The following is a 258,183-nucleotide window of genomic DNA, read 5'->3' as shown; positions in this document are numbered from 1 at the left end:
CCTGACCATCACCAACTCCTGGAGTTTACTCAAATTCATGTCCATTGAGTCGGTGATGCCATCCAACCATCTCATCCTCTGTCATCCCCTTCTCCTCCCGCCTTCAGTCTTTCCCAGCATCAGGGTCTTTTCCAATGAGTCAGTTGTTGGCATAAGGTAGCCAAGCTTCAGCATCAGTCCTTCCAATGACTATTCAGGACTGATTTCCTTTAGGATGGACTGGTTGGATCTCCTTGCAGTCCAAGGAACTCTCAAGAGTCTTCTCCAACACCACAGTTCAAAAGCATCAATTCTTTGGCGCTCAGCTTTCTTTATAGTCCAGCTCTCACATCCATACGTGACTACTGGAAAAACCATAGCTTTGACTAGATGAACCTTTGTTGGCAAAGTAATGTCTCTGCTTTTTAATATGCTGTCTAGGTTGGTCATAGCATTTCTTCCAAGGAGCAAGTGTCTTAATTTCATGGCTGCAGTCACCATCTGCAGTGATTCTAGATCCCCCAAAAATAAAGTCAGCCACTGTTTCCATTGTTTCCCCATCTATTTGCCATGAAGTGATGGGACCAGATGCCATGATCTTAGTTTTCTGAATGTTAAGTTTTAAGCCAACTTTTTCACTATCTTCCACTTTCATCAACAGGCTCTTTAGTTCTTCTTCACTTTCTGCCTTAAGGGTGGTATCATCTGCATATCTGAGGTTATTGATATTTCTCCCAGCAATCTTGTTTCCAGCTTGTGCTTCATCCAGCCTGGCATTTCACATGATGTACTCTGCATAGAAGTTAAATAAACAGGGTGACAATATACAGCCTTGACATACTCTTTTCCCGATTTGGAACCAGTCTGTTGTTGCATGTCCAATTCTAACTGTTGCTTCTTGACCCGCATACAGATTTCTCAGGAGGCAGGTCAGGTGGTCTGGTATTCCCATCTCTTGAAGAATTTTCCACAGTTTTATGTTTTTAAAGAGTATTAACTATGTGTTCATTGATTTATTCTACAGTTTTTTGTTGTTCAGTCCCTAAATCCCCTCCAACTCTGTGACGCCATGGACTGAAGCATGCCTGTCCTTTGCTATCTCTGGCAGTTTGCTCCAACTCATGTCCATTGGGTCCATGATGCCATCCTACCATCTCCTCCTGCCCTCAGTCTTTCCCAGCATCAGGGTCTTTACCAGTGAGTCCACTGTTCACATCAGGTAGCCAAAGTATTGGAGCTTAAGCTTCATCATCAGTCCTTCCATAAATATTCAGGGTTGATTTCCTTTAGGATGAACAAGTTTGATCTCCTTGCAGTCCAAGGGACTCTCAAGAGTCTTCTCCAGCACCAGAGTTCGAAGGCATTAATTCTTCAGTACTCAACCTTTTTTATTGTCCAGATCTCTCATCCCTACATGACTACTGGAAAAACCATAGCTTTGACTATACAAACCTTAGATGTCAAAGTGAAGTCTCTGCTTTTTAATACACTATCTAAGTTTGTCATAGCTTTTCTTTCAAGGAGCAAGCGTCTTTTAATTTGATGGCTGTATTCACCATTCGCAGTCATTTTGGAGCCCACGAAAACAAAATCTATTGTTATTTCCCTTTTTCCCACATCTATTTGCCATGAAGTGATGGGTCCAGATGCCATGATCTTAGTTTTCTGAATGCTGAATTTAAGCCAGCTTTTTCATTCTTTTCTTTTGCCTGCATCAGGAGGCTCTTTAGTTCTTCTTCACTTTCTGCCATTAGAGTAGTGTCATTCTGTGTACCTGAGGTTGTTGATATCTCTCCCAGCAGTTTTGATTCCAGCTTGTGATTCATCCAGCTCAGCATTTCATATGATGTATTGTGCATATAAGTTAGAGAAGCAGGGTAGCGATATACAGCCTTGACATATTGCTTTCTCAATTTTGAACCAGTCTGTTGTTCCATGTCCAGTTTTGATTGTTCCTTCTTTACCTGCATACAGGTTTATCAGGAGACAAGTAAGGTGACCTGGTATTCCCATTCCTTTAAGAATTTTCCACGTGCGTGCTAATTCGCTTCAGTCATATCCGACTTCTCGCAGACATGTCCATTGGACATATGGACTGTCCATTCTCCAGTGGACATATGGACTGTCCATTCTCCAGGCAGGAATATTGCCAGAATTCTCCAGGCAGGAATACTAGAGTGGATTGCCATTTTCTCCTCCAGGGGATCTTCCCAACCCAAGGATAGAACCCAGATCTGTTATGTCCCCTGCATTGGCAGGTAGTTTTTTACCACTAATACCACCTGGGAAGCTTGTAATCCACAGTCAAAGGCTTTGTCTTTTCTAAATCCACCTTGTACATCTGAAGTATTTTGATCACTACCTTGCTAGTACATGAAATGACCATGATTATATGATAATTTGAACGGGCTTTGGCATTGCCTTTCTTTGGGATTGGAATGAAAACACTTTTTTCCAGTCCTGTGGCCACTGCTGAGTTTTCCAAATTTGCTGAAATATAGAGTGCAGCACTTTAACAGCATCATCCTTTAGGATTTTTAAATAGCTTAGTTATATGACCCATCAATTCAACCCCTAGCTGTATGTCCAATAGAAATGAAACGTATGTCCACAAAGAAACTTGTGAACAAATGTTCATAGTTTATTCATAGCTATTACATATAATAGCCCAAAAGTGGAAACAACTGAATTATCAACCCTGAATATTTTGTTTTCCCATGAATAGAAAAACAAGATGTGCTATATCTATACAATGGACTATAATTGAGCAAATAATAATAATGAAGTACTGATACATGCTACAATATGAATGAAACTTAAAAACATTATGCTAGGGATTTCCCTGGTGGTCCAGTGGCTAAGACTTCATGCTTCCAAAGCAGGGGACCCGGTCAGGGAACTAGAACTGACAAGCTGAAACTAAAGATCCCCCATGCTGCAATGAACCTGAGTGCCCCAACTTAGTGCAGCCAAATACATAAACTAATATAAAAACAAGCCAGCCAAGTTCCTCTGTCCAAGGGATTTTCCAGGCGAGAATACTGGAGTAGGTTGCCATTCCCTTCTCCAGGGGATCTTCCTGACTCAGGGATCAAATTTTTGTCTCCTGCTTGGCAGGTAGATTCTTTTTTCCACCAAGCCACTTGGTATTTAAACAAATACATATACACACACATACAGTACAGTTCCTGTAATTTCCCAATCACCACATGTGGATGAGGAAACTAAGACAAAAAGAGATTTAGTAGTTTGTTTGGGGTCACACAGCTAATAAGTGGCAGAACCTTGATTCAGATGTTGTGGTTAAGCTGCTATGCCTGTGAAAATGAGAGGAATTTGGGTTGAATTAGGTTGGGTCGTATTGTTGCTGTAGATGAGAAGGAAGGGTAGAGAATTGAAAGGAGTGAAATAATAAAGGAACAAACAAGGTGATTTCTTTCCTGAGATCCTAGATGATGTGTGGGTTGCCTAGAGAAGAAGGAACTGAGGCTCTGAGACATCAGCCTTAAGCCGTATACCTAGGTAGCTTTTTCTTTAGCACTTATTAAATACTCACCATTGCCAGATCCTGCACTAGGGTATGGAATTACAACCTATCAGGTCCATATATTTTTGCGACAAGTTGACTCACGGGAAAAGACTCTGATGCTGGGAGGGATTGGGGGCGGGAGGAGACGGGGACGACAGAGAATGAGATGGCTGGATGGCATCACCGACTCGATGGACATGAGTTTGAGTGAACTCCGGGAGTTGGTGATGGACAGGGAGGCCTGGCGTGCTGTGATTCATGGGGTCGCGAAGATTCGGACACGACTGAACTGAACTGAACTGAATAGCAAACTGACTCTGGCCATCTTTAACCTAAAGGAAATTAACTAGGAGGCTGTGAGAGAGCTCAACAGAATCAAAGAGAAGCCCAGGGAACCAAACTTGGAATAAATATCAGGACTCAAGTAAGCAGCAACACAGAGCCTGGGTAGCTGTCAAGACTACCAGGTACCACCACTGAAATGAGTGAACTTCAACCAGTTTTTAATGACCTTGCATTGTGCCATTCAAGAGTCACAATTCTGGGACCTCCCCAGTAAGAATCTGCCTTGTAATGCAGGAGACTCAGGTTCGATCCCTGTCTCGGGAACTAAGATCCCATATGCCACAGCTACTGAGCCTGAGAGCCTCAATGAAGAGCCAATGCAACAAAGACCCAGCTCAGCCAAAAAAAAAAAAGAAGAAGAAGAAGGCCAAAGTTCTTGGACAGAGCATGGGATTAACTGAGATTAGGTCCGGGAGTTGGTGATGGACAGGGAGGCCTGGCATGCTGTATGGGGTCGCAAAGAGTCGGACATGACTGAGCGACTGAACTGAACTGAACTGAGGGCAGCAAGAGAAAAGAATCTGTGAGAATACAGATCATGAATTGATTGTATTTGCCTTAGGACAGTGTATCCTGAAGGCAATTCAGTGAAATCTTTTGGGTGAAGGCAAAAGGTGATTGCTGACAAAGGTACGTATAGTCAAAGCTATGGTTTTTCCTGTAGTCATGTGCAGATGTGAGAGTTGGACCACAAAGAAGGCTAAGCACTGAAGAATTGATGCTTTTGAACTGTGGTGCTGGAGAAGGCTCTTGAGAGTCCCTTGGACAGCAAGGAGATCAAACCAGTCTATCCCAATGGAAAACAACCCTGAATATTCATTGGAAGGACTGATGCTGAAACTAAAGCTCCAATACTTTGGCCACCTAATACAAAGAGCTGAAAAAGACCCTGACGCTGGGAAAGATTGAGGGCAGGAGGAGAAGGGGGCAACAGAGCATGAGATAGTTGGATGGCATCACTGACTCAATGGACATGAGTTTGAGCAAACTGTGGGAAATAGTGAAGGACAGGACATGCTGCAGTCCATGGGGTTGCAAAGAGTCGGACACAACTCCTCCCTGTCCACTGCCACCTCCCAGAGTTTACTCAAACTCATGTCCATTGAGTCGGTGATGTCATCCAACCATCTCATCCTCTGTCGTCCCCTTCTCCTCCTGCCTTCAGGCTTTCCCAGCATCAGGGTTTTTTCCAATGAGTCAGTTCTTCGAATCAGGTGGCCTAAATATTGGAGTTTCATCTTCAGCATCAATCCTTCCAGTGACTATTCAGGACTAATTTCCTTTAGGATGGACTGGTTGGATCTCCTTGCTGTCCAAGGGACTCTCAAGAGTCTTCTCCAACCCCACAGTTCAAAAGCATCAATTCATTGGCACTCAACTTTCTTTATAGTCCAGCTCTCACATCCATATGTGATTACTGGATAAACCATATCTTTGACTAGATGGGCCCTTGTTGGCAAAATAATGTCTCTGCTTTTAAATATGCTGTCCAGGTTGATCACAACTTTTCTTCAACAGCAACACAAAAGGTGATTGGATGCTGGATAGGGGAAAAGGAGCAAATATCCACCTATAAGGGTTTCCCCCGTGGCTCAGTAGTAAAGAATCCGCCTGCAATGCAGGAGACTTACAGGAGATTTCATTTGATCCCTGGGTCAGGAAGATCCCCTGGAGCAAGAAATGGCAACCCACTCCAGTATCCTTGCCTGGGAAGTCCCATGGGACAGAGAAGCCTGGCAGGCTTCAGTCCATGGGGTCACAAAGAGTCAGACATGACTGAATGATTAAACAACAACAACAAATCCACTAATAATGCTGCTGAGAAACACAGTCACTGTCCCTCCCATGCTGGAGTTTTTAGTCTAGCAGGAAGTTATACAGAATAAGAGCATTAAGACAAATAAAATAATTAGAGGTTATGATTAGACTTATGAGGGCAACTGATCTGGATCAATGATGATGAATAGCAGAGGACATACTATAGACTGAACTGGATCATTAAGGAAAGCCTGTCTGAGGAGGTGATACTTAAGCTGAGACCTAAAGGATGAGAAGGAGACCTTGCTGTTGAGAACTGGCAAAGGTGAGTTTTGTGTATGGAGAAGAGGGGACCAAGGTTGCAATGAGGGAGGCCAGTGTAGGAGTAAAGTGACTGGAGGAATAGGTAAGAGTTAAATGACCTTTGTAGGGACTTCCCTCATGGTCCAGTGGTTAAGACTCCGAGCCCCCAATGCAGGGGGCCCAGGTTTGATCCCTGATCAGGGAACTACTTCCCATATACCACTAGATCATATGCTGCTACTAAAAATCCTTCGTGCTGCAACTAAAAGATTCTGTCCCTCATGCACAGTGAAGATCCAAGGTCCTGCATGCCTCAACTAAGACCAGGCACAGCCAAATTTAAATATAAATAAAGATAAATATTTTTTAAGTGACCTTTGTAGAGCATAATGCTGAATTGGACTTTTTGCCCAAGAGCAATGGGAAGTCCACTAAAGAGTTTCAAGGAAAGTTGGAACATTATCACTGTTTAGATTTTAAAAATAATAGCCATCTGGCTACTGAGTAAAGAATGAATGGAGGGAGTGAGGAGTGGCAGCAGGGAGACCAGTGAGGAGGCTGCCACAGTTAACCAGGTGAATGCAGACAGTAGCTTGGCTCAGGATGGTAGAGAGAGGTGGGTGGATTCAAGAGGTACTTTGGAGGTAGCATTGATCAATTGTTTCCCAGATTCCCCTATTTCTTATGCCTGGCACTCAGACCCTGGCTCTTATAAAAGTCTGAGACTTTCATTAATAAAAAATTGAGACAGAAACTGAGAGCAAAAAAATCTCAGACTGAGGAGTAGATAAAATCTAAATCTTTAAGCACACCGGAAGCTGAAGGAGGACTTCCCTAATGGTCCAGTGGTTAAGAATCCACCTTCCAATTCTGGGGATGTGGGTTTGATCCCTGGTCAGGGAACTAAGATCCCACATGCCAAGGGGCAGCTACGCCTGTATGAGGCAACGACTGAGCCCTCTAGCTCTAGAGCATGTGAACTGCAACAGAGAAGTCCACAAACCACAACAAATAGCCCCTATATATATATATATATATATATAGGCAAACAAACACAACTGAAAGCTTTTCCCCTCCCTGGCTGCCTGATGAGTAGCTGCCATTATGTGACATGGTAACCAGCCAGGCAAGGAAATTCATGATTCACCAAACTGTTGAACACTGAGTCAGTGGTGATACTGGGCCCAGAAATCAGGGTTCTCAACATCTGTTTCCTATACTAGCTGCCTCTTGTTCCTGGGCTGGGTCTCTGGTGAAGCCCCTTGGGAAATCCATACCTGTTCCCTCCTCAACCCTTGGACCTAAGTATTATAAAGCCCAAAAGGAACCAGAGATCTGGTCTTACATGGTGCCCTAAGGACAAATTTCTGGTACCTGCTACCTCAAGACTTCTCAATTTCCTTCCTGTCCCCTACCACAAATGCCTACCATTGCAAAAGTCATCCTGTTAGGAAGACCAAGTTGTAAACTAGGCCTCCAAAGGCTAAAAGAGGCTGCTTCCCCCAGCCTCTTCTCTCTGAACCTTTCTCCCTCCTTAAAGAAGCCATCCCTCCCCCAATTATGCATCCAGATCCTTCATGCCCTTCCCCCAAGTACACACTGCTGCTCTGGGAAAGAAGATGGGTATAGTGGGCTTTGTTTACTGCTTCCTAGAATCCATTCTTTCTTTTCCTTTTCCAAACAGGAAAATTGCTGCAGACAAGGCTTGAACAACATGAAAATGAACAACATGAATTTTCAGCCATGTGATCTGAATAAGATTGACCTCACCCCCATTTTCAGGAATGGGCCCTAAATGGCTTTAACTAACCAATACATCCCACATTCCCCAGCCACACTAATTGGTGCAGGCATGAGTACATGACCCAAGTCAGGTCAATCAGAGTCAACAAGACTCAGTTCTGGAATCCTGCATTAAGTCATTTAGGCAATGGCCTTTTCTTTTCTGCTAAGTTTGAACTTGGAAGCACCCAGACCCAGGAGCAGCTGGTAGCTTAAGATAAAATAAGGTAAGGCCACGACTAAGACCTGACTGATTCTACTAGTCAAGATACAACGAACCAGTTTTCAGTTCAATCAGTTTATTACTTACATAGTCAACAAGAAGAATAAGCCAGGTTTCCACGACCCTTGCTCTACACACCAAAAAGGATGTCACTGAAACAAAAGAGGCTGAACAATTGGAACACAGTGTAGGGTACCCTATTGCTGAGGAGCCAATTCTGGAGCACAGTTAGCACTCCATTCTGAGCAGAGAAGGGAAGAACGTCCCACAGCTCATCAGAACCTGGGAAGCAATAAGAAAACTCTCTCAGGGCAGCCTCCCATGGGAGATAGGGAGGCAAGTGGAAGATGGTCTCATTACCTTACAAGCCTTCCACTCTCTCATGTTCTGGAAGGATCACTAGGCATTCTGCCAAGACTTAGATAAGCTGTTCAAACTTTTACCAGTGTGCCCTATATGAATGAATGTGCGCAAGGTAACCATGGTGTCCTGGCAAAGATCTTCCCCAATAGTATCACATGGGGAAGGAGAGGGCCTGTCAAGAATTAAGCTAATTACTAGGAAGTGCTTTGGAAAAATTAGAAAAGACTGGATCTCAGTTCCATTATTTGAGCCACTGAATCAAGCCTTGTCTGCAGCAATTTTTTTTTAAAATATGTATTTACTTTTGGCTTCTCTGGGTCTTCATTACTGAGTGGGCTTTCTCTAAGTACAGCAAACAAGGGCTACTCTTCCTTGTGGCCTGTGGGTTTCTCATTGTGGTGGCTTCTCTTGTTGGGGAGCACAGGCTCTAGGCACATGAGCTTTAGTAGTTGGAGCTCGAAGGCTCAGAACAGGCAGGCTCAGTAGTTGTGGTTCACAGACTTAGTAGCCCCATGGTATGTAGGATCATCCTGGATCAGGGATCAAACCCGTGTTGCCTGCACTGGCAGACAGATTTTAACCACTGAGCCACGAGGGAAGTGCCTGCAGCAATTATTGATGGACATTTCACCAATTTCCTTTTCTAATTTAATCTAGCTTGAGTTCAGTCGTTAGTCACTTGCAATCAAAACAACAGATAAGTTCTAGATTGGTTCTAGATTTAAGTGTTGCTGTTAAGTCACTTCAGTCGTGTCCGACTCTGTGCGACCCCATAGACGGCAGCCCTCCAGGCTCTGCCGTCCCTGGGATTCTCCAAGCAAGAACACTGGAGTGGGTTGCCATTTCCTTCTCCAATGCATGAAAGTGAAAAGTGAAAGTGAAGTCGCTCAGTCGTGTCCGACTTCTCGACCCCATGGATTGCAGCCTACCAGGCTCCTCTGCCCATGGGATTTTCCAGGCAAGAGTACTAGAGTGGGGTGCCATTGCCTTCTCCGAGATTTAAGTGTAGCATAGATTATTGGTATCTTATCTTATTGGTTCTAGATTTAAGTGTAGAATAGATTTAAGTGTAAAATAGATATAGGTAGGTTTAGATATAGATAGGTATCAACCAAATAAGATACACCAATTGTATCTTAACCAATACAACAGAAGATGGAACTCAGCCTCCCAAAGAACTCTCCTATACTTCCCTGACTTCAATTACCAATTGCATGTTAATCACTCTCAGATCTTTATTTACAGCCCAGATTTCTCTTGTTGACATTCAGACATTCTGTATCAAACTACCTCCCAGACATTGCCACCTGGATATCCCAAAGTCACTTTAAACTCCAAGTATCTAAAACTGAGCTCATGGTCTTCTTTCCAACAACTCACTCTTCTCCTTAATTCCTTATCTCTGTGAATGGCAGCATTAATCTTTCAGTATCTCAGCCAGAAACCTAGGAACAAGCCTTGATACCTCGCACTTTCCAACCCCTTGTATATTTTCAAGTTTTGACCTAAATACCAGTCAAAGCTACCTACTCCTCTCTATCTTCACTGCTGCTGCTGCTGCTAAGTTGCTTCAGTCGTGTCCGACTCTGTGCGACCCCAGAGACGGCAGCCCACCAGGCTCCCCATCCTTGGGATTCTCCAGGCAACTCTAATCTAAGCCACCAGCATTTCTCATCTACACATGTAGCTGCTGTTCTCTCTCTTGTCACCTGCTGCCACCCTCCATCCTCCAGCCATTCTTCATGCCTGACACTTATTAACTGAATGAATGAAGGGACAAGTGAATGTCACTAACCCCTCACTTAAAATACTTCACTGGTTTTCTTTTACATTTAAATCTATTCTACACTTAAATCAAGAACCAAAGCCATGCGACTTCCCTAATGGTCTAGTGGCTGAGACTCTGTTCTCCCAGTTCAGGGGGCACAGGTTTGATCCCTGGTCAAGGAACTAGGGTTTCCCTGGTGACTTGAACGGTAAAGAATCTGCCTGCAACTCAGGAGAACTGGATTCAGTCTCTGGGTCAGGAAGATCCCTGGAGAAGGAAATGGCAACCCACTCCAGTATTCTTGCCTGGAAAATTCCATGCACAGAGGAGCCTGGTGGGTTATAGTCCATGGGGTCGCAAAGAGTCAGACATGACTGAGTGACTAACTTTCTTTCAAGGAACTAGATCCCACATGTCACAACTAAGACCCAGCACAGACAAATAAAAATAAATAAATATTAAAAAGAAACCAAAGTCCCCTGGTAAGACTGCTTACAAGGGCCAACATGATCTAGCCCCCTAACTACCTCCCTTGCCTCATCCCTCACTTTTCTGCCCTATTTGCATCAGAAAAAAGAAACTATCAGTGATCATGCCCTTGGTACACTATACTTTGTACATCCCAACAGCATCTGTCCTCATTTGGCAAAGTCCCATTTATCCTTCAAGGCTTATTCTTAGTCTCCTTGTCTGTGAAGACTGATTTTATCAAGGAATCTGTTCTTTCAATATGGTTCCAAAGCACTTAGCAGCTGCCTCTAACCTGTACTCAATTATCACTATCCGATAATTCTGTTATCTGAAGTATGTAGGAGTCTTATTCTTCTGTGCATTTTGTCTACTGAATCTTTTTTTTCCTCAGTGACAAGCTGTTTATTGAATTTTGCAGCGGTATGGGGTATCTCCTATTGTATATTAGAAACCCAGGATTCAGAGAGGTGATAAAGTGGCAATGGTGAATTGGACAATCTCGTCTCCCAAAAGAACCTGCCATTCTACCCCTGATTCTGCAACAGCTGCCAGGCGGATCACGCTGCTGCTGGAACCGTCCTGTTTCATGGCCAAAGATAGAGTATTGGCAATGGATTGCAGACATTCTTCCTTGGTCATGCCTTCCTGGTAGGTAGCCTCAACATAGCCATAGATATAAGAGCTCCCAGAGTCCCTGATGGTGAAGGCTTACCTTACCATCATACCCTCCATGGGTACCGAGGACACCTGTCCCCCTTCTTGGGAGTCCCAGCCCTCAGTGATGATTCCTGCCATCAGGTATTCTCAGTATCAGTGACATATCTCCTTAAGGAGGCTGGACGCCATGTCTACCAGTGGAGGCTCAGTCAGCTCAACTGTGCAAACCAAGCTGATAAGTGACTGCATCGGCTTCTGCCTGAGTATCAGCTGCTGAGGCTGAGTGGCAACAGAAAATACCACCGTGAATAGGGGTCAGCTTGTCAGTCACTCAATTGGTAGTATATGACTCCGTGGTTGTTCTGGAGTTGGCTTCTAGAATCGTGTCCCCGTCAAATTTCATGGCCATGATAGGGATCCCTGTGGAGATTTCCTGGTTTTCCCAGTCAGAGATAATGGCCTCGGGCCCCCAGACTGGTGCTGGCTCCTCTCCCCAAGCAGCTGCTAAGGTGGCCGCCATCTTCCTGCACCGATGTTGCTATGTCTACTGAACCTTACTCATGATGGATTGTTTCCTTGTATATTTTAGCAGTTGTTTCCTTGAGGATTATTAACTGTGTGGAAGGGCTCTATATATAGGAATTCTGTGTAACCTGCAATGGTTGGGGGAGGAAGGGGGTCCATGAAGGAGATCTGAAGAAGATTTGCATTAGTTTTTGCTAGGAATCTGAGAGGTACTTTTGGAGTAGATCTCCTTAAATGTTAATTTCTCAGCCTTGGAGTTTCCTAGATATGCAGGTAATGTAAATATGAACCCCACACTCATCACCTTATTTTCATCAAGGGCAAGCATGCAATTTCAAATTCTTAAAAAGTTAGTTTCTTTGCCCCATCCAAAGACCAGTTTGTTTGGACCTATATCCCTTTGTCTTCTTTGCTAAGGACATATATCCTTTTTGTCTTCTTTTGTCTTCTGTACTCAGACATTTGCTTGTTTTCCCCTAGTCTGCACTTTCACTGTTGGTACAGCCCTTTAAGTGTCCTAGGTTTATCAAGAATCTCAGTTACAACCCTTAACTTCATGTAAGTCAAAGCCTTCATCTCCCCCAAATGTCTGTTAAAACACAAATGGTTGCAGGTCCTTTTGTGAATTTAAAAGGATGTTTATTGTTTTTATCTCCAGCAGTTCCATGTGCTGTGTAGCAGGAAGTTCCAGATACTATCAGAAAAGGAAGTCCAACTCAATAGTTAATAGAATTGTCACTGTCTGTTTACTTGTCTATTTTCTCCATGAGTATCAAGCAAGCCCTGAGAGGGCAGAGACAGGGTCTGACTCATCTCCGGCTCAAGACACCCATCTAAGAGACTTCACACAGAGTAGAAGTTCAGGGCGTTCGTTGATACCAAACTTCCGTTCAAACACCCCTATTGATGGGGAGCTCAGTTTCTCCCACTCCCAAAGTAATCTTTCCTTTGGAGAGAGTTGTGTTACCTGGGTGACTATCTTGCTAGTGGGGGACAGCCCTGCCCCTTTTCTGTGTTTATTCTTCCCAGCACTTGGCTTACCCATTCAGATTCTGCAGAGTAGGGCCCAGGGTCTGGATGATCCCAGTGATAACCCGTACTTTGAGCTTTGTTCCAGGAGAAAGCACATGGGCAGGTTCAGGAGTAGGTGGCGTAGTGGTAAAGAATCTGCCTACCACTTCAGGAGACGCCAGAGAAGTAGGTTCGATCCCTGGGTCAGGAAGATCCCCTGGAGTCGGAAATTGGCAACCCACTCCAGTATTTTTGCTTGGAAAATTCCAGGGTCAGAGGCGCCTGGTGGGCTACAGTATATGGGGTCACAAAGAGTTGGACACAACTGAGTGAGCACACACAAAGTTCTCATGCACTGTTAGTGGAAGTCTAAACTGCCACAACATTTTGGAAGAGCAACTCGACAGCATCTATTGAAATTGTAAGTATGTATAACTATCAATCTTTCAATTTACTTCTCTGAATCTATTCTATTCATATTAATACAAGAAGAATTACTGCAGCATTGTTCGTGGAAGCAAAAAATTAAACCCAACCAAATGTCCATCAGTATGTGTTCAACTAAATAAACTTTCCACAGCCATAGCAGTGGGAAATTGTAAGATGGTCTTTGTTTTTAAAGAGGAAGATCTACGCATATTGACATAAGTAGAACTCCAGTGTCATATTACTGAGTGAAAAATGTGAGTCTGCAGGACGGTGTATATCATATGACATACTAACAAAGAAACAAACAAACTCATAAGCAGTATAAACTGGTACATCCTGGAGGCTATTTGGCAGTTTCTATCAACTTTTAAAATCTATTTAAACTTTTAAAATAACCTCAGCTGACCAATCCCCACTAATAGGTATTCATCTTACAAATAAATATGCAACATAATGGATAAAATATTTAATTACAGCACTGTTTGTAATAAAATATTAGAAACAACTTTTCTTTCCATAGGGGACTGGATAAATATTGTGCATAAATATAATAGGATACCATGTATGTGTGAAAAAGAAGGAGGCTATTTTCCATACTGATAAAAAAAAGTCTGAAAAATATACTATAAAATGAAGAAAAACAAGGTGCAGAAGAGTCTTTGTTTGGAAAATACATATACGTATATACACATTGAGTTTTAAATGCTAGACTATCTCTGGAAGGAATTACAAGAAGCTAGAATTGGTGGTTGCCTTTAGAGGGGGGTAAAGAGACAATTGGGAACAGAGAAGAGAGGGACACCCACTTTTCACCTTATTGAACCTTTGGAATTTTGATCTCTGTCCCTGTAATTGTTAGTTCATAAAAATTTTTAAAGCATAGTTCTTCTAAAACTAGAAGCAAAACAAGCCCTTTGAAACAATATACTTCCTGTGTATACATACATGTTTTGTGTAGAAACAAGGAAAACTCCAAATCAGGAGCAGTAGTGGAAGGTCTCTGGGATGGGACAAGGGGCGGTCAAGGGTGTCCCTGAATTTATTTTGTTTTTTATAATTTTTTTAAAATGACAAAGTCTGCTTGGATTTTATATAATAATTCATATAAATTGTTACATCATTTAAGATACATTTTAATTAAAAAACTTTTATTTTCTGACTTCACCATGTGGCATGTGGGACCCTAGTTTCCTGACTAGGGACAGAACCTGCACCTTCTGCAGTGGAAACATGGAGTCTTAACCACTGGATTACCAGGGAAGTCCTTAAATATATTTTAATTTTTAAAAATAGACTTCAGGAGATTTTCCTGGTGTCTATTGGCTCGGGGACAATGCAGGGGACACAGGTTTGAGCCCTGATAGGGAAACTAAGATCCCACATGCCGTGGGGCAACTAAGCCCACGTACTGGAATGAAGAGCCAAATAAATAAATATTTTTTTAAAATAGACTTCAGGTGGATAGAATGCAACTATCCCCACCCCCAGGCAAAGGAGTGAGGCTGACCCTCTCCTTTCCAAGAGAAGGATTCACCTCATGCCATTTGTCCTACCTGCCTTCCCCAAGGACACCCTGGCTCAGATTGGGGCACCCAGGTTACACCCAGCATCATTCTAGAGTTTCTCCTGTCACCTCTTATCTACATGGCTCCGTCTCCAGTGTCTGGGAGTCTCTGGTTTTCAGAGCTGACTGACTGTAGGGTCATATTTTCACAGGGTCTCATTGATGTGAGGTTGAGCAGGGTCAGCCCAGGAAACTTGGGATACCTGGCTCTAGCATCTTACCTCTCTGGTGTCCCCTTCAATGCCCCATCACCCTTCTCCCCACCTCCCAATCTGTTTTTCTCAGAACACTCAGTGGATAGAAGGTGTCTGAAAAACCCATTTGACTAAATGGGTAGGGATTGAGTGCTGCCTTTCTCTTGACAAGTTGCATTTTAGGAGGCATCGAGAGAGGGCAAGGCTTGGGAACTTCCCTGGTGGTCCAGTGGTTAAGACTCCAGGCTGCCAATGCAGGGAGCACAAGTTCAATCCCTGGTCAGGGGACTAAGATCCCACATGCCACAAGGCATGGCCAAAAGATTAAAAAAAAAAAAATGGCAATGTTTAACTGTGAGGGAGGACCCAGTCAATGGTGGAATTTCTGGCAATAGTGAGGAAGGGATCCTGAGGGAAAAGGATTTTGCTGTCACTCTTTGGTCATTTTATAGGTAATGCTGTATAGCATTACCATATAGCACTTCAGAGCTATATGGACTCTGGAGTCAGGCCGATAGGGTTCATATCCATCTGTCATTTGTGCATGCGTGCCAAGTTGCTTCAGTCATGTCTGACTCCGTGTGACCCTGTGGACTGCAGCCTACCAGGCTCCACAGTAGGGGGGAATTTTCTGTCAAACCTTGGGCAGGTAACTCAAAGTTTCCATGCCTGAGTTCCCAAACCTGCAAGATGGGGACCACAAAAGGAGCTTCTTCAAAGGACAGTAGTGAGGCTATATTGAGATGTTACATGCAAAACCTTTAGAACATCTCCTGGAACAGAGAAAGTGAGCAAGCAATGTTAGCCATGGTTATTATTACTTGTACAAATGCTTCTTCTTCTTTTTTTTTTTTTCACTTTTTTAAAGGGCACAGATTAAAAAGCTTTGATAGTCCCTGCAAGAAAAATCCAATCTAGCAAGTCAACACAGCACCTGGATAGACAGCAAAGAGGTATTAGCTACCAGCTTTGTAATCCCACCCAAGTCAAGACCCGTGATCATGATACAGTGAACAGAAGTCTAGAGGAAGTGATGTTCTGACCAAAATCTGTGACGACTTCATCTCAGAGATGCAAACATCTGACCTGGGAGTTATGAATGGCTAAACTCAGAGGAGCTGGTGCAAGTTGACTGTGCCTGTAGGTCAGTGGTCACACTGTATTTTCTTAACTAAATTGAGTAAATATATTTCAATGTTGCCTTTTTTTCCTTTTAAATCACTTTTTTGAGGTATAATCAATTTTGACAAATATATATACCCTACCATCCCACAATCAAAAGAGAACACTTCTACCACTCTAGAAAGTTCCCTCACTCCCCTTCGTAGTCAGTCTTTCCACCCATCCCCAGGAAGCTATGGATCTGCTTCCTGTCAATATGTATTACTTTTGCCTGTTCTAGATACTCTTATAATGGAATCCTATGGCATGTACTCTTTTGCTTCTGGTTTCTTCTGCATGATATATTTTTGTAACATTTATTTTTATTTATTTTTGGCTGGGCTGGATCTTTGTTGCTGTGCACAGGCTTTCTCTGGTTGCAGTGAGCAGGGGGATTATCTAGTTGCATTGTGTGGGCTTCTCACTGCGGTAGCTTCTCTTGTTGCAGAGCACAGGCTTTAGGGTACGCAGGTTTCAATAGTGTGGCCCACAGGCTTAGCTGCCTTGTGGCTTGTGGAATCTTCCTGGACCAGGGATCGAACCCATGTCCCCTGCATTGGCAGGCGGATTCCCATCCACTGGACCCCCAGGGAAGTCCTACATTTTGAGAGAATAAAGATGAACTGAGGCTGAACTCTAGGAGGAGAGGGTGAAGAGGTTAGACCTGGAGGTAGAAGCCTCAAGTTCCTGTTCTGTCCCTCTTGCTCACATATTCTGTTCCCTGGAGTATTCCTACCCTCTCGTCCAGACTTCAGTTCCCATATTTGTAAATTTGTGGCATTAGATGATCTCTAAATAACCATTCCATGTAATTCTATTACAGGTAGAAGGATTTCTTCTCCTTCAAGACGGTACTTTTTTTTTTTTTTTTTAAGGTTCATAGGTAAGGTCCTGCCCCAGGATCTTAGAGTAGACCCAGTGAATCCCTCCAGCAGAAAGGTAGGGCAAAGTCCTACCAACTAGCAATGAAGAATAAGCAGGGAGGCCCCAGGAAAGTCTAGAAATAGATCAATAAGTATTTACACTCTACTCAGAGCTTCTGGGCTTCCCAGGTGTTGGGCTCAGTGGTAAAGAACCCACCTGCCAATGCAGGAGACACAAGAGATGTAGGGTTCGATCCCTGAGCAGGAGGAAATGGCAACCCACTCCAGTATCCTTCCCTGGGAAATCCCATGGACAGAGAAGGCTGGTAGGCTACAGTTCAGAGCGTCGTAGAGAGTGTCAGTCACGACAGAGTGACTGAGCACATGCACAGAGCCTCTATCTCTGGCTTTTCTGCCCACAGCTCCTGTCAGGAGACTCTTGGCTGGAATCAAGAGTTGGTCTGGAGGATTTTTAAGACACAGGAAGAGTTCTGAGGACTTCAGAGAGCAGGCCATGGTGAAGGGCTGAAGCTACCACTCTGGGCCCCAACAACAGGGTGGGCAGAATTGAGGGAAAAGGCAGTAGGAAAAGCTTGATCCAGAGGATGGGTCAGAATCTATCAAAAACATCATTGAGTCCAAAAGCTCCCAGTATCCAAATAAATCCGAGGGTTCCAAGTGGCTCAGGCTTAGCACCTTTAACATCACGTTCAAGAACTGCAGTATGAAGGGCAAATTGTTGCAAACAAACTAAAGGTTTAAATATAGGGGACTATCTGAATAAACTTCAATCCATCCTTAATATGAAACAATGAAATACTATGTGGCTGTTAACAAAGAGTTAGGCAGCTCTGTATATACTGCTAGGGACTGTTCTCCAACTTGCATTGTTAAATTTTATAAAAAGCAAATTTCAGAAAATTGTGCATAGTACGCTATCATTTGTGTTCAAAACAGGGGGATCATACCTACATATGCATGCTTGTACATGTGGATATTATTTCTTACAGTTCACACAAGAAGCTGGTAACAGCAGTCCCCCCTAGGAACTGGAAGTTGACTGGAGGGCCCTAAAGGCAAAAATGGGAAGGAAACTTTTACCCTTTGTTCTCTGAGATTTCAAATCATGTCCATTTTAACCTATTCGAAAATGGATAAAAATGTAGTAAGTCCAAAAACAATAGTCCAGCTCCCAAGAGCAATTTTAAAATGACTCTGATATTTCTCTATAACTCTCGAAAGACATCAAAGGGTCGCCACCCCTTGTCAACACTCTAGAATCTTTGTTCTCACCAGTCCTCTCAAGCCCCGCTGCTGCCTCTCAGTGTTGCTCACTTACTGAATCTGTCATTTCCCATCAGAAACTGCCCCCCCAGGCCCTTTTTCACAAGTCTTGCTTTTTTCTTTCCTTCTTTCCTGTCACTTCCCTGCCCTGTTTCTGTCTCCCTGTTATCCCAGTTCTTTACCTAAAAAGCCTGGAAAGTGGTCAGACAAGACGAAAACTCTCCTTAGAAAACAACAGGCAGAAAAAAAATGAGCAGGCAAAGGAATTCCCCGTGTGTGTGTGCCAAGAGTCTTCAGTCATGTCCGACTCTCTGTGACCCTATGAACTGTAACCCTCCAGGCTCCTTTGTCCAAGGGATTCTTCAGGAAAGCATACTGGACTGTGTTGCCATGCCCTCCTCCAGAGGTATCTTTTCGACCCAGGGATCGAACCCGTGTCTCCTGCAGCTCCTGCATTACAGGCGGATTCTTTACCACTGAACCACTGGAGAAGCCCCAGAGGAATTCCCCGTAATGCCCCTATTGTGCAGACAGAGAAACAGAGGCCCACTGAAGAGAATCACCCAAAGCAAGTCAGAAGCAGAGCCAAGACAGGGGTGTAGGGCTCCTGATATATATATATTTTAATATTTATTTATTTGGCAGTGCTGTATCTTAAGTTGCAGCATGCAGGATCTTCTATCTTCCTTGAGGCATGCAGGATCTTTTGTTGCAGCATGTGGGATCTAGTTCCCTGATCAAGGATCAAACCTAAGCCCCCTGCATTTAGAGCGTAGAGTCTTAACCCCCTGCATTTAGAGCGTAGAGTCTTAACCACTGGACAACCAGGGAAGTCCTAGAGGGCTCCTGATTTGAATCATATTCCTGGCCATTCAACTCCAAGATCAACTTCTACTCATCCTTCAAAGTCCATCTCAGATGTCCTCTTTTCCAGGAAGGCTTACATGGATCTCTTTTTTTTCTCCCAGATTCCCTTAGTTCCTTGTTTTAATCACTATCCTAGCCTCTTGGGCTTCCCTTGTGGCTCAGCCAATAAAGAATCCCCCTGTAATATGGGAGACCTGTGTTCAATTCCTGGGCTGGGAAGATCCCCTGGAGAAGGGAAAGGCTACCCACTCCAGTATTCTGTCCTGGAGAATTCCATGGACTGTATAGTCCATGGGGTTGCAAAGGGTCGGGCACGACTGAGTGACTTTCATAGACCTTATCTCTCTCCATTTTAAAGTCTTTGATTATGTTTCTGTTTACACTGAGGGGGCTTCCCACGTGGGTAAAGGACCTGCCTATCAATGCAGGAGACATAAGAGACATGGATTTGATCTCTGGGTTGGGAAGATCCCCTGGAGAAGGGCATGGGAAGGGCATGGGTCTTCTCACAAGACTTTCAGGATCAAGTGATTCCAAGCCAAGAAACAAAAGCAAAATTGTCCCATTCCTCAATGGGTTCAAATGAAAACTGGTAATAAAATCAGGTACAACTCCAAGAGAAGACACTGGAGAAGAACCAAGTTGGGTCTATTAACAAGCCTCCTGTATAAAGTGGCACACATGCAGTGTGTTAAGATCACTTGTATATTAACCAACCAAGTCACAGTGACAACATCACTACTGTCTGAACAGCTTATGGGGGAGATGGAATGCTTGGCTCCTGATGTTTCCTGTTTCTTCACTAGCAGTCTATGAGGCTCAGTAATAAATATGTGAAACTTAAAAAAAAGGAAATGCAGACTTGTAAGGGACCTACGGGAACAGTTTCTTACAGTGAGTTACACGAATGTATGCATCTGTCAAAATTTATTGAACCCTACATTTATGACTTGTGCACTGCACTGTAATTTAACCTCCAAAACAAGGCAAAATGATCTTGTAAAACAAACAACAAATAAAAAGAGAATAAAATGTGGACAAATTAAGGGGGGGTAGGGGAAGAAGGGCATGGGAACCTGCTCCAGCATTCTTGCCTGGAAAATGCTATGGATAAAGGAGCCTGGTGGGCTTCAGCCCATAGGGTAGTCAAGAGTTGGACACGACAGATACAACTTAGCATGTTACACTGAAAGAGATTCTCCAGTATAGAAAAGGTTAGATATCTCCTGGAAAGAAACTAGGCATTCCTGAGTATGTGGTGAATTCAAAGTGTACAGTGCTCTAAGAGACAGGCAGACAACTTATTGGAGGAAGTGCCTTTTGGCTGAGATATATACCCTGGATTTGCATTCCACATATGCGAATTACTCGATTTCAACTATATGATTTCAGCAAAAGAAAATATTTGCAATAAGACAAAATGTAATAGAGTAAGAGGCTCTGAGGAATGAGAGGTTAATTCTTTTTTTTTTTCAGTTTCATTTTTTAAACTGTCACTTCTGATTTTTAGATACGGCATTTTTGTCTCTGTTTTCTTTTTAATTTATTTTAATTGGAGACTAATTACTTTACAATATTGTATTGGTTTTGCCATGTCAGTGTTGACCTGAATCTGCCCCAGGTGTACATGTGTTCCCCATCTCGAACCCCCTCCCACCGAGAGGTTAATTCTTTTCAAAGAGATCTTGAAGAACTTACTGGAGGAAGTGCCTTTTGGCTGAGATATATACCCTGGATTTGCATCCCACATATGCGAATTACTCGATTTCAACTATATGATTTCAGCAAAAGAAAATATTTGCAATAAGACAAAATGTACTAGAGTAAGATGAATAACTCAAGCTGCTTCTTAATTTTCATGCAAAAAACTTTTCAACACACGTGTAGTGTTGAAATAGTGTTCAACACACTATTACTGTCTAACAAACTTCCATAGATTAAGGGACTCAAGACAACACCCATTTGTCTTTTTCCCTCCTGGGTGAATATAATTTTTTTATTAAATTAAAAAAAATTTATTTTGTACTGGAGTATAGCTGATTAACAATGCTGCATTAGTTTCAGGTGTACAGCAGAGTGATTCAGAGCTATACATATACATGCATCTATTCTTCTTCAAATTAGTTTCCTATTTAGGTTGTTATGTAATACTGAAGAGAATTCCCTGTGCTATACAGTCAGTCGGTCCTTAAGACAACGCCCATTGTTAGCTCAGAGTTCTGCAAATCAGAAGACCGGGGATAGCTCACCTGGGTTCTCTGGTCAGGGACTCACAAGGCTGAAATCAAGCCATGTTTTCATCTGGAGACCCATATAGGGAAAGTTTGGCCATAGGCTCCCTCAGGTTATAGGCAGAATTCATTTTCTTGCTGCTGTACTAAGATTTCCGTTTTCTTAGTCTTTGGGGCAGGGACCACTCTCAGCTTCCGGTAGTCCCTCTTGGGTCATTGCCATGTGGCCATCTTCACAACACGGCAGTTTGCTCCTTCAAGGCCAACATAGGGTCTGCTGCTCAAGAAAATGATTTTTTTTTATTACTGTACATTTTTTCACACACAGCCTTTATAGCTGTATGCTATTTATTATCGAACATACAAGCACATAGAATATGGAGCCAGCCATTTTGCAGATGAGAAAACTGAGGCCCAGACAAAGAAAGTGACTTGGACAATGAACCTAGGATAGAACCAGGATTGAAATCTGGATTTACTGACAATCAGGCCAAGGTTTTATTCATGGTGTACACACACACACACCCACGCACCACAGTTACCCCCAATTCAAACATCTCTTGGTTGAACAACAAAGTTTTTTGAGTATAGGTTCTAGGGACATGCCCCTTGGTTAAGATATAGGTCAGTCTTTTGGGGGAATATGGGGATTATGTTTGCCTTAGCTGGCTTTACCAATTAATTTTCTTTCCCTGTCTGTGTCAGTTTTTTCACCAGTAAAATGAGAAGAATAATTTTATCTATGTTAGGGGGTTGTGGAGATTAAAGGAGTTGTCAACATAGGTAAGGATATAGAATGGGCTTCCCAGGTGGCGCTAGTACGAACCCGCTTACCAATGCAGGGGACATAAGAGACATGGGTTCCATTCCTGGGTCAGGCAGATACCCTGGAGGAGGGCATGGCAACCCACTCGAATATGCTTGCCTGGAGAATCCCATGGAAAGAGGAACCTGGAGGGTTACAGTCCATAGGGTCGCAAATAGTCAGACACGACTGAAGCAATTTAGCACACACATAAGCAAGGAGTTAGAATAATACCTGGCACATAGAGGTCCTAGGAGTGTTGTCATTAATATGGTTTGTTTAACTCTGTAAATCTAGGGCTAGTTCAGGGTAGGGGGTTGTATTTCTTGAGTGATCAGGACCTGCTCGTTTCATCAGATTCTAAACTGCCCACCAGGCTTGTCTCAGCCTTGCCCTCTATCTCAGAGGGGAAGAGGAGAGAGGGCAGTGGTGTGTTAGTTCTACAGGGGGCTCATAACTTTGAGTTACATGCAAGATCCCATGAGAGATACACCCAGGCTGACACATCTCTACCCTTTGAAGTAGGGGAAGCCCAAGCCATTAGGGAGCCCCCAGAGTTCAGTAAAGGCAAGCCCAAGGCCCAGATAGAAGAGAGGCCTCTTGACCTCCAACCCTGGAACCTGTAAAACTGGGCTAGTTTTGGGACTTCCCTGGTGGTCCAGGGGTTAAGACTCTGTGCTTCCAATGCACGGGATACGAGTTTGATCTCTGGTTGGGAAACTAAGATCCCGTGTGCCCTGCAGCCAAAAAAGAAATATTCGGCAGGTGCTTACATCTGGGAAAGGATTAGAAGGGCATGAGCATCTGCTAACTCTGCAAATGTGAGCTCATGTGCACATGTATGTTTGTACATGGACGCTTTCATGTACACACATAGATGCCCGTGTGTATGTGTGTGTATAGGAGTGGCACCTTATGTCTGATTGGAAATGAGATTAAAGGATTACCTTCAGCATGGTTCCCAGGCCAGGCCAGGGCCCCAGAATACTAAGTCCACTCCAGCACCAACCAAGGTCAGCAGATGACTCTGCTGCTTTATAACCTAAACAAGTAACTTAATCTCTGTGTCTCAGGGTGCCTTAGTTTCTCCACCTATAAAATGAAAATTTGGGGATGAGCTGAGCTCTGAGGTCTTCTCCAGCCCTAACAGTAAATCTCTGCAGTAGAGAGGGATGGGTCCCAGGGGTTTCAGGAAGGGATTCTGCTAGGCTCAACCACCTCACTTTCATGGTACCTTTGACTCATGAGAAATGTAAGGCTGAGATCTGGCCTATCTGCCTGTACATAGGGTTTATAAGATTGGGAACAGAATCCAGGTCATTTAGGGGACCAGAGTATATGACAAGAAACCCTTTCCCTGGGCTTGGGGGACCATAATCCTGTGCCCAATAGAATGCTTCCTGTACCAGGGTTAAGGGTCCAGGTATAGGAGTCTTCTCATACCAACCATTTCTCTTGAGCTGAGCTTTTAAATTTTTTAATTGAAATAGAGTTTGTTTACAATGTTGTGTTAGTTTTAGGTATACAGCAAAGTTATTCAGTTATACATACACATCTATATTCTTTTTTTGCATTCTCTCCTGTTATAAGTTTTTACAAGATGTTGAATATAGTTCCCTGTGCTATACAGTAGGTCCTTGTTGGTTGTCTTATATATAGTAGCATGTATATTTTAATCCCAAATTCCTAATCTATCCCCAGTTCTCCAGCCTTTAACTGTTGAACCTTTGGTTGCCTCTACTCTATGCCAGGTCCAGCACAGGCTGAGTAAAGTATACAAAGATCCTGCCCTTGGGAGGCCCACAGTCTACTTGGGAAAACACATATACACAATTAGTCATGATCACTTACTGTTTATTGAACGAATAAATGATTGTACCGTCCATCAAGGTAGTTCTGGACACCTGAGTGGGAACAGGAAAGGTGACCTAGAGGAAGAAGGAGTGAGTAGAATCTTGAAGACAGAAAAACTCTGAATTCAGTAAAGCCTGAACAGGGAATTCCAGGAGAAAGCTTTTGCGAGCAAAAGTATGGGTGTGAGAGAGTGAAAAGACAATAGGAGTCTGAGCATAACACAAGGTGGATGTAAGCGAGGAAGAGGAATAAAATGAGAGCACTGGGGCTGGATCACGGAAGGCACAAATGCCATATTAAGGGGCGTGGTACTGTGGGAGCCACAGGAGGTTTTAGCGCAGGCAAATGATGTGACAAGAGAGGCGTATTAGGGATTATCCAGTTTAAGTCAGCAAAAGGTGAAGAGAGGGTATGAGGTTAGCAGGAAGCAGATGTGATGGGAAGAGGCTCAGGATTGCAAAGAATGAGGATGGTTTGGGGATACCACTCCAAGGGTCAAAATGCTGCTCCCTCACTCCTACCCCTCTTTCCCAAGCTGCTGGGTATTGTTTCCCAGTTCCTTCTCCTAGTTGCTAGGATTGAGGAGTCCCTCTGAGGTTTCAGATTAGGCTGGGACAGGATTTTATCAGCAGAGCAGAAGCTCTGGCCTAGTTCCCTTAACCCCCAACCCCCCCTCCCAGTGAGACAGATGGGCAGTGCTCAGATTCATCCCCACCAGCCCTGCTCTACTGAGAGAGGACACACAACCTCTGGAGATGCTGAGGATGTGTACTTGCGGTCTTTCCAGCCACTTCTCAGGCCACTGGGAATACTGGGGGCCTAGAATATGGGACTGGAAGAATCCTGAGGGTCATGACTTTGAAAGAATCTCTAAAAGGTAACTTGGATGTTTCGACAGATATGAAAATCGAAGCCCAGAGAGATGATGTGACTTGCTTGAGGTCACACAGCAAGTTTGGGGAAAGGATGAAGCCCAGGTCTCCTGGGGGAGACTGAAGCACCCTCGGGCTTTGATTATCTGGTGCTTGTAGAGAGCAGAGAGTATTGGAGCCAGGAACTCTATGTTCAAATCCTGGTTTTGCCATTTACTATAACTGTGTGACCCTGATTCCTCAACTGGAAAATGGGGATGACACACACCTTTTTGGTTGTTGTGAAGAATAAAAACACATATACAGCAATATGGCACAATGCCTGGCACTCAGTAAGTGCTCAAAAATGTCAGCTAATAGTCTGGCAGCGGCAACAGTTGTTGTTGAATGCATCACTGAGTATGAATCTATATACTAACCATGAGATGTATCTGTTTCCCTGTGTGGTCGTGGTGGTGTTTAGTCACCCAGTTGGGTCCCACTCTCTGCAACCTCACAGAGCTTGCCAGGCTCCTCTGTCCATGGAATTCTCCAGGCAAGAAAACACTGAGTGGGTTGCCATGAGATGTGTCTCAGTTTCTCCGTGTGTACATCGGGGTTAATAATCAATCAATCCCTGTCTTTCACTTTTCTGTCCGGCCCCAGTAGCAATCTGGATTAAATAAGGTGTGTAAAGGCTTCCCAGGTAGCCAGGTGTAAAGAATCTGCCTGCCAATGCAGGAGAGGCAAGTTCCATCCAGAAGATTCCCTGGAGGAGGAAATGACAACCCACTCCAGTATTCTTGTCTGGGAAATCCCATGGACAGAGGAGCCTGGCGGGCCACAGCCCATGGGGTCACAAAGAGTCGGACACGATCGAGCACACACACGCACAAGATGTGTAAACGTTCCAGTGCAGAGTACTCTCTAGGTCAATGTTTATTTAGCCCAAAGCAATTCCTCTCCAAGTTCTACCATCAATATTTTTCTGTCAGCCTAACCAACTCTTCTATACTTCCTGCGATCCCCTAGAACTAGGGAAGAGGGTTGTCCCCAACCTGTTAAGCTTGCCCAGCCGAGGAAAAAAAGGAGTGGGAAAGCAGCGAGCACGTAAGGGTAAGAAAGGGAGACGGAAAAGGCAGAGCCGGGAGACGGGTGGTGAGGAGGCTGGAGTGCACGAGCGTGGTGTGGAGTTGGGAACAGTGTACCGACGAGGGACTTGAATGTAAGATGCAGGTGAAAGGACAAGAGAGGCGGCGGGGGAGGTGAGGGCGCTGACAGATGCGGAGGGTGTGCAGGAAGATGGGGGTCTCGTAGGAACGAGTGCGAACCTCTCTCTTAGAGAGGTCCGTGGGTCGCCCAGAGGCGGGGCGGTCCAAGCTTCCGGCAGTTGTTTCTCCAGGCCTCCTCTTCCCTAGCCTGGGAGTCTGGGATCCCCGCGAGGGAGCCACTCGCCGGCTAACCGCGGAGGAGGCGGGGAGGGGGGATCCGCAGCCTCGGATTGGCCGCCGCCTGGCCGGGCGGTGACGCGAGGCGGGCGGGCCCCTTTGTGACGTCACAATCAGCTGTTTGAACGTTCCAATTTGTGCCGTGAGTCCAGCAGCGGCGGCTGTAGAGTGAAAGCCCCGCGCGCGAGCGCACTCACTCTGAGCGTCCGACGCGCTCCCAACCCAGCCCCCGCGATGCTGCCGGGCCTGTGATCCGCCGTCGACCCCGGGACGCTCCGCCTCACAACTACCTCAGCGCCACCTGGGCCCGCCGCACCGCCCCGGGTCCCCAGGTGAGTTCCGACCGGCTTTGGCTTGGGGGGGCTCCTGGAGCCTCGGAACACGCCCCGCGCCCCTAGTTCCCGGGTCTTTGTCGGTCTCCGCCGGCGGCTGCCGGGGCTGCATTCTGGGCTCCCGATTGGCTGCCCCCGCCCGGTAGACCGTGACGTCTCTCTATTTGCATATGACTTTGAGACGTCACCAAGGCCGGCACCGCCCCCCCTACCCCCTCCCGACTCGGGTCGCTTGTCCTCCGGTGACCCGTTGGGCGCTGGGTCGGAACTGGGCCCAAGAGTGAGGGACGCAGAAGACAGCGGGACCAGAGGGCCCTCCTGTTTCCTGGGCTAACCCAGGAGCTGAGGTCAAACCTCTGATGATCTACTTTCTGCTTGAGACCTGTGAGAGGTTCGGAGAGACTTGAGAGAGGTTCCGAAGGCGCTACTGGGTCTAGGTAGGGGGAGGGGGTTGTCAGAAGTTCAGCAGCCCCTGAAGCTTGAACTCTAGATAGCTGGGGCAGCGCCAGGTGGTGGTGCAATCTCCTCCCTCTGGCTCCAGGCTCTGCGCCCCTGGGACTAACATAATAACATTCTCCTAATCTCTGACATGTGTGCGGCGCCTTAGCTGACGTCGTTCCCAGCCCCCGAACGAGGGGTCTTAGAGCCCATTTCATGGAAGGAGAAACCGAGGCCCTGAGAGGGGAAGTGGCTTATTCGAGGTCGTGCAGCTAGTTAGTCATGCCTCCCTAGTGAGTGGCGGATGCATTAGCCACTGGCACATACCTAGTAGAAGCTTATTATAAATAACAAGTTACACATCCTCCTTGCACCTAAGACTCTACTTGGGTTAGTTCAGTTCAGTCGCTCAGTCGTGTGGGACTCTTTGCAACCCCATGGATTGCAGCACGCCAGGCCTCCCTGTCCATCGCCAACTCAAACTCATGTCCATTGAGTCGGTGATGCCATCCAACGACTTGGGCTAAGCCCCATCCAAATTTGATAATGCTCCCAGGTTTCCTCACTCCTGGATCTTTTTCCAGGAGGTCTCTGGAGACTGGGTCCCCTTTTGAGGCCCCGATCCTCATTCTGTACCTCAGAGTTCTGGAGCCCAGTAAAATCACTGCCTCCCAGCTGTTTTGGTCACAGAAAGGTGAGTCAATGGCTGCATCAGGGTGTCTTCCGGGCCAGTGTTGGGATGGGGTGGAGATGAGAGTTCCCTCTGTTTGGCTGTCCTTCACCTCCCACCTTGGTGGCTCAGATGGTAAAGAATCTGTCTGCAATGAAGGAGACCAGAGTTTGATCTCTAGGGTCGGGAAGATGCCCTGGAGAAGGAAATGACAACCCACTCTAGTATTCTTGTCTGGAAAATTCCATGGACAGAGGAGCCTGGCAGGCTACAATCTATGAGGTCACAAAGAGTTGGACACAATTGAGCAACCATCACTTTCACCTTGCACCCCCAGAGCTGTCAGCTAGAAAGGATTGACCTGGACTAGTGCTGGTGATTACAAAGTGTGTGCTCCCCTCTCTCTGCTCGCAGAGAAGTACCAGAGACCAAGCAGGAGAAGGAGAGCCTCTGACTTTCCAAGTAGATGGGCCTATGGATTGAACCAAGAGTCCTATCTCAGCCTAGACTCTGCTCACAGATGGGCTGCGGTAGAGGTGGCATGGGGCTCAAGTGTTATTCCGGGCCCAGCTGTTGCAGTTATTAAAGGGAATGGTTCTCCCAGGAGCAGAACTGGGAATGTGAGAACCAGGAAGTTGGCAGGGCTGGGAAAGAAAAATTCTGGGAGCCTCCCTCTGTGGTCATGAGAGGGGGCGAGCACTGGCTGGTTGGTGAGGTTGTCACTTCTGGCTCTGTCACTGACTCGCTGTGTGACCTCGGGCAGGGAGCTTTCCCAGCCCTAAGCCCTCCTTACCTCAATCTGTTTGTAATTTGAAGAGGCCTGGAGCAGATTCTGGTTCACAGTGGATGCTCTGGTAAATGCAGGATGAATCTCGGTGCCAGGAACCTCAGACCCTTTTATAGCTGGACAGAGGGCCCCCTGAAAGGGACAGTGACTTGATCAAAATCTGACTCCTGTCTGACTTCCCCCATCTCCCCTGCATCATTATATTTTGGGGGATTGTTTGCTGAGGGGTTCCTGACTGTGTACACTTTGGACCGAAGGCTCAGTGACCTGGTGCTAGGCCTGTTTTGCCACCATCTAGCTGTGTGTCTGTGGACAGAGTTATGTCCTCTGATCCTCAGCTTATAAAATGGGCTGGGTGAATATCATGGTTTCTGAAACACCTGTTCACTTTCTTTTCATTTTCTCGATGAGGCAGTAGGTCCTTGGAAAGAGGGTGTGCCTCATCAAGGCCCCAGTCTTTCCCTTCCTTCAGGAGGGGTCAAATTCTCTGAAGTTTTGGTAACTGAGTCACTAACTCCCTGTGGCTACAAATGGTCTGGGATATGTGGCTTGTGCTGGGTGGGCACTGATTGAGGGTGACCCAACCTTTCATAATCCCTGAAAATCTACCACCAGTGAGGCCAACACCCAGGCACTACTTCCTTCTGGAGCCCACTCTGCAAATGTATACATACTCTCAGGGTGTAGAGCTTAGGTGATTCTGTGCAAGTGTGAAAAATATACCCAGGGATTGGAAGAAGTGCAACGACCATAGAAATACCCCAGGTGGGTTTGCAATAAGAGTAGAATGCCTCCAGGGAATGGAAGTGTGACTGTATCCCCAGGGAGTTTTATAGAAAGTGTGGAAACATCCTTAGAGGAAAGTGACAAGTGGCTGAGTAGCAAAACTGTTGGCTATCTTCAGGAGAGTCAAGCTTTAGGGACATCCAGAGGGCCTGGTCAGCAGCCCCTAACCCAGGTCTAGTCCTGAAGTAGGCTTGGTGCTTCCATTCCTGGAGCAGGGGGTCTCCTTTCTCATCTTCACTCAGGGAAGGACTGATTGAGGGCTTGAGTCCTGGTCCAACCCTCAGTCCTCATCCTTAAGGGCTCTTGGGGTCTGATAGCTCTCTCCCTCTATCATCACCTCCCACTGACTTGCTGTCTCCCTGGGACCGGGCAACCTGATCTTCCTCCCTAACCAGGGATGCTATCCTTGAGCAGGAGCTTGGGAATAGTGGGGATGAGGGTGGAGGGCCTGTGGGAATAGGACCTTCATCTGACAGACACAATTGAGGTTTATGTAATCACATGGTGAGATGGTAGCTGTTCTGTGGGATTTCTGCTAGTGAGCCCTTTTCAAGCCACACAGGCTCAAGTAGTGGTTCTTTTTTTTTTCTTTTTTAATTTTATTTGGCTGTACCGGGTCTTAGTTGCAGCACTGGGAATCTTCAATTTTCGTTGCAACATGTGGGATCTTTAGTTGCGGCATGCAAACTCTTACTTAGTTGCAGCATGTGAGATCTAGTTCCCTGACCAGGGATGGAACCTGGGCCCCTGAGTTGGAAGGGTGGAGTCTTAGCCACTGGACCACCAGAGAAGTCCCCTCAAGTAGTGATTCTTAATCTCTGGGGTCAAGGACTGCTGTTTAGGAAATCATGATGAAAACCAAGGTCCTTCTGTTCAGAAAAATACACATGGACCATGGTCCCAGGTCACTAAATTAAAAATGCCTAACCCAGACAGATACCCAGCAAAGGCAATGGAGTATAGTGATCTGAAATCTGCGTGGATTAGAATCCTTCCTCTGTTCTTACTAGCTGTGAGATTTTAGGCAAATCATCTTATGCCCCTGAGCCTCAATTTCTTCACCTGTAAAAGAGGGCTAATAATTATATCCATTTCCTAGAGTTATTGTGAAGGATACCTAAGGTAATATAGGTTAAAGGCTTAATACAGTAGTTGGCACATGAATATTAGCTATATTATGATGATGATGATGATAAATAATCACAGTATTGGGTGATTTCTTCCTTGCCTGGAAAAGTGTTTTTACCCTTCAAGGTCCTGATTGGATGTCTAGTCCTTTGAGGACCTTCCCTGATAGAGTCTTGTATATCAGTCCAAGAGCATGCAATAATATTAACAATTATTAATAACAAACTAGTTGATTAATTTATCGAATGCTTAGTCTGTATCCAGGTACTGTTCTGAGCACTTTGTGTTTAGCTCATTTAATTCTCATGAGAGCCCAAAAGAGGATACTATTATTAGCTCATTTAATTCCTTTAAGGTCAGAGAGGAGGACACTATTATTCTTGACATTTGACAGATGAGAAAACTAAAGCACAGATACATTAAATAACTTCTAAGGTCATACAAAAAACAGAAAAGCCTGAAGGCAGGCTGACTTAGCAGAAAGTGAACAAACAACACACACACACACAGGGCAGAGCTTTCCCACACATTTCCATTGAACTCTTATCAATGTTCTGGGTGCTGGGGAAGGTATCCCCAACCAGGAGTTGCGGGGAGAGCAGTCCCTGGTACCTCTGACTCCTCTCTACCTCACAGGTTTCTGCACTGCCATAGACCATCCCCCTCCCCCAGGCCTCTTTGCTCCCCCACCATGCTTCAGCGCCTCACCAGCCTCTTCTTCAGTTCCCCACCACCTGTTGCCGAGGACCCCGACTGCCCCCAAGCCTTTGTTTCCGAGGAGGATGAAGTGGATGGCTGGCTCATCATTGACCTGCCCGGTGAGTCTGGGGCCAGGACTGACTCCTGAGCCTGTGAAGTTTTCATTAGGGCACGTAGTCCAGCTGCTAGGGGACTGGGGAGTTCCCAAGGCAAACTGGGTCTGAGGCAGTAGCATTGGAGGTAGGGGTAACAGCGCCGTCCTATGCAAGCTCTCTCCTGGCAGAGGTGTTGCAGTCCACACCTCATGCGCCCTAGGGCAGCAGGTCAAGACTTATGGGTGCCCCGTGGGTGTGGCTGGTAGGGCTGCGGGTCTGACTAACGATGCCCTTTCTCTCCCTGTCCCATTGTGTCCGGGGTGTGTGTGTGTGTCTGTGTGTGTGTTTCCCCACTGCGCCCCCTCCTTCCGTAACCCATAGACAGCTTCCCAGCTCCACCCAGCCCCGGGTCCGCCGCTGCCCCTGCAGGCCGCCCTCCGCCTGCACCCTCCTTGATGGATGAAAGCTGGTTTGTTACCCCTCCGGCCTGTTTTACTGCAGAGGGGCCTGGACTCGGGCCTGCCCGCCTCCAGAGCAGCCCCCTGGAAGACCTCCTCATCGAGCACCCCAGCATGTCCGTTTACGTGACCGGCAGCACCATAGTGCTAGAGCCTGGCCTTCCCTCCCCGCATCCAGAGGACGACGAAGCTGCCCTGCCTGACGGAGACTCGAGCGACGGGTGAGCGGGCCGGGGGCGGAGCCTGGAGGCCTAGAGAGGAGTGTCTTGGAGCCCTGGAACCCCCTGGCACTGCCCGGGAGAACCCTTTAGAGGCGGGTGTTCGAGGCAAAGGGCGGGGCCGATGGGCCAGGATGTAGCTCGGCCTGAAGGCAAAGGAGCCTTTGAGATTGGGAGAGGCGTGGCTTCGTGGCTGGGGCGGGGCTTGAGAAAGACTGGAGCAGAGGCTTGGGGTCTGGAGAGGTTGGAAGGGCGAGGCCGCACCGCTAAGGAGGTGTGGGGGTAGGGGACAGAATGCCAAGGTCGAATTGGAAGTTGAAGCTGAGCCTTCACGGGGCCACATTTACCCGTTTTAGAGGCTAGGACCGAGGAGGCATCTCCGGGGTGGCTTGGAGGAAGGGCTGGTACCCACGAGACCGGCATTGGGCGCCCCCCTCTGAGTAGAGACCAAACCTTGCAGAGGGTGCGGAGACAAGTGGGAGGTGCCAGCACTGCCTTCGGTTTGTCCAGCCCTGACTGACTCGCTGTCTCTCCCCGCAGGGAGCTGGCGCCTGCTCGCCGCGAACCCAGGGCCCTGCACCACGCCGCCCCTCTGCCGGCGCGGGCTGCGCTGCTGGAGAAGGCGGGCCAGGCGCGGCGGCTGCAGCGGGCCCGGCAGCGGGCCGAGCGCCACGCGCTGAGCGCCAAGGTGGTGCAGCGGCAGAACCGCGCCCGCGAGAGTCGTCCGCGCCGGCCCAAGCACCAGGGCAGCTTTGTCTACCAGCCCTGCCAGCGCCAGTTCAACTACTGAGCTTCCACCCGCCGTGCCGCAAACCCCTCGCTGACTCCCGACCCCATCCAGCCCCTCCGACGCAGCCAGTGTGCTGATCGAGGGGACGCCTGCAGCCCACCTCGGGCTGGACACCACAGCCTCCCTTCTTAAGTGTGTGAGGTGGGCTAATCGCCCCTCTCTCCCACTCCTGCTTCCCTTTCTCTGATCCTCTAATCGGCCTCTGAACACACCCCTCACCCCGCTCCGCAAACCGCCCCCCGAGCCCCGCTCCATACACCCTCTCACCTTCTGGCCCCTTCTGGCATCTAATCCTCCATCTCCCCCACTGACAGTCGGTCTTTCCTTCTCTGGTTCCCCTTCTGGATCTTTGCTCTGACACTCTCCATCCCCATCTCTCCAGTCCTCTATTTCCGGCCCACTCCTGTTTCTGAGAGTGTCTTCTTCCAGTCTCATATCTGGCTCATTCCCTACCTTCAGCTCCCACTTTACAAGCCTCACTCTATCTAATGTTTGGACCTGCATTCACTCCTGCTCCCTTATTACTCAGTGAATCTCCCAGTGAGACTAGAGGGTTCTGCCTTTAGTCTCCCCCTTCCCTCTCCTCTGGAGGCTAGGCTCCCTGAAGTTGCTCAGGCATGGAAAGGTAAGGTATGTGGGAAAGGACTGTGAAATGTGAGTTAGTGGGAGAAAGTGGAGGGAATCGAGGAAAAGAGGAAACCTATTGGAAAGGCAGTCAGGTCAGACGGGTTGAGATGCTGTAGGGAGCAGGGCACGATAGGGGCTCACACTGTGCTTGCTCAGAGAGGCCAAGCCTTGCTCTCAAGCTGGAGCCTGGAGTCTACTCCCTCATCCCTTTTCTATAATTCACCTCCCAAATCTCTTCCTGAAATCAAACCTTCTGCAGATCCCTGTGTCTGAAGGGCTTAGTTAGTACCTTGCTGCCCTTACCTGCAACATGTCAACTTAGCAGTAAAGGCTGGGCAAAGCCCTGCCATGCTAGATATCTGTTCATATGCCCAAGGTGCTAGAACTAGCTTAGGAGAGATGCAGGCTGGAGGGATTCTAGGCAGGGGAAAGACACACCCCAGAATAAGAATGCAGAATGGTGATGGTGGGGAGGACAAGCTGTGGGGTGAAGCCATCCTAAGAATGGCAGTTCAGCCTTTATCTTGCCTCTGGCCTGGTATTTCACACTCTGCCAGGATGGCTAATAAACAGTCCTTGGTAGGAGGCCAGGAGCCCCACTGCCCCAATCCCCATAGTCCCCTACCCAGGTTCAGGGCCTTTAGGGAGGGCTCTCTCCCTTTCTAGGCTGCTGGGGAGAAATAGGTACCCTACAGTTTCCTCTTCCCTTCTCTTCCAGTTAAGTACCTGGGAGAGGGGACCTGGATACCTGGATGAGACACAGGGGACAGGGCCGTCAGCTTTCTCCTCCTCACAGCAGGATTGAATTTTGGGCTCAGACACCAGCAACAGCCTCTTGGGATGCCCCGAGTTGCTTCTCCTTTCCTGTTTCTAACTGTCCTTTTCTAGTGTGTGCTCTTTCTTCCTTGAAATTTTTAATATTTCCTGTTACATACTAACATAGGTCTTCCCCCTCATTCCAGTCCTAGGTTTCTAGGCCTCATGGCCAAGCTGAAGTTTAGAGAAAACTCTGCAGTTCCATGAGGGCAAAGGCAGCTGCCCTCCCTGACCTGCTAACCCTAGGCCTTATGGGGGGGTGTATGGATAAGGGAGGGGGTAGTCCTACAGATGTTGGGATGGGGACAGAGGAAGCCCTGTTGGGGTCTCCTACACAAGGGAATAAACCACATTTACAATATAAAGCAGTTCAAAGTCCCCATACTGGTCCACTAGGGCTCTAGTAGTTGACAGCCTTGCTCCTCTCCCCAAGGTTACCACCTAGTCTCTGACTCTTCCAGCTACTCCTTGGTTACATCACAGCCAGCTTAGGGTCTTCAGCACTTCTTGCCTACTCTTTTGCTGCCAGCTGGAGCCTAGGCTCAGTTCTGGGCAGGGCTTTTCCTTCTGTGGGGGAAAAGTGAGTTAGAGCATTTGGCTCCAGTTTTGGAAGGCCCCTACCTTACCCATAATACTGAAGGCTTCTGTAGTTCTAGAACCCTCCAATATCATCACCTAGCTGGTTGCAAGGCTCATATTTTTTTACTTTCCTATAGATTTCTGTAGCTTGAGTGTGGCAATATTTTAATTGTGTATAGATCTCTAAGAACCAGCACTAGTTGGTCTCCTGTTAGTCTGACTCCTGAAGCATCAGACCTCGTCATACTGTACTGACTGTGTATGTGCCTTTCACCTTGAGCATGCTTCAGGATTTTTTTTTAAACCACAGAACTTGAATACATGAGGGAACCAGAACTCACAAAGTCCTATGCAACCTCAGACAGGAGGAGGTTAGAGAGTCTGTCTTTATGGATGTTTTCAAAGACCCTGGAGAAGTCTGTTCCAGACTGTATTACTTAATGTCAGCACTACCAGCGCTTTGCCAAAACTCAGTAGGTGAGAGGGACCCATTTCTAGAGTGTGTCCCAGTTACGTGAAAGGACAACTTCCAGTAATTCCCCAATACATCTGAGTAATTTCCCAATACAGCTCTCTTCAAGCTGGGTGTCATTTCCAGCTCTTGCCAGTCTGGCCCCACCAGGGTACCACGTGTGTATGAATGCAGTGTGCTGCTGTTTTGGAGTATGCTTGCTCCCTGACCCGTCTGGAACCCTGGTAGTCTGCTCTGACACATGATGTCAGCTGCAATGAGGACCCCACCAGAGCTCCTGGATGACTCCTCAGATCCATGTGGCTTTCTGTGAGGGGACTGAAGGCAGACATAACATGGCCCCTTGTATCTTTCCTCTTGCCCTGCCCCCTGGTTCCAGGTGGAACCAGTAAGATGAGTGCATCCCTCTTGGGTGTTGTGTGTTGAGACCGGCTGAAAAGAGGAGACTCTGGGTGACCACGTTGTGACATGTTGACAGACTCGAGGACACAACCACCTCAGCCTGGTCATGTGGCATGCCTGTGGATGTGTGTAACAGGATTCTGATTGTTAGATTGTAATGTTATTCCTCTATGGGAGAAAAAAGTTAATATAAAGAAAAACAAATAAAAATCTATTTAAAGCACATTATGCTTTCTTCCTGAGTAGAGCTAAAGTTGGAGAAGCACTTTGCAATCTCAAACACAGTACTGACATAGTGTGTTACGATAAGGCTGGGTTTGGTTCTGATTGTGTGTGTGTCACACAGGGGAGGAAGAGGGTAGATGAGCTTGCTGGTGACAGAGCCAGACAATGTGGTGTGACTCAGAAATAACTACTTTCAGAGAATCCTTATAATGCAAGACACGTTTTAAAAAATGACAATAAGAACATGAGAATCACCAATTCATTCTTTGGGTCTCAGGCACTGGGTTATGGAGCCACTGCAGGGGAAGGGATGGAGTATATGTCTAGCTATAGGAGACATAGCAGAAGGCTGGGGCCCAGACCAAGATCAAGACAAGGCCTGAAGAATTGATGTCCCCTGAATGTTGGGGGTAGGAGAGGAGCAGAAGCAGCTGGTTTAGAGACCACAATTTTTAATGTAAGGACAGAGCCAGGAAAGGGAGAAACCTAGGCATGTTTGTAAGTCACCCCAAGCCATGGTGATGCAAATTAGAAACAGAGCAGCCAAAGAGTGGAACACAGTGGGTATCTCTGAACTACATAATGCAAAATGACAACTTTTATTTGGGAGCTGTTCCATCTAACCACAGATATGGATTGAAGTTAGAAATCTGACCTAAACTGGGCTAGATTCTTGATGCTGTTACAAAAAATCTTGCTGGTCTGTCTGGGCTTCTCTCTTGAATGGAGGAGGTATATACATGCTTGTTTTGGAGCAATCATGTACATGGAGAAGCAGATGAAAGAGGTAGAGAAAAGTGCCGTCTGATTTGCTGATTGCTTCCCGTTTCTAGATGATCCTGGGTGACTTTGATCCTAAGTTGATTCTGTTATTTTCAACCAAAAGAAATCTGACCAATATCAAAGTGCCTGGTACAGTGCTAAAAAGAGCTAATTTTCCAAAGCCAAGGAATGAGCTGAGTGCACAAGTATGTTCATTTTCCACAACTTCCCAGATGGGCATCTCAAGTGTAATGAGGACAAGATGGAATTCTAATTCACAAAGAAGGCTGTTCCTATTCACTTACGGTCCAAAGAAAGAGCCTGCTTACCCAATAATCCCTTACCAATAACATACGTTTATGTTCTAGGACAAAAGACATTTATTTAACACATTCAGTATTTCACATTGTACAAACCCTTAGATTCTCTTTATTCACTGGTCCATTTCTACAACAAATACATCCAAAACACTATATAATAAAATTATTTACAACATTTCCAAATGAGATTTCCTGTTGCCCTACTACTGCTATTCACACACAGTACTTCCACGGCACAATACATCATTAGAGATCTAAAAATGCTCACCCTGTACTCTAGGCTGCTTAGGAAATGTGAAAACTAATAACATAATCGCATTAGCTCCTCTCAATACATGGCAACATTTTAGAAACCTTGAACTTCATCTTGCAACACCAAAATGGTTCAACAACTCTGCTTTCCCCATTGCACTTTACGAAACAGGCTGCAGGGACTAGGAAAAGGACCACGTTATTAAAATAACTGTACAGAAATGGATTTTTAAAAAGTCACAGCTCAAAATTGCTTTTTGTAAAATTCACACACATTTACAAATATCAAGTCGTCGTCCAGCTTGTTTACTTGGATTTTCTTCGCTTGGATTGCACCGCACTGGTTACCTCTGTGGGGAGAAAGGAAAGGCATGTTCAGCTGAGACAACTTTTTACCGCAGTGCCTTTCAGGCAGTCCACAAGAACTAGGGCTGACCTGAGTGGAGGCTTACTGGACTCTGAGTCAGTCTAAGGGCCTCAAAAGGCCCACTTAGTGTGAAGAGGATCTCAGGTTTCTCGGCCTGATAAGACTAGGGCCTGGTTGGCAACTGGGGAAATGTTATACAGGTAGTAGGAGGTGAAGCAAACATACATGGAAAAGGTGCAAAGGTGGGGACAGCCTCTTTAGCGGGGCAATTAACCCCACCATCTCCATCACCTGTTTCCATCAATCAACAAAATGATGGACAGACTGACAATGCTTTTAGTCAGAAATCAATGAATGATGCTACAAGCAAGTGAATATACTGTGCCAGAGGGCAAAACAAAACAGCCTCTGGATCCCTTCTGGGGCTAAGCCATTTTTTTTGCACTGAAGAACTCTTAGCCATGCCATAGTCAAAGTCTCTAAATAACGTGACCATGACCTTGGTCAGGAAGTGTCCACTATGGCCTAATAGCATGCCACAGCCTGCTCTGAGCCTAGATGAGCCTGAAGGCTTCATGGAAGAGGTGGGAACTGAGAGGTTTATATCAGTGACAGGGTAACAGTGATATAAAAGGGGGAAGGAGTGTGTTTTAATTCCTTTAGTATTATGTCTTCAACCAACCAACTTAATCTTCTCCCATATTTAAACCATCTTTCTCAAAAACTTTTCAACATAAGTCTTCTACAGCAAAGTAACAGTGAATAGCCTAAACCTCTCTAACTGTAAACATTTCTTTAAAATCTCATATTAATATTAAAAATTCAACCTCATTCTTCGTGCTGCTCCATAATAGATATTTTTGATTTAAAATGAAAAAATATTTTTACTTCCCAATAAGGACAAAAAAAAGGTTTCTATTTAACATAAATGTGTCGGATGAATCCAACTTACCCCTTTCTAGAAACTAGGCTGAATTTTCTGATTCAGCTGCACATTATTAGGTTCAGTATTCTAAGCAATTTTTATTTTCTTTTTTGTATTATATCATATTTTGAGAACCCAGACTTAAAATGTAGATGCAGAAAGCAAAAATTTCACTAAGTAAAATTTTAGCTAAATAAGCTAAGAAGTGAAACCTAGATGATTTTCTAAAAGGTGGCCTGTGTGGTGATTTCAGGCTTCTGTTGGTAGAAGTTTTAATACATCTTGCTTCTTGCAGGGAGATCGTGATGCTCGTGCCCGGTGGTAGGATTAGTTTCTCTGATTCACTCGTTAGTCTTTTGCTAATCGGAGGACAGAAAATCTGATACGATGTTGATAATGGTGTTATTTTAATTCCATGTTAATTCCGAGTCCCACATAGCACACAACTCCCCATGATCAATCAACTCTTTACATCCACCTCTCCACCTTCACTTTCATTGTAGATTTGTCATTTGCAGTGAAAACATACAGGGTTTTGTGTTGACTAAGTGTTCAGCCGACTCTTTGCATAAGGTGGCCAAAGTATTGGAGTTTCAGCTTCAGCATCAGTCCTTCCAATGAACATTCAGGACTGATCTCCTTTAGAATGGACTGGTTGGATCTCCTTGCAGTCCAAGGGACTCTCAAGAGTCTTCTCCAACACCACAGTTCAAAAGCATCAATTTTTCGGCCATCAGCTTTCTTCACAGTCCAACTCTCACATCCATACATGACTGGAAAAACCATAGGCTTGACCAGATGGACCTTTGTTGGCAAAGTAATGTCTCTGCTTTTTAATATGCCATCCAGGTTGGTCGTAACTTTCCTTCCAAGGAGTAAGCGTCTTTTAATTTCATGGCTGTAATCAGCATCCGCAGTGATTTTGGAGCCAAAATAAAAAGGCTCCGATGCTGGGAGGGATTGGGGGCAGAAGGGGACGACAGAGAATGAGATGGCTGGATGGCATCACCGACTCGATGGACATGAGTTTGAGTGAACTCCGGGAGTTGGTGATGGACAGGGAGGCCTGGCGTGCTGTGATTCATGGGGTCGCAAAGAGTTGGACATGACTGAGCGACTGAACTGTTCATCCTTACAAAAATATCTGTTACTTAGGTCAACTTTGGGAGCTTCTCCTTTGTTATGATATGAATGATCAAGTGGTGTGTCTAAGCAACACATGTGGCTGGGAAGCATGATTAGCAGTGTGGGAATAAACAACCTTAGGCTCCCCCCTCCATTCCCTCCTTGCTTGTTCCCATCTGTCAGTGCTCCAAAGCACCCAGGGATCTGGCAGGCTGCCTCTGCTTCTGAGGATGAATCAATGAGTTGGGCCATGAGTAAACAAGTTATCTATGCTAGAAACTGCAAAAAAAAATAAAAATCTTTTAGATACTAGGGTGAGAGGTGGCAGTGGTGGTGTAGGGTGTATGTTTATACTTCCATGAAAAAGAAAACCTGATCTTGAAGTCTCTATTACCTTCTTTGGATAAATCCAGCCAATCTGGTCACAGAGCAAAGTTACGTTTGATGTTTCTATAAACCTGAAAAGTTATTTTTATGGTTCAATTTTATATTCCTTCTAAAATATTACCACCTTTACCATTCCATTGAACACAATAAGAAAATCTAGAAGTTTTTAAGGTAAGGAATTCTGGGGAAGTAATGTAGTAGGTGAAGGTATCTTCAGGATGTATTTACTATGTAAGGCCCGCTCCTTATGGCCACCTAGCTTATCTGATTATGCATAAAACCCGGGTCTCCCACATTGCAGGCAGACGCTTTACCATCTGAGCCACCAGGGAAGCTCAATGTAGTAGGTGAAGGTATATTCAGGATTTATTTAATATGTAAGGCCTGCTCCTTATGGCCACCTAGCTTATCTGATTATGCATAATCCTATCCCAAGCCCCTATTATAAACACTATATTGGAAAAAAATCACATACATTATTGAAAAACTCTCAGGTTTTGTTTTTTTTTAACCATCAAATATCTTTTTGTTTTTGGCTGCACTGCACTGCTTGTCAGGATCTTAGTTCCTCGACCAGGGACTGAACTCGGGCCACAGCAGTGAAAGCCCAGAATCCTAACCACCAAGCCACCAGGGAACTCCCAACCTTCAAGGATTTTATAAATTAATGTCTTCACCGATATACAAATAGTCCAAAGACTAATAGTATAATTACTTCACTGACGTTCATATTTTACAATCGACTATATGGTAAAAGTGAGGGTCAGTAACAGTCTTTCAAGAGGTATCTATATATGTCCTTGGGAAACATTTAAATTTGTAATTTGAAAGGGCATTTTTAAAGTAATTTTTAAATGACTGCCTCATTTTTTGACCTTAAGCAAATTTGGCCAAGTCTATATATATATAGTTCAAGGTTCTATTAAATCTTCTAGTATGTGAGCTTTACCTTCTATGGAGTTTATAAATTAACCTTGACCTTGCTCACTTCATTACACTTTTTACCATTCTTCTTCTAGCCAAGATTTCCACTTAATTGTAAAAAAATTCTGGAAATTTCCTTTCAAAATTTATATGGCTTGTTTCTAAATGACTACAAGAGTGCAGTTTCAGGCAGTTACTGTTCAGGGTTTTCCTTGGTCTTCCACATTGCAGGCGGATTCTTTACCAGCTAAGGCACCAGGGAAGCTCCTTCCATAAGATGTATCTAATTATGCTTATTCTGTAATAACACCTACATTTTAAGTGTATCTGTATCAGTTCACTCAGTCTTATCCAACTCTTCGTGACCACATGAGCCACTGATTCCAGTGTATCTGTATACTCTGTGCTTTTTAGATTGCTGCTTTTCAAGTCACTAGCTGTGGACAGGACAGAATTATCACCCCACTTTGCTGTCAGAGGCATCTAAGGGCACACCAGGGACATCTACAGCTACTGCTGATTACAGCTTGTTCTGAACTTCCCTCTTATTAGGATATTTCCCCTGGTTCTAAACTTGTACACCAAACTTCATCTTTTAAACTACTGATCCTTTTTCCCAGTTGAAAATGTAACACAAGCTACTATAGATGTAAGACTAAATATAGAATGACAAGGGAAACTAGAAAAATCATATCTGTGTGAATGGGGAATTCATCATGTCAGGAAGCAGAACTACTCATTTGCGTATCTGTAAACACATCTGATCAAGTGCAATTTAAAAAAGTTCACTGATAGGTGGGAGCCAATTTTCATTGTCTGTAATTAAAAGTGGCAGGACAGGGACTCCCCTGGAGGTCAGGTGGTTAACAATCTGCACTTCTGGCACAGGGTGTAGGGGTTCAATCCCTGGTCAGGTAACTAAGATTCCACATGGCATGAGGTGTGGCCAGACAAACAAAAGTGGCACGGTGCTGGGGGGGCGGTGGTGGTGGGGAGAATCCAACCAACCAAAAAACAACAGATTGGAGAGAGTGACCCATCGACCATGTGGGCCTCCTTGGACTTGCTCAGAAATCATTCATCCCACCGGCTCCAATCTGGTAGTCCGGTGGGCCTTGGTTAGCATGAGATAAGCAAACTCTGTTCTCAAAGCAGAAGCATGATGAAGGTTACTGGTTTTCCAATAATACAGAAAGTACCAATACTTCTCATTATAAACTGCTCATAATATTTCTCAGCTTTCAGGATTCTCATGAAAAAACACAGACTGTTTCTGATTTTGTTTGGGCATATATGACCAAAATCTTAATAGTACACAAAGGCAAAACCCTCTCTTCCTTTCAAAACATGCTACAGGAAGATGTTTAAGGTACCCAGCACTATATATGTCTACAAGTTTGGGACACATACAGCTTAGAAGCCAGCTTGATATTTTATGACACTGGTTCATTTTTGGATACATCATAGAAGGCCAAATAATATGCATATTAATTCTTTAATTTGGATCCAAGGGCTCTAACACTTAAACATCAAGAGCTATAGCATTCATTTCTGATTTAAAAAGTAACTTACCCTAGAAGAGTTAAGGATAGACAGCCTGAGGGCTTAAAGCTGATGTGGAGGTCTAGACATGACTGTGATTCTTGGGGTCTGGCCAGAACCCTGCCATCCTCTTGGGAGATACTTACGCAGCATCGCTCCATGTAATATCGCAAAGCCTGTGAGTCATTATGACCTCTTCTAAGCCAGTTGCTAAGCCTCAAAGCATGGATGGGACAGGCATTCCAACATGACTACCATCACCTTGGGACAATGTTCAGTTTAAGTGTACAGGCCTGTACACCCCAATCCACTTCTAAAACAGGCTCCAGCTTTCCATCTTTTCTTGGCTAGCAGTTATCTTCAGGGTGGCTCTAATTTGGGCATCTCTTAACTGTCCCAGATGCCAGATTAGTTCTTTCTGGTACACTGTAAATGACATCTTTAGTATCCTGAGGCTTTGGGCTCAGGACAGATTTCCAAAAATCTGGTTGTATGACATCTCTGAAGGTTAACACTTATTTTCCTGCTTTAAAGATAACTACATACCATATTCTACAGCCTGGAAGACCCTGATCCTTTGGGAAAATATACAGAATTGAGGGGAAGCAGATTTCCGCAGAGAACTCCAGCAATCTTCCATGTTATGCTTCCTTCCGAACAAGTTTTTGCCTAGGAGATGATTCCCAGGGAGGGAGAAGGAAGTTGTTGGTTCCACTTCTGCATCCAAAGTGGGGATACCCACAGGACCCTGCCTGTGGTATACATGGTATGTCTGGAGAGGAAAGAAGGCCCCTCCCAACCTCTCCCCTATCTGGCAGGCTGAGGTAAGGTGATGTCTACATCTCTGCTTTGCCTGTACTTGATCTGCAGATTTGTGGCCTCCTCTAGGAACTCTTGTGAGGCATTTGAATTCTGACCCAGAAACAGCTGAGCTCTTGGTCAGTGTCTGGTGTTGGGGCATTGCAACCTGCCCTGGTCTTCAGGCTGGTATCCTAATGGTGTGTGACTGTTTTGCAGCAACCCTGCTGATACCAGGCACTTGGCCAAGACCCTAGCTCTTGTCTAACTTGAGCTACTTAAGCTCAGTACACTTCCTGAGAAGATGATACCTTCCCTCAGCTCTGGGCATTTGCACATGCTTTACCTTTTACTGGGATGATGCTTCTTCGTTCTCAGTCTCAGCTTAAACATCATTTTCTCCAGAAAGCCTACACTGACTTGACAGAAGAACAAAGCATCCCAGGTATTGGGTCGACCAAAAAGTTGCTTTGGTTTTTAAGTAAAAATAAAAAACATATTTTTCATTTTCACCAACATATTCACTGTTTCGTTCCACTATCTTCCGCCTTTTTTCAGGCAGCTTCATAATCCCATCTTCCCAAAATTTTTTATTTTTTTGAGCAAAGAACTCTCCCAAGTACCTTACAGTCTTCTAGGGAAAGGAAATTTTTTCCATTAAGAGAATTTTGTAAAGACCAAAATATAGAAATCTGAAGGTGCAATGTCTGGTGATTACAGCAGATGAGTCATAATTTCCCAGCCAAGCTGTAACAGTTTTTGCCTGGTCATCAAAGAAACATGGGGTCTTGTGTTATCCTAATGGAAAATTATGTGCTTTTGTTGACTAATTCCAGAGACTTTTCGTCAAGTGCTGCTTTCAGTTGGTCTAACCAGGAGTAGTACTTGTTGGAATTAATTGGTTTTTTGAAAAGAGCTCCTAACAGAGGACTCTCCTCCAATCCCACCATATACAACATCACTTACTTTAGATGAAGACCTGCTTTTGATGTAGTTGGTGGTGGTTCACGTCACTTGCCCTATGATCTCTTCTGTTCCACATTATTGTACAGTTTCCACTTTTCATTGCCCATCACAATTTGTTTTAAAAATGGAACACATTCATTACATTTAAATAGAAAATCACATGCAGAAATATGGTCAAGAAGGTTTTTTTGCTTATGTGGGATCCAAACATCAAAGTGATTAACATAAACAAGGTGGTGCAAATGATTTTCAACGCTTGATCTGGATATTTTGAGTATGTCAGCTATCTCCTGCATGGTATAACATTGACTATTCTCAATTAATGTCTCAATTCGATTGCTATCAATTTCAACGGGTCTACCCAGCCATGGAGCATCGTCCAGTGAGAAATCACTAGCACAAAACTTTGCAAACCACTTTTAACATGTTTGATCAGTCATAGTAGCTTCTCTGTACAATGCACAAATCTTTTTTTTGCACTTCAGTTGTGCTTTTACCTCTCTTGAAATAATAAAGCATAGTTTGTAGGAAATGTTCCCTATTTTCTTCCATCTTCAATACTAAAATGGCTACACAAAAAAATCACCAATTTTGATAAGTTTTTTAAAAATGCACACTGATAATGATAGCTGTCACAATACAAGAAAATTGTTTCAAATGAAGTTAAAAACAACTAAGCACTACTAGGGGCTTCCCTGGTGGCTCAGAGGTTAATGCGTCTGCCTCCAATGCGGGAGACCCGGGTTCGATCCCTGGGTCGGGAAGATCCCCTGGAGAAGGAAATGGTAACCCACTCCAGTATTCTTGCCTGGAGAATCCCATGGATGGAGAAGCCTGGTAGGCTACAGTCCACGGGGTCGCAAAGAGTCGGACACGACTGAGCGACAGAACAGAACAGAACAGAAGCACTACTAGAGCTATCTTATGGGAAAAAAACAAACGTTTTGGCCAACCCAATAAATACCTCTACAGTACTACATAACATTGCTATCATAAAAGCATCATAGCAAAATCTTTCTTGACAGCTTATAATCGATGTGACAAAGACTCTGTTTTTTCACTGTTACATCCCCAGAGGCTGGCATGCAGTAAGTACTTAACGTATAGTTGATAGATGGTTATTGACATAATAATTACTGATTGGATACTTCTTGCATTTAGGCACCACAGTAGGCACCAGGCATACCATACATTTCCTGCCCTAATAGAATATGTATATTAATTACTTACCACATAAATTGACATAAGTTACAACTGTGGTGTTGCGGAGAAGAACATGGTGCTATGATTCCACATTAGCAAGGACAACAGAGTTAAGATAAGCAGAAAGAGTGAGAAGTTAATGAGGAAAAAAGAGGAAGAAAGAGAGACTACTCCCCACAATAGCCATCACATACACCCAGGCTGTGATGAGAGGATGGCATGTCCAAGTTGCTACGGGAAGTCAAATGAGCTGGGAGAGGTTGACAAGCACCAGACCAGACAGGACCTGTGGTTCATCCTGACGCTTTTAGACTTTAATCCCAATTATAATGGTAAACCATTAAAAGGTTTAAAGCTAGGGTAGCAGTGAAGATGTGGAAAAGTGGATGAACTGGAGTCATCTGAGAGAAAATCAGTAGCTTTCTGAGGATATGTGAGGGTGAAGAAAAGAGGTATCAAGCAGGACATGCCTAATGGACAGACAGATGGGAGCAGGGGACCAACAGCAAAGGAACTGGCATCAGGGGTGAAAGATCACATCTGTTTTCAGACATGTCGAGTTTGTGGTCTTGTTAAGAACATATGTGCAATTGTCTAAGATCTCTAGAGGTCAGTACTAGAAAACAAATGTATGAGTCATCCATGAAAGGTTGTAGCTAAAGAAGGGAGGCATGAATGAGATCACCTGGGGAGAAAATATAAGTTGAAGAGAAAAGGTGACTCAGGATTAAAGTTTGAGTAAGCGAACATCTAATGCATGGGTGCAGAATCTGAGAAGGAATAGTCAGAAGACTATTGAGAGCTCTGGGTCAGAGAAGCCAACAGCAGAGTTCATTTAAAGGAGAGACAGCAGTCAACGGAGAAAACTGTGTCAGGTTCTTGAGAAGCTCAGAGAAGATGGGATCAAAGGCACAAGTGAAGGCACTGGCCTTTGGACTGAAGGAGGGACAGTTACTCTATTATAGCACGAGCAAAGGAGGACACTGGTAGATTTATGTCCTGGTAGTGAGAGTTCTCTGTGAAGAGGTGAAAGTCTCTGCTGAAAGAGAGGACACAAAATAGGAGCCAGAGGTTTAAAAAGAGTAGAGAGAAGGAAAACAAGTTGACCACAGAAACATCAGAAAGACAAAGGAGCCATACTGAGGACCTGTCTGAAGTGATGATCATGAATCAATTTGCCCTGCTATGTGCTTGCTGCTCTGGTACATACACTGCAAACACAAAGTTAAATGAACTAACAAATAAAGGAAGGACCCACTAAGCAGCAGAAGTCAAAGCAATTTGAAAATGTAAGGAATACAAGCAAAGATGAAGGGCAAAGGCCACTGATACTGTGGTAAGAACCCCATTCTTCTATTTGACCCAGAAACAGCATCCATAGCCCACTGCTAACCTTTAGTAGAGCTGGAGGCTGAAGCAGGCCGAGAGGATCGCTTTCGATGTCCGTTTTCCACACTTTCAGAAGCCACAGCCGGCTCTTCAGTTCGCGAGTTTCTTCGGCTTGGAGTTTTGGACTTTTCAATGATCTCTTTGGGCTCACTGCTGACAGAGGGAAGCACAAAGTCCAAACAGGTGAGGGAATCAAGTCACACAAAAAATAAAGATTAACAGTTTCATTCACAAGGTGAGATTAAGAACTACATAATCATTCTGAGGAGACAATGTTCCAGTCTGGGAAAATAATCACAGTTACACTCTAATGTTACCAACAATTTAAAAGTGCGTCCAGCTTGTTATATTAGTAAGAATAAAATAAATTTAAGCGTAATACTGGTGAGACTGTGGAAAAACAGGTAAAAGACATTAAGAACTTGGAACAAACATCATCAAACTTCCTCACCCATTTTACTAAGATGAGGATACTCCCCTTCAAAAGTTAATAGCACCTAAAATCTAGGAAATGAATAACATACAGACAATTACTATGAGTTAGATAGATAATGGCATATTACAAGTCATATTGGAGAATTTATAGGAGAATATATTTACAAAAAATACACTGCTGGGTATATTGATTGCTCCAATCTCCCTTTCAGTACATGAAGACTAAAAAATAGTAATATCCACTATTACTGAGGGTATAGGGACAAAAACTCATGATGGAGTGTAAACTGAGCAACCCAATGACTCTCAACAGGGGGCAGTTTTGCCTCTTAGGGACAGTCGGCAATGTCTGGAGACATTTCTGATTGTTATGACTGGGGGATGCTACTAAACATCCTGTAATGCATAAAGCAGCACCCTCCCCCACACTCCACACAGAATTATCTGATCCAGTCAGTAACGCTAAGGCTGAGACACCCTGGTGTAATCCTCTGGTTCAGCAATTCTGTTTCTAGGTGTCTAAGGAAACAAATCTTTTTACAGAGCTCTGATTACACACAAGGATGCCAAAGCATTTTATTCATATTGATGAAGACAGAAGACCGAGATGCTTAACAATAGCAGATTAGTTAACTAAATCGTGGCACATCTAAATGGAGCTGTAAAAATCATGCTGTAGAAGGTTAATAATAAAAATTGTTCATAATACATTAAAATAGGGGAAAAAAAGCTATCACCATTATGAACAGTATAATCTCATTTTCATTATAACATACACTGAGTATATATGTAACACATATGAATGGGTGTGATATATTTATATGTGTGTATACAACATATAGGATTTATATATGGATATAATATTATATATTAGATGTATACAAATACTACAGTATATATTAATATATACCATCCTTGGAGAGTTTTAACTCTATCTGTACATACTCTGTGAAGAGGACTAGAAGAACTACAATATATACAATGAATACTGCTGAATTGTAGGAATACTGGCTAATGGATAACATTCTTCTTCGTAATTCTCTGATCTGAATTTCAAATTATCCTTAGTAAACTCTCACTACTTTCACAGTTCAAAAAAATTCCTGTCATTAGGGAAAAAAAGAAGTTGATTACATTTATTTATAAGACATGGAACTGAAACAACAGAAATGCAACAGAATTAAAACAAAAAACCAGTCAAAGGGATGCCTCTTCTGAGAAGTCTTCCATGACCTCACTCCCCAAGAGGAGTTGCCCCTTCTGTCTTTTGGGTTCAGAGTCTGTGTCTGGCATTCTAGAGCACTCATTGGGCTATACAGCATGTTTTTAGTGTCTTGTGTCTTCCACTACAACGTAAGCTTCTTAACCATGGCCTATCAACTATCCATACCCCTTCACTGCTTACTCCTGCCAGAGGACCCTTTGCCTGGCAATCTGGCCACAGAGTTCATTACCCTAGCTTTAACAACTGCCCGGCAAGCCAAGGCAAGTCAAACAGGCTGGGCTGGCACTGCAAGTCAAGGGGATTTACATATCCTTTTAGAAATGGTGTGTAAGGATGGTTTTCTGACTAGGAGTCCAGAAAAGGGTCAAAGCCTCTAAGGAAGAAGATTCCTAATGGAGGTGTCTCTTTCTCCTGGTAAAACAAAAGCCTCAGCAATACTGTCTGGGTGTTTATAGGGTCAATGGTCAGGTGACTCAGGGAACAAACACCTATACGGTATCTTTGGTCTGATTGTCTCTTCCCTAGCCATACAGTTGGTGTATACTTTGAAAAATGCAAATGAATCCAAACATAAGCCCAATCCAAATGAAACTAGACAGGCAGACTGGTGGTGTAGGAATAGCAATGTATCTGGAGTCAGAAGAACAGGGGTCGAGTTTTCCCTATGCATTTACTGGCCATGATATTTAGCTTTATGCTTCAGATTCTTGATCTATAAATTTCCATCTTGTCTGCTGCAATACATTAAGTGTGAGAGCTCTGGAGTCAGAAGACCTGAGTTTGAATTTCAGCTTCACCATTTACTAAACCTGTGGTTCTGGGTGATTTAGTTAACCTCTCTGAACTTTAGGTTCCTTATATGTAAGACAGAATTTCTTTTCCTAATAGATACTGTGAAAATTAAATGCGATAATACATCTAGGGAGCTTTTAGCCCAGCATATGACATGGTATAGCATTCAAATAAATGTTGGCTATTATTACCACCTCACAGGGTAGATATAATGATTAAATGAGAAAATGACTGTGAAGCTGTTTTACAATCTAGTTGATACAAAGCATGACAAATTCTTTAAAATGCTGTCTAGTACATTCCTACACTAAAAAAGGAATGACTTTTTAAAATACAATAATACTCCTCTCCATGGGGCTAGTGAGGTCGAAGCCACAGTTGTATTTCATCTTGTTAGGTTATGTGGGACAGCACAGTATAAAAGACAAAGCATGAGTTTTGTGGTGAGAGCCCATCTGCCTTTCTCTCACTTGAGGATCAAACAGCTACACTTAGAAGGTATTGCAAGGAATACTATTAATGACAATGATGGCAACAATTCCTATGTACTGAACACTTACTATTTACTCACTATGCTGAGTGCTGAAAAAGGTTCTGTGATTCCGTTTCAAAACAACCACAAAAGGCAGAAACCTGGCCACCAAGCTTTATTCAAAGAAATGTTACCTCAGAGAGGCTGGTACTCACGACAGCTCCCTACTTCAGCAGGAAAAAAACTGGTACAAAGAGTGAAGGAAAAGGCCAAGGTGAGAAGAGGTTTAAAGGCCGAGAAAGCTGATTCCTTTCAAAGAGGCTTATGCCATATTCATGCTAAGTCTGCGGAAATGATCATCTTACCTTTGTCCAGAGACTATGGCAGCATTTGCCTCGAGTTCTGTTAAAAATACAAAGGACAGAAATGAGATGTAGGAGCTTCTCGTGTATATGTCCACTGGGAGAGGCTAGGTATCTGTGAGAATTCTAAATGCCCTGTTTAGGCTGCTGTGTCTCCAAGTGTGGCAGGATCCTCACCCTAATGCGGTATAGAGACAGAGCTGGCATGGACACAACTCGACTGTCTGGGGCATAAGACGCTAACTCATTCTATTTTCACTTCTACTCCATACTGTGAAATAATCCTGTTTGGATCAACAGAACTAAGTTCACACTGACTGCTTCATATTTTCATCTAGCTAACTAGGTTAGTAAAATAATCCTCTTCCTCTCATGTAGAAAGAGACTGCTTTCATTCTTAGAATATCTCTTCCCTCCTGACATATTTTTTTAAACCGTAATCTTGAAATATGTCTTAAATATCCATTAAGGATGTATTCTTCTCCAAAGGATTCCCCACTGAATTTTAGAGGGCAGACCGTTTTACTCTAAGGTGTCACCTACAACCCCATGATGTCCCTCTCTTCCTCAACCTCTCAGCAATGCCCTCTAAAAACGGAAACCCTCAGTAATTTGTCTAGCTGGGTTTTGCTTAAATGAGCAACCTATGGATTTACCAGGCACTTCTTTCTTAGCACCAGCAGGAAAACATCCTCTTCCTCCATTATCCACCTTTAGGTAGACTCATCTTTTTCAAAAGACCATCCCTGATGCACCTGGTCTCCAACAGTCCTTTCCCCATCCCCTGCTTTCAGGGAATTCAGCACCTCAGACTCAGTGTACGTGTCTAACCTACCCTACTTATTACAGAATAAACTCCTTGAAAGCAATGAAGTCAGAGTGCCTGGGTTATTTTGATGTCACTGCCTGTTAGCCATGTGGGCAAACTTTTTGACCTCTCTGTCCTCAATGTCTCACCTGAAAAAGCGGGGATAACCACTTGACCCACTTCAAAGTTAAAAAGATCTATCTTTTGGAGAAAAAAGGTGGGTCAGGAGATGGAATTCTCTTCCCCTTTCCAGTTGCTCCTTTTCTCACCAAAAATGAGTTTAACTATTTATTTGTTCCATTCCTATCCTTCTCAGGTATCATGTGGTAGTTGGGAGCAAAAAAATCTGGGTGGTTAAAATGTTTTTTTCCTCAACCACTTTTCCCAGAGGTCTGGTTTTACCCAAAGAATGTACAATAGAAAGTCCTATCCATCATATAGGACACAGCACCCTGAGGCAGGTTTTAAAATAATCACAACTTTTACCTTACATTAAAAAAAAAAAACATTTTATTCATTTATTTATTTGACTGTTCTGCGTGGCTTGTAGCATTTTAGTTCCCTGAGCAGGGACTGAACTGGGCTCTCAGCAGTGAGAGTGTGGAGTCCTAACCACTGGACTACCAGGGAATTCCCAATTTTACCTTACTTTTACTAACTCAGACTCAAAATTAAACATTAAAAAAAAAAATTCTGTCAAGTGTATGAACTGTATTGTCAGTGAGATTCTAACCTCCTTGTGGAAAGCAGTCATACTTTTTTGGGGGCATACCTACAATAACCTACAATGCAAAGAGCCAGGCAGGACTAAACTGTATCAAATCTATGCTCTTTATCTGCTCTGGCACTCTAATCTATGAAGGCAGTGTGCTATTATTGCCATCAAGATCCTCATGCATTCAGAGCTGACCCAGCATCTCAAGTAGTTATGTCAGATTACCATGGACTCCACCTTCCAGAAACACCATCCGTAGTGCTATTTACAATATCTTGGTCATGGGAAGAAACTTAATGCCATCCAGAGATGACTGAAATGACTCTGACTCTCTGGAGGAGTGGCTACCTCACTGCAGCCTAGGTTTTCAGAACAAGCCTCCACTTCTGTTATGATAGTGCAATTACTATCTTAATGCAATAATGCCTGCCACCCTAGTGAGTTACCATGTGCCAGTCAGTCAGCTGCCAAGCACGGGGGCAGGGTCATGGAACAGGGCAAACTGTGCAATGGAAACCACCCACGGCTGGGTGGCAGACAATGGGCACTGAGATGCCCTTCTTGAGTTCCCTGGCTAACACCAGGAATGCGTCAGAGAGCAAGCTGCTCAAGGGAAAAATAACCTCAAATAGTACTGCATAAACTGCTACTCAACCAAAGTCTGTCCTAAAGCAAGTAAGATAGTTTCAGCATTTCCTGGCACATTAAGAACAGTAGTGGTTCCTTCCCACACGATTAATTCCACTTGAGAAATTTTTCCAAGATGGGCCTTACCTGGCCTGGGAACAGACCCCTGCAGTGCTGTGGCTGGAGTTTCCTTTGGGACTAAACTCTGTGAAGGAGCTAAGGCAAGAAGTAAAAAAAAAAAGAAAGAAACAGGTCTTTTAACTTTCTTTTCTAAACAAAGCAGAAAGCACTGAATCAACAGCTAAGTAACTGCTAAAATACATATACTCTTAGAAAGCAGTACTTGAAGTTAACTTTAAAAGTACAGTACATTTCAAAACTGACTTTAAAAAATTACTCTAACACTCAGTAACAAAGACTACCATGAGGATAGTCTGTTTTTCCTTTTTGGATGTACAAAGATCAAGGAAGGATATGGCCATAAGATAATAGCACCCATAATTTTTGCTTCTTGGGGTCAAGTTCTGTCCAGTATTCTAAAAAACCCCAAAGCATACTTTGGCAGGCAACCCAAACCTCTTTCAGAGGGACAATTATACCATCCAACCTTAGCAGTGAAAAAACTGCCTCAGTCCTCTAAAGACTATATTCCTAGAGAACTGAAATGAATCATATAATTTATCTTGTACCTTTCTACAGCACCTGGCAAGTGTGATGGGCATAAAGCAGTATTTAATTCATACTTAATGAAGCAAATCAATTTGATGTTATCTACTTATCTAACAAACAGTTACCAAGAACTTTCTAGGGGCAAGGCTCTGTGCTAGGCACCCTTAGAGACCAAATTACATTCTTCTTGCCCATCAGAAACTCAGTCTAATATTAAAGATATATATACAACTGGCACTCAGGAGTGAACTGTGGTGTTAAAATGAAGCAGATTCATAAAGTAAAAAGTGGTATGGGAGTCCAAATCAAGGGATATCAATTCTAAATTGAGAAATCTGAAGGTACCCTAGAGGCAGAAACATCAGAATTAGGCTGTGAAGGACAAAGAGAACTTGGGCCCCTGAAGAGGAATGGAACAGAATACACAGTGTACTCTAGAATAGAAACTTCCTGGATCATACAGTAAAGATTGAGGGCATAGACATGCCACAGTCACTCAAGGTTATGTCCTCCCACCTTGATACTCAAACATTATAGATAAACTCTACAACAGTAAGTTTTATCTTCTTGTACAAATGTGACTCTTGCAAATTTCTCTCTCTGCTTAGTCAATGATGCATTTGTGTTAAGAATTTATTTTGGATACTTATATAATACAGCTTAAAACTGTAACTTTTATTTTTTACTCCAGTATTGGTTTCTCACACTTTTAAGATAAAATCACAAAAGGCCTTTGAAAAAGAATGGAAATAATCTTATCTAAATTTGAGAGGTTTCTTTCCAACTACTGGTTCATCTCCCTAACACTCATGCATTTCTCTAGGATTATATAGGACCCTGATAAAATATTTTCTAAATCATTATCCTCTTGGTACCAGAGGGGAAACTTACCTGAAAGGAAGTAGAATGGAAACATTTAATAGTGGAAAACATGCTTATGTTACATTTTCTTTTTCTTTTAAAAAATTTTAGGTTTGAAAAATTCTTAGGGCTCACCTATACCAATGAACTAGAACCAGAAATCTATTAGTATAGTACCCAGCCCTATGAAGTCTTTCTCCGCCAAGGACAGAGAACTCTTTAAAGGCCTTTATCCCTCCCTGCATCTCTGGTATTGAAGTGAACAGGTAAAGAGAAGGAGAATTAGCCTTTCCTGGGCTCTGTGGGAGGCAGCATGCTGGCCTGTATGCTAATGAAGAGCAGACATTAATGAATCTTTGCATCAATTCTGGGAGGTAGGAATTATCGACACAATCTCAGTTTACAGGTGAAGTCCATAGCTTATAAGAGGTTAAGGGATTTATCCAACCATGACTGGTATCAGTGGGGCTAGAACTTGAACTATGATCCTGTCCTGAAGCTTGTGTTCTTTCTGCCCCTCCTCCAGCCCCCCAAGCATTTTAGCCGCATGAATAAGATAGGCGCTCTTGGCTGGCGTAGAATATACAGCTAAGGACCTTTGAGTTTTGGCAGTTTTTGACTTATTCTACTGTGGGGAAACAGAGCTTCTGTACCATTTAAACCTCACAGAAGGAGGAACATGTGTGTGTAGGGGTGGGGAGGTAGCGTGGGGTGGTGGTAAGGGGGATGCCAAGAGAAGGAAGGGAAATGTAAGGACACCTATGTTTCCTATGATGTAGCCCACCTTACCAGTACATAGGAAATAATCTGAACTAGAAATACATCAATGGGATGGTCTAATTTTCAAAGAGACTGCATCAAAAAGAAACTGGTAATAAAAATACTTATTGCTGAATGATTACTATATTCTAGCCCTGTGCTAAGCATGTTATATACAGTATCTCATTGAATTCTTGCAATTACTACTGTCCCTATATGACAAAGGAGGAAACTCAAGTTTGGAGCAACCTGCCTAAGACCAAACAGCTGGTAAATGTTGGCTGGCACTGTGATACCTTCTTCCATGTCTATTATCATGCAACTTGGTTTTCTGGAAAGCTCTCTCCCCTAGCCAGTCAGAAGAAAAGAATCCCTGGGAGAGAGTACAATGAGGAAGGAGCTATGAGAAACCTGCTCTGAACAGTTGAAAGCAAGTCTTTACCACAGTAAGAACCTACAGGAGCTGCTGTTCACCATTAAGAGACAAGGTTAAATTGGACGCTCACATATAGACTTTGAACAACTGAACTCTGAGCTTCCCACCTGTAGGATGAGATTAGGGTTACCTGACATGGTTGGTATGAAGATGAGGTAAGGGATGTAAAAATGCTTCTTCATAAAATGAAAAATTTTATTAAAATATAAGGTATATCATTATTCTAGGGGTTGAGAGAAAACCATATTAATAATGTAAACAACATGGGAATTTAAATAGGAAGTATATTTCCCAATGTACTTCAAATAAATGAAACTACCACTAGCCATTTAGCCCACTCTTCTTCCTCCAAGTAGAAAAGGAGCCATGCTTTCTCTGGTGGGCTAGGTCATCAAAAATTGACACGAGATGATGCCAGGTATCAAGTACATACCTATGCTGGGCAGAAGCTCTGGATGAGATCCCACCTTCTCCTCCACTAGGCCACCTGCACGTGGCTCAGATGCTATGCCAACATGATTGCTTTTTGTGGTCGGCGCCGCGGAGATGAGTTCAGAGGGTACCAGAGCGGTTACTATTGAGCGTACATTGGCAGGGAGGGTACTGCCAGGTAAGCTGGGTCCTGCTGAGGCAGAGCCCGGGCCCACAGGGCTAGAGGTCATTTTTAGCAGAGTGGGTGCTGGGGGAGTTGGGGTTTTACTGTCCAGCTCTGTGCATAACTGCTCTGTTCCCAAGAGCCCAGGAGCTGGGGTCTCTAGCCCTTGGCCTTCAGTCTCTCCATCGGCACCATACTGCTCTTCCCCTTTCTCGAGGGAGCCTGTAACTTTTTTACATGCCTTGGTCAGCAAAATCTGGCCGATTTTGTCCACTTTTCCTTTGCCCTTACTAGATGAGACTGGGCTTCGCCGATTGACAGAGGAGCCTGGACTATTGGTCAAAAGGGGAGAAACCACTGTGGTTGACTGTGAAGAGGGCAGAGTGCTTTGATCTGCTGAGGTGCTCACCTGAGGGCTAGTCTCATCTGGATTCAGTTCTTTTACTTGCTGGACAGTGGGGTGAGGAGGAACAACTGGAGAAGTGGTACAAGGCGGGGAAGGAAGCTGAACAGGGGTGGCTCGTGAGTTAAGAACCAAGGGTCGACCTGTCTGTATGTTTGGAGCAGGACTACTGGTGGGGGCATTAGGCAGCATAGGAGCAGAAGAAAATTTTATATTCTGAGGTATGTGTAAAGGGCCAACGACTGCAACGGAGGGAGGCATCAAGCCAGAGTTGGTTGTCAGCGGGGCTGCAGGAATTGTGCTTGGCTGTGATCCTTTCATAACCTGAATTATTGAGGATGAATTGATAAAGACGGGAGTAATGAACTGAGGCCGGGCATTTGACTGAGCAGCTGACTGTCCCTCAGAAACCATAACCTTGTTACCCACATTGGGCATTGTGACAACTGTCGACATTAACGCAGACTGCAGGTGAGTTGGCAGAGCTGCCGATGTGTTCGCTGAAGTTGTGATGGGATTGGAAGTCACGAAAACAGTTATCTGATTTGGGGGCAAAGGAGTGGAAATGGAGGAAGAGCTGACAGGTCTTGACATTACTTGAGGGATGCCTGGGGTGACATTAGAACTGACCTCACTCAATTCTGGATGCACAAGGGCTGAACACGGCTCGTTACTGTGAGGTAAATTTAGGGAACTGGAGGGTTCTTTAGAAGACGGATCCTGCAGGGAGGGAATGACAGATGCTTTTTTTGGGTCCTCTCCAGACACTCCTGGAGGTGTTACTTCCAGATCTGTAAGCCCGGGGGGTTTAATCGTCACGTTAGGAGCTCCAGAGTTGTCAAGAAGTTGACTTAGCGATGTTGGTGCTTCCCTCATAGCAGGAGACACCAAATTTTTGTTCTCTTCGACACTGGGAGGTTTGTTAGGATCCAAAGGCTGCCCATCCTTTTTGGATTGATCTTCAGGGACAACCATTTTTACTTCTTGGGGAGGGACTGCTTTTAGCTCAATGTTTACCTGCTCCTTCCTAACCTGGGAATTCTGGCAATCACTGTCCTGTGGCATATTCAAGCTCTCCTTGTTATCCTCCAGAACACCCCCTATCGTGGCCACAGACATGGTAGGATTCTGAGGATTCAGCCCACTGTTGTTAGGGAAGTTCCCAGGTACAGGCGGATTGGCCAAAGGAGTAGGACTGACCAATACATTTCTTGGCAACTCTACATTTTGCAACAAGGTTGCATTTGTTTGAGAGGCAAGTGTAAGTTTAGGGGCTTTTGAATTCTGTCTCCCAGGACTTGGGGTGGTTTTTCTACTTGACCCAGGACTAGACCTGCGGCTGTTGCTTGGACTCGCCCGTTTCGGTGCTCCAGAATTAGACTGCTTTCCAGAGTTCACCACCACAGAATCTAATTTGTGAGTCTGTGGGGCAGCAAAATTGGAAGGATTATTCATGGTAAGGTTTGAAGGTGCCTGCCCGATGGCCTTCAAAGTTGTCGGATTTAGGCCCTGTTGATCAAAGCCCCTGTTTAAATTTGGCCTGGGAGGTAAAGGAATATTAATCTGTGGGGGGAAGAGTCCTGCTATGGAAGCATTGAGTCTTTCTGGTGATAGACTGATTTCTGAAGGTTCCGTGCTAGGAGGGCGGTTGTTGGGTGTCTGAGGATAATAGGGTCTGGGGCTGGCTCTGTTGGGTGTTTTAGGCCTAGACGTTTGGGTGGGAGCAGCCACATTTGGAAAGTGGTGGCCATGAGAGCTGGGCAGGGAATTTACAGGAGGTTGCTGGGGAGTTGCACCTTGAGTTGCTGAAAGTGGTGATGGTCCAGGTTTTGGCCCTGTCATCATTAACTGATTCTGGGAGACCACTAAATGTGAAGGCATGTTATTTGGGCCTCCTGAGACAGATGGTCCATCACTGCCACTTGCTTCTGGGAGCGAAGACATCTCCCCCAGTGGTGAGCTGGCAGGGTTCTGGGGGTTCTCCTGGTACATCATTTTCCTTGAAGTGCTTCCCAGAGGAGTATTCACAGGCATTGGCATTCTTTGCTTGTCAGGTGACGGTGGCACCGAGGCAGGGCCTTGCAGACTGACCATGACAGGCATGCTGCCACTCGGCTGCATGGGCATTCTCTGGGAGTCTGGGTTCAGTGGGCCCCTGGGGGGGTGGACATTCTGGGAGACCGGAAGCCTAACGGATTTGGGGTCCTGCTGCATCATGAGCATCATCATCATTTGTTGCTGCTGCTGCTGTTGCTGCTGCTGCTGCTGAGACTGTAGCTGACTGGGAGGTGGCTGCGGCTGCTGCGGTGGCGGCTGTGCTGGGGGTGCCACATGCTGCACGAGCTGAGGAGGCAGCTGCTGAAGTGGCCTCTGTTCAACTGGTTGAGAAGGATAACCTAAAACGAGCCCCCAAAATCAGGGAAGTTAGATTTTCAGCAAGAAAAGCTTTGCGACCTTTAGGGTATGGCCAAGCAATACTCATCTAGGTGGCACAAATAGCTCAGGCATGCCCATCCCCAGGGGGGTAAGGGGCGGCCCCTCCTTCTCTGGCATAAGCAAAGAGGCACGCTGCTTCAGGAAGCAAAAAGCAAAGCATCGAGAACCTGGAGCTCCTCAGTCTTCAGGGTTTGCATGAGGCATCACTGTACTAAGACTCTAACAGGCACTGTGCTATGCACTGAAACTGGCCAAGTCTACGCCAGCCTCACATTCAGATGAAATGAGGACAACTCCATCAAAGCACACAGATGACCACCCAGTACTGGGCTCTCATGCAGGCTTAATAAACACTTCACTGGATTTGAGAATGAAGCATTTAAGATTCGCTTTTTTTCTTTTAGCACAGATTAATTTTTTTAAAGACTTGGTTTTGTTGAAAATATCAGCAACGAAGATAGCCTTTTTATTCTTTCAACAGAAGTAAAATATAAAGTTCTAGGGTTCAATTCCTTAAGAAAGAAGGATTTAAAATCACTCCAATCCATTGGCTTCACACACCACGCTGCACCTTCCAGGCTCGCTTCTTTGGGAAACCCAGTGAATTAAACTGTCTCTCCGACGTAAGTCAATTTAATAAACAGTAGGAACTAAATAGAAGCTGATACACATACTGAAAATAAAATGAGGGCACTGAAGTTCTTTTTATAAATGCTAATTTCCATTTACTTTTTTACATGTCAAACTGTATTTGGAGAAATATTGTCTTTGAATCCATAAGTGGAGAATAAGTGAGCAAGAAGCACAGCCCTCAGGAATAAAAAATAATTTTGGGAAAAGAACTCTGAGGACAATGCCTTATAGATGCCTTATAGATGCAACATCTCAAATGATTCTTTCTTTTGTGAAGATTTTATTTGGCATTTTAGAACCAAAACCTTACATAATCAGCAGAAAGGACCTAGAATAAAGGTGGTTCAGTGGGAAAAAGTGGACATATAGCTGGGATACAATTTCACAAACTAGATTTATTTCACTGTTACATGAAAAATATATTAGGAAGGTTTTACGAAGGCACAGGCATAAGGATAGCTGGCTCTAGTGGTCAGAAGTGCCGGCTCCAGATTTTCACAGAGCAGCTATCAAATGCTATTGATCCATAGGTTCACAACCTGTGTTTAATACCTAATCAATGTCTTCTGGCCAATGACAGACATGACACCAATGAGTACAATGCTTTCTTTTTAAATTATTTACTTATTTGGCTGTGCTGGGTCTTAGTTGTGGCATGTGAGATCTAGTTACCTGACCAGGGAAAAAACCTGGGCCCCCCGCACTGGGTCCAGTCTTAGCCACTGGACCACCAGGGAAGTCCCCAGAATCCACTTTTGAAGTTTTTTTTTTTTTAATCCTTTTTTGTTTTAGGCCCAACTGACTTCTTTACATTTATAACGCCAACAACATGAGGCATTTCTATAGGTTTAACTCGGGTTCCCAAGTGAAGAAAATTGTAATTTCTGTAGAAATTACATAGCCCCTTGATGTCAGGGCTATGACACAAATGCCTTTGTCTTTAAAATCAGGGCACCAAACAACATAAATACCAAAGAGAGCAGCATCGACAATACAGCAGCCTCTTGAAAGCAACAGCTAAGGGCATGGCTGCTATAAAGGTTCCAGAAGCAGAAGGCAGCAGCCCAAAGAACACTAACGGTAAGAAGACAGACTGGGGCTGTGGCGACAGAATGGTGGAGAGGCACAGCCAGGACACACACAGTGCATATAACATAATCAAAAGCCAAATTTACTTATTAAAAGATGAACATTCATATGCCTTTAGGGGCCAGACTGGTAGAGAAGAAAAGTGGGTTGCTGTAAGACAGTAGTAGTTCTGTGGACAGAGCCAAACTGCAGAGCTGATGCTTTACCTAAAGGCATCTAAAGTCAGGTTTCTGTTTGCTTTCAGATTCTGCATGACAATTCAAATATATTGGAGGCCAAATTCAGCCTATAGGTTCCCAGTTTGCAAACTGTAGAAAGGAAGCAATAACGTGTGTGAGAACCTCTGGGATTTATAAAATTCAGATGTGTCTGAGGGAAGAAGGTGCCTTCCTGTTCATAATGCCTCTGGACATACCCACCAAAGACTGGTGACCTCCCAGCCTCAGCTGCAATTCACTGATGGGAAGTGTGGTGTGCCCAAACAATTTGCAACCAATAACATATAGTATTGACATCATAATGAATTTACTTTTTTTTTTTATTCACTTTTAAAATACATAAATTAAGGATACTAAAGTTTATCCCGAAAATAACTTGCAAAATCACTTCCACTTGTATGCCAAAATGGAGGTGGAATAACTAGAAAGGAAGGAACAAAACATAATCCTTTGTATACACACTGAAGTGTGGCCTAAATGTGACAAGTGTGCCTTCCTCACAGGGAAATAAAGTTACAAATTACTGCTCAGGCTAATAGTAACCAGGTTTGGAGACATTGTGGCAGCTGGCCTTGGTTCTATAATAGCTAGGTTAGAATGAATTAATTTTAGGAGACTTTTTCCTTTTCAACATTTTAGAGGATGGTATTATTTTATAAACAGAGGGGGATACAACACAGAGGGTTCAACAATATTGGTCTTTTTATTATTAACCGGGGTAGGAAGTACATGAGTGTCTCTTTCATTACTCTTTACATATTTTTTTATGTTTAAAGATTCATAATAAAAGTTCTATTAAAAAATCTTATTTTAAACCCTGGTAGTTCTCTGCTTTCAGAAAGCCCCAGTAGAAAAGGCTGCAGGAAAGGCACGCAAGCAGGATTAGAGTGAAAGCATCATTTCATTTAATCTTATTCCATTTTGATGCCAACTAGAACCTTGCTATTGACAAGAATAAAGAGGCACTGACTAACTTTAGTTCGATTTTATGAGGACCTAAAATAACAAAGACTAATTTGAGCAAAACACACACACACACACACACACACACAAATACATATACATACACATGCACATACACACACTTTCAGAAGTTATATTTGCAACTTTTTACTAACAAGGCAAAGTTTCCAAATACTAGACACATTAAATCACTAAAGTAGTCTAGTTAGCAGACAAAATAAAACACAACTGTTTCTTTGAAAAAAAGCCTTATAATGCTGTAAATAAATGATGACAAGTATATAAACTTTAGCTAACATTTTATCACCTGGTGGTCGGTTTGAAAATTCTGGCAGTTTAGGGCCTGAGCTGTCCAAGTTAAGTCCTTGTTCTCCAGGCAATGGCTGTTGATCAGCCTCCTCCAGACCAGCTGGGCGAGTATCTGGGGTGCTAAAAAATAAATTATACGTTTGAGAGTAAGTTGTACAGTTTATACATGAAAATTGCTTAACACCTCCCCTTATGTCTGAATAAATCCATCTGTATTATCGTTCTTAGCATTATTTATATCACTCTAATCTGATAAAACATTCAATATTTGGCATAAAAAATCTGCCAATTTCATTAAATGTTAAAATCTACTTAATTTAATAAATGGCTATTTACTTGAGGTGCTTTCTACAAATTTCTGATGTAACGATTTTCATTTAATTATCCATCCATTCAATGTTTTAAGACCTGATTTTGGGTTATCAGTATTGTACTGTTCCTATGAAGCCACACTATCTTTGGGGTAGCTATCAAATTCAGCCAGGGAATCCAGACTTCATTTTTTGTGAATATTGCAATGGTGGCTCCAACAATCCATAACACCTTGTAAAAAATTGTAGACTGGCTAATGAAAATGGTATTCAGAGAACAAAGAAAGCTGGAGAATACCAGAACAAAGCTAATTAATTTTGTTGCAGAATGTCTATTTAACAGACGTCTCCATCAGCTTTGGGATGCTTTCATTTTCACCTAAGTGTACCTTACAATTTTATTAGAGAAGGAAAAAAATGAAGAAACTCCCACATTCCCAAAGACCCAGGGTTCAGAGCCCTCATTTTGCTTTTGCTCTGGTATTAGTCACCCACTTTTAGACAGTATTTTATCTCGTTGTACTCTGTAGTTTCATAAACCTTAAATCCATTTTAAAAGCTCCAGCACATGGAAATTTAGAACCTGAAGCAGGTCCTAAGCACATCTAGATTCCTGTATTGATTTGCTCCTTAAATGACTTCTCTCTCGCTTCAATTACAGGTAAGGATTCCTGTAGTATTCTTTATTTTCAAAGAATTATACTGCTAAAAAAATATCTCAGGCCCACCCACCTCATGTTACTGGATAACAAAACAAAGGTCCGCAGAGGTGTAAGAAAACAGGCTGAAGATTCCATGGTAAGCTAGTGGTAGAGCTGGGAGCATGCGCTCTTCCTTTTAACTTATTGTCTCCAGCCCTGACGTGGTATAAGGCCCTTTCCACAATCTGTAGCAACTCCCTAAGCAACTCAAGTAAGCAACTCCCTAAGTGCTGGTACAGATAGCAAAAATCCATACTAATGGCAACTGAAGAACCTTGCAGTGTTACTCCTAGATTACTAAGAGGAATAAATATTGCCAAAGAAAATGTTATTCCCATACAGATTGATAGTAGTAAAGAATTTAACTTAGAAAGAGCTATTGGAAAAATCAGATAACCAAAGAGTTTACTAATTTTGAATTCAGGAAAAATATAGGTTGCTAATATATGATTATTGAATTTTGATTTATAAGATTCAAGACGAAAGTAAATATGATATAGTTTTATAGTACAGCCAAAGGCATATTATAAGAAGACTGAGGGAAAGGTATTGGGTTGGCCAAAAAGTTCATCCAGTTTTTTCCCAGATGTTATGAACAAACTTTTTGGCCAATCCAGTAGATGGTTTTATTTTGAACATTTATGTTTGATTAACTAAAGCTCCCCTATTCTCTTCTATAATTCTAGTAATTTACTTGAATTAACCCATTTTTATACTCCTTAGTCAATTTTCTGGTAATAAATGTCTCTGGATTTCAGTTTTGTGATTAAAGGCAGAAAATCAGTTTAACCAATATTCCTTTGGGAATCATTTTATCAAAGCCAAAAGTATGACTTAACACTTAGCTTTAGGAAATGAAATATAAATTAATTGCCCTTCCCACTGTGATCTTGCAAAAAACTCACCTTTACCAAAAGGGTAACTGATTGAAAAGGTCTAATCATCTTAGCATGAGGTTTTAACGACTGAACTGAACTGAAGGATGATAAAGAGCCTTTAAAAGAAAGGCACTTGCACAAAAAACCATTTCTATTTGAGACAGAAGGGAGTCTCCATAAGTAGTTTTCATTCCTAAAACACATATAGCCTCTCTGGTTCACCAGCAGTCATTATAAGTCTGACATGCTTTGTAGAGTTGTAGTGTGATAGCACTGGCTACTTCTCAGGCTCTGAATGGCACAATCCTCTCTGAGACTACAGACGTAAGAGACATGTATCAATTGACTGCAATATATGAACCCTGTTTAGCTCCTTATTTGAACAAATTGTAAAAAAAAAAAAATTATTTTGAGATAATCAGGGGAATCTGTACACTGTCTGGATATGTGAGAATATGAAGGAAGCATATGAAAAACACCTGGAAGTTTTTTCCAAGTGTGCTAATCACATTGTGTGGTCATAAAAAACAGAAAACAAAAACCTGTCCTTATCTTTTAGAGGTACACACTGAAATATTTAAAGTGACCTTGCTTTAAAATAATCAAGTGGTAATGGGAAGAATATGAATGAATGCAAGACAGATTATGAGCTGAAAATCTGAAGCATGAGGAATTTCATTATACTGTTCTTATACATGCTCAAAAATTTCCATCAAAAAAAGTTGTCCACATAGAAATAAATGAGTAAGATTTCAGACAAGACTATCACAACCTACTTTAGATCCTGCTGACTATTTTTCTTCTTCCGAGGGGGCTTCTTCTTCTTCGGTTTATTTGCGTTGGTATTGTTTTGCTTATTGTTTACCCCGAAATGGCCTGCAGAGATATCACTCTGCAACAAGTTGACCAACAACGGGCTTGTCAGCGTGACATCCTTATTGACCGGGAAGCCTGGATTCTGACCACAGGACATCTGATTTCCACTGGGTGCTCCATTGAAAGGTGCATTGAAGGGCATCCCATGGCCTGAGAAGTGGTTTCCCGAGGCACTGTTCCCCTGCATGGCCTGCACGTGGGGGGGGACCATGTTGCTTTGCTGCATGCTAACATCTGGCATCATCTGAGACAAGCTGACATCATTATTTGCTGTCGTAGCAGGATCACCATGCTGCTGGGCCATGTGGGGGCTGGGCCCTGGTGGCCGCAAGGCCTGCCCCTGCATCCCCATAACCTGAGACGGGCTGTTGTTCACGGGCCCTTGCTGCGGCAGCATCTGTCCTGACATCGGTCCTGTAAACTGCACCATGTTTCCTTGCAAGTTTGGCGTTGGTCCCCTCATTATCTGTGCTGGTCCCGGCATGACATTAGATTGGTTCTGAGTGTTAAACTGTTGCTTATTCCCCTGCATCTGATTGGTCATGATCTGCTCTATCATTGGATTCTGCTGGAGCAAAACTTGCCCCTGAGGCCCCATCATCTGGTTATGTGGGGCCATCATTTGGGGGCCCTGCTGGGGAAGCATCTGCTTGGGTGGGGTCATCCTTTGGGGCGAGGGCCCAAGATTTTGGCTTTGAGGATTCACCATCATCTGACCCTGCGGCATAAGCTGGGCCCTTGAAAGGATCATGGGGTTCTGAGGGTTCAAGGTTCCTTGTTGCTGGACCATCTGGCCCTGGGAGGGCACAATCTGCTGGTGCATGCTCATCAGTTGGGATGGTGGGCCCTGTTGGGGCTGGCTTTGCATGTTGCCCAGGTTCACCTGAGGAACCCCAGAACTACCAGCCTGTTGGTTGTTCATGTTGCCATGAATTCCCATGAGGCTGGGCTGCATCATATTTGGTGGCCCGTGGGACACCTGCATCTGGTTTTGAGGAGGACCAGCTCCTTGACCACCTTGAAAAAAAAAAAAGGCACAGTTTTAGGAAGAAATACTATTATCTTGTTGGTATTAAGATTCTCAAATTACCTTAATTAGAAAAACACCCCTCACCCATATCCAGTGATCAACATAAACAGATGTGCCATACTTAACATATTTCTGTGAGTTTTCTATAGTATGAGGCTGTGACTATGGCATACATTCTCAGTGACCATACAATAGAGAAAGAGAAACCATTTCTTTATTCCTATTTGGTAACTTGATAACATTTTGAAGATAAATATAGTTTTCTTTCTCTTAGACTAAACAAAGAGAAAGGCAGCATCTCATTATTTAAAAAAAACTTGTAACTACCTTAAAATGAAGAAAATTAATGAAAAGTGCTATGGGGTAATGAGATAAGCTCTACTTTAGATGAATCAGGAAACAAAAAATGTGCTGCAGCCTCTTAGGAAAACCTCAGCAAAGTTGAGAAGACGTTTAACAATGCTCTTTGGGGAACTATAATAAAGACTCTCCAAGGTTATGGATGTGTTATCTGGATGCTGCACTTGAAAGAAAAGAACAGCAAATACTTCCTAAAGATAGGTTTCCTCCACCCCAATGTGGTAAAAATTATTTAACCTTAATCTGGAAGCTGAGCCTTTGGTGGAAGTCAACTGGCAGACAATTAAGAAGCTGCAGGCAGAGGACAGTCGACAAAGGATGATAAAACTGCAGGGACCCTCTCCTGTGGCAGTCCCTAGTAGACCACGTGGGACATGTTTTAGTCTTCTTAATTATTTCCAGTGCAGACAAAGAACACTTCCTGGCTTGCCACAGTGTATACTTACCGTTAGGTCTTTGGGATTTTTCTATAGCTGCTTATATTCTCTCTTCCTTTCTGCAGAATAACCTTCTAGTTTATTTTATCTCCTCCCCACCCTTTTCATTTTTAAATGAGGACTAAAAAGTGATAGCCACAATGAAGTTATCAAGCCAGTCCATGCTCCAGCCAGGAGGCAAGGGACAAACTGTCCTTTGTTCATATAATCTAGATTTTTACTGAATCCTAAGATCTTCCAGACCAGCCTTAAACTGAATTCTATGACCACTGTATATACTATATGCACTAAATATTCCAGTATATATTCATTCAATCGACAATCATCTATTGAGTACCTAATATGTGCAAGGCACTTCTGGTACTGAGGTAACATTAATAAACAAGACAGACCAAATCCCTTACCCCTTGGAGTCTAGTTGGCAAGAGTAAAATAACAAACAGACTAAGTATTTTCACAGGAAGAAGTAAAAGCTTAACAAGAGAAATAGAGTAAGAGAACAGGAAATGACAGACAAGAGTAGAGCTATCTTAGACGGGATAAACGGAGAAATCAGAACAGTAAGTGCATGTGGAAGGCACCATATAAAAATATAAAACAGCAGTGCTTATGTGAAGGAATTATCAATGATTTTATTACTGTCTTTTTTTTTTTTTTCTAAAAAAGAATTTTATTAAAAAAGCACAAATGCAAAGAAATGAACAGAGGAAAATGTATGCGTCGAACCTGGACTGGTCACTTATGATAATATACATGCTACAATTCCATTCTCCCCAATCATTCCACCTTCACCCTCTCCCACAGAGTCCCAGCTGTCTTAAACCTTCCTATAGAACGTGGATTTACATAGCTCAGGAATTACAGTTTTGCACTAGCAGATGGGGAAAATCATGGTTTGCCCTACATTTCTGTAGCCCTTCAAGAGGTAGTTTGAAACTGTTCTCCTTCCTTAGTGATTTACAATTAACAGTGGAACCACACAACTAAACTAACTCCAAATGGGCATGGGAGCTCAGAAAGTATTTGTGCTACCTCAATCCAAACTCCCTATGAGAAAGGGTAAGAGGATTAATCATGTGCTACCTAACAGCAACCAGATACAGGAAGTCTGGGCTAATACAATATTGCTTACAAATACTTTCTAGCCATTCTGCTGTATACAATATGCCCTCCTAAATGTCTTCTTATATACAATACACTATTGGCATTACACCTGTATTGATAAAACCTGGTCTTCAAACACCACCGTGTAAACCAGAATTCAGACACTCAACATATACAATGTTAACATGAATTATAGAGATTTTAAATGCTGCAGTTGTTCAAAATGTCATGTAACTCCATGCCTTTGTACCTACCATCTCCTTTGCCAGAAACACCTTTTGTCCTTTTACTAACTGAGAGGTCAGTGAAACTATGATCCATGGATCAAATGAGGCCCACTACCAGCTTGTAAATAGACACGAATTCACTCAGAGCTCAGGAATATAGTTTTGCATTAGCATACAGGCAGTGTGGAACATTGCACGCCCATTGTTTTATGTACTGTCTATGGCTACTTTGGTGCTACAACAGCAAAGTTAGGTAGCTGCAACAGAGAACATACAACCTGTGAAGCCTAAAATATTTACCACCTGGTTCTTTTCAGGAAAAAAAAAATGCTGACTCCAGCTCTGCCTCTAGGTTTATCTCCTTTCTTTAGGTGTTTCTAGATTTTTCAAGACATTTTACCTACTTTCAATATAACAGTTATTGCCCTGAAAGAATATTTATAGGTCTGAAACGAAGGGGAAGGATCAAGGCTTATATTTCTCTGTATATCTTTGTTGTCTACCTACCACACAACGTTCAATAAATGCTGGTTGAATAAGTCATAGAAAACAAACCTGCATGCTGGACATTTTGACTCGCTTGCAGCTGAGGGGCTCCTGAATTCCCAGGGGTAGTTGCTGTGGTCGAAGGCACCTGACCTTGCATAAAGTTCGGATTGGCCTGTCCTGCTGAGAAGCCAGGTGGGAGGCGTTTAGGCATTCCTTAATAGAAAACAACGAGTAAGGCAGTTACCTAGCAAATTTATACTCTTGCTTAGATGTGGAATGAATAAGGAAGGATGAGCTGCATGAAGTCTCCACTGGCTTAGCTCTCTCTGTCACACTGGTAGGATCTTTAACAAGGTTGGGAAAGATGGTTAAAAAAATCAACACAATCTCTTACATGAGCATTGTCAAAATGAAAAAGAAATACTAAAAAATTTACACTTTGAACATGCCAAGGAAAAGATGGCAATCTGCTCCCTAAATGTGATCTGAGGCCACGTCACAGCAAGGTTTAGGGCTCACTTTTCTGTAATACAACGGACCCCAAACCTTTACATACTTTAACATAGGTACCAAAGGAATATGCTAAATTCTCTCATATTCAAACAAACTGATCAGAAACACTAAACAAAGACCTGGGTCCTGATATTAAGCACAGATAGGTGATTTTTTTTTTTTTTGTCCATTGAGGGAATACATGACAATTTTCTTTGTGGAAAAATTTCTCCCCTGTATTGTGCTGGTCTCTTTGGAAGAGACAAGAGATCAGAAACAATTTATAGGAGCATCAAAGAGAGGTTATATTAAATTTATCATTACACCTTCCTCTCAAAAGGGTTTGCTGAAATTCTGACAGCTATGGTACCAAAAACTGTGCTCTAATGGAATCTTACCAAAGTAATACTTTCTTTTATAGGAAGGTTTAATTTCAGAAAACAAATCTGTAATAAGAAGAATCTCAGAACCCATTCACTGTTTATAACATAGGCCTGGATGTGGCCAGATCACCTAGGTGAGCACATCATTTGCTCTATGAAAGCATCAAGACCTAAGCTCACTTGAATTAGTTCATTTATTTAAGGGCCAAATTTTCAATGTCCTGAAAAACGCTCTGTAGACAAATATGCATTTGTCCTTTCTTTAGCAGTGACAAGTCCCCATTTGCATGCTTCCATTGTAATTATATCAGTAATCACATTTGCAGGAGGGACTACCCAGCCCCCACTGATCCAAGGCTAGATGCCCAGAACAGTGAAGTTTGGAGCCAAAACATTCTTGCATTTTTCTCAAAACATCTTAGGATTAGAATATTACAGCCTGCATGTCAGTAAAAGTAATTACAAGAGAGTGAAAAGACTGATGAGCGATTTAATTTTACCAGAAATCATGGGAACATGCCTTTGCTATGTTGCACTAAAGATGCAAGGGTTTTTTTTTTTCTGGATAGGCAATGGGTGTCTTTTGGTGGGGGGTATGTTTATCAGGTGACAGTATTACACTCTCTATACCTTACTGAAAAGCTCCAAGCACATTCATGTGCACTAGATCAATGATTAATAAGAATAAATAATAAATATGGAGATGGATAAGTTTTACTGTAATCGTTTTACCTCTCACACATTAAGTTCCATTGCTTTTTCTTCATACAAGAGGCACCTTACAAAATAAATAAATAAATCTCCTTTAGGTATAACTGGTGGAATTCCCTCTCTAAGGAGCAGGCATTGGCATTATAAAACTGTAAAAGTCAATGATTTCTGAACTTACTCCCCTTTAATACTTTAAGCAAATTTAACAAATACCATGCTAATAATATTTTTGCTAACTAGGATTATCAAAATTGAAAACCACAAGGGCCATTTCCCCAACAAAACCCTACACTCATCTTTTCATTTTTGCTCTACTGCACAACCTTAATTTTTTCAGCAGCAGAGCAGCTTAAGTTGTTAATAAAACCATGATTCTTCCGGACGCCTTAATTTACTAGTACAAGATCAGGCAAAAATATTTTGAAAAACAAAATGAACATATATCTACATTGAATTTTACCTGTGTTTTTATCCAGAGGACTAGCTTAAACATAACCAGTAAGATGCTGCATAATGTATCAAGTTAACTAAGTCATATCAAGTGTCATCACTATATTCACAAAACCAAATAGTTACATCCTCATTTCACTCCCTCCATTAACTCTAAAAATTGAAGTGCTACTAAGATCTAGCTCCAGTCAATTTACCAACACAAATAGCTTCAGTGTTCCTCACCTCCTAGGCCTGGATGTAAACTCTGTGGCCCCTGATTTGGTGGTTGCTGCTGCATCACCATGAAGTTAGGTGGCACGTTTCCCTGTTGAACCATAGGATTCCGACCCGGAGAGCTGACGGGCTGCTGAAATCCCTGGGGAAGTGGGTTATTTTGAGGTGGCCTTGGTCCCATCTGCTGCTGAGTTTGGTTAACCGTTGGGGAGGAAGCAGGGGATCCCTGCTGGAAGGAGGAGGGTGAGGAGGCAGGAGACTTGTTGGTGAGGTGGGGCTGCTGCAGGGGGGTCGGGACCCTAGAGGGCCCTCCCTGCAAACTCTTCATCTGAGGAGCTGTGAACTGGCCTGGGTTGCTCATCTGAGGAAAGTTTGTATGGGCTTGTGAAGCTTGCTGGCTGCCAAAGGGATATGGAGGGGGAGGGTGGGAAGGTGTCTGTACCGTGGCTAAGGATGGTCTTGCCTGGAGTTGCTGTTGCATTGGGCCAGGCAAGGGAGCCTTCTTCCACCCTTGATTTGCAGTCATTGTGCCCAGAGAACTCTGGGCTGGAGGAGGCTGAAGGGCTCCGGAAGGCAGCTGGTTCCAGCCTGGAGGAACAGGCACCTGAGTTGGGGCAGTAAACTGGGGTCGAATGCCCTGTGGCTGTTGCTGCTGATGTTGCTGTGGGGGTCTTGCCTGCAGCTGTTGCTGCTGCTGTTGCTGCTGCTGCTGCTGCAGCTGGGGAAAACTGGCTGGGTTTATTTGTCTGTTCACAGGGACGGGCTGCATTGGGTGGTGCGGGGGTGCTAAAGATCCTGAGGGATGACTTTGTTGCTGTATATGGAGCCCAGAGAGGAGTGGATCCATTGCATCTGTTTAAAGATAGTCAACAAAGCAATAATTAACTTACTGCAACCTAGATTCCAGAGCAATCCTAGAGTTTTGGCAATTCTGCAAAAACAGAGTAAAATCTTCTGGTATCATTTAATGTTTGTGAGCATTTACTATAATGCAAAACAACTACCGAGATGAGAGATAGACTGAATCTTGTCTATAAAGAGCGTATGATTCTAAAGTGGATATAAGAACCAGACAAACTATGCAGAGCAGTATTCTCCAATGCATATTCTGAGGAACTATGTTCATTAGTATTAGAAGAAAACAAAACAAAAAATAAAGTCAATCAGGTTTGGGAGACACTGGACCTGACAGCCTTAGACAAGTTTCTTCACTGTAGGACTTTCAGTGCTTCAAACATGTTACTTTTGGATCTCTGGGAGGGAGGATCTAGTAGGACACATTAACCAAATTTACTTCACTGCAGAATTCTCGGTTATGGAGGAGCAGGATTAAGTAGGCCACGGAATACATTTTTAGGAATGTTGGGGTATAACTGATAAGAATAGTGAGAAACTCTGAGAAGAAATTTTGAAAAGGAAATAATGACTTCCAGCTTGAAGAAACTAGGGCAGATTTTATATAGAAAACAGCATTTAAGCTGGGCAGTTAGAAATCTGGCACCAGAGAGAGAGCTGAATTCTATGATACTCTGTGCAGGGAGTGCAGCCTCTTCAGTTCTCAAAGGTTGGAGGTCAATACCTGACTGAGAAGCAGGGCGAGGAGTCCTGGGCTGCAGTTCTGAATTGGGGCCTGGTGCCATCATGGAAGATGACACGTTTCCACCCTGGGGTATCATAACAGTGGCAGGGCTGGTCATCCTTATTAATCCTAGAGAAAAAAAAAAAATCTCTAGAACAGAGTACTGGAATTGACACAATGCTTGTTTTTAATGAAATATTTCAAAGATGTAAAAAGGTATAGAAAATTTTTAAGCCACCATCTACCTTATTTAAATGTAAACATTCTACCCTGCCTGCTTCATATATATATGCAAATATATATAAGAAGCCTCCTACTCCTTCCCGAACTCATTCCATTTCCTCCTTCTTATCTTACATCTGGGGTTAACAGTTCCAAGTTTTTATCTTTTCTACATATATAAACTGCAATATACTTTTTGAATGCTTTTAATCTTTGAATAAGTGACACCATTTGATATGTATTGTTCAATTTCCCTTTTCACTTAATATAATTTTTTTGAGAGTCACCCATCCTGACTGTAACAGTGCCCCATTTTATGGAGTCAATACATCCATTCGCCTGCTGATGAACACTAACTTTTCATCCTTAGAATTTTGCAATGGCATGTATTTATCCTGTATTCCATAGACATATAAGAGTCTCTTTAGACTACATACTTAAAATCGCTAGGTTTTAAAGTATAAGCATCTTCAATTTTACTAGATATTGGTAAACTGCACTCAAAAGTGGTTATACCAATTTATACTTTCACTAGCAGTTTGAGAACTCACAGTTCTGAAGCAGTTGATTCACATCTTGCTAACTTCTGATACTATCAGATTTTCTAGGATTTATTAATAGCATCTACCTTTATAAGTGAAAACAACTTACAATTATCCTCTGCTCTCGTCCTAATTTTAGCATCATGATGAAAACAATTTCGAAGTGAGTTGGAAAGCATCTTTCCTCTTTTTCTATGCTCTGAAAGAATATGTGTATCTGTTCTTTAAATATTTAGTAAAATTCACCTGTAAAGTCATCTGAACCTGTGGTTATACTAGTTGATTCACAGGGAGACAGATTATTATTTCTTAAGTAGTTGTAGATTTTTCATTTGATATGTCTTACTAAGTCAGTTTAAGTTAAATTATACTTTCAAGAAACTTGTTAATTTGCCAATGCTTTCAAATTTATTAGCATAAAGTTATTCACGGAATATTGTTTTCCCATTCTTTCTAAAAACTGAGATATAATTCACATACCATAATAAAATACACCCTTTAAAGTGTACACTTTTTTTCATTCTTTACACTGCTCATGCCTCTCTCTCTTATTTGTCTTACTAGGATCAATAATTTTTGAGCCACCAGGGAGGCCAACAGGATCAATAATTTTAGTTGTCTTTTCAGAGAAACATCTTTTGGTTTTGCTGCTCTGTTCCATTAGGTTTTTTAATTCATACTTTACTTATTTCTTCTCTTACCTTTACTATTTCCTTCCTCCTAAATTATTACTTTGCTGTTATTTATCTCATTCTTATGTCAGACACTTAAGTCTTTTAATTTTCAGACTGCTCTAAGTATCTGAGGTCTGCTCTAAGTATCTGAGGAGTCAAATTTTCTAGTCTACATCTCACAAGTTTTGATATGTACTATTTTCATTGCCATGTTATGTGCTCAGTTGTATCTGACTCTTTGTGCCCCATGGACTGTAGCCTGCTGGGCTCCTCTGTCCATGAAATTTTCCAGGCAAGAATACTGGAGTGGGTTGCCATTTCTTCCTCCAGGGAATCTTCCTGACCCAGGGATCGAACCTGCCATCTCCTGCAATGCAGGCAGGTTCTAAACCTGCTGAGCCACTGGGGAACTATTCTCATTATTTCCTTCTAAATATTTTCTTATGTCCATCTTGAATGCTTTTTTTAAAAAAAATCACTGGGTATTTACAATACATTTTAAAACTTCTAAAAACATGGGGTATTTTAGTTTTTTCTTCTTTTTGGCCACTGACTTAACCGCACTATGGTCAGAGAAAATGACCTGTGTGATACCTGTATTTGGTATTTACTGAAACTTGCTTTTGGAATAAAATAATCAGTTTATACAAATGTCATTTGTGAGAAGATTAAGAATTCTTGAATTATTAGTACAGTTTCTAAATATGTCCATTATCTCAAACTATTTTAATTATGTTATTTGAGCTTTCTTTATCCTTACTAATTTGTGTTCGATCCATCAATTACTATAGAAGGTGTGAAAAATCTTCCTTAAGACTTGCTATCTACATGAATCCAGGCCATTTTTACTTCACGTATTTGAAGCTAGTTTATTAAAAACACAAAAGTTTAGTTATCTTCCTGGATTTTTCCTTTTATATTATACAGTCATCCTTTTTATTTCTAGTAATGCTTTTTATCTGATAAAAATATTGTCATACTTCTTTTTCTTGGTTAATATTCACCTGGATTCTCTATTTTCTTCTATCCTTTTAACTATGAACTGAGACCTTATGTTTTATATGATTCCTCTAAAAGTACATAGCTAAATCTGAATTACTCAATCTGATTAATCACTTTCTTTTTATCAGTGCTTATAATCCACTTGCATTTATTGTTAATTACTGGTATATTTTATCATTTTATGCTATCACTGTTTTTTACCCTTTTTTTCTGTGCTGTTTTCCTACTTCTCCTGAATTTTATTGGACTTTTTTTCATCGTGTACTTCCTTTCAATCCCTCCACTACTAGTTTAGAAATTATACCTTCTATTTCTATTATTTTAGTGATATTTTAAAAATGTCAACAGACATATCTAAAGGTCATGTATGATCATCATTATTACTAAGTAAGCTAATGTTTATTTACATTTACCCAATGTTTACCAATTATTTAGCTCACCATTCCTTCTTAGCTCTTATTTCTTCCATCTTAGGTTCAATTTTCTTCTTCCTGAAGTACATCCTTGAGCAGTTCAATTAGCAAGGGTCTGTTAATAGTAAATTCTCTTAGTCTCTTTAAAAAGGTCTTTAATTCATACTACTCTTGATACTATAGCTTTTGTTTAAAATTCTAGGCTGCTAATTTTCTCATTACTTTGAAAATATTATCCTCATGTTTCATGGCATCAATGTTGCCACTGAGAAATTAGCTGTGGGTCTGATAATCTTCCCTTTGTAAATCACTGGTGCCTTATTTTGAATTGCTTTTAACATTCTCTCTGTCTTTCTGCTCTGCAGTTTTACAATTTTGTGTCTAGATGTGCATTTATTTTTTGTAGGGCTCAGAATTATTGGACTTCTGAATCTGAGGACTCATGTCTTTCATCAATTCTGGAAAAATTTCAGCCATTCTCTTACTATCGTCACTCCTCAATTTATCTTCTTCTGGAACTGTTTTCAGGGATATATATTAAGCTTTTTCATTTTATCCTTCACTTCTCTTGACTTCTTTCATATTTCCATCTATTTATTTACTGTCTGTTGCATTCTGGGTAATTTTTTCAAATTCACCTTCCAATTCCGTTGTCTCTAATTGGCTGAATAAGTTATTCACTTCAATAATTTTAAAATTTCTGTAGATTCTATTTTTCCCCTAAATTCTCTTTGTGTTTTGATAGTGTCTTGTTCTCTTCTTAGAATTTTCATTAAACATGCTAATATTCCTATTACCTAGAATTCTGGAAAGACAGTATAATCTTAAATTTTACAAATTTGGAGAATAAGCTCGTTTATAACAGGCAGTAAGTATGAGAAATCTGCAATGGTTTGGGGTGAGAGCTTCAGTGGTTATTATCACTTTAGAACCACTTAATAACTTAGCTTTGCTGTTCCTGGGTCATTTCAAAGACACATGTCCAACATGTATGAGGATAGAGAAGACAATTCTATAGCCACTCTTTCCCCCACTCAACTAGAGCCCAGACCAAGAGAGACAGGTTTTGCCTTTGGCTTCCTGTGCCAGAGAGTGAAACTTTTCCTTATTTACCTTTTACTGAAAATACTGGCTTCATGAAGGATTCTGAATTCTAACTTCCTTCTTTATGTGGACCCAAGGCAAGGCTTCCTATTTTATCCTCTTGGCCATTAAAACTCAAATCCCTTGGCTCCTGCAGCATCTCTTCATGTGCTCTGCTGCTGCTGCTAAGTCGCATCAGTTGTGTCTGATTCTGTGTGACCCCATAGACGGCAGCCCATCAGGCTCCCTGGGATTCTCCAGGCAAGAATACTGGAGTGGGTTGCCATTTCCTTCTCCCCTCACATGTTCACTGTTATTTAAATGTTCTTCTTTGTTCTTGCCCTGAGGATTTTTCCTTATTGTCTTACAAGCACATCTGTGCATTAAATGTTCTATTTTATCCGACATTTTCAGATGTTCTACAGCTGAGACAGGGCGGTTAGGCAAATGTTTACCTGTTAAAAATGGACTTGTTTCTTTGGAACCCCACCCCACTTTCTAAAGATGGTAATTGTACAGTAAGAAAGTTCCTGGGAAATAAAAAGAAATAGGTTTTCTTAGTCTACAATCAGCTTCCTATCCCCAGAAACGTTTAAGCTGGCTAACATGTTCAGGAGTGATACTGTAGAATACATTCTAGCACGATGTGGGAATCTTGACTAGAGTCATGCTTCACAACTGGGGGCAATTTTGTCCCCTAAGGGATATCTGGAAAGGTCTGGATATAGTTTGTTGGAACAACTAGGAGGAAGGTGTGGTGGTGCTACTGGCACCTGATAGGCAGAGGCCAGGGGTGCTGCTGAACATCCTACAAGGCACAGGACAGCTCCCCATAGGAGAGAATTATCAGTTCAAAACATCAATAATGACATATGACTAAATGACTACTATGGTACCTCACTAATCTTGGGATTCCATGAAGCTATGAAAAAAAACTGGTTATGGATGTGGTTTTCATTTCAAAAGACTCCTGCTTATCAGTCAACTTTCTGTTGCCAATGCAAAGAGAATAAAGTAGTGTTGATAATAATTTAGTCTAAGACATTCTAGATACACAATTCTAAAATCATTTATTATAGTTTTAGAGGGTAGTTACAGTCTCTTTCCCTAGAAAAATTTGTTTAGTTTAACTAAATATTAAATTTTGTTTGCATCCACTGTCCCAATGGACAACAGAGAAAAAACATTCTGATTTTAAGTATGCTTGGCATTAAAAAAAGATACCTAGGTGTTAAAATGTTACTGTGACTACAGATCATTCCGTTCCGTTCGGTTCAGTCGCTCAGTCGTGTCCGACTCTTTGCGACCCCGTGGATTGTAGCCTACCAGGCTTCTCCGTCCACGGGATTCTCCAGGTAAGAATACTGGAGTGGGTTACCATTTCCTTCTCCAGGGGATCTTCCCGACCCAGGGATCGAACCCCCTAATTGATTATTCTTGAAACTTTATATTGTATATTTTATCACAGTGTCCTTCATTAAACACCAATCTAATTTTAACCTAAAGCTTTTAAGTTTCCTATATTGATAATGAACTACATACATCACTAAAATTTACACTCACTTTTCAGAGATACTTAGTAAATATGCCTGCTGTTTGCCAGATACTAGGAGAGCTTGCAATTAGTGTGCTGACATTGGCTTAATGGAGTCTTAACATTTTAAGGTTGGAAGGGATCTGTAATATTGTTTCTTGGACATAAATATGTTTACAGATAACTAAGGCCAGTAACTATTAAGACATCTGACCAGAAGTTGAGATTAGAACTCAGATTTCAAGAGTCTCATCCTAGGTCTGGTCTTTCTTGCACTAACTATATGCAACTTGGCTATACTCTGCCCACTCTTCTGGCTCTTCAATAGAGGCAACAGTGTCACCTATAATCTCTCATCAAGCTGCCTTAACACCAAATGCTCAGACTTCTGTGGAGAACTAAATTTATTTAACTCCCTAGGTTTCAGGTTGGGTATTTTCCATTTACTATACAGTACTCCAAAATAGCCCAACAACATAGGTCCTGACACACAACAGGAACTCAGTGAAAGTCTGCTACAGTGCTCAGGGCTCATCCATCTTCAAGCAAGATCTCAAAAGAGTATAGGGACTATTATCTCAGTGAAGTAGCTGTTGCATGGAGAGGTACAGCGACTCGCTTGGGGTAAACACCAAGCGGCAGTGCTGGGATAAACACCCAGTTCCAATTCTCCAAGGCCAAGTCTTCAGCTGCAGTTCAGAAAAAAAAGGCTTTATAAACTGAGCTTCTCTATCCTGCTGCACATCTTCAAGAGCTACTGTGGTAGGCTGGAAGTGAATGATCGGGTATAATTTCACGTACTTAAGACTCTCCTTCAATCACAGCAGCTGTGCTTTCCTGGCTTATTTGAATAAAAGTTTCTACAGCAGAAAAAGTCTGAAAGCTGCTAGTGAGGTGAAAATAGCACTGACCTGGGGAGTCAGATTTGCCCACTGCTACTTGACCAATGGGCAAACTGCTTTCTTTCTGTGAACTCTACAGTTTCCTCAGCTTAAAATGAGAGTACCAACTCAATTCTAACTTTCTGTGACAGAAAGTGGGTTCAATCTCTAAAGAAGAAATTTCAGGACTGCTACAAAGGTAGCAAATAACTTGTAACTCTCTCAAATTCTAAATACATAAAAACACATACTCTCCCACACACTTCCACAGATTCCACCTAATCATGCACAAACTCTTGGATTCTCAGTCACAGAGAAAGGTGACTCTTTTTCTTTCATAACATAGAAGGCTATATTACGCTATAAACACCCTGAGGACAGAAGATGTTTTATTCAGTTCTACTTGCAACACTTAGCATAGGTCCTGTCATACAATGAGAACTCAATAAATGTTTCCTGCATGGTTCAGGGTTCATCTACCTTTAAGTATGAGCCCCAAACATCGCAAAGACTATATATGCTCCATGCTCTGTGATTCTAGTTTCCTAAGAGTCTAGATTCATATCTTGTTTTCCTGAATGAATCAACAGAAATGTGTCAGGAACCTCCACCTATCTTGCAGGACTCAAATGATCATACATTAGCAAATAGAGCCAAAAAAAGGGAAACTAGTCAAATGTCATACAACTGAGTGGGAGATCTCACCTGGACCGCCTGCCATGGGAAATCCTGCTTCCATCCTAACTGAATTTCCAGCTCCCATGGGTCCATTCATTCTCACATCTTGGCTCCGGTTCTGAGCCAAAGCCAGGTTGATAGCACCTTCCCCTGAAAATGATAGGTTTAAAAGGAAATCATCAGAATAAGATGTAAATTTTGTTGAAAAACAGATATACAAGAGCTTTAGTTTTATGTGTTTTTGAAAAATTATGCTAAGCTTACCACCACAAAAAGGGTGAGTTCAATACTATACAGGCCTCTTTTCAACCTCACCTGAGCAGGTTCACTTACATGAAGCACAAGAAGAACATAACTAATTTTCACAATACAGTAGATGGACAATCATTAATGATGTATGGCATCAGCAGAGAGCTTGGAAGGCTGAATATTTATTTTCAAACAACTCATGTGTGTAGGAAGAAAAATTCTCAGAAAGTCTCAAATCCTGGATTACTTTCTGAGAATTTATGATCAGAAATTAGAAATATGAGTAGGTCTAATGCAGAAAGAACATACAATGGCATAGGGACACTGTGATATTTGAAAGTAAAATACCATTTTCCTTTCAACAACTGCAATATAAAAAGATATGCAGAGGAGAAACTCATGCAATGAAGAGGAGATACCCTGCTACTAATCTACCTCTGAGATATGATAAGAGCAACATTTGTATAGGGATTTTAATGCTTAAGAAACTATCTCGTTTGAACCTCATAAAAGCCTGGTAGGTAATGTCACTAGAAGTGTTCCAACTGAGCAGACTCTAAAATTAGAGGCAATTTATTTTATTTTTTTTTAATTAGAATGACATGATGAAATTTATTTTTTAGTAAATATCATATACCTAGAAGAATGCATGAAACAAATTCAGTTCAAAGAATAATTACAACGCAAACCTCACATAACCACCATTCATTTTAAGGAGAAGACTCCCTGTAAGCCCTTTGTGCTCCTTTAAGATCACATGCTTTTCCTTTCCCGCTGGAGTTAACTACTAAAGTTAGGGGCAATTTAAACCTCACTTAATGAAAAGATCTCTGAAATAAGTTTTGGGATGCTTCTTGAGCTTAATCCCAAATTTTGACTATTCTTACTCTGGTAGACAGCACCACCTTGGGGACAGAAGAAAGTATAGCTAGCCTGTGGTTGAGGATTTGAAAGGCTGAATTTACCATGCTCCTTACTGTTTTAGGGCAAGTTGACAAAGAATGAAGCCAGTGAAGGCACAGCAGTTTCCTGTCTTGTCACGATATAGGTCAGCTAGATAAATAGATAAAATATTAACTTGTAACCAGGCAGATAGCTTGGTAATACGGAAAAAATATCCTAACAGTAAGTGACCAATCATCAGCGGCTATACAATGTTCTAAATTGCCTATGGGAGTTAGGAATAAAAGAGAAAAAGAATACAGATCTTGAGGGTTTCCACCAAAGGGAAAGAACTATTAACATACTAAATTTGCAAAGACTTTCTAGGTGGAAGGACTTTTGTTTTTGAAATGAAAAGATCATAAAAGTGGCTGTGGCTGTTACTAACAGCTCAGATGTGGTCCTTACCAGCCTCCCTAATCTCAATTCGCACCACTTTCTCCTTCAATAACAAGGACTCAGGCTCAGAGGCATTTTTTACTTTCTTAGGGACACAAACCCACTTTTCACCTTAAGGCCTTTGTACATGTTGTTCTTTCTGCCTAGAACATTTCTCCTGCACTCCTCACATAAACCAACTTCTCAATTTTCAGTGTAATCTTAAGTGTCACAAGGCCCAAAAGTCTTCTCCAATCATTTTTTCCAAGGTCAGGTCACCCTTATCAAAACATCTTGTTACTTCTTCAGAGCACATCCCATGCAGTTATTCATTCACTTATTTTCTTGTCTGCCTCCCCTTTGTGGGCTTCTGAGGTAGCACTAGTGGTAAAGAATCTGGCTGCTGATGCAGGATTGCAAGAGACAGGGCTCGATCCCTCAGTTGGGAAGATCCTCTGGAGTAGGAAATGGCAACCGGCTCTAGTATTCTTGCCTGGAAAATCACATGGACAGAGGAGCCTACAGTCCGTGGGGTCGCAAAAAGTCAGACATAACTGAGCATGTACACACACTCCCCTTTATATCTGTTGTCCCAGAATAGTTATTAATAGTCATTCATAGTAACTCCATTTATTTTCATTTCCTAATTTAAACAATAAATTTTATGGCCACCTTAATTATATCCTTTAAATGCTGAACAGTGCCTGGTGTACATAACAGGCACTCATTAGCTATATACTGACTATATGATGAAAAGTCATCTTATCATAACCTTACAAAGAATCATAGGCATTTTTCCATATGATAATTGCATTCCAGGAAAACCTCATGATCCATAAAAATCTCACACTGAAAATAATAGGTTTCATGGGAGAAACACTGTTGAGGCAAACTCAAAAGTCATGCGGCTTTGTAACTAGAGCTCTAATGAAAACAAAAACTGGTGTAGGCAACACACCGGAACACTAAAGTGGAAATGCCTGGTTAAAGCTGGGAGAGAACGCAGATGCAGTGGAGCTTTCAGCTGGTGGGGCTGCCCTCCAGGTGGGCATGGGAGGAAGTAAAGTTCACAAGCTGAGAGCCATGCAATGCTGAGGGCATACTTCTGGGGAAGGTACCTGAGTGTAACTTCTCATTCTCAGTTTTCTGAAAAAAAGCTGAAAGAACTCCCAGCCACGTAGCAACAGATCAAAAGGTTTATGGACAATTAACCTTCTATTCCTACTATTCTAACTCCCTTTGCCCAGGAAAAAAAAATAATGTATGAAAAACACAATTTCCACACTATACTACTGTTATTTTCCTATTTGCAAGCTGCACATAAGTTAGTTGTTGTCAAGGAAACACACATAGAAGAGAACACTATTGGCTCTCCAACTTGCTGACTGGGGTTGGCAAACCATGACCCGTGGGCCAAATCAAGCCTGTTGCCTGTTTAGATAAATAAGTGTTATTGGAACACAGCCACATTCACTCATTTACATATTGCTTTGACTGTTTTTTTGTTATAGCAGCAGAGTTGAGTTGTCTTGACAGAGATCTTCTGGCCCACGGAGCCAAAAATTTTTACTCTTTGACCCTTTACAGACTCCTACTTTAAATCAGAATGAATTTACAGAGGAGTCACAAAATGTCCTCAAAAGAGATGTCTCAACTCCCTGGCCAAAACTCAAAAGAAGGGTACAGGGAGTGTTCTTCAATGGAGAAAAGACTGTGTGTCCTTGGGGGTACAACCTGTCCCTCCAGCCCTGCAGCAGATACCACGATAGTGGCAATACCGTCTCTTATAACCTAAAAGGCATCAGCCCATCATCATTTTCACAAAAGCAACAGCTGCTGCCACCACTTTCACTCCTGCCTGAATTCCCAGTGAATTTGGAAAGAGAAAAGGAGATCACCCTGGACATAGATGTACTCTAAAAGTTAAAAAAAAACAACTCTTTTCTGTAGTATGATAATCACTGCCACATGTGAATTTCATAATTTCTTATAACATATATTGTCTATTTTGCTTCCATGTTGGTATTTGTATTTTAATTTATGGCTACAGCAATAAACAGGAGTCTTACTCTTTTGAAGACTTATAGGAAGTAGGGATGATTAAGAGAAGAAACTTGGGGTCATACAGACAGTGCATTATGCCCTTTTGGCTTTTTGAACATCACCAAGATAATCAGCCAGAATGGCAGAAAGGGAGCCAAGAAGAAAGTGGTTGACCCATTTTCTAAGAAAGACTGGTATAATGTGAAAGCACCAGCTATGTTCAACACAAGGAATAGTAGGAAAGCTCTGACCACAATAACTCAAGGAAACAAAATCATATCTGATGGCCTCAAGGGCTGTGTTTTTGAAATGAATCTTGCTGATCTGCAATAACCTCAGATATGCAGTGACACCACCCTTATGGCAGAAAGTGAAGAGGAACTCAAAAGCCTCTTGATGAAAGTCAAAGAAGAGAGTGAAAAAGTTGGCTTAAAGCTCAACATTCAGAAAACTAAGATCATGGCATCTGGTCCCATCACTTCTTGGGAAATAGACGGGGAAACACTGTCAGACTTTATTTTTTTGGGCTCCAAAATCACTGCAGATGCTGATTGCAGCCAGGAAATTAAAAGACGTTTACTCCTTGGAAGGAAAGTTATGACCCACCTAGACAGCATATTAAAAAGCAGAGACATTACTTTGCCAACAAAGGTCTGTCTAGTCAAGGCTATGGTTTTTCCAGTGGTCATGTATGGATGTGAGAGTTGGACTGTGAAAAAAGCTGAGCGCCGAAGAATTGATGCTTTTGAACTGTGGTGTTGGAGAAGTCTCTTGAGAGCCCCTTGGACTGCAAGGAGATCCAACCAGTCCATCCTAAAGGAGACCAGTCCTGGGTGTTCATTGGAAGGACTGATGCTGAAGCTGAAACCCCGATACTTTGGCCACCTCATGCGAAGAGTTGACTCACTGGAAAAGACCCTGATGCTAGGAGGGACTGGGGGCAGGAGGAGAAGGGGACGACAGAGGATGAGATGCTGGATGACATCACCAACTCGATGCACATGAGTTTGGGTGAACTCTGGGAGCTGGTGATGGACAGGGAGGCCTGGCGTGCTGCGATTCATGGGGTCCCAAAGAGCTGGACATGACTGAGTGGCTGAACTGAACTGTACTGAACTGATCTGCAGAATGCTGAAGCTGCCTTTAGCTAATTCAAGCTAATTACGGAGGATGTTCAGGGCAAAACCTGCCTGAGATTTCCATGGTATGGATCTTACCTGTGACAGAATCTGCTCAATGGTCAAAAAATGGCAGACCATGATTGAAGTGCATGTTGATATCAATGTGCTTCATCTGTTCTCGTGTGTGTTTTACTAAAAAACGCAACAATCAGATTCGGAACACCTCTTATGCCCAGCACCAGCAGGTACGCCAGATTCACAAGATGATGGAAATCATGACCTGAGAGGTGCAGACAAATGACTTGAAAGAGGATGTCAATAAATTGATTCCAGACAGCACTGGAAAAGACAGAGAAAAAGCTTGCCAACCTATTTTTCTGCTCCATGATGTCTTGTTAGAAAAGTAAAAATGCTGAAGAAGCCCAAGTTTGAAGTGGGAAAACTCACGGAGCTACATGGTGAAGGTAGTAGTTCTGGAAAAGTTGCTGGGGATGAGACAGATGCTAAAGCTGAATAAGCTAATGGATACAGGCAACAATCCAAGATTTAAAATGCAGACTTTTAATGGTGACAAACAAAAGATCTTATTTGTGGTTTTTAAAAAAAAGAGAAGAAATTTGGTGTTTCCTTTCTCCACTGGAAAACACTACCACAAAGCCCTTTTAATTCAGGTAAACAGGTAACAGAGACTACAAAATGTTTAGGGTTTTTAAGAAACTGCTTATATGTTTCTTATAAAAAAATGTATGTTGATGTGCTTATAAAACATAAACAAACTATATGGTGTTATTAACAATAGCTGTTTGACTTCTACTCTTCCCAAAAGTTCATCCTATATTTCATAGGTGGCAGTGAATTAATTTTACTTTTCTGAATCCTTTTGGACAATCAAACTGGTTACTGTTTAAGCCACTATTCTCTTATTTATCAAATTATGGAATTCACCTCATTTCTCAATCTTTCTCTAAACAATCTGTTTGTTGCTATTGCTCCTTCTGGGGCACAACAACCTATAATCTTAACGGCACAAAATGTGTCTCACTCCTAAACATAAAATGTTGACCTCTCAGTTACTGAGGTTTTGTGGAACTTTTAGGTCCTATGCAAGCACAGGGTCAGAAGGGCTTGGCTGACAAGGACAAGAGAAGGCTGGAATCACTCACTGGTTGTGACCCTGTTTGCATCAACGCAGGAAGGGGAAAGAAGGTTTTAGTACATTGGGCACCAAAAGACAGAAGCTCCTCTGTGCTTCCTCATACTTGGTACTTACATCTCTCAGGTTTATCTCCCTCATCAAGGTCATGAGCTCCTTCTGAGTTCATAAAGGCAAAGCCCATATTTTGATTATCATGTATTCCAAGAGCTGAAGCAAACTAGTGCTATTATATATGTGCTTCCTTTACTTTCATTCAGCATATGTTTATTAAAGAACTTAACATGTACAGGTAAGTAAAGATACAACAGTGAGTAAAACAAGATATGGTTTCTGCCCCTACTGGAGCTTGGAGTCCATGGGGGAACAAAACAAACATCAAAATAACTGCTCCAGTCAAAGTGTAAGAAATGATCTGAGCAGGGGAAGACCAGACTTTTGCAAGAGCATGTGAAAAAAGACTCTGATTCAGTCAAGAAGTTCAGAAAACACATCCTTAAGATTTAAGCTGGTACTTGAAGGCTGGGTATATAACTAATGGAAAGGGGAATGGTAGGGAACAATATCCATACAGAGGAGACATCAATGCAAAGGACCTGTGGCAGGAAGAAGAAATGTATATTCAAGGAATCAAAAGAATGCTGAAGAGGCTAGAAGAGACAGCAAGGAGGAGGGAGGAAAGCTGGACAAGATAAGGCTAGATGAAAAATGTAAAGGTCAGACTATGCAAGGCCTGAGGTCACAATACAGAGTTTGAACATTATTCTGCAAATCATGGTCAGTCACAGCAGGGTTTTAAGGTGTGTGTGTACCGTATTTTCATTTGTAAAAGATCATGCTGACAAAAACATCTGCAAATGAATACTGCTACAAAACGACTGTTCAGGGCCTCTGTTAGATAAACAAAAAATAAATACTAAATCAGGCATATTGGGTGAAAGGAAGCAGATGAAATTAGGTATTTTTTTAAGGTTTTCTTTTTTTTTTTTTTTTATGTGGACCATTTTTAAAGTCTTTATCGAATTTGTTACAATATTGTTTCTACTTTAAGTTTTGGTTTTTGGCCTCCAGGTATACGCGGTCTTAGCTTCCTGACCACGGATCAAACCCACACCCTCTGCATTGGAGGCAAAATCTTTACCACTGGACTGCTAGGGAAGCCCTGAAATTAGATATTATTTAAAAGACAAATCAGTCCTTGGTTAGGGTGCCAGTAAAACCAAAGTTGGACAGACTGATAGCCAAAATCAGTCCAAGGGAATGAAGTCTGAGGCTATGGATGCTGAAGCATCAGGACCCAACCAGAGCCTCAACTCCTTTTTATACTAAAGTGCTACAATGTGAAGCACAGGTGATATGAGTAATTTGTTGTTCAGTCGTTGTCATATCTGACTCTTTGTGACCCCATGGACTGCAGCACACCAGGCTTTGCTGTCCTTCACTATCTGACTTTGCTCAAACTCATGTCCACTGAGTCATGATACCATCCAACCATCTTATCCTCTGCCTCAATCTTCTCCTTTTGCCTTGAAACTTTCCCAGCATCAGGATCTTTCCCAATGAGTTGGTTCTTCGCATCAGGTGGCCAGAGTATGAGAGCTTTAGCTTCAGCATCAGTCCTTCCAATGAATATTCAGGACTGATGTCCTTTAGGATTGACTGGTTTGATCTCCTTGCTATCCAAGGGACTCTCAAGAGTCTTCTCCAGCACCACAGTTTGAAAGCATCAATTCTTCAGCACACAGTCTTCTTTATGGTCCAACTCTCACATCTGCACATGACTACTGGAAAAACTATAGCTTTGACTAGACAGACCTTTGTTGGCAAAGTGATGTCTCTTTTAATACGCTGTCTAGGTCTGTCATAGCTTTCCTTCCAAGGAGCAAGTGTCTTAATTTTGTAGCTGCAGTCACCATCCATGGTGATTTTGGAGCCCAAGAAAATACAATCTGTCACTATTTCCACTTTTCCCCCATCTATTTGGCATGAAGTGATGGGACCGGATGCCATGATCTTAGTTTTCTGAGTGTTGAGTTTTAAGCCAGCTTTTTCACTCTTCTCTTTCACCTTCATCAAGAGGCTCTTTAGTTCCTCTTAGCTTTCTGGCATTAGAGTGGTATCATCTGCATATCTGAGGTTGTTGATATTTCTCCCGGCAATCTTGATTTCAGTTTGAGCTTCATTCAGCTTGGCATTTTGCATGATGTACTCTGTATATAAGTTAAAAAAGCAGGGTGACAATATATCGCCTTGACGAACTCCTTTTTCAGTTTTGAACCAGTTTGTTGTTCCATGTCCGGTTCTGACTGTTGCTTCTTGACCTGCATATAGGTTTCTCAGGAGGCAGGTAAGGTGGTCTGGTATACTCCCATCTTTTTAAGAATTTTCCACAGTTTGTTGTTATCCACACAGTCAAAGGCTTTAAAGTAGTCAATGAAGCAGAAGTAGATGTTCTTCTGGAATTCCCTTACTTTCTCTATGACCCAACACATGTTGGCAATTTGATCTCTAGTTGCCTTGCGTTTTCTAAGTCAAGCTTGTACATCTGGAAGTTCTCGGTTCATGTACTGCTGAAGCCTAGTTTGAAGGATTTTCAGCATTACCTTGCTATCATGAGCAATGAGTGCAATTGTATGGTAGTTTGAACATTCTGTGGGATTGCCCTTCTTTGAGACTGCAATGAAAACTGACCTTTTCCAGTCCTGTGGCCACTGCCGAGTTTTCCAAATTTGCTGACAAATTGAGTGCAGCACTTTAACAGCTTCATCTTTTAGGATTTGAAATAGCTCAGTTGGAATTCCATCACCTCCACTAGCTTTTGTTTGTAGCAATGCTTCCTAAGGCCCACTTGACTTCACACTCTGGGATGTCTAGTTCTAGGGAAGTGATCATACCATTGTGGTTATCTGGGACATTAAGACCTTTTTGTACAGGTCTTCTGTGTATACTTCCCACCTTTTCTTAATATCTTCTGCTTCTGTTGGGTCCTTATCATTTCAGTCCTTTATTGTGCCCATCTTTGCATGAAATGTTCCTTTGGTATCTCCAACTTTCTTGAAGGGATCTCTAGTCTTCCCCATTCTTTGTTTTCTTCTATTTCTGTACATTGTTCACATATGAAGGTCTTATCTCTCCTTCCTATTCTCTGGAACTCTGCATTCAGCTGGTTATACTTTTCCTTTCTTCTTTGCCTTTTGCTTCTCTTCTTTGCTCAGCTATCTGTAAGGCCTCCTCAGACAACTACTTCGCCTTCTTGCATTTCTTTTACTTCGGGATGGTTTTGGTTACCGCCTCCTGTATACAATGTTACGACCTCGGTCCATAGTTCTTCAGGCACTCTGTCTACCAGATCTAATCCCTTAGTCTATTTATCACCTCCACTGTTCATCGTAAGGGATTTGATTTAGGTCATAACTGAATGGCCCAGTGGTTTTCCCTACTTTCTTCAATTTAAGCCTGAATTTTGCAAAAAGGAGCTGATAATCTGAGCCACAGTCAGTTCCAGGTCTTGTTTTTGCTGATGATATAGAGCTACTCGATCTTTGGCTGTAAAGAACATAATCAGTCTGATACCTGGTGATGTCCATGTGTAGAGTCATCTCTTGTGTTGTTGGAAGAGGGTGTTTGCTGTGACCAGTGTGTTCTCCTGACAAAACTCTGTTAGCCTTTGCTGTGCTTCATTTTGTACTCCAAGGCCAAACTTGCCTGTTATCCTAGGTATCTCCTGACTTCCTACTTTTGCATTTCACTCTCCTAAGATGAAAAGGACATCTTTTTTTGGTGTTAGTTCTAGAAGGTCTTGTAGGTCTTTATAGAATCAGTCAACTTCAGCTTCTTCAGCATTAGTGGTTGGGGAACAGACTTGGATTACTGTGATGCCGAATGGTTTGCTTGGAAATGAACGGAGATCATTCTGTTGTTTTTGAGACTGCACCCAAGTACTGCATTTCAGACTCTTGTTGACTATGAGGGCTACTCCATTTCTTCTAAGGGATACTTGCCCACAGCAGTAGATATAATGGTCATGTGAATTAAATTTGCCCATTCCTGTCCATTTTACTTCACTGATTCCTAAAATGTTGACATTCACTCTTGCCATCTCCTGCTTGACCATATCCAATTTACCTTGATTCATGGACCTAACATTCCAGGTTCCTATGCAATATTGTTCTTTACAGCATCAGACTTTACTTTCACCACCAGACACATACACAACTGAGCAATGTTTCTGCTTTGGCACAGCTCTCCTTCTGGAACTATTTCTCTGCTTTTCCGCAGTAGCATATTGGACACCTACCGACCTGGGAAGCTCATCTTTCGGTGTCATATTTTTTGACTTTTCATATTGTTCATGGGGTTCTTAAGGCAAAAATACCGTAGTGGTTTGTCATTCCCTTCTCCAGTGGACCACATTTTGTCATAGCTTCATTGAGTTATGCAAGCCCCTTCACCACGACAAGGCTGTGATCCATGTGATCATTTTGGTTAGCTTTCTGTGAGTTACTTGACATTGTGAATTCAACTTAAGAAGAACAGACAAAGCAGCACATGCTAAAAATCATGCTATATTCTAGTATTCCTATAATCTGGAACCAGACATGTACCTTCAATCTGAACGGAGAGAATTCCCAGATCCCGAAGCTGCTGGTTGTTGCTCTGAGCCAGGATCCGAAGCCGCTCCGCTGCTTCCCGGGGGATATTGAATGTCACACGTACGCTGTTCCAGGGCTCCACCTTCTGCACCTTTAGCTTGCTGGATTCTTGGTCATGAAAGGAAGAGAATAATATTAGTAAAGTTTTAGCCATCAGAAGACATGGAATGAACAACATCAAGGAAATAAAAGAACAAGGTAGAATACCAGTATGGAGTAGCTGAGAGGGCTTAAGCTTTGGTATTAGACCTTAAATTTAATCCCAGCTTCCCACTTAGCACCTGGGAAATCATGAACAAGTTATTCAACATTTCTGAAACTTACCTTTCTCTTCTCTAAAACCATGAAAAAACTATTTCATGAGACTGTGAGTGCTAAATGATATAATAATATGCCAAAAATATAGCACAGCACCTGACATACCATAGGCACTTAATAGATGGAAAGCAGTAAGAAGGAATAAGGATCATATGAGAGAAGGGAGAGATAAATTTAGATTACTAGAATAAGGTCGACTTCTAGACTCAGTTTAATGTATGTGAACTGAGAAGCTAAGAAAATTTAAGTTTCAAATTTTAAGTGAAATTCTATAAAAATTCAACTGGCAGATATGCCTTCTGTAGGATATTAGGGAATATGCAGCTACAATTCACTAAACTTGTTTAAAGAAAGCACTGAAAAGGAAGACAGTAGATTCACTTATAAAATGTTAAGCAATTATACTTCTTCAAATGAAAAAGTTGAACTTTTAGTACTCATTTAAATTTTCACTGAGCATCTCTGTGAAAGATATTCATAGATATAGGGAGCAAACATTTCTTCCAATGTCATATAAATGCTTCAGTTTAAGGAAGGCTTAAGTCTTGATTCTTTACGTCTCTGATTTTTAACCTTTCTCTATTTTAAACAAGAGTAGGATTTCCACTGAAGCACACCAAACTGAGGAGAAAAGCAACATAAATCTCACAACTATATTTCAGTTAGGATAAGAAAACATTACATTTCAGCAAACCTGAAAAGTCAATACAAACTTCAAAGATGTTTTTAAATTATAATGTGAAAGTTAAACTAATTGACAAGGTAATGTTGTTTGTAATTATAGTTTACAGATGGAAAGCAAATCCCAGGTCCAGTTAAATAATAATAAAGAAACATTTTTTCCCCAACAACCCCAGACAAAATAAATTTCCCTTTTGTTATAAACTCATCTACATCAAATCTTTCGTAGCCTCTATTCAATTATACATTCAAGTATTGAGAAAATGGTCATTTAGGCATATATGTCCTCAAAATAAGAAATTTACATGGATAGGGGAAAGTGTCTACATATTACCTAAAAGCCCCTTCCAAAACCATTATAATTATCAGTTTATCCAGACATGGAGTCCACTTGTTCTAATATGGAAAAAAAGAGACCACTGGCTAAGAGCACTGAGATATTTAATCCAGGAAATTTAGGAAGGATTATGCGTGAAGAAAGCTGATTGCCGAAGAATTGATGCTTTTGAACTGTGGTGCTGGAGAAGACTCTTGAGAGTCCCTTGGACTGCAAGGAGATCCAACCAGTCCATTCTAAAGGAGATCAATCCTGGGTGTTCATTGAAAGGACTGATGCTAAAGCTGAAACTCCAATACTTTGGTTACCGCATGCGACGAGCTGACTCACTGGAAAAGAGTCTGATGCTGGGAGGGATTGGGGGTGGGAGGAGACGGGGACGACAGAGAATGAGATGGCTGGATGGCATCACCGACTCGATGGACATGAGTTTGAGTGAGCTCCGGGAGTTGGTGATGGACAGGGAGGCCTGGCATGCTGTGATTCATGGGGTCGCAAAGAGTCGGACACAACTGAGCGACTGAACTGAACTGATGCATGATTCAGTCCAAATGTATTTTATAGGGGAGGAAACTGAAGCCCTGAAAATCTAAGAGATTTACCCAGAATCCAGTAGCTACCTATCACTAAAATGGCATTAAAATCCAGCTCTAATTTTCAGGCCATTTTCCTTTCCATGACATTTATACATCTAAATAGCAAAAGGCAGGGAACTTGAGATTCTGCTACCATAGAGGACAGATGCTGCAGGGTTTCTTCTCAGTCTGAACAGTACTGGAATCTTACACCTATGTGGCCCAGACAAACATTAAACTTGCTTTTGATGTTATCCACTTGTGATAAGCCTACAGAAAAAAATTTAACTATAACACTGTTGAGTTCAGTTCAGTCGCTCAGTTGTGTCCAACTCTCTGCGACCCCATGAATCACAGCACGCCAGGCCTCCCTGTCCATCACCAACTCCCGGAGTACACTCAAACTCATGTCCACAGAGTCGGTGATGCCATTCAGCCATCTCATTCTCTGTCGTCCTCTTCTCCTCCTGCCCCCAACCTTTCCCAGCATCAGAGTCTTTTCCAGTGAGTCAAGTCGTCGCATGAGGTGGCCAAAGTATTGCAGTTTCAGCTTTAGCATCAGTCCTTCCAATGAACACCCAGGATTGATCTCCCGTAGAATGGACTGGTTCGATCTCCTTGCAGTCCAAGGGACTCTCAAGAGTCTTTTCCAGCACCACAGTTCAAAAGCATCAGTTCTTTGGCGATCAGCTTTCTTCACAGTCCAACTCTCACATCCATACATGACCACAGGAAAAACCACAGCCTTGACTAGGCGGACCTTTGTTGGCAAAGTAATGTCTCTGCTTTTTAATATACTATCAAGTTATATTTTATCAAAGATTTTTTTTCTTAACTTTCATCATATTTGAGAACATCTAACTTAAAATACTTTTTGGATCAAGAATATAACTGATAACCATGTCTGAGTTTACTAATGTATTTAAAAGCCATTAATAAACTAATTCAGGTATTCAAAAACAAGAAAAAATGTGGATAATTAAGAACAATGAACAATCAGGCCCAGCTAGCCCTTAAAATATGATACATTATAACATGATTATGGTGGCAATTACAATTTTCACCATAAAATTCTCTAATAATGTATTAAGTAATTCATAACTAGAAAGAAGCCTGAAACAACATAGTTTTTTTTAAAAAAGAGCCACTGGGGGGAAAAAAAAAGCTCTCCTCCTGACATTAATTCTAAAGACCTCAAAGCCTAAAAAAGTTGGTTAGCACTTAAGATTTGTGATAAAAGGATAAAGTCTAGACTTTACACTATGTCCGAAGGGATTAAATAAATGTGCTAACCAGAATAGATGGAGAACATATAAACCAAAGTCGACAAGCACAAATTCCCATAAGACCACTATAGGTTATCTAAATGGGTGAAGAGGCCAGATGGCACTATGGTGAGGGGAAGGTATATCTTCAGCGGCAGTTGCTACTTAGCACCACCTAGGATAGGAGAGTTCAATGTTATTAGACCTTTCCTGTACAAAGACAAATCAAAAATCTGAATTTTAATGTAAAATATCTATTTCTTGAAGCACTGGCAATAAAATTCAAACACTAAAAAACAAATAAACAAAAAAAAAAATCAGAAAAACTAAACTGAGTTGTATGTAGCACATGGCTGCACATTGGATCCAGTAGGCTATCAGTTAACCTCTGATCTAAAATTTAAGAGAACAAGTTTTTTACTTAAATTTAAGAGAACAAGTTTTACTTAAATTTAAGAGAAGTTTTTTACTTAAAATACATTTTAAGTAAAGCCAAAAAAGCCATGGAGTAAAAGATTGTTGTAAGCTTTAAGTGGCCTCAAAGAGCCAATCACTTCACAGGAAAGGAAACTAAAGACCAGAGAGCTAAAAACAATAAACAAATCTGGGTCCATTCATTTTTGCTGTTGTTGTTTAGTCACTCAGTCATGTCCAGTTCTTTTGCGACCCCATGGACTGTAGCTTGCCAGGCTCCTCTGTCCATGGGATTTCCCAGGCAAGAATACTGAAATGGATTGCCATTTCTTCCTCCAGGGGATGGATCTTGCCGACCCAGGAACTGAACCTGTGTCTCTTGCGCCTCCTGCATTGCAGCTGCATTCTTTACTACTGAGCCACCTGGGAAGCCCGCTCCTATCCATTAGAACAGATAATTTAAGGATTACAATGCTAAGCAATGCTTTATATTCAGTTACTCCATATATTTAAAAAAAGACAACAGCATTTCTATTAAAAAAAAAATCCTAAAATTCCAATTTTGCAATTAAAATCAACCTTTCAACCTAACACAGCACAGGTGTACTTTGTAAAACTCAATATAATCACAGAAGGGCAATTCAAAAACAGTAACAAAAGGAAAAATAATTAAGCAAATTACCCATGTGTAACAAATTGGGCACATTCTCCAATATTGTGTCCAATTTCCATTTGAAGTCTTTATCATCTATATTTCCTTTGAAGGCCACAAAGATTGTGGAATCCTCCAAAATACTATCACTTTTTGAGTCATCATCTTCTAGTCCAGAGTCAAAATCCATCTCTGAGTCTTCTACTGTTGATGAACACAAGGAAGTATAGATGTCTTCTAAGTTTGGAAGGTCATCCAAAACCATGGTGAATATTATTCCAGAAGCATATGTCAAGTGGACAATAAAATAACCTTTCAAAACAGAAGATACAAAAAAGTATTACAACACATACTTATACAATCAAAAATATATATTTCTATATTATATATATAGTTATATATATAACTATATTATATATAGTTCTATGAAAACTAATTTATTTGACAAGTAATAATAAAATACTATAAAGTAAATTAAAAATTACAGTGAGGATAAACTATTTTAATTAAGATATTCTATAAGTTTTAAAAGATACTAGAAATAAAACTTTACCAGTTTTAACCAAAATTCCTTTTATTTTGTTAGCCTAGAATATAGGCAGAAAGGAACAAGAGATCACAAGAAACTAAAATAGGTATCTTCTAAGAGTTAATTTATATAAACCTTTGGTTGACCCCCACAGAGCAAGACTCAGGCTGACCACAAGACTCTGCTTACTCCTGTCCTAACAAATGCTTCAGAGCAACCAAGGTTTCTAAAGTTCTCCTCTTCAACCTGCAAAGGACAACTTGACCTAAATAAGAGCATCTGCAGGACTACCTAAAATTCCAAAGTCTTTCACAAGGACCATTTAAAATAACTTTTAAAGGGTTATTGATGGTGGCATAGCTAAAAATAATGATTCAGAAACAGAAAAAAAGAAAGAAAAAGTTTTAAAGAAAAAAAAAGAAAAAAGAAATACTTTTACCAAAGGAAAACAACTGGTTACCACATGTTTACAGAGGCAAAGAACTATGTCTAGGACAGAACCAAATTACTTTTTAACTTTCAGGTTGAGAACTAAAATTTTCTGCTATTTTCAATTATGTTGCCTCCCAAAGAATACAAATATTAAAGACCACACCATGTGGTCATTTCCTCCACTATCTCTGGGACTGATGATCACATTCTTAACCCAAAAGTGAATGAATAAACATCAGTTTTTACTAATGTGTGTTAAGCAAGAATGGCAAAGAAATAAGAACCTCACACAAATCTTCTAATTAAAAAAAAATTCCTTACATAAAGCATAATTACAATTATGGGTTTTTATTTTTAAAGATGATTAAGAAAAAAGGACTGAAAATAAATCAACTAAAATACAAATAATGGTTATACTAGGTTAGCAAGATTGCTGGTAAATTTTCCTATTTTCCAAATATGGTATAAGTCATTATGAAAAAGGAAAGCTACATATGCTTTATTATGATTATACTTCCTGCACAAATAGGAAAAAAGAATCAACTTTTAAAAATTAACGATTCTGTTTTAAATAGTAAACTTCAAGAGCAAAGGCTTTTCAAAAACTAACCTAAGCAGGAGGCCTGGCGTGCTGTGATTCATGGGGTCGCAAAGAGTCGGACACGACTGAGCGACTGAACTGACTGAAGCGACCTTAAGGGGGAAAATTTCTCTGCTGTAAATAAATAAGAAAAAAAAATTTACATTTGAGCAGAGTACCTGGCAATTATAACCTTTTCTAGCACCATCAGTGTTACAAAGGAATAGTGTAATTTGGATGGTTAAGAAAAACCAGTGTTCAGAAAATCCTTTATAAATACCATTGCCCTTAGTCAATCACTATCTACATTTTACTGCTATCAAGGAACTTTAAAGGTAAATAAATAAAACTAAAAAATATTCTAAGGGTTTAAAAGCTGCTGCCTGGGAATTCCCTGGGGGGCACAGTTTTGATCCTTAGTCTTGGTCAGGGAACTAAGATCCCCAGCAAAACTCCCCTGCAAAAGTCAAAGAAACAAAACCAAACAAATAAATCCCTGCTTGGTCATGCCATGTAGGCTGTGCATCCAGATTTGGAAAACTCTCTACTGGCAGACAAGAAGTCAGCTACTAATTTTGTTAGGTGTGATAATAATGGTGCTGTGGTTACAAAGGACAATGTGTTTACCAAGCATTTATCTTTTTGGCCATGCCACGTGGCACACGGGATCTTAGCTCCCGATCAGCGATCGAACCTGGCAATGGAAGTCCAGAGTCTTAACCACTGACTCCTACGGAAGTCCCACGAGATGCGTACTGAAGCATTTAGAGGTAAAATGTCACGATGACTATAATTTACTTTAAAATAATTCAGGAAAAAAAAACAGATTAACCAAATGTTGTTGTTTAGTTGCTAAGTCATATCCGAGTTTGTGACCCCGTGAACTGTAGCCCACCAGACTCCTGTCCATGGGATTTCCCAGGCAAGAATACGGATGTGGGTTGCTATTTCCTTCTCCAGGACATCTTCCTGACCCAGGGATCAAACTCGACTTTGAAGGCGGATTCTTTTACCATTGAGCCACCTAACAAAATGTTAATAATGGCTAATCATAGATGATGGGTATATGGGTGTCCACTGTATTTTTATCTGTACTATAATTTACATGAGGTGGCCAAAGTATTGGAGTATCAGCTTTAGCATCAGTCCTTCCAATGAACACCCAGGGATGAGTTGACTCACTGGAAAAGACTCTAATGCTGGGAAGGATTGGGGGTGGGAGAAGGGGACAACAGAGAATGAGATGGCTGGATGGTATCACCGACTCAATGGACATGAGTCTGAGTGAACTCCGGGAGTTGGTGATGGACAGGGAGGCCTGGCGTGCTGTGATTCATGGGGTCGCAAAGAGTCGGACACGACTGAGCTGAGCGACTGAACTGAACTGAACTGATAATTTACATATATTTGAAACTGATCATAATAAAGAGTTAAAAAAATTTTTTTTAAAAAGGGAAAAGCAAGCATACCAGAAACACAGTACTGTTTCACAGTAAAACTCCACCAGACATAGGGAATGTGAAACAGCTTATTTATGAATATCTTCCAAATCACAGTAGGTTTTAAAATATATATATTTGAATACATATTTATAAAAATATAAATTTACGTATCACATATATTACATATATTTAGCTACTTATGAGTCTTTTCAGATATAAATATATGTATTTATACATATTCAGATTTATATGTGAATAATCATTAAAAGATTGTCACAGACTATTCAGATTATCTGCCACTTGAGTAAAAAGATAAGACACTATTGTACACTTCAGAAATCACAAATTCATATACCTACAGGTTTCAGGTGTGTAAAATAAATAAGGGAAGAACGTTGAATATCAAATGTATTTGCATACTGTATGAATGGTTTGAGCAACGGGAAACTCGAATACCCATCTATGCTAGGCACTCGCTACTTTGCTCCACTTTATTACTTTCTTTCTGGAGGGATGGAAGGAGTTGTACAGGCACAGGACTAACATTTTGAATTTTAAGAAAAGACTGATGGCTCAGATGGTAAAGAATCTGCCTCCAATGTGGGAGACCTGGGTATGATCCTTGGGTTGGGAAAATCCCCTGGAGGAGGGCATGGCAATCCACTCCAGTGTTCTTGCCTAAAGAACCCCCATGAACAGAGGAGCGTGACAGGCTACAGTCCACGGGGTCGCAGAGTGGGACACAACTGAGCAACTAAGCACAAAATCCATATGTTGAGTAAAATCTCCAAATTTAAGAACAGATTTATATTTCTGGAAAATACCCTGTGGGCCAAATGAAACACACTGTAGCTGCATATTGCTCACCAGCCATCAGTTTTCAATTTCTAATTAAGTCTAGTCAGTTTCTAATTAAGTCTAAAATCTAACCTGGATTGAGTTAGATCGAAGTATAACTTACAAAACTGACTGGTAGAACACTAGAGTGTTAAGTCGCTTAGTTGTGTTCTATTCTTTGCAACCCCATGGACTGTTATCCACCAGGTGCCTCTGTTCATGGGTTTTTCCAGGCAAGAATACTGGAGTGGGTAGCCATTCCCTTCTCCAGAGGATCTTCCCTACCCAAGGATCAAACCTGGGTCTCCCGAACTGCAGGCAGATTCTTTACTGTCTGAGCCACCCGGGAAGCCTGGTAGAACACTAGGCCTCAGTGAGTTAAGCTGGGTTTGGTGGAATGCTGGAAGAGACAAGGTATTTAAAATGCATTTAAGTGTTATGATGTGCCTCTTGGGAGGTCTCCGGATTCGCAGAGAGAATAAAAAAAGAGCAAGATCAAGGTCTTAACCTCAGAGAAATAGAAGGCATTTAAACTTAAGAGAATTTCGCTATGTAACTTTGGTAGTGTCATTCCACTGGTAGGAATTAAGTTGAGCCACATTTACTCTCATGTAAGTTTTCACTCACCAAAATGTTTTTCTTAATTTTTATCATTTGTCCAGGTCATCTTCTAAGTCCAAACAAGCTGGCATTTTTACGGCCTGTACTTTAAGGTAGCAGTCAAATAAATATCCTAACAACAACAAAAAAAAGGTAAAGTATTATACAGAAATTACAGAGGTGACCCATCCTTCCATTAGAACACAAACATGACAATTTATCAAGTCAACTCAGACACATTCAGATGATAAAATAGGGTTTTCATGAAATATGCAAAGAATAGTTCCCCCCACCCAGAGATCTTAGAGCACTCACTGGGCTTCCCTTGTGGCTCAGATGGTATAAAGTATCTGCCTGCAATGCAGGAGACCCAGGTTTGATCGCTAGGTGAGATGGGAATGGCTACCCACTCCAGTATTCTTGCCTGGAGAATTCCAAGGACAGAGGAGCCCGGCAGGCTATTAGTCCATGGAGTTACAAATGTAAAGTATAACTCCATCAACAAGCAATTTAAAGAATACAGAAGCAAAACTCAGGGATGTATACCAGAATTATGAAACTGGGACCCTAAGCCTTAGAAACCTCCCTATACATTTATTTTTTAAATTGGTCAAATTAGAACACTCTTTGACATAAATTGCAGCAATATCTTTTCGGATTCGTCTCTTAGAGCAATGGAAATAAAAATAAATGGAAGAACCAAATTAAACTTAAAAGCTTTTGCACAGCAAAGGAAACCACAAACAAAAGACAACATACAGAACAGAGAAAATATTTGCAAATGAAGTGACCGATAGGGGATTAATTTCCAAAATATAAAACTGACTCACAAACTCAGTTCAAAAAAACAAACAACCTAATCAAAAAATGGGTAGAAGAGCTAGACATTTCTCCAAAGAAGACATACAGATGGCCAACATGCACATGAAAAAATGTTCAACATCACTAATTAATTATTCAGTTCAGTTCAGTCGCTCAGTTGTGTCCGACTCTTTGAGACCCCATGAATCACAGCACGCCAGGCCTCCTGTCCATCACCAACTCCCAGAGTTCACTCAAACTCATGTCCATCAAGTCGGTGATGCCATCCAGCCATCTCATTCTCTGTCATCCCCGTCTCCTCCCGCCCCCAATCCTTCCCAGCATCAGAGTCTTTTCCAGTGAGTCAACTCATCGCATGAGGTGGCCAGAGTATTGCAGTTTCAGCTTTAGCATCAGTCCTTCCAATGAACACCCAGGATTGATCTCCTTTAGAATGGACTAGTTGGATCTCCTTACAGTCCAAGAGACTTCTGCAAGCACCACAGTTCAAAAGCATCAATTCTTCAGCGATCTGCTTTCTTCCCAGTCCAACTCTCACATCCATACATGACCACGGGAAAAACCATAGCCTTGACTAGATGGACCTTGGTTGGCAAATTAATTATTAGAGAAACGCAAATCAAAACTTCAATGAGGTATCACCTCACTCTGGTCAGAATGGCTATCATCAAGAGTCTATAAATAATAAAGGCTGGAGAGGGTGTGGAGAAAAATAAATCCTTCTACACTGTTGGAGGGAGTATAAACTGGTACAACCACTATGGGGAACAGTATGGAGGTTCCTTTAAACTAGTTATCTACATTCCCACTTCTGGGCATATACTGAAAAAAACTATAATTCAAAAAGATACATGCACCCCAATACTCACTGCAGCACTACTGACAATAGCCAAGACATGGAAGCAACCTAAATATCAATCGACAGGATAATGAAGATGTGGGGTGTGTGTGTATACAGATACACACACACACAAGTGGAATATACTACTCAACTCTAAAAAAGAATGAAATAATGCCATTTGCAGTTATATTGATGGACCTAGAGATTATCTGAAGTCAGACAAAGACAAATATCACAGGACATGAAGAATCTTGAAAAAAAAAAAAAAGAAGATACAAATCAATTTATTTACAAAACAGAAAATGACTCACAGACACAGAAAAAAAACTTGTAGTTACTAAAGGGGAAGGGGGAGTGATAAATTAGGAGGTTGGCATTACCATATATACACTACTATATATAAAACTGAAAACCAACAAAAACCTACTGTATAGCACAGGGAACTACACTCAATATTGCCTAATAACCTGTAAGAAAAAAGAATATATATATATATATACACACATATTTATGAAGTGAAAGTTGCTCAGCTGTGTCTGACTCTTTGAGACTCTCTAGACTGTCATCTAACAGGCTCCTCTGTCCATGGAATTTGCCAGGCAAGAATACTGGACTGTGCATCTGTTCCCTTCTCCAGGGGATTTTCCCAACAGGGACCAAACCCAGGTCTCCCACATTGCAGGCGGATTCTTACCATCTGAGCCACCAAGGAAGCCCAAGAATACTGGAATGGATAGCCTATCCCTTCTCCAGGGGAGCTTTCTGACCTAGGAATCAAACCAGGGTCTCCTGCATAGCAGGAGGATTTTTTACCAGCTGAGCTACCAGGGAAGCCCATATATACTACTTGGTACATATACTAAATACAAGACCTATACTTTTTTCCTACTTTATCTATACATTTTATTTTTCATTAAATTTTCAGTTCAAGTTTTAAAGCATTCTTTATTGTACATACAGAAACTTATGTATGGAAACTGTATAATTTTGGTATGCATCAGAAAAAATTTCCCTCTTAAGAAAATATGTCTACAATGTCTTTAACTGGGCTGCTAAAGTTTTACATTATTGCCAAATACAGATTTTATAATCTCAAATTTTAATTTTATTTATTTTTAAAAACTTTTGGATGTGCTGGGTCTTCATCGTTGCATGCAGGTGGAAAGCAGGGGCTACTCTCTAGTTGCAGTGGGTGGGCTTCTCAGTGCAGTGGCCTCTCTTGTTGTGGAGCAGAGGCTCTAGGCACATGGGCTTCAGTAGTTGCAGCACACAGGCTCAGTAGCTGTGGCTCGTGGGCATAGTTGCTCTGCAGTATGTGGAATCTTCCTGGAACAGAGATTGAACCTGTGTCCCCCACACTGGCAGATTCTTATCCACTGTACTACCAGGGAAGTCCTACAATCTCAAAATTTTAGATAGGGCTTCCCTGGTGGTCCAGTGGTTACGAGCCCGCCTGCTAATGCAGGGGACATGGGTTTGATCCCTGATGCAGGAGGATCCCACATGCTGAGGAGCAACTAAGCTCACGCACCACAACTACTCAGCCTACATGCTGCAACTACTGAAGCCCGTGTGCTTACAGCCTGTGCTCCACAAGAGAAGCCACTGCAATGAGAACCCCGTACACCACAACTAGAGAGCAGCCCCTGCTCGCCACAACTAGAGAAAGCCCGCATGCAGCAATGAAGATCCAGTGCAGCCAAAAACAGATAAACCTTAAAAAACTTTAGATGGATATATGAACTAGGTATTAATAAATAATTAGGGAAATAACTATCACTTAACTACTTTTTATCAAGAAAAAGCCAATTGTTACGTTTCCAATAAATAAAAATTAACCTTTAAGAAAGCCTATAAAGAAAATCTCAATAAATCCAAAAGTAACAATAGGAGAGTCAAATTACTCTGGTGACAATGCACCAAAATTATACATTTAAAATAAAACCATGGCTTTTCCACCTTAAAACAACAACAAAACCTTTGGATCTGGGTTAAAAAAGAAATCAATATAACAAAACTTTTAGAAATAAGGAGAATACTACATATTGGAACCTAAAGAATATAGCCAAACCAGTTGAGAAGAAAATTCACACAGCCAAGAACACCTATTTCAGGAGAAAATAAAGTGAATTAAACATTGGGCTAAAAAAGTTAGACATGGTATAGTCAAAACCCACATCCCCAGGTAAGGAACACACAAAGGAGAGGATAATCACAGTTGCAGGGGTTTTCCCCAAGGAGTGAGGGGTTACAGACACACACAAGGATCCCCAGCCCAGGGATCCTGCACTGGGAAGGTGAGTCCCCAGAACACCTAGCTTTGAAGGTCAGCAGGGCTTGTGTACAGGACAGCTAGAAGGCTGTAAGAAAGAGACTCTGCTCTTAAAGGGTACATGTCAAATCTCACATGGTCTCCCAGTGCAGAGGCAGAAACTTGAAAGGAGCCTGGGTCAGAAACACTTGCTAATCTCACAGAGCCTCTGAAGAGGAAGGTATCAACTGGGACCCTACCTGGGGAAACAGATACTGGCAGCAGCCAAATGGGGGACCTTGTTCTGCCATGAGGATACTGGAGCTGGCAAGAGACAGTTTGGAGTACTCCCTCTAGCCCTCTAGCCTATTAGTCCTGGGGGCTTTACCCAACCACCAGCAGGCCAGCACCAGCCTCAGCCTCTGAGGGATCTGGCCCCTCCCACCCATGGGCCAACACCAGATCTGAGACCCCTGGGACCCTGAAGCCAGTTGTGCCAGGACCTAGGCCCACCACCAGTGGGTTGGCAGCCATCCATGAGGCAGGATCTGGCAGCCAACTAGGCTGGGAGCCAGCCTTGCCTACCAGCATGTCCACAGCACAAGGCCTCCCAACAATAAAATGACCCACACAGTCCACAGAGGGCACCCCAAGAGTATACAGCTCTAAGTGACCAAGAGTAGCATGGAGCTGGGCACCATAGGACGTCTCCTGTATAAGGCTACTTCTCCAAAATTGGGAAATGTACAATAACTGGCCTATTACATATTGGGTTGGCCAAAAAGTTTGTTCAGATTTTTCCATAACAGTGGAAAAACCTGAATGAACCTTTTGTCAAACCAATAGAAATAAACAGAGATTTAGGCAAAACAAGGAGATAGAGGAGTACGTTTCAAACAGAGGAACAAAACAAAACCAAAGAAGAAGAACTACAGTAAGTGGAGATAAACAATACACCTGACAAAGAATACAGGGTAATGATCATAAGATGCTCAACAAACTTGGAAGAATGAATGAACAAAGTGAGAAATTTAAGAGTTAGAAAATACAAAGAAGAACCAAACAGAGCTGAAGGACACAATAACTGAAATTAAAAATACACTAGATGCAATCAACAGTGGATTAGACAATACAGAGGAACAGATCAGCAAACAGGAAGTCAGAGTAATGGAAATCACACAAGCTGAACAGAAAAAAGAACTTATGAAAATGAGGATAGCTTAAGAAATCTCTTGGAAAACTGCAAGCATAATAACATTAGCAGTTTAGAGGCCCAAATAGGAGAAGACAGAAAAGGGTAGAAAATTTATTTGAAAAATTAGAGATGAAAACTTCCCTAACCTGAGAAAGGACACAGACATCCACATCTAGGACTTAGTACAGAGTCCCAAACAAGATGAACCCAAAGAAGTCCACACTAAGATATACTATAATTAAAATGGCAAAAGTTAAAGACAAAGAGAGAATCTTAAAAGCAGCAAGAGTTGGGAGTTCCTGGTTGTCTAGTGGTTAGGATTCAGCTCTTTCACTGTCGTTGTTGGGGTTCAATCCCTGGTTGTGAACCTGAGATCCCACAAGCCACACAGCGTGGCCAAAAGAAGAAAAAAAAAAGCAGCAAAAGAAAATGCAAATAGTTACATACAAAGGAATTCCCACAGGGCCATGAGCTGTTTTCAGCAGAAACTTCACAGACCAAAAACAAGTGCATGATATAATCAAAGAGATGAAAGGAAGAAACCTACAACCAAGAATAGCTTTCCCAGCAAGGCTATCATTCAGATTTGAAGGACAGATGAAGAGTTGTGCAGATAAGCAAAAGCTAAAAGTTCAGTGTCACTAAACTGGCTTTTAAGAAATGTTATAAGGACTTCTCTAAAAAGAAAAGACCACAACTAGAAATATCAGAATTATGGGGGAACTCCCTGGCAATCCAGTGGTTAGGATTCTGTGCTTCCACTGGAGGGGAAACAGATCTGACCTCTGGTTGGCGAACTAAGTAAGATCCTGAAAGCTGTGTGGCATGGTAAAAAAAAAAACCCAAAAACTTATTTGTAAAGGAAAGCATACCGTAAAGGCAGATTGACCACATATAAAACTAGTAGGAAGGTTAAACGGAGAAGGCAATGGCAAGCCACTCCAGTACTATTGCCTAGAAAATCCCATGGATGGAGGAGCCGGGTAGGCTGCAGTCCGTGGGGTCGCTAAGGGTCGGACACGACTGAGCGACTTCACTTTCACTTTTCACTTTCACACATTGGAGAAGGAAATGGCAACCCACTCCAGTGTTCTTGCCTGGAGAATCCCAGGGACGGGGGAGCCTGGTGGGCTTCCGTCTATGGGGTCACACAGAGTCGGACACGACTGAAGTGACTTAGCAGCAGCAGCAGTAGCAGCAGGAAGGTTAAAAAGTAAAAAGTAGTACATCATTTCTATCCACAGTAAGTAGTTAAGGAATACACAAAACAAGAAGAGGTAAAATATAATGTCAAAACATTAAACGTGGTTGGGGAGGGAGTAAAAATGCAGAGTTGTTAGAAGTGTTTGAACTTAATTTACATACCCACAGAGCTATATATGAATCTCATGGTAATCACAAAGCAAAAATCTATAATACACACATGCAAAATAGAAAGGAATCCAAACATAACACTAAAGATAGTCATCAAATCACAAGGGGAGAGAGAGAGAAAAAAAATAAGGAACACAAAAGAATTACAAAACTATCAGAATAAAATTAACAAATGGCAGTAAGTACATATAAGCAATTACTTCAAACCTGAATGGCTAAATGCTCCAATCAAAACACACAGAGTAACTAAATAGATACAAAAACAAGACCCAGATACACAATGCCTTCAAGAGACTCATATCAGATCTAAAACAAAACATAGACTGAACATGAGGGTATGAAATAAGGTATTACATGAAAATAGACAGCTGGGGTAGCAATACTTGTATCAAAAGAAACTTTAGAATAAAGACTAACCAAGAGTATTTTAAACCCTGACTATTTGATTTCAATGTTACCACATTTCCCTGAGAAACTGCAACTCATTTGATACAGATATTTAAAACTCTTCCTTCTTCCACTAGTGGCTATTCTCCACTCTTCTCTCATCTTCCTTCTTTCAAAAAGTTAACAGTAAGCTGGGAGTTAAAATGGAGGCTACCGAACAATGCCTGGTTCATCTCTATCATCACCTCCACCCTAATTTTTCATTGATACACTTAAGGACACACTAAGACTCAAAGTTATTAACAGCACTGGCAACTAGGGCTGCTGCTCAAACAACTGCTGGACTCAAAAATGACTTTTCTGCCGAAGAGCAGGCACAAATGGGAGCCAGGAGGATAGCAACAGATTTCTAACTTCCTCCAACTAGCTGTTCCTAAACAGCTTTCTCCAGAGGCAGCAATGGCAATGCTGTTACATTACCCTTCTGTAAGAGTCGCTTAAAATGGTCAGTGCTATTGGTACTATATACTAACAACCTTCCTTCTGTACTTCAGATTTTGTAACATACAAAGTAGTACATACATCCTGAGATTTGAAGGCAAATGCAGGAAGGGCCGAGATAGCAAAAGCCCTGGGAGCATTACATACTGGAAATCATTTTTTTGTAGCCTAGACTTCAAATTATCAACAATAACAAAAAATCATCTTTTTCAAAGTAAAATTACCAGGTCAAAGGAAGGAATTTCCTCTACTCAATCCAGCAGGAAACACATAAATGACTGCTGGACACTCGAAAGTATTCAGAAACTATGTGAATCAATTAGTCCTTTAGTTTAACACAAAAGAATTCCTACAGCTACCAAATAGCCAATAAAGCAACAAGTCTACCCTATCTGGCACACATTAGACCTGTATACCCCTCTCCTTACTCAAGGAAGAAAAATTGAGGGGAGAGATAGAAAAACTTTCTGCAACATAAGAGAAACTCTGCCTCTGTAATACAGAAAATGAAAATATAAGGCAGCAATAGGTTAAATTTTAGAAATCAACTACATTGCTCTTAACTTGATAAAGCACATTGAAATAAGAGCTCAAAGTTCACAGGCAGAAATGAAAGGAGTTAGCTGAGATGCAGGAATAAATACAACAAGGGGAAAAGAAAGGTAAAAATTACAGATATGACAAAGCAGAATTCAAATCTTTACTAGAAAAGAGCAGAATAGTTTATTAGAAACACAGGGACAACAAAATCAAAATTTTCTTTCAGAATGGAGTTCAGTTCAGTCGCTCAGTCGTGTCCGACTCTTTGCAACCCCATGAATCACAGCACGCCAGGCCTCTCTGTCCATCACCAACTCCCGGAGTTCACTCAAACTCATGTCCATCAAGTCGGTGATGCCATCCAGCCATCTCATTCTCTGTCATCCCCTTCTCCTCCCGCCCCCAATCACTCCCAGCATCAGAGTCTTTTCCAGTGAGTCAACTCAAGTCACATGAGGCGGCCAAAGTATTGGAGTTTCAGCTTTAGCATCAGAATGGAGTAGGGAAGGACAAATAATGCAAAGTATGAGAGAGGATTGATGAGAAGAAAGAAACTTCAACTAATTTGCTATCCTGAAAACAAATGGACAGAAATAATAATCAAAGATTTTTTAAAAGGAAATGTAAACTTTCCTGGGTCAAAGAATGTTCTGCATCTCTAGCTCAAAAGAGCTCACAAAAGACCAGCAAAATTACTAAAAAGATAGTGACTGGATTTGTTCTAGTGAAACTTTCAGATTTTAAGGATAAAGAAAATGCCCCACAATCAACCAATAAGGAAAAAAGAAGTCATATACAGAAGACCAATACTTGGTCTGGCCACAGATTTTTGCTTTGCAAGACCGGAAGATAATGGCAATATATTAAAGAATTAAGAATGGAAAAAACAAGGTGACCTAATAATTCTGCTCCCTTCCCCGTCAAGTTGTCATTCAGTGTGAAATCAACATGATACTTTCAGATGCACACCAATTGTGAACTTTTTATAAAAAAGTACATAAAAAAGTACACTGTCTGAATATAATTAACCAAAAACAAAGACCTTGAGGATAGGAAGGAAAAATGCAATCAGTTAAACATAAGACTGTACTGTGCTTAGTCGCTCAGTCATGTCCGACTCTTTGTGACCCCATGGACCTCAGCCCACCAGGCTCCTCTGTCCACTGGGATTCTCCAGGTAAGAATACTGGAGTGGGTTGCCATGCTCTCCTCAAACATAAACACAAACATAAACATAAGACTAAGTCTAAATAGTTATTATAAATATCAGTTCAGTTCAGTCACTCAGTCGTGTCTGACTCTTTGCGATCCCATGGACTGCAGCATACCAGGCCTCCCTGTCTATCACCAACTCCTGGAGTTTACTCAAACTCATGTCCATTGAGACGGTGATGCCATCCAACCATCTCATCCTCTGTCGTCCCCTTCTCCTCCTGCTTTCAATCTTTCCCAGCATTAGGGTCTTTTCCGATGAGTCAGCTCTTCACATCAGATGGCCAAAGTATCAGAGGTTCAGTTTCAACATCAGTGAAGAATATTCCAATGAATATTCAGGACTGATTTCCTTTAGGATGGACTGGTTGGATCTCCTTGCAGTCCAAGGGACTCTCAAGAGTCTTCTCCAACACCACAGTTCAAAAGCATCAATTCTTCAGTGCTCAGCTTTCTTTATAGTCCAACTCTCACATCCATACATGACTACTGGAAAAACCATAGCTTTGACTAGACAGACCTTTGTTGGCAAAGTAATGTCTCTGTTTTTAAATATGCTGTCTAGGCTGGTCATAACTTTTCTTCCAAGGAGCAAGCGTCTTTTAATTTCATGGCTGCAATCACCATCTCCAGTGATTTTGGAGCCCCCCAAAATAAAGTCAGCCACTGTTTCCACTGTTTCCCCATCCACTTCCCATGAAGTGATGGGACCAGATGACATGATCTTAGTTTTCTGAATGTTGAGCTTTAAGCCAACTTTTTCACTCTCCTCTTTCACTGTCATCAAGAGGCTCTTTAGTTCTTCTTTGCTTTCTGCCATAAGGGTGGTGTTATCTGCATTATCTGAGGTTATTGATATTTCTCCAATCTTGATTTCAACTCGTGCTTCATCCAGTTGGGCATTTCTCATGATGTATTCTGCATATAAGTTAAATAAGCAGGGTGACATATATAGCCTTGACATACTCCTTTCCCAATTTGGAACCAGTCTGTTGTTCCATGTTCAGTTTTAACTGTTGCTTCTTGACCTGCATATAGATTTCTCAGGAAGCAGATCAGGTGGTCTGGTATTCTCATCTCTTGAAGAATTTTCCAGAGTTTGTTATGATCCACATAGTCAAAGGCTTTGGCATAGTCAATAAAACAGAAGTAGATGTTTTTCTGGAACTCTCTTGCTTTTTTGATGATCCATAGGATTTTGGCAATTTGATCTCTGGTTCCTCTGCCTTTTCTAAATCCAGCTTGGACATCTGCAATTTACTTTGTTAGCATGTGAGATGAGCGCAATTGTGTGGTAGTTTGAACATTCTTTGGCATTGCCTTTCTTTGGGATTGGAATGAAAACTGACCTTTTCCAGTCCTGTGGCCACTGATGAGTCTTCCAAATTTGCTGGCATGCTGAGTGCAGCACTTTCACAGCATCATCTTTTAGGATTTGAAATAGCTCAACTGGAATTCCATCGCTTCCACTAGCTTTGTTCGTAGTGATGCTTCCTAAGGCCCACTTGACTTCACACTCCAGGATGTCTGGCTCTAGGTGAATGATCACATCATCGTGATTATCTGGGTCATGAAGATCTTTTTATATAGTTCTTCTGTGTATTCTTGCCACCTCTTCTTAATATCTTCTGCTTCTGTTAGGTCCATACCATTTCTGTCCTTAATAAAGGACATATATGTGCTCATCATATTATAAATACGATTAATACCAAATGCTATTTTTAAAAAATTATTACTCAAAACAAAGATAAGGTATAAAATAAAAATTACTATCAGTCACCATGATCTTTATTTGAGTAGTATGAACAATTTGCTAATATGCTCTGTCATTAATTTAATGGGTTACCTGCCCCTCCCCATTAAAGGATAAAGAGTTTTAGGCTAGGTCAAGGAACATTGGTCTATTCGAGATACCTCATACAATAAGAACCATACAATAAGTGGTGTTGTGTGACTGGCTTCTTTTCACTTAGTTTTATTTCTCCAGTGCTGCAGCAAGTAACAGTACTTCATTATTTCAAATTACCAAATAATTTCCCTTTGTATGGGCTTCCAGGGCTTCCCTGGTAGCTCAGCTGGCAAAGAATCCACCTGCCATGTGGGGGACCTGGGTTTGATCCCTGGGTTGCGAAGATCCCCTGGAGAAGGGCACAGCTACCCACTCCAGTATTCTGGCCTGGAGAATTCCATGGACACAGGAGTGTGGCAGGCTACAGTCCCTGGAGTTGCGAAGAGTCGGATACGACTGAGCGACTTTCACTTTCACGGGCTTCCCAGGTGGCGCAAGTGGTAAAGAACCCACCTGACAATGCAGGTAGACATGAGATGCAGGTTTGATCCCTGGGCTGGGAATATCCCCTGGAGGAGGGCATGGCAATCCACTCCAGTATTCTTGCCTGGAGAATCCCATGGACAGAAGAGCCTGGCAGGCTGCAGTCCACAGGGTTGCAGAGTCAGATAAGACTGAAGCAACTCAGCACACACACACACACACATCCCTTTGTATCTAAACACCACATTCACGCATTCATTCATTCATCAGTTGATAGACATTTGGATTGTGTCCACCATTCGCTATTATGACTAATGTTGCTATGAATATTGGGGTGTACAAAATTTTGGTGTGGATATATGTTTTTATTTCTCTTGAGTATATATACACTGAGGAGGAAAACTGCTGGGTCATATGTTATCTACATTTAACCTTACGAGCCAGACATTTTTCTGAAGGAGTTACATCATTTTGCATTCCCATCAGCAGTATACAGGAGTTCCAATTTCTCCACATCTGCACCAATATTTGTTATCTTTCTGATTATAACCATCCTAGTGGGTGTGCAACTGTATCTCACTGTGGTTTTGACTTGCATTTCCTTGATAGCTAACGGTGTTCAACAAATTTTCGTGTTTATTGGCTACTGGAATAATTTCTTTGGGGAAACATCTATTAAAATTCTTTGCCAATTTTAAAATTAGAATGTTTGTCTTTATTACTGAATTACAAGAGTTCTTGATAAATTTTAGATATAAATTCTTTTTTAGATATGATTTACATTTTGTCGGTTGCTATAGGTGACTTTTTTTATTTGGTTCTCTTCTGATTGTTCATTATTGGATGTTTTATCATATTTCTTTACAGGAGATGATTTTGTTTTGTAATTTGGGACAAATTGAGTATCTGGAAAAAGTTTTATTAAATTCTTACTTCAGGACTTCCCTGGTGGTCCAGTGGTTAAGACTCTGAGCTTCCACTGCAGGAGGCATGGGTTCAATCCCTGGTTGGCGAACTAAGATCCTGCATGCCTCACAACAGGGCCAAAAAAAAAGCAAAAGTTAAATATAAAAAATAAAACTACAATCACATATTGGTTATATATTCATACACAGTATATTTATCAGGTCATGGACTGAAGAGCTAAAGCAAAATGTATACTATTAGATAATACATAATATTATGTATTATACAAATCATTATATAATTGCATTATTATTTTTAAAATTTTGCAGGACAAAGTACACAAGAGTAAAAGGCAAAATATAAACTGGGAATTATATTTGTAAATGACAAAAGGTTAATAAATTTAACATTAAAAATTAAGGAAATATTAATATCCCCCTCCAAAATTGGCCCTCCAAATAGAAAATTTATAAAATTAGAAATAAAAATCATCAATAAATATATGAAAAGTTTGTTCATAAGTAATCCAAAAAAACCAAAATGAAATATGCCCTTCTTCCAACATAAACATTTTTAATGAAATACTCAACTGCAGCAAAGGTTAATATATGACAGATTAATAGTCATATTTTTGCTCATAAATGTTCATTTTCCTTAACATCATAATTATAATCCTCATATCTAGGAATCTAACTTAATAAATAATTAAAGATGTGGTTAAAAATTCATATTCAAAGATGTTTATCAAAATACTGAGAGTGAAAAACTGGAACCTAGCTCAAGGCTCAACAACAAAAGTGGTGAATCAATTTAAATGTACTCATATATTGCTTCTCCATTAAAAGTCATGTTTTCAAAAATACTTAACATCATGGGAAATGCTCACATTTTAAATATAAGTATATAAAACTGATTCATTATTTTTATCTTCTTAATGTTTGTACACATGTTGGGAAAAAGACAAAGGAAACTCAATAATAAGACAAACAACCCAATAAAAAGTCTGCAAAAGATTTGAACAGATACATTACAATAAGAACATGAAGACATGTTCAACATCATTGGTCATCAGGAGAATGCAAATTAAAGCTACACCTACTATAATGGCTAAAATTAAAAAGAATAATAATATCAAATGTTGACAAAGATGTAGAGCAACTGGAACTCTTATGTTGGTGGGAATGTAAAAAAGAAATACATGATTTGGCAGTTTAAAGTTATATAAAGTTTCTTACCATAAGACCCAGCAATCTCTCTCCCAAAATAAATGAAAACATGTCTACACAAAGACATGCATATGCAAATGAACAGAACTTTATTTACAATGGCCTCAATTGAAAGTAAACTGGAAACAAATCAAACGTCTATAAGTTAGTAAGTGGATAAACTGAAGTATATTCCTATAGTAGAATACTGACAAATAATAAAAAGGATCGACTACTGAAAAAATTTTCAAGTAGAGCAGGGAGGGGATTTTGTCCTCTTTTGGACATTTGGCAAAGTCTGGACACATTTCTGATTGTTAACCACTGGAGAGGGGAGTGCTAATGGCTTCTAGTGGATAGCAGTCAGGGATGCTACTGAATAACCCACATGCACAGGACAATCTCCGAGACAAAGAAATTATCCTGTTCAAAATGTCCACAGTGCCAAGGCTGAAGAATTCTGAACCACTGATACATGCAACAACATGAATGACCATCAAAACTTTCACGGTGATCAAAGAGTATTCCTATGACATTCTAGTAGGCAAAACCAACCTACAGCAACAGGCATCAGATAGGTACTTGTCTGGGACTGGGGTGGGGACTGATTACACAAGGATGAGGTACTTTTGGAGTGAAAATATTCTATATCTTTATTGTGGGGATATACATGAAATTAAAAGATGCTTACTCCTTGGAAGGAAAGTTATGACCAACCTAGATAGCATATTAAAAAGCAGAGACATTACTTTGCCAACAAAGGTCCGTCTAGTCAAGGCTATGGTTTTTCCCGTGGTCATGTATGGATGTGAGAGTTGGACTGTGAAGAAGGCTGATCACCGAAGAATTGATGCTTTTGAACTGTGGTGCTGGAGAAGACTCCTGAGAGTCCCTTGGACTGCAAGGAGATCCAACCAGTCCATTCTAAAGGAGATCAATCCTGGGTGTTCATTGGAAGGACTGATGCTGAAGCTGAAACGCCAATACTTTGGCCACCTCATGTGACGAGTTGACTCACTGGAAAAGAGTCTGATGCTGGGAGGGATTGGGGGTGGGAGGAGACGGGGATGACAGGGAATGAGATGGCTGGATGGCATCACCGACTCGATGGACATGGGTTTGAGTGAACTCCGGGAGTTGGTGATGGACAGGGAGGCCTGGCGTGCTGTGATTCATGGGGTTGCAAAGAGTCGGACACGACTGAGCGACTGAACTGAAATGAACTGATACATCTATCACAACTCAAACTGTGCATTTTACTATATATAAATAATACATGTAAGATTAGTAAAAAATAAATTGTTGAAGCTGGGTAAAAGGTACATGGGGGTTCAGGATAGCATTCTACTTTTGTATCCGTCTCAAGTTCCATGACAAAATGTCTCAAGTTCCATGACAAAATGTTAAAAAAAAAAAAGTATATAAACACTAAATGATACAGGGAGAAGCCTTAATTGAGTCTTAAAACACCACCCACTCAAGATTAAAATCTCACTGTGAGAATGATCTTTGTATTATGCTTCTGTTCTTGAAGGGGAGAGAAGCTAATGTTAAAGATAGAAGGGAGAAAGAGATATAGTTTGATACAAGGAAGGGAAAGGAAATTTCACAAACTACTCCTCACTACCACTACTCCCTTTAATATCCCATTGAGTCCCAGCCTGGCACTAAGCCATGTCTTCTGTGAGATAGAGTTCTAAGATGGCCACCAATTATCCCAGCCTCCTGGTATTCATGCCCTGATATAATCATCCCTGCCCCTCTTTCTCCCCGTGAAGGTGGGCTAGCCTAGTTACTTACTTATAGCCAAATATATATAGTAAAGGTGATGGGATGGCATTTCCATGATTAGGTTACAAAAGAATGAGATGTCATCTCCCTAGGAAACTCTACTGCCTTCTCAGCTTGCCACGTCGGTGGGGCTACAAGGTAAGGAACTGACAACTGTCTCCAGCCAATAGCAAGTGAGAAACCAAGGCCTTAAAAATCCAACACCCCTTGACAAAGTAAATTCTGCCAACAACCAAGTAAGCTTAGAAGAAATCCTTCTTCAGTCACTGAGATGACTCCGTTCTTGGCTGACACCCTCACTGTCGCCTGCGAGATCCTGATACAGAGGGCCCACCTAAACTGTGTCCAAACTCCTGACTTCTGGAAACTGTGCCCTAATAAATACATGTGTCAAGTGGCTAAATTTGTGGTAATTTGTTATGCAACAACAGATAACTAATACACCCTCCTTAGAAATTCTGTTTTAAACTGTTTGGCAGGGACTTCCCTGGTAGTCCAGTGGCTAAGACTCTGTGCTCCCAATGCAGATCCCTGCTGGGAACCCTTGATCTCTGGTCAGAGAACTAGATCCCACATGCCACAGCTAAGAGTTCACAAGCTGCAACTAAAGATCCCATGTGTTACAACTAAGACCCAGCTCAGCAAAAGAAACAAATATTTTAAAATAAATAAACTGGCAGTTTCTTAACAAGTGAGATATACCAGTTTTGTTGTTTAGTTGCTCAGTTGTGTCCGACTCTTTTGCAACCCCATGGACTGCAGTCCACCAGGCTCCTCTGTACATGGAATTTCCCAGGCAAGAATACTGAAGTGGGTTACCACTTCCTTCTCCGGTGGATCTTCCTGACCCAGGGATGAAAACGGCATCTCCTACCTTAACAGGCAGATTCTTCACCACTGAGCCACCAGAGAAGCCCAAGATACACCATACAACTTGCTTAAGGTCCTACAGCTACTAAGTGACAGAGCTGTGACTAGAGCCCAGTCATAGAGGCTAGACTCTTCACTACCACCACCACCACCCCACTCTATTATATATCTCAGACCACTCATGCACTAGGTAAAAGCATACTCAGTTCACTAAAGAATGATAGGTTCATTCACTCATTTAACAAATATTTAAGCATACATGCCAGTTATTGTTTTAAATGTTAATGATATAATGGGGAAGAAAATATATACATGGTACCTGCTTTTATGAAGCCTACATTCTGGTAAGAATTTAGGTTTAAAGAACAGGATTCTAAAATAAAAATATTTATCCTTTATTCATATATTTATCCAAATATTTACACAAAAAAGTCACAAGTTGCATAGTGGCCAGATCTGCTTTAACTAGCTAGAACAGTGGTTCCTAAACTTGTCGGCACTTCAGAATCCTGTTGGGATCTTTTAAAAATTCCTAGGCCATACCCCCAGGCCAATTAAATCACAACCTGGGGTGATAGGTGCTGGTTGGGAGGCAGAACAAAGACATCAGTACTTTGCAAAGTCCTACTGGAGATTCCAGTGTAAAGGCAAGTTTGGAAAATCACTAAGCTTGAGTTTTTATCTGTCTGAATAATGATAAAGTTCATTCATGATGACACAGAGTGAGGTAAAAGAAAGAAAAACAGGAAAAAAAAACCAACCTGTATATACTTGCCCTTCCCTGAATGAGAGATTTGCAAGGTAAAGGTAGCTGTGACTGTTTTCCCCAGTATTATGAATTCTGACAATATTAGAAAGAGAGCCAAATAATTATTTTCCTTCTTGGATTTTTCCATGCCTCCATTCTCCACCAGAATCACAGACAATTGAGATACTCACTTTTTCATCTTTTCCTGGTATTTTCCAGAAACCAACAAAGAATTCTGCCATATTATATATAATCAACATAAGACATGACAACTGCTTTTCTATTAAGCTGCTGCTAAGTCACTTCAGTCGTGTCTGACTCTGTGTGACCCCATAGACGGAAACCCACCAGGCTCCCCGTCCCTGGGATTCTCCAGCCAAGAACACTGGAGTGGGTTGCCATTTCCTTCTCCAATGTGTGAAAGTGAAAAGTGAAAGTGAAGCCACTCAATCGTGTCCGACCCTTAGCGACCCCATGGACTGCTGCCTACCAGGCTCCTCCATCCATGGGATTTTCCAGGCAAGAGTACTGGAGTGGCTTGCCATTGCCTTCTCCATTCTATTAAGCAGATCTTATTTAATTGAGTCACTTTGGGTCCAATCCACATGCCAAATGCAGCTTGCTAAAGTAAATACCCTGCGGACACTGAGATCAAAATGGCTTCTTTTTTAAAAAGGCTACTTCTTAATTCAATCCTTTGTTTAGGTTGAAAACAAATATTTTATAACTCAAACTTGCATTTGTATACTACAGAATCAACAGACCTGTTTAAGAATTCTCTGACCACTCTCAGAAAAGATAGTTAGAGGTTGAGTAGGAGCCCTCTCCATTCCATCCAGGACCTAGACAGAAAGGAAAAAGGGCAAAGAGGAAGAAGAGAAACATCAGAAAGACAAGACTTAATATAATCAAAATAAACCTATTCAAAGCAAATTTTTGTGACTGGACAAATTCCTTCTCTCTACCCCGTTTCTGCTAACTTCAGTCTAGAAAGAGTTGTAAAAACACATGAGATTACCTACAGCCACAAGTCCAGTGACTTCTTTTAAAGGAAAGCTTATTATAATCATCAAGGAAGCTTTTTCAGAATACAACAGCAATGGTTATACAAGTATATTCATTTTATAATTCACTATCGTTACGACTTGTACATTTTGCATTGTGTTATACTTTCAGTGATAAATATAAAAAAAACAAAAAGAAAGAAAAACCAGATATATTTGTTCCGGGCAGAAGCCCTGAAGGATTCTAATTAAGAAGGTAGCAGATACAGTCTCATAGAGGTTACAAGATTTGCCCTACGTCACACGTGTAGTTAGCTACTGACTTAGTCCTTCAAGTCACTTTCCTACTCGTTCTGTTGTAAAACCATAAATAAGCTAATATTAAACTTTTAAATTTAACATTTACTCTCCGACTTATTTTCTGAAAAAAAAAATATTTATTACAAATGACAACTGCAAAAAACAGATAAACAAATGGAAAACACAGATGCCCTGGGTTCACAACTGTGAAACACAGGGTGACAGAATGAAAAGAGAGCTAGACTGAGCACGGCAGGGTGAGTGTGCTCCAAGTTCCAGTGGTGGCCTTCCCATAATGTTCTACGAATTGGGGCAGGGTGCAATCTCTCTGTGCCTGTGTGTGCTCAATCACATCTGAATCCTTGTGACCCCATGGCCAGGCTCCTCTGTCCAAGGAAATTCCCAGGCAAGAATACTGGAATGGGTTGCCATTTCCCTTTCCAGGGGATCTTCCTGAGCCAGGGAGAGAACCCATGTCTCCTGCACCTCCTGCACTGGCAAGTGGATTCTTTACCACTGTGCCACTTGGGAAGCCCTGCGATTCCTAAATTATAAAATGAGAGGATGGATCACTAAGCTAGAACTAAAGAGGATTATAGGTTCCTTCTAGGTTTAAGAAAACTCAAGGACTATTTGTCCCTCTGGAGAAGGAAATGGCAATCCACTCCAGTATTCTAACACTGAAAATTCTATGGACAGAGAAATCTGGCAGGTTATATAGTCCATGGGATCACAGAGTCAGACATGACTAAACATGCACACACAACAACAAACACATGGTTTCACTTTAACAAATAATCTCGCTACTTAAATGTTTTAAGTAGCTTTGTAAAATAAGAATCCTAGAATTCCTCGGTCATCTGCCTCACGAAAGTGAAAGTGAAGTTGTTCAGTCGCGACTTCAGTCCTGTCTGACTCTTTGCGACCCCATGGAATGTAAACTACCAGGCTTCTCTGTCCATGGGATTTTCCAGGCAAGAGTACTGGAGTGGGCTGCCACTTCCTTCTCTAAATACAAGTATATTCTTCAGCTTGTGTAAAATACAAATCTCCTAGGTTTGTTGTCTAGATGCAAATAATATAGACGATATCCTCACTACTTTACCACCACCATCACCACAAGCCTTTCTTTGTTAAACTTTATATTTTGAAATCATTTCAGACTTAACACAAGATAGTTTTTTAAACAGAAAATACATGTGTAAAGAAGTCCCTCGTAATTTCTTTTTTCATAATTTCTAATCTATTATAATTTGAATACTTTCAATGGATGCATTTGTTCAACCTCCATTTATCAATCACCTACCATTCCCTGGTGGCTCAGAGGTTAATGCGTCTGCCTCCAATGCGGGAGACCCGGGTTTGATCCCTGGGTCGGGAAGATCCCCTGGAGAAGGAAACGGTAACCCACTCCAGTATTCTTGCCTGGAGAATCCCATGGATGGAGAAGCCTGGTTAGGCTACAGTCCACGGGGTTGCAAAGAGTCGGACATGACTAAGCGACGGAACGGAACGGAACCATGTACCAGGCTCTCTGCTAAATAGATTCCTGCTCCTGAAGTTACTATATAAGAAACAAAAAAATTGTGGAATGGATAATTTAAAAAAGATTTTCATGAATGCCTAGGTCTGGATATTACACTTATACTACTTTAAAAGTTAAGTTGGCCTTTAAACCACATAGTCTTCAATGTTTCAAGATAAGGTATTTTAAAAATTGTATGAATACACAGCTAAATATAAACTGTCAAAGACAACTTGCCATGGCACAACTAGTGTAATATCCAATTCTATCCTCCCTATATCATTTTATAAGATTCTTATAAAATTCTTACATGTTTCCTGTTCCTAAGTCCAGGGCTCCCAAGGGAAAATTTATGTAAACCTCCAGTCAAATCACAGAAACTTAGTGCCTTGAAAAGATGAACAAAATGCCTGATGAGGAGACTAGCATTTCACTACTGTAAAAATCCTGGTTTGCTATTTGGAGGCATAATAGATAATTTAAGAGATTAGGGAATATTAACATTAAATCTAAATTTCAATCCTAACATTTTATTAATAGTATAAGAAACAAAAGATACATTTGTGAAATACAATCTTTACCTCCAAGTCTCTCTTTTCATTTTTCTTATATTTCATATTCATAAAGAACAGATGGAACATATGTATAATTTATGAAGCGTCATAAAATAAATATTTGTGGGGCAAAATGTGTGAAATACAAAATCTGAAATCCCTAAACTAACACAGATACATACAGTTGACCCTTGAACAGCTCAGGAGTTAGGTGCTCTGATGCCAGGAGCATTCAAAGATCTGAGTACAAGTTTACAGTCAGCCCTTGATATTTGTGGATCTAGAGTCTACCAACTATGGATGTGTAGTACTGCAGTATGTATTTACTGAAAAAAAAATCTGCATATAAGTGGATTGGCACAGTCAGACCATGTTGTTCAAAGGTCAACTGTAGTTAATAATTTTAATTCAGCGTAATCAGCAGAGTAAGTCAGCAGCTCAACAAGCGTTTTCCCATCTTGTTAGATACCATGGTAAGAGGATAGAGTAAAGAAAAAACTACACTATACATCATGTCCTAATAGTGAACCACCACGTTCTTTCATTCAGAATAAGGTTTCAGTCAAAAAACAGTGCAAGAGGACTTCCTTGGTGGTCCGGTTGTTAAGCTTCCACACTCCCAAAGCAGGGGACATGAATCTGCTCCCTGCTTGGGAAACTAAGATCCTGCCTGCCGTGAGGCCAAAAAAAAAAAAAAAAATTCTAGTCTTTTAATCCATGCTGTAATATACAAATGACACTGAAATGCTGACCAAATCTTACAATGTAAGAACTAAAAATTTTTAAAATATCCCTAAACATAATGAGATTCTGAGCAACATCAGAGGGCCCCAGGTCCAATACCCTCATGGAACAGACAAAAAAAATTAAGGCCCAAGCAAATAATTTGTCCAAAGCTTCTCAGTAGGAGGGAAGTCTTTCATTTCATGTATGACACTTCTTTCAAAAGAAATACTTCATTTTAAAAGCAGCAGCAAAGTATGTTATATAATGATAATGGATGTTGCCCTGCCTTAAGAAAGTGTTGGAAAACAACTTTAGAGAACAATGGCTTTCTTTCTCTATTAAGTTTCTAACAAGAAACTGTTAAATCATGAAATCTGGGCTCTAAATTACAAAAAGTCCTTAGACCATCATTCTAAGAGTATGTTTCTTTTTCTCCACTGTCTGAGGATACAGTCATCCCTCAGTATCCATGAGGGATTGACTCCAGGATCTTCCCCTCAAAACCAACATCCGCAGATGCTCAAGTCCCTCATATAAAATGATGCAGTATTTGCATATAACAGCACATCTGATCCATATACTAGAAATCATCTTTAGATTACCTATAATACCTAACACAATGTAACTGATATGTGAAGTTGTCAAAACAGTTGTATATACAAGGTAAACAGTTTCCAGTCCTGAGAAATTCAAGTCTTGCTTTTTAGAACTTTCTGGAATTTGGGAGGAGAATGTTTTCAATCTCCAGCTGGTTGAATCTGCAGATGAGGAACTCACGGAGAGTCAAATGTATTCAAAGACAGTTTTGCCAGGCCTTTTTTTTTTTTTGCTTTATACCCTTATAATTGTCACTTTCTTTTAAAAACCAAACACTGAAGTCCTTAGATCAGCTTTCGGGTTCTGTAGCTACCATTTCATCATAATTGATGACCCAGAATATACTTGGCAAACCTGCAGACAGAATTGTTATTAGATGAATACACTATTATTTTCAAACACAGGTAGAGCATCCAAATTGACTTGGAAAAACCAGAAAAGCATTTCTTCAAAATCAAGAGAAATTGTTTAAAATAATTATATCCCTAAACAATGAAGAAAGAAATTTTTGATCAAGAGAAGAAATTCAATAGCATAATAAACAGGCTCATCTATATTAAACAACAAAGAAATTTCTGCCCAAGTTGGAAAAACGAGAAAAACAAAATTAAAAATTAACAAGACAAAAATACAGAAAAAAGATTACAATTATTAACTTCAGTGGAATGGTGGTGACCAAGACATGAACCTAGAAATCATAAAGAAAAAGACTGACAGACACAACTGGATAATTAAAATAGTCTTTATGTCGAACAAAACACAAAGTCAAAAGCCAACTGAGAGACTGGGATAATACATTTGCACCACGTGACAAAAAAGGGGTTAAGACCCCAAATACACAAAACAGCTACTTAAAGTTGATAAAGAACTGGCAAAGCTGTTAAAGACAGCCAAATGAAACACTGAAGAGGACAAGAAACAAAAATAAATTCTGAGTGTTTTGGGGTTGGGTTTGTAAAACAACTTATGAATTCAGGACTTAACTCTCTTTCAAAAAGAAAAAAATTGTTTTATTCAAGAGCTTTAAGCTTCTTAGTTTTGCCTGCTTACAATGCTTTTTTAAAAAGCAAACATCACAGGATTCCGTCAAAGAAATGTCCCCTACTGTATGTATATCTGCAATCTGTAAGGTTTTTCTTGGTTAAATTATATTTGGTTTAAGCTATACCTTAAAACCTGAAATTTATCTTTTATAACGCATCATTCTTTGTTACACTATATAAAATTTTTAAACGCACAGTACAAACTTAAAAGGAAAATATCAAATCTACACTAAACAAACGGTCAAACGAATTAAAAACTAGCTCAAGACTTAAAAATACTCATCAATGATAAGAATAAAAAGCATATTTTCTAGTCACACACACACAAAAAATGTAACTTCACAGGAGAGATCTGGCAGTCACAATCTTAACCCTATGATCAAAGTTAACATCAACAGGGGAAAACAAGACATTTATGCACCTCGTGACACGATGCAATGTAAAAAAATATTAAATATTTTTGTCAAAATGTTAGGCTACAATCTAATCAAGTCTTAAACCTTCAAGTTGAGGAAAATACAAGGAACAAGTTAAATGCCACAAACAAAACAATCAGGCATATCCAGGATGTGGGACAAACAAGAAAAATGCTCAGGTCTCAACAAATCAATGCCTTGGGGGGTTGGGGGAGGTGAGAGAGCAGATAAGAAATGGGAACCATTTTAGATTTAAAAAAAAAAAAAAACTACAAAAATAACAAATACAAATACAATGTATAGTTTCACTTGTAACTATATATAGTTACAATATATAGTTCCACTTGATTCCACTTGTAAATAACAATGTATAGATCCACTTGATTCCACTTGTAAAAGTCATTATAGAAACAACTAGAGAAACAAATACAAATTAAGGTTTGAAACATTAAGGAATTATTGATAATTTTGTTCCCTGTGATAATGGTGTTGCAACAATGTAGGAAAATGTTCTTATTTGTAAGTTCAGTTCAGTTGCTCAGTCCTGTCAGACTCTTTGTGACCCCATGAATCACAGCACGCCAGGCCTCCCTGTCTATCACCAACTCCCGGAGTATAATTTAGAATTGCAAATAAAAAATTAAAACAAACTGGAAATCATCCAAATGCCAAATAACCAGAGAGTATTTAAACTTTATTGTGGATTCATTAAAAATGATGACTATGGTGTAGAAAGTGTATCAATATAATGCCAAATGAAAGAAGACTATAAAAAACTATATGAAAAGACCATATACATATGATGACTAGGAAGTTAGGTTTGTTTGTAACATTTAAACATAATTTTTAAAATCTCATGAAGACACATGCTCTTAGAGAAAATACGTGTGATGCAAATACAGAACCAGGAAGAAATGCCTGGGCACAAAGAAGGAAACGCACCTGAGCACAGCTGTTGACCACAATTTGAATGAATAGTCATAATTTAAATACAGTCCTACTTTGGACAAAAGTCAACAAAACTACCATTGAAAGGATACAGAAAAGAATATCACTGGCTTGGATAGTACAGAATCTTCCTCAATTCTTTCCATTAGTCAGATGTTTTTAAAAGACATGGAAAGAAACTGAAAATGGTTCAGAGAAAAATCAAGAGGTAAAAAATAGGATGGAAAATCAGTGATTTTGAAGAAAAGTTTGAAGGAAAAATGAACAACATTATTATAAATCCAAAGAGAGGCTTTTGAATAGAATAGAGACCCTAAAAAAGCAGCTGTGTCTCAATGCCCACAGGTGACTGACCAAGAGGCTAGTAAAATCCTCGTGTGCTGTGGTGGTGTTTTCTGTCTATGAGGAGTTTCTGGACTGTACTGATGAAAAGTTACTGGCATGGGCAAATGAGGGAGGCTGGGTGTGTTAAGTCACTAACCATTTATTTATCCAAGTTCACCTGATCACAGAATCTCCCTAAAGCTTGAATTAATTATCCAAAGTCTGAATTAGTCATCCACCATTTCAAAACTCTACAGGGCTATCCTGCTCCCACACACTACCCACTCAGCAGCTCTCAAATATCTGAGATCTGATATCTAGGACTTCAATGCATTTACTCTGCCTTCATCTTCTCACAACTCCTCAATACACCAGCAAACCAGACTTACTTTATCTAATTTCCTAAATATTCCTTACAATCTGCTATGTCCATCATTCCCTTAGTTCTTCTTTCCTTAACTCAGTTCATTCTAGTTTTACTCTTCCATTTAATTAGTAAATTTTAATTTAATACTTCTGTATCATGCCACCTGTTTTAAGTTGAATCTCATCTCCCCAAAGATATTTAAAATCCTAACCCTCAGTACCACAGAATGTAACCTGATTTGGAATCACTACAGATGCAATTAATTATAATGAGGTAGGCCCCAATCTGATATGACTAGTGCCCTTAGAAGAGAGAAATTTGGACACAGAGGCACAAAGGTAGAATGCTATGTGACAACAGAGACAGAACTGGAGTGATGTAGCCGCAAACCAAGAAATGTCAAGAATTGACTTAGCAGCAGCAGTAGCAGCAGGAAGAGGCAAGGGGAAGAATTCTATTCAAAGTTCTTAGAGGAAGCACAGCCCCATCAACACCTTGCAATCAGGTTCTAGCCTCAAGAACTGTGAGAGAATAAATTTTTGTTGTTTTAAGTCACCCAGTTTGTGGTAGTTTGTTATGGCAGCCCTAGGAAACAAATACACCACCTTTTCTATGAAGCAGTCCCTGATTCTTCAAGTAATCTCTCCTGAGTTCCCACGGCACTTACTATTTCATTTCAAACACACTTTCCCCTCTTTTATTTATGTTCACATCACTTCACCAGATGAATTTGTCTCCTAAAAGACAGAAGCTAACTAATCAACTGTATACAGACCTCAACAGTGGTAGGTAGTCAGCATACACTGACTTTCATAATTAACTTTTTCTCAGTACATATCATTCTGATTGTAAAACTTCTGAATGAGTTATCCCCATATATACTGAAGAGTTACACACACCCTCAGATGAAGATTCATTTTCTTTAGGAAGCATTCTGAGATCCAAATGTACTTATATTAATTATATCAATATATATTACACTTAGATATGTGCATGCATGTATATATACATTGTACTGATACATTGTACTAATATCCACAATGAAAAGAATGTTATTGATTTGTAATTCATCTAGTCAAACGCTGGTTTACTTAATATCTTCCTACTTTTACTGGTATTTGGCAGTTAACCTGTGTCTTTGAATTTCTCCAAAATGTTTGAATTTTTAAGTCTGTATTTGATAGAAAGAACACAGCCTTACTTCCATGTAACATTTAAATTTATGGCAAGGGACTTAATCTTTTGACTAATTTCCCTGAATAAAATCCAAAACAGGCATCTGCAACTAGTTATTTCTCCCTGAGAGAGACTGCAGTCTGGTCTTAAGAAAATGTACATAAATGGCACTATGAAACTAATATTCAACAGGTTCAATATCAGTAAAGGAGCTGGTTATTGGCAATTTTTGTTGCCTCTTTGTGTATGGGGGGACTTGCAGCTGATTAATGCTAAATACAAACCTAAATATCTATTTAAAATATGAATACCCTCTGAATTTGGTGATCATATCACCAAATCATAAGGCTGCATTTACTCCCTCCAACAAAACCATAGTATTCCCTTTATGTACACATCTATATATACCTCTAGTCATTTATTAATGAACTCAGCAAATGTTTATTGAGCTCCTAGGCAGCCACCTTAAGTCCTTTTTAGAACAAGGTAAAGTAGAAAAAGATAATAAATTTTTTAAAATAAATGTGACAGACAACACAGTAAGTAGACACCAGAGCTGACGAAAAGGAGAGAGATAGTCCCAGCCCTTAAGGAACAACCAATTTGGTGAGGAAGGAGAGAGTAAACGACCTCCATATCTCTTTCTCACTTGCTGCTCCTGTATTTCATGACCAGGCTTACTTTACCAATGTACAGATTTCATTATGTCACTGTATAGCCAAGAACTTTTGATGACTTCCCATTACTTGAAAAGAAGTGAAGTGAAGTAGCTCAGTCGTGTCCAACTCTTTGCGACCCCATGGACTGTAGCCTACCAGGCTCCTCCCTCCATGGGATTCTCCAGGCAAGAATACTGGAGTGGGTTGCCATTTCCTTCTCCAGGGGATCTTCCCGACCCAGGGATTGAACCCGGGTCTCCTGCATTGCAGGTAGATGCTTTAACCTCTGAGCCACCAGGGAAGCCCCCGTTACTTAATTAAGTAATCAATCCCATTACTTAATCAATTCTAAATTCAGCCTCGAACTGAAGAGGTTTCAAAGCCTTCCATGTATAGTATGCAGAGATTAAGAACACAGGCTTTGGAACTGGACTGCCTAGACTCATTCTCTATCAATTGTTAGTTTTATTTCTCAGTTTCCTTATCTACAAAAAGGGGATTAAAAATTAGTGCCTATCTCACAGGGTTATTGTGAGGATTCAATGAAATGCCGCTTGTAAAATGCCTGGCACATTATCTGGCAAATGGTATGCATGTGAAAAATGAGAGCTACTACTACTATTATTACTGTTGTTCAAGCTCCACTTTCAGCCTCAAATTTAACAACATTCCTGTGACAATCCCGTTCTCCAATCAAACTAGACTCTTTACTATCTCTTAAACACCCATCTCTACATTCATGCTTTCCCTCAGCCTGGAAAAATACTGTCTCATCTTCAAGTTGTAAGATCCTAAACATTTTTGGCAATCCTGCTTAAAAGGGCTTTCTCTTTCAGGTACCATGCTCTGATAGCCCAGCTCCATAACATATTATATATATACTCCACATGACACAAATCCTTGTATTCTGCACAGTTCTAGTCCAGTGTACATGATAGGGTTCAATTTGTTGACAAATGAATAAATGCCTATATTTCCTTTCTGTCATCCAAATAAATGCTCTCTTGGAAAACAGCTCCCTATCACAAGTAAAAAGATCTCCTCTGTAGTATATCATAAAGCTGGTCAGTTAGTTTTCTTTTCTATTACCAATGTGGTAATTTTTAATATAGTATCCAGCACACAGTAGATGCCTAAATATTCAATGATTTGAATTTCATCTCATCTTTTAACTTCAATGATCAATTTATTCATTATGACTAAGAATGACTCAATCTTAGAAACGGAATTAATTTTTACCTGCCCCCAAACTCATCTGTCAGTTTCTGGCCATCCTGACAATATCTCGATATGTCCCTTATTAGTTCAAGAGAGGTAATATATAAAACTTTGGTAAAGTCAGAACTAGAAAATCAAATGCCCATAGGGGGATAAAGTAAATGAACAAAAACAAGAGAGTAGTGAAAACTGCAAAGAACTACAGGGAGGAGTTCCACTGCAGCAGATAGTCTAAGACAGCAGCCAAAATTAAGCAGCCACCTGGAAGCATCTCCTGCAACACTTAGCTCTCAGCCATTTTCTTTCAATCTGAAAACTGAATAAAGTCTACAACTAAGTTGAGTATATTGAGCTTCCACTCTTGCCTAGGAATCATAAATGAACAATAATGCTAAATAATAAATAACAGTTAACATTACTGAGCATTTTCTAGATGCCACTCTGTTCTACATGTTATAAGAATTAGCTTACTTAATCCTCACAACAACTCCACTTTTCTTAAAGATGAGAAAACCAAGGTACAAAGAGGTAATGCAGTGTGTCCAAGGTACATAATTCACAAACAATGGAGCTGGAAACAGGGCCTTCAATAAATTTCACCAAAAAGAGCTCACAACAGAAGACAGAGTACCATTCAATAAATGATGCTGGGATAATTAATTGTACATCAGAAAAAATGAAATGACTCTACCTCACACCACACACACATGACAATTCCAGATAGAGATCCAAACATAAAAGGCAAAAAGATAATATAAAGAATAGCTTCAAAATCTTGGGAGACAAAAAGATAAACGACTAAAATTCAAAACTTTTAACAACTTAAAGAGATATAAAAACATTAGCAACAAACCAGGAAATGATATCTGTAATACATATAATCAACAAAAGGATTAATAATAAAAAAATATGAAGAAATATCTTGAAAAAGACAACCCAATAGAAAAAAATGACAAAACAGGCCCCAGTAAGGTCTAAACTGTGAAAACCTGGCAAGAAGCAGTTGTCACACAGTGGACCCCAAAACAGTAAACCATGGCACCACTGACCAATATAAAATATTCAGGGATCTATGTCATGCTGTAGATACACAGAGCATGCAGAATCCGGCCAGAAAGACAGTGCCAAGATGGTTATTCTTCCCATAGGAACTGGATGGTAAATCAGAAGTTTAATGTCCAACATTCAGACACACAGATCAGGAACTGGCAAATATCTTTGGTAAAGGGCCAGAAAGTAAATATTTTCAATTTTGTGAGCTATATATTCTGTCACAACTATTTAACCTGCCATTGGTAGTATGAAAGCAGACAAAAGCAATATGTAAATGAGTGTGCCGATGTTGCAATAAAACTTTATTTACATAAACAAGTGGTGGAACAGATTTGATGCATGGGCCACAGTCTGCCAAGACCTGACATTGATAGTTATGATTTCCCTACTCTAGGAATACTTTCCTAGTCTGATGAGACATGATTTTCTTAAGCAATAAATGACATCACACTTGACAGCTCTGCACTGGCTTCCAAAAGTCTATTATTCTACACAAAAAAAACTCTTCCCTTATTATCTGCAGCAATTCTCACTCATTTTCCTTTCACTCCTTTTTTAAACCTCTTTGACTGCCACCCCAAACTAGAAATCTAAAAAATTCCCCTTCTTGCTCATCACTCACAATGTAATTATATCAACACTTGAAAATTCTAACTCTATTCAACGTGCCCAGCTTCTGCCTTGGTTCAGGCCCTCATTCCCTCATTACTTCTTTTCTGCTCTCCAATCCACCCTCCCTCCAAAACACATTCATTTATCTCCTAAAAATTAAACCTCATCATAACTCCACTCCTTGAAAGCCTCTCTAAAAGCCAAGGATTCAGTCCAAATTCCTTAGCAAGGTCCTTCAACCCAGGTTCCAAACAATCTTCCCAGTCTCATTTCCAACCACTCTTTCACACACACACACTATGCTGCAAACACGTTAAATTACATTCCCTGAAAACGTATGTCCTTACATGAAAGTTCTTCTCTCTTCTGCACCTGGCAAACTCCTTTAACCTTCAGGACACATCTCAAGTCTCACTTATTTCCAAAGCCTTCCCTGATCCTAGAGCAGAGATATGCCTACCTGTGTCCTAAGAACCTGACAACTCTCCTTTGGCATTTAACATCCTGAACGGTCATTGTTTACATGTTCACTTCTCTCATGGGACTGAATATCCAAAGTGAAAAGACCCTATCCTGCCTTAAAGACCTATGACTCCTCATAGCCTAGCACGATGGCTGATATAGATGTCTCAGTGAATAGTAAATCTCTGTTGAACGGAAGACATCCTTTGTGGTTCCTTAACCACATGGGAGTTCACAGACAGAATTATGGGGGAAGGGGGGAGGGGCTGTGAACTTGGATAGGAAAAAAATTACTTTATTTTCACTAACTTCTAACTGAAGTTACCACTTTACTCAAATATGAACGTAGGCAGTAAGCCATTCTTGTATTAGCAGATCTGTGATTCTGCTACTGTAATCACAGATATCTTTATATCATATTATAGTTATTCAGTATCTTAAAAAATTATTTATGTTCATTTGATATAATTATCAGACCCACCACTAGATCTAATTTCTTAATTTGCTGATAAAAAAGTATATCAATATTACATCACTATTTATATATTGCAGTTACTGCATTTCAGTAATTGGTTTCTCTATAACCCCATGTATTTTGTTTTATCCAATTAAAAATATTATTCTGAAAGGGATCCATAAGCTTTGCTAAACTGCCGACAAAGGTCCATCTAGTCAAAGCTATATTTTTTCCAGTAGTCATGGAGAGAGTTGGACCAAAAGGAAAGCTGAGCACCGAAGAATTGATGCTTTCCAACTGTGGTACTGGAGAAGACTCTTGAGAGTCCCTTTGAGTGCAAGGAGATTAAACCAGTCAATCCTAAAGGAAATCAATCCTGAATATTCATTGGAAAGACTGATGTTGAAGCTCCAATCCTTTGGCCACTTGATGCAAAGAGCCAACTCACTGGAAAAGACCCTGATGCTGGGAAAGACTGAGGGCAGGAGAAGAGGGCAACAGTGGATGAGATGATTGGGTGGCATCATCAACACATTGTACATGAATCTGAGAAACTCTGGGAGACAATGAAGGACAGGTAAGCCTGGAATGCTGCAGTCCACGGGCTGGCAAAGAGTTGAACACGACTTAGTGCCTGAACAACAACAAAGAGGCCCATGGTACAGCAAAATTAGGCTTTCCTGCATTAGAAAGACACAAAACAAATGAATCACGTTGCTGAATAAGGATACTGAACATATATTAAAAATATCATTGCTATGAACATCTTCATAACCTTTTTGTTGAAAGTCTTTTTTGATTATATGGGGGCCCCGGGACAACTATAACAAAACTGAGAATTCTCTCATAGTTCATGGGGACTTTGAACTCTTCTATCATGATTGAACTTCAATTACAGTCATGATAGAGATCCATTGTTCATTGCTACCTTTTAGGTTTTTTGTGTCCCTTTGCTATACAGTAAACACCTAGAAGAGAAGGAGCATCTCTTAAGACTCTATATAAAGATAGAAGTCAAAAAGATTCTTAAGATAACTTCTTTGCACAAACAGAAGTACACTAGAAATTATCAAATAGCTAGTTATCTATACTTTTCTATCCCCCTCAGTTTTTGTACTGACAAACTCAATACAAAAAGAACTTACTTAGTAGTTCTTTGATATATGCTGCCATACTTGACTTTTTAATACTTTTCGCCCACATGGCAAATTCCTCTAAGGCAGCTCTGTTGAATAAGGAGGCAAAAAGCCGGAGTTCTAGTACTACTTCTGCCATTTACTAGTTAGATCTTGAGGAGTCAACTTTACTTTTCTGTGTCTCAGCTAAAATTACTACATAATCTGAAATCATTACATGATCTAAGGCCTTTGCAGTTTTCACACATTCAATCCTTTACCATTCTCACGGCTTCAATAACGCCTTTCTGATGACCTCCCCAGGTGACACTGCTCTTAAAAAACAGTGGGCTGTCCCCTTCCTGGGAAGACACCTTGGGTCACCGCCCACAAACAGCCGGGTCCCTCCTTTTAAAGACACACACACAAACTCCCTAAGTTGATGGAGGCTCTCTCTCTTCTTGCCAACCAGTTCCACTCTGCATTCTTTTGCTGGCCAGCTCCGGCACCCAAACCTCAATCCCCCTTCTCTCTCTTCTTCATCAAAGCCTTACTTTTTCTGTTGCTCTTGCCAATAGGGAGTACAGGATCCTGGGGGCACATATGTCCTCAGTCCCTTGGGAGTTACACGGACTTGCCCCGCAACTCTAATGATTAGACCAGTCTGATATTCGCCTCTGTACCGAAAGGGCCCCCATTTCCAATCAACCCTTTCACCATCACCCCCCGCCCCCCGCAAAGAACTGTCCCAGCCCTGACAGCCTGGGCTCAAATCCCACGCCCCTCCGCGCCCTGCCGGTCTGGGGTCCTGAACATGGACCACGGCCTAACCCAGCTCCAGTTCCTGCTCCCCAAGCCCCACGGATCCCGATCCCGATCCCGTTTGGACCCAGCGACCCTTCCCGGCGACCCCGGCCACGACCCCACGTCCGACTCCCTCCAGTTCCTCGGGCCTGGAGCGCCACCCCGTGCAGACCCCGGCCGGCTCAGCACTCCCTCAGCTCCCGGACACCGAGTCCCGCACCCTCCCCAACGCTGCCGGGCCCCCAACGGTCCCCAGCGCCCGCGCCCGCAGGCCCCGGGCCCGCTCCCCAACATGGCGACGGGGACACGAGCGCGGCGGGCGGGCGGGGCGGCTACGGGCCGGGACCGCACAGGGGCCGTGCTCCGCGGTCCGCCGGCGCCATTTTCCCGCGCCGGGCCCGGGCGGCGCCTCCTTCCCGCGGAGCCAGCCGGGCCGGCACCGCGGACGCCCGGCGGGCCCACCCCTTACGGGCCCGCGTCGCCGTCAGCTCACCTGAGCGCGGCCCCAGCCCTCCCGGGCGGGCCTCGGAGCACCGGCCCGGGCCGTGCGTGCCCGCGGCCCTCCGTGTGTCTGTCGGCCCGTCCTCGCGTGCGCCCGTCTATCCGGCCGTCGGCGCCCGGCCGCCCGCAGCCCGACCCGGCTGGGCCTCAGGGAGCCGGCGGGGAGGGGGATGGGCCGGACCGGGCCGGGGAGGGAGGGGGAGGGAGGGAGAGAGGGTGGGAGCGCGGGAGAGGGCGGGGCAGGGCGGGGGCGGGGCCTTGGCCACGTGACCAAACGTCCCCGAGAGCGCGGAGCAGAGCGCGCGTCAGCTCGGTTGGGTGCAGAGCTGGGAGCCGGGCTATGAGATTGTTTGTCTCCTGGCGTTGTAATATTGCCAGTGGCTGCTGCCCCCATCTTGGAGTCACTGCACAGCCGTATGGGAACCCTCTGAGCTGAGTGTTCTTGGGCAAGTCAACTCTCCAAGCCTCAGTTTATGCACCTGAGAAATAACACTAATGATGATAAAGATCATCTTTAGCCTTTACTGGTGTTTGCCTGTAAGTCCCTTCATTGTGACCCTAGCAGACTCAGTGGGTACAAGGGAGTGTGGCCCTTTCCCCCTCTTCCCAAATATAGGGAGGCCTCTGGAGCACTGGGCTTGATGCCTGTCCTAAAGGCCTGGATTCAGATCTGGCTTTCACTCTTGATAGCTGCGTAATTTCCCTTTGCCTCAACTTCAGCTTCCTCATCTGTGAAATGGGAGTTAAGGGTCTATCACAAGCATCATGTTAGATAGACAAGCAGGGGATTGTTAGCTTTTTATACAGCTCAGGCATATTGGTCTCATCTAAGAAAAATCAGAGTCATTTCATTCCACCAATATATTTATTGAGCACACACTATGTGCTTGGACTGGTGCAGTAGCCCTCTAAGGCCGGTCCACATTCTTTCTGGCTCCCCTCCAACCTATTCTCCACCCCGCTGTCAGAGCAATATTTCTAAGTCAGAAATCTGGTCATGTCTCTCCTCTATTTGAAACTATTTGATGGTTCATATTGCTCTTATGATAAAGGTCAAATAGATGTCTCACTCTTGCCCTTCCCACATCGCCAGGCTTATCTCCTAGCACTCTTTAACTCTCTCCGGACTGTAAGTACATTGATCTTCATATACTGTACTTCCTTCCTTCTTAGGATCCTTGCACATACTGATCGGTCCATCTGGTGTGATCCCCCTCCTCATTAGATAATTTGTCAGCCTTCAGATCCCTGCTCAAACATCACTACCCCAAGAACACCTTCTCTGAGGATTCTTTAGGCAAGTTCTCTTGCTTGTCCTTAATAGGACTCACTAGGTTGTTTATCACCTGTCTTCACGAGGCTGTGGACCTCATTGGGGGGGAGAGTTTATCCATCTTGTTTACCACCGTTTTCTCAGCACATAGCACAGGGCCTGGCAGAGAGCATATGCTCAGTAAATATCTGTTGTGTGTGAATCCTGAGAATGGTGGTGGACCCTAAAGGGCAGAGAAAAATAAAGGGAACCACAGGCAGCCAAAAGGGGGCACCTCGGACACTTGAGCCCAAGAAATTAACACCAAAAGGGTTTACAAGAGCCTGGAAAAAAAATTTTAAGCTTTTCCTTCTTTTAGAAAATGAAGTATGAATTACATACAGGAAAATGCAAACATCTTAAGTGTACACCTAATACATTTTTACCTACGTTCCTGTTTACCACCACAATTATCACTTTAACTTCAAAAAGTTAAGTATAGAATTACCATTTGATCCAGAAATACTACTTCTGGATGTTTACCCCAAAAAAGTAGAAGCAGGGACTTAAACAGATATTTGTACACTCATGTTCATAGCAGCATTATTCACTATAGCCAAAAGGCAGAAGCAGGCTGTATATCTGTCAGATGAATGGATAAACAAAATGCGGCATATACATACAATGGAATATTAGCCTTAAAAAGGAAGGAAATTTTGGCACACGCTATAACATTGCAGACATTGAAGACATTATGCTAAGTGAAATAAGGCAGTCACAAAAGATCAACTACTATGTGATTCCTCATACGAGGATCCTGAAAAACAAAGCTGAAACTGTTAGTGGCTCAGTCGTGTCTGGCTGTTTGTAGCCTTCAAGGCTCCTCTGTCCATGGGATTTCCCAGCAAGAATATTGGAATGGGTTGCCATTTCCTTCTCCAGGGGATCTTTCTGACCCAGGAATCAAATCTGGGTCTCCTGCATTGCAGGCAGATTTTACTGACTGAGTATGAGGGAAGCCCCTATTAGCTGTGTGACTTCAGGTAAATCCGGCATTATTATCTTATGGATGGTACAGCTTGAACCAAAAGGAGAAAAATGACTCCTCCCACAGGGTCTGAAGTATTTTTTCCCTTTGTTTTTAAATCCTTATGTGGTTTTTGTTCCCCAAGGACTATAAGCTCTATTTGTGTAGTATCATTGCCTGTAATATAACTTAACTTTTTTGTGCTACAATTGCCTCATCTGTAAGGTGCAGATAATAAAGGTAGCTTACAGGATCAGACGGTAAAGAATCTGCCTACAAAGCAGGAGACCCAGGTTCAGTCTCTGAGTGGGGTAGATCCCCTGGAGAACAGAACGGCTACCCACTCCAGTATTCTTGCCCTGAGAATCCCATGGACAGAGGATCCTGGTGGGCTACAGTCTATGGGCTCGCAAAGAGTCGGACACAACTGAGTGACTTTCAGTTCAGTTCAGTTAATTCCCTCAGTCGTGTCCGACTCTTTGCAACCTCACGGACTGCAGCATGCCAGGCTTCCCTGTCCATCACCAACCCCCGGAGCTTGCTCAAACTCGTGTCCATAGGGTCAATGATGCCATCCAACCATCTCATCCTCTGTCATCCCCTTCTCCTCTTGCCTTCAATCTTTCCCAGTATCAGGGTCTTTTCCATTGAGTCAGTTCTTCACATCAGGTGGCCAAAGTATTGGAGTTTCAGCTTCAGCATCAGTCCTTCCAATGAACACCCAGGACTGATTTCTTTTAGGATGAACTAAGTGGATCTCCTTGCAGTCCAAGAGACTCTCAAGAGTCTTCTCCAACACCACAGTTCAAAAGCATCACTTCACTTCCACTTCATTTCAAAATGAATTAATAGATACAAAATGTTTAGAAGAGTGACTAGCACTTATGATGGCCTCAATAAGCAACAAGACTATCTGAGGCTGCTGAAGAGGTTATCAGTCTGTTTCACAGAATGCTTTGAGCAAGAAAAGCAGTCCTGAGATATCCAGGACTGTTCTGGATTCAGATTTAGATAAAGAGAAAGTGTTATATGCTCAGTCGTGTCCGATTCTTTGTGACCCATGGACTGCATGTTGGTTGCCACGCTCCTCTGTCCAAGGAATTCTCCACCCAAGAATACTGAAGTGGATTGCCATTTCCTTTTCCAGGGGATCTTCCTGACCCAGGGATCAAACCTGGGTCTCCTGCACTGCAGACAGATTCTTTACTGTTTGATCCACCAAGGAAGTCCGATAGATAAAGAGAAAGCAAATCAATTATTCTTTGATGTGAACAATTTGGCTTTTTTTTTTAATTGGAGGATAGTTGTTTTACAATATTGTGTTAGTTTCTGCTGTACAACTACATGAATCAGCTGTAAGTATACATATATGCCCTCCCTTTTGAGCCTCCCTCCTACCCACCCCCATCCTAGCCATCTAGGTCATCACAGAGCCCGGAGCTGAGCTACCTTTGTTATACAACAGCTTCCCATCAGGTATCTATTTTACACATTGTAGTGTATATATGTCAGTGCTAATCTCTCAATGTTTCCCATTCTCTCCTTCCCACTCTGTGACCACAAGTCTGTTCTTTATGTCTGCATCTCTATTTTTGCCCTGCAAATAAGTTCATCAGTACCATTTTATTAGATTCCATATATATGTGTTAGGGCTTCCCTCGTAGCTCAGTCGGTCAAGAATCTGCCTGCAATGCAGGAGACTTGGGTTCAATTCCTGGGTGGGAAAGGCACACTGGAGAAGGAAATGGCAACTCACTCCAGTATTCTTGCCTGGAGAATTCCATGGACAGAGGAGCCCGGCAGGCTACAGTCCATGGAGTCGCAAGGATCAGACATGACTTAGCGACCAAACCACAACCACCACATATATATGCGTTAATGTAGGATATTTGTTTTTCTTTTTCTGACTTACTTTGATCGGCATTTTTTGAGCATTTGTTTTCATGTTTGTCCGATGGGCTTAAGCTTTGCAGTGGTAAGACTGAGAGTGAACTCTAGAACCATGTCTTTAAGAACAACATCAAACAGAAAAAAAAAAAGACCAAAACCTACTAGAGCACATCAACATGCTACTGTCTGTGGGACTCATCACGACGGTGCCAAATGGCAAGGTTATCACATTTGGTTAGGCAAGTGGTGTTTTCCTGGAGGACATCACATATAAGTGGATGCCACTCAGTGGTACACACTGTAATGTATACATTTATTGTGGTAATTTACCAGTAGATGGCAGTAATGTGCCTTATTATTACAAAATCAATTCAGTTTTCAGACAGTAGGAAATAAAGTGTCTTGAAGAGGGATAAAAATTTTGAAAAATAGAATACACAGTCAAAAAAAATGAAAGAGTATCAAGAAGATACCAATAAAAAGGAGAAATATTCTAGGATTTATAAAACCTGATTTCAAAAAATTCTGAAAATTTAAACATTATACTAGCATACAACATTAAGACATGAAAATACACAACTCATAAGTGTAAAGCCTGATGATTTTTCACAAAATGAACACACATGTCCAGTTCAGCTCAGTTCAGTCGCTCAGTGTCTGACTCTGCAACGCCGTGGACTGCAGCATGCCAGGCCTCCCTGCTGCTGCTGCTAAGTCACTTCAGTCGTGTCCGACTCTGTGTGACCCCATAGATGGAAGCCCACCAGGCTCCCCTGTCCCTGGGATTCTCCAGGCAAGAACACTGGAGTGGGTTGCCATTTCCTTCTCCACCAGGCCTCCCTATCCATCACCAACTCCTGGAGTTTACCCAAACTCTTGTCCATTGAGTCAGTGATGCCATCCAACCACCTCATCCTCTGTCGTCCCCTTCTCCTCCCGCTTTCAATCTTTCCAAGCATCAGGGTCTTTTCCAATGAGTCAGTTCTATGCATCAGGTGGCCAAGTTATTGGAGTTTCAGCTTCAACATCAGTCCTTCCAATGAACACTCAGGACTGATCTCCTTGAGGATGGACTGGTTGGATCTCCTTGCAGTACAAGGAACTCTCAAAAGTCTTCTTCAACACTGCAACTCAAAAGCATCAATTCTTCCGTGCTCAGCTTTCTTTATAGTCCAACTCTCACATCCATACATGACTAGTGGAAAAACCATAGCTTTGATTAGACGGACCTTTGTTGGCAAAGTAATAAAAATAATAACAATAATTATGATGATAGAATCTATTGAACACTTACTGTGTACCAGGCTGTATGCTAAATGCAAACAGACTTTCCAAGATATCGGAATCTTGCTTTGATAAATAAGAATTGTTCCACTTGACAAACTTTTTATTCAAAGCTGTCCTATCATTGTTTGTATATTTAAGAAATAAAATGACCCCAAGATGCCCATGTAGCCCCCAAAAACCTGCTGCATGGAAGGTCCTGTAACATCAGCATAGGAGAGTTGGTATGACCACGGATGTTCAGTTCAGTTCAGTTCAGTTCAGTCGCTCAGTCGTGTCCGACTCTCCGCGACCCCATGAATCACAGCACGCCAGGCCTCCCTGTCCATCACCAACTCCCGGAGTACACTCAAACTCATGTCCACAGAGTCGGTGATGCCATCCAGCCATCTCATTCTCCGTCGTCCCCTTCTCCTCCCGCCCCCAACCTTTCCCAGCATCAGAGTCTTTTCCAGTGAGTCAACTCGTTGCATGAGGTGGCCAAAGTATTGGAGTTTCAGTTTTATCATCAGTCCCTCCAATGAACATCCAGGATTGATCTCCTTTAGAATGGACTGGTTGGATCTCCTTGCAGTGTAAGGGACTCTCAAGAGTCTTCTCCAACACCACAGTTCAAAAGCATCGATTCTTCGGCGATCAGCTTTCTTCACAGTCCAACTCTCACATCCATACATGACCACGGGAAAAACCATTGCCTTGACTAGACGGACCTTGGTTGGCAAAGTAATGTCTCTGCTTTTTAATATACTATCAAGGTTGGTCATAACTTTCCTTCCAAGGAGCAAGCGTCTTTTAATTTCATGGCTGCAATCAGCATCTGCAGTGATTTTGGAGCCCAAAAAAACAAAGTCTGACACTGTTTCCACTGTTTTTCCATCTATTTCCCATGAAGTGATGGGACCAGATGCCATGATTACTCAAGCATTTAAAGATATCAGGGCAAGGATAGTCAAAGCTTCATTGGAAACCACTCAAATATCCATCAATAGGAAACCAGTTAAAATGTTTAATGAACTATGATGAATCATTATAAATTATCAGGTAAATCTATGTATCTTGATATTGACATGAAAAAATGTCCATGTTATATAGGTAACTGAAAAAAAAAAGATGTTGTAAACACTGTGACTAATATAATCCCATTTTCACTTTTAAAAAGAACAATGAAGGACTTCCCTGGTGGTCCAGTGGTTACGACTCCAAGGTCCCAATGTAGGGGGCCCAGTTTGATTCCTTATCAGGGAACTAGGTCCTACATGCCACAACTAAGACCCAATGCAGCCAAATAAATAAAATATTATTTAAAAAATAAATAGAATGATGATATATGTGATAGCTGCAGAAAAAAGTAGTTGGAGGAATATATGAGATGTTTGGAGGAGTTGGAGGAATATGTGAGGAACAGTGAGATTTTTGAAAAGTTGAGATTTTGAGGGCATGGATCATTTATATTATATGCTTATGAAATGTTTGATATTTGAATGACTGTTACATCTGTAATCAGATAAAGTAATAAAGTTTTTTTCAAAGAAGAGAGGGACATGATCTTTGGAGTCAAACAAACTGCTTTTATATCATGGATCTGCCAGCTATCAGCTGGGTGACCTTGGACAAGTTATTTCATGTCTCTGAACCACAATTTCCGCATCCATAAAATGGAGAAATTAGTATCAACCTCATAAAAATGTTGTGCCGACCTTAATAGTTTTGTCACATACTTTCATTCTCTCAGTATGTTCTAGAATAGACGTTGACAAACTATTGTCCTTAGGCCAAATTGGACCCTGTTTTTCTAAAATAAAGTTTTATGGACTACAGCCACAGCCATCTGTTTACCTATTGTCCATGCCTGCTTTTGCACTATAACAGCAAAGATGAGTAATTACTATAAGGACCAGATGGCTTGAAAGACTGAAATATTCGTATCTGGCCCTTTGCAGAAAAAGTCTGTTGAGTGACCCCTGCTCTAGGAGGAGTACACTGGTGTTCTTTCAACTCTTCACCATGGGATGTTTGCACTTACTGTTCTCTTTGTCTAAAACGACATTCCCACACCCCGCATCTAATATTTTCTGTCAGTCTTGCTCATCTCATTATCTGGAGGAAGCTGATCCCACTCCAGAACAGAATAAAATTACCTTTCCTGTTGTACTTCCTCATAGCTATCCTCATAGACAGTATCATGATGGCAATTATTCTAATTATCTGGGTCTTTATTTATTTAATGTTTGACTTCCCCTATAAACTGAAAATCCACACACAAAAAATTGTCTATTTTTTTAATCCTGAATCTCCAGTGCTTAACAAAATACCTGTAACATAATGGGTAGATAACATTCATGTATGAATGATATAATCTGTAAAATGTATTTATTATCTGATATATACTGTGTAAAGTATGCTTTATAACAAACAGTTTACCTAGAAGATGTTCAAATGGTTAAGAGCATAGATTAGGAGTTCAGTATCCTGAGACTGAATCCCAATTCTTCCATTTAATACAGGAGGAACATTAAACTAGTTCCTTAACTTCTTTTTGCCATCTGTAAAATGGGAATAATATCAGTACCAACCTCATGAAGTCTGTAATGAAGATTTATAATGTAATTAATATTATCCACATAAAGCATTTAGCATACAGCCTGGTACACAGTAAGTGTTCAATAGATTCTATCATTATAATTATTGTTATTATTTTTATTAGTTTTAGTCTTGGATGCCTGCTATGTGTTAAGTCAGTCATGTCTGATTCTTTGCGACCCCATGGACTGTAGCCCACCAGTTCCTCTGTCCATGGGATTCTCCAGGCAAGAAAACTGGAGTGGGTTGCCATGCCTTTCTCCAGGGGATCTTCCTGACCCAGGGATTGAACTCAAGTCTCTTAATCTCCTGCATTAGCAGGTGGGTTTTTTTTTACGATTAGCGCCACCTGGGAAGCAGTCTTGGATAGATGGCAGATATTGTTATGACTTCCATAAAGTTCATTCCAGCTTGCCCTGGAGTCAGGGCTATTGGGATAAGGTGAGCCAAGGTCTCCTCTCTCATTCCCCTCCCAGCACAACGAAACATAAATCAAGTCAGAGCCATGGTTAAGCAATATTCTTTCTTTAATTCTCTTTTGCAAATGGAAGCCCCTGAGCTGGTCCCCACCCCCACCCTACCCCACACCCTGGGGCCCCCCAGATGTAAGGCCCCCACCTCAACCTGATGGGAGGAGGAGAAGAGCCCTCCCCCACTTGCTTCCCTAGGATGGTCCATTAAAAAAAATCCTAGTCATTTAAGAAATGAGGCTGGGGACAGGAGAAAGGAGCTGGAAGACAAGGCCAGGTCAGGCCCAACTGGCATTGTTGGGGTGGTGAGGACTCTTGAAAAAGGTTTGCAAGCACATCCCTAAGCTCAGGGCCTGCATGGCTGAGGGAAAGAGACAGACAGACAGTCTGACTCCTCAAGGTCCTGTGGACACTGACACCACCACTGCCACCACCACAGGCCTCCAGATGGAGAATTTTCCTGTTACTCTGGGATAGGGTTTGCTAAGCATCCCCTCTGGCCCCTGATCTGGGGCATCCCTGGGGTCCCTCTGAGACCAAACCTGGGAGAAGGAGGGACTCTAGGAACATGCAAAGGCAGGGAGCAGAGACTCCCGCCCCACCCCGCTGCTCTACAGGATGGTAGCTCCGGCTGCATCTGGGCTCCGAGGGTCCTTCACACCGATGATGAAGTTATTGGTTCTCCGGCTGCCATGGACCCAGGATAAGACATCTACCTTCTCCACGTGGTGACCCCTGGCTTCCAGGAACTCAATCTCTTCCTCTGTGAACTCACCTGAAAACCATTCCCCAACATACACACATTCAGAGAGTTTAGAGCAGGAGTCCCCAACCTCCGGGCCATGGACTGTCACCTCCTTGTCAGATCAGCAGTGGCATTAGATTAGAAATAAAGTGAAAGTGAAAGTCGCTCAGTCGTGTCCAACTCTTTGCAATCCCATGAACTATACAGTCCATGGAATTCTTTGGGCCAGAATACTGGATTGGTAGCCTTTCCCTTCTCCAGGGGATCTTCCCAACCCAGGGACTGAACCCAGGTCTCCTGCATTGCAGGTGAATTCTTTACCAGCTGAGCCACAAGGGAAGCCCAAGTGTACAGGAGTGGGTAGCCTTTCCCTTCTCCAGGAGAACTTCCCAACCCAGGAATCGCACCGGGCTCTCCTGCATTGCAGGCAGACTCTTTACCAACTGAGTTCTCAGGGAAGCTTTAGAAATAAAGTGCACAGTAAATGTAATATGCTCGAATCATCCTCAAATCATCTCCCAGCCACTCTAGTCCATGGGAAAACTGTCTTCTACGAAACTGATCCCTGGTGCCAAAAAGGTTGGGGACCACTGGTTTAGAGCACTGGCTCTAACGAGCTGTGTGACCTTGGGCAAATTGTGTTACCTCTCTGAGCCTCAGTTTCCTCATGTACAAAATGGGTATTATCTGAGAACTTATCACATAAAGTTGTAACAGGGACTAAAGCAGATAATACACACAAAGCACAAAACTCAGAGCCTTGAATATAGTAATGATCAATAATGTGTGGTCATTCTTAATATTGGAAAGAGGGCTTGGTTTTGGGGGTCTCATTCCATCTGCCTAGGCCAAGCTGCCATCATTACTTGCCAGCATTACCAAACAGTCCACTAACTGGTCTTTGTACTTCCAGTCCTGCTTCCCTACAGCCTATTCACATAGCAGCCATTAGTCAGACAGACCATGTCACTTTCCCTGCTCAAAATCTTCCAACAATTTTGATGATTCTTAGAATGAAAACCAAAATCCTCACCTAAGTCTCTAAGGCCCGACATTATCAGGAAACTCATATCTCTTTAAACTCCTCTTCTCCCTTCCTTTTACTATCTTCCTTGATTAACTCTGCTCTAGCCTCCTTAAGTCGGAGAAGGCAATGGCAAGCCACTCCAGTACTCTTGCCTAGAAAATCCCATGGATGGAGGAGTCTGGTAGGCTGCAGTCTGTGGGGTCGCTAAGGGTCGGACACGACTGAGCAACTTCACTTTAATTTTTCACTTTCACTTTTCACTTTCACACATTGGAGAAGGAAATGGCAACCCACTCCAGTGTTCTTACCTGGAGAATCCCAGGGAAGGGGGAGCTTGGTGAGCTTCTATGGGGTCATACAGAGTCGGACACGACTAAAGTGACTTAGCAGCAGCCTCCTTAAGTAAATAAGTGTTAGTCACTCAATTGTGTCTGACTCTTTGCAACCCCAAGGACTGTAGCCTGCTAAGCTCATCGGTCCATGGAATTCTCTAGGCAAGAATACTGGACTGGGTAGATATTCCCTTCTCCAGGGGATCTTCCTAACCCGGAGATTAAACCTGGGTCCCCAGCATTTCAGGTAGATTCTTTACTGTCTGAGCTACCAGGAAAGCTGGCCTCCTTGCCATTCCTCAAGTAAATCAAACATGCTCCTACTTCAGGGCCTTTGTATCTGCTATTCTCTCTGTCTACAATGCTCTCCTACTAAATAATCACAGAACTGGCTCTCATACTTCATTCCAGTTTTCAAGAACTTTCCTGACCACTCTCTAAAACAGCAGCCCCTGTCATCTTTACCTTGCTTTATTTTCTTTCAAAGTACTTACTGCCACCTGCATCTTGTTTATGTATTTACTGTGTCTCCCTTCACTAGAAAACAAGTTTTTTGAAGGCAAGAATGCCGTCTTGCTCACTATTGATCCCCATTGCCTAGGATAGAGTGAGGACACAGTAAATGTTTAAAATTTAATGGATAAATGAACAAATCAATCTCACTCTCCTACATAAGTTCAGGTCTTCATCATCTCTTACATGGACCATTATCCCAGCCACTTTCTTTGTGTTTCTCTGACTTAAGTTCTCCTCCTTTCAATACACCTTCCCTACATAAAACAAATCAAGTCATATTCGCCCCCTGTTCAACTAGATAAAGTCCATACTTCTTAACATGAACCTTCATGGTATGCCATGTATCTTCACCTCCCACTGCTCAACAAAAATCTGATCTTCTTATTTCCCAAATGGGGTGATTTGGGGGTACTTCTTGAGATAAAGACACACATTAAATAACATTACATCACCAAGTTGGAAACATATTCCCTTTGGGGTTCAGTTTTAGTCCTTTCAATAATAGAAAGGACTACATCCCAGTCTAGTATCTAACATTTCTAATCTTTTTCTTTGAGACAGAGCAGACCTCAGAACCATCTGTGAGCAAAAACATCTAAAACCTAAAAAATTTGATTATTTTTATAGCTGTTTACCATCTGTTTGTGGCAAATGATGCCATTTTTCCATTTGTGGTTGTAAGATTTACTTTTAAAATACACTTAGGTGAAAAGGGAAGTCCATTTGTAGACACACATTATGTAAATAATGCTTTAAATGGTGTGCAAATGTGGCAAAAGTCATGAAGGTACTGGATAAATTCTGAAGTTTGGGAAACCATGTCTCTAGTTCAGCTGGCCTCTTGCCGACTCTCTGAACCATTTTTTTCTGTCTTTGCCCAAGGTGTACACCCTCCCCATGGTCCAAAGTGTTCTTTACCTCCACATGCCAAATTTAGGCTCATACATCAAGGCTCAGCTAGTTGTTACATTTTCCATAAAGCCTTCCAGAGTCCTCAAGTGGGTGAATTTTCCCTTCACCAAGCCTCTACTCTCCATATCCTTAGAGTTGTGTGTCCTTCCAGGGAGGGATGAGATAAGCACCCCTCACCCCCACAGTAACTTAGTAACCAGCTAGTAACTCTATCTGGTCTCAATAGAGACCAGAAGATAGTAATTGAGCAATATTCATTTTCAAGGAATTGACCTCATTACCCATCAGCTGGGATCCAAGGGACACTGGCCAACTACAGGGTGTAACTACTCAGTCCAGGAGATATCAAGAGCCATGGAGTAAAAAAAACTACCTTTGGCATGTATCTGATATTGGTTCTGCCATTTATTGGTTTGCTGCTGCTGCTGCTAAGTCACTTTAGTCGTGTCCGACTCTGTGTGACCCCATAGACGGAAGCCCACTAGGCTCCCCTGTCCCTGGGATTCTCCAGGCAAGAACACTGGAGTGGGTTGCCATTTCCTTCTCCAATGTGTGAAAGTGAAAAGTGAAAGTGAAGTCGCTCAGTCGTGTCCGACCCTTAGCGACCCCATGGACTGCAGCCTACCAGGCTCCTCCATCCATGGGATTCTCCAGGCAAGAGTACTGGAGTGGCTTGCCATTGCCTTCTCCGATTTATTGGTTTACCTTTGACTAATTAATAACCTCTGTGAGCATCAGTTTTTTAATCTGTAAAATGCAGAGACTGAACAAGTAAGGACCATGACTCATTCAGTTCTGTATCCCTTTTGGACTAGCATAATACATTGTTCTAATAAAAACTTCTCAAAGGTACACATACTTCCCCAGTTATGAAATTAAGCGGGGTCCAAAATTAAGCCCCCATCCTTCTTAGAGGAAAGTCTGTCTCCTCACCATAATCTGTAAAGTCTTTGATCTGGCCCCTGCCTGCTTCTCTGATCTAATCTCACCCTCATTCACCCTGGTTTCCTTTCTACTCCTAAACCACCAGGTCCATTCCTGCAGTGAGTTCTTTGCATTTGTTCCCTTGGCCTACATTCCTGCCACAGTTCTTCTCCTGGTAGCCTCTTTCCCACTCTTCAGATATAAATGTCACCAAAGAGAAAGCTTCCCCAATCATGGAGTCCATCATATATATCATCCTGCTTTAATGCTCTGCGGAGAATTTATTTCACTTTTTCATGTTTCTTTATTTTCCTGTAAGCCTATAAATGCAGTGTCCTCAGCACCCAGGATAATACCTGGCACACAGTAGGTATTCAGTACAACTGTTGAATGAACAGCTTGAAAAATGAACAACTATATCTTATTTTACAAATGAGAAAACTAAAGCTCAGAATAGAGACCTGCATTTTGCAAGGCCACAGACAGGAAACGGCAGAATAGATTTCAATTCCCAGACCTTTTACTGTTCTGATATGAGTTGGTCGAAAGAAACCTGACTTTCACTGGCAGGGAGCTGGTGCTGGTCGGGGAAGGGGTGCCCTTTGGAGGAGCCCCTTTCTCCACCCCGCCCTGTGACCACCCCATGGGGACCTTCGCTCTTCACTCACTGTCCACCTGCAGGAGGTTGGTCTGAAGGTCCGGGTGCAGGCGACCACGGGCCAGGCTGTCACTCAGGTTCCGGTTCAAGGTCAGGACGTTCAGCAGTACCTGCAGGCAGCCAAGGGGCAGAAGTCAGGGCTGTCCCAGAGGTGTAGGTTCAGGCCTCCACAGCCCTCGCCCCTGGTCCAGACTCCATAGTATTTGAAACATTTACACCAGGGGTGTCATCTGAGTTTCTGAACAGCCCCAGAAGACAGGCAGGCCTGTGACAACTGTCTCCATTTCACAGAGGGGAAACCAAGGGCCAGAGAAGAAAACGGATTTATTCCAGAGTTTGGAAAGAACTAGGAAAGAGGCACCACTAGCACCCAGTCTCCTCTAATACAAGCTGCGGCTCTCCTCCCTTCTTCTTGGCCAGAAGAGGGTACACTATGCAGATACTTACAGCTTTGGGGTTGGAAGTGTGAGTAGGCTCTGCAATCAAATTGCCTGCCCATCCTTTTATTTTTTTTAATTTAGACTGGAGGATGAATGCTTTACAATGTTGTGTTAGTTTCTGCTGAACAACAACGTGAGTCAGCTGTAAGTATATGTATATCCTGTCCCTCTTGAGCCTCCTTCTCCCCATCCCATCCCTCTAGGTCATCACAGAGCACCAAGCTGAGCCCTCCCAGTTCTTTACACAGAGTAGTGTGTATATACACATATATATATGCCAGTGCTACTCTTAATTCATCCCACCTTCTTCCCCTACTTGCCTGCCCATTCTTACTAAACTGAACTTAACTTCTCTGGGTCTCAATTTCCTCATCTATGGAGCAGAAATAAGGATTCCTCCCAAAGTTGGGAAGGTTATAAGGTTAACACATATAACACTGCCTGTCCTTGCTAAAATCTCCATGAATGTTAGCTATTGGTTATTATCTCCATTTTACAGATGAGGAGACTGAGATTCAGAGAGGTTAAGTGAATTCCCCAACACCACACAGTTGGAAATTGGCAGCACTTAGGCTGGGGCCCAGAGGGGTCTGATTCCAAAGCCCAGGTTTGTTAACTCATCATCTACCAAAGTACAGGTCTGGCACATAAAACAGATGCTCAAGACCTTCATGGAACTGTAGTGAGATGTCTTAGAAGGGAGCAGGCCCTCCCTTTCAAAGTCAGACCCTGAAGAGGGCTGCTTGTTATTCGGATATTGACTAGAGGCACAATGGGACTTGACACTGACAGAACCCAGGCAGCCCAGATGCTCTCTGACCTCTCAATTCTACTGACCCTGTGATTTCCCCGAAACTTGGGATGACATGGAGCTTCAGGGCTCCATTTTTACTAAGAATGACGGAGTTCATGTCCCCAGCACTCAGGAGGGGACTGCCACAAGGCAGCCGCACCCCATGTTTGCTGCATGAGTTAAGAGATGAGGACAGGGACTTCCCTGGTGGTCCAGTGGTTGAGAATCCATCTGCCAATGCAAAGGGAACTGGTTCAATCCCTGGTCAAGGAGATTCTGCATGCAACTAAGGCAGTGGGCCACAGCTACTGAGCACATGCTCTGCAGCTGAAGAGCTGCAACTACTGAAGCCAATGCCTTGAGCCCATGCTCCGCAGCAAGGGAGGCCACCGCAGTGAGAGGCTCACACGCCACTGGGAAGAGTGGACCCTGCTTGCTGCAACTAAGGAAATCCTGCACACAGCAGCAAGGACCCAGCACAGCCAAAAATAAACGTGCTTAGTTGCTTCAATTGTGTCTAACTCTTTGCAACCCCATAGATTGTAGCCTGCCAGGCCCTTCTGCCCATGGGATTCTTGCGGCAAGAATACTGAAGTGAATAGCCATTCCCTCCTCTAGGGGATCTTCTCGACCCAAGAATTGAACCCGCATCTCCTGCATTGCAGGCGGATTCTTTACTGCTGAGCCACTGGGGAAGCTCCACAAAATAAATAAACAAGAGATGAGGACAAGTCAGAGACACAAGGGGCATCCACAACCTGGGTCACAGATTGATTCCTGGCCATGAAAGGCCTACCTGGGGGAACCTCACCTGGGTCAGGCCACTGAGGCCCCGGGCAGCTCCATTGGCCCCCAGGGCGAGGTAGGTCCCACAGAGTCCTTCTGCTGGCCGGACCACAGTGGGCAGCAGGAAAGACAGTGGCCGCTTCCCTGGCTGCACTGAGTTCTCCTGTTGTCAGAGATCACAGGGGAATAAGAGGTGGAAAGGCTTACTCCACCACTCTTCCAACATCTCTCCCTCTCCTGAACCTTCCACAGCCCCAGTTTTCATGGGAACACCCATTCCCAGGCCACAGTTTGCTATCTGTGAAATGGGCAGGGTCCTTGGATAATTGAGGTAGATAATGGATCCCCTGAACTATGGGGCTGCTAAGGGGCTACCATGGGTGGCAAGAGAGGGATCAAGCCCAGAAAGAGGACCGTGAGAAGGAACAGATTCATCCCCACCCTGGGCATCTCTATATCTGTCTTTATCCTGTTGGGACCCAGCCCGCAGGATGCTAAGAACACTGTTCTCACAACAGACAATAATTCATATCTCTTTTCTCTTTGGGTCCCTCTTCAGCGCCCCTTCAGTGCTCAGCATCACACAGTCATAGACTGCTAATTCTGCAAAGTACCCAAAGCATCCCAAGGTGGCCAGTATCCTCACTGTACAGTAGGTGAAGAATCTGAGGCCCAGAGAGGGGACAAGATTTTCCCCGGGTCACACAGTGAGACGGTGGCAGAATGGGATGAGGTTTCTTGGGATCCATCAAGCTCTAAGCCCTGGACTTGGGCTGGGGAGGAAGTGGATAGGTTGTTTAGCCATTTTTCTTGATAATATAATTTCCTAGAAGAAGTGGGGAGGGAGGGGCAGTCATGCCACTGCACCTTCTACCTAGATCTCAGGGTCCCCAGGGGAGAAGGGAAGCGAGGTCCTACCAGGCTGGGTGCAGGGTGGTTAGCAGTCCTGTTGGGCCAAGAGAAGTCCAGCATCTGGCTGTTGAGCAGGATCCCCGAGGGGGTGATGAGGCCGCTGCCAAAGGGTCGGTTCAGGGAGCTGGGGACCAAGGTCAGGGCCAGGTGAGCCCTGAGCCTGCTCTTACTCCTACCCAACCCCCACCTCCTTCCTGGTCCCAATGATCCTTTGTGCCAGGTTCTGATCTGAGCTGACATACCTGACCATGGCCACAATGAAGTCGTCAGGGCCCATGATCAACACCTGGGCAGCTGTTGGAGCCCCGTTGAGCTCATAGATGGGCAGGAGTGGGACAGGGGCTGTCTGGGAGTCATTGATCTGGCCCCGGAAGTAGGCAGCTTCCACTTTGCTGAAAAGATAAGAAGTAGGAGGTGAACACACACTGGGCGCTCTTTACCCCAACCTACCACACTTTGTAGAGTCTCTTTGTGCAATTATTTGATTAATACCTGCTTTCCCCAGCCCCTGCCCCACTACTGAACTGTTAGGTCTATGAGAACAGAAATTCACTTATTCCTGGCATATTGCAAATAAACAGGAAATAGTTATTGAATTGAATGAGTTTATTTAGATGTTATTCAGGCTTTTCTGGAAAAAAGAAGAAAAGCTCCTTCTTCCCAGGTGGCACTGGTGGTAAAGAACCTGCCTGCCAATGCAAGAGACGTATGAGATGCGGGTTCAATCCCTGGGTCGGAAAGATCCCCTGGAGGAGGTCATGGTAACCCATTTCAGTATTCTTGCCTGGAGAATCCCATGGATAGAGGAGCCTGGCAGGCTACAGTCCATGGGGTTACAAAGAGTCAGACATGACTGAGCGACTTTCATTCACTGGGATCAAAAAAATTTGAGAGCTGTATGAAGTAGACCACCTTGTTGTACAGATGGGGAAACTGAGGCACACAGCGAGGCAACTAGTGTGACACTGTGAGCTGGGGTTGAGCTGACATTTACTTGGGACTGCGGGCCTTACTGCTCCACCAGCTGCTTCACCTGATTCTGTCCCCACACCTGCCACCACCTCTGTCGTCCTCAGGGTCCTGCTCCTGGGGACCCACCTGAGCATGTCATCCATGCTTTCAGTGATGGTAGAATCGTAGATGGGATCACCCAGTCTGCTGGCCAGAGCTAATGCAATCTTCAGGGTCTGTAAACAGAGCAGGGGTGTGAAGAGGCTGCCAAGCCCCTCCCAGCACCCGCACCAGGATCTTCCTGTGTGAGGAAACTTGGAGGTGATTTAGTTAGGCCTTATGGCAGCACGCCCCTCCCCCCCCAACTCTTGTGTCTCCAGGCCCAGGTGGAGCGAAGGGGTCAGCCTTACCTCTGCCACCCAGTGAAGAGCCTGCTCCCGGGATACCAGGCTGGTGAGATTGAAGCCCTCGAGGATGTTGAGAGCACTGATGAGGGCAGGGCCTGTGTGTGGGGGTCGGGGACTGAGAACCAGGTGGCCTGAAAGGACAGGAAATGACCGATGGCAGGGGAGGGGTCAAGGCATCTCCACATCCCACCATCACACAGACTTGAGACCACTGCATTGAACCTCCTCATCAGATAGGGAAAGCACATTGAGAGGCAAAGGGGCGCACCCAAGTTCACATGGTGAGTCAAGGGCCGGGCCAGAACATTTGTCTTTTGTTTCCTCTTCCTTAAGAGGAAACTAAGGCTCAGAAAAACAGTGAATTGCCCAGAGTCACACTGCAGTCCATTGGCAGAACAGAGACAGGTATTCAGATGTCCAGACTTCTGGTCTACCATGTCTCCTTTCAGCTCCTCCCTCAGGGCCCCTGCTGGTCCCACTCTTGAAACTTCTTGGAAACACTCTTCCAATTTGAGGTCTCTGTTATTAGATGTTTGGATATCAAAGGAATAATAATACCTGACAAATAACACTAATTAACTCATTTAATCCTCAAAATGGGTACTGTTATCATCCCCATTCTACAGGTGAGGAAACTGTAAAATGAGGCAGCTGGTCCAAAGTTATAAGAGGTAAGGAGAGCCCAGAGTACTCAAGGTACTGGCATCTCCAAGAGAACCTAGTCTGGGGAGGGCAAATGGAAATCAAATATGACACATTCAGGGCCCACTCTGTTTAGGGCAACTTCCAACATCATCTCATCAACTCTTCATGGTATCCTGAGAGGCAGGTGCTATTATTATCTCCCTTTTAAGGAAAGAAACAAGGTTCAAAGTGGGAAGTGGCTTCTTTAAGGTGAATGGCACAGCTGGTACCCAAAACCAGGTCTTCTGGCTCCAAGGCTACGCTCACCCATTGCTCAATATTCCACCCCCTCTGGCAGAGGAATCAGGCCTAAGAGATTGAGGCCTGGAAACCTGAACACAGAAGCAGCCTTTGCTGGAGCTTGAGGTGATCTGGGCCTCCTGAGGAGAGAAGGCCTGAGGGCCTTCTGAGGAACCCAGGAGCCCACCACTTTGGGTTCAACAAACATGGAGTTCACCCATGTCATAAACTTGACTTTTTGGGTTCCTCAATGGTTTTGAGTTTGGTAGGTTCAGTTCCTTTCCTCCCCAGGGCCTCAAGGAGGAGGTGGGCCTCTGACTGTCTTGAAGAGTCTGTTCTAACATGAAGTCTAAGATGGACACTAGTCTTAAGGACTTGTCTTAGGAAGTCCAGGCAGTGAGAGAGGGGCTGGGGAGGGGGCTGAGACAACACAGACTCCAAATCAAGAAAACCTACGGCCAGAACCCCAAACCCCAGGCTTCAGCCTTTGACCAGACCTCCCTCTCCATATCCTAAATATTTGGGGTAACTGACCCCACGACTACTTCAGAAGGTAGGCTGGCTCTGGCCTGCTTCAACGGTTGGCTGCTTAGGCAGCTCATTGCCTCAGTTTCTCTCTTGTGAAATGGGGAGAAGCCACTAGGCCAAAAGGATGTGGCCATGAACTGGGAGGCTTCTCCTCAATGGGGACCCTGGGAGCTGGGGGAGAGGTCACCTCTGTACACGCCACAGACAGGCTTCTCCAAGAGGGCACTGTAGTTGCTGAAGTCCTCTTCAGTTATGACGCCCCCTGCATGCTGAGCCTGGAGAGGAGAGAATGACCCCCCACCACCGTGAATCACACACCACACTGGGAGTATGCAGTTTAGCTTAAGGTATATGTTTGGATCACACACAGATCAAATGTTTACAATTTTTGTGCCTTCTGCAATTCCCATCATGAGCTTTAGGGAACCCCATCAGCTGTGGGTACGCAAGGAAAAAGGAAAGGGAAAAAGCACTAATGATAAGCACCCAGTATGTGCCAGGTGTTGTGCTAGATACGATCTATGAATGACCTCCTTAGCCTGGCATCCAACGCCCTTTGTGACCTGGCCCCTGCCTACCTCTCCTACTTCATGTCCTGCTGCTTCCCAATGAGCTCTGTACAGCAACCAGAGTGACCTGCAGGTGCTGGACTCGTGACTTTATGTCTTTGCACATACTGCCCCCTGCCTATGTAGAAGAAAGATTTTCCACTTACGGCAGCACTTGCCTAGGAGACATCAAAACTGAATTCTGCATTTCACTACAATCAACTAAAGTCACTCCAAAATCATGAACTATGGATGACCCTGGTAGGAACAGCCCCTTCCTGGACCTAACTGAGCACTCCATTGACCAATGATCCAATCTTGTACAAACCTATGGGCTCATTCTATCCAACATGCTATTTTTTAATCCTAAATTACTATAACCACTAGGAATCCCCTCCTTTTTTTTTTTTTTTTTAGTACTTTTTTAGAACTTGAAACCTCTGGCTTCTAAACTACCCTTCAGTGATCTACACATTGAATTTCTTGGCTTCGTCTGATAAGTTAATAAACTCAACTGTGGGAAAGTTCTGGTGGTCTTTTGTTAGAATTTTGTTCATTCCTTTCTCCACCACGAGGAGAAGATATGCAACCCAGGTCTGGCTAATCAGGGCATTTCTTTTCCATGCCACTGTGATTGGTTTGGGAATAGGCCCATGATAGGCCAATGAGACCTAGACTTGAGGCTTTGCTAGAACTACTGGAGTGAGAAGGCTTTCTCTGGGATGGCTTGCTGGAAGGATGGGTGGTGAAGAGCAGGTGTGGAAAGGATCTGACTTCAAATAGAGGAAAATAGAGTTTTGAGATGGAAAAAGAGAGAGACTGACCAAGTATGTATGAAGCCCCTGGACCCAGGAGATCTAAAGCCAGTACTCTGCTGGGCTTTCCAGGGAAATCCATTTGAGATGGGTGTCTATCACCACATCCATAACACCAGTGCCCAGCACAGAGCAGGTGCTCCATGAATGTAGAATGAATGATGGGCCTGTTTAATTCCCACTCCCAATGCACAAATGAGAGAATCACTCAGTTGGTCCGTGAATCCTTATCTCGAACATAATTTTCCATTGGTGGTTTTGAACTATCAACAATAGTTCAGAATCCATTACTGCCTCAGACTAAGACTCTTTGGAGTAGGTTGATAAGCCCTTGTGTCCATCTTCCCTAATCCTGAGAGTCACCAGTGACGGCTGTGTCTCTCCCTAGAAAACCCAGGGAGCAGGATGGGACTGTGGGCTCAGGGAAGCTGAGGCTGATCCTGTGTCTCCACTAAGCCTGGGAGGGCCAGGACAGCTCACTGTACAGGTTGGTCCCAACACTGGGGAGCTCAAAGATACCCCTATCAATCAAGACAAAATATTCTCATCACCCTAGGAGGTTCTTCGTGCCTCATCCCAGTCAACTCCTCCAATCCCCAAACCACTGATCTGATTCTGAGGTTAGTTGTGTCTATTCTAGAATTTCAAGTGCATGGAATCCCCAGTAAACACATGTAGAAAGAAAGCGGGAAGCAAGGGGGAAGAGGACTTCCCCAAAGTAGGGTCCTCCGAGGCGGGGTGGAGGTTGGGGACGTGCTACAGGCACTTACCTCAGCCACCATCTCCAGTGTGAGGTTGCCACCTGCGTAGAAGGCGGCGGGGCCGTAGGTGCCAAGCACCTCCAGCACGGCTGCCAGGTCAGGCCGTCGCAGCAAAGATCCAGGTAGTGGTGGGTGGCCCATCGGCAGGAATGTCTCACGGAAGCGGTCAGACGCATTGGGTGGCGGCTGTTCAGCCAGGGCTTGGGCTGCAGGCAGGGACGCGCGGCTAGGCTGGGGGTGTAGGGACTATACCCGCAACAGGTAGGGTGGATGAGGGCTGAGAGGTCGGCTCTAAGATCTCAGGCCCCTCCAGGAGCCTGAGGAGGTGGGTTGTATATGAACCCCTCCCAGATCCCCTGATTTGAGACTCTCTCAGAGATGTTGCCCAGTGGTAAGGAATCTGCCTGTCAATGCAGGACAGGCAAGAGGCACGGGTTGGATCCCTGGGTCAGGAAGATCCCCTGGAGAAGGGAATGGCAACCCACTCCAGTATTCTTGCCTGGAGAATCCCATGGACAGAGGACACTGGTGGGCTACAGTCCATGGGGCTGCAAAGAGTCCGACACAACTGAAGCAACTGAACACACACACACACACACACACACAGTGAAGGTACCAGTGGTGTGGGTAGGGGGGTCTGAGAAGCCAATCGGAAGAGAGGCACTTCCTGGCTTCGGACCCAAATCACAGAGGTTTCCTCTCCCCTCTCCATCAACCTCATGCCTTTCCCTCCACCCCCAGGCCCCACTGACCTAGATCATGGGTCACGTTGAAGCCATCTTGGGCCACAGCTGCTGCAAAGGCCAGGACTTGGGACCATGGCAGCCTGGGGGAGCCGGAGAGCAGGGGGTGGAGGAGGTCCTGGGGGAAGGAAGAGGGGTCCTGGGGGGAGGGGGGGTTCCTGGGAAGGAGAGTCCTGGCCACCGAAGGGGATATTAGGAGGGGGAAGTTGGGAAGGGAAGAATCCTGGAAGGTAGGAGAAGGCCACCCAAGGAGGAGTGCAGGCAGGGGTCCCTGGTCCCCAGGGGGAGAATCCTTACCTGCCATAGAGCTGGTGAGCTTCGTGTAGCCCCTTCACCATTCCGGGAACCCCCACCAAGAGCCCGGGCTGGGCAAGGCGGGCAGGTGAGGGAGAGAGGAGACCAGGTCACTGGAAGGGGGGGTGCTGGGCTGAACTCCGCAGAGCCCCAAGCCAGGGATGGGGGCTGGCACAGGGGAGAGACACAGGCCAAGTATCCCAGAGGAGGGACAAGCTGTCCCCAGCATGCATTCCTCCCATCTCCCTGATTTCCTATCAGTAAATGCAGAAAGGCCTCCTTTCTCTATTATAACCAAGAGATTTATAAATTAAGCAAACCCTTTTAAGGGCCGAGACAACAACTGAGATGGAAACCTGTCTATATTGGATTATACCTACTCTGGTCTTTTAGAACAGTGGACAAGGGACCTTCCTTTAACCTTTCCATTATCACACCACCATTACTCTGAACTATGACAATTCAGGGGTGTGTTGGGCTTTTGCTACTGCACTAAATATCTATTTCTCCGAGTTATTCTATTTCCTCCTTTGCACACAGTAGACAGTGGGTTTGCTTCCAGCAGTTCCTCTATAATCTTCCAATATGTCAGGGACTGGGAAAATCTCTGACAACAGCCTCAGAATGAGATGTGTGAGTGATAATGCAGCTATTCTGTGACATCTCAGACTACCCAGTGGCCTTTCTTCTTCCTTCTTATGTGCCAGGTAGGCAAGGTCGCCAGAGAAGTCAGGTGTTATTGTACTTCCTGTTATCAATCACTCAGATTTTTTTGTGCATTATTTTATTTGGGGGGGCTGCCTATCTCCCTCATGGCCTGAGATCATCCTACTTAACTCTTTTCTTTGTCTCCATAGTAAATATCCAGCAAAGTAATGCTGGGGTTAGCAGAAGGGCAGTAAAGGGAGACACCTCCCCCTTCTCACCAGGGTCCCCACCTTGGTCTCCCAGGATCTCTGCAGGGCCTCTTCCCTGAGAGCCCCAGGTGCAGACTCCCGGAAATCAATTAGGTGGCTCTTATTTCGTCGGATGTCATGTACCAGCATCACTCCTCCACTAGGATAGACACAGAAGAGAGAGGGTGATGATAAGATGCCACTCCTCTGAACCATTAACCTGCCATTCCTCAACCTCCCCCATGGTGATGGCTGTAGTCTGTTTGTCAACTAGAGTCAGGGGTCTGAGCTCCCTCTCCAACAGGGGTTCAGAGCCTGAGCTACCTGACCAAGATGGGGAGTGAAATCAAGGGATTTGGGAACCCAGAATCCATGGCCTCTTCCAGCCTGTTACTGGATACTTTAATCCCTGATTAGGAAAAACCCAGAGACTGGGAGAGCAGGACATTCTACTCCCCCTCCCCCATTTCCCCCCTCCTCTACCAAGCTGGACCCCTGCCAGCTTCCTGCACCTGCCTCTGTGGTATGGCCTTGCTCCCTCTCCCAGGACTGAATTATGTAAGCACAGACTGTACACAAAAGTTAGGGCCTGGAGGGCTGGTCTTACAGGAGCCAAGATATGGACTTGGTCAGCCTGTCCCTTGTCTATGGTTTGTTTCCATCTGAGATGGGGGTTACATCTGAGATAACTGCTTTGCAGCCGACTTATGTAATAGAGAAAGCAGGACAGATAAACAAAAGGGAGTGGTAGGAACTATGGCCAAGTGGACAGTACAAGCCCCATCATGGGAAGCAGCTTCTATTCAGCTCCAGATAATTGCAGCCACATGAGAATGAAGGCTCAGTGTTATCAGGTCTCCTGACTGTCCAAGAAATATTAGAGATCTAGATTTTTATGAAAATTCTCAATTTTTTAATATTAGCAAACAAATTTTTAAAAGTTTAAGGGTGCAAACCAAACCAGGCTGTGTGCTGGGTGTGGCCTGTGGGTGGCCAGTTTATCATCTCTGTTTTAGGAGGTTTGGGTGGGAGGAGACAGGGACGACAGAGAATGAGATGGCTGGATGGCATCATCGACTCGATGGACATGAGTTTGAGTGAACTCTGGGAGTTGGTGATGGACAGGGAGGCCTGGTGTGCTGTGATTCATGAGGTCGCGAAGAGTCGGACACGACTGAGCTACTGAACTGAACTGAACTGACCCTGTGGTAGGAGCTTCCCAGGTGGTGCTAGTGGTAAAGAACCCACCTGCCAATGCAGGAGATTAAGAGACGTGGGTTCCATCCCTGGGTCAGGAAGATCACTGGAGGAGGGCATAGCAACCTACTCCAGTATTCTTGTCTGGAGAATCCCTATGGACAGAGGAGCCTGGAGGGCTATAGTCCATTGGGTCGCAAAGAGTGGAACTGAAGCGAATGAGCATGCATGAACCCACAGAGGGGGAGAGTGTATTTTTGGAGGTTAGAGGACTCATTGCTTTCATCAGACTCACAGGGATTTAAGGATTTGTAAATCCTAAAAGTTTAAGGATCACAGTCTTAATTAATGACAACATACTCCCAGATGTATACCTCAGTTTATAGTTTTATGAAGTCATTTTCCCAGTTAAAGAAAAACACCTCCTCTGACTCCATGAAAAGACAAGGGGGTAAGATTTGTTGTAGAAAGAGCAAACGTAAGGAACTGGGGCCATCTCCCCTCTGCTCAAACTAGACCTCCCACATGATGATAGACCAAGAGACAGAAGTAGCCCTGGGGCACCCCATCCCTCACAGCTGGGAGCTTCTTACCCGCCCAGACCGGAACTGTGCGGAGCCACGATCCCCAAACACAGCGCCGCTGCGACAGCCGCGTCCACGGAGGATCCCTGTTTACTGAGCACCTCGATACCCAGCGATGTGCAGCGGGCGGCATCAGTCACCACAGCGCCCTGGTGAAAGATCTGGAAGGGACAAGGAACTAGGTGGGACAGTAGGAGCCCCCTACCTCCCTAAGGCACCACCACTAACCCCAGGACCTCCAACAGAGGTTGGGGATGGGAGACCTCCCTTTTATCCCCAAGACTTTTGCCTACGAGTGTGCCCCCGACCCGATCCGTTCCATCCCCTTCTGTGAGCTCTGTCCCCCTCACCCCCGGGAGCCCCTCCCTTGAGACCTTCCTCCCCCCAAGTCACCGCCCTCTCCCCTTTCTATCTGCTGACCCCCTTCCATCGCGCAAGCCCGCCCTCGGTTCCCACGGTCTCCTCCAGTGCTTCCTCACCCCTCCTCCCCTGGTTCTCTCCGCTCCCTCTCCGCTCCCCCCCCACCCCTCACCTGGGGGTCCCCGAAGTAGATCTGCATGATAAGCGCCACAGTGACCCCGGTGGCAAAGGTGAGACAGGCCGTGACGATCACCGTGAGCCCATCCTGGCGGCAGGAGCACTCGGACGCCGCCGCGGAGAACGGATCTTTGCGCGTCTCTCGCAACGGCGACCCGTCCTGGCTGCCCATCTCCGACGACGAGGAAGGCAGCCGCTGCAGCCGCGCCGACTTCAGGAAGGAGTCCGGGTCTGCGGGCGGCGGGCCGGGGGTCTGTCTGGGCTCCTCTCACCTGGCCCTACCCGCTCTCTAGGCGGGGCTGTTCTGCGTCCCCCTCCCCTTTCTCCGCCCGGGTCAAACAGACGCCACCAGACAGCACTGCCCCTCTTTCAACGTCTCTCCGAGGCACCCCAGGGAGGGCGGAGTGGGGGTGGGGAGTGGTCCCAGCTTGAAAAAAACTGGGACCCCCCCCCAACTGGGCAGCAGGATGGATGGATTCCTTCCCGTCCCTAGACCAAATTGCCTGGGACCCAGGACCCAGCGCTGAGAACACTTCCTGGAGAGGCGGGGGTTGGGCTCTCCCTGGAAACCAGATCCTGCCCTAGCTGGGGCCCAGCCTTCTAGGCCACGAGGCAGCTCCATAAACCTAGTGGACAGGCCCTGGCTTCCAACCTTGTTTCCCTGATCCATCCGTCCATCCATTAGTTCAACAAATATGGTGGGTCTGCTGTTTGTCCGGTCCCATGCTAGATGCTAGGGGAAAGGAGCAGACAGTTTCTGCCCTTATGGGTTTTGAAAGCCAGTGGAAAGAAGATAATAAACAAGTAAACAAAGAAGTATATTATTACGAGTTGTGGCAGGTACTCTGAAGAAAAAGAAGGATGACAAGGTCCTACTGTATAGCACAGAGAACTATATTCAATATTCGGTGATAAACCATGATGGAAAAGAATATGTGTGTGTGTGTGTTTGCAGGCTTCCCAGGTGGCACAGTGGTAAAAAATCCACCTGCAAGGCAGGAGATGCAAGAGATGCGGGTTCAGTCCTTCTAGGTCCGGAAGATCTCCTGGAGGAGGAAATGGCAACCCACTCCAGTATTCTTGCCTGGAAAATCCCAAGGACAGAGGAGCCTTACGGGCTACAGTCCATGGAATCACAGAGAGTCGGACACAACTTGGCGACTAAACAACAACAACTCAGTTGATTATGTTTGCTTCCAACCCTCAGCACCAGACTCTGTAAATAAAACTGGAATTCACTCAACAAACGTGTTAAATTCCCACTGTGGATCCAGAACTCTCCCTGTCTCCTAGAGGTTTCAAATGAAGAAAAGGGTTTTGAACTTATATTTATTGATGCTAACTATACTAGGAACTTTATATACATTCCCTCCACTCCCATAACTTCTGAGAGCCCACTTTCTCCATTATACAGAAAAGTAAACTGGGGCTGAAGAAGGTGATACTGCCTGCTTAGAGCAAAAAATAAACCGATAGCAGAATCAAGAGTCTCCATAACTTGAAAACGTCTTTTCCATTGCTCCACATGGCATCAGGAGCCAGTTCTATCCTCAAAAATGAACCTGATACACTAATTCAAGCTCATATTTCCAGGCAGTTGTCCTTAAATCTGTTTTTCCAATCAGATATGAGGAGCCAGAAGATAAAGGTGCTATGGCCCCATCACAATTAGATATATTCAAGTCTTCTTATTCTACCAATCATTTATTATGAAGATATAAATATATATAACATATGAATATATACTATAAACACATATATTCATATATAATATAAACATATAATATAATGTATATTACACATGAATGTATAATATAAATATATAAGTGAATATCATTTTTCATTTATTCATTAAAAATATTTACTGGGTACCAACTGTGTTAAGTGGTGCAGAGAAAATACCATCGATTTTACTGATGTGTAAGGACAATAGCAAGACACTGGGAAAAGGCTAGTTTGGGACCAGAAGAAACAAGTCTTTCAGAAGAAGAAAAATGAGTTTAACTTTAAGCTATTCTGAATTTGTGGGACAACAGCAGGAGTTATCTGAAAGGCAGTTGGCTTAATAGGCATCTAATTTTTACTTGCTTAGACACCATTCCTCATTCAATTTTCTTTCAGAGAACACCAATTCCCCTCTCTCATTCCTCATTCCCTCCTCCTGACCAGAGTGAGTATATAACCTAGGTCTAGCCAATCAGAACAGGGACTTCAGTACAGTGATTGGTTCAGATGCATGTGACCAGCAACCGCACCAGTGATACTCAGACTCTGGGGTTGTTGTTGTTTGGTTGCTTGCTAGAATACTGGGAAAGACAAAGACTTTCTTTCTGTCTAGGTTGCTAAGATGGTAAGATGTAAACCTGTTACTGCTGGGGGCATCTTACCCCCACAAGATGAGAGGCTTTCTGAAGATGAAGCCCACAAAAATGAAGGCAAAGCAAAAGATGGAGAAAAGCCAATTCTTTTTCAAGTACTTCATTGCAGCTATGCCTGAAGCCCTATATCCTGAACTTTTCAGTTATGCTACCCAGTAACATTCTCAGTTTTAGCTGGGTTTATGAGAGACGAGGGGCCCAGGTGGCGCTGGTGGTAAAGAACCCGCCTGCCAATGCAGAAGGTGTAACAGACGCAATCCCCAGGTTGGGAAGATCTTCTGGAGGAAGGAATGGCAACTCACTCCAGTATTCTTGCCTGGAGAATCCCATGGACAGAGGAGCCTGGCAAGTTACAGTTCATAGGGTCAAAAAGAATTGGACATGACTGAAGTGACTTAGCACAGCACAGCACATAAGAAACGAACCCTAAAATGGTTTATTTGCTAGAACTCAGGAGAGAGAGCTTAGCAGGAGACTGGGATCATACCTGGCTCGCTTATTCCCTTGAGGGGAGAATCGTTAAAGATTTTTGAAATAGGGGGTGACATGATCAGAAATGGGGGGTGGTGGATGGATTGAGTTGGGAGGGGTGGGGAACAGGGAATGAGGCAGGAAGAATAGCTAGAAGCCTATGGGTAATACAGATCAAAAAGGATGGCAGCTTAGTCTACAGTGGTGATGCCAGGGATGGTGAGATGGAATTTGGACGATACTTAGGAGGGGGACAGAAAGCATCTGATCACCATCTAGAAATGAGAGGAAGGGAGAGAACCATGGGTGGCTCCAGGGCTTCTACCTTGGGACAGGACGAATGGCAGTGTCCCTAACTGAGAGTGACATTGGGGGAAGAACAGGTGTATGGGGAAGAGATGATGAGAACAGCACAGAACATGCTGAAGGTAAAGGACTTGCAGGACATCTAGAGGCAGATGTCTGGGAAAGAGAAGAACACACAGGCCTGGAACTCAGAAAAGAGTAAAGAAAGTTCTCCCCAATCTTGGAGAGGTCACCATCTAGTTCCGTTACCCACAGAGCCTACTGCGGGGTGCCTGACACTTGGTTCTGGGAAACAGCAGACTAGAGACTAGCTGGGCACAACCAAAGTCCTGCATAAGAGGATAGGGCAGTGCCACCCAGTGGAACCAGCAGACTGAGAATATAGGAGGACATGTTAGCCAATAGGGTGGTCCCGCCGATTTAAAGGAGCCTTGGGGCTTGGAAAATAGCGACGGGAACTACACAGGTAGGATGGCAAGATCCTTAGAACCTTAGCACACAACTTGGCCTAAAGAGCAGGCTCCCAGAAACTCCAGTGACCACGGTCTTTGCAGGACTTTTGTACAGTTGTGGGCAGAACCTGTATTAACTCCTTAAGGAATTCACTGAGGTTTGAGAACTCCCTCCCCTGCCATTCTTTCATCTTGAGACCTTCTCTTCCCATTCATTTATTTCTTCAACAATTTTTGCTGAGAGATTAGCACTGTGCTGGATGGTGCATAAAGGATGGTGAACAATACAGCCATGATTCCATCCTCATAGGGCTTGTAATCAAAAGTCACCCAAATAAACAATCACCAGTTTTGACAAATGCTAAGACATTCATAGGAAAGAAGGATAAAACATATTAGGGGTTTCCAATCTCTGGACTGGGAGACAGGCATTCCCAGTTTTGAGCTGGAAGAAAAAACTAAGGCCCAGGTCAGGGTATGTGTGCCCACAGACACACAGTGAGTCGGGGCAGTATTGGGACCAGAAGTGGTATTCTTGACTCCTGTATAAAGAACCTGGTTTCAGTCCTGGTATCCACCAGGACATTTCCTCCCATTTCTCTCCCGCTTCCTCCTGATTCCAGGCTACTCCCTTTAAAAAAAGTTTTAATCTGCAGCTTTGACATGTGATGGCCATAAGCCTCCCAATGGTCCCCTCAAATCCCCTCCATGTAGGCTACAATTGAGTCAGGTTGACAGGGGCTGCTAGTCAGAGCCAGGTGACTGGAGAGTTGTGGACGGGGGAAGAATTGGTGGTTGTCAGCCTACAGAAGGGCCAGGCTAGAGAGGGCTGGGCCAGAGAAGCAGAATCTGCCAGGCTGGTAAGGGACAGGGCTCAAGTGCAGGCACTGAGAGGAAGAGAGAGTGAAGCAGAAGGATGCTCTAACGCCAGGAAGTGACGTTGAGGGAATGAGGGATGGTGGGGGGTGGAGAATGAAAAATGGAGCGGAGGACAGAGCTGAGCCACATGGACAGGAGAGAGAGCATTAGGGAAAAACTGCTCAGAGAGCTTTCAGCTCCAGGTCTCCCCCAGGTCCTGTCTCCTCCCTCCCTATTCCCACCTCTTGCAGTTCCTGTAGAGCACTGAAGATAACACAGTAAAATTCTGAAGCCTGCTTGCTAGGGGCAGGGTACCTTACTAACATTCTGGCCTGATCCACTGCTCTGGGTGAGGTATCCACAGGGCAGTGAAGGTGCTCTGGTCCCCAAGGACTTTGAGAGGTCATGTGGTCCATCCCCCTGTCTCCCAATACTCATCATTCACAGACAACTGAGAGTTATATTCTCGTTACCCCTCCCTGGACATAAAGAGATTCTCAGCTTCTTCTCATGGTCTTTCCTTCCCACAGTCCCTGGCTGTGGGGAAGTTCTTCTCAAGACCCAGCCTCTATCCATCCTGCTGCAGTCTCTGACTTGATTTCTCCTATCCTGATCTCAGTGACTAGAGAAAATCCTCTGCTGGGTGATCACAACTGTTCCTTAGGAAGTCCCCTCCGACATTCCTTTCTTATTAGTTGGTTCTTCCCAAGGGGTAACCCCAACCCCTCCTACTGCAGTCCCAGGCATTCTTCTCCCTTGTCGCATCCTAAGCCTCCAAGGCAGAGATGCATCCCCAACCCCACCAGAAAATTAACAGAGACAAGGGAGGAGAAGGGCGAGGTCCAGGAGGAAGGGAATGAATTAGGGAGACAGAGCTGGAGGTGATGCTCCGCGCAGATGAAGGAGGACCACAGACGTCCCAGGGGGCAGGGATGGGGCAAGCGGGCCTCACCGGTATCCGGGTCTCCCAGGAAGGCATCCTCGTCCTTGCGGCCCCTCAGAGGGACCGCGGGCGCCGGCTCATCCTCCGGCAGCCTCGGGAAGCTGGTGATGCTCATGTAGTCCACCGGCGAGTAGGCGCCCAGGGCGCTCTCCTGACTGGCCTGGTTCTCCGCCGCCATCCTCGCCCGCGCCCCCCAGCAGCGCAGCGCCTGCCGGAAGTGCTGCGGCGGGGGCCGGGCGGGGGTGGGGATGGGGGGCCGGGAGGGAGGAGGGCGGGGCCGAGCTCCCGCACGGCCGGGAGGGGGCGCCTCAAACCCTGACCCAGGTGTCGGGATCTGACGTGCCCCTCCTGCTCAGCGTTATCGGCCTGCACCGGGCGCGCAGGTCGGCCTGAGCGTGTGGATGCAGAGCCTGGAGGACGATCGGGTCGCGCAGTGGGGAGTCAGGAGGGGAAGAGCACGCAGTAAGCGCGACCTTAGTGGCTCGGGGCACCTCACGCAGCCCAGGGACCAAACCCCTTCTTCTCTCCAGTCTGAGCTAGAAGCCTCTTCAGACTCCAGGCTCCCTCATAGGCTCGCAGTCCAGTTCACTGACCGCAAACCTCTCGTCGACCCTAGATGCTGTCTCTATTACCAGACTCCTCGAACCTCAGACCCCTTCTTGGACTCCAAGATCCTTATTCTATCTCATACTTCCTCCGACCCCAGAGCCCTCTTTCGACTTCAGACTCCACCTTTATCACCACCTCCGCACCCCCCCACCCCCAGCCCCAGCCTTCTACTTTATCCACAACCTGCTTCATTTTGATACCACTCCTTGGACGTCTCTCCTGGGTTCTCGGATCCTTTCCTGGACCACCCTCCTCAACATTTCGCCGACTCCTCTTTCAGTCACAATCCCTTCTGGGACCCCTGACCTATTAGCAAGTATTGAGCTCGTGATGGATTTTAAAAGCAGGTCTCTAGATGGCATTCTAGCAATCATGATTCAGTTGGCTGGAAAGGGAGTTCTGGAACCTGCGTATTTACCATTATTTAAAGTTTTCTATGTGGTTCTGGAAAGGACACTTGGAGAAAGAAGAAATGGTGGTGGTGGTGATATGGCAGGAATGGGCTGGGGTGGGAAAGGGTAGGGAATGGGTCTATGGGTTCTTCTATTCCATCTGTGACCGCTTACAAACTGTGTAATCTTGGGCAAAATACCTAATTTCATTCAGTATCGGTTTCTTCATCTGTAAAATTGAGAGAATAATAGTAGCCATCTCTGGTTGTGAAGATTAAATCACATTTGGAAAGTTTTTAGAATATGGCTTCACACCTACTTAATATAGTAAATGCCATGGTCTTTATCATCATTTCCTTAATCTAGTGGATTCTTAACTTGTCCAATATGATCCAAACACTTCCCACTCTGACAAATTCCAACTACACCAGAGTTTGCTCTACTACCCCATCTCCAAGGATGGGATGTTGGTTCCCTCTATTATTAGGCCTCTTGTCCAAATTTCCATTTAACAGTCTATCCACCTGTCTTGCAGAACTCACAGACAGATGAGAATCATATTCTCGTTAACCTTCCCTGGGCATGAAGAGAATATCTGCTTTTTCTCATGGTCTCTCCTTTACACAATCCCTGGCAGAGGGAGGGGGCTGGTTAAGCCCCTGGCCACATATCCCCTCCTCCCTCAACCTCAGGCTCCAGGCTTTAAAGTCCAGATGACTTTAACCGATTGAAATCCGTTTGGGGTACAGCATCTGCCATGCCACCTGTAGACAGGAGAGGGCAGCAGTGTGTTGGGAAACCGCTCTGGAGCTTAAGAGAAGAGCTGGGAAGAGCAAGAGGTAGAGGGCTGCCCAGAATTTTGTGTGTGGGACTGGAGGAGGACTGTTTTGGACACTTGCTCCTTGGAAGAAAAGCTATGACCAACCAAGACAGCATATTAAAAAGCATAGACACTAATTTGCCAACAAAGGTCCATCTAGTCAAAGCTATGATTTTCCCAGGAGTCATGTATGGATGTGAGAGTTGGACGATAAAGAAAACTGAACACCGAGGGACTGATGCTTTTGAACTGTGGTGTTGGAGAAAACTCTTGAGAGTCCCTTGGACCACAAGGAGGTCAAACCAGTCAATCCTAAAGAAAATCAGTTCTGACTATTCATTGGAAGCTGAAGCTCCAATACTTTGGCCACATGATTGGAAGAACTGACTCATTGGAAAAGACCCTGATTCTGGGAAAGACTGAAGGCAGGAGGAGAAGGGGACAACAGAGGATGAAATGGTTGGATGGCATCACCAACTCAATGGACATGAGTTTGAACAAGCTCCAGGAGTTCGTGATGGACAGGGAAGTCTGGTGTGCTGCTGTCCATGGGGTTGCAAAGAGCTGGACACGACTGAGCGACTGAACTGAACTTAACCATGTGCCCTTCTCTCCACAGAGTGGTCCTATCTCCTCAGTGAGGTCCATGTGGTTTATTATGCTTCAGTGAAGTCTGATGCCCTGACTAGGGTCTGTCCTCACTGAATGAAGTCTGTGCTCCCTCAGTGATGTGCATTTCCTCAGGCCCTTCATGGTGCAGAGTCCTCTCAGTTAATACCCCCTCGATGAAGTGTCTGTCTTCTTAGTGGGGTCTGTGTCTATTCCATGAGTTCTTTATCCCTTCAGGGAGCCCCAAGACCCTTCCCTTAGGTTTAGGTAGGCTCTGGATCAAGGTCTGACTATGGGGAGGTTCCCCCACCCCACTGTCAGTTTAGGAGAGTTGGACTATAAAGAAAACTGAGCCCCGAAGAATCGATGCTTTTGAACTGTGGTGTTGGAGAAGACTCTGGACAGTCCATTGGACTGCAAGGAGGTCAAACCAGTCAATCCTAAAGGAAATCAGTCTTGAATATTCATTGGAAGGACTGATGCTGAAGTTGAAACTCCAATACTTTGGCCACCTGATGCAAAGAACTTACTCCTTAGAAAAGACCCTGATGCTGGGAAAGACTGAAGGCAGGAGGAGAAGGGGGCAACAGAGGATGAGATGGTTGGATGGCATCACCAACTCAGTGAACATGAGTGTGAGCAAGCTCCAGGAGTTGGAGATGGACAGGGAGGTCTGGCATGCTGCAGTCCATGGGGTCGCAAAGAGCTGGACATGACTGAGCAACTGAACTGAACTGAACTGAATTTAGGATGTGCTGGGCTTGATATTAGTTGGACAAAGAACAAGAGAGCAGGTGGGAATGGAGGCTGGGCCAGATGGGGTTTTGCGTAGGCTTCAGGAAGTGGGGGCTGCCTGCTTCCAGGCCTCAGAATCACTCTTGGAGTTAGGTACTTAAGGATCCTTCCTGACTTGATGGCTGTTCTGTAAACAGATAGGTGGGAGTGGGCCCTTCTCAGTGGTGAGTGCAGAGAGATGGAGGGTTCTGGCTGGTCTCTCCTTTCTGGAGTGGAAGGGATAGAGAGAAGCTGGAGGTATTTGAGCCCAGGTGTCTCTTGATGAAGTAAGAGACTGGGAAGGAAAGAAGGGTGTGACTGATTCCTTCTATTTGCCTAGACTTTATTTCACAAGCCTTAGCTTCAGCCAGATAAGGTGGTAAAAACTTCTGGAGGCAGGAGACCTAGGTTTGGCCCAAGTTATGGTCTTTTTTTCTGGGACCTTGTACAAACTTCTCCCTTTCCCTGAGTCTACAATTTATGCAATGAAATGGGTTTATTAGCAAAGACTGAAGGCGCCTCCTACTTTTAATTTAATGAGTCTTTGCATTTAGGTCTGGATGGAAATTCGTGGAGGCAGGAAAAGTAAAGAACTCTCCTCAGGAGTGGAAGAAAATCTGAGTTTCCCCAGAGTGACGGTTAGTTCCTAGAGCGAAAGTGTGTCACCTGGAAAGGACCCTACTCCACCTGTCTTTTCTACTCGGTCGGGTGACAGGCTTGTGCAATCAGATCGCGGGGCGGCTCCTCGATGGGCCTGACCAAACTCCGTTCGTTCGTTAGCCCAGCTCTTTCCTGCTCATGCCCCGCCCTAACTCAACTCTGCATCTGTAACTCCAAGACCCCACCCCACCCTGGTCACTCCATGGTCCTGCCTCCTCTCCTGTCACATCCAGCCTTGCCACTCCCGGTCACTCCACGGGCCCACCCTCTCTCCTGTCACGCCTGGCCCCTCCCCTTCTGCTTTCCCGCCGCGGCTCCACCCCTTCCGCAAGTAAGCTCCGCCCCATGCCCCAAGCAATGTTCTACTTTGGCCTATGGGTTTCTTTGCTAGCCCTGGTCCCAACACCACCAGGCACGGCTCCGCCCCTCTGGGCCTCTCCCCCTGCACCTGCCTAAGCCCCGCCCCGCCACCAGGCCCCGCCCCTTCTTAAGGCCCCGCCCCTCGGTCGGCCTGTTTTCCGCGCCTGGGCGCCGGCTGCTACCGCCAAGGCGGCTACTGTGTTCGGAACTTGAGGTGATGGGACTTCCCGAAGAGCGGAGCCGGAGCGGCAGCGGGAGCGGGGACCGGGAGGAGACTGGAGCCCGGAGCCGGGCGCGGAGCTGGTCTCCGCCGCCCGAGGTCAGCCGTTCGGCGCACGTCCCCTCTCTGCAGCGCTACCGCGAGCTGCACCGGCGCTCCTTGGAGGAGCCGAGAGGTGAGGCAGGGCCCGGGCGGGCCTGAGGGACGTCAGCTAGGAGAGAAGTGGGGGTTCACAGGAGAGGGAGAAATTGGGGGTGTTCCGTCGGGAAATGCAGGTTCCGTGAGGAGATGGAAGTTCCCTTGGGAAACTGGGGAGTCGGTAAAGAGATAGAGGTTCTGTGAGGGAAGAATAGCGGTTCTTTAAGGAGATGGAAAAGGGGTTCCGGGAGGAGGGGGTTCTCTGAGGCGAAGGAGTAAATGTCGTTCTGTGGGAAATGAGCGCCTCTTAGGATTTGGGGGGTTCCTTTGCGACTTGGAGGTTTCGCAGGTTCTGTGAACGTCTGAAAGAGTGAAAATGTCCTGAGAAGAGAGTTCCTCATATGAAGAGTCGGGTTCTTAGGGGTCAGGAGCGCCTTGAAGGGAGGCGGGCCACGAAGAGAACTTTCTTTACCGTTTTTCAGCCCAGCTCACCCCATGCCTCCTGATACCTTTCGCCTGTGAGTTAGTCTCCACTGCTGAGGGGCACTCGAGTCCCATCCTGGCATCCCCAAGTTAGTAATGGAGATCTATTTTTAGTATTTCAGAAATCCCGGTAGAGACTACCGTGTAAAACTGAGCAAGTCACTAAAATATTGTCTTAAAAAAAATTAGGGCTGAGATTGTAATAACTCCGTAATTCTGATAAGTAGTGCCATATCTTTGAGACTCAAGCTGGGTAGGGGGTCACAGATGTAGTTGAATTGGGAGGCGGCATGATGCTGGCATTGGGACATGCATGAACAATCTGGATTTAGATCTTGGCTCTGCCACTCATTTGCTCTTTGGTCTTGGGATTTTAAAACCTGTCTGAAATTCCTTTTCTTTATCTATCAAATTTGTTTGAGGGCTAAAATGAGTAGTAAGTGAAGTGTGCATTATAGAGTGCCTGATGCACAGCAGCGTTCACTAAATAGCGGTTAGTTTGATAACCATAAGAGCAATGTGGATGAAGCAACTATTGAGTAAGCAAGATAAGATTAAATCAGGTGCAGGGCTGTAGATTGCTGCAGGGAATGTCCAAGTTTGAGTGCTCAGACCTCTTTTTTTTTTTTTTTAGGTGTTCTTATAGATATTTGTTGACTAAATTTGTCTACGTAGACCACCCCACTTAATCTTTTAATTGATTCTTGTGGTTGGTAATTCTTTCCTTGTCAAGTTCCTACTCTTTATAAAAGATTTTGTAGTAGGCTTCCTTTAATAGGGAAATGAGCCAATATCTTTAAATAAAAACACAATCTCATGGAAGTTCCATAAAACACACCTACAACACACACCTGTATCCACCAACTACCCCAGGATTCTAACTTCTTGGGATAACACTGTCTTTTTGTTGGGATTCTCTAGGAATAAAATATAAAGGCCAATTTATATACTGGTTCTAAAGCAATATGATATCTTCATTTTTCCAATGGAGACTTCCCGGTTGGCTCTTAGAGAGGTGATCTTATCTATAGACTCACTTCCTAATCAGAGTTCACTTTCAGATTAGATAACCCCAGCTTGTTTCTTTTTCTTTCTTTCTTTTAAAAATTGAAGTACAGTTGATTTATAATGTGTTTGTTTCAGGTATACAGCTCAAAGTAGTTCAATTATTTACATGTATGTCCTTATTCAGACTCTTTTCCCTTATAGGCTATTACAAAAGAGTATACCCTGTGCTATACAGTAGGTTCTTGTTGGTTATCTATTTTATATATATTAGTGTGTGTGTGTGCATGTGCTAAGTTGCTTCAGTTGTGTCTGACTCTGCGACCCTATGGACTGTAGCCTGCCAGGTTCCTCTGTCCATGGGATTCTTCAGGCAAGAATACTAGAATAGGTTGCCATTTCCTCCTGCAGGAGATCTTCCTGACCCAGAGATTGAACCTGCATCTCTTGCATCTACTGTATTGGCAGGCGGGTTCTTTACAACTAGGGCTACCTGGGAAGCCCAGTAGTGTGTATGTGTTAACCCCAAATTTCTAATTTATCCCTCCCCTCCTACCTCAGGCCTCTTTTCACTTCTCTTCCCTCTCTATAATTTTTCCTGTCTTGAGTTCATGTATCCCATGTTTTCATTTTTTTTAATTGAGGTAACATTATTTAAGCTCCCTGTATACAATGTTCGGAGAAGGCAATGGCAAGCCACTCCAGTACTCTTGCCTAGAAAATCCCATGGATGGAGGAGCCTGGTAGGCTGCAGTCCGTGGGGTCGCTAAAGGTCGGACACGACTGAGCGACTTCACTTTCACTTTTCACTTTCACACATTGGAGAAGGAAATGGCAACCCACTCCAGTGTTCTTGCCTGGAGAATCCCAGGGACGGGGGAGCCTGGTGGGCTTCCGTCTATGGGGTCACACAGAGTCGGACACGACTGAAGTGACTTAGCAGTAGCAGTAGCAGTAGCATACAATGTTGCAAAGAGTCAGACACGGCTGAGCCACTGAACTGAACGGAACTGAACTGATACAATATTGTATTTCTACTTCTTTGTACACTATGGTGTGATTACCACCAAAAATTTAGTTTCCACCCATCATCATACAGTTACCCTCTTTACTCATTTTACCCTCCCCACTTCACCTCTGGTAACTGGTAATCTGTTCTCTGTATGTGTGTTTGTTTTGTTTAGTTTGGTTGTTCATTTATTTTGTTTTTTACATTGCACATATGAATGAAAGCATATGGTATTTGTCTTTGACTCTGTCTGAAATGGTAAGTTTTCATTCTTTTTATGGTTGAGTAATATTCATATTACTTCCCTGGTGGCTCAGAATATAAAGAATCTGCCTGCAATGCAGGAGACGCAGGTTAAATATCCAGGTCAGGAAGATCCTTTGGAGAAGGGAATGGGAACCCACTCCAGTATTCCTGCCTGGAGAATCCCTTGGACAGAAGAGTCTGATGGGCTACAATCCATAGGATCATAGAGAGTTGGACACTTGGAGACTGACACTTTTTTGACTTTAATATTTGTATATCCATATATGTGAATACATATCTCTATATATCACATCTTCTTTATCATTCACTTATCAGTGGACACTTAGGTTACTTCCATGTCTTGGCTATTCACTGTAAACATAATAAACATAGGAGTGCATATATCTTTTCAAAATAGTGTTTCTGTTTTCTTGAGAAAAATACTCAGAAGTGGAATTGCCAGATCATATAATAGTTCTGTTCTTAATTTTTTGAGAAATAGCTATACTCCAAAGTGACTGCAACAGTATGTTCTCACCAACAATATATGAAGGCTCCATATCTCCACATCCTTTTCAACCCTTGTTTCTTGCCTTTTTGACAATAGCCATTCAGACATGTGTGAGGTGATATGCCATTGTGGCTTTGATTTGCACTTTCCACTCCGGGAGTTGGTGATGGACAGGGAGGCCTGGCGTGCTGTAATTCATGGGGTCGCGGAGAGTCGGACATGACTGAGCGACTGAACTGAACTGAATAACAAGTAATATTGAACATCTTTTCATATATCTGTTGGCTATCAGTATATCTTTGGAAAAATGTCTATTCAGCACCTATGCTCACTTTTTAATTGGGTTGCTTGTTATTTTGTTGTTGAGTTATATGAGTTCTTTATGTATTTTGAATGCTAACCCTTTATCCAATATCAGTTCAGTTCAGTTCAGTTCAATCGCTCAGTCGTGTCTGACTCTTAGCGACCCCATGAACCACAGCACGCCAGGCCTCCCTGTCCATCACCAACTCCCGGAGTTCACTCAAACTCATGTCCATCGAGTCGGTGATGCAATCCAGCCATCTCATTCTCTGTCGTCCCTGTCTCCTCCTACCCTCAATCGCTCCCAGCATCAGACTCTTTTCCAGTGAGTCAACTCGTCGCATGAGGTGGCCAAAGTATTGGAGTTTCAGCTTTAGCATAAGTCCTTCCAATGAACACCCAGGATTGATCTCCTTTAGAATGGACTGGTTGGATCTCCTTGCAGTCCAAGGGACTCTCAAGAGTCTTCTCCAGCACCACAGTTCAAAAGCATCAATTCTTCGGCGATCAGCTTTCTTCACAGTCCAACTCTCACATCCATACGTGACTACGGGAAAAACCATAGCCTTGACTAGACACCTTGGTTGGCAAAGTAATGTCTCTGCTTTTTAATATGCTATCTAGGTTGGTCATAACTTTCCTTCCAAGGAGTAAGCGTCTTTTAATTTCATGACTGCAATCAGCATCTGCAGTGATTTTGGAGCCCAAAAAAATAAAGTCTGACACGGTTTCCACTGTTTCCCATCTATTTCCCAAGAAGTGATGGGACCAGATGCCATGATCTTCGAATGATTTCTGTTCGTTTCCAAGGCAAACCATTCAATATCACAGTAATCCAAGTCTATACCCCAACCAATAATGCTGAAGAAGCCGAAGTTGAACAGTTCTATGAAGACCTACAAGACCTTTTAGAACTAACACCCAAAAAAGATGTCCTTTTCATTATAGGGGACTGGAATGCAAAAGTAGGAAGTCAAGAAACACCTGGAGTAACAGGCAAATTTGGCCTTGGAGCACGAAATGAAGCAGGGCAAAGGCTAATAGAGTTTTGCCAAGAGAACGCACTGGTCATAGCAAACACCCTCTTCCAACAACACAAGAGAACACTCTACACATGGACATCACCAGATGCTCAACACCGAAATCAGATTGATTCTATTCTTTGCAGCCAAAGATGGAGAAGCTGTATACAGTTAGCAAAAACAAGACCAAGAGCTGACTGTGGCTCAGATCATGAACTCCTTATTGCCAAATTCAGACTTAAATTGAAGAAAGTAGGGAAAACCACTAGACCATTCAGATATGACCTAAATCAAATCCCTTATGATTATACAGTGAAAGTAAGAAATAGATTTAAGGGTCTAGATCTGATAGATAGAGTGCCTGATGAACTCTGGACGGAGGTTCGTGACATTGTACAGGAGACAGGGACCAAGACCATCCCCATGGAAAAGAAATGCAAAAAAGCAAAATGGCTGTCTGAGGAGGCCTTACAAATAGCTGTGAAAAGAAGAGAAGCGAAAAGTAAAGGAGGAAAGGAAAGATATAAACATCTGAATGCAGAGTTCCAAAGAATAGCAAGGAGAGATAAGAAAGCCTTCCTCAGCGATCAATGCAAAGAAATAGAGGAAAACAACAGAACAGGAAAAACAAGAGATCTTTTCAAGAAAATTAGAGATATCAAGGGAACATTTCATGCAAAGATGGGCTCGATAAAGGGCAGAAATGGTATGGACCTAACAGAAGCAGAAGATATTAAGAAGAGGTGGCAAGAATACACAGAAGAACTGTACAAAAAAGATCTTAATGATGAAGATAATCACGATGGCGTGATCATTCACCTGGAACCAGACATCTTGGAATGTGAAGTCAAGTGGGCCTTAGAGAGCATCACGACGAACAAAGCTAGTGGAGGTGATGGAATTCCAGTTGAGCTATTTCAAATCCTGAAAGATGATGCTGTGAAAGTGCTGCACTCAATATGCCAGCAAATTTGGAAAACTCAGCAGTGGCCACAGGACTGGAAAAGGTCAGTCTTCATTCCAATCCCAAAGAAAGGCAATGCCAAAGAATGCTCAAACTACCACACAGTTGCACTCATCTCACATGCTAGTAAAGTCATGCTCAAAGTTCTCCAAGCTAGGCTTCAGCAATATGTGAATCATGAACTCCCAGATGTTCAAGCAGGTTTTAGAAAAGGCAGAGGAACCAGAGGTCAAATTGCCAACATCCGCTGGATTATGGAGAAAGCAAGAAAGTTCCAGAAAAACATCTATTTCTGCTTCATTGACTATGCCAAAGCCTTTGACTGTGTGGATCACAATAAACTGTGGAAAATTCTGAAAGAGATGGGAATCCCAGACCACCTGACCTGCCTCTTGAGAAACCTGTATGCAGGTCAGGAAGCAACAGTTAGAACTGGACATGGAATGACAGACTGGTTCCAAATAGGAAAAGGAGTACATCAAGGTTGTATATTGTCACCCTGCTTATTTATTTAACTTATCCAATATATGATTTGCAAATACCTTCTCCCTAATGATGAGCTATTACAGTCACAGTAACTCTTTTTGTGTATACTTAGCTTTGTATCCAGTATCTCACTTATGCTCTATTCTCAAATTTCATAGGTCTGTAGAGCATTTTATTCACATACCTTGATGTTATACCATATTTAACATTACTGTGAGTCAGATTTACCAATTTTCTCTTCCAAATCTGCTCTTCTTTCTACTGTTGTAATCCCTGCCAGTGGCACTATCCCAAATCTTATTCATCTATATATCTTATTTATTTATAGGTTGCTAACTGCTTACTGAGCACAAATTCTGTTTGTTTGATGTAGAGACTGTTATCCCCATTTTTCAGAGAAGGAAACTGACACTTAGGTTAACTAAATTGATCAATGTCACAGAGGTACTTAGCAGTACCCCACTTAGTGGTGGAGCTGAGATTTGAACCAACATAGTTTTGATTGCAGAATCTATACTCCCAGTAGCTATGCTAGTCCTCTTCCCTGATCCACAGACTGCCTTTTATGAAATTCTGTCAAATGCTCTTTCAAAATATCTCTTAGGTTACCTTTTCTTCCATTTCCATAGATCCTTTTAATTCAAGGGAGCAGCCTTCTAATTGCTTCTCTCTCCTATAGTCTCTCACTCATCTCCATTATTTCTGCAAGGAGAGATAAGAAAGCCTTCCTCAGTGATCAAAGCAAAGAAATAGAGGAAAACAACAGAATAGGAAAAACAAGAGATCTCTTCCAGAAAATTAGAGATACCAAGGGAACATTTCATGCAAAGATGGGCTCGATAAAGGGCAGAAATGGTATGGACCTAACAGAAGCAGAAGATATTAAGAAGAGGTGGCAAGAATACACAGAAGAACTGTACAAAAAAGATCTTCATGACCAAGATAATCACGATGATGTGATCACTCATCTAGAGCCAAACACACTGGAATGTGAAGTCAAGTGGGCCTTAGAAAGCATCACTATGAACAAAGCTAGTGGAGGTGATGGAATTCCAGTTGAGCTATTTCAAATCCTGAAAGATGATACTGTGAAAGTGCTGCACTCAATATGCCAGCAAATTTGGAAAACTCAGCAGTGGCCACAGGACTGGAAAAGGTCAGTCTTCATTCCAGTCCCAAAGAAAGGCAATGCCAAAGAATGCTCAAACTACTGCACAATTGCATCTCACACGCTAGTAAAGTCATGCTCAAAATTCTCCAAGCCAGGCTTCAGCAATACATGAACCATGAACTTCCAGACGTTCAAGCTGGTTTTAGAAAATGCAGAGGAACCAGAGATCAAGTTGCCAACATCCGCTGGATCATGGAAAGAGCAAGAGAGTTCCAGAAAAACATCTATTTCTGCTTTATTGACTATGCCAAAGCCTTTGACTGTGTGGATCACAATAAACTGTGGAAAATTCTGAAAGAGATGGGAATACCAGACCACCTGACCTGTCTCTTGAGAAACCTGTATGCAGGTCAGGAAGCAACAGTTAGAACTGGACATGGAACAATAGACTGGTTCCAAATAGGAAAAGGAGTACGTCAAGGCTGTATATTGTCATCCCGCTTATTTAACTTATATGCAGAATACATCATGAGAAACGCTGGGCTGGAAGAAGCACAAGCTGGAATCAAGATTGTTGGGAGAAATATCAATAACCTCAGACATGCAGATGACACCACCCTTATGGCAGAAAGTGAAGAGGAACTAAAAAGCCTCTTGAGGAAAGTGAAGGAGGAGAGTGAAAAAGTTGGCTTAAAGCTCAACATTCAGAAAACAAAGATCATGGCATCTGGTCCCATCACTTCATGGGAAATAGATGGGGAAACAGTAGAAACAGTGTCAGACTTTATTTTTCTGGGCTTCAAAATCACTGCGGATGCTGATTGCAGCCATGAAATTAAAAGAATCTTACTCCTTGGAAGGCAAGTTATGACCAACCTAGATAGCATATTAAAAAGCAGAGACATTACTTTGCCAACCAAGGTCCATCTAGTCAAGGCTATGGTTTTTCCCGTGGTCATATATGGATGTGAGAGTTGGACTGTGAAGAAAGCTGATCGCCGAAGAATTGATGCTTTTGAACTGTGGTGCTGGAGAAGACTCTTGAGTGCCCCTTGGACTGCAAGGAGATCCAACCAGCCCATCCTAAATGAGATCAGTCATGGGTGTTCATTGGAAGGACTGATGCTGAAGCCGAAACTCTAATACTTTGGCCACCTCATGCGAAGAGTTGACTCACTGGAAAAATCTCTGATGCTGGGAGGGATTGGGGGCAGGAAGAGAAGGGGACGACAGAGAATGAGATGGCTGGATGGCATCACCGACTCGATGGACATGAGTTTGAGTGAACTCCGAGAGTTGGTGATGGACAGGGAGGCCTGGTGTGCTGCGATTCATGGGGTCACAAAGAGTTGGACACGACTGAGCGACTGAACTGAACTGACCTGAAACACTATTAGAACAATATGGAAATAGTGCTTTCATATGTCACTTCAAAAGCTTTCAATAGTTCCCTTTTTCCTACAGTTTAAAGTTAAAATTCTGCCTTTCTTTAAGAATCTCTGGCTAACTAGCCTACTCCACCTTTCTATTCTTATCTTCTGATACTCCGTACCGCATGCCCCTTATTCTACAACAGACCATTCTTGTTGATATACTGTATACGCAAAAGTCCTTTCCCATCACCATGGCTTTGCCCATTCCCTTCTGTTCCTCTCTACCTAGTCAAACTTCACCAGTTCCAAGAGCATTCCCTGATCATGCCAGTCAATTTTTATCTTTTCTAAACTTCAGTATTTAGAATGTGTGCCAAAGAACCATCCAGAATTCAACAGCTCCACCATAAAAAAATAAAAGCAAGAACTAAATGATTATGCATTTCCCTGACATTCCAGTGGTTGAGACTCCATGCTTCCACTGTAGGGGGCACGAGTTTGATCCCTGGTCATGGAGCCACGCTGCCTGTGGCCTGGTGTGCCAGAAAACGAAACAACTAAGTGATTATAAAACTCAGATTTCCTCACTTCTTGTTGATAGACATAAATGTGGTTCATATATGGTTTTACATAGTCTGTGCCTACTACTGTCACTTAAAATTTATTTTTTTGAGTATACACATATTAAATGTAGTTATAACAACATAGACTTTAGAGTTAGATCTTATTTTGTATTCAGGTTACTAGCTGTGTGATTCTTGGGAGAGTTTCCTGGGTGTCCTGAGCTTCAGTTTTCTCATGTATTAAAATCAAGATCATCAGAGGGCCATATAAAGATTAAATGCGATTAGCTCAGTCCTTGGACATTAATGGCATTCATTAAAATGCCAGCTCCCATTTGTTCTCTCATTAATGGCCATTTAGTATTCTATTGTATCACTCAGTTCAGTTCAGTTCGGTTCAGTCGCTCAGTCGTGTCTGACTCTTTGAGACCCCATGAATCACAGTACGCCAGGCCTCCCTGTCCATCACCAGCTCCTGGAGTTCACTCAAACTCACCTCCATCGAGTTGGTGATGCCATCCAGCCCTCTCATTCTCTGTCGTCCCCTTCTTCTCCTCCTGCCCCCAGTCCCTCCCAGCATCAGAGTCATTTCCAGTGAGTCAACTCTTCGCATGAGGTGGCCAAAGTATTGGAGCTTCAGCTTTAGCATCAGTACTTCCAATGAACACCCAGGACTGATCTCCTTTAGAATGGACTGGTTGGATCTCCTTGAAGTCCAAGGGACTCCCTGGACTCTCAAGAGTCTTCATCTGAGTTAAATTCACCCATTCCAGTCCATCTTAGTTCACTGATTCCTAAAATGTCTACGTTCACTCTTGCCATCTCCTGTTTGACCGCTTCCAATTTGCCTTGATTCATGGACCTAACATTCCAGGTTCCTATGCAATATTGCTCTTTACAGCATTGGACCTTGCTTCTATCACCAGTCACATCCACAACTGGGTATTGTTTTAGCTTTGGCTCCGTCCCTTCATTCTTTCTGGAGTCATTTCTCCACTGATCTCCACTAACATACTGGGCACCTACCAACCTGGGGAATTCCTCATTCAGTATCCTATCATTTTGCCTTTTCATACTCTTCAAGGGGTTCTCAAGGCAAGTATACTGAAGTGGTTTGCCATTCCCTTCTCCAGTGGACCACATTCTGTCAGACCTCTCTACCATGACCAGTGATTAAACAGATTTCATCTCTGCTAGCTAGATTTCATCTCTGTCAGTTTTCATCAGTTTTTTCATTGTTGAGCTTTAGGGTTGTTTCTAGTTTTACTATTATAAATGGTGTTAGTATAAACATCTCTTGAGTAATCACTTTTTTCCCTTTGGTATTATTTTCTTAGGGTGTGTTTCCCCAAAGTTAGCAGTTGAAAGAATATAAAACATTTTATGACTCTTGTCATGTATTGCCCTGCTGTTCAGTAACATTGTGCTAATTTCTTACAATGCTGTTGTCATATAATACATTGGTTTTCTAGGGTCACTTGGGCATTGAGTTCAATATTTTCTTAGTCTTTGCTGGTCTCAGAGGCATACAATGGCACCTTGGGGTTGATTTGATTTGGATTTCTTTAATTCATTGCAAGTTGTATAGAGAGAAAAGAAAGTGAAATCACTCAGTTGTGTCTGACTCTTTGTGACCCAATGGACTATAGTTTGACGGGCTCCTCCATCCATAGGATTTTCCAGGCAAGAATACTGGAGTGGGTTGCCATTTCCTTCTCCAGGGGAATCTTCCTGACCCAGGGATCGAACCTGGGTCTCCTGCATTGCAGGCAGACTCTTTACTGCCTGAGCCACCAGGGAATCTGGTGGCAAGTTGTATACCATGTGATTTAGCTTTCAGTATATTCTGACTTGTATACTCAAAAATATTTTATGTGTTAGTCTTATTGTTGCCAAAATCTTGTCTCTCTGTGCACCAATGCCAAACAGAAGTACAGAGACAGAGTTATGGAGGAGAAGGAAAGAGTAGCTTTATTACTTTGCCAGGCAGAGGGAGAACACAGTAGGCTAGTGCCTCAAGAACTATGCCTCTTCCCTGGTGAGAAGGGAAAGGTTATATAGTCAGGCAGGAGTATGTGATAAGGATCAAGGTAATAACAGTCTTGTATTCTTTCTTCTGCAAAGTTCAAAAGGGTGGGGTTCGTGACAAGATTGGATGTGTGGAGGGTCTTAGGTGGTCCAGTGTCCTAATCTTGATGAGCCTCTCTGGTCCTTTAATCTTGCTGTTTTACTGCTGTTCCTCCTTCAATGAGCAACTGTGATGCCGTTTGGAACTGAGAGAAGGTCATGAGGCTGGATTCTTGCCTATAAGAAATGGGGGACAAAAAGGCCTCTGTGCCCAGGAGTCCCACAGAGCCCTGCTCAGCATCATTATCTCTTTAATCAGACTGTATAAACTAAATCATCCAACTTGAACAAGTCACTTTACCTCTATAAATTTGATTTCTTGATATCAATAAAATGAAAGGCTGATAACCTCTAAAGTTCCTTCCATTGTTATGGTTCTAAGTGTCTCTCTCTCCTCTAGCTTGTGATCCAGTTCTTAGATTATCCTAGGTGTTCTGCAACAGCATGTTTAACCTGTTGAGTACCTTTTCGCCAGAGTAACCAGGCAAATATTTCAATATTGTAAGTCTTCTCTGGTTAAAACCCTACAAGGACTTTCCATTGCTCTTAGAAACTGAAACTGTTAGTTGCTCAGTCATGTCCAACTCTTTGTAATGCCATGAGCTGTAGCCTGCCAGGATCCTCTGTCCGTGGGATTTTCCAGGCAAGAATACTGGAGCAGGTTGCTGTTTCCTTCTCTAGGGGATCTTCCCGACCCAGGGATCAAACCCAGGTCTCCTGCACTGCAGGCAGATTCTTCACCTTCTGAGCCATCAAGGAAGCCTATTGCTCTTAGGCTCAAATTGCTCAAATTCTCTATGCTTACTTAGAAGGATTGCATGTTATCTGCCCAGTTTATGCCTTTCTGCCATTCTTTCTGTTTTTCTCAGTGCTTCAGCCTGAGGGAGTTCCTCTTAATGTATACCCATGGTTCTTTTCTGTCCCATAGTAATGTTTTTCCTGGTGGGAGAGTGGAGAAAAACTCCTATTCATCTTTCAGACTTTAGCAACAATGTCTTCCTCAGGGCAGTTAAAATTTTGACTTAGTAAATATGTAAGTACATATCACTAAGTCATGTCCGACTCTTTGCAACCCCATGGGCTGTAATCCGCCAGGTTCCTCTCTCCATGGGGTTCCCCAGTCAAGAATACAGGAGTGGGTTGCCATGCCCTCTTCCAGGGGATCTTCCTGATTCAGGGATTGAACTTGGGTCTCCTGCTTTAAAGGCAGATTCTTTAGCCACTGACCCACCTTGGGCAAATTATTTAGCTTCTCTGAGCCTTGATTTTCAAACCAATAAAATAAGAATGAAAAACCCTACTTCCTATGGTTATAGTAAGAACTAAATGAGATAATGCATTTAAAGAGTTTAAAAGCCACATCTGATACTTAGCAGCTAACACTTGGACGAATAGTAGTAGGAGAAAGAGATGCTTATTAAGTAATTGCTGAGAGTGAATGAACAAATTTTTCCTTGTCATGGAAGGCTCTGTGGGTAAAGGATTTCTTCCTTTCACTAATTAATTCATTGGAAAAGTTACTGATTAACTACAATGTACTAGGCATTGTGATAGGCACTGGTTACAGTTTGAATAGATGGTGAAAAATGGAGTGGATATTTTGAGAAGGGAGGGAAGAAACTTGAGTCAAGATTCAGCCCATGGGAGTAAAGATGGTTAAAGAGTGTGGTGGGTGTTAAGATTTGAGAGGTAGAAGAGGGACCCAGGTGATAGGTCCTAGAGTACAGGGCAGAGAAATTGTGACTTGGTGCTATGCATAGAATAGTAAGCCATCTGAGGATAAGTGTGCCTCGGAAGCTAAATGATGTCTGGGCTTCCTTTTCTGTTGTAGAGTTTTGGGGAGACATTGCCAAGGAATTTTACTGGAAGACCCCATGTCCTGGTCCATTTCTTCAGTACAACTTTGATGTGACTAAAGGGAAAATCTTCATTGAATGGATGAAAGGAGCAACTACCAACATCTGCTACAACGTACTGGATCGAATTGTCCATGAGAAAAAATTTGGTGATAAAGTTGCTTTTTACTGGTAAAAACACCTATCTTATAGCCTGTGGCACATAAAAAGTCACCCTGACATTTATATAGTATTTTACAGTTCACAATGTACCTTAAAAATCCATGCATTTGATGCTTACAACAACCCAGAAGAATAAGCAAATATCATTAACTTAATGTCTCAGGTGAGGAAAAATACCTCAAGTTAAATGACTTCCCTAAAATCATGTAACTATTATGTGACAAAACTGACATTCAAAATCAAGTGTCCTGACTTCTAGTCTAGTGTTTTTGACTTGTAGTTGGAGAGGAACAATGTGAGGGGGTAAATGGAACCAAAAGGACTATGTTGTTTTCTTTCTTATTCTTGCTTTGGGAGAAAAGTGGATTTTGGATTTTTTGCTGCCACTACCACTGTTATCATTACCTTTGATTGAGCTATATGCCAGATACTGTGCTCAAGTGCTTCACACATATTATCCTATTTGATACTCACAACAACTAAAATATATTACTTATTTTCCTCATTTTACATATGTGAAAATGAAATTCTGAGATGTAAATAGATGACTTATTTGAAGTTATACAGCTAGTAAGAAGGACTGATATTCACATCCTTATAGCACAGTTCCAGAGTTTATACTCTTAACCATGACATTATAGTATACTTCTAATTTCTTATACTAGCCTCTCAACAGCTTTGCAAATTAGGTATTCTTAGCCCAATTTTGGAGAAGGAAATGGCAACCCACTCCAGTGTTGTTGCCTGGAGAATCCCAGGGACGGGGGAGCCTGGTGGGCTTCCGTCTATGGGATCACACAGAGTCGGACACAACTGAAGTGACTTAGCAGCAGCAGCAGCCCAATTTTATAGCTGCAGAAATGAAGCATGCATCTCTGCTTCATAGTGAATAAGGTCATAGAGTGAGTAACTGGTGGAGCCAGGGTTCAAACCCAAGTCTGTCTGATTCCTTATGTTTAACACTCAGCCATGCTGACTCCTCCACTGAAACTAAAACCCCCTTTTCCTAGGAGCATAGCTTGGAGGAGGTGTTACTAAACTGAACCTGAAATAGGACCTTGAAGTTCCAATTATTGGGGTGTTTCTGCCACCAACCATAAGCACTTTGAGAATTAATCTGTTTCTTTTTTAAATAACCCAATAGGAGCATATTGGTATTTCATGGATGAATTATATTTGTAGTCAGTAAAATGTTGCCCAGTTTGTGTGATATATTAAGAAAAACCCTAACCTGAGAGAGAGGAAATTCAGTTTCTCACTCTAACTCTGCCATCCACTTGCTATGTAACCATAGGCAAGGCATTTAACTCTATGAGAGTCAATTTTCTTGTCCATAAAATGGGGGTAGTATTAAATCCCACCCTTGCCTTATCACTGGATTGTTAGGAGAATCAAATATGATTTTGTAAAAGCATTTATTTATTTATTGGAAAACACTGTACAAATGTGAGTGCTCTGTTATCACATTACCATTGCTCAGGTTGGGGTCACTTTGCCACTGAAATTCATGGTCCATTATGCCTGTTGAGACTTTGTTTAGCTCCTGCCATGAGACTTTATGCTTGAGCTCCAGCTGACACTTGGGCCCACCTCCTAGATTCCTCAGAGATCAGAAAACCTTTAAAGATCTGGATAGGAGATACTTTTTTGTCTGAATTTGTTCCCTGGTTTGAAATCAAGTGCATGATGAAAGACTGAAAAGGCACAGGCCAGAATTATTTATTCAATGGATATTGCTGCAGAATCTTGAGGCCCTTCTTTCTAGTTCCCCTGCCATCTGTACTTGAACAGAGCCTGTCTTTCCACATATGTAAAATGAAAGGGGTAGATTAGATCAGTGTTTTCCCAAGAATGCTTTTGAAACCACTAATTACTGGACATATTAGCAGAAACTTTTTTTCCCCCCCAAGCAGGAGCTTCTTGATTCATGAAAAAAAAATAGACTGATAAGCACTGTATAATAAATTACCTTTTCAGGATTTCCATTGTGTATTGATACAGTAAAGGCTCCAAGAAGTCCTACAGTAAAGATATTAATTTTAACATGGGATTTCTAAAGTTTATTTGAGCCCCAAACACTTCTTATAGCATGTGATTAACATCACAAGAAGCAGTATTCCATGGAACACTGAGTTACGAAGCACTTGATATATAATCTCTACATTTACTTCTCATGCAAAATTCTGTAACTCTGTAATAAGACATTTTCACTCCATTTTTACATTGGTCAGCCAACCAATAAGAATTTTAAAGATATTGAGTACTCAGCCCTATGAGTGTTATGGTACGGGGGTAAGAAGAGTGGGAGACAAGTACCACATGGGCCATTATTATTCAAGTCTCAATTTACAAATAAATCACATTTGTTAAAAGAAAGTAAAGTGCAAATATCCCAGATATTTGTTAACTTCCCTTTTTTACCTCTATATTTTAAAATAATATGCTTACACTGCAATTTCTTTTTCTTTTAAAGAAAGCATTGACTTTCTTTTATGATAGATGAGAATTGAGTTCTTACATACTACTCCAACTTCTTTCTCTTGATCTCAACATAATTATACCTCTATTTTTTAGTTAATTTAAAATCAATGCTTATTTTAGAATAATATATGATTGTATTTCCTTTTACATAAAGATTTTTGTTTTCAAAGAAGTTAAAAATCACCTAAAATTTTCTTATACTATTTGCCTTTATCATATACTCAATATTTTTCAAACTATCATATAATTTATTCTATGAAGTTCTCTTTTCCCCCTTGGTTCTATAGCCTACCTTCTTTCTGCTCTAATTTTTATTAATGTTTTCAAAGTGACATCTTTTCAGTGATTTGCTCCAGTTGATACACTTCTTATGAAGCCATAGTATGACTTTCTTTTCAGCCTAGAAATTTAGATAACTAAAGCGGCTTTCTTTTCTTTTTTCTGAGCAAACTCCTGGAAATAGTGAAGGACAAGGAAATCTGGAGTGCTGCAGTCTAAGAGGTCACAAAGAGTTGGACACAACTTAGCAACTGAACAACAGCATAGTGGCGCTAGAAAATCACATTTAGGGCATATCTTATATACATACTGAAATAATCCACAAACAAAGTACTGCAATTAGCCAAAATAGAATACTTTTAAGGAAGAATTTGACTTTTTACTTTTGACTTGACACATTGTAAATATTCATGGAATAATAGTATTTTTAGAATTTGAAGTGATTGTTTTATTAGAAACCATCTAGGCCAACAGTCTTTACAGATGTAAAGGGTTTATGCAGGGATCAATTTATTCATTAAATACTTATTAAGAACTAACTATGTACCAGGCAGTATTCTGAACAAACAAACGAACTCTCTACCCTCATGGAGGTTATATTCCAGCTTAAGGAGACAGACAAACAAACCAATAAATATATGACAGGTAGTGATAAGTGCTGTAGAAAAATACAAAGCAGTTTAAGGAAAAAGGAATGACAGTGAAAAATGGGGATTGATATTGGCGGTATGCTCTGATAAAGGTGACATTTGAGCAGCTTTATGAAGGAAATGCAGAATGTCATACATATAGTTGGTTTGGGAATGGAAACTATTCCAGGTACATGGAAGAGTAAGTGTAGAGGCCCTGGGACAGGAGTGTTCTGCTACCTAGTGTGGTTGAATACTAGCTAGGAAGTTAGCGTAGCTGAAGCAGTATTAGTTAGAAAAACAGAGTGATAGGGAATGAGGTCAGCAGGACACTAGATTGTATAGATTGAAAGATTTGGGGTTATTTTTCCACAGTAAAATGGGGAACCACTGGACAATCTTGAGCATAGAGGTGACAGTGATTTGACTTACGTTTAGAACCTGTCTTTATGTTGAGAATAGACTGTTGAAGGGCAAAATTAGAAGCATGGAGACTTATGAGGCTATTATAGAAATCCATGTGAACAATGATAGTTATTGAAGGTGCTTCAGTCAGTTCAGTTCAGTTCAGTCGCTCAGTCGTGTCTGACTCTCCGCGACCCCATGAATCACAGCACGCCAGGCCTCCCTGTCCGTCACCAACTCCCGGAGTTCACTCAAACTCATGTCCACAGAGTCGGTGATGCCATCCAGCCATCTCATTCTCTGTCGTTCCCTTCTCCTCCCACCCCCAAACTTTCCCAGCATCAGAGTCTTTTCCAGTGAGTCAACTCGTTGCATGAGGTGGTCAAAGTATTGGAGTTTCAGCTTTAGCATCAGTCCTTCCAATGAACACCCAGGATTGATCTCCTTTAGAATGGACTGGTTGGATCTCCTTGCAGTACAAGGGACTCTCAAGAGTCTTCTCCAACACCACAGTTCAAAAGCATCAATTCTTCGGCGATCAGCTTTCTCCACAGTCCAACCCTCACATCCATACATGACCATGGGAAAAACCATAGCCTTGACTAGACGGACCTTGGTTGGCAAAGTAATGTCTCTGCTTTTTAATACACTATCAAGGTTGGTCATAACTTTCCTTCCAAGGAGTAAGTGTGCTTAGAAGTGGTCAAAATCTGCATCTATTTTGAGTGAAGAGCCCATGGAATTTGCTGACTTGAATTGGATGTAAGGTGTGAAAGAAAAGGGAATCAAGATTGTATTGAGCAGTGGTGAGGTCCAGGACTGGGACATCTTGACTATTTTTGGACACCTATGAAAAGATTTTGTGCAGGGGAGTGATGTCACAGCTGGACTTAAGAAGATTAATCTGGATTTGTATGGAAGTGAGAATATAAAGGCAGAGAGCTGAGAGTTTTGTTATTCAAGGTAGAGATGCCTAAACTGGGATATTGGTTGTGGAAATGGAATTGAACAATAAAATTTTACAGTAATTTAGAAGAGAGAAACTGATATAGGTAACTGGTTGTGTAGGTGCAGGAGAGACAGGCAGAGAAAGTGAGAGAAGAGTCAACTGTTCCCTCAGTCTTTGTAGCACTTTACCTCTTTCCAAGGCACATAGTCATCTGATTCAAAGGCTAAATTTACCCTCTAGACAAGACTGTGGTTTCAACCTCTCTTGCACTTTCTTCTCGCTACCATGACAGGTAGGGATGTTAGTGGGGATTTATGTGTATATGTATGAGAAAGAAATCAGTGACCAAGTTATTAGAATAGTCATTCACAGAGAGATAGTCAGTGAGGGACATTAGAGGTAGCTCTGGGAGTGGGGCCTGACTAGTTAAAGGGATACTGGCAAACAGTGAGAGATTGGAGGATTAAGTAAAGGGTTTCTGAGGAGAGGGTATACAGAGTGGTTGGTGGTTGATTTTCTGGTGATTTATACAAGCTGCTCAGTCTCTGGGTTATTCCGAGAGAGGAGCCCAATCTATCAAGCCCCCAGAATTTGTTTTAGTCCATTCCTTCAATTTTTTGCTTTGGATTGCCTCTGGCTATCATTATCTCTGAACCATCTCCTACCTCAGTCTCAACTGAAGTTTCTTTCCACAGGCTCTGGCTATTTTTCAATGCTTCCTTAGAAACTCCTGAGAAGCAGGTGTCTTTAAGAGTGACCTCAGGGCAGAAGCTCTGCTTTCAGGACCCCTGTATGTGTTGAAAAGAGGAGAGGAGCCCCTGGTCTGACAAGGAAACGACTGTCAAGGTGACATGGAAAACCACAGCTCTGAAGTGTGTTGTCTTAGCGTTCATGTCCAAGGACTCTATTCATTATCTTGGTCCATGTCCTGGAGTTCATTTCAGTGATATTGGAATGGACAGACTTTTTTGTCCTCTATCTATATCTTCACTAGTTTCACAACAGTGTATTTACTTACTAAAATATACCATTTGACCCTTGAACAATGTGAGTTTGAACTGCATGGGTCCACCTATAATGCAAATATTTTTCAACAGTAAATTCTACAGTACTGCATAGCCTGTGGTTGATTCAGTCAACAGATATGGAGGAATCAAGGATATGGAGAGGCAACTGTAAGTTATAAGCAGATTAACCCCCATGTTGTTCAAGGGTCAACTGTACTTGCTAAGGAAAAACACTCATTGAGAAGGAAGATGGCCTCAGACCATTCCCTTCCTCTCTCTGGGCCTTGTCTTTGTGGGAATGATGGGAGGTGAACTACTGATACTCTGCAAGGTATTTCCTACACTGACGTCTCAGGAGTCTATGATTGTTTGAAAAGGAAGTGGTTCTTAGAAGTTCTATTGCAACCTGTAGTGGCTCTATGGTGACTCAGTAGGCAGGCTGGTCTTCTGTTGATATGGTGAAGAAAAGGAGGATTTTAGAAGGTTTGGGATGAAGAGGCTGAGGAAAAGAGTCTACCCCCCTTGCCTGGTAACATGAACACTTTAGCAGAAATACTTTAAACTAGTGGGAGATATGTGGGGAAATAACTATGCTGGGAATAGTCTTTCTCCACTTGAATCTGATGGGCAGATTGTGGAGGAGGGCCGGGGGATTTCATGTTTAAGGTGGATAGTTAATTTTCTTCTCTTACTTCTCCCTGAGTTTTATGACTGTTGATGCCTTAAAGAGCAATAAGTGGTGAAAACGAAACAAGTAGGCTGTGCTGTTCAAGACATTAGTCACTTTTTGGAAGTAGGTGGGGTCTGAATAACATGTATAATAATAATAAATAGAATATGATATATATTAATATATTATTATATGTACTAACACATGTAACAATAAGTGTGTAATAAATGGAGACTGTCTTGAGGCCTGACACAGTGTCCTGAGCCACGTCAGCTACCTGTGTTTGTGTTTGAGCTGACTTCTTATACACGTGTATTGAGTAAATATTTAATGAAGAGAATGACTTTAGATAATGCCCTTTTATTGAACCTTCTTAATCTCACTACTTTGGCCACCTCATGCGAAGAGTTGACTCACTGGAAAAGACTCTGATGCTGGGAGGGATTGGGGGCAGGAGGAGAAGGGGACAACAGAGGGTGAGATGGCTGGATGGCATCACCGACTCAATGGACATGAGTTTGAGTGAAATCTGGGAGTTGGTGATGGACAGGGAGGCCTGGCGTGCTGTGATTCATGATGTCGCAAAGAGTCGGACATGACTGAGCGACTGAAATGAACTGAACTGAACTGAATCTCACTATAAACAGAGGTAAACATGATACTTGCTAAAGGTACTTCTGTCACTGATCTTCAGAATTTCCATCACAAATCTAGGGAATTGCAGTGGCAAGGCCACAAGGAGGAAAGTTGGGGAAAGGGAGGAACCCAGTACTGGCCTCTTGCCTTTGATGAGAGCTGGTAGTTAGGTAGGGGCACAGGTTCTTGCCTTAGGGCAGCCTTACATTTACAACAGTAAATACAGAAGGCTTAGGTTGTCTGCCTTTTCCTGGATTTGTTATGAAAGAGTCGGGTCACTGGTAATGATACTTGCGACTCTGTGCTACCCCATAGACGGGAGCCCACTAGGCTCCCCTGTCCCTGGGATTCTCCAGGCAAGGATACTGGAGTGGGTTGCCATTTCCTTCTCCAAAGTGTTTGATAATAATACTTTGGACCTTTATGAGAATTTGAGATTCCCAGACCTTTGAGGTCTACTTCCTGTACAAAGCAGGACTTGGAGCCCCTGAATCTTCATTCCCAACAATTCTTATAAGTGATCATTCTGATTCTGGAACACTACCAAAACCACAGAGTTCACACAATACCTATCACATTGTTAGGCACCTCTGTTACAAAATTCTTAGATATATTCCCTCCCTATAACTTTATCCCTACTTATGCTCTTCCCATGGTCTTAATCCTATGTTCTGGGATCACATAGAATAATCCTATTCTTTTTTCCATGAGACATCTCTTCAGGTATTTGAGGGCAGTTATTGTTTCCCTTTGCCAGGCTGAATGTAGGAATCTATATCTAGAAGATGCCTTGAAGATGCCTTCCATTGTTTCCCCATCTACTTGCCATGAATTGATGGGACCAGATGCCATGATCTTAGTTTTTTGAATGTTGAATTTTAAGCCAGCTTTTTCACTCTTCTCTTTCTCTTTCATCAAGAGGCTCTTTAGTTCCTCTTTGCTTTCTGCCATAAAGGTTGTGTCATCTGCATATCTGAGGTTATTGATATTTCTCCTGGCAAATAAAGAGCTTAGTGCTTGGCAAACAATATGTTAGCTATTTTTATGATTATGCCAAAGCCTCATTCCTAAAACAAGAAAGAGCAGAGCTGACCTGGTTGAAACATAGATTGAAGAACAAGAGCCACATTCTGTTGGCTTCTTTACCTTGTCATTGTGGTCCCTGTGAGATATGTGTGTGCAAAATTCAGTTTAGAAACCCCTGATCTAGTCAGTGCCCTTGTTTTATGGATGAGGTAATCCTGAGTCCACATTCCCAAATTCTTTGTATAGTATAGTTTCTGGAACAACTCTATCATGCATGTTGATTTCCTGTAGACATTCTCTAGTTGGCCAGTATCACTTATTAAGTACTCTACCTATGGTATGCCTTGGACAGGGAATTATTACCATTCTTTGCTCTGATCTTGCATAGCTAAGATCACATTAGACCCATTGATAGCCATACTCTACCACTCAGTCTCCCATAATGCCTAAGACTTTTCTATTTATTCTAATAATAAACTATGTCTCGTCTGCATTGTACGTGTATAATTGTTCCCTTGTTTTTCTGAACCTGGGTATGGTTCACAGCAACACTTGCCAGATGAGGAACTTAAGGCTCAGAGCGGAAGTGACTTGGCCACATCACATAGCAATTGAACTTGTTCTAAAGAGAACACTTATATTCTTTGTTATAGACACTATGCTTCTCCTTTCACAGACCTAGCCCCTTTGACTGTCTGTCACTTATTTAGCCAGTAGTTTACTTAGATGGTTTTGGGTTGGCTTAAGAAATGTTGACCATGATTTATAATGATAATTTATAAGGCTAAACACATTAAAGGGCAAACCTCAAGGAAGTAAAATCCTTTTCTTAGCTGAGATGTTCTCATTCATCCATTCATTAAACAATTTTTAAAACCTGAATATCTACTATATATAGTCTGCATGGGGCTTCCCAGGTGGTGCTAGTGGTAAAGAACCCACCTGCCAATGCAGGAGATGTAAGAGATGTGAGTTTGATTCCTGGATTGGGAAGATCCCTCGGAGAAGGGCATGGCAACCCATTCCAGTATTCTTGCCTGGAGAATCCCACGGACAGAGGAGCCTGATGGGCTACGGTCCAGAGGGTCACAAAGAGTTGGACACAACTGAAGCGACTTAGCACAGCATGGCACATAGTCTGAATACTACCTTGAGAATAGTGGGTGGGAGGCACAGGGCAATAGCAGGGGAACCAGTAAGGGGGCATGAGAGCAATTGAGATAAGATATGATAATGGAGATAACAGTAGAAGCTGTGAAAAGTGGTCAGAATTTGAAAGTTTTTTTGTTTTTTTGGCTGTTCTGTGAGGCTTATAGGATCTTAGTTCCCTGAGACCAGGTATTGAACCCTGGCCCTCAACAGTGAGAGCATCAGGGAATTTCTCAGATTTTGGAATTTGTCAGTATTTTGAAGGCAGAGAGAATCAATAGAATTTGCTGATGAACTTGATGTGGGGGTATAAGAGAATGCAGTCAAGAAATAAAGCTTTTCTCTTTTGTCTGAGCACTGGAAAAATATAATTTCCACTAGTTGAGTTAGAGAAGAAACCGTGAGGAAAAGCTTTAAGGAAGGATCAGAAATTTGTGTTCATCAGTTCAGTTCAATTCAGTCACTCAGTTGTGTCCAACTCTTTGCAACCCCAAGAATCGCAGCACGCCAGGCCTCCCTGTCCATCACCAACTCGTGGAGTTCACCCAAACTCATGTGCATCGAGTTGGTGATGCCATCCAGCCATTTCATCCTCTGTCATCCCCTTCTCTTCCTGCCCCCAGTCCCTCCCAGCATCAGGGTCTTTTCCAGTGAGTCACCTCTTCACATGAGGTGGCCAAAGTATTGGAGTTTCAGCTTTAGCATCAGTCCTTCCAATGAACACCCAGGACTGATCTCCTTTAGAATGGACTGGTTGGATCTCCTTGCAGTCCAAGGGACTCTAAAGAGTCTTCTCCAGCACCACAGTTCAAAAGCATCAATTCTTTGGCGCTCAGCTTTCTTCACAGTCCAACTCTCACATCCATACATGACCACTGGAAAAACCATAGCCTTGACTAGATGGACCTTTGTTGGCAAAGTAATATCTCTGCTTTTTAATATGCTATCTTAGTTCAGTTCAGTTCAGTTCAGTCGCTCAGTCGTGTCTGACTCTTTGCGACCCCATGAATCACAGCACGCCAGGCCTCCCTGTCCACCACCAACTCCCGGAGCTCACTCAAACTCATGTCCACAGAGTCGGTGATGCCATCCAGCCATCTCATTCTCTGTCTAGGTTGGTCATAACTTTCCTTCCAAGGAGTAAGTGTCTTTTAATTTCATGGCTGCAATCACCATCTGCAATGATTTTGGAGCCCCCCAAAATAAAGACTGACACTGTTTCCACTGTTTCCCCATCTATTTCCCGTGAAGTGATGGGACCAGATGTCATGATCTTAGTTTTCTGAATGTTGAGCTTTAAGCCAACTTTTTCACTCTCCTCCTTCACTTTCATCAAGAGGCTTTTTAGTTCCTCTTCACTTTCTGCCATAAGGGTGGTGTCATCTGCATATCTGAGGTTATTGATATTTCTCCCAGCAATCTTGATTCCAGCTTGTGCTTCTTCCAGCCCAGCATTTCTCATGATGTACTCTGCATATAAGTTAAATAAGCAGGGTGACAATATACATGTGTTAGGTAGCCAATAAAGAATTTCAAGTAGAGATATGACATATCAAGAGTTACACTTTGAAAATATCACTCTCTTGATCGTGTATATATTAAAAAAAAAAAAACCACTCCCCCCACCCCAAAGCCTATTCAAGGATCTGCAGGCAGAGGTGCTAACCATTGCTTTATGATCTTTGGCAAGTGATAAAACCCTTCTGAGCCTCAGTTTCCTGGCCTTTCAAATGAGAATAGCAAATCTTGTCCTGCCAGATTCAAAAAATTCCTACAAGGATTAGCTGAGATGAAAGACAAGAAAATACACCGAAAAGATGAGTTATTATGAATTGGTGCTAATACTCACATACTCACACATATTACACACGTCTAAGGGTATTATTGGGGCTTCCCTGGTGGCTCACAGGTTAAAGCGTCTGCCTCCAATGCGGGAGACCCGGGTTCGATCCCTGGGTCGGGAAGATCCCCTGGAGAAGGAAATGGTAACCCACTCCAGTATTCTTGCCTGGAGAATCCCATGGACGGAGAAGCCTGGTAGGCTACAGTCCACGGGGTCGCAAAGAGTCGGACATGACTGAGTGACTGAACAGAACAGAACAGAAGGGTATTATTAGGCAGAAGGATTCAGGATTGGCAGCCACACATGACTTTTCTATCCTTTCCAAAACATCCTTCTTTTCTCTGATGAGCATAGCCTCTTTTCTCAAACTTGGCTCAGAATCCACGATTTCTAGGAAGGTTTCATGATTGATCATGCTTAAGTTATTTCTTTGCATCCTTTTTGTTAATTCCTACTTCTGCATTTTCTTGTTCCCCTTGGTCGCTGTTTCACAATATTGGCCTGATATGGTGGGTGGTTTAGATTTCTCTAATTAGAGATTTTAAGCATCTGAAAGTAAGGAATAGCCTCTTACTCCCTTACTTTCGTAATTTGGCAAACAGAAGGCGCTGATCGTTGGGTGGCCACTCTGGCAAAGATCATCCATTTCTAGTCCTCTGTGGCTTGGGAGTTTAGTAGGTAAAAAGTTTTGAAGTGGGGGAAGAACCTTTAGTCTAGGAACCTCTCCGACTCTTCTTTACCTACAGAATAAAATTTAAACTCAACATTTGCAGCCCTATATATATATGAGCCGTCTCTAGCCTATATTATTAATTTTAAAGTTTTCAAACATTCTTAAACTGATATAAAAGTTACAAGTACGGCTCTTTCTCAGTTATCAGGGCCTGTATTTAAGCAGAGGCAGGAATGTGGAGCTGACAGGCCAGTGGCCTGGTGCTGGGTCTGTAGCAAAATGTGACCCTGTTGATAACCCTTTAAATCCCACTTCAATCAAGAGCTGAAGTTAATCAGCAAATCTGGGGCTCTGAACACACGTGGAGTCTGGAGGGTCAGCTTTGCTATGACCAAGAGCTGCTGCTGCACACCTCTATTTGAAAGCAACACCTTGCTGTAGTGACTCATCTGCATCCAGGGGCTGCACAAGGGCAAGGTATAGCTGGATTACTTGGGCCTGACTGTCAAGGGTTTTTTGGAGATGTCTTCATGCTTGCTTGGCTGAGTCCATCCACCTCATCTGAGTGCTGATCTGCCAGCACCATATCAGAGTCTGTAAGGAGGTAGTGAACATAGAATCCTTCATTGTCTGCGAGGCCTCCCAGGAAGACATTTGTCTTTTTCCCCTGTTTTCCTTACCAGGAGGCCTCATGAAGAGGAAGAAAAAGAAAGGCCAAGGAGGGGGGCTGGACCTAGCAATAAAGAGCAAGTTTAAGCTCGTCCATTACCACCTGGACTGGTGGATTGTCTAAGTTTCTAGTCAGATAATAAAATAGGATCAACACTTAAAGAAAAAAAAAAGGAAAAAGGAAAATTGCACATACAATACAAATAGCTTTTTCCTTGTACCATTTGAGAGTAAGATGCAGACCTTGAATAGTGTGCATTTCCAACAAAGACTTTCTCCTGTATAACTGTAATACAGCTATCAAAATCAGGAAATCAATACTGATCCACCATTATTATCTAATCTTCAGATTCCACGGAAGTTTTGCCAGTTGTCCTAATAATGTCCTTAATGGCAGAAGGATCTAGTTCAGAATCACACATGACGTGCATTTGTCGTGTCTTTTTAGTCTCCTTCAATCTAGAATAGTCCCTTAGTCTTTTCTGGATTTTCATGGCCTTGACATTCTATCATTTCAATCTTATAGGCTACAAAATATAGCTTAAGGGTCTAAATTGAATTGACTGATCTTTCATTTTATACCAATGATTGAGATTTAAAACAAAAGAATTATGAATTTTTCAGCAAAGACTTCCAAAGAGTTGCCAATTTAAAATTGTATGAAGTAAGGGTTGCTGCTGCTGCTGCTAAGTCACTTCCGTCGTGTCCAACTCTGTGTGACCCCACAGACGGCAGCCCACCAGGCTCCCCCGTCCCTGGGATTCTCCAGGCAAGAACACTGGAGTGGGTTGCCATTTCCTTCTCTAATGCATGAAAGTGAAGTTGCTCAGTCATGTCTGACTCTTCGCGACCCCGTGGACTGCCCCTTACCAGGCTCCTCCATCCATGGGATTTTCCAGGCAAGAGTATTGGAGTGGGTTGCCATTGCCTTCTCTGAAGTAAGGGTATTTTGTGCAAATTCATACATTGAATTAGAGGTAAACAGTAATCTAGGTCTGGTGACCCAAATATTTACCTGAGGATATTGTTAATAATCCAGATTCCTGGATCCCACCCAGCCTATTGAATCAGAATTTTCAGAGGATAAGACTTCTGACTTGTATTTTTAAAACTTCCTCACATATTTTTGATGTGGTGGGCAGTGACAGGATCTCTTTGAAAAGTAATTATTTATGTTAGTGATCTAACACCCAGAAGAATTTTGATATGTAACTCTTCATACATTTTAAAGTTCAGATTTAAACATTTTATCAAAAGATTAAATAACTGCAAAGAATCTAATTTCCAATGTGTTTTTATTGTGTGTGTATATATATATATATATATATATATGTTATATATCTTTTTCAAAATCTTGAAGCTGCACATTTAGCTCATACAATTTATAGATAATGTTCATCATATAACCTAATTTGCACAGACAGTTCTGTCAACATGTTACTCCTTTCAATATTGATTTCTTATAGAAGCTCTCTGATTTGCTTCCTTGGGGCTCTCCCTCTGAATTTATGCATTCTCAAATTGTCCCTTTGTTTGGCACTCTAGAGGTTTTTTTTGTTTTTTAAACCTCAGCATTGTATAGGCATAATAAAGTTTGGGATAAAAGAGAGACATGGCATTTTTTTGTAAAGTGGGAGAAAGAAAGTGGGAAAGGAAAACCAACTTATATCACTGTTAGAAAAGAGTACATATGAAAGTTGAAACTCTGGACACTTACTCTCTTAAAACTTTTCCTGCTCATGTACCCATAGAAATAGAGTACTATACCTTAAAAACTACTAATTTAAGCTATAGCTACCTAAATAGCAAGAAACTATTGACATGAATATTTTTGCATGTGTCTGTTATACTTGAGAGACTTGTACATGTAGTGTGATGTCCCTGGATGTTCTTCCCACTCGCTTTTTCTAATCTAGGCATATTCTTATCTAACCAGCATTACAAATACAGTGGTAATAAAGGAGCTGAGACGGCTGCCTTCATTCATTTATTTTGGGGGAGACTAGCATGGTAGGAACAACTGGATGATAGGAATGAGTATGATTTTCCTCCTGTAAGAAGGCATGGAGGCATTGGGAAAAGGGTTGCCTTCTATACTAGCCCAGGCCTGCCTTCTCAACAGAGAAGATGTGTAGAAACCAACTGGCACCAAAGCCACTTTGGCCAAGGGAACAGGCGCAAGGTCTCTGGCTCAAGGCCTAAAAATAGCTGGCAGGAGAACAGGGTGTATTAATAGAGCTCAGATTGCAAAGCATGTATCCCATTGCCTGAACCTCATGTTCAGGGGCTTCTTCCAGTCTCTTTCATGGCATAGAGTCCAAGATTGAGTCCATTGTAGGGGCTCAAGAAACTTTTCTAGATATGTTTCCAAATCCCATTCCACAAGTTTTAAACTTTTCCCCTCTGTCTACCATTTCCCCCTGCCTGTTTAGCATCTGTCTTCTTCATTTGTATCCTCTATAATCCCCTTTCCTTCCATGTTTCCTCACTCTGATCAGCCTAGATCCGGCTGATCATGTAAGCAGAGAAGTTCATTCATTCATTCTTCTATCCACTCATTTCACAGTTATGTATTAAGTGCCTACTATGTGTCAAACTTTATGCTAGGCATTGAGGAGGAAGCAGATAAAAAGATATCCTGTCTGCCTTTAAGAAACTCACAATCCAGTGAGGGAAACGGATACTATGACTATAATGTTAAAAATAAATAAATGCCAAGTCTTTAGGTAAATAGAGATAGTATGAATGAATGAACAGTATGAATGAATGACTAGTGCTAAGGTACAATCTTTCAGGGAAGAAAGATTTGTAAAGATGTCTATTTTTTCCAAATTATTCAGTGTGCTTATTGCAGTTCCAGTCAGAATTGCAATAAGTTTTTAAAATTTGAGATATAATTCATAACATACAATTTGCCCATTTAAAGCACACCTCAGTGATTTTTGGCATATTCACAGAGTTGTACAAACATCATTACAATCTATTTTAGAACATTTTCACCACCCCAAAAAGAAACCCCATACTCATTAGCAATCACTCTTCATTTTTTTCCAACTTTCCTTGCCGTCAGGCCTCAGCAATCACTAATCTATTTTTTGTCTCTATTCTGGACAGTTCATATGAATGAACTCATACAATATGTGACCTTTTGTGTCTAGCTTCTTAAACTTAAGAATAATCTTCTCAAGGTTCATCCATGTTGTAGCATGTGTCAGTACTTTATTCCTTTTAATACAAAATAATACTCCATTGTATGGATATACCACATTTTATTTATCCACTTTTCAGTTGATGTATACTTGAATTGTTTTCACTTTTTGACATCATGATTGATACTGTTATGAATCTTTGTGTACAAGTTTTTGTATGGATGTACGTTTTCAGTTCTCTTGGGTTATTGTAGTTTTACTAAAATCCACGCTTGGTGGACTTTAACCCCACCATTCTCAGGACTCCTGCACTTTGCTTTTCTTCTTTCTGCTAATCCTGGGTTTTGGAAACATCACTCCCCTTTTGTAGGCCAGTTCATTTAGCAGGAGAATGCCCTGAGGCATATAGACCCTAGAGGTAGACACAGTTGACTGTTAATATTTAAAATAGATTAAATTAAAAATTCAGTTCCCCCACAACATTTTAAGTGTTCAGTAGCTGTATGTGGCTTGTGGCCACCATACTGACTAGCTCTGCCTTACAGGAGTGCTGCTAAGTGCTAAGTAACCTCCAGGCCTTCACTTCCCATCTGTGCATTTGGTTTCTCGTCTGTGAATAAGGGTGGTGAACATCCAAAGTCCTATCTTCCTTTGGCCTTCTAAGTGATTTATGATTCAGTCTTTTATTTGCCTCCTCCCACCTCCTCCTCCAGCCCTTTTCCTTGTTCAGCCAGGAGTATCCAGAGGGAACATTAAGCTGCTAATGGGTCAAGCTGTGTTCCTCCCACACCCTGCTCCCTTGGTGAATGGGAAAGTGACTTGAGGGTATACTTATGTCTAAGTGCTTCACATTTGTGCAGTGCTTCATGCATCATAGAACACATTATTTCTTAATTTTCCCAAATCAAAGAATCTCAAAACTGGAAGGGTCTTAAAGGTCATCTGAAAGTTCACTGAACATGAATCACATGGGTTGCTTATAAAATGAAAATTCCAAGGACCCCACTCCCTTGAGAATGATCAAATAGACAACAGGGTTTCCCTGTTCCAACCTGCACAATCCTATGCCTCTGGACAACTCTGGCATTTAGAAAAAGTGTTAATCACTCAATTGTGTCCGACTCTTTGCAACCCCATGGACTATAGGCCACCAGGCAACTCTGTCCATGGAATTCTCCAGGCAAGAACGGAGTGGGTAGCAATTCCCTTCCTCAGGGGGTCTTCCTGACTCAGGGATTGAACCTGGGTCTCCCTCACTGCAGACAGATTCTTTGCCATCCGAGCCACCAGGGAAGCCTGACATTTGGAAAGGCTTTCCTTATATTGCACTCTCCCAATTGACCTAGCTCTTCCAATTATAGTTACAAAATACTAATTTGTTTCTTTCCCATAATAATCCTTCAGGTTCATTCATTCATTCAGAAAGTATTTATTGAGCACCTATTTTACACAAGGTTCTTTGCAAGGTGTTGGGGATTCAGTAGTGAAGAAGAATAACTTGGTCCTTGCCTTCAGGAAGCTTACAGTCTAGTAGGCGAGACAGACAATTAGCAAAAACCCCCAAAAAACAGTAAATAAATAAGATAATTACAACTTGAGAAAAATGCTATAAAAAATAAACAATTTTGTGATGAAGAATATCAGGAAGGACTGATGCTGGTCATGGAAAGCTTCACTAGGGAAGTGACAGTTAAACTGAAATCTGAAACATGAGGTAGAGCAAACCATTTGAAGAGTTCAGGAAAGATAGTAAAAGACCATGGCATGTTCTCTCGGTCAGAAGGCTAATGTGTTTGGAGTCTGGTAAGCAGAATGGAACAATGGCACATAATGAATTGGAGAAGGTACTGTAGCCTGGTTTGTGTTTATAATAGATCATTTTGGTTTACGTATAGATTGGAAGGGAGCAGGAGTGTAGTGGGAGGCCAGCGTGGGGTCACTGTGGTCATCTAGGCAAGACATGAAGGTGGCTCATACTAAGGTGGCGGCAACAGAGATACAGGTATTTGAGACTTACTATCAGGTTTCTCATTATATTCTTACCTTCAGGCTAAACAGATAAGTCCAGTTTTCCTTTTATAACAGTTTTGACTCCTCTCATCTGGGTACTTCTCCCCTGGAAGACCTAACTCACTAGGTTAAATCCTGCCTTCTGATGCTTATGTGAGGAATCCGGTTTTCCCCATCTTTTTTTTTTTGCTCAGCTCTTTTCTCCTATCTTGTGCTTTACTTTTCTGCTAGTTTAGGGAACTAAAATCTCCAATTCAATGACTATCCTCATACAAAGAGAAAGAGCTCCAGTCTTTCCTTGTCATTAATTAGTTAGAAGTTTTTCACTGATTTGACCATGAACCTTAAGTATTTACTGTGCCAACTGTGCCTAGAGAAAACAGAAAGGAATAAGACGCAATTCCTTCCCTTCAAGAGCCCAGGTTATAATGGGAACAGTAAGGCCCCAGTAAATGTAATACAAGGTAGAACCAATAGATCACAAGGAAAGTGAGATAAAGGGACTTGGAAGGAAGAAAGAATTTTCCACTTTGAGGTAGGTGAGGAAAAAGAGAAATTAGGGAAGACTTTCTGGAAGATGTTACCTTGGAGTGTCTGGGACTGAGGGATAGACAAGTGCTTTTTTATATGGTGTGGTCAAGGATGACCTCACTGAGAAGCCAACATTTGAGCAATAACGCAAAAGATAGGGAATAAATCATGTGGCTCTCTGGGGGAAGAATACTCAAGTGGAGGGCAAAAGTTCTGAGGTTAAGTGTGATTGGTGTTGCCAAACAGTAAGGAGGCTATGTGGCTGGAGCAGAGAGGTGGGGAGAGGAAGAGAGAATGGGAGTATTTCAGGATAGAGAGGGAATGTGGGAATCATGTAGTAGATCAGTGTGAGGACTTTTACTCAAAATGACATGGGATGACATCTGAACATTTTGATCAAAGGAATGACATGATCTGACATACTTAATGGTAACTTTGGACGATGATGGTAGTAGATGTGAAGGGAAGTATTCTAATTCTGAAGATATTTTGCATCAGTAATGGATAACAGTGAATGGAGAGTGTAAGGATAAGCTAGTTGTAGAAGTTTTCCTCAAAAAAAAAAGATTATATACCTTGAGCTGTCCCATACTATATGGCTTCCAGATAAAAGGGAAGTAGCTGGGTCTGCTGCAGGCTTCCCAATCTGTAGCCATCAGCTAAATCTTTCATTAATAGTTTTGTTTTTGACCACAGTGTTTAAATTTAAAGTTAATCGCATCACTTTAAAATTCAGAAACAGATTCCAGGTCTCTCTTGCAAAACTAAAAAATTGGGTAGTATTGAGACCTTATTCCCAGAGGGCAAAAGTTAACAGGCACTACATTTAAGTGCTAGATGCCTCCTCTTTCCAGAGCATGTATTCTCAAGTTTTCCAGTCCCCGCACCTGCCTATTTTTCCCCCTAAAACTAAGTGTCATTGTGCACATGCTCCTGTTTGCTTTTCTCTCTTTATTTTTTTGATATAGTAAAATATTTTATTTACTTATTTTATTCAAATTTTAAAATTATGAAACATTCCGAATATATAAAATGTAGAGATTTAAATTATAGGCACTCACTTGTTCATTTTATATGCTTAATACATACTGATATTTCACCCAGTCTTTATTTTTTATTTATTTTTAAAAAATTTTTTATATTTTTTATTTTTTTAATATAAATTTATTTATTTTAATTGGAGGCTAATTACTTTACAATATTGTATTGGTTTTGCCATACATTGACATGAACCCACCACAGGTGTACATGTGTTCACCTAGTCTTTTTTAAATTGATGTATAATTTGCTTACAATATTGGTTTTAGGTATATAGCATAGTGATTCAATATTTTTATACATTACAAAAATCATCATCAAAATAAGTCTAGTTACCATCTGTCACCATACAAAGTTGTAGTATTATTACTATATTTTCTACGCTATACATTACATCCACAAGACATTTATTTCATAGTTTGTGCCTCTTAAGCTCCTTCACCTGTTTCACCATTCCCCACTCTCCTCTGCCCCCAGCAACAACCAGTTTGTTTTCTATATCTATGAGTCTGTTTCTGTTTCATTACGTTTGTTTATTTTTAGAGTCCACATATAAGTGAAATCATAGGGTATCTGTCTTTCTCTGATTTACTTCATTTAGCATAATATCCTCAAGTCCGTCTATATTATCACACATGGAAAGGTTCACTCTTTTTTTATGGCTGAGTAATATTACATTTTGGGTGTGTGTGTGTGTGTCCCCATGCACATGTGTGTGTGCGCTCCCTCCCCTCTCTCAACCAGCCAGGGGCCCCAGCCGGGTGTGTATGTCAGAGAAAGAAGACACTGGAAGGAGTAAGGTGCCTGTATCAATAATGTATAACTTGAGCACAGAGCCAGGGAGAGAGATGTACACTCTGTGTGTGTGTGTAACTGGAAGTGGACTCAAGTAAGCTGTTCTTGTATTCTTGTATAGGTTTGTTCTTATCTGCGCCTGTGCACCTTCTATGTACCAGTCTCTAGTCTAGGTATTGAATCTCATTGCCAGGGATGTAGCAATGAACAAGACAGACAAGGTCGTTGTTATCATGGAATTTATATTTCAGTGAAAGATACAGATAATACACAAGTGAATAAAATACATGAGCTAATTTCAAATCATAGAAAGTTCCACAAAGAAAATAAAACAGAATAATGTGATAGAGAGTTTCTGGAAGGTGCACATAGGTAGATACATATGTGTGTGGTGCATATACTTGCAGATGGGCCCATGTTCGAGTCCTATATCCATATATTAATGCTATTTGTTCCGAAGTGTGCAAATGATCAGTTCCTAGTTCCTATGTCTGCAATGTTTTTTATATTAGTATACATGTTTTTATGTATGCAGGGGTACACAGGTCAGCATACATATGAGGACACATATGCATGGGTGTGAGGTGTTTGTCAGCATTTAGCTGTAACTAGAGATGTTCCCATGTGCCTCTTGTCAGTGAGCCAATTAAGGAAGTGACTTTTTTTGCATCTGGGATTCAGGGCCATTTGCCAGCGTCCTGTCTCCTAGTTCCTTCCCACTTTAGACAGCTCTCTGTGCTTTTCTCTTCTCAGCCCTAGGAAGGTGATGCCAATGAGAGGATCATAACTAACTCATTTAGCCAGGAGCTGGAAAGAAACTGATAATCTTCCGTGAAATCGCCAAAGACCTGGCTTCCCTGCTAGTCCTTGTCCTTCACACTATGAGAAGAAACAGCCCTGACTTGAAGTCAGAAGACCTGAGGATCTATTCTTGGCTCTGCCGCTTTATTATTGTGACCTTGACCAAGCTCCTACCTCTCTCTGGGTTTTAGTTACCTCCTTTGTAAGTTCTCTGGGTGGTAAGGAAGGAGAGGAAGCACAGTGACTTTTATGGAGGGCTACATGTTGCTGCCCAAAGGAGGTGGGAAGGCATTCTGAGCTGGGGCATTGGTGTGATTAAGATTGTGGAAGTGGCACTTTGTGTATAAGGGAAGCCAGGAAGAATCTCCTTAGAATAAAATTCAAATTTCTTACCGAGCCTACAAAACCCTATGTGATCTGGCTGTTGCCTACTTCTGATTCTTACTCTTTTTCTTGTTCACTATGCTCCAGCCATATTAGCTTCCTTTCTGTTCTTTGAATAGGCCAAGCTCTTTACCCTCATCGTTTTTCCAAATTTTGATGTCCTCTTTGCCCAGGATACTCTTAAGAACTCATACATTTGCCTACTCTCATTGCTCAGGTCTTAGCTCAAATGTCACCTCTCCAGAGAGAGGCCTTCCCTGACCATCCTACTTAAAGAACTTATCCTCTGGTGTTTATCAGTATTTAAAATGTCCATATCTTTGACCCAACAATTTCACTTCTAGTAATTCATCCTACAGATATATTTTCAAGTGAGTCAATGACGTATTAATAAAGATACTCATTGAAATATTTATTTGTTAAATAAATTATGGCACACACAAATAGTGGAACATTATGCATATGACAAAGAAAATGAAATAGCACTTTAAGTCTTGATGGAAAATGATATCAAGATATATTGTTAAATTTTTAAATTAAGTGAGATGATCAAGCCCTATATTTAAGGTTTGTGCAGTTTATTGAACGCATATTATATTCAATAAAAAACAAGATACAGAAAAATGTATATTGTATGCCACCATTTGTATAGGAAAAAAAAGAGAGTATATAAACACAGAAGCATGTTTATATGCTTGTCTGATAGCCCTGTCCTGTGCTTAAAGCTGTTCTTTCCCACCTCTCCATTCTATGCTTGTTTGGGGACTGTGAAGTATTTATTTCTCTTCTGAAAAGCATTAAAATTAAATTTTCAAATTCATTTAAAAAATTTACATATCTTTTTATGTTCAGTTCAGTTCAGTTGCTCAGTCCTGTCCTACTCTTTGCGACCCCATGGACTGCAGCACACCAGGCTTCCCTGTCCATCACCAACTCCCAGAGTTTGCTCAAACTCATGTCCATCAAGTCAGTGATGCCATCTAACCATCTCATTCTCTGTTGTCCCCTTCTCCTTCTGCCTTCAATCTTACCTAGCATCAGGGTCTTTTCTAATAAGCCAATTTTTTGCATCAGGTAGTCAAAGTATTGGAGTTTCAACTTCAGCATCAGTCCTTCCAATGAACATTCAGGACTGATTTCCTTCAGGATTGACTGGTTTGATCTCCTTGTAGTCCAATGGACTCTCAAGAGTGTTCCCCAACACCAGTTCAAAAGCATCAATTCTTTGGTCCTCAGCTTTCTTTATGGTCCAACTCTCACATCCATACATGACTACTAGAAAAACAATACCTTTGACTACACAGACCTTTGTCAGCAAAGTAATGTCTTTGCTTTTTAATATGCTGTCTAGATTGGTCATAGCTTTTCTTCCAAGGAGCAAGAGTCTTTTAATTTCATGGCTGTAGTCATCATCTGCAGTGATTTTGGAGCCCCCAAAAATAAAGTCTGTCACTGTTTCATTTCCCCATCAATTTCCATGAAGTGATGGGACTGGATGCCATGATCTTAGTTTTCTGAATGTTGAGTTTTAAGCCAACTTTTTCACTCTCCTCTTTCACTTTCATCAAGAAGCTCTTTAGTTCTTCTTTGCTTTCTGCCATAAGTGTGGTGTCATCTGTGTATCTGTTCAGTTCAGTTCAGTTCAGTCGCTCAGTCGTGTCTGACTCTCCGCGACCCCATGAATCACAGCACTTCATGGGAAATAGATGGAAAAACAGTGGAAACAGTGTCAGACTTTATTTTTTTGGGCTCCAAAATCACTGCAGATGCTGATTGCAGCCATGAAATTAAAAGACGCTTGCTCCTTGGAAGGAAAGTTATGACCAACCTTGATAGTATATTAAAAAGCAGAGACATTACTTTGCCAACCAAGGTCCGTCTAGTCAAGGCAATGGTTTTTCCCGTGGTCATGTATGGATGTGAGAGTTGGACTGTGAAGAAAGCTGATCGCCGAAGAATCGATGCTTTTGAACTGTGTATCTGAGGTTATTGCTATTTCTCCCAGCAGTATTGATTCTAGCTTGTGTTTCATCCAGTCTGGCATTTCGCATGATGTACTCTGCATATAAGTTAAATAAGCAGGGTGACAATATACAGCCTTGACATACTCCTTTCCCAACTTGGAACCAGTCCATGGTTCCATGTCCAGTTCTAACTGTTCCTTCTTGACCTGCATACAGATTTCTCAGGAGGCAGGTAAATTGGTCTGGTATTCCCATCTGTTTAAGAATTTTCCACAGTTTGTTGTGATCTACACAGTCAAAGGCTTTGGCATAGTCACTAAAGCAGAAGTAGATGTTTTTCTGGAATTCTCTTGCTTTTTCTATGATCCAATAGATGTTCCAATTTGATCTTTGGTTCCTTTGCCTTTTGTAAATCCAGCTTGAACATCTGGAAGTTCTTGGTTCACGTTGAAGCCTAGCTTGGAGAATTTTGAGCATTACTTTGCTAGTGTGTGAGATGAGTGCAATTGTGTAGTAGAATTACTTATTTAAAAATCATAAAATTGAAAAATAATACTGAAGGGAATATTCTTACAGTTAAATCTTTGTATACAGTCTGAATACTTAAGATGTCTTTTTAAAAATTTCTCAGTCATTATTATGTCATTCTTTATATCTTTCATAATGCTTATCATAATTGGAAATTAAATTATCTGTTATATTTTTACTTGTATATTTCCTGTACTATCATTGGAATATAAGCTTCATGTTGTCAGGGATCTTGCTTATCTTATTCTTAGTGCCTTATTTCTATTCATATATATAGCACATAGTAGTTGAATAAGCAAATGAGTCAATGAAGAAATGACTGAAGGAAACCAGGCTGAAGTCTAGAAAGGAGTAGGAGGCAAGGCTGAGGAGGTAGACAGCAAGACATTGATAGAGGGTGGTAATTCTCAACTTTAAAGGTGCATCAGATTTACCTATTGATTCTTTATACCAACTTGTAGTAAAGAAGCAGATTCTTGGACTTTGTGATTGTGATTCTGAGTTTGGGCTCAGGAATCTACATTTTGACAAGTTCCCTAGGTGACTTGGGTACAAGTAATCTAGAGACCCCACTTTGAATAACACCAATGCAATGCTGACATCACTTTCAGGAAGAATCATATTCATGTTACCATTTCTCCTTAATACATGCCTCGAATGGAAGAGAGAAGACCATGATCCCATTTTATCAAAGGAGGTTCAGAGATGGCAGTTCATTTTCCAGTGACATACAGCTTGTGTATAAAGTATATCTTGTAAGGCCAGTGTATCTGATCAGTCAGCTCAAGGTGTGGTGGCAGATGGCTCACCCTCACAGAATATTCCCCGGCCTTGGTGTTAATGAATGGATTTTATGACTGTTCCTATTTTTGTTTGTTTGTTTGGGGAAGAAGTCATACTCCCTAATGACTGGCTCTTTCTGATACATCTTAGGGAGGGCAATGAGCCAGAGGAAACCACCCAGATCACATACCGAGAGCTTCTGGTCCAAGTGTGTCGGTTCAGCAATGTTCTCCGAAAACAGGGTGAGTGTGGGGATATAGGTAGAGGACTGGAGAGCCCAGCCTGGGGGTATCTGAGGACTTGGGGGAAGTTGACAAGGAAAAGAAGGAATCTGCTAATAGAGGAACAGAAAAGGTCACCTGGTGGGGGTGGGGAGGTAGGTGGGTGGCAGATAATTGGATGAGAAGGAACACATAGCAGCAGGTGGGATCCACCATGGTCCATGATCTGTGTCCTTTACCTGCAGGCATTTGCAAGGGTGACCGAGTGGCCATCTACATGCCCATGATCCCGGAGCTTGTGGTGGCTATGCTGGCGTGTGCCCGCCTTGGGGCTCTGCATTCCATTGTGGTAGGAATTGGGGCTGGAGAAAGGGGCCTGGTGGAGGGTAGGGCTCAGGGGAAGTAGGTTGAGCCTGGGTGATGGAGGATCTGAAAAACCAGACTGAGGCATTTAGAATGTTTGTGTCATAGGTTCCTTATTCCTTTTCTTGTTCACTCAGTCCTTGGGTTGCCCTCTTTCTCAGTCTTTCTTCCCTTTTCTAGTTTGCGGGATTCTCTTCAGAGTCTCTTTGTGAACGGATCCTGGATTCCAGTTGTAGCCTTCTCATCACTACAGGTGACTAAGTCTCTCACCCCTCCCCACAAACCCCCACACTCAAAGTCTTGGTCTTCAACCAGCTAGTTGGTTTTTGGGACTGCTTAACATAAAGGGTAGGGGCAGCCTACCTTTTATCTCCTGGTTCCACCTCAGCCTAGCCTCTGTTAGCTCAAATCAGCTGGAAGATCCAGAGACAAGAGGCCTGCCCAGGAAAGACTGAACATTGTACCCACTAGGGATAAAGGGATAGAAGTGTGGTGACTTCCTAAGGCTTGGAATATCTGTTGCTCCCCAAAGATGCCTTCTACAGGGGGGAGAAGCTTGTCAACCTGAAGGAGCTGGCTGACGAGGCCCTGGAGAAGTGTCGGGAGAAGTAAGTGTGTTTGGTCTGCTGGCTACTGCCCTGAGTTGACTGGGCATTTCCCCAGTGCCAGGTCTCCTTTGTCCCTCCGACCCTAGATGGACATGGGTGGGTCTTGCCAAATTCTCTTTTGAGCCAACCAGCCCACTACTTCAGGCTTTTCTTTCCTCCAGGGGTTTCCCAGTGAAATGCTGCATTGTGGTCAAGCACTTGGGGCGGGCAGAGCTGGGCACAGGTGACTCTCCCAGCCAGTCTCCTCCGATTAAGAGACCATGCCCGGATGTGCAGGTGAGTCTGGAACTGTTATGCCCTCCTCTGGGCTCCAAGTGGCTCCCTCTTCCTCCCCAGGAAGTTTCTGGTGTCCGTCTCTGTTTCCTTATCATAATGCTGACGATCTAAGAGCAGTCCTCGGAATGGCTTCCCTGGCAGGGTTGGCTGGAACTAGGGGACTTTGACCTTGGATGTAGGTAGGGAGCTTTGGGAACTTAGCACAAGAAATTGTGAGGAAGACTCCTGTGCTGGTTGGAGTATTCTGATGGGCACCAGGGACCTTTAGGGATTGGGTTTGGGTTAGAAATGGGCTGACCTGGGTGACTATATGTAGTCATCTTAAATACTGGGCTTTGGTTTAGGGTGGGCTACCTGTGTGGTCCCACCATGGAAAGACCAGGATTTGCCCCTCAGTACATGGCCCTTGATAGCTTTGGATACATGCTTCTGATGGAAAAGCCCAGTGGTGGCCTCCAGGTCTAAGGGGCATGAAGGATAAAAGCTCCAGGGGCCAGAAGGACAGAGGGTTTCTGAAATTCTGTGACTTGAGAGGCTTTGAGTAGTCTTAGAGCTAGACAGACTTCAGTCTGGTCTAGGAACTTTGGAGACCCCTGTCAGCATTTGGGATTCTGAGTGTATAGAGGCTGTGAACAGAATCAGGAAAATGGAGGCTGGGAGGACCAGTGAGAGAGGAACCAGAGGGAAAGGAAGCAGCCAGAGGTTCGGGGCACACTGACCCTTCCCTCCCCCTCCCCTATCATTGGGCCCTGCTCACCACCTTTTCCGTGGGCTCTTAACAGGGTAAGCCGAAAGAGAATCCCAAGCACATCTGGCCCCAGGTATCCACCTCTGCATTGCCTTGGGCACTGCTTTCCTGCATGCTTGTTTGCTTGTCCAACTGCTCTTTGCCTGTTAGCCCCATTGAGGTGACTGCCAGACCTAACCCTCTTCTCTCTCCCCTTAGTTAGTCTAAGTCACTCGGAAGGGTCATAAGACCAAATGCTAATTGTTCTGAATTGGCATAGAGCATGGATTTCTGAGAGGTAGCAACAGACATCCTATTTCACTCCTGCTTCTCAGGACCATTGTGGGAGAGAGGACCAAGCAATCTGTCAGAAAGTTTTTACTGTGTACTTAGCTGAGGCAGAACCAGGAGAGACAGGAGGAGGAACAGGTAGAGGAGATGCAGACCTTGACCTTGGGATTCACCATCAAGTTGGCAGCAGAGAAGAAGGCTCCTAAATATATTTATAAACTACTTTGGAATTTACAAACTACACATAAACTCTGATATAATTAAATGCTAAATTGAACAAAAGTTATATTGTAGGTGATTCTAAGAAGAGAGATTCTTAAGTGGGGACTCAAAGCTGATTAGTATAGGGAACTCAAAGCTGATTAGTATAGGGGAGAGACTGGGTTTGGAGTCCAGAGACCAATTTTTAGCTATATGACCTTAAATGAGTCACCCCTTTTCTCTGCACTTCAGTTCCCTTATCAATAATGGAGACATGATAGTAAATGCTTTAAAGGAACCTCTTTCCTTACTAAAACAAAACATAAAAGCCACTATTCCTCTGAGTTTTACCATTCTCATAGGATGTCTTACTCTAAATCTGCTATGATCAACCTCTTAGGCTAATGGTAAATATAATACACCTTTTCTCTATTCTCATTAGCATGGTGGAGACAGATCTGAGTCCTAGGGGAAAATGTTTTCATTTGAAAACTCAGGCAGGGACCTAAGACTTTTCTATTGAAAGAGGAAACAAACAGTGGTTAGAATATAGGCTCTGGAGCCAGACCACTTGGGTTCAGAGTCTTGGCTCTGTTACCTGCTATATGGGAACTTGGGCAAGTTTCTTAAGCTCCTTTACTTCAGTTTCCCCATCTCTAAAATAAGGATAAAATTGTACCTACCTGACAGGGTTTTGTCAGAATAGGTAAGGTGTTTGACACATAGTAACTGCTCCATAAATGTTAGCTTTTATTATTTCTAACATAGCAGACAGGCTGGCATTTCAAAAAGGAAGTTTAGAAAAGAAATAAACTCTTATAATTCTTAATACCAGAGGCTGTCAGGCCACAGGCTCCTGGAATTTTATTCCTTGGAGGTAAAAAGAGTCAGTTACCAAAAACCCAAAGACCATAAAAATCAGCTTACAAAACCCAGGTTGGTTGGTCTGAGAACTGTAGTCAAAACTGTGGAAATCTTGGCGGAGCTCCAAACCCCTCATTCTTAAGCAGCCTTCAAGGGAGGGCCTGTTACAGTTGGCAGGGACCTTCCTCAACCATATTACCTATGAGCTTCCTCGTATTCCTCTCTCACACCTGGCAGCTGCCCTCCCTAAGGCTTTCCTGGTCCAATAACAAAGGCCAGCTCCTTGATTCTTATTTCAGAAAATTCAAACCTTTTCCTGGTTCCAAGCCCTGGGCCCTCATAGGTATGCACCTAATTCACAGCCGACATGTGTGCCACTGATTGCTCTCACCCTGCTTCCTGGTGCTGGCTATCAGCTCCACACCTGGGGTACACACCCCACCCTCCTTACCCACACCCACAACGGAAGCAGTGTTACAAGATTACAAGAGTCCCCTCATTGCCACAATGTAACTGTGCTTTTGCCCTTACATGTACCTAGTGCCTTTTCTGTGACAATCCACATCAGCACTGTAGACTAGCTCCATTTGCTCAAAGCACTATCAACACACTTCTGCTTAAATACATTAATGCCCTCATCTCAAGTAGATCATCTTGTGGGCAAAAAATTATTCATGTGACAATGTATGTATAAACCCATATGGCTATTCCAATAAAAAAAAAGTAGGGTGTATTTTTGTGTTTTCTAGCCTGTGGAAGGCAATGGCAAGCCACTCCAGTACTCTTGCCTAAAAAATCGCATGGACAGAGGAGCCTGGTAGGCTGCAGTCCATGGGGTCGCTACTAGTCGGAGACGACTGAGCGACTTCACTTTCACTTTTCACTTTCACACATTGGAGAAGCAAATGGCGACCCACTCTAGCGTTCTTGCCTGGAGAATCCCGGGGATGGCAGAGCCTGGTGGGCTTCCGTCTATGGGGTCGCACAGAGTCGGACACGACTGAAGCGACTTAGCAGCAGCAGCAGCAGCAGCAGCCTGTGGGGACCTTCTATCTGTTCTTTTTCTTCTTAATGGTGTCTCTCTTGACCTGAACTTGTCATGCTTATGTGCCAGAAACTTCAAATTCTCCAGAGTAAGAGACAGATAGTTCAGAAAAAGGAGAATGGTAATTTTATAATTTATCAAGGTATGTGTCTAATACTGTGAGGCTTTTAAACCAAATATGCACACAATAAATTACTACATAACCATATAATTAGAGGAGTAGGATGTTTCCTCTTATACTATCATGTCTACCTGCCAGTTGGGACTATAGAACAAGGAGGTAATGAATATGAAACAGTTTTGTAACAGTTAAACCAAACCCACAATAGTTTCCATCATCACACTCTTATTTCACCTCCCAGAGGAGTTCAGTGGAACTGAACTAACTTTTCACCTTCCTGACATTCATCAGTCTTCGCTACCCACCCAGACAATCCAAAGCTTGATGTTTACTAGATAATAACAGAGTTCCTTTGATGTTTCCAAAATCCTGTGAGACTATCAGGGCAAGAATGACTATCCTCATTTTAAAAATGAGTAACTTGAGGTAGAGTGGCTTGCCCATGGTCATATATATCTAGGAAGTGGCAGAACTGGGAATTGAAATCCAGTGCAACTTTGGACGAACTCAGGGAATACAATTTCACTCAGCAAAGAGTAGACTTAAAACCAGTTTTTCAAACAGGTGATATAATTCCGAAGGTAAAACAGTTTCAAGGAGAGTTTAGAAAAATTTCAGGATGACAGATCTGAAAGGCACTTCAGTATTAGAGGGACATCCTTCTACTGGGAGAAATCCACCTTGATCCTTTTCCACCAATTTAAAGCAAAGTTTCCTGCTGTATGGAACCTCAAGAAAGTTCTTTGTGAGAAACCCATTGGTACCACTGGTATAGGGGCAGGGGCAGAGCTGGAGTAGGAACCTCCAGATGTGGATGATGTCCAGACATGCAAAAAAAGATGCTTGGACCAACATCTGTTGACTTCTTTTGCACTAACTATTGGGGTCAGGTACCCACCTCACCTGCAGGCTCTGACTAATTCTGCATTTCTGAATTGTGTGGTATCTGCATCCCTGCTGATGAGCCACTAGTTCCATAAGTACAAATGTGTGTATACAGGCCTGTATATGCATATTCATTCATCCAACAAAATTTTACTGATTGCCTGTTGAGTGCTAGGCATTTTACTAGGTGTTGGAGATTTAGGGGGGTGGGCAAGAAAGATAGACATGCCACTGTACTCATAGAGGTCACTATCTGGGGAGACAGTAATTAAGTAAACAGCTAAATAAAATAACTGGAAATATGTGCTATGTGGTAAAGAAATAAGGTGCTATGATCAAGAATTATAGCAGGGGTAGGAGTTCCTTGGTCATCCAGAGTTAAGACTCTGTGCTTTCACTGCTAAGGGCCCACGTTCAATTCCTGGTTGGGAAACTAATCTCACAAGCTGATTTAAAAAAAAAGAAGAAGAATAACAGGGGTGAGGGTGGGTCTGGGAGCCTATCAGATGCTGTTTAGGTTAAGCCTTTCCAAGAAGGTAACATTTAAGCTAGGAATTGAAGAGCGAGAAGGGACCAACTGAGGGGGCCCACCTCAGCCTGAGGCCAGGTGAGAGAAGTTCTGAAGCAGGGTGCTGGGAGTACCCAAGAAGCCTCTTGTTCTGTTTCTATTCTCCCTGCCCCATTTCACCCTCACTGGGCCCTTCCTCCCTCTCAGGACCTCCATCTGCCACTCCCACCCTGGCCCCTCCAGGTGCTAGGTAGGGGTGAATTTTGCCCCCAGCCTGACCTGTTCACAGTTCCTCCTTGCCCATTCCTATTTTCTTCTCCCTGCAGATCTCCTGGAATGAGGGGGTTGACTTGTGGTGGCATGAACTCATGCAGAAGGCAGGGGATGAGTGTGAGCCTGAATGGTGTGATGCTGAAGACCCACTCTTCATCCTGTACACCAGTGGCTCCACAGGCAAACCCAAGGCAAGTGTGTGTGTGTGTGTGTGTGTGTGTGTGTGTGCAGAAGTGAGTTTCTGAGGAAGCATGTAATGACATGAAAGTTACAACTCTGAGTTTCAGAAATATCACATTATCTTTTCTAAATCAAACTGACATAAATCCTCAAGGAAAGAATAAATCCATGTGGCTGACATCTGTGTTTCCTGCCCATCCCCATGTGGTTTGGTTGAAGAAGAGCTGCCTGTAAAGTCAAGGCCAAGAGTGGGCACAGGGATCCCTCTTGGGCTTCCTGACTACAGCTCTTAGAGTTCAATCCCTTCCACATGCCACACTGGTAACATCTAGTCCCTCCCAGAGCAGTGTGGGAACTGGAAACACTTAGAACTCTGATTTAAAAGATACATCATGCTACCTTCCACTTGCTGCATCCATAAATTATTCTCTCCACATGCTTTGGAATATCCCTCAATGAACCTTTAGAGACACAATTTGGGCCTCTCTTTCCTTGGAGAAGGAAATGGCAACCCACTCCAGTATTCTTGCCTGGAAAATCCCATGGATGGAGGAGCCTGGTAGGGATGGGGTATTAATGGAGCAAGCAAAGATTATCTTTTTTCCCCACTCTCATTCTGTCAACGTATAGTTGAGTGTGTGTGCACAAACACACAACAGAGACACTATTAGATGTGAGTGTACCAAAAAGGTTCATGTGTGAAAGCAATGTGGGTGATTCAGAAGTACCATCTTAGGGTGTGGGTGTGGATGATGGACTGACTATATAAATATATGTGGTGCGTGAGATGGGAAGGTGGAGAAAGGAGGATGGAAGAGAGATGGATGCTGTAAAGCAGTGCTGGTGGGGCCAGAATCCCTGGGGAGGCTTTTCCTCTACATCTGGTAGTCAGTGAGGGTGAGCCCAACTTAAGGCCCTATTCTCTCCACAGGGCGTGGTACACACAGTTGGGGGCTACATGCTCTATGTGGCCACAACCTTCAAGTATGTGTTTGACTTTCACGCGGAGGATGTGTTTTGGTGCACTGCAGACATTGGCTGGATCACTGGCCATTCCTATGTCACCTATGGGCCACTGGCCAATGGTGCCACCAGTGTTTTGGTAAGAAGGGTGCTGGGATCCATGGCTACCTGGTTTATTTAGGGGATGGACAAGATGATCGTGGGTGATGACCTCCCAAAGCCACCTTGCCTAGAGGCAGAGGGACTTATACAATGACCTGTTTCCTTGAGAAAGAGGAGTTCTCAGAGGGTTGTATATGCTGAGTGGGAAAATCTCTTGGCTTGTCTGGTAAGAGTGTGAAGACAGGGATTTGTCAGAAAAGGCAAAATACTGAGCCTGAGGGTATGGTAGGGGAATGGAGGGACTATTGAGAAGGACTGAAAATGACCAGCCTTTATTGGGGTCAGTTTGAGGGGATTCCCACATACCCGGATGTGAGCCGCCTATGGAATATCGTGGAGAAGTACAAGGTGACCAAGTTCTACACAGCACCTACAGCCATCCGTCTGCTCATGAAGTTTGGAGATGAGCCTGTTACCAAGTGAGACCCCTCTCTGGCTGCTACCCTTTGAGTGTCCCTCAGAGCTCATGCTGGCCTTTGCACAGACCTTTCCATCCCATTATTCTAACACCCTGGCTTGGAATAGGGGAGGGGGCAGAAGAGCCTGTGCATGTCTTCCTGGTTCCTAGTGGTGCTCAGAGCCTCCCTTTCTCCCCACTCTCCTGCCCAAGGCACAGCCGGGCGTCCTTACAGGTGCTAGGAACTGTGGGCGAACCTATCAACCCCGAGGCCTGGTTCTGGTACCACCGGGTGGTAGGTGCACAGCGCTGTCCCATTGTGGACACCTTCTGGCAGACAGAGACAGTAAGTAACAGGTTCAGAAGGCTGGGGCTCAGGCAGAGTATGCGAAGAGTGACTCAAACCCCTAATCTCTGACTTCCATAGGGTGGCCATATGCTGACCCCCCTCCCTGGTGCCATACCTATGAAGCCTGGTTCTGCTGTGAGTGAGGCTCCCCTGACTGGTCCTGGGCTACGCCAGGGAGAGTCTTGGGGCATTCAGCCTAGGTAGAGGGTGGGGGTGTGGGGAATTCAGGGCTCTGGGGCTCCCTAGAGGTAGAGAGTTGAGTCAGAGTTGTCTCATTCCTCCCTGTGGGTCCTGTCTGCTGTTTGCTTCTAGACCTTCCCATTCTTTGGGGTAGCTCCTGCAATCCTGAATGAGTCTGGGGAGGAGTTGGAAGGTGAAGCTGAAGGCTATCTGGTAAGATCCTGGCCCTTTGGGTCTTTGATGAGGGGCAGGGGAGGATGGTCCACAAAGGGCACAGTGTGCTTTCCTTTAGAGTTTAGAACCTAATCTTTCCTGGTAGCCGCTTTTGGCTAAAGCTCCCTGGTTGAAGGTTTATCCTCTGCAGAGAGACCCTAGTGGGGCAATCCTTCTGGATATTTTGCCTGCCTGTAGGCCTTTTGGCCCACAAGGCTCTTAAAGGCTCTGCTCAAAGATACTTGATGGTGCCTTTTTGAGTCTGAAAGACATAGTGGAAAATCATATAGGCTCCAGAGTCAACCTGCCTGGGTTCAAACCTGGCTCTGCCTCTTCTGTGACTTTAGATAAGTTACCTAACCCCTCTGAACATAAATATTCTCATTTGTAAAGGAGTTACAATAGTACCTTTGTCTGGAGAAGGAAATGACAACTCACTGCAGTACTCTTGCCTGGGAAATCCCATAGACAGAGAAGCCTGGCAGGCTGTAGTCCCTGGGATTGCAAAAAAGAGTCAGACACAACTTAGCAACTAAACAGCAATAGCAGCAGTATCTTTATCTCCTATGGTTGCTATTTGATTAGATGATTCATGTGAAGGTTTTATTTAGCACAGAACCTAAGAGTTGGTGCTTGATAAATGTAAGCTGTTGTGATCATTTAGTAGTTGTAGGGAGATCATTAGCACCCTCACCCTCCAAACCACTTTGTTTTTACTAAGAGCAAGCTTCTCTGGTGGCTCAGACAGTGAAGAATCTGCCTGCAATGCAGGAGACCTGGGTTTAATCCCTGGGTGGGGAAGATCCTCTGGAGAAGGGAATGACTACCCAATCCAGTATTCTTACCTGGAGAATCCCATGGACAGAGGAGCCTGTCAGACTACAGTTCTTGGGGTCCCAAAGAGTGGGACACGACTGAGTGACTAACGCAGTCACTCAGTGTTAGTAACAAGTTAGTAACATGGTCAAGACTTGAATCCAGGTCCTCTGACTCTTAGAATAGAGTTCTGTCCATCCCACCAATCTGCTGCCACAGGGCATTACTTGGGGCAATAATTATTTACTTATGTGTGGGTCCCACATTTTTATGTAACTGCTTTCATTTGCATCAAATTGTACCTGCATCCCTGAGGGATTACCTAAAAGGAGACTCAAGGTACTTCCCTTGTGGTCCAGTGGCTGAGACTCCACATTCCCAATGCAGGGGGCTGGGTTTGATCCCCAGTTGGGGAGCTATATCCCGCATGCCACAATTAAGACCCAGTGGAGCCAAATAAATAAAAATAATTTATTTTTAAAAAGGAGACTCGGATTTATTAAATGCTTATTACTAACAGAGCATGTGCTAGGCAGCTTCCACATACTATTAATTTAATCCTCAAAATGACTTTGGGAGGTAGAAATTACTTTCTCTGATTTACAGATAAGGATCCTGAAACTCAGAGATGTAAAGTTACTTACCTGAGGCCACACAGTTAGTAAGTGGCAGAGTTAGGATTCCAAGCCTGGACTGTCTGTCTCCAAAGCCTATACTTTGTTCTACTTCTTGGGAATGGCATTCAGGCTATTTCTCCTAAGGTTTGGCAAAGGCCTAACTGTCTTCCTGTGAGACAGTGTAGCAGATGGTTACCACTTCCTCATCCTCCAGGTCTTCAAGCAGCCCTGGCCAGGGATCATGCGCACGGTCTATGGGAACCACGAACGCTTTGAGACCACCTACTTTAAGAAGTTCCCCGGGTACTATGTGACAGGAGATGGTGAGCCTTGGCTATCCCCTTCCCACACCTCCCACTAAGACATGTACCATCCCCTTTCATTTTCAAGAAGAGTTGGTGAGGGATGTGTCTTATGTATCAATGTGTAATATCCAGTCAGAGATACAGAGAAGACCATAAGAACAGGAATGAGTGTTGCAGGAAGGTGCTCAGCATGGTGCTAAGATTTGATGTATGAGGGAAAATGTTCTTATTTCCATCACTGCTAGGCTGAAAGGAGGCAGCACATGGCAGTATGTAGTACCATGTCATGTGCGTCCCCATGTCTGGAGTCTGTGTTTGCCCATGTGTCCATCCACCTATCCATTCTTCCATAAGTATTTATTGAGCACGTACTACTTATCTAAGCACAGGAGATGTTACCATGAATAAGGTGGGCAAGGTCTCTGCTCTCATGGGGTTTACATTCTACTGAGGAGAGACAGGCAATAAATTCAGCAAATAAATGCTGCAGGGACGGCCACCATACATGGGATGGTGAGAAGTTTCTTTGAAGTGATATTTGACCAGAGACCTAAAGAAGCAGCCAGGTGTGGGAATATCTGGAGTAAAAATGAATGTTCTGTACCAGAGAGACATAAGCATGGAATGTCTGAGGAACAGACTGAAGCTTGTGTAGCTGGAATGTAGTGAGCAGCGGCAAGAATGTTGTATCAAGTTGGAGAGGGAGATAATACAGGGCCTTGTGAGCCATGGTGAGGAATTTGGATTTTATCCAGTGTACGGCGGGAGACCATCAGGCTTTTTAAGCAGAGAAGTGATTAGAATTTATTTATTATTTAGAAAATAACTTTGCTTGTTTTATGTAGAATAGACTTTAGTTCAGTATATTAGTTATCTATTGCCATGGAACAAATTAACTCCAAACCTGGCAGCTAAAAACAACAACAAATATTATCTCATAGTTTCTAAGGATCAGGATTCTGTGAGCGGCTTCGCTGGTGGTTCTCATTCAGAGTTTCTTGTGGGTTGCAGTCAACCTGTGGTTGGGGCTGCAGTCATCTAAAGGTCTGACTGAGCCTGGAGGACCCACTTCTAAGCTCACTTTTGTGGCTGTTGGCAGGAACCTTCAGTTCCTTGCCACATGGACCTCTCCATAGGGTTACTCATGACATGGCAGCTGGCTGCCCCCAGAGCAAATAATCAGAGAGAATGCAAGCAAGATAGAAGCCACAGTGTCTTCTATAATCTCATCTCAGAAATGACATCCTATCATTTCTGCCAAATGCGATTGCTCACGAGACAAACCCTAGTACAGTGAGATAAAGGACTACACAGGGGTACGGATACCAGGAGATGGAGGTTGGTGTGACCGTCTTGGAGCCGGGCTAGCACAGCAGGAAGACTTGTTAGGAGGCTGTTGCTGTGGGTACAGCAGTTTGGTGATGTGGATCGCTGTGGTATCCTACTGTGGTGTATTTATTTTCTCCTCCCAGGCTGCCGACGGGACGAGGATGGCTATTACTGGATCACTGGCAGGATCGATGACATGCTGAACGTATCTGGTGAGGACCAGGGACCATCTTCCCTTCTCCTTAACTCTGCTTGCCCAGCAACTCCCAGCCAAAGCCTTCTAAGAGAGCCAGACTACACCTGGAGTGCAGTGTTCATTTCTGGGCTGAAGAGTAACAAACACTGAAGAATACCTGGAGGAGGGGAACCAGGATGGTGGGGCAACGATGTCCCTTGAGGAATGAATGAAAGGCCGTCCCCATTTGATCAGACTGGGACTGCCTTACTGGGACAGATGAACAGGGGCTGGGATCTCTCTCATGGCAACTTCCTTTCCCTTGACAAGGACACCTGCTGAGCACGGCAGAGGTGGAGTCAGCGCTTGTGGAACACAAGGCTGTTGCCGAGGCAGCTGTGGTTGGCCACCCTCATCCTGTGAAGGGCGAATGCCTCTACTGTTTTGTCACCTTGTGCGATGGCCACATCTTCAGCCCAGCTCTCACTGAGGAGCTCAAGAAACAGAGTAAGGAGTTTCCCAGCTTCCCGGGCAGGGATTGCCAGGTCTGTCCTGACGGCCCAGTCACCACAGCAGGTTGTTGGGGAGGGGCTCTAGTGAGCTAGTTACTCAAACCACAAACAGATCCCAGGGGCTGACTGCCCTCTTCCCACTCAGTCTCCACCTTGTCAATAATGATTGACATTTGTAGAATTCTTTCTCTATGCCACTGAACTAAGTGTTTTAAATGCATTAATACATTTAATCTCTAGACACCCCCATGAGGCTTCCCGGGTGGCACAGTGGTAAAGAATCTGCCTGCCAATGCAGGAGATGCAGAAGACATGGGTTCGATCCCTGGGTTGGGAAGATCCCCTGGAGTAGGAAATGGCAACCCACTCCAGTATTCTTGCCTGGAAAATTCCATGGACAGAGAAGCCTGGTGGGCTACAGTCCATGGGGTCACAAAGAGCCGGATACAACTGAACAACTAAGTGCACACACCTCCATGAAATAGATCCTATTGTTACTCTCATTCTAAAGATGAAGAAATTGAGGCTCAGAGAATTTAGGAATAAATCACTTGTTCGAGGAATAAATCACTGCAAGTAAAGTGAATTTCAACTCTAGCAGGCTGATTCTAGAGCTTGAGTTCCATGAAGGTGAATTAATATACAATGAGAGAGTAAAGAGACAATGTGTTAAAAAGAGAGAAAGAAAAAAAGTGAGCCTGAGAACGATTAGGTTGGGGACAAAGCCATCTCTGCCTTGGTTTTGGGCAGCCTGGCTAAGGGTACTGGAAAATGCGTAATGATTTGTTGGTTACAGTTAGAGAAAAGATTGGCCCCATTGCCACACCGGATTACATCCAGAATGCACCTGGATTGCCTAAAACTCGCTCAGGTATGTTCAGAGGCCTCTAGGAATTGGGATTGGATGGGCCAAGGCCCACTGGTGGTGAGTATGCGTGGATGGAAGCTTTTGGCAGGGCCGGAGTGGGTCAGTGTGTTGTCACCAGGTAACCGAAGCATGTGGACCCCCAGGGAAAATCATGAGGCGGGTGCTTCGGAAGATCGCTCAGAATGACCACGACCTGGGGGACACGTCCACTGTAGTCGACCCATCCATCATCACCCAGCTCTTCAGCAACCGCTGCTTGACCGTCCAGTGAATAAGACCCTGCCTGGAACTCAGGATTACCCCCTGCTTGGCTTTCCAAAGTTTTGCCCACCCTCCCTGCCCCCATCCAGGAGTGCTGAGGGCCGGTGCTGACCCACAGCACTTCCCTTGTTCAGCTGTCTGGGACCGAGGACCATCTTTGCCTCTGGGTGGAGGCAACTTCCTGCGACTGCCAGGCAGATGCGCGAGGGCCCAGATCAGCCTCAGGCTGTGTCCCTAGACTGCAAAGAGCCCTTGGAGCCCTGAAGGGACCTGAAGGTCATGTTCCAAACCCAAGTTAAGTATTCAGTGGGCAAATGAGGGCATGGACTGAAACAGGGAAGCAACTCTAATTCTATGTCATCTCTCTCAGGAAGCACCAGTACTTATCTTGGGCGTGCACTTGCCCTGAGAAATGCCTGTTTGTGAGTCCTGAAATAATTATTATTTTTTAAAAACATTTTGTTGCTTCTCTTGTGGGTCTGAATTTCCTTTTGTACCAGATGGCAGTGCCTGTCTGCCATTTGTTCCAGGGGCTCTGCAGGCAGGCTCAGTTTCCAGAGGGCTTTCAGATCATTTGTGTTTTCGAAGGAGTACATGTGTTATGCTCCCAGGACGAGAGGAGCTCGCTTTTCTTGTCCTCTGTTCCCAGCCTCCCCTGAACAGTCTTGCCCATGAGAGACGTTCTCAGATGAAGTTCTCTTTTCCTACCCCAGTTGTACTCAGGCCCTGTGGCTGTAGGAATAAAGTCTGTGACTTCATGAAGGTGCTGACTTGCTTTCTCAGTGTCTTACACGGTGTATACTTACTGGCCGCTCTGATTTGTTGTGGGGGATGGGAAGGGGAGTGATTTTCCTCAGGAATACCCCAATATTCCTTTCAGAATTTTGGGTCTAGGCAGCGCTAGGCATGGCAATGCTGGAGACCCAGGTTCTATCCCTGGGTCGGGAAGATCCCCTGGGGAAGGTAATGGCAACCCACTCCAGTATTCTTGCCTGGAGAATCCCATGGACAGAGGAGCCTGACAGTCCATGGAGTCGCAAAGAGTCAGATATGACTAAGCAACTAATACTTTCATTTCCACCAGGGCTTCCAGGCCCTTTGACAAGCTCCTGAGCTAAGCAGGAAAGCAACTAAAGCCACATTATAACTGTAATGCTCAATCATGGTTGCTCTCCCTGCTAGAGACCGTCTCTCTTCCCTGTGATCCTGTGGGAGCATTAGTGAGTGACTAAGGACTGAAATTTCAGGGCCCTATCCATAGGATCTGGAGCTAGGGAGACTGATTATAACCGAGTTCCTTCCCCTGCTCCAATCTGTCTGAAGTGGGCTGATTAGGATTATAGGTTCTCCCTCCCCTAAATGTACAAACAAAGGAATCATAGAATCAGCCAAGTAGTTTTATTTAAGGCAGAGGTGGGGAAAGGCTATGCCCCTACCCTTTTCCTCCTACTCCTCAGTCCTAGCCCAAGTCCAGAACCTGCTGGAAAAGCTGACAAGGGCTAACAGGAGGGTGGCAAGGTTATGGACCCTGACCTCAAATCAGCTTCCTTTCAGCTGTATACACACCCTGAGGATTTAGGGGCCTCTAGCTCGCACCTAAGGGAAACACAGCTTTTCTGGTTCTCAGAAGGGAAAGCTGGGGGTGGGGGAGGGGGGAAAGGTACCCAGCATTTGCCCTTCCATAAAGACCCTGGAAATCTCTAGAAGAGACCAGCCTTCCCAAAGTAAGGGGAGGGCAGCCCCTCAGGAGGGCAGGCAAGGAATGATCAGTACAAAGGATGGAAGGTCTTTTGAGTGAAGTCCAGGCAGGCCTGGCTGTGCCTTCACACAGGGTATGGGTTGTCCAGGACTGCCACTCCAGCTGCCACACCACCATCTGCATGCTCGATGGCTTTGGTTCGAAGCAGATGTCCCACGTGCTTGTTCATCACAAGTGTCTTTCCCTCCCTATAGAAACGGGGGCAGGAGACACACAACTCCATCACCTGGACTCAGCCCTCAAACCCAAGACCTTCCTTGGTCCCAGCTGAGCAGTGCATGGGTGACTGACTACACCTGAAAAAATGCTGGGATTTCTGAATCAGATTTGGGTTTGCATCCTAGCATGGATATTATTAGCTCTGTCTTTGAAGCAAGTTACTCAGCCTTTCTAAATATCAATTTCCTCAATTTAAAACAGGGATAATACCTCTCACTTTGTAAGATGGTAACAAGGATTAAAGAAAACCAGAAAAGCATTTAGCATGACACCAGGCTCACATTTCCTCTTCTGCAGCTCCTAATTTCCTTCTCTACCTCTCTCTCAAGATGGCAGTAGAGGGTGGGGAGGAATTGGCAGGCGGAGATGCTATAAGTGGAATGGTTGGAGGGGAAGATTATAGAGAGGGCAGGCTCTGGTGGGGAGCTTGGTAGGATCTGGTATTCCTTCCTTGCTCTGTTCTTGGAGTGAGTATTTTGCAGGAAGTGATAATGAGGGACCGGAAACTGTTCTTACAAATTCCCCAGTTGTCTTCTTCCTGATTCTTTAGTGCTCAAGTCCAAGCCCAGGAGCCACTCAGCTTTTCAAAGTCACTGTTTTATCCTCTAGCTGGGCTATCCCACCTTTCCCCAGCATCCCAGGTGCCCTGGGACTGGACCTAAACTTTTCTTCCCTAGGGTTTCCTAGTCCAGGGTTATATTGTTAGCCATCTTGATATCACTTGGAATTTTTTTTATAGTTGCAAAGCACTTGTCATCTGGACTTCATCTGATAGCCTTGTGAGGTAGGCAGATCTTAGGTCCTTGGTCTCATTTACTACATAAGAAAACATGTTGCTTGGCTCACCTGACATAGACCCCGAAGATGCCCAGCTCTGAAATGCACTGGACCACCCGGGCAGGGCTGCCGGGTCGTAGTAGACAATTCCTAAAAGGTTCAGGTTCGATCTTCTCCATGAGGATGTAGGAGGCTCTTTCCTCACTGTCCTTCAGCCGCTCCAGGGCCTGTACCATCTCCTCTCCGTATAGGTTGTTACCTGCAATTTCACTCACCAGTCACCCTGGATCCTCTGCCACCTTCTCTACCCTGGACTCCCACTTCTAGGGCCATGTGGGCAGGTCAAGAGCGTCAGTTCCTGACACCAGCTCAGTGAACCCAGGGCAGGCTTGTTCTCCAAGGAGGAAAATGTCACCTTAACAGGAGAGCTCTTACAAAGGTGAACACACCTCCCACCATGCCATCCTGCCCTGATTCTCCTCTTTACCTGACTATGGCTGTTCCTTCTCAGCCTCCATGACTGGCTCCTGCCCCTCTTAAATGTTGGGGTTCCCAAGGGATCATTCCTCTACGTTTGTTCTCAGGGAGATCTCTTCCAAGGCTTCATCTATAGCCTATAACTTGTTAACTCCCAAATATTTAGCTAAAGCTCCCTGCTCTAAACATCACAGATATCCCAGGGGCTACCAAATGCAACTCAGCATGTCTGAACAGAACTCATTACTTCTGCCTGGGTCTGCTCCTCCTGGGCCCTCCTACACCCAACCAAGTGAAAGGCATTCCCGAGTCACTCATCTCCTCCCTCGCCATTACCTGTCACTAACTCAGACATGTCTCTTCAGTCTGTACTCTGCACTGTCACAAGCTCTGGCCCAGCCTTCTGCATTGCTCTTCTGGACAACTATACCAGCCGCCTCTATGGTCTCTCCACCACCAATGTCTCCCCACATTCCAGGATGTACTCTACCATGGCTAAAACACGGATCCATCATGTGTCCCTCCCCTGCTTTAAACTTGCTAATGGCTTCCCACCACCCATAAGATAAAGCCCAATCTCCTACATATATTCATCATCCTTCATAATCAGGTCCCAAGCCATCTTTTCCAAACCAAATCATTCCCTCTCCCACTTCCCACGCTGCACTCCAGCCTCAGCAGTTAACTTATGAACCTCCAAACATACCACACTCCCATGAACCAGTGGAAGCCTATGCCTGAGGTTGCTCCTTCTGTATGGAATTGCTCTTCCCCCTTTTCTACCTGTGAAATGCCTACCCAACCCTTAAGGCCAAGACCAAAAAAAAAATCATCTCTGGATCCATGAGGCAGATATATCCCTGCCCTCAAAGAGTTCAAACCAGGCAGGAATGCATCCAACCTCCTGATATGCCTCTTCCTGTGCCCCAACGGGCACCTCAGACTATACTTGCCCACAACCTCCAGTGCTGGTTAATCACATTCCATGGTGCTTGGGCGTTTCTGTAGTGTAGAGGTCATCACGTTTGCCTCACACATTCTTTGTGCTCCACAGCACGTGATCACAGGGTCTCCTGTGTTACTGTCCAAGGTGGGGAACCTGTGTCAGTTCCTCTCGTGTCCCCTGGAACTGTGCCCACAGCAAGTGCAGGTTAGCACTGGTGACCTCCTGCAACCCCTTTCACTGAGCAGCCCTGCGAAGGGGGCACCACCTACCTCCACCCTCTCTTTGAGGCTTTAGCACGAAGCAGCTAGGAGCAGCAATGGCCTTGGTGATAGCCTGGTCCCCTTCTTCACCCTGATAGGAGGCAAGAGACTAGTCACTGGCATCTTAGGCCAAATAGCACAGAGCCAAGGTCCTGCTGGTTGTGCAGAGCAGCATCAGAGGACGAGCAGGAAGAGGAAGGGCTATAAAGCCCCTTAGGCTGGATGCTGCTATCTGAACAAGAAAACCCCAGTGAACCCCCCTGTAGCAGGGAGTACCAGCAGGGAGTACCAGCTTTCTCTGGCAGCAGTTCAGGAGTAGCCCGAGGCCTGAAAAGCAGGTATAGATACTCCTCAGTTCTTGCTGTCTACCTCAGCCCCATTCCCTGGTTAGCACCCCCATTTCCATCTGAGGGAGCTTACAATGGATTCCAGCCCCACCTCCCAGGGTTCCAGGGGACCTCAGAGCATCCCTGACTCAAGTCCAGCCCAGTGCCAGCTCCAGCCTCCCCAACACATTGGGCTCTGGGTCCCCATACTGAGCTGGGAGAAGTGGGCTGTCCACGCACCAGGTCTAGTGAGTAGAGGCCAGCAAAGGTGGCACGGAGGCGGGCCACGGCCTGAGGCTGCCCGGGGAGTAAGGACTCCAGCACTCCCACTCTGCTCAGCTCCTGCTGCACCTTCTTGGTCCCGGCCAGCTGGGTGGCAATGTCCGGGCACTTGACAGCACATGACCTCTCCAGGAGCAGGCGTGCTTCCCAGTTCTGCGGAGTGAAGAAACCAAATGGAATTCTACTTTGACTTTGGCTGACCTTTACTGAGCATCCATCAGGTGCCAGGTATCCTCACATGCATCACCTCCCAGGGCCCTTGTAACACACTCGTGAGGCAGGTGTGGCCTCCTCCTAACATGCAGGATTCCTGCCCTTGGGGAGCTCATAGTCTAGCACGATGACACATGGCTGTAACTAAAAGGGGACATGACAAGAGGGGAAAGGGTGAGCAGTGGATGAGGAGGTTTGAAAGGGGAGGAGACACTTGTTTATGAGCTCAGCGTCTTATTGTACTACAGATAAAATACAAACTGCTGTTCTTCTCCTGTAAGGGGATCCTGTAAGGATATACTTCTTGTCTCCTTTTCAACTTCATTCCAGGCCATCCCTTCACCCCACTCCCACCTGCCAGCCACACAGGTCTGTCAGTTCTCAGACACAAATGTCATGTCTATCTCAGGGCCTGCATTTGCTGCATTTCCCTGCGCCTGGGATTCTTGTCATTTTGGCTTTTCTAATGGATGGTTGGATCCTTTTCATCCTTAAGTCTCGGCTCAAAGTCACCTTCTCAAACCAACCTATTTAATGTGATTTCTCCATAATTCTCTACTGTTTCACCCTGTTGTTTCCCCCAGCTAGGGGAAAAAAAACAACAAAACACCAAAACCTTTTTCTACTTTTGTTTACTTTCTGATGACCATCCCCCTGAGCACACTGTGAGCTCCAGAAGAACCGGGCTCTTGTCTGGCTCTCATTTCCTGTTGTATCCCCAGTGTTTAACACAATGTCTGAAGTTTGCAGGTGCTCAGTAAATACACTGTTGTTTAATGAGGGGAAATCTGAGAACAGGGAGAGTGACAGGTGAGACTCAACAGGGAAGAGGTACTCAGCTTAACAAAGTAACATGAGCAAAGGTCTGCAGGTGAATAATCACAGGATGGACAGTCTGGTGGGCCAGGAGTTCAGGGTGTGAGAGGCAGGGAAACGTCAGAGGGCCATGCCCGACTCTCCTACTCTAGCCCCTCTTCGAGGGCACCAGAGGGACAGTCTGTCCTTGACTCCAGACCACAACAAACTGCCCACAGCGGGATCAGGGCCAAAGACAAAGGAGCCACACCACCACCCCATGCCACTCTCACCCCCGCACATGATGTCCTTCCTCTGATGGTCACCTGCAGCACCTCTGCCTGGTCTTCATCAATAACCACAGACACCTAACAACTAAGCTAGTGTTCTGGGTAGAGCAAAAGGTACCCTGCATGTCGGAGATAAACCCAGGAAAGTACCCCATTGTGGAAAGCAGGGAAAGCAAAACTCAGAGATGAGCAGGGGGCTTGCTCACCGTCTCCAAGCAAGTCACTAAGCCTAGAGGATTTGTCTCCATGTCTAAACCTGGTCTGAGTTTCTCAGTTCCCTAAAAATGTTCTCTTTGTGCATTAATTTCCTTCCTATTAACTCTAAATAAAGTTTTCTTTGGCCCTTTCCCTCAAGACCCTTGTCCTAGAACCTGGATCCATTTTTCCCAAAACACAGTTTCTCTCTTCTCTAGTCAGCAAGTTCCTACCACTAACCACTTTCTAGAGGAAAGGACCTTCTAAAGAGCTGCCACCTCTGTGGAGCTTCTCCCTGTACAGGCTGGGCCTCAGAGAGGATCTTACACTCAAAGAATTATAGATCTGGAAGGACCTCCCTCAGTTTTCTAGTATAGTCCCCTCATTTTACAGAAACAGAGCCCAGAAAGATGCAGGATCCTGCCCATGGTCACCCAAAGGTGGAGTCAAACGCTCAGGATCCCCAGACTACTGCTCATGGTATTTTCTAACTTATTTTCTTCTTTACCTTCTCCAATCTGAAAGCAAGGCTTCCTATTAGCTTCTCCACGCTGTGGGTCAGGGGTAGGAGGAAGAGAATGATATGCTAGGAATGACACTGGATTGAGAGTCAGAAAGCCTGGGAGCTCCCTGTGGGACCTTAGATAAGCCCCTACATTTCTCAAATCTTAGTTTCTCCATCTATATAATGGGAATAATTATACACTTCATATAGTATAAGGATTAAATGAAACAGTAGATGTGGAATGCAATTTTGAAACTACATGGTAAGATAGTAAGCTAAGGTGATATCATTAGTGTCCTTAGTATGAATGGACAGCAGATAAAAACTTTGGATGCAGATAAAAGAGAAAAAAAGAGCTGGCAAGAAGGAACTGGTCACTGGTGCAGTGAAACTGGTTTGCATCGGCTAGTAAGAGCTGATTGTGCCCATCTCTTCCCAATTCTGTTCAGAGACATTAAGTTGGGTAGCTTTGAAATTGGTCATGATGGGAGTAGTTACAATAGAAATCAGCAAATGCTATAAATAAGGGCATGCCTCCCCAGAGAGATTACGGTTACATATTTATCAGCATAACCCTAGAAATTAAGGTGAATGGCTGAAGCATGGTGGATTCCTGAGGATTTAGATTCTGGCCGACGGTGTGTGTGTTTAGGGAGTGAGAGGTAGCAAAAAGCTTGTGGGAGGAGAGGAAGTTCCCTCAGGAAGAACTGAAGCCAGGGCTCAGGGAAAAACCCAGGTTGTTATGATACGTGTGTTGAATCTCTGAGGAACAATGGTGGGTCCCAGGAGGCAAAGAGTGGTCTAACGGAAAGCACCAACCTGCAGACTGTAATGACTCGGCATGTAGCCATCCCGGAAGTAAACCACAGCAACTTCCTGGCCATCCCTGGAAGACAGGATGGAGAAAGCAGCCGTGTAAACTGAAACTGACATGTTCCGTGTTCAAAACGCCTTTGACTTCTTTGAAAGTCAGCCCATGGGGGTAGCCTGAACAGGGATTCATTGTAAGCATGAAGTAAACACCCACACCATCCGTGCTTCCACTAAAAACTGGAAGGGGAAGTGCTCTCCAATATTTCCAGATCTAGAGTCATTCTAGGAAGGCTGCAGGGAAAAAAAAGAAGGTGACCAGAATCAAATTAGGTAAACTTTGAAAAAGTGGGCTCAAAATTACTGAGCAGCAGAATCATATTGCTAGCAAAACACACTTGTATTTACACTGCTTAAAGTAGCTGAAACCAGGCTGAGGTTTTTTTAAATGGTAGCAGGGTGAGGGTGAATGAATCCAGTTAAGCCACAGATTGTATTTTGGAACTTCTTCCCCTTTTCTTTATTTGATATTGCTTGATATATCTGGAAAGTAAATTAATGACTTTGTTTTGTTAAGATAAAAGCACATTTTGAAAACAGTTAAGTGTGAATTCCCTGGCAGGCCTGTGGCTAGGACTCACCTAGCCACTAGGTATTCTTACTGACAAGGGCCTGGGGTTCGATCCCTGGTCAGGGAACTAAAATCATTCTAGCTGCATGGCATGGTCAAAAAAAAAAAAAGGAAGAAGAAAAAGAAAAGAAAATAATGGTATTGTGAAATGCCAGGAGGTTCTTAATTTTAAGAATCACAAATTTCTAGGTCTAAATATGTGATATTAATACTAAAGTCACCTGGAGGACTTCTCTTGTGGTCGAGTGGTTAAGAATCTGCCTGCCAATGCATGGAACAGGGTTTCAATCCCTGGTCCCGGAAGATCTTACACACACACCATAAAGTCCATGCTCCACCATAAGAGAAGTCACTGCAGTGAGAAGCCTGAGCACAGCAATGAATAGTAGCCCCCACTTGCTGCAACTAGAGAAAGCCTGCGAGCAGCAACAAAAGACTCAGCTAAGCTAACAATAAAATAAATGTCAATCTTTAAAAAATTAAAAATATAAAGTCAAGTCACTTGGTGGTGGCCCATAAAGGGAAGCATGGGGCCTGGCTTGGAGCACAAATCCAGGCCCCATGAAGTCTTGCCTGTGACCTCAGAGAAGCAACTCCCAGAACCAATCAAAGAATGAGCTGGCTACTCCTCTTCCTCCTTGACCGCCAAACCCAATTGCCCAAATCTGACTTGACTAGCCAAGAAGGGCAAGAAAACTTTGAGGAGCCCAGAGGCATATGAAAACCAAGGTTATCCAGAATGTCAATACAACCCTCCAGAAGCAGAACTAGGCTTCTCCAAAACTGCCTGGGATGGTGGGATATATTCATTGTTCACCCTAAAATTCAGAGAGAAGGAAGCAAGCCATCACATCTCCCAGAAGAAAGGGTCATTTAGGGGAAGAGGGCAGCAGGATGAGTTTCCCAAATCAGCCCTCTACTGGATCCTTGGGAATGCTCCTTGGACACTTACATAAAGAGCCTTCGGTCTTGGTCTAGAGACCCCTTTTCAGAGACATCTTCGAACCTTCGTCGGATTACATGGATATTCCTGAGAAAGATGGGCAAGGGTCAGAGAGACTGGCTGCTCTGTTCTGACTGGCTCTCTGCAACCCGGGGGCCACACATACAGGTCTCCCCTCCTTTACTTACCTGGCCAGTAGCTCATTCTCTATGACACGCTGGTCAAATATGTTCCTTTCCTTCTCTTGAGCAATCAGTAGCACCTGAGCACTGGGGAAAGAACACTTGTGGCCCCAGGTGACCCCATCCCACCCCCTTCAGCACTGAGAATGAGAACACAGCTTCCCTGAAAGAGAAGACATTCTCTCATCTCAGGACTGCCTCAGGCACAGACACCTGAGGCTACAACACATTATTTCCTGAGAGTAGAAAACGAGAAAAAATGAAGATCTCTTTGCTCCTTCTCTAGTAGGCAGATGTAGTAATGTCAATTTTCTGTGCAAATTAAAATTTAGATTTAAAACCATCTCAAAAACCCAAGAGGACTTTTTCTTAGAATTTAACATAATGATTCTAAAATCTTCTGGAAGAGTAACGAGGTGAGAGTTGTTGCTGCTCAGTAGCTAAGTCATGTCTGACTCTTTTGTGACCCCATGGGCTATAGCCCACCAGGCTCCTCTGTCCATTGAACTTCAGAAGAATATTTTGTAAAAGAATAATGGGGTTTGGGGCTTAATGACCCTATTATTAGATTGTGAAACATAATAAAACAAGACCCTATTACTAGATTGTGAAACATATAATGAAACAATGTGTGGTTCTTGAATCAAACACTAGAATAGCTCAGCAGAATCCTATAGAAACTCGAAAGAGCAAATTATGAATAAGGCCTTATTTCCTGGGGCCTCCCAACATTTCTGTGTTGCACATGGGGCCATGTTTGGTCCCACAGTATTAACAGGATCACTGGGGCTTACCTGGCCTCTTCCTTTCTGCTTATCCACATGTTTCTTAAAAGAACTAGAGCTCAAGGACTCAGGGAAATGCTACTGCCAAAGAATTGTCTGTTTGATTATCAATCAAGCTATTTTCAGTTGTCAAAGACAGGTCCAGTCCCCAGCCAGACTCTCTTAGGGCCAATGCTTAGCAGTACCAAAATCCATTTTTTGCTGCTGCTATACTGCTCAGTGCCCAAGGCTTCTTGCTAAGACTTTTGAAGAGTGGGCAGACGGCTTAGGATTCTAAGTGTGGATTTCTGACCTACTGTCCTTGGCCTCTTGTCTGTCTGTCTCTGCTTCTTTCTCCCCCAGCTAAACCTCTTGGGCTACACTTTGCCTAACTCTTCTCTACTTAGCGAAAACACAGGTCTTGCTATGACCCCTCTCCTAGTCGGCCTGAAATATCTTGACATCAGACCTGATATTAAGCTGAGTCTTGGCTTTGAGTTGCGTGTTTGAGAGACAAGCTAGGTGCTTTCAGAAGCCATCTTGCCTGGAGAGAGTCCTGAGAGCCAATGACCTTGCTCTTAACTTTGTAGCCTGATCTGCTCTGCTCATGGGTGGGAATGTGGCACTTGGCCCAGGCTGGCCCACCTCCAAGAAGAGGCGGAGGAGGGAAGCTGTAGGTTAAAGTGGAACTGCATGCTCTGGTTAATGAAGTCAGCCTGGCCCCTGCCAAATAATTAAATTCAGACTCGGAAAACATTCTACCTCTTCCTGCCTTTAGTTCTGATAGTCTGCAGGGAGCAGGACTGCAAGAGTGTTCAGCTAAGAAAGGTGAAGTGGCAGGAGCTTGAAGACTGGGAGTGGGCACTCTGAATCCCAGTCCTGCCAGGGACCTATGGTACACCCTTGGATAAGTCAGTTTCTTTCCTTGGGCCCTGATTTCCCCATTAATACGTAAGAGAGATAAATAGGTCATAGTTGCCAATCTTTATATTAAGAATAATCTCTTCTTATCCCGACTCATTCTAACCACAGACACTGTATTTTGAAAGTGTTCGAATAAATGTCTATATTGAAATCACAATTCATTTTCCAGGCTTAATTTTTTAAAATTCTTTTTTAAAAGTATGAGATAATTGACAAAAATTCATCTGCTCTACAAATGCTTGCACCTCCATTTTTCAGTCTATCCTATGGGACCGTTCCTCTTAGAAGAACAGTGTAACAGAGAGATCACAGGCTTTAGAGGCAGATAAATATGAATTCTAAATTCATTAGCTGTGTGACTGTGGGTAAGTCATTGCAACCCCTCTGAGCCCTCAGTTTGCTCTTCTGTATAGTAGAACTGGAGCTGTTTAAATGGTAATTATTATTACTATTGTTATTATTGAAAGTATTACACAATTACCCTCAATGAGTGTTTTTAAAGCATTTTTCAAATCTATGGTTTCATTTAATTCTCAGTACCATCCTTTTAGGTATTATTATTATTACCTCCACTTCACAAGTGAGGAAACTGATGTTCAAGGAAAAGAACAGACTTTAGCAAAGGTCCATTTGGATCAGCAGAAGTACCTATTTGACTCTCAAAATGAGGGAATCCACTCTTGACTCAGGGACCCCACACTTCCTAATTACCAGTACCTAATTCTGAGCACACAGTCTTTTCTCTCCACATTATTCACAGCGTGGATAGAGAAATCCCCTGCAGCATTTGTTTATCAGCTGTTTCCTAGCTGACCCATCTCCTGGCTTCACTCTTAAAATATAACCTAGCCAAGAGTTACACTTGACAAAACATTTGTCTGTTGACTTCCAAATACTCACAGTCTGAGGTTTCTTGAGTCTCAGTGAAGTTTAACAAGCCCAGGGAGGCTCTCTTGAAGGCAATAAAGTGATGAAGAATGCAGGTTGTAGAGGGAGATGGACTCAGGGCTCTACCACCAACTTCACCACTTGACCTTGAACAATTCACTTCACGTCTCTAAACCTCAGTTTCCTCATCTTTAAAGTAGGGGAGATGAATAGTATCTGCCTCAGAGTGTTTGCAATGAGGATTCACTGAGATCCTGTATATGAAATGCTTAGCAGAGCGTGGCACTCGTGGGTGCACATTGAGGGTTAACTGATAATGCTGTGCTAACACTGCAGTAATTGTTAGTACAGTGGCTGCACATTCACCCAGAAGTCACTTACCTAGCATCCTTCCACATCTGGAACACAGGTGAGAAACAAGAAGGAAGCAAAAAATGCCTCTGAACAGTTAAAAAAGATACTATAAAATCCCTAACTCAAAGTTTATGCATTTACTCATTAAAGAGGCCCTCAAACAGAACAGATCAATTTCTTTCCCAAACTATAACAAATCAAAAAGGAGGTGTAAGAATGGGAGTGGAGGATTCTAAATTCAAGCCCAATGACAGCAGTAAGAAGTAAGAGCTGTTAGTGGGGAGACAGAAAAACCATGAAGAGAATGAATAAGAGCTTAAAGCCTAATAGCTGGGTTAATAGCGCGGGCAAACAGCCTCTCACACCTCTGGCTCTAAGCAGCATCTTTGCATTACATCAAGATGCAATCAGTGACAGACATAATGAATGACCTGGAGCCAACAAGAAAAGATTAAAGTATCATCAAAGATTAAATTATATCACCTCTTACTTAAGAAGACCAAAACTCCAATAAAATAATTTTGACACGCCAAAGTGTAAGCTTCTATTTCAAGAAAAATTCCCTCATTTCCTAATGATGTCAGGCAAAGAAGTTACTGTATCCATGAATGCTGAATCTAAAGCAAGATTCTGGCCATGGCCTCCGCAGCTCGCGGCCGAGCCGGACCCGGGACGAGGAGGGGCCTGGAAGGGCCGGGCCGCGGCGGATCCTGGAGTCGGCGGGTAGGTGGGGATTCTGGGAGGGAGGCTCCATTTCCTCCTGCGCTGGCCTCTCCCCGCGGCCCCGGCACCCCAATTCCCCGGTGCCGGCGCTGAGGGCGGCGGCGGCGCGGCGGAAACATGTTGGGCATGAACATGCTGGACAGGTCCTCCCTGAAGTCCTCCCGCGTTCAGGACAGCATGGGGCTCTACATGGCCCTCCGCGTGAGGAAAAGTGAAAAGTTTGGACCATTTGCAGGAGAGAAGAGAATGCCTGAAGATTTGGATGAAAATATGGATTACAGGTTGATGTGAGAGGTTCAGGGGAGTAAGGGAGAAGTCCTGTACATTTTGGATGCTACCAACCCGCGGCACTCCAACTGGCTTCGCTTTGTTCACGAGGCGCCATCTCAGGATTAGAAGAACCTGGCTGCCATCCAAGAAGGAGAAAACATTTTCTATTTGGCATTTGGAGACATAGAAACAGATACAGAGCTTCTGATTGGCTACCTGGACAGTGACATGGAGGCCAATGAAGAAGAACAGCAAATTATGACAATGATCAATGAAGAGGAAGGTAAAAATTCTAAACGACAATCAACAGCTAGCAGAAAAGATCGCTTTGGCTGTAAAGAGGACTATGCCTGTCCCCAGTGTGACTCGAGTTTTACCAGTGAGGAAATTCTTGCCAAGTATCTTCAGACATTGCACCAGAAACCCACAGAGGAGTAAGAATATAAGTGCAAGAGCTGTGGGAAGAAATTCCCAGTTAAGCAGGCTTTGCAAAGACATTGTGAACAGCACCAGGAGACGTGCCAGGGAGATGCCAGGTTTGCGTGTAAGGTGGACAGCTGTGGGAAGAGGCTGAAGAGCAAGGAAGCCCTGAGGAGACACCAGGAGAACGTCCACACCGGGGATCCTAAGAAAAATCTTATATGTTCAGTGTGCAATAAAAAGTGTTCTTCATCATCAAGCCTACAGGAACATAGGAAGATTCATGAGATATATGATTGTCAAGAATGTATGAAGAAATTCATTTCAGCTAATCAGTTAAAGCGTCATATGATCACTCACTCAGAAAAATGACCCTATAATTGTGAGATTTGTAATAAATCTTTCAAGAGGCTTGACCAAGTGGGTGCCCACAAAGTGATACACAGTGAAGATAAACCTTACAAGTGCAAGCTCTGTGGAAAGGGATTTGCTCACAGAAATGTTTACAAGAATCACAAGAAGACCCACTCGGAGGAGAGGCCGTTCCAGTGCGAGGAGTGTAAAGTTCTCTTCCGGACTCCATTTTCTTTGCAGAGACACCTGCTTATATGTAACAGTGAGAGGACATTCAAGTGTCATCACTGTGATGCAAAGGACACCTTGAATGTTCATGTCCAGGTGGTCCACAAAAGACACAAGAAGTACAGATGTGAGCTGTGTAATAAGGCATTTGTTACACCTTCAGTGCTTAGAAGTCATAAGAAAACGCATACAGGAGAAAAGGAGAAAATCTGTCCATATTGTGGCCAGAAGTTCACCAGCAGTGGCACACTGAGAGTTCACATCCGCAGCCACACAGGTGAGCGTCCCTATCATTGCACTTACTGTGAGAAAGGATTCAGTAAAAATGACGGCCTGAAGATGCACATTTGTACTCACACCAGGGAGAAGCCATACAAGTGCTTAGAGGGTGGCAAGACCTTCAGCCAGAAGCGCGGTGGAGGAGCACATGAGGACGCACACCGGGGAGAAGCCTTTCCAGTACGAAGTTTGTGACTTGGCTTTTAGCCTGAAGAAAATGCTGATCCGACACCAGATGACTCATAATCCCAATCGTCCGCTGGCAGAATGCCAGTTTTGCCATAAGAAGTTTACAAGGAATGACTACCTCAAAGTGCACATGGACAATATCCATGGGGAGGCTGACAGCTAATGGTAGCTGCAAAGGAATTAAGCCATTCAGAAGGGCTTCTAATAGGAAACCCAGGTCTCTCACCTGATTAGTGTAGCAGAAGTATCCAAAACTCACTCACTGGTCTCACAGTTCTTATTTGCCTACCTTTAGAATCTATACATACATATGCAAAAAAAGACAAAAAACACTACTTTTGTTAAGAAATAGTAAAGATTGAAAAAAATGACCTTGTAACCTTCCAAAATACTACTTTTGTTATGCCCTATAAAAAATGGAAAAGGAAAAAAATAAATAAAGCAAGATTCTGTTGCCACTTCTTCTTTCCCTTACTTGACTGAGCCGTAGAGCTCCCAGGCTTTGGCAATCCCCATGGCCAGACCCTTGCTGGGATTATTGGAGAGGATCTTGGCAGCTTCTTTGGTCTTACCCAGGATACTGAGAACATGTCTGTTGAAAGAGAGATGTCTTAGCAATTGGATGGACCTTAAAGACTCTTTAGCCTGTGACTCATAGACACTTACTGGAAGATCACTTTGAGAATCAGCTGAGCACTAAGAAACATCCTACCATGATGCCCTCGGAGGATCCACCTCAGGCTGGAATGTGCTGGGCTACCCTAAGCCTGGCGGCTGGTGTACACACCAGAGGAGCCCTGAGACCCTGTGTTTCCACTCACACCAGCCTCCCAATGAACTGAAGCCCCCTCCCTGAGCCCCACCTGCTGTCTGGAATCCTGCTACAGACTGTGTGGAATCACAGAAACCCAGATCATTACTACTGACTAGACGTGGATGCTACTAGGGTCCAGCCTTCAAAAGGGAAGCCCCTGTTCCCTCTCTGCCTTGGACTCTGACTTCCTTTCAGGTCTCTTTCTTACCTCAGGGACCTCACAGACACTGTTCCTTCTGCCTGGAACAGTGACTTACACAAGGAGGGGGCAGGATGAGATGAATCACAAAGTCCCTTCTCTCTCTGACATACCAAGACCTAATTACACATGGAAACTGTGTTATGAGGTGGAAACACAGGACCCAAGGCCCAGGAGGGTACAGTCAGCACTGGAGGTCCCTGCCGCGACCTGTGATTGTAGGCTCATCAGGCTGACACCTCACCTGCGTGCCCAGGACTGCCCAAGGGACTCACCGATGCACAGCTGGGGTCCGGGAGGCTAGGCCCCCAAAGCTGGCAGAGATGGTGTTGATTTCAATCTGTTTCAGGGCTGTGGAGCCATCTGGATTGCACTGGAACATGTAGTCTGAGCGATTTAAGCCTAGGAACACAGTCTAGAGGGAAAACTGAAGGCTTAGGATATTTGCCCAGGGGCTGACCCCGAGGGCCGACAGGTACCGTGTCACAGAGTCGACAGGTACTGTGAACTATACGCAGAGATTAGAGGGGCCAGTTAACACTCCCACACCCAGTGGAATCATTCTTCTGGTCATCCCAGGATTGGCCACTAATGTATAAACTCCATGGGGACCAATGAGAGGCAGATTCCCATGAGCTCAGTGACTAGGCCAAAGTTTTCTGGTAAAAAGAGAGAGAGAGAAATGGGAAGGGCAGGTCTCATCTCAGACCGGGGTGAATGGAGAATGGTTACCTGGGCAATGCCTTCTTTTAGGACTTGCTTGTGGATGTCAAAGAGACGAGCAGTAAAGCTGTCCCTTTTGATGGTGCTGGAAGAGGAAGCAGGGTATTTTCTAGGCTACATGGGACATTAAAGACCAAGGATTTCCACTGTTTCCTGAATCCTCTCTAGGTCTACTGGCCCAAACTTGAATACCCACACCACCCATAGAGAATAGTTTAGAACACAGCTCTAGAGCCAGATGACCTGGGTTCAAATCCCAGCTCTTCTACTCACTACTGCTGCTGCTGCTAAGTCGCTTCAGTCGTGTCCGACCCTGTGCGACCCCATAGACGGCAGCCTACCAGGTTCCTCCGTCCATGGGATTTTCTAGGCAAGAGTACTGGAGTGGCTTGCCATTGCCTTCTCCCCCACTCACTACTAGGCAACCTCAGATAGTCTCTTCACCTCTATGTTTCAGTTTGGTCATCTGAAAAAGGAAGAGAAATATAAATTTATAACATAGTGCTGTTGTTGTTTAGTTGCTAAGTCATATCCAACTTTTATGACCCCATGGACTGTAGTCCCCCAGGGTCCTCTGTCCATGGGATTCTCCAGTTAAGAATACTGGAGTAGGTTGCCATTTCCTTCTGTAGGAAATCTTCCACCCCAGGGAGCAAACTCACATCTCCTGCACTGGCAGGTGGATTCTTTACCACTGAGCTACCTGGGAAGCTCAACACTGGATAAAGAGTAGTGAAGAGTAAATTAGATATTACATGTATAGAACTGAACATAGAGTGTGGCCCCAAGAATTCAAAACTAGCATACGCCATGACCATTCTGTAGTTGGTAAGCTTTCCAGGTGACCTAACATTAACTCTCTATAGCTTCCCTTATATTCTGATATCTCCCAGGACAAGTCCTATCCACTTCCTGCTTGGCAGCCTCAGATTAGAAGACAACAGTTATGCCTGGTGCCTCAGAAGATTTTTCTGACTCTAGATAAATATCCTCATTTTTTTCTTCAGTGAGTCCTCATAGGAAGCCTTCCGTATCTGGGTCAGATGCCCTGGTAGGCACTCCCATAGCACTGTGGACCTCTCCTGTATAGTGCTGACTACAGCTATGATTTTCCATTTTGTGTGATGGCTAGCATCGTCTCTCCTGTTTGCAATGTCTGTGTTGGCTCATGTTCATGGACAAGTGGGCTGCTGTGATATGGGACATGAGGGAGAACCCATCAGTATGGTTTTCTGGAGCCTTAGGAAGAGACACCCACAGGTAAGTAATTTGTTGCCTCTCGAGATTCAGGCATGAATCTCTGCATATCTGCTCAAGCATGACTGTCAGGCTCACCTTGCTACAGGGTCCCCACTGGGCCCATGGAGCTCAGGCCTGCCCTGAAGTTCCTCTGCTCCCCATCAGCTCTCTCAGAGATCTCCCAGCCCCTGGTAAGGAGGAGAGACACCAGCTGGGCTTCTGCCTCTAGAAAAATTGAGACACGTTTACCCTCTTTTGAAGAGATGCTCCTCTTCAACCCCAGGGTCTAGGCTGCTATTCCAGCTGTGATCCTGGCCTTTTCTCCCTTATAAGCTAGGGTTTGTGTGTATTTTGGAGGAGAAAGTAATAACAAAGGCAGGGGTTGCAGAGTTGGGCTACAGAGAAAGTCTCACATGTAACTACAGCTTTAGGGTAAAGGTAAAAAATCAGGCTGTTCATATTTCTCCACAATCCAGAGTCACAGGTACAAAATCTGGGCCTATCCCAAGAAAGATCCAAGGAAAATGTACTGGAGAAGTTTGTACACTCATGATTCAGTGGATTTTTAGCACCAAGTCAATGGTTTCCAGGGGCTTCCCTGGTAAAGCTCAGCTGGTAAAGAATCTGCCTGCACTACAGGAGACCCCGGTTGGATCCCTGGGTTGGGAAGATCCCCTGGAGAAGGGAAAGGCTACTTACTCCAGTATTCTGGCCTGGAGAATTCCATGAACTAACTATTCCATGGAGTCGCAAGGAGTTGGACACGACTGAGTGACTTTCATTTCACTTCACTTTAATGGTTTCCAAACTTCTTACCATTATGAACCCTTCTCCTATTCACTGTCACACCAAATTGCACATTTTTAAAAGATTTTGTGTTTAACAAAATAAATTTTTTTGATAAATTAAGCAGACATGCAATTATATTTATGTGCAGGTATATATGTGTATTCTCTCTCTCTACACACACACACATATTTAATTCTAATTTTATTCTAAAATAAAGAAATGTCCACTGCCCCAGGGCCTCAAGGGAAAAAAGAAGTTAAGGGAGAAGAGACAAAGAGGGGTGGATGGAATGAGCCATTTCAGGGGTTCTGTATCCTCATGAACTGGGTGTGGCCCAGTATGTACCCCATCTCACCCAGAATGAGAGGCCTGAGGTGACAAGAAAGAGCCACTACTTAAGATGAGTAAAAAAATCTGACTTTAAACCTAATAACCCCTCCTGCCCTCTGTTTTCTCTAAAACTAGGCTGCATGCGTGCATGCTAAGTTACATCTGATTCTGCGACCCTATGGACCGCAACCCGCCAGGCTCCTCTGTCCATGGGATTCTCCAGGCAAGAATACTGGCGTGGGTTGCCATGCCCTCCTCCAAGAGATCTTTCCAATCCAGGGATCAAACCCAAGTTGGTTATGTCTACCTGCATTGGTAGGCAGGATCTTTACCACTAGCGCCACCTGGGGAGCCCTGACCTTCTCTAATTCCAAATGGAAATTTCAGTCTTCAAAGCAGGGGGCAGGTCACAGGTCAGAGAATCACAGAATGTCAGCATTGGAATGGACCTTAGATTTAGGCCAACCTCCCTCATAGCTCAGTTGGTAAAGAATCTGCCTGCAACACAGAAGACCCTGGTTCAATTCCTGGGTCGGGAAGATCTGCTGGAGAAGGGATAGGCTATCCACTCCAGTATTCTGGCCTAGAGAATTCCATGGACTACAGTCCATGGGGTCACAAAGTCGGAAATCACTAAGCAACTTTCACTTTCCCAATGAAGAAATTGAAACCCAGAGAAAGAAAGGGACTTGCTTGAGGCCATATAAGTAAGTGGTAGAGCCAGGGTTAAAAGCCAGCTCTCCTGACTTCTATTCTATTAATTTTTCTAACTCTTGGGGAGTACCTGTCCCCCACCACAAAGTCACTTGCCTGGGTAATACCTCATGAGTCCCAGTCTTCCAGTCCCTTAGCTCTAGCATCTCCTGCCCAACCTCCCCAACACTCCCCACCTCCACACCCCCCAACCCCCCACCACGTACCTAGAGAGAGTCTGCTCCAGAAAGACAGCATTTTGACTGACTGCATCCACCAGGAGGTTGAAGTCCGCCTGCACAGCATAGGCCTGCTCCAGCAGGGCACTCGGGACCCGTGAAGGGAAGAGTGTGAATGGAGCATAGCTCACCACCTGATCAAGGAGAGAGAGTGGGCATGGGTAGAACGCCTGTGAGTGTGTTGTCTTCATGCAAACATAACCTCATGGAAAGTGTGTCCCATATTAATGAAAACACACAAACTGCAGAATACTGGTTACCTCTGGGAAGGGAGGGAGAACAGGATGAGGTGTGGGTATTAAGAGAACTTCTAGACTTTGCTTTTGACCAATTACTTCTGATTTTTAAAAAATGTAAACAGATGAAAAATTACAAAGTCTAGACAAATAAGCCAAAAAGTTATTGAGCATTGACTGTATGCTAAATACTTTACATGGATTCATCATCTAACCTTTTGAGAAAGATACTACTATTATCTATATCTACTAAACAGATAAGGGAACTAAGTCTCAGAGAGGTTAAGTAACATGACCAAAATCATACAAGGCTATTAAGTGAAACTGGGATTTGAACCATGATGGTTTCTAAACAACCACCACACCCACTCACCCCCCCCCACACACATACACACACTTCTCCTAGCGGGTTCACATCCAAGCCAGTCCCCTTGCCTTCTGGTTGAGGGAGAGAGAGTCCCACAGGTACAGCTGTAGCAGAAGTGGACTCTGGCCCCCAGAGGAGAAGCCAGGGGTGGTTTCCCCCCAGTGTTGGAGATGGTGACCCAGGTTGCCAGGCCTGGAATTCATTCAGCTGCATTCTGAGTTCTCTGGACTTTGGCAGTCAGGAAACCCAAATACCACCTAGAATACTATTTTTAGAAGGGGATAATACATTCTGAGATTTCCAACAACAAATGAACTGGAACTTGGGAAAGAGAAGATGACTTTGTAACTTATGTTATGACTTTGTGTTTATAGTATATTATGAAGCATTACTGAGTCTAACCTCTGAGTTAGTATCAGTTTGTCATTATGGTAGTATAAGTTAAGGGTGTTTGAAGTTGCCATTTATAAATTTATTTTTAAAATATTATTATTTTGAATAGATAATACAAACACATCATATAAATTCAAAAGACGTAGTGAAAAGCATGTCTCACTCTCACCCTGCCCCCAGTGACCCAATTCTCCTCCCCATGGTATACTCATGCATTCATGATCATGCGTGCATGCTCAGTCACATCCGATTCTTTGCCACCCCATGAAAAATTATATACTAGTGTCTCACATACCCTTCTAGACTAATGTGTATGTATACATACATATTTTCTCTTTTTTTTTAACACATGCCAAAGCATATAATATGTACATTGTTGTGTCCTTTGCTTTATAAATATTTCAGAGACATTTCCAAATACATTCAAATAGAACACTTTCATTATTTTCAGTGGCTGTATAGTATTCAATTCTTTGTATATACCATAATTTATTGAATCTAGCCTTCTAGTATGAACATCAAGGTGGTCTCTTTCTCTTCCCCTCCATTATAAATAGATGCTTCAATAAACATCCAAGAATATACATTCTAGAAACACTAATGAAGGAAATAGAATATGATTCAAAGAAATGGAAAGATATCCCATCCTCTTAGATTGGAAGAATTAATATTGTTAAAATACTATCCATACTATCCAACGCAACCTATAGATTTAATGTAATTCCTATCAAAACAACCATGATATTTTTCACAGAACTAGAACTAATAATCCTAAAATTTATATGGAACCATAAAAGACTCTGAATTGCAAAGCAACCCTGAAAATAAAAGAACAAGTTAGAAGTATAACTCTCTCAGACTTCAGACTATACTACAAAGCTAGAGTAATCAAAACAGTGTGGTACTGGAACACAAACAGACATATTGATCAATGGAACAGAAATAGAGAGCCCAGAAATAAACCCATGCACCTATGATCAGTTAATCTACAACAAAGGAAGTAGGAATACACAGTGGGTAAAGATGGTGTCTACAATAAATGGTACTGGGAAAACTGGATAGCCAAATAAGATTAGATCATTTGAGGGATTAGACCATTCCCTCATACCATATTCAAAAATAAACTCAAAATGGTTTAAAGACCTAACTATAAGCCCTGAAACCATAAAATTCCCAGAAGAGGACTTCCCAGGTGGTGCAGTGGGTAAGAATCTGCCTGCCAACACAGAGGACATGGGTTTGATCCTTGGTTGAGGAAGATTCCACAAAAGCTTTTTGGCCACTAATGGGGATAATCATAAGGTATGTGTTAAGTCACAGAAGAGCTTGTCTAACACACTTCTTTGTGTAAAAAAATGGGAAAAAGGAATATATACATATTTTCTTGTTAAGAGTAATGTAACAAAGAATAAACAAGAATGCTGAAACATGGGTTGCCTTTAGAGCAGGAGAACTGAGTGGTTAGGGAATGTGGAAGGGAGGACTGAACTGTAAACTCTTGCACCTTCTGAGTTTCAAACCATGAAAATGTCTTACCTGGTCACAAAACAAATTCTTTGTAAATGGATGAGATTTTGTTTGTTTGTTTTAAGATGTGGTTTAGGATAAGCAGTTCTACTTTTATGTATCAACCCTAGAGAAACATTCATACAGGTGCCCAAACAGGCATGCATGTGATTGTTCCCCGTAGGGCTTTATGTAATCATCAGACATGAGAAATCACCAAAATAGCCATCCATAAAGTTAAACTGTGATCCATTCACACTTGGACTACTATGCATCAGAATGAAGGGAGTTGGAAAGAGTTCTAAGGCAGATTGTTAAATGAAAAACAAACACATGCCTCATAGAATAATATACTTGATCCATCTTGTTTCTTAAAAACTAAATAGAGTTGACCCGTGAACAGCAATGGGTTTGAATTGCACAAGTCCACTGATACATAATTTTTTTCCACAGTAAATATTACAGTACTACATGATCTAAAAGGTTGGTTGAATCTGTAGATGCTGAACCTCTGATACAGAGGAACCATGTGTATGGAGGGTCGACTGTAAATTACACGCAGATCTTCAACTGTGCAGAGGGCAGACACCCCTAATCCTTGTATTGTTCAATGGTCAACTGTATTTCTTTATATATATGCATGCTAAGTCTCCTTAGTTGTGTCTAGCTCTTCGCGACACTATTGACTGTCCACAGGATTCTCCAGGCAAGAATACTAGAAGAGGCTGCCATGCTCTCCTCCAGGGGACCTGCCCAACTCAGGGATCGAGCCTGCATCTTCTGTGTCTCCAGGATTGGCAGGCAGGTTCTTTACCACTAGTGCCACCTGGGAAGCCCTTCTTTATATACTTATATATGTAAATAAATGCACAGAGAAAAACCTGGAAGGATATACCACAAACCAATTACAGGTAGTATGATTAGGGGATCTTAAAAAATAAACTTACTGGACAAGGTGCTTCATGTGAAGTATCTTCTAATTCTCTTACCAACTCCATAAGGTAGGCCCCATTATTATCTCTTTTTTATATTTGAAGAAACTGTAGCTGAGAGAGGCTAAGTAACTTGCCTAAGTCACCGTTCAAGCTCTTTAGACTTAAAGTTGATTACTCAACTTAAAGCATGATGCTTTTTAATATTACAGAGATAAATTTAGAGATAAATTTTATAGAGATAGAGATAAAGTTAAGATAAATTATAAATTTATCTCTTATAGAGATAAATTTAAGCTACTGGAAAAAAAATAGAGCAAAAGAGATGTGGGTTTTAAGTCCAAAGGAACATCCTCCAGCCTACCAGGGGCCTTGTAGGATCTAAGCTGTGTGGTCAGTGTTGAGAAGTGGGGTCAGAGGCTTACATCTGAGGAACTGGGTGCCTGTGAGGTCCTCAGCAACACACCCTCAGCCAGGGCCCGGTCCACAGCCTGCCTTGCTAGCTCCTCCAGCTGCTGTTCATCCTGCAAGAGGCTCCCCCAGCCGGTGGCCATCCCAACCTGCAATAGAAGGAGAGAAGAGGACTTAGTGACAGATGGCCTGGGGCCCAGCAACTGGCAGTGTGGTACAGGGAAGAGAACACTGGCTGGCAGCTCTTAACAACTTCCATGAGCACAAAATGGAAAGTCTGACGAAGCATTTCCATTGACAGTCTCTCTTTTGAGTCCTAATACAATGACGGCATTATTCTCCCAGTAAGGAAGTAGAGGCTCAGAGAGATGAAGTGACTTGCTCAAGATAATGACTAGCAAAACCTGGACTTGAACGCAGGGCTCTGAACTCCCAGCCCAGTGCTTTTCATTGGAGAGAGAGGCACTAACGTCATATATGACTGGGACAAGTTCTTTCTCTTCCCAGAACTGCAGGTTCTCTACCTGTGAAATAAGGGGTCTGAACTAGACCGTGGTTTCCAAACCGGCTGAATACTCTGCAGAGTTTGGAAAAGAATACAGATCCTAGGCCCTGCTAGAGATTCTGATTCAACAGGTCTGAGCAGAGGGAAGGGCTGAAGGTCTCTTTTTTAAATAAATACTCCTGGAATGGGAACCACTGCAACATATTGTTAATTCCCCTTCTAGCTCCAACAACCCATGTAGGCAGGTTTCAAATAAATTATGCAAGAGTAGGGGAAAGGACCCCTCTGCGGAATACTATTAAATGCAAATAAAGTGAACCCTTCCCTCATACTAAGCAGAGGCAAAACCACTAGCAGGAAATGATGACATTCCTTGTATGGACATATATCATCGCAGAACCAAACACAGAAAACATTTCTGAGAAGTCATATTAGCAGAAGAATAACTGAAACCCAAGTTCCCAGTTAATAGGAGTCCCACTGGCTGCCAGAGACACACTGGGTGAACCAACTCACACTTTGACACTCACTGACTTTGCAGCAGGCCCCAGGGGTTTAAGAATATCTGAAAGAAAACTTGTGGATAGAACATGGCTGCTCAGCTCAGTGGTCACAGGAAGAGAGCTGGAGAATGACCTCCATCATATTCGGATCCATCCCCCACTCCCCATGACACTGGTGCTAAACCAATCATGAAAGTCTGTGGGCCTCAGCACAATGTATTGAAAGAATGAGCATGTGATTTCTAAAGGGTCCTCTCAGGTGAGACACAGACAAGGGCAGTTATAGTAAAGAACTTAACACTGGGGTCGGTCAGATGGGTTTGAAGCCACAATAATTACTTCTTTTATAAATAAGGACACTGGGTCGATTAAATGAAAAAAAAAATCTGTGTGCAGTGCCTTAGCAGTGTTTAGAGTTTTATATGTGGGAGCTTCTTTTCTGGATGTACCCATTTTACAGTGAGAATACTTGTCATAAGTAATGCAGCAGCCTTGTGGCAAAGCCAAGACTAGCACCTGTGACTCTGACTTTAGAGCAATGGAACCCTCCAGTGGCTCCCATCTCTTCACAGTTCTGGGATTCCAACATCTCTGCCTGTTGTTGGCCTTTTGATTAGCTGGTAAACACTGACTGGCATTTAATGCCAGGACCCGGACTGAGGATGCAAAGATGAGACAAAAATAATTACTATGAAAAGTACTGATGGGGCCCTTTCTCATTCTACATTCTACAGTCTCAGCCCTTCTTGTGGCTTTGTTTTGCTGATGATATCAAATCTGTAACTTCACTATAGTGCTTTTCCTGACCTTCAAAGGAGAATATCCAACTGCTTACTGACAGTCTGCATAGAACCAGAATAGAATCATAAATCTACTCCTGCTCTTGATGAACCCCACCCAGGCACCCAAAGTGAAAGTCGCTTAGTCGAATTGACTCTTTGCGACCCCATGGACTACACAGTCCATGGAATTCTCAGGCCAGAGTAATGGAGTGGGAAGCCTTTCCCCAGGCACCCAAACCTTGTATATACTTCTTGCCTACACCCTTTCTGCCCAAATCCTGTGGATTCTAAGTATATTGTACTCTGAACTCCTTGATTTTTCTCCCCCTCCACTGTTGGCAGCCTAATTCCGAATACCGCCATCTCTCCCATAAGCACTGAACAGGTTCGGAGTGATGTATCTTCAGGACACACCAGCTTCTCTCCCGCTTCCAGGCCTTGGCATTTGTCTCTTTGGGACAATTCCCACCCCTCCCGACCAGCGTTCACGACTTAAGTTTCAGAAGCTGTCCCTATTCCCCGCCCGGGGCTTCCTTCTACATTTCATTGATTTTCCCTGTACGGTAAGGAATAGGGGTCTTGATCACTTCTTTAGCTCCAGCGCCTATTACTGAATTCGATGAATGTTAAATGAATGAATGGTGAATGAATGACAAGCTGGAGCCCGATCACCAAAAGCTTTAACACTCCCGCAAGAAAACCAGGTTGGACTTGAAGCCAAGGGCCAGGTCAATGCTTGCGGGAAGCCGGGGCCAACAACACGGTCTCTTGCCCAGGCTTGCCCTACTTCCTGGGCCCGCTTGCTCTCAGTCGGGGCAAAGTTTGGTTCTAATCGTTTCCCCTTTTGTTGTGTTTAAAGAAAAAAAAACCAAAAACCAAAACCTCAGCAACTCCGGCTCTAGTCTCACCGGCATCGAGTCCCCGACACCAGCCCGATCTGGAGTCAGATCTGGGGAATCTGAAATCAAGAAGCACCAACCCCACCCCCTCACTGGACACCAGTTTCCAGGTCCCTGCCATGGGTGTGAGCAGCAACATCTCCTGGCCACCGGGGTTCCGATCGCTGACCAGACCCCTCCCTCGTGTCCTTCCTCCCGAAGAAACGTGACCCTTGCGGGCCGCCGTTGCTGTGCCCCAACCTACTCTTCCGTCGTCCAGCCGCGCTCCTTACTCTGGCCTCCGACGCCTTAACCCGAGCCTCAGGGGGCGGGGCCTCGAAGAGACACAACGCGCTTGCGCGGACCGACCCGGCGGGGCTTAAAGAGTGGGGCGGGGAAGAAGGGTGGTATTTGCGGAGCTGGACGGCGGCTGGGAGGGGCAGTCCGTCTCTGGACCCAGGCGGATGGGACCTTGGGAAGGAGGGGAGTGCAGAGCTGGTAGGCCGTCAGAGTTTTCGTTGTCCGATGCAAGATGGGGGAACCCGGTAGCCAAAATGGGAAGTCACTACCTAGGGGACACACAGTTGATGGTGGTAGGTGTGGTCACAGAGTCCAGAGAGAGACACCCGCACAGGGTCCCCATAGCACGTTGAAGACTGAGCCAGTGTTGGAACCCAGGCTTCTGTTATTTACTTAACTGGGTCCCATAAAACAACACCCGATTTCTCCAGTCATGGGGCAGCTTCAGGAAAAGCCTTAATGGCAGAAGCAAAGTATTTTCTCATTTTTCCTGCAGTTTTAAAGTTAGGAACTTTGAGGGTGATCCAGTGCTTCACAAAATATCCAATATCACTTACACCAGAATCTTCTGCAGTTTTGTTTTTTTTAATGCAGATTTTTGATCCCTATCCTTCCTCACCCCTTGGCAGCTCCCAAGTTCTTTTAACTGTTCCTTCCTTCTGGGTTGTGATAGGTTCTTCTCAGTCTGAAGCACCTGATATGAATTTTAATTCAGTTCAGTTCAGTTCAGTCGCTCAGTCGTGTTTAAACTGAATTTATTCGTCTAGGCCCTGGGGAATTAACCATGAGAAAGACAGAGCCCCTCTTTTTACATCTGATTATTAAAGGTAGATAGGTAGACTGTTTTTTCTGGGGAAGCAGAAAAGACTTCCAGGGTCTTGAAGGATGGGTAGGAATATGTAAGCAGTGAAGGAAGTAGGGGTGGAGGTGAGAGGCAGGAATGGGGACAGTGTACCAAGTAGCCGGAACAGAAACAAAAAAGGCAAATAATGAGTGTGGCTAGTTTTGTTTTGGAGACAAGGAGGAGTCTGGTGTAGACACTGGGGGGTTGGAGCAGCCTCTTAGGAGCTCATTCTTGGAGAGGAAGCCTTGGATGCTAGGTTAAGAAGTTTAGCATTTGTGCAATGAGTTATCTAAAGATATTAAGAGAGAGATGTGGTGTATAAGATACTGGTAACAGCATGGCTGATGGTTTGTAAGTGCAGAGACCAAGGCCAGAGAGAGAGCTCAGAGGGAGTTAAAGTATGAGATAAAGAGGCAGGCCTGAGAAGATGGAGAGACGGGGACAGCCGAAAGAGATATTTAGGAGAGAAAACTATCAGTTCAGTTCAGTTCAGTTCAGTCGCTTAGTCGTGACCGACTCTTTGCGACCCCATGAACCACAGCACACCAGGTCTCCCTGTCCATCACCAACTCCCGGAGTTCACTCAAACTCATGTCCATCAAGTCGGTGATGCCATCCAGCCATCTCATTCTCTGCCGTCCCTGTCTCCTCCTACCCCCAATCCCTCCCAGCATCAGAGTCTTTTCCAGTGAGTCAACTCGTCGTATGAGGTGGCCAAAGTATTGGAGTTTCAGCTTTAGCATTAGTCCTTCCAATGAACACCCAGGATTGATCTCCTTTAGAATGGACTGGTTGGATCTCCTTGTAGTCCAAGGGACTCTCAAGAGTCTTCTCCAGCACCACAGTTCAAAAGCATCAATTCTTCGGCGATCAGCTTTCTTCACAGTCCAACTCTCACATCCATACCTGACCACGGGAAAAACCATATAGGCTTGACTAGACGGACCTTGGTTGGCAAAGTCATGTCTCTGCTTTTTAATATGCTGTCTAGATTGGTCATAACTTTCCTTCCAAGGAGCACTATGACTGATGATAAATCAGTGGCTCAATCCAGGGGACAGGATGGTTCCAACTCCTTAAATAAAGGATGTACATGCTGTATCTACAGGACACACAGCTTTCCAGTTTTGTTGGTAGGAAGGAAGGGAGAGGTGGTCTGCTTGTTGTCACAACAGTGATTTCACTGTTTTGTCTGCTTTTGTACCTAAGAGAGACTGAAGCAGCAGTTACTGTAACAAAACCCAGGTGCCAGGAAAAATCCTGTGTTAACAAGGAACAAAGGAATCTATTTCTAGTGCAGCGTGAAATTAAACATAAAAAACCGTGGCCCAGCAGTCTCGGTGCAGGTCCCCCTCTTTCAGGCTGGATGCCGCGTGATCTGTATCAGGTGCCTATTGGTGAGATTTGCAGAGTATCCGAGACCGTAACACCTCTTTGGTTGAGTTCTCTCACATTGTGGCAGATAAGATATCTTCATTCCCATTTTGTAGATGTAGCATCTGAGCCTCAGAAGTTACGTGACTTGTTCAAGAAACCCCGGTTTGTGGTGAGACTGGGAGTGAGGGGCTCTTGGCCATGGATCTTTTCAGCAAGGTTTTGCCTTTCTTGCTCCCTCTGCCCAGATGCTTTTTCCCCTTGTTATTGCTATTCAGTCGTGAAGTCGTGTCTGACTCTTTGTGACCCCATGGACTGCAGCATGCCAGGCCTCCCTGTCCATCACCAGCTCCCGGAGTTTACTCAAACTCATGTCCGTTGACGGAGAAGGCAGTGGCACCCCACTCCAGTACTCTTGCCTGGAAAATTCCGTGGATGGAGGAGCCTTGTAGGCTGCAATCCATGGGGTCACTAAGAGTTGGACACGACTGAGCGACTTCACTTTCACTTTTCACTTTCAGGCATTGGAGAAGGAAATGGCAACCCACTCCAGTGTTCTTGCCTGGAGAATTCCAGAGACAGGGGAGCCTGGTGGGGTCTCACAGAGTCGGACACGACTGAAGCAACTTAGCAGCAGCAGCAGCAGCATGTCTGTTGAGTCGGTGAGGCCATCCAACCTCTGCTTTTCCCCATAAATCTTGGCATAAGTGGCTCCTTCTTGTTCAAATGTTTCCTCCTCAGGTGACATCCCCATCTGATCAGCCTGTATCACATTTTCCTGTGTATTTTCTGCATAGCACTTCTTAGTATCTGAAATTATTGTTATAGGTTTCTCTCCACTTGAAAGTGAGCCATGAAAATAGGGGCAGTATCTGTCCTGTTCACCACTTTAGCCTCAGCACCTGGAATAGTAGATAAGGGAGGGAAACCAAGATTAGGTTCAATCATGGGATGTTTCAGGTGCTTCTCATAAGCTGTCTTATTTGATCCCCTGGGGTCGCTAAGGGTCGGACACGACTGGGCGACTTCACTTTCACTTTTCACTTTCCACTTTCACACATTGGAGAAGGAAATGGCAACCCACTCCAGTGTTCTTGCCTGGAGAATCCCAGGGACAGGGGAGCCTTGTGGGCTTCCATCTGTGGGGTCACACAGAGTCGGACACGACTGAAGTGACTTAGCAGCAGCAGCAGCAGCCTTTCCAGGTGGGTACTGTATCTCCTTTAGATGGATAAGAAAAACCCAAAGTTAGGTTGTGTCTGTGGTTTGTTACTATTGAGGCCATAGATTCCTTTGAGAATTTCCATTAGATGTAAACGTTTTGGAGACCATGGAGAGGAGTTCAAAGACCTCTTTGGACTGACTCAGGTATCCCAGATCAAGGAAGCCAGGATTAGGGAACTTGCCCAAGGTCTTTCTGGCCTCATGCCTTTGCTGGTTCCTTACCCCAAGGCAGGTATAGATTCCCTTTAGTGGACAACAGGGAACCTGCTGAAGATTTTGGAGCAGACAGAGTTTATGAAGCCCGAGTCCTTTGATGTCTCCGACCCAAGTTCAAATCCTGACTCCACAAATTACCAGTGTGACTGTGGGCAAGGCTTTTCACCTCTCTGGATCCCCTCATTTCCTTCACTTTCAAAATGGAATCTCTTTTTCCTAATAATAACTGATCTTTATTTGATCTGCTCGTAAGGGCTGGGTACTTGGGTGCTGGCTCTGCAGTTGCTTTCTCACTTTCACCACAGCCCTTGGAGGTGAGGACTGTTATCATGTCCATTTTACAGCTGGGGACTTGGAGGCCTGAAGAGATGCCTTGACTTGCCAAAGATCATGGAGCTTCACGGTCTTTGCCACTGTGCCCCTGTACATGCACCTTGGGGTGTGCCATGAGCTCAGGTTTCACAAAACTGACTTCTGAATCCATTGCAAACTCTGTTCTTAGGGTTTGTGGGAACAGTTGAGTCTGAATGAAGCTAAAAAAAGAGAATGGCTGCACTGCTGTGTGAATGGAGGCCAATATCTTGAATTTGTATGTTGCCTTTCCCCCATGAGGGCCTCTGGCCAGGCCTAGACTGGGCCTCTTGACTGGGACATCTGTGTTGTCCCAAGGTCTGCACTTGTGCACGTGGCCGCCGTCTCTTTTTAGCAATGGCATCACTTTGCCTGGAATTATGAGGCTGTCTCCCTACCTGGCTGGGGGCCACTGCTTGGCCATTCAGAATAGAATTCCTCTGTTTTCCAGCCCCTAGCACAGGCCTGGCCCAGCAGTGCTGCTCAGGAAATGCCTTGGGAATCAAAGGGAGGACTCCTCCATGTGTTGAGGATTTACTGTGTGCCAGGCCCGTCCCAGACTCTTTATATGTGTTATCTCATTTACACGCCCCAGGAATCCTAGGAGGGAGAAGTCACTGTTCCCATTTTGCTGAGAAGAAACAGACTTAGCTGGGCTTTGCTTTAGGCCCACTTGGGAGAATTGATGGCATCAGGACTGACGCCAGGGCCTGTGTGCTCATGGTGTGTGATGAATTCTTGAAGCTGTAGGCTGATAAAGGGGAGACACACTCCTCAGCACCTAGGATTCTCAGAGACTTTCTACTCACAAGCTTCTAGTCCAGCTCTCATTTCTCTGCTTCTCAGTCAAGCAGAAGCCCAGGAAGAAGCGATGACTTACTCTCTGACAGTCCCTTTTTTCTACTTACTACTTATTCTTACGGAACTTCCTGTAGGGCAGGGTGAGATCTGATTTTACCCATTATTATACCACCCAGGGGAGCTTCCCAGGTGGCTCAGTGTTAAAGAATCAGCCTGCAATGCAGGAGACTTGGGTTCAATCCCTGGGTTGGGTAGATCCACAGAAATGGCAACCCACTCCAGTAGTCTTGCCTGGAGAATCCCACTGACAGAGGAGCCTGGTGGGCTACAATCCATGGGGTCACAAAGAGTTGGACATGACTTAGCAACTAAACAACAATACCAGCCAGGTAGCTGGTATTGTTGACACTCAGTAAATGCTTTTAAATTTTATTTATTATGAAAATATTTTTTTGGATGATCTTTCCATTCATTTTTTTTTATTGGAGGCTAATTATTTTACAATATTATATTGGTTGGTTTTATTGAGAAAAGTATAAAGATTAGTGTAACAGACACCTATATACCCGCCACCCAAAAACTGCTTATGTAGCTGAAGGCCCCTGTGTGTCCCTTTAAACTGCCCCACCCCACCCCCAGCAAAGTTAAGAGTCTCCAGGATTTGTTGTTTGTTATTCTATGCCATTTTTTATTGAGATTTAATTCATATACCATAAAATTCAACCTTTTTAAGTTTTTAAGTTTAGTGACTTTCAGTGTATTCACAAGACTTCATCTATCATCACTATCTAATTCCAGAACAATTTCACCCCTAAAAGGAACCCTATACTTATTATCAGTGACTCCCCCCATTCTTCCCTCTCTTCAGCCCTTGGCAATCACGAATCTGCAGTCTGTCTCTATGGATTTGCATATTCTGGACACTGAATGTAAGTGAAATCCTGTACGTGGCCCCTTGTGTATGGCTTCTTTCATTTATCATAATGTTTTCAAGGTTCATCCATGTTGTAGTACGAATCAATATTTCATTCCGTTTTTGCCTGAATGGTATTCCATTGTGTGAATACAGCAGGCAGGTGAATTATCCATCAGTTGGTGGAAATTTGGGTTGTTTCTGCTTTTGGCTATTATAAATAGTGCTGCTATGAACCAGTTTTTGTGTATATTTTCAGTTCTCTTGGGTATGTAAGTGGATTCGCTGGGTCACATGGTAACAGTTTTACTTTTTGAGGAACTGCCACTGTTTCTAAAGTGGCTGCACTATTTTACATCCCCACCAGCAATGTATGAGAGTTTTAATTTGTCCATCCTCACCACCATTTGTCTGTTTGATTATGACAGTCCTAATGGGTATGAAGTAGTATCTCATTGTGGTTTCAATTTACATTTCCCTAATAACTAAGTTTCCCTGGTGGCTCAGACAGTAAAGAATCTGCCTGCAATGTGGGAGATCCAGGTTCAATCCCTGGGTTGAGAAGATTCCCGGAGAAGGGAATGGCTACCCATACCAGTATTCTTGGGGCTTCCCTGGTGGCTCAGATGGTGGAGACTCTGTCTGCAGTGTGGGTAACTTGGGTTCAATCCCTGGGGTAGGAAGATTCCCTTGAGAACGGTATTGAGCATGTTTTCATGTGCTTATTGGCCATTTGTATATCTACTTTGGAGAAATGTCTGTTAAAGCCTTTTATGCATTTTAAGGGCAGAGAATATTGCCATTTTAAGAACTGTTTATATATTCTGGATACCAGATTCTTTTATGATATATGTAATATATATATATATATATATATACACACACACACACATTCTTATACCAAATATATGATTTGTAAATAGTTTCTCCCATTCTGACAGTTTCCTTTTGGCTTCTTGATAGTGTCCTTTGGAGTACAAATGTTTTATATTTTCATGAACTCTAATTCATCTATCTCTTCTTTGGTTGCTTATGTTGAGTGTCATGTCTATGAAACCATTGCTTAATCTCAAATCATGAAGGCCTAGAGCCAGTTTTCTGAAGCAAGAGAAGCTACCGCAACGAGAAGCCTTTGCACTGCAGCTGGAGAATAGTGCCTGCTCTCCATAACTACAGAAAAGCCCACATGGCAGTGAAGACCCAGTGCAACCAAAAACTGACAAATAAAATTATTAAAAAGTTTAATAACAAAATCATGAAGACTTGACACCTATGTCTTTTTCTGTGAGAGTTATAGTTTTTGCTGTTATACTTCAATCATTTGATTCATTTTTAGTTAATTTTTGTATATGGTATGAGGTTGGTCATATGCATTTTTAATTCTTTTACTCAGTGTGTGTTTGTAAAAAATAAATGAGTCTGTTTTCCCTGTTTTTTGGACTTTAAATAACATACGTGTTCTTATGCAACTTGATTTTTCTCATATAGTCTTAAGTTGGGAGAGTCATCCATGCTGGTAGGAGTAATCAGTTCATTTGTTTTCACTGTTCTACAGGTTTCATTGCATAAAAATACCACATTTCTTTCACCTTTTGTCCTATGAATGATCCTTCCAGTTGTCTCTAGTATTTTGCTATCACAAATGGTAAATATTCTAACACGTGCCTCCTGTGCAATATGTTGAAGGTCATGGGCATATTCAACTTTACTAGATAATACAAAATTACTCTCCTAAGTGGTTTTACAAATCTGTATTCCTGCCAGTGATGTATTAGAATTACCCTTATACAGCATCCTCACCAAGACTCACTCTTGTCAGGCATTTTTTATTTTGTCAGGCTGTGTGCGTGTGTGCATACTAAGTTGCTTCAGTCATGTCCAACTCTTTGAGACACTATGGACTGTAGCCTACCAGGTTTCTCTGTCCATGGGATTCTCCAGGCAAGAATACTGGAGTGGGTTGCCATGCCCTCCTCCAGGGGATCATTCCCAACCCAGGGATTGAACCCACATCTCTTATGGCTCCTGCATTAGCAGGTGGGTTCTTTACCACTAGCGCCAAGTGGGTGTGAAATGGTATCTTATTAGGATTGCCCAGATTAATAGCAAAATATTTATTTTTCAGTAAATATTTGCACGGTTGAGTGGACTGCATGAAAGTAGAAGGAATTCAGCTCTTTGATGAGGAGATGACCCTTGGCTCTGCCTGTGGCTAGAGGGTGGCAGGGCTCTGGGCCTAGACTGTTGGCTATTTGTAGGGAGACCCTGGAACTAGGAAGTGTTGAGCGAGACTGACAACTCTGTATATGTGGGGGAAGGCAGTGGTCACCTTGAAACCAGTGATGGGACTGTTAGCTCAGGGAGAGGGTATTGTCTTGCCCTTCCATCTCCCCAAACTTTCATCAAGAAGGAAGGGAGGTGGAGAGAAGCCTGAAGGGAATTGTATCGGATGACAATGGGGTCTTAGGAATGACACTTTCTTGAGGACCTTCCCATGGTCTCTGTATAGGTGGTTTGTATTTTCCTTGTTCATTCACTAAGTTTGGGAATGATGATAATGATAATAAAAATAATAGTAAGAACTATGTATTGAATACATTATATGTGGGGCATTGTGCTTTTTCCTTTTTATAAGTAATATCTCATTTAATTCCTGTGGAGTGTGCTGTGTGCTCAGTCATTTCTGACCCCATGGACTGTAGCCCGCCAGACTCCTCTGTCCATGGAATTTTCTAGGCAAGAATACTGGAGTGGGTTGCCATTTCCCCCTCCCACCCAGGAATCGAACCCATGTCTCTTGCGTCTCCTGCTTTGGCAGGTGGATTCTTTACCATTGCACCACCAGGGAAGTCCTCCTGTGGAGTAGGTGCTGTTATTACTCCTGTTTTATAGATGAGGAACAGAGGATCAAAGGGACAGGAGAACAGGATTTGCACTCATGCAGTCTGACTCCAGAACTCCTAAACATTGTGCTGTTTTGTTAGCCTGGCTCAGCTAAACCTGGAACAGCAAAGAAAAGAGAAGCTTGCCCAGGCTTGGGTGGTTGAGAAGCATAAGTCACAGTATCAGTTGGGTGTGGAAAGGGCAGCGGGGAGCAGAACAAGAGGCCCCTGGGAAGATAGTTCCTAAGAGGCAGATTCCCCGCCCCCTGCAGTGGACTTGACCCATTGGGCAAGTCCTCATGGGCACCTCGTCTGTGCCAAGTCCTGTGCTGGCTGCTGGCGATGCACAGTGGGATCCACTCTTGTGGGAGAGACAGCTGGTAAATAAGCCAACCTACCAGTATATGTAAATGTGGGCTCCCCAGGTGGCGCTAGTGGTAAACCACCTGCCTGCCAATGCAGGAGATGTAAGAGATGTGGGTTCGATCCCTGGGTAGGTAAGATCCCCTGGTGGTGGAAATGGCAACCCACTCCGGTAGTCATGCCTACAGACCCCCATAGACAGAGGAGCCTGGCAGGCTATAGTCCATGGGGTCGCAAAGCATTGGACACGACTGCAGTGACTTAGCACACATGCACCAGTAAGCGTAATTTAAAAACTGAGATATATGATACCAAGGGGAAGAGATAACGTTTGTAAAAGGGACCTACTTTAGCCAGTGTAATCAAGGGAGGCCTCTTTGCGGAAGTGACATTTGAGCTGAGACTTAAGGGACAGGAGGAGGCATCCATGCCCTAGTTTGGGGTGGGAATATTCTGAGTAAGGGAATGGCAGAGGCAAAGTTCCCGAGGAGGCAGAAAGGAGATTGGTGTTGTTTTTAAGCTCTCAGAGGCTGGTGGGTATGGAGTGGAGTGAGTGGGAGGGTGGGGCTGCCTGAGGTGAGGCTGAGGAGTTGGCAGGGTCTCTAGGTCAAGGGCAGCAGACAAGTTTACAGTCTGCAAGTTTAAATGAGGTCCAGGGACTCCTTTGATACTCTCCTCCTGTTTGTCTCTAAGGACAGGGGTCTAAACTACTCGGGAGTGACTGAATCCTAATACAAGTATCCCCCACTTTTTGAAAGTTGGATTTACTTCAGCTTTCATAAAAGACTTTCTCTTTTAAAAATATTTGTTTTTATTTATTTGGCTGCACCAGGTCTAGTAGCAGCCCGGGGGATCTTCAGTTGCGGCATGCAAACTCTTAGTCGCAGCATGTGGGATCTAGTTCCCCGATCAGGGTTCGAACCCGGGCCCCCTGCATAGGGAGTGTGAAGTCTTAGCCACTGAACAACCAAGGATGTCTCCATAAAAGATTTTTACTTCACTTTTATAAAAGATCTATCTTAGAATGGAAGGCAACCCACTCCAGGATTCTTGCCTGGAGCATCCCATGGACAGAGGAGCCTGGCAGGCTACAGTCCATTGAGTTGCACAGAGTCAGACACGATGGAAGCAAGTGAGCATGCATGTCCCTTGATATAAGCAACAGCTTGGGTTAAGCTCCAGGGAATTATGCAGAGTGAAAAACGCCAATATCAAAAGCTTACACCCTGTATGATTTCATTTATATAGCGTTTCTGAATTGACAGTTTTAGAAATGGGTGACAGGAGGTTGCCGGGGTTAAGGATGGGAGGGAGCAAGATATGATTATGAAAGGGAGCACCTTTGTGTCGTTGGAACTGTTGAATATCTTCACTGTGGTGGTAGATCCTTGAATCTGCACAGATGAGAGAGTTGTACAGAATTTAATACATACATGTACATGCTCACACAAACACACAGGATGTAAAACAGGGAAAATCTGAATAAACTTGGGGGATTGTATCAGTGTCAATACAGGGGATCTCTCTCTCTCTGTTATTTATTTTTTGACTCTTTGAAAAATTTCTTTTTGTTTAAAATATATATATATTTAGTTATTTGACTGTGCTGGGTCTTAGTTGTGACATGAGACTTTTAGTTGCTGCATGAGGGATCTAGTTCCCTGACCAGGGATCGAACCTGGGCCCCCTGCATTAAAAACACAGACCCTTAGCCACTGGACCACCAGGGAAGTCCCTGTATTATTTCTTATAAATGCTTGTGACTGTATAATTATCTCAAAAATTTCAAGTGAAAAGTGAAATTTAAGATCCCAAGTGTTAGGTAGGAAAATAGAGACATTTTAATAACAACATTTTCAACCTATTAAAAAAAAAAATCCCTGCAGACTGTCCTTAAGGAGACCTCTCATCCTTAAGTTTGCAAAGTCTAGATTCGCAGAGAGGTGGGCAGTTTACCCTGAGATGTGAGAGAGCACAAGTTCATCTTGCACACCTCACAATTCCCAGGGTAGACTGTTTGATTCCCAGGGTAGACCGTTTGATACCAGGGTAGACTGTTTGATACTCAGGGTAGACCGTTTGGGTTGGCTTCCAAGCCTAACTTGTTGAACCTCTGTCTGCCCTTCACCCCTTCACCCCAAGCTGATGGACCATGATCACAAAGGTACAACCACAACCTCATCCCACCATCCATCCATCTCTAACTGGTCTTCTGAGAGTTCTTCCCTCATTCTCCACCCCAAAAACAGATTCCTAGACCTTAGGAGCAAGCCTAGAACCAGTCCCAACCTGGGGGGCATCAGAGATCATTTGTTCAACGCAATGAAACGGGAAGTTGATGTAGGCTGGGACAACCCTGTTCTGATCCTGAGACCCCAGGGAGGGCCTAGGCTGTGGCACAGGATTTTGGGGTGGCTGTGGTCTTACAAGATTCTGGGACCTCTGTGGAAGGCCTACAAGGATGTCTCTTCGAGAATGTTGATTGCCCTGGACACTATCTCAGATTCCATCCCAAGAATGGAAGACCGAATAAGGCCTCCCCACTAGACGACCCCAACATACTCATCACTGCAGGGCTGGTGTGTTCACACTGTTGACCTCTTACCATGGGCTAAGCACTCTGGTTCGTTCGTAGCAGAGGTCACCAGCCCCCAGCACCCCACGATATGGGACCACGGCCAGTTAGAAACTGAGTCGCACAGGAGGAGGTGAGTGGTGGGTGAGCAAGCAAGGCTTCATCTCTATTTACAGTCGCTCCCCATCGCTCACATTACCTCCTGAGCTCTGCCCTGTCAGATCAGCGGCGGCATTAGACTCTCATAGGAATGCGAACTCAACTCTGAACTGTGCACCCGAGGAATCTAGGCTGTATGCTCTTTATGAGAATCATCCTCAAACCATCTCCACCTTCCAAGGTCGGTGGAAAAATTGTCTTCCATGAAACCAGTCCCTGGTGCCCAAAAGGTTGGGGACTGCTGATTTATATCTCTCAGCAACATTTTAAGGCAGGTACTCTTTGTATGTCCATTTTTCAGAGAAGGACCCCGAGGCTCAGAGAGGCTAAGTTACTAGCTCAGGGTCACTTAGCTTGTGGATGGTAGGGCAATGATTTGAAGAGGTGGTCCTAACATGTGCTCAGCCTGGCCCATGCAGGTACAAAGCTGAAAAAGAATCATCGCCTACTGAATGGGGCCAATGACACTGTCGTCAAACAAAGGGTATGTATATGTCAGACACAGGCTAAGCTCTTTACATGCCTTATTTCCTTGCCTTTGCATAAGAATCCAGTGGAATAAGATTATGCTAGTTTTATGATGGAAATTGAAGCTCCAACAACAAGGGCTTCCCTGGTGGTTCAAAGGTTAAAGCGTCTGCCTCCAATGAGGGAGACCCGGGTTTGATCCCTGGGTCGGGAAGATCCCCTGGAGAAGGAAATGGTAACCCACTCCAGTGTTCTTGCCTGGAGAATCCCATGGACGGAGAAGCCTGGTAGGCTACAGTCCACGGGGTCACAAAGAGTCGGAAACAACTGAGCGATGGAACAGAATGGAACAGAAGCTCCAACAAGAAAAGTGACCTGCTCAAGCTTACATAGCAAGTAAGTGGCAGAGCTGGACAGTCTGACTCTGAACTTTTTTTTTTTTTGGCCACTTTGCACAGCATGTGCAATGTTAGTTCCCTGACTATGGGCTGAATCCACACCCCCTACAATGGAAGCGCAGAGCCTTAATCACTGGGCCACCAGGGAAGTCCTAAAGAGTCTGACTCTGGAGCCATATCTATCGGACTGTCTTCTGCCATGTTCCCTCTTTTTTCCCCTTCTCCCCTCCTCCATACACTGACCCTCCCAGGCTTTCTTCTTGCTGCTCTTTCCTCCCTCCTCCTACCACAGGCTCACCCAGGTCCAGAGCCCGCACCCCTGTCATTCATATGCTGAGCATAGTTTGGAGGCTGGGGTTGGGTCCGACTATGGGGTTGGATGGTGACCTTCAGGAGTCAGCTCACACCCTAGAGTGTCCTTCAGCCCTTCCTACTTCCACACAGGTGCCTGGAAGGAAAGTCCTGGAGGGGCCCACCAGCCAGTCTTCTTACCTATCGGCCATGGCCAGAACGTGTGTGTCCTGCAGGATGCGGTGGACAGAGCAAGCAGGACACCCCTACCTGGCAGAGAGGCCAGCGTGCTAGGGAAGGGGGCAGTGCTGGGCCTCTCAGGGCCGGGTGTTTCTGGAAGCTGATATGAGCCACAGCAACTGCTGGCATTATCTGGGTTCTAAGAATAGCCTGGACTGAAGAGTTGGGGGGCGGGGCCAGGGAAGAGAGCAGGAGCCTTTTTCCACTGCCCCCTCCGCCCCTGCGACTTGTCCTAGAAACTGGGAAGCCTTCCTTCTGGCTCACCACGTGTTCTGGGATGATTCCTCATGGATACACCTTGTCCGCCTTTGGGTGGAGGATAGGGGCTATCCCAGGAATTCAGACCCAGGGCTGAGGGCACTGAGTCCACACTCTGAGGTCCAGCC

At 43.3% G+C, this 258,183-nt stretch overlaps 5 protein-coding genes, 1 long non-coding RNA gene and 3 pseudogenes across 28 annotated transcripts; 4 read left to right on the top strand and 5 right to left on the bottom strand.

The window, feature by feature from the left end:
- Positions 1-10,980: 10,980 nt before the first annotated feature.
- On the bottom strand, positions 10,981-11,698 carry LOC129555763 (proteasome subunit beta type-6 pseudogene; annotated as a pseudogene).
- A 14,119-nt stretch (positions 11,699-25,817) lies between these two features.
- TP53INP2 (tumor protein p53 inducible nuclear protein 2) lies at positions 25,818-35,785 on the top strand. 7 transcript variants are annotated; one of them, XM_055436114.2, is made up of 5 exons: positions 25,818-25,933; positions 26,418-26,597; positions 31,043-31,224; positions 31,582-31,879; positions 32,417-35,785. In XM_055436114.2, exons 3-5 carry the CDS (start codon positions 31,098-31,100, stop codon positions 32,664-32,666), a joined length of 675 nt encoding a protein of 224 aa, XP_055292089.1. In that variant the 5' UTR covers positions 25,818-25,933; positions 26,418-26,597; positions 31,043-31,097; the 3' UTR covers positions 32,667-35,785. The 7 variants fall into 7 exon arrangements, with proteins under 7 accessions (XP_055292089.1, XP_055292097.1, XP_055292079.1 ...); XM_055436122.2 differs by lacking the exon at positions 25,818-25,933 and adding an exon at positions 27,620-27,729 and having other exon boundaries at positions 26,337-26,597; XM_055436141.2 differs by lacking the exons at positions 25,818-25,933; positions 26,418-26,597 and adding exons at positions 26,967-26,988; positions 27,620-27,729.
- A 1,120-nt stretch (positions 35,786-36,905) lies between these two features.
- On the bottom strand, positions 36,906-131,004 carry NCOA6 (nuclear receptor coactivator 6). 12 transcript variants are annotated; one of them, XM_055435985.2, is made up of 17 exons: positions 130,796-131,000; positions 115,707-115,784; positions 98,055-98,160; positions 95,179-95,283; positions 93,638-93,919; positions 89,318-89,473; positions 78,855-78,977; positions 71,799-71,927; positions 70,229-71,071; positions 68,034-68,180; positions 64,221-65,337; positions 61,553-61,674; positions 55,342-58,302; positions 52,331-52,399; positions 50,037-50,073; positions 46,752-46,900; positions 36,906-37,471 (listed from the first exon to the last, which is right to left on the bottom strand). In XM_055435985.2, exons 5-17 carry the CDS (start codon positions 93,870-93,872, stop codon positions 37,428-37,430), a joined length of 6,132 nt encoding a protein of 2,043 aa, XP_055291960.2. In that variant the 5' UTR covers positions 93,873-93,919; positions 95,179-95,283; positions 98,055-98,160; positions 115,707-115,784; positions 130,796-131,000; the 3' UTR covers positions 36,906-37,427. The 12 variants fall into 12 exon arrangements, 10 of the variants coding, with proteins under 10 accessions (XP_055291960.2, XP_055292013.2, XP_055291941.2 ...); XM_055436038.2 differs by lacking the exon at positions 95,179-95,283 and having other exon boundaries at positions 46,752-46,897; positions 130,796-131,001; XM_055435966.2 differs by lacking the exon at positions 95,179-95,283.
- Positions 81,403-84,110, top strand: LOC148775353 (40S ribosomal protein S3a pseudogene; annotated as a pseudogene).
- Positions 131,005-139,430: 8,426 nt separating the features above from the next.
- GGT7 (gamma-glutamyltransferase 7) lies at positions 139,431-162,127 on the bottom strand. 2 transcript variants are annotated; one of them, XM_055425581.2, is made up of 15 exons: positions 161,954-162,127; positions 156,532-156,767; positions 156,009-156,160; positions 154,261-154,378; positions 153,326-153,393; positions 153,038-153,111; positions 152,295-152,491; positions 150,349-150,436; positions 148,713-148,840; positions 148,450-148,538; positions 147,594-147,743; positions 147,358-147,475; positions 146,465-146,602; positions 144,431-144,530; positions 139,431-140,081 (listed from the first exon to the last, which is right to left on the bottom strand). In XM_055425581.2, the coding sequence occupies exons 1-15, from the start codon at positions 162,120-162,122 to the stop codon at positions 139,918-139,920; spliced, it is 1,989 nt and encodes a 662-aa protein (XP_055281556.1). In that variant the 5' UTR covers positions 162,123-162,127; the 3' UTR covers positions 139,431-139,917. The 2 variants fall into 2 exon arrangements, with proteins under 2 accessions (XP_055281556.1, XP_088700490.1); XM_088844364.1 differs by having other exon boundaries at positions 144,438-144,530.
- A 4,169-nt stretch (positions 162,128-166,296) lies between these two features.
- On the top strand, positions 166,297-218,618 carry ACSS2 (acyl-CoA synthetase short chain family member 2). Of its 2 annotated transcripts, XM_055436157.2 has the most exons (19): positions 166,297-166,563; positions 179,561-179,756; positions 204,297-204,388; positions 204,613-204,716; positions 204,911-204,983; positions 205,263-205,338; positions 205,500-205,614; positions 206,397-206,435; positions 210,583-210,720; positions 211,641-211,811; positions 212,120-212,253; positions 212,445-212,577; positions 212,659-212,715; positions 212,893-212,973; positions 214,621-214,729; positions 216,184-216,252; positions 216,546-216,722; positions 217,524-217,598; positions 217,739-218,618. In XM_055436157.2, the coding sequence occupies exons 1-19, from the start codon at positions 166,386-166,388 to the stop codon at positions 217,864-217,866; spliced, it is 2,145 nt and encodes a 714-aa protein (XP_055292132.1). In that variant the 5' UTR covers positions 166,297-166,385; the 3' UTR covers positions 217,867-218,618. The 2 variants fall into 2 exon arrangements, with proteins under 2 accessions (XP_055292132.1, XP_055292141.1); XM_055436166.2 differs by lacking the exon at positions 206,397-206,435.
- A 614-nt stretch (positions 218,619-219,232) lies between these two features.
- Positions 219,233-244,744, bottom strand: GSS (glutathione synthetase). Of its 4 annotated transcripts, none has more exons than XM_055436186.2 (13): positions 244,664-244,744; positions 241,745-241,879; positions 237,874-238,019; positions 234,605-234,680; positions 234,148-234,287; positions 233,335-233,451; positions 227,473-227,553; positions 227,294-227,371; positions 225,720-225,786; positions 222,861-223,055; positions 222,304-222,385; positions 220,681-220,870; positions 219,233-219,803 (listed from the first exon to the last, which is right to left on the bottom strand). In XM_055436186.2, exons 2-13 carry the CDS (start codon positions 241,871-241,873, stop codon positions 219,680-219,682), a joined length of 1,425 nt encoding a protein of 474 aa, XP_055292161.1. In that variant the 5' UTR covers positions 241,874-241,879; positions 244,664-244,744; the 3' UTR covers positions 219,233-219,679. The 4 variants fall into 4 exon arrangements, with proteins under 4 accessions (XP_055292161.1, XP_088699966.1, XP_088699965.1 ...); XM_088843840.1 differs by having other exon boundaries at positions 244,660-244,678; XM_088843839.1 differs by lacking the exon at positions 244,664-244,744 and having other exon boundaries at positions 241,745-242,028.
- On the top strand, positions 231,237-233,022 carry LOC129562746 (PR domain zinc finger protein 5 pseudogene; annotated as a pseudogene).
- Positions 244,745-245,314: 570 nt separating the features above from the next.
- Positions 245,315-257,799, bottom strand: LOC129562778 (uncharacterized). The gene is made up of 3 exons (XR_008687257.2): positions 257,759-257,799; positions 255,007-255,060; positions 245,315-247,818 (listed from the first exon to the last, which is right to left on the bottom strand). It is a non-coding gene; the product is annotated as an uncharacterized LOC129562778 (long non-coding RNA).
- Positions 257,800-258,183: the final 384 nt, after the last annotated feature.

This window comes from Moschus berezovskii, chromosome 15, assembly GCF_049115385.1.
Source record: "Moschus berezovskii isolate FMDL1 chromosome 15, NW_MosBer_1.0, whole genome shotgun sequence".
NCBI classification, from domain to species: Eukaryota; Metazoa; Chordata; class Mammalia; order Artiodactyla; family Moschidae; genus Moschus; species Moschus berezovskii.
The sequence above is the reverse complement of the archived record's forward strand: the minus strand, read 5'-3'. Positions and strand labels throughout refer to the sequence as shown.

Excerpts from the sequence above, each read along its gene's own strand:
- NCOA6 (XM_055435985.2), bottom strand. The coding sequence starts at position 93,872 with ATGGTTTTGGATGACCTTCCAAACTTAGAAGACATCTATACTTCCTTG. Across the intron at positions 71,928-78,854 it reads TCCCATGGCAGGCGGTCCAG|GATTAATAAGGATGACCAGC; the intron begins GTGAGATCTCCC and ends TTTTTTCTCTAG. Across the intron at positions 68,181-70,228 it reads TTTACATCCAGGCCTAGGAG|GAATGCCTAAACGCCTCCCA; the intron begins GTGAGGAACACT and ends TTTTCTATTAAG.
- GGT7 (XM_055425581.2), bottom strand. The coding sequence starts at position 162,122 with ATGGCGGCGGAGAACCAGGCCAGTCAGGAGAGCGCCCTGGGCGCCTAC. Across the intron at positions 150,437-152,294 it reads CACTGGAGATGGTGGCTGAG|GCTCAGCATGCAGGGGGCGT; the intron begins GTAAGTGCCTGT and ends TCTCCTCTCCAG. Across the intron at positions 147,476-147,593 it reads TTCATTGTGGCCATGGTCAG|CTCCCTGAACCGACCCTTTG; the intron begins GTATGTCAGCTC and ends CTTGGTCCCCAG.
- TP53INP2 (XM_055436096.2), top strand. The coding sequence starts at position 26,957 with ATGATCTACTTTCTGCTTGAGACCTGTGAGAG. Across the intron at positions 26,989-31,042 it reads CTGCTTGAGACCTGTGAGAG|GTTTCTGCACTGCCATAGAC; the intron begins GTTCGGAGAGAC and ends TCTACCTCACAG. Across the intron at positions 31,880-32,416 it reads GACGGAGACTCGAGCGACGG|GGAGCTGGCGCCTGCTCGCC; the intron begins GTGAGCGGGCCG and ends CTCTCCCCGCAG.
- ACSS2 (XM_055436157.2), top strand. The coding sequence starts at position 166,386 with ATGGGACTTCCCGAAGAGCGGAGCCGGAGCGGCAGCGGGAGCGGGGAC. Across the intron at positions 204,984-205,262 it reads TAGCCTTCTCATCACTACAG|ATGCCTTCTACAGGGGGGAG; the intron begins GTGACTAAGTCT and ends TGCTCCCCAAAG. Across the intron at positions 206,436-210,582 it reads CCAAGCACATCTGGCCCCAG|ATCTCCTGGAATGAGGGGGT; the intron begins GTATCCACCTCT and ends TTCTCCCTGCAG.
- GSS (XM_055436186.2), bottom strand. The coding sequence starts at position 241,873 with ATGGCCACCGGCTGGGGGAGCCTCTTGCAGGATGAACAGCAGCTGGAG. Across the intron at positions 227,372-227,472 it reads GAGAATGAGCTACTGGCCAG|GAATATCCATGTAATCCGAC; the intron begins GTAAGTAAAGGA and ends CATCTTTCTCAG. Across the intron at positions 220,871-222,303 it reads GCCTCAAAGAGAGGGTGGAG|GTAACAACCTATACGGAGAG; the intron begins GTAGGTGGTGCC and ends GTGAAATTGCAG.